Source organism: Pseudophryne corroboree, chromosome 3 (assembly GCF_028390025.1).
Source record: "Pseudophryne corroboree isolate aPseCor3 chromosome 3, aPseCor3.hap2, whole genome shotgun sequence".
Classification (NCBI taxonomy): domain Eukaryota; kingdom Metazoa; phylum Chordata; class Amphibia; order Anura; family Myobatrachidae; genus Pseudophryne; species Pseudophryne corroboree.
In genome coordinates, this window is record NC_086446.1 from 698867640 (window position 1) to 699155997 (window position 288358).

The 288358-nt window shown below is 47.6% G+C and overlaps 1 protein-coding gene across 3 annotated transcripts; it reads left to right on the forward strand.

The window, feature by feature from the left end:
- The first annotated feature begins 1542 nt into the window (after positions 1-1542).
- Positions 1543-145385, forward strand: KIF11 (kinesin family member 11). Of its 3 annotated transcripts, none has more exons than XM_063962050.1 (23): positions 1543-1675; positions 55689-55782; positions 91380-91512; positions 93265-93362; positions 93569-93647; positions 99602-99787; positions 100706-100830; positions 101076-101166; positions 101395-101637; positions 102569-102664; positions 103953-104041; positions 104120-104207; positions 104356-104544; positions 105920-106127; positions 106332-106504; positions 108292-108417; positions 119530-119688; positions 120722-120849; positions 121270-121549; positions 121925-122147; positions 128227-128378; positions 143744-143851; positions 145007-145385. In XM_063962050.1, exons 2-23 carry the CDS (start codon positions 55706-55708, stop codon positions 145127-145129), a joined length of 3174 nt encoding a protein of 1057 aa, XP_063818120.1. In that variant the 5' UTR covers positions 1543-1675; positions 55689-55705; the 3' UTR covers positions 145130-145385. The 3 variants fall into 3 exon arrangements, with proteins under 3 accessions (XP_063818120.1, XP_063818119.1, XP_063818118.1); XM_063962049.1 differs by lacking the exon at positions 1543-1675 and adding an exon at positions 1754-1781; XM_063962048.1 differs by lacking the exon at positions 1543-1675 and adding an exon at positions 2179-2275.
- The last annotated feature ends 142973 nt before the right edge of the window (positions 145386-288358 follow it).

Genomic DNA, 288358 nt, shown 5'->3' on the forward strand with positions numbered 1-288358 from the left:
ATTAATATTGCAGACATAAACATGTCACTATAAGGTTGCTATATAAGTTATTGCTTTTCTTAAATATAAAAAAATCTGACATATTAAACATACTGTATGTGATCATTTGAACAAGACTATGGCCCTCATTCCGAGTTGTTCGCTCGGTATTTTTCATCGCATCGCAGTGAAAATCCGCTTAGTACGCATGCGCAATGTTCGCACTGCGACTGCGCCAAGTAACTTTACTATGATGAAAGTATTTTTACTCACGGCTTTTTCTTCGCTCCGGCGATCGTAATGTGATTGACAGGAAATGGGTGTTACTGGGCGGAAACACGGCGTTTCAGGGGCGTGTGGCTGAAAACGCTACCGTTTCCGGAAAAAACGCAGGAGTGGCCGGGGAAACGGTGGGAGTGCCTGGGCGAACGCTGGGTGTGTTTGTGACGTCAACCAGGAACGACAAGCACTGAAATGATCGCACAGGCAGAGTAAGTCTGGAGCTACTCTGAAACTGCTAAGTAGTTAGTAATCGCATTATTGCGAATACATCGGTCGCAATTTTAAGAAGCTAAGATTCACTCCCAGTAGGCGGCGGCTTAGCGTGTGTAACTCTGCTAAATTCGCCTTGCGACCGATCAACTCGGAATGAGGGCCTATAACTCCCACAATGAGATGAGGCTGAAGCTAACTTCAGCCTCGTCACAATGAGCTAGTATTAGAAATCCCTACTCTACTGTATGTGTAATGGTTGATTCTATTTCGGAGTGGGAGAAGGGACCTTCTGACGTATCTAGAGGAGGAGACACGTCACCAGGGGGAGGAGCTACGGGCGAGCAGGGTACCCGAAAAGTACCCTCGCGGGCTAGCTTCGCTCGCCACGCTTCGGGCTCGGTGGCTCGCTCCGCTCGCCACCTGATTACTAAAGGTAATAGTTGGTGGCGTGGATAGTCGAGGAACTATTCCGCTGGCTTAGCTCCTCCCCCTTGTGTTGTGACTCCTCCCCCAGATGGAAAAGGTCCCTTAGCCCACTTGATTCTAGCATCTACCGGAGGGAGGGAGGAGAATCCGAGAGATGCTGGTGAGCGGTGACAGTAGTGATGGGAAATCTAGTTCACTTTGGTGATTAGTTCATTATGATCTATATCACTGAAAAGATTAGTTCATTTAGTTCATAATTTCACTCACTGACTCTGAGTCTGAAAGGCGTGAGTGGATTTAGAACTAGACTATTACTGATATAGATCATAATGAACTAATCACCAAAGTGAACTAGATTTCCATCACTAGTCACCGCTCACCAGCATCTCTCGGATTCTTCTCCTCCCTCCCTCCGTCCCTTCCTGTTAGGTTAGCCGCCCGCAGCAGCACTTCATTCCCTGCACGGTTCAAACTCGATCACGTGCTGCGCAGACTAGCCAATCCGGAATGACTCGACCTAGCCACCAATCGACGCGTTCCTGTCAGCAGTGAGACCAATCCGCCGATCAGAGGCTGGGCGGCGCAGCCAATCAGAGCAGCGGTGTGTATCTGCGTAGCCATTGGCTGCTCCTATCGGAAGCGCAATTTTCAAATGTCTCCTGTTTGTAGGAAGTGACCGTGAGTGTGTGCGGGTACAGGCGGCTGCGCGGCGTAACGTTCTCGGGTGCAAGCGAGCGGCTTCAGCTCAGTCACCGGCAGGCAGCAGCAGCAGCAGGTAGGACCACTTCTATATACCGGGTGCTCTGTGCTACGGGCGTGCTGCTGCTTTATCCCCAGTCACCCATCACTGCAGGGTTATTGTGCCTAAATGCAGCGGCAGGGTAACAAACAAACACACACACACACACACACACACGTCCCTAAGACAGATATGATTGTGTGTTCTGGATCCCTGTAGTTCTCTCTTCGATTTGTGTGGATAGTTATTTCATGTGGCTCTCCAGCTGTTGGGGTACTACAAGTCCCAGCATTCTCCAGTTGGCATGCTTTGCTGGCACATGTAGTTATACAGCAGATGGGGAGCTGCAGGTTATGTTATTATATGATCCCTTTAGTGCATACAATTCCTTCTATTTTCAGTGTTTTGTCTACACCTGCTGCTAGATGGGGCACTTGTAGCCCGCTGTGCCTGAGATGCCAGGCATGAGTAGTGATAATGGCTCCTTATGCTGTGACAGCTGTATAGTAGTAGCTCTCTGATATTATGCAATTATTTATTTCCTGATAACATAAATGTGCAGCGTTTGTGTATTCTCCCTGCGTAGGTTTCCTCCGGGGGGCTTTGCTTACCTTCCACAAGCCAAAAAATATTCTGGTAGGTTATTTGGCTTCCAACAGAAAAACTAACGATAGTCTGTGTATGTATATGTGTACATGTGGTAGGGAATATAGATTATAAGCTCCACTGGGGCAGGGACTGATGTGAAAGTCCAAATATGGTCTGTAAAGTGCTGCGGAATATGTGTGTGCTATAAAAATAAATATCCATTAGTTTAGCCCTGGGGCTGTCAGGCTGTGTCAGCTGGCAGACAGGGGTTCACCACTCTTCCCCAAATCTCCCCCCCCCCCCCCCCCCCCACCCCACCCCTCCCCGAACAGGGATGCCCACTACAAGCTCCACAGTGGCAGATGTTGCTGCAGGGAGCTGGTCGGACCATTCTGGTTTTTACCACATCCCAACATAGAGAAGTAACTTGTTTTTGTGTAATGGCTTCTTTATAAAACCTGCTGAAATCTGTTCTATTTAGTTTTCTTGGTTATGTATTGGTTAGAAGCAAATTCAATCTATAACAATATACAAATGTACTTTTACTTGACCTAGCTGGAGGTTATTCTTTGGCGTAACTGCTTAGATATTTCTATTTAGTTTTGGAAGTTAGGTTGAATGGTTGCTGAACACTTGGAACAATATTGGTTTATACATGCAAAATGTATCGCTTTTACACACAATTGTATTGGCTTTATAGATTTTGCTCAGTAGGTCATATTTCTCTCAAAGATACTGAAGTTTATTGCTGTTCTTTTTTTATAAAGTGCCAGCACATTACACAGATCTGTACGTTGGGATGATACAGATTACATACAATGACATGGGACATAAGGTAAATTTGGCTCTGCGCAAATGAGCTGACAATAATTCTGTAGGCTAAATAGTAAATCTTTTAGTATAAAACGGGGAAATAGGTTATGTGTATCCACGTAAGAACTTACTAAGTTTACTTAGTAAGAGTTTACTGGTTTAAGGAATTAACTTACCCAGCCTGAAACTATACAGAGTTGACAGGTTCCGTATGACTTATAGGCCCTACACATTGGGCGATAATAGTCAAAGATATATGAACGATCTCGTTCATTAATGAACGAGATACCGTTCATATCTTTGAGTTTGGAGGCACAAGCGATGAACGATGCGCGGCCCTGCGCTCGGTCATCACTGGTGCCCCATCGCGTGTGCATGCAGGCCAATATGGACGATCTCGTCCATATTTGCCTGCACTTCTAAGGAGCCGGGTGATGGGGGGAGGGAAGAGACTTCACTCCCCCCGCCGCCGGGTTGGCCGTATTCGGCGTCGAGCAGCTCGGCGGCGGATCGCTAAATGTGTAGGGCCCTTTAGGCATATTTTGGTATTGGGGATTTCTCTATCGTCCTAGTGGATGCTGGGGTTCCTGAAAGGACCATGGGGAATAGCGGCTCCGCAGGAGACAGGGCACAAAAAGTAAAGCTTTAGGATCAGGTGGTGTGCACTGGCTCCTCCCCCTATGACCCTCCTCCAAGCCTCAGTTAGATTTTTGTGCCCGACCGAGAAGGGTGCAATCTAGGTGGCTCTCCTAAAGAGCTGCTTAGAAAAGTTTAGCTTAGGTTTTTTATTTTACAGTGAGTCCTGCTGGCAACAGGATCACTGCAACGAGGGACTTAGGGGAGAAGAAGTGAACTCACCTGCGTGCAGGATGGATTGGCTTCTTGGCTACTGGACATTAGCTCCAGAGGGACGATCACAGGTACAGCCTGGATGGTCACCGGAGCCTCGCCGCCGGCCCCCTTGCAGATGCTGAAACGAGAAGAGGTCCAGAATCGGCGGCAGAAGACTCCTCAGTCTTCTTAAGGTAGCGCACAGCACTGCAGCTGTGCGCCATTTTCCTCTCAGCACACTTCACACGGCAGTCACTGAGGGTGCAGGGCGCTGGGAGGGGGGCGCCCTGGGAGGCAAATGAAAACCTTTTTTGGCTAAAAATACCTCACATATAGCCTCCGGGGGCTATATGGAGATATTTAACCCCTGCCAGAATCCGTTAAGAGCGGGAGACGAGGCCGCCGAAAAAGGGGCGGGGCCTATCTCCTCAGCACACAGCGCCATTTTCCCTCACAGAAAGGCTGGAGGGAAGGCTCCCAGGCTCTCCCCTGCACTGCACTACAGAAACAGGGTTAAAACAGAGAGGGGGGGCACTAATTTGGCGTTAGAAATATATAAAAAGATGCTATAAGGGAAAACACTTATATAAGGTTGTCCCTATATAATTATAGCGTTTTTGGTGTGTGCTGGCAAACTCTCCCTCTGTCTCTCCAAAGGGCTAGTAGGTCCTGTCCTCTATCAGAGCATTCCCTGTGTATGTGCTGTGTGTCGGTACGTGTGTGTCGACATGTATGAAGACGATGTTGGTGAGGAGGCGGAGCAATTGCCTGTAATGGTGATGTCACTCTCTAGGGAGTCGACACCGGAATGGATGGCTTATTTAGGGAATTACGTGATAATGTCAACACGCGGCAAGGTCGGTTGACGACATGAGACGGCCGACAAACAATTAGTACCGGTCCAGACGTCTCGAAAACACCGTCAGGGGTTTTAAAACGCCCGTTTACTTTAGTCGGTCGACACAGACACAGACAGGGACACTGAATCCAGTGTCGACGGTGAATAAACAAACGTATTCCTTATTAGGGCCACACGTTAAGGGCAATGAAGGAGGTGTTACATATTTCTGATACTACAAGTACCACAAAAGAGGGTATTATGTGGGATGTGAAAAAACTACCGTAGCTTTTCCTGAATCAGATAAATTAAATGAAGTGTGTGATGAGGCGTGGGTTCCCCCCGATAGAAAATATGGGCGGTATACCCTTTCCCGCCAGAAGTTAGGGCGCGTTGGGAAACACCCCTTAGGGTGGATAAGGCGCTCACACGCTTATCAGAACAAGTGGCGGTACCGTCTATAGATAGGGCCGTCCTCAAGGAGCCAGCTGACAGGAGGCTGGAAAAATATCATAAAAAGTATATACACACATACTGGTGTTATACTGCGACCAGCGATCGCCTCAGCCTGGATGTGCAGAGCTGGGGTGGCTTGGTCGGATTCCCTGACTAAAAATATTGATACCCTTGACAGGGACAGTATTTTATTGACTATAGAGCATTTAAAGGATGTATTTCTATATATGCGAGATGCACAGAGGGATATTTGCACTCTGGCATCAAGAGTAAGTGCGATGTCCATATCTGCCAGAAGATGTTATGGACACGACAGTGGTCAGGTGATGCAGATTCCAAACGGCACAAAGGTGTATTGCCGTATAAAGGAAGAGGAGTTATTTGGGGTCGGTCCATCGGACCTGGTGGCCACGGCAACTGCTGGAAAATCCACCGTTTTTACCCTAAGTCACATCTCTGCAGAAAAAGACACCGTCTTTTCAGCTTCAGTCCTTTCGTCCCTATAAGAGTCATATCTGCCCAGGGATAGAGGAAAGGGAAGAAGACTGCAGCAGGCAGCCCATTCCCAGGAACAGAAGCGTTCCACCGCTTCTCACAAGCTCTCAGCATGACGCTGAGACCGTACAGGACCCCTGGATCCTACAAGTAGTATCCCAGGGGTACAGTTTGGAATGTCGAGACGTTTCCCCTGCGCAGGCTCCTGAAGTCTGCTTTACCAAGGTCTCCCTCCGACTAGGAGGCAGTATGGGAAAAAATTCACGAGCTGTATTCCCAGCAGGTGATAATTAAATTACCCCTCCTACAACAAGAAAAGGGGGTATTATTCCACACTATATTGTGGTACTGAAGCCAGAAGGCTAGGTGAGACCTATTCTAAATCTAAAAAAATTTGAACACTTACAAAGGTTCAAATCAAGATGGAGTCACTCAGAGCAGTGATAACGAACAGGGAAGAAGGGGACTATCTGGTGTCCCGAGACATCAGGGATGCTTACCTCCATGTCCCAAATTTGCCCTTATCACTAAGGGTACCTCAGGTTCGTGGTACAGAACTGTCACTATCAGTTTCAGACGCTGCCGTTTGGATTGTCTACGGCACCCCGGGTCTTTACCAAGGTAATGGCCGAAATGATGGTTCTTCTTCGAAGAAAAGGCGTCTTAATTATCCCTTACTTGGACGATCTCCTGATAAGGGCAAAGTCCAGGGAACAGTTGGAGGTCGGAGTAGCACTATCTCGGATACTGTTACAACAGCAGGGGTGGATTCTAAATATTCCAAAATCGCAGCTGATCCCGACAACAAGTCTCCTGTGCTTAGGGATGATTCTGGACACAGTCCAGAAAAAGGTGTTTCTCCCGGAAGAGAAAGCCAGGGAGTTATCCGAGCTAGTCAGGAACCTCCTAAAATCAGTGCATCATTGCACAAGGGCCATGGTAAAAAAAATGGTGACTTCCTTCGAAGCAATTCCAGTCGGCAGATTTCATGCAAGAACTTTTCAGTGGGATCTGCTGGACAAATGGTCCGGATCGCATCTTCAGATGCATCAGCGGATAACCCTATATCCAAGGACAAGGGTGTCTCTCCTGTGGTGGTTACAGAGTGCTCATCTTCTAGAGGGCCGCAGATTCGGCATTCAGTTTTGGATGTTGGTGACCACGGAGGCCAGCCCGAGAGGCTGGGGAGCAGTCACACAAGGAAAAAATTTCCAGGGAGTGTGATCAAGTCTGGAGATTTTTCTCCACATAAATATAGCTAAGGGTAAATTTATAATGCTCTAAGCTTAGCAAGACCTCTGCTTCAAGGTCAGCCGGTATTGATCCAGTGGGATAAAACATCACGGCAGTCGCCCACGTAAATAGACAGGGCGGCACAAGAAGCAGGAGGGCAGTGGCAAAAACTGCAAGGACTTTTCGCTGGGCGGAAAATCATGTGATAGCACTGTCAGCAGTGTTTCATTCCGGGAATGGAAACTGGGAAGCAGACTTCCTCAGTAGGCACGACCTCCACCCGGCAGAGTGGGAACTTCATGGGGAAGTTTTCCACATGATTGTAAACCGTTGGGAATTACCAAAGGTGGACATGATGGCGTCCCGTCTGAACAAAAAACGGGACAGGTATTGCGCCAGGTTAAGAGACCCTCAGGCAATAGCTGTGGACGTTCTGGTAACACCGTGGGTGTACCAGTCGGTGTATGTGTTCCATCCTCTGCTTTTCATACCTAAGGTACTGAGAATTATAAGACGTAGAGGAGTAAGAACTATACTCATGGCTCCGGATTGGCCAAGAAGGACTTGGTACCCGGAACTTCAAGAGATGCTCACAGAGGACTTATGGCCTCTGCCGCTAAGAAGGGACTTGCTTCAGCAAGTACCATGTCTGTTCCAAGACTTACCGCAGCTGCGTTTGACGGCATGGCGGTGGAACGCCGGATCCTAAGGGAAAAGGCATTCAGGAAGAGGTCATTCCTACCCTGGTCAAAGCCAGAAAGGAGGTGACCGCACAACATTATCACCACATGTGGCGAAAATATGTTGCGTGGTGTGAGGCCAGGAAGGCCCCACGAAGAAATTTCAACTCGGTCGATTCCTGCATTTCTTGCAAACAGGAGTGTCTATGGGCCTCAAATTGGGGTCCATTAAGGTTCAAATTTCGGCCCTGTCGATTTTTCTTCCAGAAAGAATTGGCTTCAGTTCCTGAAGTCCAGAAGTTTGTCAAGGGAGTATTGCATATACAACCCCCTTTTGTGCCTCCAGTGGCACTGTGGGATCTCAACGTAGTTCTGGGATTCCTCAAAACACATTGGTTTAAAACCAGTCAAATCTGTGGATTTGAAGCATCTCACATGAAAAGTGAACATGCTCTTGGACCTGGCCTGGACCAGGCGAGTGTCAAATTGGTGGTTTTTTTCTCAAAAAAGCCCATATCTGTTTGTCCATTCGGACAGGGCAGAGCTGCGGACTCGTCCCCAGTTCTCTCCCTAAGGTGGTGTCAGTGTTTCACCTGAACCAGCTTATTGGGGTGTCTTGCGCCTACTAGGGACTTGGAGGACTCCAAGTTGCTAGATGTGGTCAGGGCCCTGAAAATATAGGTTCCAGGACGGCTGGAGTCAGGAAAACTGACTTGCTGTTATCCTGTATGCACCCAACAAACTGGGTGCTCTTGCTTTTAAGCAGACTTTTGCTAGTTGGATGTGTAATACAATTCAGCTTGCACATTCTGTGGCAGGCCTGCCACAGCCAAAATATGTAAATGCCCATTCCACAAGGAAGGTGGGCTCATCTTGGGCGGCTGCCCGAGGGGTCTCGGCTTTACAACTTTGCCGAGCGGCTATTTAGTCAGGGGCAAACACGTTTGTAAAATCCTACAAATTTGATACCCTGGCTAAGGAGGACCTGGAGTTCTCTCATTCGGTGCTGCAGAGTCATCCGCACTCTCCCGCCCGTTTGGGAGCTTTGGTATAATCCCCATGGTCCTTTCAGGAACCCCAGCATCCACTAGGACGATAGAGAAAATAAGAATTTACTTACCGATAATTCTATTTCTCGGAGTCCGTAGTGGATGCTGGGCGCCCATCCCAAGTGTGGATTATCTGCATTACTTGTACATAGTTACAAAAATCGGGTTATTATTGTTGTGAGCCATCTTTTCAGAGGCTCCGCTGTTATCATACTGTTAACTGGGTACAGATCACAGGTTGTACAGTGTGATTGGTGTGGCTGGTATGAGTCTTACCCGGGATTCATAAATCCTTCCTTATTGTGTACGCTCGTCCGGGCACAGTACCTAACTGAGGCTTGGAGGAGGGTCATAGGGGGAGGAGCCAGTGCACACCACCTGATCCTAAAGCTTTACTTTTTGTGCCCTGTCTCCTGCGGAGCCGCTATTCCCCATGGTCCTTTCAGGAACCCTAGCATCCACTACGGACTCCGAGAAATAGAATTATCGGTAAGTAAATTCTTATTTTCTCTAACGTCCTAAGTGGATGCTGGGGACTCCGTCAGGGCCATGGGGAATAGCGGCTCCGCAGGAGACAGGGCACAAAAATAAAGCTTTAGGATTAGGTGGTGTGTACTGGCTCCTCCCCCTATGACCCTCCTCCAAGCCTCAGTTAGGTTTTTGTGCCCGTCCGAGCAGGGTGCAATCTAGGTGGCTCTCTTAAAGAGCTGCTTAGAAAAAGTTTTTTAGGTTTTTTATTTTCAGTGAGTCCTGCTGGCAACAGGCTCACTGCATCGAGGGACTTAGGGGAGAGAATTTCAACTCACCTGCGTGCAGGATGGATTGGATTCTTAGGCTACTGGACACCATTAGCTCCAGAGGGAGTCGGAACACAGGTCTCACCCTGGGGTTCGTCCCGGAGCCGCGCCGCCGACCCCCCTAACAGATGCTGAAGATTGAAGGTCCGGAAACAGGCGGCAGAAGGCTCTTCAGTCTTCATGAAGGTAGCGCACAGCACTGCAGCTGTGCGCCATTGTTGTCACACACTTCACACCAAGCGGTCACGGAGGGTGCAGGGCGCTGCTGGGGGTGCCCTGGGCAGCAATATTTTAATACCTTATGGCAAAAGAATACATCACATATAGCCATTAAGGCTATATGTATGTATTTAACCCATGCCAGTTATCTAAAACTACGGGAGGAAAGCCCGCCGAAATAGGGGGCGGGGCTTATTCTCCTCAGCACACAGCGCCATTTTCCTGCTCAGCTCCGCTGTGAGGAAGGCTCCCAGGACTCTCCCCTGCACTGCACTGCAGAAACAGGGTAAAACAGAGAGGGGGGGCATTTTTTGGCGATATATTGGATATATTTAAGCTGCTATAAGGAACAACACTTATATAAGGTTGTTCCCATATATATTATAGCGCTTGGGTGTGTGCTGGCAAACTCTCCCTCTGTCTCCCCAAAGGGCTAGTGGGGTCCTGTCTTCGATAAGAGCATTCCCTGTGTGTCTGCTGTGTGTCGGTACGTGTGTGTCGACATGTATGAGGACGATGTTGGTGTGGAGGCAGAGCAATTGCCGATAATGGTGAAGTCACCCCCCAGGGAGTCGACACCGGAATGGATGGCTTTGTTTATGGAATTACGTGATAATGTCAGCACATTACAAAAATCAGTTGACGACATGGGACGGCCGGCAAACCAGTTAGTACCTGCCCAGGCGTCTCAGACACCGTCAGGGGCTGTAAAGCGCCCTTTACCTCAGTCGGTCGACACAGACACAGACACTTAGTGTCGACGGTGATGAAACAAACGTATTTTCAAGTAGGGCCACACGTTATATGATCACGGCAATGAAGGAGGCTTTGCATATCTCTGATACTGCAAGTACCACAAAAAGGGGTATTATGTGGGGGGTGAAAAAACTACCTGTAGTTTTTCCTGAATCAGAGGAATTAAATGATGTATGTGATGAAGCGTGGGTTAACCCAGATAGAAAAATGCTAATTTCAAAAAAGTTATTAGCATTATACCCTTTCCCGCCAGAGGTTAGGGCGCGCTGGGAAACACCCCCTAGGGTGGATAAGGCGCTCACACGCTTATCAAAACAAGTGGCGTTACCGTCTCCTGATACGGCCGTCCTCAAGGATCCAGCGGATAGGAGACTGGAAACTAACCTAAAAAGTATATACACACATACTGGTGTTATACTGCGACCAGCCATCGCCTCAGCCTGGATGTGCAGTGCTGGGGTCGTCTGGTTGGATTCCCTGACTGAAAATATTGATACCCTGGATAGGGACAGTATTTTATTGACTATAGAGCAATTAAAGGATGCTTTCCTTTATATGCGAGATGCGCAGAGAGATATTTGCACTCTGGCATCGAGAGTAAATGCGATGTCCATATCTGCCAGAAGGAGTTTATGGACGCGACAGTGGTCAGGTGATGCGGATTCCAAACGACATATGGAAGTATTGCCGTATAAAGGGGAGGAATTATTTGGCGTCGGTCTATCGGATCTGGTGGCCACGGCAACTGCCGGAAAATCCACTTTTTTACCTCGGACCCCCTCCCAACAGAAAAAGACACCGTCTTTTCAGCCGCAGTCCTTTCGGTCCTATAAGAACAAGCGGACAAAAGGACAGTCATATCTGCCTCGGGGCAGAGGAAGGGGTAAGAGAGGGCAGCAAGCAGCCCCTGCCCAGGAACAGAAGCCCTCCCAGGGTTCTGCAAAGCCCTCAGCATGACGCTGGGGCCTTACAAGCGGACTCAGGAGCGGTGGGGGGTCGACTCAAGAATTTCAGCGCACAGTGGGCTTGCTCACAGGTGGACCCCTGGATTCTGCAGGTAGTATCTCAGGGTTACAGGTTGGAATTCGAGAAGTCTCCCACTCGCTGGTTCCTAAAGTCTGCTTTGCCAACGTCTCCCTCAGACAGGGCGACGGTATTGGAAGCCATTCACAAGCTGTTTTCTCAGCAGGTGATAGTCAAGGTACCCCTCCTACAACAGGGAAAGGGGTATTACTCCACGCTATTTGTGATATCGAAGCCGGACGGCTCGGTAAGACCTATTCTAAATCTGAAATCTTTGAACCTGTACATACAAAAATTCAAGTTCAAGATGGAGTCACTCAGAGCAGTGATAGCGAATCTGGAAGAAGGGGACTTTATGGTGTCCCTGGACATAAAGGATGCTTACCTGCATGTCCCAATTTGCCCTTCACATCAAGGGTACCTCAGGTTTGTGGTGCAAAACTGTCATTATCAGTTTCAGACGCTGCCGTTTGGATTGTCCACGGCACCTCGGGTCTTTACCAAGGTAATGGCCGAAATGATGATCCTTCTACGAAGAAGAGGCGTATTAATTATCCCTTACTTGGACGATCTCCTGATAAGGGCAAGGTCCAGAGAACAGCTGGAAGACGGAGTAGCACTAACCCAACTAGTGCTGCAACAACACGGGTGGATTCTGAATTTTCCAAAATCTCAGTTGACCCCGACGACACGTCTGCTGTTCCTGGGAATGATTCTGGACACGGTTCAGAAAAAGGTGTTTCTTCCGGAGGAGAAAGCCAGGGAGTTATCCGAACTTGTCAGGAACCTCCTAAAACCAGGGACAGTGTCTGTGCATCAATGCACAAGAGTCCTGGGAAAGATGGTGGCTTCTTACGAAGCGATTCCATTCGGCAGATTCCACGCACAAACTTTTCAGTGGGATCTGCTGGACAAATGGTCCGGATCGCATCTGCAGATGCATCGGCGGATAACCTTATCGCCACGGACAAGGGTGTCTCTTCTGTGGTGATTGCAGAGTGCTCATCTGTTAGAGGGCCGCAGATTCGGCATACAGGACTGGGTCCTGGTGACCACGGATGCCAGTCTGAGAGGCTGGGGAGCGGTCACACAAGGAAGAAACTTCCAGGGAGTATGGTCAAGCCTGGAGATGTCTCTTCACATAAATATACTGGAGCTAAGAGCGATTTACAATGCTCTAAGTCTGGCAAAACCCCTGCTTCAGGGTCAGCCGGTGTTGATCCAGTCGGACAACATCACGGCAGTCGCCCACGTAAACAGACAGGGCGGCACAAGAAGCAGGACAGCAATGGCAGAAGCTGCAAGGATTCTTCGCTGGGCGGAAGATCATGTGATAGCACTGTCAGCAGTATTCATTCCGGGAGTGGACAACTGGGAAGCAGACTTCCTCAGCAGACACGATCTACACCCGGGAGAGTGGGGACTTCATCCAGAAGTCTTCCACATGATTGTGAACCGTTGGGAAAAACCAATGGTGGATATGATGGCGTCCCGCCTCAACAAAAAACTGGACAGGTATTGCGCCAGGTCAAGAGATCCTCAGGCAATAGCTGTGGACGCTCTGGTAACACCGTGGGTGTTCCAGTCAGTGTATGTGTTCCCTCCTCTGCCTCTCATACCAAAAGTACTGAGAATTATACGGCAAAAGGGAGTAAGAACGATACTAGTGGCTCCGGATTGGCCAAGAAGAACTTGGTACCCGGAACTTCAAGAGATGCTCACGGAGGATCCGTGGCCTCTACCTCTAAGACGGGACCTGCTTCAGCAGGGACCGTGTCTATTCCAAGACTTACAGCGGCTGCGTTTGACGGCATGGCGGTTGAACGCCGAATTCTAAAGGAAAAAGGCATTCCGGAAGAGGTCATTCCTACACTGGTAAAAGCCAGGAAGGAGGTGACTGCACAACATTATCACCGCATTTGGAGAAAATATGTTGCGTGGTGTGAGGCCAGGAAGGCCCCCACGGAGGAATTTCAACTGGGTCGATTCCTACATTTCCTGCAAACAGGATTGTCTATGGGCCTCAAATTGGGGTCCATTAAGGTTCAAATTTCGGCCCTGTCGATTTTCTTCCAGAAAGAATTGGCTTCAGTTCCTGAAGTCCAGACTTTTGTAAAAGGAGTACTACATATACAGCCCCCGGTTGTGCCCCCAGTGGCACCGTGGGATCTTAATGTAGTCTTGGATTTTCTCAAATCCAATTGGTTTGAGCCGCTCAAATCGGTGGAGCTGAAGTATCTTACATGGAAAGTAACCATGCTACTGGCCCTGGCTTCAGCCAGGAGAGTATCAGAATTGGCGGCTTTATCATGTAAGAGCCCATATCTGATTTTCCATACGGACAGGGCAGAACTGCGGACGCGTCCTCATTTTCTGCCTAAGGTGGTGTCAGCGTTTCACCTGAACCAGCCTATTGTGGTGCCTGCGGCTACTAACGAGTTGGAGGATTCCAAGTTGTTGGACGTGGTCCGGGCATTGAAAATATATATTTCAAGAACGGCGGGAGTCAAAGTCTGACTCACTGCTTATATTGTATGCACCCAACAAGATGGGTGCTCCTGCTTCTAAGCAGACGATTGCTCGTTGGATTTGTAGCACAATTCAACTTGCACATTCTGTGGCAGGCTTGCCACAACCTTGTCAAGGCCCATTCCACAAGGAAAGTGGGCTCATCCTGGGCGGCTGCCCGGGGAGTCTCGGCATTACAACTCTGCCGAGCTGCTACTTGGTCAGGGGCAAACACGTTTGCAAAATTCTACAAATTTGATACCCTGGCTGAGGAGGACCTTGAGTTCTCTCATTCGGTGCTGCAGAGTCATCCGCACTCTCCCGCCCGTTTGGGAGCTTTGGTATAATCCCCATGGTCCTGACGGAGTCCCCAGCATCCACTTAGGACGTTAGAGAAAATAAGAATTTACTTACCGATAATTCTATTTCTCGTAGTCCGTAGTGGATGCTGGGCGCCCATCCCAAGTGCGGATTGTCTGCAATACTTGTACATAGTTATTGTTACAAAAAAATCGGGTTGTTATTTGTTGTGAGCCGTCTGTTCAGAGGCTCCTACGTTTGTCATACTGTTAACTGGGTTCAGATCACAAGTTATACGGTGTGATTGGTGTGGCTGGTATGAGTCTTACCCGGGGTTCAATATCCTTCCTTATTGTGTACGCTCGTCCGGGCACAGTATCCTAACTGAGGCTTGGAGGAGGGTCATAGGGGGAGGAGCCAGTACACACCACCTAATCCTAAAGCTTTATTTTTGTGCCCTGTCTCCTGCGGAGCCGCTATTCCCCATGGTCCTGACGGAGTCCCCAGCATCCACTACGGACTACGAGAAATAGAATTATCGGTAAGTAAATTCTTATTTTCTCTGACGTCCTAGTGGATGCTGAGAACTCCGAAAGGACCATGGGGAATAGCGGCTCCGCAGGAGACTGGGCACAAAAGTAAAAGCTTTAAGACTAGCTGGTGTGCACTGGCTCCTACCCCTATGACCCTCCTCCAAGCCTCAGTTAGATTTTTGTGCCCGAACGAGAAGGGTGCAATCTAGGTGGCTCTCCTGAGCTGCTTAGAGTAAAAGTTTAAATTAGGTTTTTTATTTTCAGTGAGTCCTGCTGGCAACAGGCTCACTGCATCGAGGGACTAAGGGGAGAAGAAGCGAACTCACCTGCGTGCAGAGTGGATTGGGCTTCTTAGGCTACTGGACATTAGCTCCAGAGGGACGATCACAGGCCCAGCCATGGATGGGTCCCAGAGCCGCGCCGCCGTCCCCCTTACAGAGCCAGAAGAGCAGAAGAGGTCCGGAAAATCGGCGGCAGAAGACGTCCTGTCTTCAATAAGGTAGCGCACAGCACTGCAGCTGTGCGCCATTGCTCTCAGCACACTTCACACTCCGGTCACTGAGGGTGCAGGGCGCTGGGGGGGGGGGGGGGGCGCCCTGAGACGCAATAAAAATACCTTTATATGGCAAAAAAATACATCACATATAGCTCCTGGGCTATATGGATGCATTTAACCCCTGCCAGGATACATAGAAAAACGGGAGATAGGCTCCGCCCCCTTATCGGCGGCCTTATCTCCTCAGCACACTGGCGCCATTTTTCCTCACAGCTCCGTTGGAGGGAAGCTCCCTGGCTCTCCCCTGCAGTCACTACACTACAGAAAGGGTTAAAAAAGAGAGGGGGGCACTAATTAGGCGCAGTATAAACAATACAGCAGCTATAAGGGGAAAAACACTTATATAAGGTTATCCCTGTATATATATAGCGCTCTGGTGTGTGCTGGCAAACTCTCCCTCTGTCTCCCCAAAGGGCTAGTGGGGTCCTGTCCTCTATCAGAGCATTCCCTGTGTGTGTGCTGTATGTCGGTACGTTTGTGTCGACATGTATGAGGAGAAAAATTATGTGGAGACGGAGCAGATTGCCTGTAATAGTGATGTCACCCCCTAGGGGGTCGACACCTGAGTGGATGAACTGTTGGAAGAAATTACGTGACAGTGTCAGCTCTGTATAAAAGACAGTGGTTGACATGAGACAGCCGGCTACTCAGCTTGTGCCTGTCCAGACGTCTCATAGGCTGTCAGGGGCTCTAAAGCGCCCGTTACCTCAGATGGCAGATATAGATTCCGACACGGATACTGACTCCAGTGTCGACGGTGAAGAGACAAATGTGACTTCCAGTAGGGCCACACGTTACATGATTGAGGCAATGAAAAATGTTTTACACATTTCTGATAATACAAGTACCACCAAAAAGGGGTATTATGTTCGGTGAGGAAAAACTACCTGTAGTTTTCCTGAATCTGAGAAATTAAATGAGGTGTGTGATGATGCGTGGGTTTCCCCCGATAACAACTGATAATTTCTAAAATGTTATTGGCATTATATCCTTTCCCGCCAGAGGTTAGGGTGCGTTGGGAAACACCCCCTAGGGTGGATAAAGCGCTCACACGCTTGTAAGGGCTCTACCCTCTCCTGAGATGGCCGCCCTTAAGGATCCTGCTGATAGAAAGCAGGAGGGTATCCTAAAATGTATTTACACACATACTGGTGTTATACTGCGACCAGCAATCGCCTCAGCCTGGATGTGCAGTGCTGGGTTGGCGTGGTCGGATTCCCTGACTGAAAATATTGATACCCTAGATAGGGACAGTATATTATTGCCTATAGAGCATTTAAAAGATGCATTTCTATATATGCGTGATGCACAGCGGAATATTTGCCGACTGCCATCAAGTCTAAGTGAGTTGTCCATTTCTACCAGTAGAGGGTTATGGACACGACAGTGGTCAGGTGATGCGGATTTCAAACGGCATTTGGAAGTATTGCCTTATTAAGGAGAGGAGTTATTTGGGGTCGGTCTTTCAGACCTGGTGGCCACGGCAACAGTTGGGAAATCCACGTTTGTACCCCAGGTCGCCTCTCAACATGAGAAGACGCCGTATTATCAGGCGCAGTCTTTTCGTGGACAAGCGGGCAAAAGGTTCCTCATTTCTGCCCCGTGACAGAGGGAGAGGAAAAAGGCTGCAGAAATCAGCCAGTTCCCAGGAACAGAAACCCTTTCCCGCCTCTGCCAAGCCCTCAGTATGACGCTGGGGCTTTACAAGCAGAATCAGGCACGGTGGGGGGCCCGTCTCAATGAATTTCAGCGCGCAGTGGGCTCACTCGTAAGTAGACCCCTGGATCCTTCAGGTGATATCTCTGGGGTACAAATTGGAATTCGAGACGTCTCCCCCTCGCCGTTTCCTAAAGTCGGCTTTACCGATGTCTCCTTCTGACAGGGAGACCGTTTTGGAAGCCATTCACAAGCTGTATTCCCAGCAGGTGATAATCAAGGTACCCCTCCTGCAACAGGGAACGGGGTATTATTCCACACTGTTGTGGTACCGAAGCCGGACGGCTCGTTGAGACAGATTCTAAATCTAAAATCTTTGAACACTTACATACAGAGGTTCAAATTCAAGATTGAGTCACTCAGAGCAGTGATTGCGAACCTGGAAGAAGGGGACTACATGATGTCTCGGGACATCAAGGATGCTTACCTTCATGTCCAAATTTACCCTTCTCGCCAAGGGTACCTCAGGTTTATGGTACAGAACTGTCACTATCAGTTCAGACGCTGCCGTATGGATGGTCCACGGCACCCCGGGTCTTTACCAAGGTAATGGCCGAAATGATGATATTCCTTCGAAGGAAGGGAATTTTAGTTATACCTTACTTGGACGATTCCCTGATAAGGGTAAGATCCAGGGAACAGTTGGAGGTCGGTGTAGCACTATCTCAGGTAGTGTTGCGGCAGCACGATTGGATTCTCAATATTCCAAAATCGCAGCTGGTTCCGACGACTCGTCTTCTGTTCCTAGGGATGATCCTGAACACAGTCCAGAAAAAAGTGTTTCTCCCAGAGGAGAAAGCCAGGGAGTTATCCGAGCTAGTCAGGAACCTCCTAAAACCGAGCCAAGTCTCAGTGCATCAATGCACAAGGGTTCTGGGTAAAATGGTGGCTTCCTACGAAGCAATCCCATTCGGCAGATTCCACACAAGAACTTTCCAGTGGGACCTGCTGGACAAATGGTCCGGGTCACATCTTCAGATGCATCAGCGGATAACCCTGTCACCAAGAACAAGGGTGTCCCTCCTGTGGTGGTTGCAGAGTGCTCATCTTCTAGAGGGCCGCAGATTCGGCATTCAGGACTGGGTCCTGGTGACCACGGATGCCAGCCTGCGAGGCTGGGGAGCAGTCGCACAGGGAAGGAATTTCCAGGGCTTATGGTCAAGCCTGGAGACATCACTTCACATAAATATCCTGAAGCTAAGGGCCATTTACAATGCTCTAAGCTTAGCAAGACCTCTGCTTCAAGGTCAGCCGGTGTTGATCCAGTCGGACAACATCACGGCAGTCACCCACGTAAACAGACAGGGTGGCACAAGAAGCAGGAGGGCAATGGCAGAAGCTGCAAGGATTCTTCGCTGGGCGGAAAATCATGTGATAGCACTGTCGGCAATTCCGGGAGTGGACAACTGGGAAGCAGACTTCCTCAGCAGACACGACCTCCACCCGGGAGAGTGGGGACTTCACCCAGAAATCTTCCACATGATTATAAACCGTTGGGAAAAACTCGACAGGTATTGCGCCAGGTCAAGGGACCCTCAGGCAATTGCTGTTGACGCTCTGGTAACACCGTGGGTGTACCAGTCAGTGTATGTGTTCCCTCATCTGCCTCTCATACCCAAGGTACTGAGATTGATAAGATGGAGAGGAGTAAGCACTATATTCGTGGCTCCGGATTGGCCAAGAAGGACTTGGTAACCGGAACTTCAAAAGATGCTCACGGAGGATCCGTGGCCTCTACCTCTAAGAAGGGACCTGCTTCAGCAAGGACCCTGTCTGTTCCAAGACTTACCGCGACTGCATTTGACGGCATGGCGGTTGAACGCCGGATCCTGAAGGAAAAAAGGCATTCCGGATGAGGTCATCCCTATCCTGATCAAAGCCAGGAAGGATGTAACCGCAAAACATTATCACCGCATTTGGCAAAAATATGTTGCGTGGTGCGAGGCCAGTAAGGCCCGACGGAGGAAATTCAACTGGGTCGATTCCTACATTTCCTGCAAACAGGAGTGTCTATGGGCCTGAAATTGGGGTCCATTAAGGTTCAAATTTCGGCCCTGTCAATTTTCTTCCAAAAAGAACTAGCTTCAGTCCCTGAAGTTCAGACGTTGTAAAAGGGGTACTGCATATACAGCCTCCTTTTGTGCCTCCAGTGGCACCTTGGGATCTCAATGTAGTTTTGGGGTTCCAAAAAGTCACATTGGTTTGAACCACTTAAATCTGTGGCGTTAAAATATCTCACATGGAAAGTGGTCATGCTGTTGGCCCTGGCCTGGGCCAGGCGCGTGTCAGAATTGGCGGCTTTATCCTGTAAAAGCCCTTATCTGATTTTCCATTCGGACAGGGCGGAATTGAGGACTCGTCCTCAGTTTCTCCCTAAGGTGGTTTTCAGCGTTTCACCTGAACCAACCTATTGTGGTGCCTGCGGCTACTAGGGACTTGGAGGACTCCAAGTTGCTAGACGTTGTCAGGGCCCTGAAAATATGTTTCCAGGACGGCTGGAGTCAGAAAATCTGACTCGCTGTTTATCCTGTATGCACCCAACAAGCTGGGTGCTCCTGCTTCTAAGCAGACTATTGCTCGTTGGAATTGTAGTACAATTCAGCTTGCACATTCTGTGGCAGGCCTGCCACAGCCAAAAATCTGTAAATGCCCACTCCACAAGGAAGATGGGCTCATCTTGGGCGGCTGCCCGAGGGGTCTCGGCTTTACAACTTTGCCGAGCAGCTACTTGGTCAGGAGCAAATACGTTTGTAAAATTCTACAAAATTGATACCCTGGCTGAGGTGGACCTGGAGTTCTCTCATTTGGTGCTGCAGAGCCATCCGCACTCTCCCGCCCGTTTGGGAGCTTTGGTATAATCCCCATGGTCCTTTCGGAGTTCCCAGCATCCACTAGGACGTCGGAGAAAATAAGAATTTACTTACCTATAATTCTATTTCTCATAGTCCGTAGTGGATGCTGGGCGCCCATCCCAAGTGCGGATTGTCTGCAATACTTGTGCATAGTTACAAAAATCGGGTTATTATTGTTGTGAGCCATCTTTTCAGAGGCTCCTCTGTTATCATGCTGTTAACTGGGTTCAGATCACAGGTTGTACGGTGTGGCTGGTAATGAGTCTTACCCGGGATTCAAAATCCTTCCTTATTGTGTACGCTCGTCCGGGCACAGTATCCTAACTGAGGCTTGGAGGAGGGTCATAGGGGGAGGAGCCAGTGCACACCAGCTAGTCTTAAAGCTTTTACTTTTGTGCCCAGTCTCCTGCGGAGCCGCTATTCCCCATGGTCCTTTCGGAGTTCCCAGCATCCACTACGGACTATGAGAAATAGAATTATCGGTAAGTAAATTCTTATTATTTTAACAAAAGCTAATGCACTCCCCATAAGTCCCAATGGGGATTGTGGTCCGGAATAGTTTAGCATGTTCTGAAAATGCTTAGCTTATTTTGTGCTTGACCCCAGTGGCTAATGGCCCTCATACTGCAATTCAGGGGCCACTATTCCCCGACCTGTCGGCAGTGCCAACTGGATCCGCTGATAAGTGGCCAGCAATGATTGTCGATCTGTCTGGGAATCGAGGGAAATTAAACCTGTTAATGCCTGATTCCCATGTTCCCAACAGAAAACGGTCAGGATCAAGGAACGGAGATTTTTTTTTTAACATGTTTAATATTTCCAGTTCCCCGACTCTGCCTGTGATGTATGGGGGCCATAACGCCATCTGAGGGTGGTGTTTGGTTGTTTGTTCTATGGGGAGTGCATTGCTGGAGATGTATTGTCTCAGACTTTGCTGAGACAGCCTCTTAACAGAGCCACTTACCCGCCAGGAATATATTACAGGTTGAGTATCCCATATCCAGATATTCCGAAATACAGATTTTTTTGAGTGAGAGAGTGAAACCTTTGTTTTCTGATGGCTCAATGTACACAAACTTTGTTTAATACACAAAGGTATAAAAAAATATATTAAATGACCTTCAGGCTGTGTGTATAAGGTGTATATGAAACATAAATGCGTTCTGTGCTTAGACTTGGGTTCCATCGCCATGATATCTCATTATGGTATGCAATTATTCCAAAATACAGAAAAATCTGATATCCAAAATACTTCTGGTCCCAAGCATTTTGGATAAGGGATACTCAACCTGTATTTCTCTTACGTCCTAGAGCAGTGATTTTCAACCTTATTTTACTCGCGGCACACGGAACAATATTTTAAAATTGTTAAGGCACACCATCAGTTCCCCACAGAAAAAAAAACAAAAAACACACATTGGCCCTCACAGTAAAAAAAATAAAAAAATCCACACAATTTTTTTTTTCTGTTTAGAGCAATCACATTGCTCCCCACATAAATCATATTGCTACCCAAATTAATTATTCACATTCTTCCCCCCCCCCCCCCCAAATAAATCCTTATTCTCCCTACATAAATCCTATTGCTCCCCACAGAAGAAATAAAACAAAAGATATTAGCCCCTACCTGTCAGCTGTCCTCCTCCCTGTCTCTCCCTGGTGGAGGCCAGGTCATTGTGCCAGTGCCACCACACATGCAGAACAAAGGTTACTATTCGAACCTTTTCGTGGTACCGAAACCGGAAGGTCCGGTCAGGCCCATTCTGAACCTAAAATCATTGAACCCCTTTCTGAAGGAGATCAAGTTTAAGATGGAGTCTCTCAGGGCGGTGATATCTGGTCTGGAAGAGGGGTAATTCCTGGTATCACTGGATATCAAGGATGCGTACCTCCACATTCTGATCTGGATGCCGCATCAAGCTTATCTCTGTTTCCCATTGCTGGACTGTCCTTTCCAGTTCCAGGCCCTGCCATTCGGCCTCTCCACGGCACCAAGGGTGTTTACCAAGGTGATGACAGAAATGATGGTTCTCCGCAAACGGTGTAAACATCATTCCATATCTGGATGATCTGCTGAAAAAAGCATCGTCCAAGGAGAAGCTGCTGCAATCCACTGTTCTTACAACAAGCCTCCTCAGGAGTCATGGTTGGATTCTGAACCTTCCAAAGTCACATTTGGAACCAACCCAGAGGTTGTCCTTTCTAGGAATGATCCCGGATACGGAAGTGCAGAGGGTGTTTATTCTGCAGGAAAAGACGTTGGTGATACAAGCTATGGTCCGGGATGACCTGAAGCTAGCCCGGGTGTCGGTTCATCAATGCATTCGCCTGTTGGGAAAGATGGTGGCCTCTTACGAGGCTCTCCAGTACGGAAGGTTCCACGCTCGGACCTTCCAACTGGATCTCCTGGACAAGTGGTCGGAATCTCATCTCCATATGCACCAGAAAATTTGTCTGTCGCCAAAGGCCAGGGTTTCACTCCTCAGGTGGCTCCAATTGCCTCACCTTCTGGAGGGCCGCAGGTTTGGGATTCAGGACTGGGTCCTTCTAACCACAGATACGAGCCTTCGGGGTTGGGGAGCAGTCACTCAAGGAGTAAGCTTCCAGGGAAGGTGGTCAAGCCTGAAAGCCGGCCTGCCCATCAACATCCTGGAACTGAGAGCCGTCTACAACGGTCTTCTCCAGGCGGCCCCTCTTCTAAGAAATCGGGCCATTCAAGTGCAGTCGGGCAACGTAACAGTGGCTTGTATAAACAGGCAAGGCGGAACGAAGAGCAGAGTGGCAATGTCAGGTCACAAGAATACTCCTCTGGACAGAAAGGTATGCATTGGTGCGGTCAGCCGTCTTCATTCCGGGAGTAGACAGCTGGGAAGCAGACTTCCTCAGCAGACACGATCCACATCCAGGGGAATGGGGTCTCCATCCGGAGGTGTTCATGGAAATAACAAACTTTGGGGATTTCCCCAAATAGACATGATGGCCTCTCGTCTCAACAAGAAGCTTCGGCGTTATTGTTCCAGGTCGAGGGACCCACAGGCAGTGGACGCCCTGGTGTCTCCGTGGGTGTTCTAGTCAGTGTACGTGTTTCCACCACTCCCACTCATTCCAAGAATCCTAAAGCTCTTAAGGCGAACAAGGGTTCAAGCGATCCTCATTGCCCGAGACTGGCCAAGAAGGGCTTGGTACGCGGATCTTCTGACTTTACTGCAAGAAGAACCGAGGGCTCTTCCTCTCTGGGAGGACATGCTGCAGCAGGGGCCGTTCGCCTATCAAGACTTACCGCAGCTACGCTTGACGGCATGGATGTTGAGTACCTGACACTAGCTCGTAAGGGCATTCTGACTAAGGTCATTCCTACCCTGATACAGGCTAGGAATGGAGTAACCTCTAAACATTACCATTGTATTTGGAAGAAATATGTCTGTGTGAGTCAAGAAGTTTCCTATGGTGGAGTTTCAACTCGGACGTTTTCTCCTCTTCCTGCAAGCAGGAGTGGATATGGGCCTGAGGTTAGGATCTGTGAAGGTCCAGATTTCGGCCCTATCTATCTTCTTTCAGAAACAATTGGCTGCCGTCCCTGAGGTTCAGACTTTTTTGAAGGAAGTTCTGCACATCCAACCTCCCTTTGTACCGCCTACGGCGCCCTGGGACCTTAACGTGGTGTTGCATTTCCTCCAGTCGGATTGGTTGTAGCCTCTACAAGAGGTTGAGGTCAAGTTTCTTATATGGAAGGCGGTCACGTTGTTGGCCTTAGCTTCTGATAGACGCGTGTCAGAATTGGGGGCTTGATCCTGTAAAAGTCCTTACTTGATCTTCCATGAAGATAGAGCTGAGCTCAAGAAACGTGTCAGTTTCTTCCGAAGGTTGTGTCGGCATTTCATATCAACCAACCTATTGTGGTGCCAGTGGCTACTGGTTCCTCAATTACATCAAAGTTCTTGGATGTTGTAAGGGCTCTGAAGATATATGTGAAGAGAACTTCTCATCACAAAGTCAGGACTCTGTCATATATGATCCCCAAAAAATTGTGTCGCTGGATTAGGTTCACTATCCAGCACGCTTATTCTATGGCAGGACTGCAGTATCCAAAATCTGTTAAGGGCCCACTCTACTTGTAAGGTGGGGTCTTCCTGGGCGGCTGCCCGGGGTGTCTCGGCAGTACAACTTTGTTGAGCTGCAACTTGGTCTGGGTCGAACACGTTTGCAAAGTTTTACAAGTTTGATACTTTGGCCTCTGATGATCTGAAGTTCAGTCAGTCAGTTCTGCAGGAACCTCCGCGCTATTCCTCCCATTCTGCGAGCTTTGGTACATCCCCATGGTACTAATGTGGACCCCAGCATCCTCTAGGACGTAAGAGAAAATAGGATTTTGGTACCTACCGGTAAATCCTTTTCTCGTAGTCTGTAGAGGATGCTGGGCACCCGCCCAGCACTTCGTTTTCCTGCAAATATTTGGTTCAGTACAACTTTGTTTAGTTGAGTACTGCATTGTTACTTGGTAAGTAATGTTTCAGCAGCTGCTGAGTGTTCAAGCTTCGTTGGCTTGACGTGTCTTGTATGTGTGATCTGGTACGAATCTCACCACTATCTGTGTATAATCAATCCTTCCCTCGAAGATGTCTGTCTCCTCGGGCACAGTTTCTAGACTGAGTCGGGTAGGAGGGGCATAGAGGAGGAGCCAACCCACTCTCTCAAACTCTTAAAGTTCCAATGGTTCCTGGTGGACCCGTCTATAGCCATGGTACTAATGTGGACCCCAGCATCCTCTACGGACTACGAGAAAAGGATTTACCGGTAGATACCTAAATCCTATTTAAATAGCTCCATCACTTTATCTGTTGTCGTAGTAAATAGCGGTGATAACAGATAATTTTTAGTGTCCAGAAGATGCTATGGGTCATAAATAAACTCTTTAGTTGGTAAGTAGGGTTGTATCAGCAACCAGTGAGCTACATAAGTCACAAAACCAGAGTTGGAGGCTGCACAACTCTTGCACCTTCTGTGTCGCTTTACGGTACTATATTGGTAAGCTAGAGAAGCGTTATCTGTCTTAGTGCTGTGTATGTCGGCTATTCAGATAGCGCATAAGCAATGGGATCTGTCGCAGCTTTCAACCCCTCTGTTCAGATATATTAATTTCCTTCCTTTCTCTTTTGAAAGTTTGTTTACAAACAATACATTAATCATGCGGAAATGTATCAATACTGTGCTGAGAAATAAGGTATTCTGTTATGATCTCTAAACTTTTTGAGTGCCATATTGGTTTTAAATTGGCAACTCTTAAATTCTGTTATTGCTATGTAAATAACAATCTGTCACATGAATTGACACTAATATTGTTATATTGCTACTTATATATGTTATAGTATTCATATTAAGCTGTACGTTGCTGTGGAAAAGTTGTGGCACCTTATAAATAAAAGCTAATATCATACTCTGGCAAACTGCACATCTACATGCGTGGCCCCAATATGTTCTTGCAGCACAATAATTATTTGGTTGTTATCGAGGATGCTCACTGTTGTAATTACTGCTATTGGCACCTTTATTCCTCACCCGGCACTGACATCCCATCATATTCTGGGAGAGGTCCTGACAATGGTGTTGAGCATCTAAATCTCTTTCCATTTGGACAGTGATGTACTTACTTGGCCACTTGTAGCCATATCAGGTACAACTTCAAAGTATGGTGGGCACCCCCTGTGATCTGCTGCTACCTCAGGCACAAGACTTCAACAGACCAGAGGGTGCGCACCAGCACTAATCTTCTTGTTGAGGAATGTTTACTTAAAGACCATCTTATCCTTTTTACTAATATATCTCTGCAAAGCTCATACCCATAATGACACTGAAAAGGGGGGAAAAACAGAGTAAGGGAGTATTTTCTCTGACGTCCTAGTGGATGCTGGGAACTCCGTAAGGACCATGGGGAATAGCGGCTCCGCAGGAGACTGGGCACAAAAGTAAAGCTTTAGGACTACCTGGTGTGCACTGGCTCCTCCCCCTATGACCCTCCTCCAAGCCTCAGTTAGATTTTTGTGCCCGAACGAGAAGGGTGCACACTAGGTGGCTCTCCTGAGCTGCTTAGTGAAAAGTTTAGTTTTAGGTTTTTATTTTCAGTGAGACCTGCTGGCAACAGGCTCACTGCATCGAGGGACTAAGGGGAGAAGAAGCGAACTCACCTGTGTGCAGAGTGGATTGGGCTTCTTAGGCTACTGGACACCATTAGCTCCAGAGGGATCGAACACAGGCCCAGCCATGGAGTCCGGTCCCAGAGCCGCGCCGCCGGCCCCCTTACAGAGCCAGAAGCAAGAAGAGGTCCGGAAAATCGGCGGCAGAAGACATCCTGTCTTCACCAAGGTAGCGCACAGCACTGCAGCTGTGCGCCATTGCTCCTCAGCACATTTCACACTTCGGTCACTGAGGGTGCAGGGCGCTAGGGGGGGGCGCCCTGAGCAGCAATAAAAACACCTTGGCTGGCGAAAATACATCACATATAGCCCCCAGGGCTATATGGATGAATTTTAACCCCTGCCAGATTACACTGAAAAACGGGAGAAAAGGCCGCCGAGAAAGGGGTGGAGCCTATCTCCTCAGCACACTGGCGCCATTTTCCCTCACAGCTCCGTTGGAGGGAAGCTCCCTGGCTCTCCCCTGCAGTCACTACACTACAGAAAGGGTTAAAAAAGAGGGGGGCACTAATTAGGCGCAGTATAAACAATACAGCAGCTATAAGGGGAAAAACACTTATATAAGGTTATCCCTGTATATATATATAGCGCTCTGGTGTGTGCTGGCAAACTCTCCCTCTGTCTCCCCAAAGGGCTAGTGGGGTCCTGTCCTCTATCAGAGCATTCCCTGTGTGTGTGCTGTGTGTCGGTACGTTTGTGTCGACATGTATGAGGAGGAAAATGATGTGGAGGCGGAGCAAATTGCCTGTAATAGGGATGTCACCCCCTAGGGGGTCGACACCTGAGTGGATGAACTGCTGGAAGGAATTAACAGTGTCAGCTCTTTACAAAAAACGGTGATTGACATGAGACAGCCGGCTACTCAGCTTGTGCCTGTCCAGACGTCTCATAGGCCGTCAGGGGCTCTAAAGCGCCCGTTACCTCAGATGGCAAATACAGACGCCGACACGGATACTGACTCCAGTGTCGACGGTGAAGAGACAAATATGACTTCCAGTAGGGCCACACGTTACATGATTGAGGCAATGGAAAATGTTTTACACATTTCTCTATCGTCCTAGTGGATGCTGGGGTTCCTGAAAGGACCATGGGGAATAGCGGCTCCGCAGGAGACAGGGCACAAAAAGTAAAGCTTTTTCCGATCAGGTGGTGTGCACTGGCTCCTCCCCCTATGACCCTCCTCCAGACTACAGTTAGATTTTTGTGCCCGGCCGAGAAGGGTGCAATCTAGGTGGCTCTCCTAAAGAGCTGCTTAGAAAAAGTTTAGCTAGGTTTTTTATTTTACAGTGATTCCTGCTGGCAACAGGATCACTGCAGCGAGGGACTGAGGGGAGAAGGAGTCAACTCACCTGCGTGCAGGATGGATTGGCTTCTTGGCTACTGGACATCAAGCTCCAGAGGGACGATCACGGGTACAGCCTGGATGGTCACCGGAGCCACGCCGCCGGCCCCCTTGCAGATGCTGAAGACAGAAGAGGTCCAGAATCGGCGGCTGAAGACTCCTGCAGTCTTCAAAAGGTAGCGCACAGCACTGCAGCTGTGCGCCATTTTCCTCTCAGCACACTTCACACGGCAGTCACTGAGGGTGCAGGGCGCTGGGAGGGGGGCGCCCTGGGAGGCAAAATGATTACCTATAAAGGCTAAAAATACCTCACATATAGCCCTAGAGGCTATATGGAGATATTTAACCCCTGCCTAATTTCTCTAAATAGCGGGAGACGAGCCCGCCAGAAAAGGGGCGGGGCCTATCTCCTCAGCACACGGCGCCATTTCCTCTCACAGTTCCGCTGGTCAGGACGGCTCCCAAGTCTCTCCCCTGCACTGCACTACAGAAACAGGGTAAAACAGAGAGGGGGGGGCACATTTATGGCGATAATTTGATATAACAAAGCAGCTATAAGGGAGCACTTATTATAAGGCTATCCCTGATATATATATAGCGCTTTTGGTGTGTGCTGGCAAACTCTCCCTCTGTCTCCCCAAAGGGCTAGTGGGTCCTGTCTTCGTTTGGAGCATTCCCTGTGTGTCTGCTGTGTGTCGGTACGTGTGTGTCGACATGTATGAGGACGATATTGGTGTGGAGGCGGAGCAATTGCCAAATATGAGGATGTCACCCCCTAGGGAGTCGACACCGGAATGGATGCCTTTATTTATGGAACTACGGGATAGTGTCAACACGCTAAAGCAGTCGTTTGACGACATGAGGCGGCCGGACAATCAATTAGTGCCTGTCCAGGCGACTCAAACACCGTCAGGGGCTGTGAAACGCCCTTTGCCTCAGTCGGTCGACACAGACCCAGACACAGGCGATGACTCCAGTGGTGACGGTGACGAATCAACCGTATTTTCCAGTAGGGCCACACGTTATATGATTTTGGCAATGAAGGAGGCGTTACATTTAGCTGATACTACAGGTACCACTAAACAGGGTATTATGTGGGGTATGAAAAAACTACCTATAGTTTTTCCTGAATCAGAAGAATTAAATGACGTGTGTAATGAAGCGTGGGTTGCCCCTGATAAAAAACTGATAATTTCAAAGAAATTATTGGCATTATACCCTTTCCCGCCAGAGGTTAGGGAGCGCTGGGAAACACCTCCTAGGGTGGACAAGGCGCTAACACGCTTATCTAAACAAGTGGCGTTACCCTCTCCTGAGACGGCCGCACTTAAAGATCCATCAGATAGGAGGATGGAAAATATCCAAAAAAGTATATACACACATGCAGGTGTTATACTACGACCAGCTGTAGCGACTGCCTGGATGGGCAGTGCTGGGGTAGTTTGGTCAGAGTCCCTGATTGAAAATATTGATACCCTGGACAGGGACAATATTTTACTGTCGTTAGAACAAATAAAGGATGCATTTCTTTATATGCGTGATGCACAGAGGGATATCTGCACACTGGCATCACGGGTAAGTGCTATGTCCATTTCGGCCAGAAGAGCTTTATGGACGCGACAGTGGTCAGGTGATGCGGATTCAAAACGGCATATGGAAGTTTTGCCGTATAAAGGGGAGGAGTTATTTGGAGTCGGTCTATCAGATTTGGTGGCCACGGCTACAGCCGGGAAATCCACTTTTCTACCTCAAGTCACTCCCCCACAGAAAAAGGCACCGACTTTTCAACCGCAGCCCTTTCGTTCCTTTAAAAATAAGAGAGCAAAGGGCTATTCATATCTGCCACGAGGCAAAGGTCGAGGGAAGAGACAGCAACACGCAGCTCCTTCCCAGGAACAGAAGCCCTCCCCGGCTTCTACAAAAGCCTCAGCATGACGCTGGGGCTCCTCAAGCGGACTCGGGGATGGTGGGCGGTCGTCTCAAAAATTACAGCGCGCAGTGGGCTCACTCGCAGGTAGATCCCTGGATCCTGCAGATAATATCTCAAGGGTACAGGTTGGAATTAGAGACGGATCCACCTCGCCGTTTTCCTGAAGTCTGCTTTACCAACGTCCCCCTCCGAAAGGGAGACGGTTTTGGAAGCCATTCACAAGCTGTACTCTCAGCAGGTGATAGTCAAGGTACCTCTTCTACAACAAGGGAAGGGGTATTATTCCACTCTTTTTGTGGTACCGAAGCCGGATGGCTCGGTAAGGCCTATTCTAAATCTGAAGTCCTTGAACCTGTACATAAAGAAGTTCAAGTTCAAAATGGAGTCACTCAGAGCAGTGATAGCGAACCTGGAAGAGGGGGACTTTATGGTATCCTTGGACATCAAGGATGCGTATCTCCACGTTCCAATTTACCCCTCACACCAGGGGTACCTCAGGTTCGTTGTACAAAACTGTCACTATCAGTTTCAGACGCTGCCGTTCGGATTGTCCACGGCACCTCGGATCTTTACAAAGGTAATGGCCGAGATGATGATTCTTCTTCGAAGAAAAGGCGTATTAATTATCCCATACTTGGACGATCTCCTAATAAGGGCGAGGTCCAGAGAACAGCTAGAGATGGGATTAGCACTGTCTCAAGAAGTGCTAAAACAGCACGGGTGGATTCTGAATATTCCAAAATCCCAGTTAATGCCGACAACTCGTCTGCTGTTCCTAGGGATGATTCTGGACACGGTTCAGAAAAAGGTTTTTCTCCCGGAGGAAAAAGCCAAGGAGTTATCCGAGCTTGTCAGGAACCTCCTAAAACCAGGAAAGGTGTCTGTACATCAATGCACAAGAGTCCTGGGAAAAATGGTAGCTTCTTACGAAGCAATTCCATTCGGCAGATTCCACGCAAGAATTTTCCAAAGGGATCTGTTGGACAAATGGTCAGGGTCGCATCTTCAGATGCACCTACGGATAACCCTGTCTCCAAGGACAAGGGTGTCTCTTCTGTGGTGGTTGCAGAGTCCTCATCTATTGGAGGGCCGCAGATTCGGCATACAGGATTGGATCCTGGTGACCACGGACGCCAGCCTGAGAGGCTGGGGAGCAGTCACACAAGGAAGAAACTTCCAGGGAGTATGGACGAGCCTGGAAACGTCTCTTCACATAAACATTCTGGAACTAAGAGCAATATACAATGCTCTAAGCCAGGCAGAACCTCTGCTTCAGGGAAAACCGGTGTTGATCCAGTCGGACAACATCACGGCAGTCGCCCATGTGAACAGACAGGGCGGCACAAGAAGCAGGAGTGCAATGGCAGAAGCTGCAAGGATTCTTCGCTGGGCAGAGAATCATGTGATAGCGCTATCAGCAGTGTTCATCCCGGGAGTGGACAACTGGGAAGCAGACTTCCTCAGCAGACACGATCTTCACCCGGGAGAGTGGGGACTTCATCCAGAAGTCTTCCACATGCTGGTAACCCGTTGGGAAAGACCAATGGTGGACATGATGGCGTCTCGCCTCAACAAAAAACTGGACAGGTATTGCGCCAGGTCAAGAGATCCGCAGGCAATAGCTGTGGACGCGCTGGTAACGCCTTGGGTGTACCAGTCGGTGTATGTGTTTCCTCCTCTGCCTCTCATACCAAAAGTATTGAGAATTATACGGCAAAGAGGCGTAAGAACGATACTAGTGGTTCCGGATTGGCCAAGAAGGACTTGGTACCCGGAACTTCAAGAGATGATCACGGAAGATCCGTGGCCTCTACCTCTAAGGAGGGACTTGCTTCAGCAGGGTCCCTGTCTGTTTCAAGACTTACCGCGGCTGCGTTTGACGGCATGGCGGTTGAACGCCGGATCCTAATGGAAAAAGGCATGCCGGAAGAAGTCATTCCTACTTTGATTAAAGCAAGGAAAGAAGTAACCGTGCAACATTATCACCGAATTTGGCGAAAATATGTTGCGTGGTGCGAAGATCGGAGTGCTCCGACGGAGGAATTTCAACTGGGTCGATTCCTACATTTCCTGCAATCAGGATTGTCTATGGGTCTCAAATTGGGATCTATTAAGGTTCAAATTTAGGCCCTGTCGATTTTCTTTCAAAAAGAATTGGCTTCAGTCCCTGAAGTCCAGACCTTTGTGAAGGGAGTGCTGCATATACAGCCTCCTGTGGTGCCTCCAGTGGCACCGTGGGATCTCAATGTAGTTTTGGATTTTCTAAAATCTCATTGGTTTGAACCACTAAATAAGGTGGATTTGAAATATCTCACTTGGAAAGTGACCATGCTTCTAGCCCTGGCTTCTGCCAGGAGAGTGTCAGAATTGGCAGCTTTATCTTACAAAAGCCCATATCTGATTTTCCATTCGGACAGGGCAGAACTGCGGACTCGTCCGCATTTTCTCCCTAAGGTGGTGTCAGCATTTCATCTGAACCAGCCTATTGTAGTGCCTGCGGCTACAAGTGACTTGGAGGACTCCAAGTTACTGGACGTTGTCAGAGCATTAAAAATATATATTGCAAGAACAGCTGGAGTCAGAAAATCTGACTCGTTGTTTATATTGTATGCACCCAACAAGATGGGTGCTCCTGCGTCTAAGCAGACGATTGCTCGTTGGATCTGTAGCACAATCCAACTGGCACATTCTGTGGCAGGCCTGCCACAGCCTAAATCTGTAAAGGCCCACTCCACAAGGAAGGTGGGCTCATCTTGGGCGGCTGCCCGAGGGGTCTCGGCATTACAACTTTGCCGAGCAGCTACGTGGTCAGGGGAGAACACGTTTGTAAAATTTTACAAATTTGATACTCTGGCTAAGGAGGACCTGGAGTTCTCTCATTCGGTGCTGCAGAGTCATCCGCACTCTCCCGCCCGTTTGGGAGCTTTGGTATAATCCCCATGGTCCTTTCAGGAACCCCAGCATCCACTAGGACGATAGAGAAAATAAGATTTTACTTACCGATAAATCTATTTCTCGGAGTCCGTAGTGGATGCTGGGCGCCCATCCCAAGTGCGGATTATCTGCATAAATTGTACATAGTTATTGTTAACTTATTCGGGTTATTGTTGTAGGAAGCCATCTTTCAGAGGCTCCGCTGTTATCATACTGTTAACTGGGTTTAGATCACAAGTTGTACGGTGTGATTGGTGTGGCTGGTATGAGTCTTACCCGGGATTCAAAATCCTCCCTTATTGTGTACGCTCGCCCGGGCACAGTACCTAACTGGAGTCTGGAGGAGGGTCATAGGGGGAGGAGCCAGTGCACACCACCTGATCGGAAAAAGCTTTACTTTTTGTGCCCTGTCTCCTGCGGAGCCGCTATTCCCCATGGTCCTTTCAGGAACCCCAGCATCCACTACGGACTCCGAGAAATAGATTTATCGGTAAGTAAAATCTTATTTTCTGATAATACGTGTACCACCAATAGGGGTATTATGTTCAGTGAGGAAAAACTACCTGTAGTTTTCCTAAATCTGAGAAATTAAATGAGGTGTGTGATGAAGCGTGGGTTTCCCCCGATAAAAAAACTGATAATTTCTAAAAAGTTATTGGCATATATCCTTTCCCGCCAGAGGTTAGGGTGCGTTGGGAAACACCCCCTAGGGGGGATAAAGCGCTCACACGCTTGTCAAAACAAGGGCTCTACCCTCTCCTGAGATGGCCGCCCTTAAGGATCCTGCTGATAGAAAGCAGGAGGGTATCCTAAAATGTATTTACACACATACTGGTGTTATACTGCGACCAGCAATCGCCTCAGCCTGGATGTGCAGTGCTGGGTTGGCGTGGTCGGATTCCCTGACTGAAAATATTGATACCCTAGATAGGGACAGTATATTATTGCCTGTAGAGCATTTAAAAGATGCATTTCTATATATGGGTGATGCACAGCGGGATATTTGCCGACTGGCATCAAGAGTAAGTGCGCTGTCCATTTCTACCAGAAGAGGGTTATGGACACGACAGTGGTCAGGTGATGTGGATTCCAAATGGCATATGGAAGTATTGCCTTATAAAGGGGAGGAGTTATTTGGGGTCGGTCTTTCAGACCTGGTGGCCACGGCAACAGCTGGGAAATCCACGTTTTTTACCCCAGGTCGCCTCTCAACATAAGAAGACGCCGTATTATCAGGCGCAGTCCTTTCGTTCCCATAAGGGCACGTGGGCAAAAGGTTCCTCATTTCTGCCCCGTGACAGAGGGAGAGGGAAACGGCTGCAGAAATCAGCCAGTTCCCAGGAACAGAAGCCCTCTCCCGCCTCTGCCAAGCCCTCAGCATGACGCTGGGGTTTTACAAGCAGACAGGGAGGCAGTGTTGGAAGCCATTCACAAGCTGTATTCCCAGCAGGTGATAATTAAGGTACCCCTCCTGCAACAGGGAAAGGGGTATTACTCCACACTGTTGTGGTACCGAAGCCGGACGGCTTGGTGAGACCGATATTAAATCTAAAATCTTTGAACACTTACATACAGAGGTTCAAATTCAAGAGAAGGGGACTACATGGTGTCTCTGGACATCAAGGATGCTTACCTTCATGTCCAAATTTACCCTTCTCACCAAGGGTACCTCAGGTTTGTGGTACAGAACTGTCACTATCAGTTTCAGACGCTGCCGTTTGGATGGTCCACGGCACCCCGGGTCTTTACCAATGTAATGGCCGAAATGATGATACTCCTTCGAAGGAAGGGAGTTTTAGTTATCCCTTACTTGGACGATCTCCTGATAAGGGTAAGATCCTGGGAACAGTTGGAGGTCGGTGTAGCACTATCTCAGGTAGTGTTGCGACAGCACGATTGGATTCTCAATATTCCAAAATCGCAGCTGGTTCCGACGACTCGTCTTCTGTTCCTAGGGATGATTCTGGACACAGTTCAGAAAAAGGTGTTTCTCCCGGAGGAGAGAGCCAGGGAGTTATCCGAGCTAGTCAGGAACCTCCTAAAACCGAGCCAAGTCTCAGTGCATCAATGCACTAGGGTTCTGGGAAAAATGGTAGCTTCCTACGAAGCAAAGCCATTCGGCAGATTCCACGCAAGAATTTTCCAGTGGGACCTGCTGGACAAATGGTCCGGGTCGCATCTTAAGATGCATCAGCGGATAACCCGGTCACCAAGGACAAGGGTGTCCCTCCTGTGGTGGTTGCAGAGTGCTCATTTCTCTAACGTCCTAAGTGGATGCTGGGGACTCCGTCAGGACCATGGGGAATAGCGGCTCCGCAGGAGACAGGGCACAAAAAGTAAAAGCTTTTGGACCTAGGTGGTGTGCACTGGCTCCTCCCCCTATGACCCTCCTCCAAGCCTCATTTAGATCTTTGTGCCCGGCCGAGAAGGGTGCAATCTAGGTGGCTCTCCTGAGCTGCTTAGAAGTAAAAGTATACTTAGGTTTTTTTATTTTCAGTGAGTCCTGCTGGCAACAGGCTCACTGCAGCGTGGGACTAAGGGGAGAAGAAGCGAACTCACCTGCGTGCAGAGTGGATTGGGCTTCTTGGCTACTGGACATTAGCTCCAGAGGGACGATCACAGGCCCAGCCATGGATGGGTCCCGGAGCCGTGCCGCCGGCCCCCTTACAGATGCTGAAGCAAGAAGAGGTCCATAAATCGGCGGCAGAAGACTTTCCTGTCTTCATAAGGTAGCGCACAGCACTGCAGCTGTGCGCCATTGCTCTCAGCACACTTCACACTTCGGTCACTGAGGGTGCAGGGCGCTGGGGGGGGGGCGCCCTGGGAAGCAATGAATTTACCTTATTTGGCAAAAAATACATCACATATAGCTCCTGGGCTATATGGATGTATTTAACCCCTGCCAGTTTTCCAGAAAAAAGCGGGAGAAGAGCCTGCCGTGAAGGGGGCGGGGCCTATCTCCTCGGCACACAGCGCCATTTTTCCCACACAGCTCCGCTGGTAGGAAGGCTCCCAGAATCTCCCCTGCATCCTGCACTACAGAAACAGGGTAAAAAAGAGGGGGGCACTTATTTGGCAAAATAACAGATATAAGCAGCTATAAGGGATAGACACTTATTGTGAGATTGTCCCTATACATATATAGCGCTCTGGTGTGTGCTGGCAAACTCTCCCTCTGTCTCCCCAAGGGGCTAAGTGGGGTCCTGTCCTCTATCAGAGCATTCCCTGTGTGTGTGCTGGGTGTCGGTACGTGTGTGTCGACATGTATGAGGAGGAAAATGATGTGGAGGCGGAGCAATTGCCTATAATGGTGATGTCACCCCCTAGGGAGTCGACACCTGAATGGATGGCCGTAATTAAGGAATTACGTAACAGTGTCGGCACGTTACAGAAAACTGTTGACGACATGAGACAGCCGGCAGCTCAGTTAGTGCCTGTCCAGGCGTCTCAAACACCGTCAGGGGCTATAAAACGCCCGTTACCTCAGTGGGTCGACACGGACCCAGACACAGACACTGACTCCAGTGTCGACGGTGAAGAAACAAACGTATTTTCCAGTAGGGCCACACGTTACATGATCACGGCAATGAAGGAGGTTTTGCACATCTCTGATACTGCAAGTACCACGAAAAGGGGTATTATGTGGGGTGTGAAAAAACTACCCGTAGTTTTTCCTGAATCAGATGAATTGAATGAAGTGTGTGATGAAGCGTGGGTTACCCCCGACAAAAAACTGCTAATTTCTAAAAAATTATTGGCACTATATCCCTTCCCACCAGAGGTTAGGGCTCGTTGGGAAACACCCCCTAGGGTAGATAAGGCGCTCACACGCTTATCAAAACAAGTGGCGTTACCGTGTCCAGAAACGGCCGCCCTTAAGGAGCCAGCAGATAGGAGGCTGGAAAATATCCTTAAAAGTATATACACACATACTGGTGTTATACTGCGACCAGCAATCGCCTCAGCCTGGATGTGCAGTGCTGGGGTGGCGTGGTCGGACTCCCTGACTGAGAATATTGATACCCTGGATAGGGACAGTATTTTATTGACATTGAGCAATTAAAAGATGCATTTTTATATATGCGAGATGCACAGAGAGATATTTGCACTCTGGCATCAAGAGTAAGTGCGCTGTCCATTTCTGCCAGAAGAGGGTTATGGACGCGACAGTGGTCGGGTGATGCGGATTCAAAACGGCACATGGAGGTATTGCCGTATAAAGGGGAGGAGTTATTTGGGGTCGGTCTATCAGACCTGGTAACCACGGCAACGGCTGGGAAATCCACATTTTTACCTCAAGTCACCTCTCAACAGAAAAAGACACCGTCTTTTCAGCATCAGTCCTTTCGTTCCCATAAAGGCAAGCGGACAAAAGGACAGTCATATCTGCCCCGGGGTAGAGGAAGGGGAAAGACTGCAGCAGACAGCTTCTTCCCAAGAACAGAAGCCCTCTTCCGCTTCTGCCAAGTCCTCAGCATGACGCTGGGTCCTTACAAGCAGACTCGGGTACGGTGGGAGGTCGTCTCAGAAATTTCAGCGCGCAGTGGGCTCACTCGCAAGTGAACCCCTGGATCCTGCAAGTAGTATCTCAGGGGTACAAATTGGAATTCGAGACGTCTTCCCCTCGCCAGTTCCTGAAGTCTGCTTTACCAATAGCTCCCTCCGACAGGGAGGCGGTATTGGGAGCCATTCACAAGCTGTACTCCCAACAGGTGATAATAAAAGTACCCCTCCTACAACAAGGGAAGGGATATTACTCCACACTGTTTGTGGTACCGAAACCAGACGGTTCGGTGAGACCGATTTTAAATCTAAAATCTTTGAACACTTATATCAAAAGGTTCAAATTCAAGATGGAATCACTCAGAGCAGTGATAGCGAACCTGGAAGAAGGGGACTATATGGTGTCTCTGGACATCAAGGATGCCTATCTCCATGTCCCGATTTGCCCTTCTCACCAAGGGTATCTCAGGTTCGTAATACAGAACTGTCATTATCAGTTTCAGACGCTGCCGTTTGGATTGTCCACGGCACCCCGGGTCTTTACCAAGGTAATGGCCGAAATGATGATTCTTCTTCGAAGAAAAGGCGTATTAATTATCCCTTACTTGGACGATCTCCTAATAAGGGCAAGGTCCAGAGAACAGTTAGAAGTCGGAGTAGCACTATCTCAAGAAGTACTACAACAGCACGGGTGGATTTTAAATATTCCAAAATCGCAGCTGATTCCGACGACACGTCTGCTGTTCCTAGGGATGATTCTGGACACAGTCCAGAAAAAGGTGTTTCTCCCGGAGGAGAAAGCCAGGGAGTTATCCGAGCTAGTCAGGAACCTCCTAAAACCAGGAAAGGTGTCAGTGCATCAATGCACAAGGGTCCTGGGAAAAAATAAGAATTTACTTACCGATAATTCTATTTCTCGGAGTCCGTAGTGGATGCTGGGGTTCCTGAAAGGACCATGGGGAATAGCGGCTCCGCAGGAGACAGGGCACAAAAGTAAAGCTTTCCGATCAGGTGGTGTGCACTGGCTCCTCCCCCTATGACCCTCCTCCAAGCCAGTTAGGTACTGTGCCCGGACGAGCGTACACAATAAGGGAGGAATTTTGAATCCCGGGTAAGACTCATACCAGCCACACCAATCACACCGTACAACTTGTGATCTAAACCCAGTTAACAGTATGATAACAGCGGAGCCTCTGAAAAGATGGCTCACAACAATAATAACCCGATTTTTGTAACTATGTACAAGTATTGCAGATAATCCGCACTTGGGATGGGCGCCCAGCATCCACTACGGACTCCGAGAAATAGAATTATCGGTAAGTAAATTCTTATTTTCTCTATCGTCCTAGTGGATGCTGGGGTTCCTGAAAGGACCATGGGGATTATACCAAAGCTCCCAAACGGGCGGGAGAGTGCGGATGACTCTGCAGCACCGAATGAGAGAACTCCAGGTCCTCCTTAGCCAGGGTATCAAATTTGTAGAATTTAGCAAACGTGTTTGCCCCTGACCAAGTAGCTGCTCGGCAAAGTTGTAAAGCCGAGACCCCTCGGGCAGCCGCCCAAGATGAGCCCACCTTCCTTGTGGAATGGGCATTTACATATTTTGGCTGTGGCAGGCCTGCCACAGAATGTGCAAGCTGAATTGTATTACACATCCAACTAGCAATAGTCTGCTTAGAAGCAAGAGCACCCAATTTGTTGGGTGCATACAGGATAACAGCAAGTCAGTTTTCCTGACTCCAGCCGTCCTGGAACATATTTTCAGGGCCCTGACAACATCTAGCAACTTTGAGTCCTCCAAGTCCCTAGTAGGTGCAAGGCACCACAATAAGCTGGTTCAGGTGAAACACTGACACCACCTTAGGGAGAGAACTGGGGACGAGTCCGCAGCTCTGCCCTGTCCGAATGGACAAACAGATATGGGCTTTTTTGAGAAAAAAACACCAATTTGACACTCGCCTGGTCCAGGCCAGGGCCAAGAGCATGGTCACTTTTCATGTGAGATGCTTCAAATCCACAGATTTGACTGGTTTTAAACCAATGTGATTTGAGGAATCCCAGAACTACGTTGAGATCCCACAGTGCCACTGGAGGCACAAAAGGGGGTTGTATATGCAATACTCCCTTGACAAACTTCTGGACTTCAGGAACTGAAGCCAATTCTTTCTGGAAGAAAATCGACAGGGCCGAAATTTGAACCTTAATGGACCCCAATTTGAGGCCCATAGACACTCCTGTTTGCAGGAAATGCAGGAAACGACCGAGTTGAAATTTCTTTGTGGGGCCTTCCTGGCCTCACACCACGCAACATATTTTCGCCACATGTGGTGATAATGTTGTGCGGTCACCTCTTTTCTGGCTTTGACCAGGGTAGGAATGACCTCTTCCGGAATGCCTTTTTCCCTTAGGATCCGGCGTTCCACCGCCATGCCGACAAACGCAGCTGCGGTAAGTCTTGGAACAGACATGGTACTTGCTGAAGCAAGTCCCTTCTTAGCGGCAGAGGCCATAAGACCTCTGTAAGCATCTCTTGAAGTTCCGGGTACCAAGTCCTTCTTGGCCAATCCGGAGCCATGAGTATAGTTCTTACTCCTCTACGTCTTATAATTCTCAGCACCTTAGGTATGAGAAGCAGAGGAGGGAACACGTACACCCACGGTGTTACCAGAACGTCCACAGCTATTGCCTGAGGGTCTCTTGACCTGGCGCAATACCTGTCCCGTTTTTTTTGTTCAGACGGGACGCCTTCATGTCCACCTTTGGTATTTCCCAACGGTTTACAATCATGTGGAAAAAACTTCCCGATGAAGTTTCCACTCTCCCGGGTGGAGGTCGTGCCTGCTGAGGAAGTCTGCTTCCCAGTTTCCATTCCCGGGATGAAACACTGCTGACAGTGCTATCACATGATTTTCCGCCCAGCGAAAAGTCCTTGCAGTTTTTGCCATTGCCCTCCTGCTTCTTGTGTCGCCCTGTCTGTTTACGTGGGCGACTGCCGTGATGTTTTTCCCACTGGATCAATACCGGCTGACCTTGAAGCAGAGGTCTTGCTAAGCTTAGAGCATTATAAATTTACCCTTAGCTCCAGTATATTTATGTGGAGAAAAGTCTCCGGACTTGATCACACTCCCTGGAAATTTTTTCCTTGTGTGACTGCTCCCCAGCCTCTCGGGCTGGGCTCCGTGGTCACCAGCATCCAATCCTGAATGCCGAATCTGCGGCCCTCTAGAAGATGAGCACTCTATAACCACCACAGGAGAGACACCCTTGTCCTTGGATATAGGGTTATCCGCTGATGCATCTGAAGATGCGATCCGGACCATTTGTCCAGCAGATCCCACTGAAAAGTTCTTGCGTGAAATCTGCCGAATGGAATTGCTTCGTAGGAAGCCACCATTTTTACCAGGACCCTTGTGCAATGATGCACTGTTTTTAGGAGGTTCCTGACTAGCTCGGATAACTCCCTGGCTTTCTCTTCCGGGAGAAACACCTTTTTCTGGACTGTGTCCAGAATCATCCCTAGGCACAGCAGACGTGTCGTCGGGATCAGCTGCGATTTTGGAATATTTAGAATCCACCCGTGCTGTTGTAGCAGTATCCGAGATAGTGCTACTCCGACCTCCAACTGTTCCCTGGACTATGCCCTTATCAGGAGATCGTCCAAGTAAGGGATAATTAATACGCCTTTTCTTCGAAGAAGAATCATCATTTCGGCCATTACCTTGGTAAAGACCCGGGGTGCCGTGGACAATCCAAACGGCAGCGTCTGAAACTGATAGTGAGAGTTCTGCACCACGAACCTGAGGTACCCTTAGTGAGAAGGGCAAATTTGGGACATAGAGGTAAGCATCCCTGATGTCCCGGGACACTATATAGTCCCCTTCTTCCTGGTTCGTTATCACTGCTCTGAGTGACTCCATCTTGATTTGAACCTTTGTAAGTGTTCAAAAATTTTTTTAGAATAAGTCTCACCTAGCCTTCTGGCTTCAGTACCACAATATAGTGTGGAATAATACCCCTTTTCTTGTAGTAGGAGGGGTAATTTAATTATCACCTGCTGGGAATACAGCTTGTGAATTTTTTTCCATACTGCCTCCTTGTCGGAGGGAGACCTTGGTAAAGCAGACTTCAGGAGCCTGCGAAGGGGAAACGTCTCGACATTCCAATCTGTACCCCTGGGATACTACTTGTAGGATCCAGGGGTCCTGTACGGTCTCAGCGCCATGCTGAGAACTTGTCAGAAGCGGTGGAACGCTTCTGTTCCTGGGAATGGGCTGCCTGCTGCAGTCTTCTTCCCTTTCCTCTATCCCTGGGCAGATATGATCTTATAGGGACGAAAGGACTGAGGCTGAAAAGACGGTGTCTTTTTCTGCAGAGATGTGACTTAGGGTAAAAACGGCGGATTTTCCAGCAGTTGCCGTGGCCACCAGGTCCGATGGACCGACCCCAAATAACTCCTCTTCCTTTATACGGCAATACACCTTTGTGCCGTTTGGAATCTGCATCACCTGACCACTGTCGTGTCCATAACATCTTCTGGCAGATATGGACATCGCATTTACTCTTGATGCCAGAGTGCAAATATCCCTCTGTGCATCTCGCATATATAGAAATGCATCCTTTAAATGCTCTATAGTCAATAAAATACTGTCCCTGTCAAGGGTATCAACATTTTTAGTCAGGGAATCCGACCAAGCCACCCCAGCTCTGCACATCCAGGCTGAGGCGATTGCTGGTCGCAGTATAACACCAGTATGTGTGTATATACTTTTTATGATATTTTCCAGCCTCCTGTCAGCTGGTCCTTGAGGACGGCCCTATCTATAGACGGTACCGCCACTTGTTTTGATAAGCGTGTGAGCGCCTTATCCACCCTAAGGGGTGTTTCCCAACGCGCCCTAACTTCTGGCGGGAAAGGGTATACCGCCCATAATTTTCTATCGGGGGGAACCCACGCATCATCACACACTTTATTTAATTTATCTGATTCAGGAAAAACTACGGTAGTTTTTTCACATCCCACATAATACCCTCTTTTGTGGTACTTGTAGTATCAGAAATATGTAACACCTCCTTCATTGCCTTTAACGTGTGGCCCTAATAAGGAATACGTTTGTTTATTCACCGTCGACACTGGATTCAGTGTCCCTGTCTGTGTCTGTGTCGACCGACTAAAGTAAACGGGCGTTTTAAAACCCCTGACGGTGTTTTTGAGACGTCTGGACCGGTACTAATTGTTTGTCGGCCGTCTCATGTCGTCAACCGACCTTGCAGCGTGTTGACATTATCACGTAATTCCCTAAATAAGCCATCCATTCCGGTGTCGACTCCCTAGAGAGTGACATCACCATTACAGGCAATTGCTCCGCCTCCTCACCAACATCGTCCTCATACATGTCGACACACACGTACCGACACACAGCACACACACAGGGAATGCTGTGATAGAGGACAGGACCCACTAGCCCTTTGGAGAGACAGAGGGAGAGTTTACCAGCACACACCAAAAACGCTATAATTATATAGGGACAACCTTATATAAGTGTTTTCCCTTATAGCATCTTTTTTATATATTTCTAACGCCAAATTAGTGCCCCCCCTCTCTGTTTTAACCCTGTTTCTGTAGTGCAGTGCAGGGGAGAGCCTGGGAGCCTTCCCTCCAGCCTTTCTGTGAGGGAAAATGGCGCTGTGTGCTGAGGAGATAGGCCCCGCCCCTTTTTCGGCGGCCTCGTCTCCCGCTCTTAACGGATTCTGGCAGGGGTTAAATATCTCCATATAGCCTCCGGAGGCTATATGTGAGGTATTTTTAGCCAAAATAGGTATTCATTTGCCTCCCAGGGCGCCCCCCTCCCAGCGCCCTGCACCCTCAGTGACTGCCGTGTGAAGTGTGCTGAGAGGAAATGGCGCACAGCTGCAGTGCTGTGCGCTACCTTTAGAAGACTGAGGAGTCTTCTGCCGCCGATTCTGGACCTCTTCTTACTTCAGCATCTGCAAGGGGGCCGGCGGCAAGGCTCCGGTGACCATCCAGGCTGTACCTGTGATCGTCCCTCTGGAGCTGATGTCCAGTAGCCAAGAAGCCAATCCATCCTGCACGCAGGTGAGTTCACTTCTTCTCCCCTAAGTCCCTCGTTGCAGTGATCCTGTTGCCAGCAGGACTCACTGTAAAATAAAAAACCTAAGCTAAACTTTTCTAAGCAGCTCTTTAGGAGAGCCACCTAGATTGCACCCTTCTCGGCCGGGCACAAAAATCTAACTGGCTTGGAGGAGGGTCATAGGGGGAGGAGCCAGTGCACACCACCTGATCGGAAAGCTTTTACTTTTGTGCCCTGTCTCCTGCGGAGCCGCTATTCCCCATGGTCCTTTCAGGAACCCCAGCATCCACTAGGACGATAGAGAAATGGTGGCTTCTTACGAAGCGATTCCATTCGGCAGATTCCACGCAAGAATTTTTCAGTGGGATCTGCTGGACAAATGGTCCGGATCGCATCTTCAGATGCATCAGAAAATAACCCTGTCTCCAAGGACAAGGGTATCTCTTCTGTGATGGCTGCAAAGTGCTCATCTCCTAGAGGGCCGCAGATTCGGCATTCAGGACTGGATCCTGGTGACCACGGATGCCAGCCTGAGAGGCTGGGGAGCAGTCACACAAGGAAGAAACTTCCAGGGAGTGTGGTCAAGCCTGGAGACTTCACTTCACATAAATATACTGGAACTAAGGGCAATTTACAATGCTCTAAGCCTAGCAAAGCCTCTGCTTCAGGGTCAGCCGGTGTTGATCCAGTCGGACAACATCACAGCAGTCGCCCACATAAACAGGCAGGGCGGCACAAGAAGCAGGAGGGCAATGACAGAAGCTGCAAGGATTCTGCAATAGGCGGAAAATCATGTGATAGCACTGTCAGCAGTGTTCATTCCGGGAGTGGACAACTGGGAAGCAGACTTCCTCAGCAGACACGACCTACACCCGGGAGAGTGGGGACTTCATCCGGAAGTCTTCCTCATGATTGTGAACCGTTGGGAAAAACCAAAGGTGGACATGATGGCGTCACGCCTCAACAAGAAACTAGACAGGTATTGCGCCAGGTCAAGAGACCCGCAGGCAATAGCTGTGGACGCTCTGGTAACACCTTGGGTGTTCCAGTCGGTGTATGTGTTCCCTCCTCTGCCTCTCTTACCCAAGGTACTGAGAATTATAAGACGGAGAGGAGTAAGAACTATACTAGTGGCTCCGGATTGGCCAAGAAGGACTTGGTACCTGGAACTTCAAGAGATGCTCACAGAGGACCCGTGGCCTCTGCCGCTAAGAAGGGACCTGCTTCAGCAGGGACCCTGTCTGTTCCAATACTTACCGCGGCTGCGTTTGACGGCATGGCGGTTGAACGCCGGATTCTGAAGGAAAAAGGCATTCCAGATGAAGTTATTCCTACCCTGATTAAAGCTAGGAAGGATGTAACCGCACAGCATTATCACCGTATTTGGCGAAAATATGTTGCGTGGTGCGAGACCAAGAAGGCCCCGACAGAGGAATTTCAACTAGGTCGTTTCCTACATTTCCTGCAAACAGGAGTGTCTATGGGCCTAAAGTTAGGGTCCATTAAGGTTCAAATTTCGGCCTTGTCGATTTTCTTTCAGAGATAATTGGCTTCATTTCCTGAAGTTCAGACTTTTGTAAAAGGGGTACTGCATATACAGCCTCCCTTTGTGCCCCCAGTGGCACCTTGGGATCTCAATGTAGTTTTGGGATTCCTAAAATCACATTGGTTTGAGCCACTTGCCACAGTGGAATTAAAATATCTCATATGGAAAGTGGTAATGTTGTTGGCCCTGGCTTCTGCCAGGCGAGTATCTGAATTGGCGGCTTTATCCTATAAAAGCCCTTACCTGATATTTCATTCGGATAGGGCGGAATTGAGGACTCGTCCTCAATTTCTTCCTAAGGTGGTTTCAGCGTTTCACCTAAACCAACCTATTGTGGTGCCTGCGTAGTGTTCATTCTAGCACCCTGCACCTTTCAAATCCTGTGCAGTTCCTCTTTCCTGCCTGAGGGGTCGCTCTCTGCTCTGGTGCTTCTCAGCACATTCTGGTCTGTATCACAGCACTGAGTAACAGATCAGAGTGTGCTGAGAAGCACCACAGCAGAGAGCGACACCCCAGGCAGGAAAGAGGAACTGCACGGATTTTGAAAGGAGCAGGGTGCTAGAATGAACACTACCTGCGGCTACTAGGGACTTGGAGGACTCCAAGTTGCTGGACGTAGTCAGGGCCCTGAAAATATGTTTCCAGGACGGCTGGAGTCAGGAAATCTGACTCGCTGTTTATCCTGTATGCACCCAACAAGCTGGGTGCTCCTGCTTCTAAGCAGACTATTGCGCGTTGGATTTGTAGTACAATTCAGCTTGCACATTCTGTGGCAGGCCTGCCACAGCCAAAATCTGTAAAAGCCCATTCCACAAGGAAAGTGGCCTCATCTTGGGCGGCTGCCCGAGGGGTCTCGGCTTTACAACTTTGCCGAGCAGCTACTTGGTCAGGGGCAAACACGTTTGCTAAATTCTACAAATTTGATACCCTGGCTGAGGAGGACCTGGAGTTCTCTCATTCGGTGCTGCAGAGTCATCCGCACTCTCCTGCCCGTTTGGGAGCTTTGGTATAATCCCCATGGTCCTGACGGAGTCCCCAGCATCCACTTAGGACGTTAGAGAAAATAAGATTTTACTCACCGATAAATCTATTTCTCGTAGTCCGTAGTGGATGCTGGGCGCCCATCCTAAGTGCTGATTGTCAACAATAACTATGTACAAGTATTGCAAACAAAATCGGGTTTTTGTTGTAGTGAGCCATCTTTTCAGAGGCTCCTCTGTTATCATACTGTTAACTGGGTTCAGATCACAAGTTGTACGGTGTGATTGGTGTGGCTGGTATGAGTCTTACCCGGGATTCAAAATCCTTCCTTATTGTGTACGCTCGTCCGGGCACAGTATCCTAACTGAGGCCTGGAGGAGGGTCATAGGGGGAGGAGCCAGTGCACACCACCTAGGTCCAAAAGCTTTTACTTTTTGTGCCCTGTCTCCTGCGGAGCCGCTATTCCCCATGGTCCTGACGGAGTCCCCAGCATCCACTACGGACTACGAGAAATAGATTTATCGGTGAGTAAAATCTTATTTCTCTATCGTCCTAAGTGGATGCTGGGGTTCCTGAAAGGACCATGGGGAATAGCGGCTCCGCAGGAGACAGGGCACAAAAGTAAAGCTTTTACAGGTCAGGTGGTGTGTACTGGCTCCTCCCCCTATGACCCTCCTCCAGACTCCAGTTAGATTTTTGTGCCCGGCCGAGAAGGGTGCAATTCTAGGTGGCTCTCATAAAGAGCTGCTTAGAGAGTTTAGCTTAGGTTTTTTATTTTACAGTGATTCCTGCTGGCAACAGGATCACTGCAACGAGGGACAGAGGGGAGAAGAAGTGAACTCACCTGCGTGCAGGATGGATTGGCTTCTTGGCTACTGGACATGAAGCTCCAGAGGGACGATCACAGGTACAGCCTGGATGGTCACCGGAGCCACGCCGCCGGCCCCCTCACAGATGCTGAAGCAAGAAGAGGTCCAGAATCGGCGGCTGAAGACTCCTGCAGTCTTCTTAAGGTAGCGCACAGCACTGCAGCTGTGCGCCATTTTCCTCTCAGCACACTTCACACGGCAGTCACTGAGGGTGCAGGGCGCTGGGGGGGGGCGCCCTGGGAGGCAAATGAAAACCTTTAAAAAGGCTAAAAATACCTCACATATAGCCCCAGAGGCTATATGGAGATATTTACCCCTGCCTAAATGTACTAAATAGCGGGAGACGAGCCCGCCGAAAAAGGGGCGGGGCCTATCTCCTCAGCACACGGCGCCATTTTCTGTCACAGCTCCGCTGGTCAGGAAGGCTCCCAGGTCTCTCCCCTGCACTGCACTACAGAAACAGGGTATAACAGAGAGGGGGGGCAGAATAAATGGCAATATATTAATATAAAAGCAGCTATAAGGGAGCACTTAATCATAAGGCTATCCCTGTCATATATAGCGCTTTTTGGTGTGTGCTGGCAGACTCCCTCTGTCTCCCCAAAGGGCTAGTGGGTCCTGTCTTCGTATAGAGCATTCCCTGTGTGTCTGCTGTGTGTCGGTACGTGTGTGTCGACATGTATGAGGACGTTATTGGTGTGGAGGCGGAGCAATTGCCAAATATGAGGATGTCACCTCCTAGGGGGTCGACACCAGAATGGATGCCTTTATTTGTGGAATTACGGGATAGCGTCAACTCGCTTAAGCAGTCGGTTGCCGACATGAGGCGGCCGGACACTCAATTAGTGTCTGTCCAGGCGCCTCAAACACCGTCAGGGGCTGTAAAACGTCCCTTGCCTCAGTCGGTCGACACAGACCCAGACACAGGCACTGATTCCGGTGGTGAAGGTGACGAATCAACCGTATTTTCCAGTAGGGCCACACGTTATATGATTTTGGCAATAAAGGAGATGTTACATTTAAGCTGATACTACAGGTACCACTAAACAGGGTATTATGTGGGGTGTGAAAAAACTACCAGTAGTTTTTACCGAATCAGAAGAATTAAATGACGTGTGTGATGAAGCGTGGGGTGCCCCGATAAAAAACTGCTAATTTCAAAGAAGTTATTGGCTTTATACCCTTTCCCGCCAGAGGTTAGGGAGCGCTGGGAAACACCTCCTAGGGTGGACAAAGCGCTAACACGCTTATCAAAACAAGTGGCGTTACCCTCTCCTGAGACGGACGCACTTAAAGATCCATCAGATAGGAGGATGGAAAATATCCAAAAAGGTATATACACACATGCAGGTGTTATACTACGACCAGCTATTGCGACTGCCTGGATGTGCAGTGCTGGGGTAGTTTGGTCAGAGTCCCTGATCGAAAATATTGATACCCTGGACAGGGACAATATTTTACTGTCGTTAGAACAAATAAAGGATGCATTTCTTTATATGCGTGATGCACAGAGAGATATCTGCACACTGGCATCACGGGTAAGTGCTATGTCCATTTCGGCCAGAAGAGCTTTATGGACACGACAGTGGACAGGCGATGCGTAGAGGAGTTATTTGAGGTCGGTCTATCGGATTTGGTGGCCACGGCTACGGCCGGGAAATCCACCTTTCTACCTCAAGTCACTCCCCAACAGAAAAAGGCACCGACCTTTCAACCGCAGCCCTTTCGTTCCTTTAAAAATAAGAGAGCAAAGGGCTATTCATATCTGCCACGAGGCAGAGGACGAGGGAAGAGACAGCAACAGGCAGCTCCTTCCCAGGAACAGAAGCCCTCCCCGGCTTCTACAAAAGCCTCAGCATGACGCTGGGGCTTCGCAAGCGGACTCGGGGGCGGTAGGCGGTCGTCTCAAAAATTACAGCGCGCAGTGGGCTCACTCGCAGGTAAATCCCTGGATCCTGCAGATAATATCTCAGGGGTACAGGTTGAAATTAGAGACAGAGCCACCTCGCCGTTTCCTGAAGTCTGCTTTACCAACGTCCCCCTCAGAAAGGGAGACGGTTTTGGAAGCCATTCACAAGCTGTATTCTCAGCAGGTGATAGTCAAGGTACCTCTTCTACAACAAGGGAAGGGGTATTATTCCACTCTATTTGTGGTACCGAAGCCGGATGGCTCGGTAAGGCCTATTCTAAATCTGAAGTCCTTGAACCTATACATAAAGAAGTTCAAGTTCAAGATGGAGTCACTCAGAGCAGTGATAGCGAACCTGGAAGAAGGGGACTTTATGGTATCCTTGGACATCAAGGATGCGTATCTCCACGTTCCAATTACCCCTCACACCAGGGGTACCTCAGGTTCGTTGTACAAAACTGTCACTATCAGTTTCAGACGCTGCCGTTTGGTTTGTCCACGGCACCTCGGGTCTTTACAAAGGTAATGGCCGAGATAATATTTCTTCTTCGAAGAAAAGGCGTATTAATTATCCCATACTTGGACGATCTCCTAATAAGGGCAAGGTCCAGAGAACAGCTAGAGATGGGTTTAGCACTATCTCAAGAGGTGCTAAAGCAGCACGGATGGATTCTGAATATTCCAAAATCCCAATTAATGCCGACAACTCGTCTGCTGTTCCTGGGGATGATTCTGGACACAGTTCAGAAAAAGGTTTTTCTTCCCGAAGAAAAAGCCAAGGAGTTATCTGACCTGGTCAGGAACCTCCTAAAACCAGGAAAGGTGTCTGTACATCAATGCACAAGAGTCCTGGGAAAAAATGGTAGCTTCTTACGAAGCAATCCCTTTCGGCAGATTCCATGCAAAGGGATCTGTTGGACAAATGGTCAGGGTCGCATCTTCAGATGCACCTGCGGATAACCCTGTCGCCGAGGACAAGGGTATCCCTTCTGTGGTGGTTGCAGGAGGCTCATCTATTGGAGGGCCGCAGATTCGGCATGCAGGATTGGATCCTGGTGACCACGGATGCCAGCCTGAGAGGCTGGGGAGCAGTCACACAGGGAAGAAATTTCCAGGGAGTGTGGTCGAGCCTGAAAAAGTCTCTTCACATAAGCATTCTGGAACTAAGAGCAATCTACAATGCTCTAAGCCAGGCGGAACCTCTGCTTCAAGGAAGACCGGTGTTGATCCAGTCGGACAACATCACGGCAGTCGCCCATGTAAACAGACAGGGCGGCACAAGAAGCAGGAGGGCAATGGCAGAAGCTGCCAGGATCCTTCGCTGGGCGGAGAATCACGTGATAGCACTGTCAGCAGTATTCATCCCGGGCGTGGACAACTGGGAAGCAGACTTCCTCAGCAGACACGACCTTCACCCGGGAGAGTGGGGACTTCATCCAGAAGTTTTCCACATGCTATTAAACCGTTGGGTAAAACCAATGGTGGACATGATGGCGTCTCGCCTCAACAAAACACTGGACAGGTATTGCGCCAGGTCAAGAGATCCGCAGGCAATAGCTGTGGACGCGCTGGTAACACCTTGGGTGTACCAGTCGGTATATGTGTTTCCTCCTCTGCCTCTCATACCAAAGGTATTGAGGATTATACGGCAAAGAGGAGTAAGACTAGTGGCTCCGGATTGGCCAAGAAGGACTTGGTACCCGGAACTTCAAGAGATGGTCACGGACGATCCGTGGCCTCTACTTCTGAGAAGGGACCTGCTTCAGCAGGGTCCTTGTCTTTTTCAAGACTTACCGCGGCTGCGTTTGACGGCATGGCGTTGAATGCCAGATCCTAAAAGGAAAAGGCATTCCAGAAGAAGTCATTCCTACCTTGATAAAGGCAAGGAAGGAAGTCACCGCGAAGCATTATCGCCGTATTTGGCGAAAATATGTTGCGTGGTGCGAGCAGCGGAGTGCTCCGATGGAGGAATTTCAACTGGGTCGTTTTCCTACATTTCCTGCAATCAGGATTGTCTATGGGTCTCAAATTGGGATCTATTAAGGTTCAAATTTCGGCCCTATCAATATTCTTCCACAAAGAATTGGCCTCAGTCCCTGAGGTCCAGATTTTTATCAAAGGAGTACTGCATATACAGCCTCCTGTGGTGCCTAAGGTGGCACCGTGGGATCTAAATGTAGTTTTAGATTTCCTCAAATCCAATTGGTTTGAACCACTAAAGAATGTGGATTTGAAATATCTCACATGGAAAGTGACTGTTACTGGCCCTGGCTTCGGCCGGGAGAGTATCTGAACTGGCGGCTTTGTCTTATAAAAGCCCTTATATAATTTTCCATTCGACATAGGGCAGAGCTGCGGACGCGTCCGCATTTTCTCCCTAAGGTGGTATCAGCGTTTCACCTGAACCAGCCTATTGTAGTGCCTGCGGCTACAGACGACTTGAAGGACTCCAAGTTGTTGGACGTTGTCAGAGCCTTAAAAATATACATTTAAAGGACGGCTGGAGTCAGAAAATCTGACTCGCTGTTTATACTGTATGCACCCAACAAGTTGGGTGCACCTGCTTCTAAGCAGTCGATTGCTCGTTGGTTTTGTAACAAAATTCAACTTGTACATTCTGTGGCAGGCCTGCCACAGCCTAAATCTGTTAAGGCCCATTCCGCAAGAAAGGTGGGCTCATCTTGGGCGGCTGCCCGAGGGGTCTCGGCATTACAACTCTGCCGAGCAGCTACGTGGTCAGGGGAGAACACGTTTGTAAATTTTTACAAATTTGATACCCTGGCAAAGGAGGACCTGGAGTTCTCTCATTCGGTGCTGCAGAGTCATCCGCACTCTCCCGCCCGTTTGGGAGCTTTGGTATAATCCCCATGGTCCTTTCAGGAACCCCAGCATCCACTTAGGACGATAGAGAAAATAAGAATTTACTTACCGATAATTCTATTTCTCGGAGTCCGTAGTGGATGCTGGGCGCCCATCCCAAGTGCGGATTATCTGCAATACTTGTACATAGTTATTGTTAACTAATTCGGGTTATTGTTTAGGAAGCCATCTTTCAGAGGCTCCTCTGTTATCATACTGTTAACTGGGTTTAGATCACAAGTTGTACGGTGTGATTGGTGTGGCTGGTATGAGTCTTACCCGGGATTCAAAATCCTCCCTTATTGTGTACGCTCGTCCGGGCACAGTACCTAACTGGAGTCTGGAGGAGGGTCATAGGGGGAGGAGCCAGTACACACCACCTGACCTGTAAAAGCTTTACTTTTGTGCCCTGTCTCCTGCGGAGCCGCTATTCCCCATGGTCCTTTCAGGAACCCCAGCATCCACTACGGACTCCGAGAAATAGAATTATCGGTAAGTAAATTCTTATTTTTTCTAGAGGGCCGCAGAGTCGGCATTCAGGACTGGGTCCTGGTGACCACGGATGCCAGCCTGCGAGGCTGGGGAGCAGTCACACAGGGAAAAAATTTCCAGGGCTTATGGTCAAGCCTGGAGACATCATTTCACATAAATATCCTGGAGCTAAGGGCCATTTACAATGCTCTCAGCTTAGCAAGACCTCTGCTTCAAGGTCTGCCGGTGTTGATCCAGTCGGACAACATCACGGCAGTCACCCATGTAAACAGACAGGGTGGCACAAGAAGCAGTCAATGGCAGAAGCTGCAAGGATTCTTCGCTGGGCGGAAAATCATGGGATAGCACTGTCAGCAGTATTCATTCCGGGAGTGGACAACTGGGAAGCAGACTTCCTCAGCAGGCACGGCCTCCACCCGGGAGAGTGGGGACTTCACCCAGAAGTCTTCCACATGATTGTAAACCATTGGGAAAAACCAAAGGTGGACATGATGGCGTCCCGCCTAAACAAAAAATTGGACAGGTATTGCGCCAGGTCAAGGGACCCTCAGGCAATAGCTGTGGACGCTCTGGTAACACCGTGGGTGTACCAGTCAGTGTATGTGTTCCCTCTTCCCCTCATACCAAAAGTACTGAGAATTATAAGACGGAGGGGAGTAAGAACTATACTCGTGGCTCCGGATTGGCCAAGAAGGACTTGGTACCCGGAACTTCAAGAGATACTCACGGAGGACCCGTGGCCTCTACCTCTAAGAAGGGACCTGCTCCAGCAAGGACCCTGTCTATTCCGAGACTTACCGCGGCTGCGTTTAACGGCAGGGCGGTTGAACGCCGGATCCTGAAGGAAAAATGCATTCCGGATGAAGTCTTCCCTACCCTGATCAAGCCAGGAAGGATGTAACCGCAAAGCATTGTCACCGCATTTGGCGAAAATATGTTGCTGGGTGCGAGGCCAGTAAGGCCCCGATGGAGGAATTTTCAACTAGGTCGATTCCTGCATTTCCTGTAAACAGGAGTGTCTATGTGCCTAAAATTGGGGTCCATTAAGGTTCAAATTTCGGCCCTGTCAATTTTCTTCCAGAAAGAACTAACTTCAGTTCCTGAAGTTCAGACGTTTTGTAAAAGGGGTACTGCATATACAGCCTCCTTTTGTGCCTCCAGTGGCACCTTGGGATCTCAATGTAGTTTTGGGGTTCCTAAAGTCACATTGGTTTGAACCACTTGAGTCTGTGGAGTTAAAATATCTCACATGGAAAGTGGTCATGTTGTTGGCCCTGGCCTCGGCCAGGCGCGTGTCAGAATTGGGGGCTTTATCCTGTAAAGGCCCTTATCTGATCTTCCAGACAGGGCGGAATTGAGGACTCATCCTCAATTTCTCCCTAAGGTGTTTTCAGCGTTTCACGTGAACCAGCCTATTGTGGTACCTGCGGCTACTAGGGACTTGGAGGACTCCAAGTTGCTGGACGTAGTCAGGGCCCTGAAAATATGTTTCCAGGACGGCTGGAGTCAGAAAATCTGACTCGCTGTTTATCCTGTATGCACCCAACAAGCTGGGTGCTCCTGCTTCTAAGCAGACTATTGCTCGTTGGATTTGTAGCACAATTCAGCTTGCACATTCTGTGGCAGGCCTGCCACAGCCAAAATCTGTAAAAGCCCATTCCACACGGAAAGGGGCTCATCTTGGGCGGCTGCCCGAGGGGTCTCGGCTTTACAACTTTGCCGAGCAGCTACTTGGTCAGGGGCAAACACGTTTGCTAAATTCTACAAATTTGATACCCAGGCTGAGGAGGACCTGGAGTTCTCTCATTCGGTGCTGCAGAGTCATCCGCGCACTCCCGCCCGTTTGGGAGCTTTGGTATAATCCCCATGGTCCTTACGGAGTTCCCAGCATCCACTAGGACGTCAGAGAAAATAAGAATTTACTTACCGATAATTCTATTTCTCATAGTCCGTAGTGGATGCTGGGCGCCCATCCCAAGTGCGGATTGTCTGCAATACTTGTACATAGTTATTGTTACAAAAATCGGGTTATTGTGGTTGTGAGCCATCTTTCCAGAGGCTCCTCTGTTATCATGCTGTTAACTGGATTCAGATCACAGGTTGTACGGTGTGATCGGTGTGGCTGGTATGAGTCTTACCCGGGATTCATAAATCCTTCCTTATTGTGTACGCTCGTCCGGGCACAGTATCCTAACTGAGGCTTGGAGGAGGGTCATAGGGGGAGGAGCCAGTGCACACCAGGTAGTCCTAAAGCTTTACTTTTGTGCCCAGTCTCCTGCGGAGCCGCTATTCCCCATGGTCCTTACGGAGTTCCCAGCATCCACTACGGACTATGAGAAATAGAATTATCGGTAAGTAAATTCTTATTTTTAGTACTCCAAGAGCTGAAACTGTATACTCTAGTAAACGCTAGATATATATAAAAAAATTACTTTTTGCTATCTGTTCAAAATTATACAAATAAACACCAACTATAGTAAAATGAGGGTAGGGGGATAAAGACATAGGGCAGTATTCAATGCTTGTCTGAAACTGCCGTCTTGTCGGAAAGACTGCATTTTCCGACTTTTTTTTAGGTCTGAAGGTGTTTCCGATCTACTCAATCGTCCCTCCGTTTTTCGGACAAGTCAGAAAACACGTGGATCGGCGGATTAGCCGCAGATCCACGTGTTTAGTTGGATTCGCAGCTAAAATCCGATGGGTTTTAGCCCCGTTTCTGACAATGTCAATCCAACTTTTAAAAAAGTCAGATTGGCATTGCTCATCTAATACTGAGATGTCTGATCCTTTCCGTCGGAAAGGATCTGACATCTATTGAATACACCCCATTAGCTGAAATTTATTGTAATTTGCTGAATTAAGCTAGCCATTATTACTAATTCTGAAAAATAGGCATTCAGATCAATAATATTGAAATAGTGTGTGTGTGTTTTATTTCTAACTGAACACATCTTATTTATATACAAAAAAGTGAAATGTAACAGTATAAGTGCAAACAAATATCTGATATATTGTGTAGAGAGTAGTAGTATGATGGGATATTTATATTCCCTAGTTTAGGTAGAAAGACTTCTTACAGTAAATAGAGTAATTACCAGAGTGAATAATATAATTTTGAGTTTGGATTTTTTTTTTTTCCTTACTAAGGGATCTGTTTGTCAGATCCCTGCTGTTAATTTGTAATCCAGCCCATTCCATTCTTATGCAGTCTTTTCTTTGGCTGTCTGGGAGGAAATAACAGGTGTGACACTCCAGAAACTGCTGGTTAGACATTCTGAGCACAAGTCCCCAGTATTGGGAGCCTGCAGTTTTCAGCAGGCACTGTAGTAACATTGGCCCTCATTCCGAGTTGTTCGCTCGTTAATTTTCTTCGCATCGCAGCGATTTTCTGCTAATTGCGCATGCGCAATGTTCGCACTGCGCCTGCACCAAGTAAATTTGCTAAGAAGTTTGGTATTTTACTCACGGCATTACGAGGTTTTTTCTTCGTTCTGGTGATCGGAGTGTGATAGGAAGTGGGTGTTTCTGGGCGGAAAGTGGCCGTTTTATGGGAGAGTGTGAAAAAACGCTACCGTTTCTGGGAAAAACGCGGGAGTGGCTGGAGAAACGGGGGAGTGCCTGGGCGAACGCTGGGTGTGTTTGTGATGTCAAACCAGGAACGAAACTGACTGAACTGTTCGCAGTGGCAGAGTAAGTGTCGAGCTACTCAGAAACTGCTAAGAAATTTCTATTCGCAATTTTGAGAATCTTTCGTTCGCAATTTTGATAAGCTAAGATTCACTCCCAGTAGGCGGCGGCTTAGCGTGTGCAATGCTGCTAAAAGCAGCTTGCGAGCGAACAACTCGGAATGAGGGCCATTGTTGGCCACAAGCAGAGAGTGATGTGCCTACAATAATGCTGTACTGTGCCTGTGTGACAATCGTCTTGGATTGGAGCATTTTAAAAATATTCAAATGTTGTAAGCGACATAATTCAGCTGTCGCCTGAGTTGCTTTAACTGTTTCGTCCTGAGGGTTTTTCCATTCTATCATGCTGATACATGTTGATTAAGTGCATATAGTGTTCTCTGTAAACAGACTGGATTGGAACAGATTTATAATTGTGGAACATGACCTGCATATACATAGCTGTGTGGGTTTACACTATTTTATGCCTCTTTAGGTTACATCTGCATAGTAATGTCTTTCCAACCTTCAGTCATGTTGAGCAAGAAAGAAGAAAAGGGGAAGAATATCCAGGTGGTTGTACGATGCAGGTATGTGAAGTGCTTACTGGTAGAAATTCTGGAGTTTATCGATTTACATTAATTTAATAAGTGCCAGTGTGATTTCAAAACTGCATCTGCAGATCATTAAAATTCGTCCTGGTTACCTAGATAAACGACTTTAAATGTGTTCAGTAACTTGTTGCATCATGTAAATGATGGAGTTAATTTAGCAATGATTTTAAGGTAAAACTTGTGTATGATATATGGTTCTCCAGCCAATCCGCTTCCAACAATCATTTTTCAAACATATGATAGTAGCTGATTGGATGGAGAACCATTTATCATATGAAGCTAGTTTTAAATTGCTAAAACTCGTTGATAAATGGGCCCCTAAGTGCCCTGCATGGTATGTAGATGCAATGTTCACACTAGGCAGTTTCAGCCTGCCCGAATTGTTTTTTGTTTTGTTTTTTGGATTTTTTTTTTTTTTTAAGGGGAAAACCCGCCCTGCCCTTTCTGTGGTACCCTGCTGAAACAGCCGCCCGCTTCCTGCCCTCACTGTGTAAAGATGCCGCTCGCATGCGTGTGGCATCCATTCACGCGGAGAGATCACTTGGGGGAAGCCCAGCAGCTCCGTAGGTGCTGGGCATGCCGCCGGCCGCCCACGTCCCCTTTCTCTGCTGCGGGGTACACTGGGCTCCACAAGGAAAGACATAGGGGTGTAGAGTAGGATCTTGATCCGAGGCACCAACAGGCTCAAAAGCTTTGAATGTTCCCTAGATGCATAGCACTGCCTCCTCTATAACCCCGCCTCCCTGCACTGGAGCTCAGTTTTGTAGTTGGTGCTGCAGATAGCAGGCACATAACAGAGGGGCTGCTCTGGGCAGCCCTATGAAGAGCTTTTTTGAGAAGAAAAGTGAAGACTTCAAGGGCTGCAGCACTGTCTCTGGAAAGACTTTTGTTAGGTTTTTTATTTTCAGGGAGACCTGCTGGCTATAGGCTCCCTGCATCGTGGGACTGAGGGGAGAGAAGTCAGACCTACTTCTTAGTTCAAGGGCTCTGCTTCTTAGGCTACTGGACACCATTAGCTCCAGAGGGTTCGATCACTTGGTGCGCCTAGCTGCTTGTTCCCGGAGCCGCGCCATCACCCCCCTCACAGAAGCCAGAAGAAAGAAGTCGGGTGAGTATTAGAAGAACAGAAGACTTCAGTAACTGAGGTACAGCGCTGCGCTCCATGCTCCCACACACACACCAACGGCACTCACAGGGTGCAGGGCGCTGGGGGGGAGCGCCCTGGGCAGCAGTTACGGAGTGTCTTTTCCACTGGTAAGAGGCATATTCGGTGCCCGGGCACCGTATACGATACCCCTGCCAGTATAAATATTTTCAAATTTGAGCGGGACTACAGCGCGCCGGGAAGGGCGGGGCTTAGCTGCACAGCTCTCCAGCGCCATTTTATCTCTCCATAGCCGCTGCAGAGACGCTGGCCCGGACCTCCAAGCTCCTTCCAAGTAATAAGGGAGCAAAACGGGGGGGGGGGCACAGACAATTTGGTGCTTTGTGTTATATTTACAGCACCAGCAACATATTATTTATTTTGTAGTATATGGGCGCTGGGGTGTGAGCTGGCATACTCCCTCTGTGTTCTCTACAGGCTTCCCTGTGGGTCTGTCCCCTTTGCTTTGGCCGGTGTGGGTGTGTCGGTACTGTGTGTCGACATGGCTGAGGAGGAAGTTACAGGGGGCGCAGAAAGATTTGGGAATGACTGTCGGCAAAGCCGACTGCTGATTGGGTGAATGTGTTGAGTACACTGAATACAAATGTGGCATTATTGTCTAAGAGGTTGGATAAATCTGATTCTCAGACACAGACATGGAGGAAATCTATAGAGGACGCTTTGTCTCAGGTACAGACCACCTCAGGGTTACAAAAACGTTTATTTACCCAGATGGCAGATACAGATACCGACACAGACTCTGATTCCAGTGTCGATTTCAATGAGGCTACTTTACATCCAACGGTAGTTAAGAGTATTCAGTACATGATTGTGGCTATTAAAGATGTTTTGCATATTTCTGAAGAGGCCCCTGTTCCAGAGACACGGGTTTGTTTATTTAAAGGGAAAAAACCTGAGGTGAAGTTCCCCCCTCTCATGAACTGAACACTCTTTGTGAAAAGCCTTGGGAGTCGCCTGACAAAAGGTGGCAGATTCCCAAGAGAATTTTTATGGCATATCCTTTCCCCTCTGACGACAGGGAAAAATGGGAGTAGTCTCCCAATGTGGACAAGGCTCTATCCCGATTGTCCAAGAAGGTGGCGCTTCCGTCTCCTGACACGGCTGCCCTCAAAGATCCGGCGGATCGCAAGCAGGAGACGACATCGAAGGCCATTTTCGTTACTACTGGTGCATTACTCAGACCTGCTGTGGCGTCGGCGTGGGTGAGTACTGCTACTGCTAAGTGGGCTGATAATTTAGCTTCTGATATGGATACCCTTGATAAGGATAACGTTCTTTTGACGCTTGGTTATATCAAGGACGCTGCAGATTACCTAAAGGATGCGGCGAGGGATATTGGCCTCTTGGGATCAAGAGCCAATGCCATGGCGGTCTCGGCCAGGAGGGCGGTGTGGATTCATCAATGGAATGCTGATGCCGACTCCAAGAAAGCTATGGAAAGGAAAGGGCTCGTCCTTCCTCGCTTCAAAGGGTAGAGGAAGGGGAAAGAGGTCTCCTGCCGTGTCTGGCACCCAGGACCAAAAGTCCTCCCCCCGCCTCTACCAAGTCCACCGCATGACGCTGGGGCTCCCCTGCGGGAGTCCGTGCCGGTGGGGGGCCGTCTCCGATTCTTCAGTCAGGTCTGGTTTCAATCGTCCCTGGATCCTTGGGTCTTAGACATAGTGTCCCAAGGACACAAACTGGAGTTTCAGGAGATGGCCCCGCACCGCTTTTTCAAATCGGCCTTGCCAGTTTCGCTTCCAGAAAGGGTAGTAGTAAATGCTGCGATACAAAAGCTCTGTCAACAGAGGGTCATTGTGCCCGTTCCCCCGTCCCAACGGGGGGAAGGGTTCTATTCGAGCCTCTTTGTCGTGCCGAAGCCGGACGGCTCGGTCAGACTGATTCTGAATCTAAAATCCCTCAATCCATACTTGAAAAAGTTCAAGTTCAAGATGTAATCTCTTTGAGCTGTGATCTCCAGCCTAGAAGGGGGGGATTTTATGGCGTCAGTCGACACAAAGGATGCCTACTTACACGTCGCGATATATCCTCATCAGGTCTTCCTAAGATTTGCGGTGCCGGATTGTCATTACCAATTTCAGACGTTGCCGTTTGGGCTTTCCACGGCCCCGAGGGTTTTCACAAAGGTAATGGCGGAAATGATGGTACTCCTTCGCAAGCAAGGGGTCACAATTATCCCGTACTTGGACGATCTCCTGATAAAGGCGAGATCAAAGAAACGGTTGCTAAGAAATGGGGAACTCTCCCTGTCGGTTCTGCGACATCACGGTTGGATTCTAAATTTGCTAAAGTCTCAGTTGATCCCGACAACTCTGCTGCCCTTCCTGGGCATGACCCTAGACACGGAGCTACAGAGTGTTTCTTCCGGCGGACAAAGCTCTGGAGTGTCGATTCATCAATGCAATATGTCAAATGAAAAAATGGCGCTCCTTTCTGTTCGTATTGTTCCTCAAAAAGAAATAAATAAATATACCATAGTGTAGTATGTTAATGACATTTCCACTTTTTGTGTCAAAAAAAGGGGAATTTTATTTGAAGTCGGGGGTGAGTGATAGCGAATCCGTTATACCCGTGTGGATCACCTTATGGTAATACAATTACCTTTTATATACACCTCAAACAAATGAGGTATATACGTATAGGTATTATACCCGGCAGAGTCGGGAACACTTCAATTTCTTAAAAACAGATTACTCAAGGATAAATAGGTATGTTGATCCCCTTTAGGTAGTCTAATTACCTTTATATACCCCTCAAAATAATGAGGTGTATACGTGTCACTTATTGGCCCAGTATAAAACCTACACGTATATACCTCATTGGTTTGAGGTGTATATAAAGGTAATTGTATTACCATAAGGTGATCCACACGGGTATAACGGATTTGCTATCACTCACCCCCGACTTCAAATAACCTGTATGATCTGCTTCTGCTGGGCCAATAAGTGACACGTATACACCTCATTATTTTGAGGGGTATATAAAGGTAATTAGACTACCTAAAGGGGATCAACATACCTATTTATCCTTGAGTAATCTGTTTTTAAGAAATTGAAGTGTTCCCGACTCTGCCGGGTATAATACCTATACGCATATACCTCATTTGTTTGAGGTGTATATAAAGGTAATTGTATTACCATAAGGTGATCCACACGGGTATAACGGATTCGCTATCACTCACCCCCGACTTCAAATAAAATTCCCCTTTTTTTGACACAAAAAGTGGAAATGTCATTAACATACTACACTATGATATATTTATTTCTTTCTTTTTGAGGAACAATACGAACAGAAAGGAGCGCCATTTTTTCATTTGACATATTGTGTCTTTGGAAAGTTTGTATTTGAAAGAACGGTGGTATTCTTTATTTGTCATTTGAAGGCTGTCACCTTCTGTTTGTAAAGAGCGCTAAGAATTGTCAACCTATTTTCTCTTAGATTCATCAATGCACTCAAGTGCTAGGGAAGATGGTTGCGGCTTACGAAGCCATTCCGTTTGGCAGGTTTCATGCCCGGGTGTTTCAGTGGGATCTGCTGAACAAATGGTCCGGGTCTCACCTGCACCGGAAAATAAGTCTATCTTCCAGGGCCAGGATTTCTCTCCTGTGGTGGCTGCAAGGTTCTCACCTTCTAGAGGGACGCCGATTCGGAATCCAGGACTGGGTCCTGCTGACCACAGATGCAAGTCTCCGAGGCTGTGGCGCAGTCACACAAGGAAGAAGTTTCCAGGGAAAATGGTCAAGCCAGGAATCTTGTCTCCACATAAATGGTCTCGAGTTAAGAGCCATTTACAACGGCCTCCTGCAAGCGAAGAACCTTCTTCAGGGTCTCCCTGTCCTGATCCAGTCGGACAACACAATAGCGGTGGCGTACGTAAACCGCCAAGGCGGAACAAGGAGCAGGGCGGCAATGGCGGAGGCCACAAGAATTCTCCGCTGGGCGGAACAGCATGTGAGCGCTTTGTCAGCAGTCTTCCTCCCGGGGGGGGGACAACTGGGAAGCAGACTTCCTCAGCAGACACGATCTCCATCCAGGAGAGTGGGCTCTTCATCAAGAGGTATTTGCAGAAGTGACAAGGTGTTGGGGAATTCCTCAAATAGACCTGATGGCGTCTCGCTTCAACAAGAAGCTTCCGAAGTATTGTTCCAGGTCGAGGGAACCCCAAGCCAGTGCAGTGGATGCCCTGGTAACTCCGTGGGTGTTTCAGTCTGTGTATGTGTTCCCTCCGCGTCCTCTCATTCCAAAGGTGTTGAGGATCATAAGACGAACAAGGGTTCAGGCAATACTCGTCGTTCCAGATTGGCCACGGAGGGCCTGGTATCCGGATCTTCAGGAATTATTAGTAGAAGATCCTTGGCCGCTTCCTCTAAGGGAGGACCTGTTACTGCAGGGTCCCTGCGTGTTTCCGGACTTACGTGGCTGCGTTTGGCCGCGTGGAGGTTGAACGCTAAATCCTAGCTTGGAAAGGTATTCCCGGGGAGGTCATCCCCACTCTCCTTAAGGCTAGAAAGGAGGTCACGGCAAAACATTATCACCGTATTGGAGAAAGTATGTGTCGTGGTGTGAAACCAAAGCAGCTCCTGCGGAGGAGTTTCACTTGGGTCGGTACTTCCACTTTTTGCAGGCAGGCGTGGATGCAGGCCTGAAATTGGGTTCCATCAAAGTGCAGATTTCAGCTTTATCTATTTTCTTTCAAAAGGAATTGACCGTCCTTCCTGAGGTTCAGACTTTCATGAAGGGAGTGCTGCATATCCATCCTCCATTTGTGGCACCGTGGGATCTTGAAGTGGTGTTAGTTACTTATGTCTCACTGGTTTGAACCTTTGCGTAAGGTTGAGTTAAAGTTTCTCACTTGGAAAGTGGTCATGCTTTTGGCTTTGGCGTCTGCCTGGCGAGTGTCTGAATTGGCAGCTTTGTCTCACGAGCCCATATTTGATTTTTTTTTATGTGGATAGAGCGGAATTAAGGACTTGTCAACAATTTCTGCCGAAGGTGGTTTCTTCGTTTCACATAAATCAACCCATTGTGGTACCTGTGGCTACGGATGCTGTGGCAGTCCCAAAATCTCTTGATGTCGTAAGAGCTTTGAAAATTTATGTCGCCAGAACGGCTCTTGTTAGGAAAACGGAGGCACTGTTTGTCCTGTATGCTTCCAACAAGATTGGAAATCCTGCTTCCAAGCAGACTGTTGCACGCTGGATTTGTAATACGATTCAGCACGCTCATTCTTCGGCTGGGCTGCCGTTGCCGAAGTCAGTAAAGGCCCATTCTACCAGGAAGGTGGGCTCTTGGGCGGCTACCCGAGGGGTCTCGGCACTTCAACTTTGCCTAGCAGCTACGTGGTCGGGTTCAAACACTTTTGCTAAGTTCTATAAGTTTGATACCCTGGCTGAGGAGGACCTCATGTTTGCTCAATCGGTGCTGCAGAGTCGTCTGCACTCTCCCGCCTGGTCTGGAGCTTTGGTATAGACTCCATGGTCCTTTTGGAATCCCCAGCATCCTCTAGGACGTAAGAGAAAATAGGATTTTAATACCTACCTGTAAATCCTTTTCTCCTAGTCCGTAGAGGATGCTGGGCGCCCATCCCAGTGCGGACTGTTCCTTGCAGTTGTATTGATACGGTTTTCGGTTACACGAGTTTTGTGTATCCGTTATATTCAGCTTGTTGCTGTTAGTTCATACTGTTATCTGGTATTCCTGCTGATCCAGTTGTACGGTGTGTTTGTGGTGTGAGCTGGTATGTCTCTCGCCCTTAGTTTAACAAAAATCCTTTCCTCGAAATGTTCCTATAACTAAGGTCTGGAGGAAGGGCATAGAGGGAGGAGCCAGTTCACATCCAGTCAGTCTTTTTAGTGTGCCCATGTCTCCTGTGGATCCCGTTTATACCCCATGGTCCTTTTGGAGTCCCCAGCATCCTCAATGGACTAGGAGAAAAGGATTTACCGGTAGGTATTAAAATTCTATTTCTCTAACGTCCTAGAGGATGCTGGGGACTCCGTAAGGACCATGGGGAATAGATGGGCTCCGCAGGAGATAGGGCACTTTAAGAAAGACTTTAGGATTCTGGGTGTGCACTGGCTCCTCCCTCTATGCCCCTCCTCCAGACCTCAGTTTTCGACTGTGCCCAGAGGAGAATGGGTGCACTGCAGGGAGCTCTCCTGAGTTTCCTGCTTAGAAAGCATTTTTGTTAGGATTTTTTTCTCTTTTTCAGGGAGCACTGCTGGCAACAGGCTCCCTGCATCGAGGGACTGAGGAGAGGAGCAGACCTACTTAAATGTTAGGCTCTACTTAATCGGCTATTGGACACCATTAGCTCCAGAGGGAATGATCACAGGTTCGTCCTGGGCGTTCACCCCAGAGCCGCGTCGCCGTTCTCCTCACAGTGCCAGAAGAAACGAAGACGGAAGACGTCTCAGGCGGCAGAATCCTTCGGTGCTTCACAGAGGTAACGCACAGCACTGCAGCTGTGCGTCATTGCTCCGCTACACCTCACACACTCCGGTCACTGTAAGGGTGCGGGGGGGGGGGCGCCCTTGGCAGCAATAAAACACCTCCTATGGCAAAAGTGTATATACATGTACAGGTGGGCACTGAACATGTATATAAAAGAGCCCCCGCCATTTTTTTAAAGTTTGAGCGGGATAGAAGCCCTCCGCTGAGGGGGCGGGGCTTCTCCCTCAGCACTCACCAGCGCCATTTTGTCTACACAGCACCGCTGAGAGGAAGCTCCCCGGACTCTCCCCTGCTTGACACACGGTGATAGGGGGTTTTAAAGTAGAGGGGGGCACATTATTGGCATTTATACACTACAGCAGCGCTACTGTGTAAACATTGTGTTTCTCTAACGTCCTAGTGGATGCTGGGGACTCCGAAAGGACCATGGGGAATAGCGGCTCCGCAGGAGACTGGGCACAAAGTAAAAGCTTTAGGACTAGCTGGTGTGCACTGGCTCCTCCCCCTATGACCCTCCTCCAAGCCTCAGTTAAGATTTTGTGCCCGAACGAGAAGGGTGCAATCTAGGTGGCTCTCCTGAGCTGCTTAGAGTAAAAGTTTAAATAGGTTTTTTATTTTCAGTGAGACCTGCTGGCAACAGGCTCACTGCATCGAGGGACTAAGGGGAGAAGAAGCGAACTCACCTGCGTGCAGAGTGGATTGGGCTTCTTAGGCTACTGGACATTAGCTCCAGAGGGACGATCACAGGCCCAGCCATGGATGGGTCCCGGAGCCGCGCCGCCGGCCCCCTTACAGATGCTGAAGCAAGAAGAGGTCCATAAATCGGCGGCAGAAGACTTTCCTGTCTTCATAAGGTAGCGCACAGCACTGCAGCTGTGCGCCATTGCTCTCAGCACACTTCACACTTCGGTCACTGAGGGTGCAGGACGCTGGGGGGGGGGGGGCGCCCTGGGAAGCAATGAATTTACCTTATTTGGCAAAAAATACATCACATATAGCTCCTGGGCTATATGGATGTATTTAACCCCTGCCAATTTTCCAGAAAAAAGCGGGAGAAGAGCCCGCCGTGAAGGGGGCGGGGCCTATCTCCTCAGCACACAGCGCCATTTTTCCCACACAGCTCCGCTGGTAGGAAGGCTCCCAGAATCTCCCCTGCATCCTGCAATTACAGAAACAGGGTAAAAAAGAGAGGGGGGCACTTATTTGGCAAAATAACAGATATAAGCAGCTATAAGGGATAGACACTTATTGTAAGGTTGTCCCTATACATATATAGCGCTCTGGTGTGTGCTGGCAAACTCTCCCTCTGTCTCCCCAAAGGGCTAAGTGGGTCCTGTCCTCTATCAGAGCATTCCCTGTGTGTGTGCTGGGTGTCGGTACATGTGTGTCGACATGTATGAGGAGGAAAATGATGTGGAGGCGGAGCAATTGCCTATAATGGTGATGTCACCCCCTAGGGAGTCGACACCTGAATGGATGGCCGTAATTAAGGAATTACGTGACAGTGTCGGCACGTTACAGAAAACTGACGACATGAGACAGCCGGCAGCTCAGTTAGTGCCTGTCCAGGCGTCTCAAACACCGTCAGGGGCTATTAAACGCCCGTTACCTCAGTGGGTCGACACGGACCCAGACACAGACACTGACTCCAGTGTCGACGGTGAAGAAACAAACGTATTTTCTCTATCGTCCTAAGTGGATGCTGGGGTTCCTGAAAGGACCATGTGGAATAGCGGCTCCGCAGGAGACAGGGCACAAAAGTAAAGCTTTTACAGGTCAGGTGGTGTGTACTGGCTCCTCCCCCTATGACCCTCCTCCAGACTCAAGTTAGATTTTTGTGCCCGGCCGAGAAGGGTGCAATTCTAGGTGGCTCTCATAAAGAGCTGCTTAGAGAGTTTAGCTTAGGTTTTTTATTTTACAGTGATTCCTGCTGGCAACAGGATCACTGCAACGAGGGACAGAGGGGAGAAGAAGTGAACTCACCTGCGTGCAGGATGGATTGGCTTCTTGGCTACTGGACATGAAGCTCCAGAGGGACGATCACAGGTACAGCCTGGATGGTCACCGGAGCCACGCCGCCGGCCCCCTCACAGATGCTGAAGCAAGAAGAGGTCCAGAATCGGCGGCTGAAGACTCCTGCAGTCTTCTTAAGGTAGCGCACAGCACTGCAGCTGTGCGCCATTTTCCTCTCAGCACACTTCACACGGCAGTCACTGAGGGTGCAGGGCGCTGGGGGGGGGCGCCCTGGGAGGCAAATGAAAACCTTTAAAAAGGCTAAAAATACCTCACATATAGCCCCAGAGGCTATATGGAGATATTTACCCCTGCCTAAATGTACTAAATAGCGGGAGACGAGCCCGCCGAAAAAGGGGCGGGGCCTATCTCCTCCGCACACGGCGCCATTTTCTGTCACAGCTCCGCTGGTCAGGAAGGCTCCCAGGTCTCTCCCCTGCACTGCACTACAGAAACAGGGTATAACAGAGAGGGGGGGCAGAATAAATGGCAATATATTAATATAAAAGCAGCTATAAGGGAGCACTTAATCATAAGGCTATCCCTGTCATATATAGCGCTTTTTGGTGTGTGCTGGCAGACTCTCCCTCTGTCTCCCCAAAGGGCTAGTGGGTCCTGTCTTCGTATAGAGCATTCCCTGTGTGTCTGCTGTGTGTCGGTACGTGTGTCGACATGTATGAGGACGTTATTGGTGTGGAGGCGGAGCAATTGCCAAATATGAGGATGTCACCTCCTAGGGGGTCGACACCAGAATGGATGCCTTTATTTGTGGAATTACGGGATAGCGTCAACTCGCTTAAGCAGTCGTTTGCCGACATGAGGCGGCCGGACACTCAATTAGTGTCTGTCCAGGCGCCTCAAACACCGTCAGGGGCTGTAAAACGTCCCTTGCCTCAGTCGGTCGACACAGACCCAGACCCAGGCACTGATTCCGGTGGTGAAGGTGACGAATCAACCGTATTTTCCAGTAGGGCCACACGTTATATGATTTTGGCAATAAATGAGATGTTACATTTAGCTGATACTACAGGTACCACTAAACAGGGTATTATGTGGGGTGTGAAAAAACTACCAGTAGTTTTTACCGAATCAGAAGAATTAAATGACGTGTGTGATGAAGCGTGGGGTGCCCCGATAAAAAACTGCTAATTTCAAAGAAGTTATTGGCTTTATACCCTTTCCCGCCAGAGGTTAGGGAGCGCTGGGAAACACCTCCTAGGGTGGACAAAGCGCTAACACGCTTATCAAAACAAGTGGCGTTACCCTCTCCTGAGACGGACGCACTTAAAGATCCATCAGATAGGAGGATGGAAAATATCCAAAAAGGTATATACACACATGCAGGTGTTATACTACGACCAGCTATTGCGACTGCCTGGATGTGCAGTGCTGGGGTAGTTTGGTCAGAGTCCCTGATCGAAAATATTGATACCCTGGACAGGGACAATATTTTACTGTCGTTAGAACAAATAAAGGATGCATTTCTTTATATGCGTGATGCACAGAGAGATATCTGCACACTGGCATCACGGGTAAGTGCTATGTCCATTTCGGCCAGAAGAGCTTTATGGACACGACAGTGGACAGGCGATGCGTAGAGGAGTTATTTGAGGTCGGTCTATCGGATTTGGTGGCCACGGCTACGGCCGGGAAATCCACCTTTCTACCTCAAGTCACTCCCCAACAGAAAAAGGCACCGACCTTTCAACCGCAGCCCTTTCGTTCCTTTAAAAATAAGAGAGCAAAGGGCTATTCATATCTGCCACGAGGCAGAGGACGAGGGAAGAGACAGCAACAGGCAGCTCCTTCCCAGGAACAGAAGCCCTCCCCGGCTTCTACAAAAGCCTCAGCATGACGCTGGGGCTTCGCAAGCGGACTCGGGGGCGGTAGGCGGTCGTCTCAAAAATTACAGCGCGCAGTGGGCTCACTCGCAGGTAAATCCCTGGATCCTGCAGATAATATCTCAGGGGTACAGGTTGAAATTAGAGACAGAGCCACCTCGCCGTTTCCTGAAGTCTGCTTTACCAACGTCCCCCTCAGAAAGGGAGACGGTTTTGGAAGCCATTCACAAGCTGTATTCTCAGCAGGTGATAGTCAAGGTACCTCTTCTACAACAAGGGAAGGGGTATTATTCCACTCTATTGTGGTACCGAAGCCGGATGGCTCGGTAAGGCCTATTCTAAATCTGAAGTCCTTGAACCTATACATAAAGAAGTTCAAGTTCAAGATGGAGTCACTCAGAGCAGTGATAGCGAACCTGGAAGAAGGGGACTTTATGGTATCCTTGGACATCAAGGATGCGTATCTCCACGTTCCAATTACCCCTCACACCAGGGGTACCTCAGGTTCGTTGTACAAAACTGTCACTATCAGTTTCAGACGCTGCCGTTTGGTTTGTCCACGGCACCTCGGGTCTTTACAAAGGTAATGGCCGAGATAATATTTCTTCTTCGAAGAAAAGGCGTATTAATTATCCCATACTTGGACGATCTCCTAATAAGGGCAAGGTCCAGAGAACAGCTAGAGATGGGTTTAGCACTATCTCAAGAGGTGCTAAAGCAGCACGGATGGATTCTGAATATTCCAAAATCCCAATTAATGCCGACAACTCGTCTGCTGTTCCTGGGGATGATTCTGGACACAGTTCAGAAAAAGGTTTTTCTTCCCGAAGAAAAAGCCAAGGAGTTATCTGACCTGGTCAGGAACCTCCTAAAACCAGGAAAGGTGTCTGTACATCAATGCACAAGAGTCCTGGGAAAAAATGGTAGTTTCTTACGAAGCAATCCCTTTCGGCAGATTCCATGCAAAGGGATCTGTTGGACAAATGGTCAGGGTCGCATCTTCAGATGCACCTGCGGATAACCCTGTCGCCGAGGACAAGGGTATCCCTTCTGTGGTGGTTGCAGGAGGCTCATCTATTGGAGGGCCGCAGATTCGGCATACAGGATTGGATCCTGGTGACCACGGATGCCAGCCTGAGAGGCTGGGGAGCAGTCACACAGGGAAGAAATTTCCAGGGAGTGTGGTCGAGCCTGAAAAAGTCTCTTCACATAAGCATTCTGGAACTAAGAGCAATCTACAATGCTCTAAGCCAGGCGGAACCTCTGCTTCAAGGAAGACCGGTGTTGATCCAGTCAGACAACATCACGGCAGTCGCCCATGTAAACAGACAGGGCGGCACAAGAAGCAGGAGGGCAATGGCAGAAGCTGCCAGGATCCTTCGCTGGGCGGAGAATCACGTGATAGCACTGTCAGCAGTATTCATCCCGGGCGTGGACAACTGGGAAGCAGACTTCCTCAGCAGACACGACCTTCACCCGGGAGAGTGGGGACTTCATCCAGAAGTTTTCCACATGCTATTAAACCGTTGGGTAAAACCAATGGTGGACATGATGGCGTCTCGCCTCAACAAAACACTGGACAGGTATTGCGCCAGGTCAAGAGATCCGCAGGCAATAGCTGTGGACGCGCTGGTAACACCTTGGGTGTACCAGTCGGTATATGTGTTTCCTCCTCTGCCTCTCATACCAAAGGTATTGAGGATTATACGGCAAAGAGGAGTAAGACTAGTGGCTCCGGATTGGCCAAGAAGGACTTGGTACCCGGAACTTCAAGAGATGGTCACGGACGATCCGTGGCCTCTACTTCTGAGAAGGGACCTGCTTCAGCAGGGTCCTTGTCTTTTTCAAGAGTTACCGCGGCTGCGTTTGACGGCATGGCGTTGAATGCCAGATCCTAAAAGGAAAAGGCATTCCAGAAGAAGTCATTCCTACCTTGATAAAGGCAAGGAAGGAAGTCACCGCGAAGCATTATCGCCGTATTTGGCGAAAATATGTTGCGTGGTGCGAGCAGCGGAGTGCTCCGATGGAGGAATTTCAACTGGGTCGTTTTCCTACATTTCCTGCAATCAGGATTGTCTATGGGTCTCAAATTGGGATCTATTAAGGTTCAAATTTCGGCCCTATCAATATTCTTCCACAAAGAATTGGCCTCAGTCCCTGAGGTCCAGATTTTTATCAAAGGAGTACTGCATATACAGCCTCCTGTGGTGCCTAAGGTGGCACCGTGGGATCTAAATGTAGTTTTAGATTTCCTCAAATCCAATTGGTTTGAACCACTAAAGAATGTGGATTTGAAATATCTCACATGGAAAGTGACTATGTTACTGGCCCTGGCTTCGGCCGGGAGAGTATCTGAACTGGCGGCTTTGTCTTATAAAAGCCCTTATTTAATTTTCCATTCGACATAGGGCAGAGCTGCGGACGCGTCCGCATTTTCTCCCTAAGGTGGTATCAGCGTTTCACCTGAACCAGCCTATTGTAGTGCCTGCGGCTACAGACGACTTGAAGGACTCCAAGTTGTTGGACGTTGTCAGAGCCTTAAAAATATACATTTAAAGGACGGCTGGAGTCAGAAAATCTGACTCGCTGTTTATACTGTATGCACCCAACAAGTTGGGTGCACCTGCTTCTAAGCAGTCGATTGCTCGTTGGTTTTGTAACAAAATTCAACTTGTACATTCTGTGGCAGGCCTGCCACAGCCTAAATCTGTTAAGGCCCATTCCGCAAGGAAGGTGGGCTCATCTTGGGCGGCTGCCCGAGGGGTCTCGGCATTACAACTCTGCCGAGCAGCTACGTGGTCAGGGGAGAACACGTTTGTAAATTTTTACAAATTTGATACCCTGGCAAAGGAGGACCTGGAGTTCTCTCATTCGGTGCTGCAGAGTCATCCGCACTCTCCCGCCCGTTTGGGAGCTTTGGTATAATCCCCATGGTCCTTTCAGGAACCCCAGCATCCACTTAGGACGATAGAGAAAATAAGAATTTACTTACCGATAATTCTATTTCTCGGAGTCCGTAGTGGATGCTGGGCGCCCATCCCAAGTGCGGATTATCTGCAATACTTGTACATAGTTATTGTTAACTAATTCGGGTTATTGTTTAGGAAGCCATCTTTCAGAGGCTCCTCTGTTATCATACTGTTAACTGGGTTTAGATCACAAGTTGTACGGTGTGATTGGTGTGGCTGGTATGAGTCTTACCCGGGATTCAAAATCCTCCCTTATTGTGTACGCTCGTCCGGGCACAGTACCTAACTGGAGTCTGGAGGAGGGTCATAGGGGGAGGAGCCAGTACACACCACCTGACCTGTAAAAGCTTTACTTTTGTGCCCTGTCTCCTGCGGAGCCGCTATTCCCCATGGTCCTTTCAGGAACCCCAGCATCCACTACGGACTCCGAGAAATAGAATTATCGGTAAGTAAATTCTTATTTTCCAGTAGGGCCACACGTTACATGATCACGGCAATGAAGGAGGTTTTGCACATCTCTGATACTGCAAGTACCACAAAAAGGGGTATTATGTGGGGTGTGAAAAAACTACCCGTAGTTTTTCCTGAATCAGATGAATTGAATGAAGTGTGTGATGAAACGTGGGTTACCCCCGACAGAAAACTGCTAATTTCTAAAAAATTATTGGCACTATATCCCTTCCCACCAGAGGTTAGGGCTCGTTGGGAAACACCCCCTAGGGTGGATAAGGCGCTCACACGCTTATCAAAACAAGTGGCGTTACCGTCTCCAGAAACGGCCGCCCTTAAGGAGCCAGCAGATAGGAGGCTGGAAAATATCCTTAAAAGTATATACACACATACTGGTGTTATACTGCGACCAGCAATCGCCTCAGCCTGGATGTGCAGTGCTGGGGTGGCTTGGTCGGATTCCCTGACTGAAAATATTGATAGGGACAATATATTATTGACTATAGAGCATTTAAAGGATGCATTCCTATATATGCGAGATGCACAGAGAGACATTTGCACTCTGGCATCAAGAGTAAGTGCGATGTCCATTTCTGCCAGAAGAGGATTATGGACGCGACAGTGGTCAGGGGATGCGGATTCCAAACGGCATATGGAAGTATTGCCGTATAAAGGGGAGGAGTTATTTGGGGGCGGTCTATCGGACCTGGTGGCCACGGCAACGGCTGGGAAATCCACCTTTTTACCCCAAGTCACCTCGCAGCAGAAAAAGATACCGCCTTTTCAGGCTCAGTCCTTTCGTCCCCATAAGGGCAAGCGGGCAAAAGGCCACTCATATCTGCCCTGGGGCAGAGGAAGGGGAAAAAGACTGCAACAGACAGCTTCTTCCCACGACCAGAAGCCCTCCCCCGCTTCTGCCAAGTCCTCAGCATGACGCTGGGGCCTTACAAGCGGACTCAGGCACGGTGGGGGCCCGTCTCAAGAATTTCAGCGCGCAGTGGGCTCACTCGCAAGTGGACTCCTGGATCCTGCAGGTAGTATCTCAGGGGTACAAATTGGAATTCGAGACGTCTCCCCCTCGCCGGTTCCTGAAGTCTGCTTTACCAACGTCTACCCCCGACAGGGAGGCGGTATTGGAAGCCATTCACAAGCTGTATTCCCAGCAAGTGATAATCAAGGTACCCCTCCTACAACAGGGAAAGGGGTATTACTCCACGCTGTTTGTGGTACCGAAGCCGGACGGCTCGGTGAGACCCATTTTAAATCTGAAAGCCTTGAAATTACATAAAAAGGTTCAAGTTCAAGATGGAGTCACTCAGAGCAGTGATAGCGAACCTGGAAGAAGGGGACTACATGGTGTCTCTGGACATCAAGGATGCTTACCTCCATGTCCCAATTTGCCCTTCTCACCAAGGGTACCTCAGGTTTGTGGTACAGAACTGTCACTATCAGTTTCAGACGCTGCCGTTTGGATTGTCCACGGCACCCCGGGTCTTTACCAAGGTAATGGCCGAAATGATGATTCTTCTTCGAAGAAAAGGCATCTTAATTATCCCTTACTTGGATGATCTCCTGATAAGGGCACGGTCCAGAGAACAGTTAGAGGTCGGAGTAGCACTATCTCAAATAGTACTACGACAGCACGGATGGATTCTAAATATTCCAAAATCGCAGCTGATTCCGACGACACGTCTGCTGTTCCTACGGATGATTCTGGACACAGTACAGAAAAAGGTGTTTCTCCCGGAAGAGAAAGCCAGGGAGTTATCCGACCTAGTCAGGAAACTCCTAAGACCAGGCCAGGTGTCAGTGCATCAGTGCACAAGGGTCCTGGGAAAGATGGTGGCTTCTTACGAAGCGATTCCATTCGGCAGATTCCACGCAAGAACTTTTCAGTGGGATCTGCTAGACAAATGGTCCGGATCGCATCTTCAAATGCATCAGCGGATAACCCTGTCTCCAAGGACAAGGGTGTCTCTCCTGTGGTGGTTAGAGTGCTCATCTCCTAGAGGGCCGCAGATTCGGCATTCAGGATTGGGTCCTGGTGACCACGGATGCCAGCCTGAGAGGCTGGGGAGCAGTCACACAGGGAAAAAAAATTTGTGGTCAAGCATGGAAACGTCACTTCACATAAATATCCTGGAACTAAGGGCCATTTACAATGCCCTAAGTCAGGCAAGGCCTCTGCTTCAGGGTCAGCCAGTATTGATCCAGTCGGACAACATCACGGCAGTCGCCCACGTAAACAGACAGGGCGGCACAAGAAGCAGGAGGGCAATGACGGAAGTGGCAAGGATTCTTCGCTGGGCGGAAAATCATGTGATAGCACTGTCAGCAGTGTTCATTCCGGGAGTGGACAACTGGGAAGCAGACTTCCTCAGCAGACACGATCTTCACCCGGGGGAGTGGGGACTTCACCCAGAAGTCTTCCACATGATTGTAAACCGTTGGGAAAAACCAAAGGTGGACATGATGGCGTCTCGCCTCAACAAAAAACTGGACAGATATTGCTCCAGGTCAAGGGACCCTCAGGCAATAGCTGTGGACGCTCTGGTAACACCGTGGGTGTACCGGTCAGTGTATGTGTTCCCTCCTCTTCCTCTCATACCAAAAGTACTGAGAATCATAAGAAGGAGAGGAGTAAAGACTATACTCGTGGCTCCGGATTGGCCAAGAAGGACTTGGTACCCGGAAATTCAAGAGATGCTCACGGAAGACCCGTGGCCTCTACCTCTAAGACAGGACCTGCTCCAGCAGGGACCATGTCTGTTCCAAGACTTACCGCGGCTGCGTTTGACGGCATGGCGGTTGAACGCCGGATCCTGAAGGAAAAAGGCATTCCGGATGAAGTCATCCCTACCCTGATCAAAGCCAGGAAGGATGTAACCGTACAACATTATCACCGTATTTGGCGTAAATATGTTGCGTGGTGCGAGGCCAGGAAGGCCCCTACGGAGGAATTTCAACTGGGTCGATTCCTGCAAACAGGACCGTCTATGGGCCTCAAATTAGGGTCCATTAAGGTTCAAATTTCGGCCCTGTCGATATTCTTCCAAAAAGAACTAGCTTCTGTTCCTGAAGTTCAGACGTTTGTCAAGGGAGTACTGCATATACAGCCTCCTTTTTTGCCTCCAGTGGCACCTTGGGATCTCAATGTAGTGTTGGGATTCCTAAAATCACATTGGTTTGAACCACTCACCACTGTGGACTTGAAATATCTCACATGGAAAGTGGTAATGCTGTTAGCCCTGGCTTCAGCCAGGCGTGTATCAAAATTGGCGGCTTTATCCTATAAAAGCCCTTACCTAATTTCTCTAACGTCCTAAGTGGATGCTGGGGACTCCGTCAGGACCATGGGGTTTAGCGGCTCCGCAGGAGACAGGGCACAATAATAAAAGCTTTAGGATCAGGTGGTGTGCACTGGCTCCTCCCCCTATGACCCTCCTCCAAGCCTCAGTTAGATTCTTGTGCCCGGCCGAGAAGGGTGCAATCTAGGTGGCTCTCCTGAGCTGCTTAGAATAAAAGTTTAAGTTAGGTTTTTTATTTTCAGTGAGTCCTGCTGGCAACAGGCTCACTGCTACGAGGGACTTAGGGGAGAGAAGTAAACTCACCTGCGTGCAGGATGGATTTGCTTCTTAGGCTACTGGACACCATTAGCTCCAGAGGGAGTCGGAACACAGGTCTCACCCTGGGGTTCGTCCCGGAGCCGTGCCGCCGACCCCCCTTGCAGATGCCGAAGTTGAAGAGGTCCAGAGGTCCAGAAACAGGCGGCAGAAGACTTTGTCGTCTTAAGGTAGCGCACAGCACTGCAGCTGTGCGCCATTGTTGTCAGCATACTTCATACCAGCGGTCACTGAGGGTGCAGGGCGCTGGGGGGGCGCCCTGGGCAGCAATGTATTATACCTTTTTTATGGCTAAAATACATCACATATAGCCCTTGAGGCTATATGGATGTATTTAACCCCTGCCAGATCTCACAAACTCCGGGAGAAGAGCCCGCCGTTTTAGGGGGCGGGGCCTATTCTCCTCAGCACACGGCGCCATTTTCCTGCTCGGCTCTGCTGTGAGGAAGGCTCCCAGGCTCTCCCCTGCACTGCACTACAGAAACAGGGTTAAAACAGAGAGGGGGGGCACTTATTTGGCGATATGATTACATTTGTGAAAATGCTATAAGGGAAAACACTTGTATAAGGGGTTGTCCCTGTATAATTATAGCGTTTTTGGTGTGTGCTGGCAAACTCTCCCTCTGTCTCCCCAAAGGGCTAGTGGGGTCCTGTCCTCTATCAGAGCATTCCCTGTATGTGTGCTGTGTGTCGGTACGTGTGTGTCGACATGTAGGAGGACGATGTTGGTGAGGAGGCGGAGCAAATTGCCTGTATTGGTGATGTCACTCTCTAGGGAGTCGACACCGGAATGGATGGCTTATTTAGGAATTACGTGATAATGTCAACACGATGCAAGGTCGGTTGACGACATGAGACGGCCGGCAAACAAATTAGTACCTGTCCAGGCGTCTCAGACACCGTCAGGGGCTTGTAAAAACGCCCATTTACCTCAGTTGGTCGACACAGACACGGACACTGACTTCAGTGTCGACGGTGAAGAAACAAACGTATTTTCCTTTAGGGCCACACGTTACATGTTAAGGGCAATGAAGGAGGTGTTACATATTTCTGATACTACAAGTACCACAAATAAGGGTATTATGTAGGGTGGGAATAATCTACTTGTAGTTTTTCCTGAATCAGATAAATTAAAGTGTGTGATGATACGTGGGTTTCCTCCGATAGAAAATTATTGGAGGTATACCCTTTCCCGCCAGAAGTGAGGGCGAGTTGGGAAACACACCTTAGGGTGGATAAGGCGCTCACACGCTTATAAAAACAAGTGGCGTTACCGTCTCCAGATACGGCCGCCCTCAAGGAGCCAGCTGATAGGAAGCTGAAAAATATCCTAAAAAGTATATACACACATACTGGTGTTATACTACGACCAGCAATCGCCTCAGCCTGGATGTGCAGCGCTGGGGGGGCTTGGTCGGATTTCCTGACTGAAAATATTGATACCCTTGACAGGAACAATATTTTATTGACTATAGAGCATTTTAAGGATGCATTTCTATATATGCGAGATGCGCAGAGGGATATTTGCATTCTGGCATCAAGAGTAGATGTGATGTCCATATCTGCCAGACGATGTTTATAGACACGACAGTGGTCAGGTGATGCAGATTCCAGACGGCACATGGAAGTATTGCCGTATAAAGGGGCGGTCCATCGGACCTGGTGGCCATGGCAACAGCTGGAAAATCCACTTTTGTTACCCCAAGTCACATCTCAGCAGAAAAGGACACAGTCTTTTCAGTCTCAGTCCTTTCGTACCCATAAAGGCAGGCGGGCAAAAGGCCAGTCATATCTGCCCAGGGTTAGAGGAAAGGGAAGAAGACTGCAGCAGGCAGCCCATTCCTAGGAACAGAAGTCCTCCACAGCTTCTGCCAAGTCCGCAGCATGACGCTGGGGCCATACAAGCGGACTCAGGTGCGGTGGGGGGTCATCTCAAGAGTTTCAGCACGCAGTGGGCTCACTCGCAAGTGGACTCCTGGATCCTACACGTAGTATCCCAGGTGTACATTGGAAATTCGAGACGTCTTCCCCTCACAAGTTCCTGAAGTCTGCTTTACCAACGTCTCCCTCCGACAGGGAGGCAGTATTGGGAAAAAATTCACAGGCTGTATTCCCAGCAGGTGATAATCAAAGTACCCCTCCTACAACAAGGGAAGGGGTATTATTCCACACTATATTGTGGTACTGAAGCCAAACGGCTCGGTGAGATCTAAAAGATTTGAACAATTACATACAAGGGTTCAAATCAAGATGGAGTCACTCAGAGCAGTGATAGCGAACCAGGACGATATGGTGTCACTGGATATCGGGGACGCTTACCTACATGTCCAAATTTTGCCCTTCTCACCAAGGGTATCTCAGGTTCGTGGTACAGAACTGTCACTATCAGTTCAGACGCTGCCGTTTGGATTGTCCACGGCACCCCGGGTCTTTACCATGGTAATGGCCGAAATGATGATTCTTCCTAAAAGAAATATGGACGCTTTCCTGATAAGGGCAAGGTCCAGAGAACAGTTGGCGGTCGGAGTAGCACTATCTCAAGTAGTTCTACGACAGCACGAGTGGTTTCTAAATATTCCAAAATCGCAGCTTTTCCGACGACACGTCTAATGTTCCTAGGAATGATTCTGGACACAGTCCAGAAAAGGATGTTTTCTCCCGGAGAAGAAGGCCAGGGAGTTATCCGAGCTAGTCAGGAACCTCCTAAAACCAGGAAAAGTATCAGTGCATCATTGCACAAGGGTCCTGTGAAAAATGGTGGTTTCTTACAAAGCGATCCCATTCGGTAGATTTCACGCAAGAACCTTTCAGTGGAATCTGCTGGGAAAATGGTCCGGATCGCATCTTCAGATGCATCAGCGGATAACCCTGTCTCCAAGGACAAGGGTGTTTTCTTCTGCGGTGGCTGCAGAGTGCTCATCTATGAAAGGGCCGCAGATTCGACATTCAGGACTGGGTCCTGGTGACCACGGATGCCAGCCTGAGTGGCTGGGGAGCAGTCACACAAGGAAAAAATTTCCAGGGAGTGTGATCAAGTCTGGAGACTTCTCTCCACATAAATATACTGGAGCTAAGGGCAATTTACAAGGCTCTAAGCTTAGCAAGACCTCTGCTTCAAGGTCAGCCGGTATTGATCCAGTGGGACAACATCACGGCAGTCGCCCACGTAAACAGACAGGGCGGCACATGAAGCAGGAGGGAAATGGCAGAAACTGCAAGGATTCTTCGCTGGGCGAAAAATCATGTGATAACACTCTCAGCAGTGTTAAATCCGGGAGTGGAAAACTGGGAAGCAGACTTCCTCAGCAGGCATAACCTCCACCCGGGAGAGTGGGGACTTCAGCGGGAAGTCTTCCACATGATTGTAAACCGTTGGGAAAAACCAAAGGTGGACATGATGGCGTCCCGCCTGAACAAAAAACTAGACAGATATTGCGCCAGGTCAAGGGACCCTCAGGCAATAGCGGTGGACGCTCTGGTAACACTGTGGGTGTACCAGTCAGGGTATGTGTTCCCTCCTATGCATCTCATACCAAAAGTACTGAGAATCATAAGAAGGAGATGAGTAAGAACGATACTCGTGGTTCCGGATGGGTCAAGAAGGACTTGGTACCCGGAACTTCAAGAGATGCTCACGGAAGAACCGGGCCTCTACCTTTAAGAGAGGACCTGCTCCAGCAGGGGCCTTGTCTGTTCCAAGACTTACCGCGGCTGCGTTTGACGGCATGGCAGTTGAACGCCGGATCCTGAAAGGGCATTCCAGATGAAGTCATCCCTACCCTGGTCGAAGCCAGGAAGGATGTAATCGCAAAACATTTTCACCGCATTGGGCGAAAATAGGTTGCGTGGTGTGAGGCCAAGAAGGTCCCTACAGAGGAATTCCAACTGGGTCGTTTCCTACATTTCCTGAAAACAGGACTGTCTATGGGCCTAAAATTAGGGTCCATTAAGGTTCAAATTTCGACCCTGTCAAATTTCTTCCAGAAAGAACTGGCTTCAGTGCCTGAAGTTCAGACGTTTGTAAAAGGGGTACTGCATATACAGCCTCCTTTTGTGCCCCCAGTGGCACCTTGGGATCTCAATGTTTTGAGTTTCCTAAAGTCACATTGGTTGGATCCACTCACCACTGTGGAATTAAAATATTTCACATGGAAGGTGAAGATTCTATTAGCCCTGGCTTCAGCCAGGCGTGTGTCAGAATGGGCGGCTTTATCATATAAAAGCCCTTACTTAATTTTATTCTGACAGGGCAGAATTGAGGACTCGTCCTCAATTTCTCCTTAAGGTGTTTTCTGTTTTTCACATGAACCAACCTATTGTGGTACCTGCGGCTACTAGGGACTTGGAGGACTCCAAGTTACTTGACGTTGTCAGGGCCCTGAAAATATATGTTTCCAGGACGACTGGAGTCAGAAAATCTGACTCGCTGTTTAGCCTGTATGCACCCAACAAGATGGGTGTTCCTGCTTCTAAGCAGACGATTGCTCGCTGGATTTGTAGTACAATTCAGCTTGCACATTCTGTGGCAGGCTTGCCACAGCCAAAATCAGTAAAAGCCCATTCCACAAGGAAGTGGGCTCATCTTGGGCGGCTGCCCGAGGGGTCTCGGCTTTACAACTTTGCCGAGCTGCTACTTGGTCAGGGGCACACCCTGACTGAGGAGGACCTGGAGTTCTCTCATTCGGTGCTGCAGAGTCATCCGCGCTCTCCCGCCCGTTTGGGAGCTTTGGTATAATCCCCATGGTCCTGACGGAGTCCCCAGCATCCACTTAGGACGTTAGAGAAAATAAGAATTTACTTACCGATAATTCTATTTCTCGTAGTCCGTAGTGGATGCTGGGCGCCCATCCCAAGTGCGGATTGTCTGCAATACTTGTACATAGTTATTGTTACAAAAATCGGGTTATTCTTGTTGTGAGCCATCTTTTCAGAGGCTCCTTCGTTGTTATCATACTGTTAACTGGGTTCAGATCACAGGTTGTACGGTGTGATTGGTGTGGCTGGTATGAGTCTTACCCGGGATTCAATATCCTTCCTTATTATGCACGCTCGTCCGGGCACAGTATCCTAACTGAGGCTTGGAGGAGGGTCATAGGGGGAGGAGCCAGTGCACACCACCTGATCCTAAAGCTTTTATTATTGTGCCCTGTCTCCTGCGGAGCCGCTAAACCCCATGGTCCTGACGGAGTCCCCAGCATCCACTACGGACTACGAGAAATAGAATTATCGGTAAGTAAATTCTTATTTTTTCATACGGACAGGGCAGAATTGAGGACTCGTCAATTTCTCCCTAAGGTGGTTTCAGCATTTCACTTAAACCAACCTATTGTGGTGCCTGCGGCTACTAGGGACTTGGAGGATTCCAAGTTGCTGGACGTAGTCAGGGCCCTGAAAATATGTTTCCAGGACGGCTGGAGTCAGAAAATCTGACTCGCTGTTTATCCTGTATGCACCCAACAAGCTGGGTGCTCCTGCTTCTAAGCAGACGATTGCTCGTTGGATTTGTAGTACAATTCAGCTTGCACATTCTGTGGCAGGCCTGCCACAGCCAAAATCTATAAAAGCCCATTCCACACGGAAAGTGGGCTCATCTTGGGCGGCTGCCCGAGGGGTCTCGGCTTTACAACTTTGCCGAGCTGCTACTTGGTCAGGGGCAAACACGTTTGCTAAATTCTACAAATTTGATACCCTGGCTGAGGAGGACCTGGAGTTCTCTCATTCGGTGCTGCAGAGTCATCCGCACTCTCCCGCCCGTTTGGGAGCTTTGGTATAATCCCCATGGTCCTTTCGGAGTCCCCAGCATCCACTAGGACGTTAGAGAAAATAAGAATTTACTTACCGATAATTCTATTTCTCATAGTCCGTAGTGGATGCTGGGCGCTCATCCCAAGTGTGGATTGTCTGCATTACTTGTACATAGTTATTGTTACAAAAATCGGGTTATTGTTGTGAGCCATCTTTTCAGAGGCTCCTTCTGTTATCATGCTGTTAACTGGGTTCAGATCACAAGTTGTACGGTGTGATTGGTGTGGCTGGTATGAGTCTTACCCGGGATTCAAAATCCTTCCTTATTGTGTACGCTCGTCCGGGCACAGTATCCTAACTGAGGCTTGGAGGAGGGTCATAGGGGGAGGAGCCAGTGCACACCAGCTAGTCCTAAAGCTTTTACTTTGTGCCCAGTCTCCTGCGGAGCCGCTATTCCCCATGGTCCTTTCGGAGTCCCCAGCATCCACTACGGACTATGAGAAATAGAATTATCGGTAAGTATATTCTTATTTTTTCTCCAGGGACATATAGCGCTGGGGTGTGTGCTGGCATACTGGCATACTCTGTCTCTCCAAAGGGCCTCAGGGGGAACCTGTCTTCAGAAAAGAGATTCCCTGTGTGTGTGTGAAGTGTCGACATGTTTGACGAGGAAGGCTCACCTAAGGAGGAGGGGGAGTGCATGATGGTGGAATGTCTTGAATGCAAATGTAAATTTACTGCATAAACTATTAGACAAGGCTGAAGCTAGGGATCAGTCAGGTAGTCAGACCATGCCTGTCCCTGTGGCACCAGGACCTTCGGGGTCTCAAAAACGCACCATATCCCAGATCACTGACACAGATACCGACACAGAGACTGACTCTAGTGTCGACTATGAGGATGCAAAATTACAGCCCAGGGTGGCGAAAGGTATTCGTTACATGATTATGGACATTAAAGAGGTTTTACATATCACTGAGGAACCCCCTGTCCCTGACACGAGGGTACACATGTATAAAGGGAAAAAGCCTGAGGTCACTTTTCCGTCCTCATTTGAACTAAGCGACTTGTGCGAAAAGTCTTGGGAATCTCCAGATAGGAGACTACAAGTTCCCAAAAGGATTCTTATGGCGTATCCCTTTCCACAAAAGGACAGGATACGATGGGAATCTTCGCCAAAGGTAGACAAGGCACTGACACGCTTATCCAAGAAGGTGGCACTGCCTTCTCAGGATACAGCTTCCATCAAGGATCCTGCTGATCGTAAGCAGGAGGCTACCATGAAGCACATTTACACACATTCCGGTACTATCGTTAGACCAGCTATGGCATCGGCCTGGGTGTGTAGTGCTATCGCAGCATGGACAGATTCCTTATCTACGGAACTTGAAACCCTAGATAAGGATTCCATTCTAATGACCCTAGAGCATATCAAAGATGCTGCTTTATATATGATAAATGCTCAGAGACATTTGTTTACTAAGCTCCAGAATACATGCTATGTCTATTTCTGCTAGGCGACTCCTGTGGACCCGACAGTGGACGGGGGATGCTGACTCAAAGCGGCGTATGGAGTCGTTACCTTACAAGGGGGAGGAGATGTTTGGAGAAGGCCTCTCGGACCTTGTTTCTACTGCTGGTAAATAGAATTTCTTACCTTATGTCCCCCCGCAGCATACTAAAAAGGCAACTCATTATCAAATGCAGTCCTTTCGTTCCAATAAAAGCAAGAAGGTACGGGGATCGTCCTTCCTTGCCAGAGGAAAAGGCAAGGGAAAAAAGCTGCATGCAGCTAGTTCCCAGGAGCAGAAGTCCTCCCCTACATCTGCAAAGTCCACCGCATGACGCTGGGGCTTCCCGGGGGGGGGTCAGCTCAAGTGGGGGCGCGTCTTCGATTTTTCAGCCAGGTCTGGGTTCACTCACAGGTGGATCCCTGGGCTATAGAGATTGTTTCTCAGGGATACAGGCTGGAATTCGAAGACGTGCCTCCTCGCCGGTTTTTCAAATCGGCTCTGCCAGCTTCCCCGTCGGTTTTTCAAATCGGCTCTGCCAGCTTCCCCGTCAGAGAGGGAGTTAGTGTTGACTGCAATTCAAAAATTGTATCTTCAACAGGTGATAGTCAAAGTTCCTCTTCTCCAGCAAGGAAAGGGGTATTACTCAACCCTGTTTGTGGTCCCGAAACCGGACGGTTCGGTCAGGCCCATTTTGAATCTAAAATCCCTGAACTTGTACTTGAAAAAGTTCAAGATGGAATTGCTCAGAGCGGTCTTTGCCAGCCTGGGGGGGGGGGGGGGGAGGATTGGATGGTGTCCCTGGACATAAAGGATGCATACCTTCATGTTCCGATTTTCCCTCCTCAGGCGTTCCTGAGATTTGCAGTACAGGACTGTCATTACCAATTTCAGACGTTGCCGTTTGGGCTTTCCACAGCCCCGAGAATTTTCACCAAGGTAATGGCGGAAATGATGGTGCTCCTGCGCAAGCAGGGGGTCACAATTATCCCATACTTGGACGATCACCTCATAAAGGCGAGATCTCGGGAGAAGTTGCTGGACAGCGTGTCGGTGAGGATGTTGCAGGGGCACGGCTGGATTCTCAATTTACCGAAGTCCCAGCTAGTCCCTACAACGCGCCTGACCTTTCTTGGTCTGATTCTAGACACAGACCAGAAAAAGGTTTTTCTTCCGATGGAAAAGACTCGGGAGCTCATAGCCCTGGTCAGGAACCGATTAAAGCTCAAAACGGTTTCAGTACATCATTGCACACGTGTCCTGGGGAAGATCACCCTGTCTCCCAGAGCCAGGGTATCTCTCCTGTGGTGGCTGCACAGTGCTCACCTAGAAGGCCGCAGATTCGGAATTCAGGACTGGATCCTGGTGACCACGGACGCAAGCCTCCGTGGTTGGGGAGCGGTCACGCCTGGAAGAAATTTCCATGGTCTCTGGTCAAATCTAGAGACTGGTCTCCAAATCAAAATCCTGGAGTTGAGGGCCATATACAACGCCCTACTCCAAGTGGAGGCATTGCTTCGGGACAAACCGGTTCTGATTCAGTCAGACAATGTCACAGCAGTAGCTCATGTAAACCGCCAAGGCGGTACAAGGGGCAGAGTGGCCATGGCAGAAGCGACCAGGATTCTTCGCTGGGCGGAAGGCCATCTAAGCGCCTTATCAGCAGTATTCATCCCGGGGGTGGACAACTGGGAAGCGGACTTCCTCAGCAGGCACGACCTGCATCCGGGAGAGTGGGGACTTCATCCAGAAGTCTTCGCACGGGTCGTGGGGACTGCCTCAGATAGACATGATGGCGTCCCGTCTCAACAAAAAGCTAAAGCGGTATTGCGCCAGGTCCAGGGACCCTCAGGCGGTAGACGCTCTAGTGACACCTTGGGTGTTCAGATCGGTTTATGTGTTCCCTTCTCTACCTCTCATACCCAAGGTGTTGAGAATAATAAGGCGTCAGAACGATCCTCATTGTTCCGGATTGGCCACGAAGGACTTGGTATCCGGATCTGCAAGAGTTGCTCACAAAAGATCAGTGGCCTCTTCCCCCTAAGGCAGGATCTGCTGCAGCAGGGGCCCTGTCTGTTCCAAGACTTACCGCGGCTGCGTTTGACGGCATGGCGGTTGAACGCCGGATCCTAGCGGAAAAAGGTAATCCGGAGGAGGTCATTCCTACCCTGATCAAGGCTAGGAAGGACGTGACATCGAAACATTATCACCGTATATGGCAAAAATATGTGTCTTGGTGTGAGGCCAGAGCTGCTCCTACGGAGGAGTTCCATTTGTGCCGTCTGCTTCACTTCCTGCAAACGGGAGTGAATGTGGGCCTAAAATTAGGGTCCATAAAGGTCCAAATTTCGGCCTTATCCATTTTCTTCCAAAAAGAATTGGCTTCTCTTCCTGAAGTACAGACATTTGTGAAGGTGGTACTGCATATTCAGCCTCCCTTTGTACCTCCGGTGGCGCCTTGGGATCTTAACGTGGTATTAAGTTTCCTCAAGTACCCTTGGTTTGAACCACTCAAGACGGTGGAATTGAAATATCTCACTTGGAAAGTGTTTTATTGGCCTTGGCTTCTGCAAGGCGTGTTTCGGAATTGGTGGCTTTGTCATATAAAAGCCCCTACCTGGTTTTTCATGTGGATAGGGAAGAATTGAGGACTTGTCCTCAATTTCTGCCAAAGGTGGTCTCCTCTTTTCATATGAACCAACCTATTGTCGTGCCTGTGGCTACGCGGGACTTGGGGGATTTCGAGTCCCTGGATGTGGTCAGGGCTTTGAAGATTTATGTGTCCAGAACAGCTAGGATCAGGAAGACTGAAGCTCTGTTTGTTCTGTATGCGGCCAACAAGGTTGGCGCTCCTGCTTCAAAGCAGACTATTGCTCGCTGGATCTGTAACACGATTCAGCAGGCCCATTCTACGGCAGGATTACCATTGCCTAAATCGGTTAAGGCCCATTCCACTAGGAAGGTGGGCTCTTCTTGGGCGGCTGCCCGAGGGGTCTCGGCATTACAGTTGTGCAGAGCAGCTACTTGGTCGGGTTCAAACACCTTTGCAAATTTCTATAAGTTTGATACCCTGGCTGAGGAGGACCTCCTGTTTGCTCAATCGGTGCTGCAGAGTCATCCGCACTCTCCCGCCCGTTTGGGAGCTTTGGTATAATCCCCATGGTCCTTACGGAGTCCCCAGCATCCTCTAGGACGTTAGAGAAAATAAGATTTTACTTACCGGTAAATCTATTTCTCGTAGTCCGTAAAGGATGCTGGGCGCCCGTCCCAAGTGCAGACTTCTTCTGCAAGACTTGTATATAGTTATTGCTTACATAAGGGTTATGTTATAGTTTCATCGGTTTGAACCGAGTCTATGTTGTTGTTCATGCTGTTAACTGGATAGTTTATCACCGGTTATGCGGTGTGATTGGTGTGGCTGGTATGAATCTTGCCCTTAGGTTAACTAAAATCCTTTCCTCGTACTGTCAGTCTCCTCTGGGCACAGTTTCCCTAACTGAGGTCTGGAGAAGGGGCATAGAGGGAGGAGCCAGTGCACACCCAGAATCCTAAAGTCTTTCTTAAAGTGCCCTATCTCCTGCGGAGCCCGTCTATTCCCCATGGTCCTTACGGAGTCCCCAGCATCCTCTACGGACTACGAGAAATAGATTTACCGGTAAGTAAAATCTTATTATTTTCTCTGTGATTTTAGTCACCAAATCCCTCCTGTATCTCTGTTTGTGCTGACTACACTGCGCAGGGGTTTGGGTAAGAGGTGTTGTGCTGCTGTCAATTGTACTGTTACCTGATGCTGCAAGTTATATCATGTCTGTTTCTGAAGGTAACTGTTCTGGGGCTGAACACCCTGCCGCTGTTGCTGAAGCCTCAGATCCCTATGAGGAGACTATAGCAGCTGTGGGCTCTGGTTCTGGGGGCTCTTTGCCCCCCAGTGGGACTGTGGCAACGGGGGTACATAATGACCCACTGTGCGCTACTTTCTCCACGCTTCTACATACGCTAGTTACTAAACTAACACCCCCTATGGGACCTCCTATGCCGGTGCAACCGTATGTGGTCCCCGCAGCTAACCCGCCGTGGGCGGATTATTTATCTGCTCAATTGAAGAAGTTGAACCAGTCCTTGACTACTAAAAGTCTGACCCCCGCTCTCCTAAGACCAAGGGGTCCTCTAAGCGAGCTCTTATCTCCTCACAATCCACTGCTGTCACTGACACCTAGTCTGATGAAGATGGCGCTTACACTGACCCCACAGATTCTGACACGGATACTGCTGATGGGGAGGGTAGTTCACATGTGGATGTTCCTGATCATTTGGAGGCTATTAAGTTAATTTTACAGATTACGGATGATCCCGAGCCATCCGTCCCTCCTAAGAAACCAGATAGGTTCAAGCGTCAGAAGGTGGTTAAACAAGTTTTACCTCACTCTGACCACCTAGTGGATAAAGGTCAGGATCCCTGGGGAAACCCGGGTAAGAAGTTTGTGCCTCAAAAGAAGATGCTGGCTCGCTATTCCCTCGCGCCAGAGCTGTCTAAAAATTGGGAAACGCCTCCTCGCATGTGGCTAGGATGGTGGTTTCCTCAGCTCTACCTATCGCTACCGTCACGTCTCTAAAAGAGCCTACGGATAAATGTGTGGAGGGTTGTCTGAAAGCGATTTACACCCTCACGGGTGCTGCACAAAGGCCCACTATTGCAGCAACATGGGCTGCAGAGGCTATTGAAGCATGGGCCCTAGAGTTGGAAGCTGGAATCTCTTCTGACCATGCTAGACAATGCTTGTCATGTATTGTCACAGCTTCTCACTATATTAAAGAGGCGGCTTCTGATGCCGGTATTCTAGCAGCCAAGGTATCTACTACATCAGTCCTGGCTCGCCGGATATTGTGGCTGAGATCCTGGTCTGTGGATCTGGACTCTAGAAAAACCCTGGAGCTACTCCCTTTCGAGGGAGATATTCTGTTTGGGGAGGACTTAAGTAAAATAGTGGCTGACTTGGCTACTGCCAAAACTGCCTGTCTGCCAAGTATCGCTCCTTCTGTGTAGAAGGCTAAAGGTACATCCTTTCGTCCTTCAGGTAAAGCAAAAGGTCAGGCGTACAACAAGCAGGCCCGCACTTCCAAACCTGGTAAGCCGAAGCCCAAAAGAGCCTGGGCTGACCGTCAGCCAGCTTCTAAGACGGATAAGCCTGCCGCATAACGGGGCGGGCCTCCCCCTGGGGGATCCCAGGGTGGAGGGCCAGCTTCTAGGGAATACCAAGGAATGGTTGAAGACCACTTCAGATGCCTGGGTACGGGAAGTCATCACTCGAGGTTACGCCATAGCCTTCAAAAACCGTCCCCCTCATCTATTTTGCCTGACAGACATATCGTTGGACTAGACAAAGGCAAACACTCTACATTCGGTGGTACAGACCCTCCTGCATACAGGAGTCGTAGTACAGGTGCCTCTTGCTCAGAGGGGCCGGGGGTACTATTCTCCGCTGTTTCTGGTCCCGAAACCGAATGGGTCCTCCCGGCCCATTCTCAACCTCAAGGCATTGAACAGGTTTGTGAAAGTTTCCAAGTTCCGAATCGAAACCCTTCGCTCTATAGTTCTGGCCTTGGAATCTGGGGACTACATGGTCTCCCTGGACATACAGGATGCTTACCTGCATATTCCTATAGCAGTGTCACATCAGCAATACCTGAGGTTCACGATTGGCAACCTCCATTACCAGTTTCGGGCGTTACCTTTTGGTTTAACTACGGCTCCGCGAGTCCTCACCAAAGTTATGACGGTGGTAATCCGCCGTCAAGGGGTCAGGATACTGCCGTATCTGGACGACTTGTTAATCCTGGCAAATTCCCCAGAACTTCTCCTTCGTCATCTGGATATGACTGTCCGGTTTCTAAAAGCCCACGGGTGGCTCATCAACTGGAAGAAATCCTCCCTGGTCCCTGCTCAGAGCATGGTGCACCTGAGAGTGCTTTTGGACACTCTCAACCAGCGGTTGTTCTTGTGTCAGGAGAAAGTCCTGAAGCTTCAGGACAGGATTCGTTGCTTCCTTTCTCGTCCGCAAGTGTCGATACATTCGGCGATGCAGGTGCTGGGCCTCATGGTGTCGGTATTCGACATGGTGGAGTATGCTCAATTCCATTCTCGCTCCCTCAAGAGGCTGATTCTAGCCAAGTGGGACGGCCTTACTCACCAGATCAGGTCTCACATGATCTCATTAACTCCAGAGGTCCGTCTGTCGCTGCATTGGTGGCTCCAGGACCAACGATTGTGCAGGGGCCGTCCCTTCTGGATATCCGACTGGGTCCTGTTGACCACAAATGCCAGTCCTAAGAGGTTGGGGAGCGGTGCTGGAGCAACACTCCCTTCAGGGTCGGTGGACCAAGGTGGAATCTCTCGCTCCTCTCGATCAACATTCTGGAATTGCGGGCGGTCTTCAATGCGTTGAACCTGGCCTAGCATTTAATTCAGAACCGTCCTGTTCAAGTACAGTCGGACAACGCCACCACAGTGGCTTACATAAATAATCAAGGCGGCACTCGAAGCCGTTTAGTAATTAAGGAAGTCTCACCTATTCTACATTGGGCGGAATGCCATCTACCGGCAATATTCATTTCGGGGGTCCTGAATTGGGAAGCGGACTTTCTCAGTCGTCAGGATGTACACGCCAGAGAGTGGGGTCTCCATCCAGAAGTGTTTCAACTCCTAGTGGAAAAGTGGGGCCTTCCAGACGTAGATCTGATGGCAACTCGACACAATCACAAGGTTCCGGTCTTCGGAGCATGGGATCCTCAAGCAGCATTCGTGGATGCGCTAGAGGTGCCGTGGAGGTTTCGGCTGCCGTACGCGTTCCCTCCGGTGTCACTCCTGCCCAGGGTAATTCGGAAGTTCAAGCTAGAAAGAGGAATTCTGCTTCTCATAGCTCCGGCGTGGCCCAGACGGCACTGGTTCTCAGACCTGCAGGACCTATCGTCAGAGCGTCCAATTCTACTTCCACAACGCCCAGACCTCCTCGTTCAGGCCCCTGTGTCTACCAGGACCTAGCCCGGCTGTCTTAGACGGCGTGGCTCTTAAAGCTTCCGTCTTAACGGCTAAAGGGTTTTCTGAGGCGGTCATTCAAACTATGTTGCGGGCCCGGAAACCAGCTTCTGCTCGGATTTACTATAGGGTCTGGCATTCTTACTTTGTTTGGTGTGCATCTAACAATTATGACGCTTCCAAGTTTAGTATAGCCAAGTTGTTGGCCTTTTCTTCAGCAGGGCCTGGACTTAGGCCCTTCGTCTGGCCTCCCTAAAGGTTCACATATCTGCCTTGTCGGTGTGGTTTCAGAGAGTGCGACCTTACCTGATGTGCATACCTTTACTCAGGGTGTGTTGCGTATCCAACCTCCGTATGTCCCGCCTGTGGCTCCTTGGGACTTGTCGGTGGTTTTGGAGGCGCTACAAAAGTCTCCGTTTGCACCTCTTGGTTCAGCTGATATTAAGTGGCTTTCCCTTAAGGTGGTGGTTCTGCTGGCTATTGCTTCAGCTAGAAGAGTGTCTGATTTGGGTGCCTTGTCTTGTAGTTCCACATATCTGATATTTCACCGTGACCGGGCGGTCCTTAGGACTCGTCCCGGATATCTACCTAAGGTGGTTTCTTCGTTCCACCTTAACCAGGAGATTGTGGTTCCGGCCCTTGTATCTCCTGACTTGTCTCCCAAAGAGCGGTCTTTGGATGTGGTACAGGCTCTCCGTATCTATGTGAAGAGAACTGTTTCTGTTATGAAATCTGATTCTCTCCATTCTGTTTGGGTTTCACAAACGGGGCTGGCCTGCTCACAAACAGACTTTGGCCAGATGGATTTGAATGGTGATTGCACATGCTTATGTGAAGACTGATCTCTCTGCTCCTGATTACATTAAGGCCCATTCTACTGTCTGTTGGACCTTCTTGGGCGGCCCGCCGTGGTGCGACCTTTGAACAATTGTGCAAGGCTGCTACGTGGTCCTCTGTGAACACGTTCATAAGGCTCTATGCCTTCGATACTGCCGCTTCCCAAGATGCTTCCTTTGGGCGCGGGGTTCTTGTGCCCGCTACAGTGCGTCCCCTCCCATAAGGAACTGCTTTATGACATCCCCTATGTCTTTCCTTGTGGAGCCCAGTGTACCCCGCAGCAGAAAACGAGTTTTATGGTAAGAACTTACCTTCTGTTAAAACTCTTTCTGCGAGGTAATTCTGACTAGTGATCTGTGTCCCAATAGGGCTGACTGTAATCCCCCCCTTGGATTAGCCCCCTCTATACTTGCGGTTTGTAAATAATTTCTCCCCCTGGAAGGCTCCTTGCTCTGCACAGCGTCCCCCTGCTTCAGCTAGGAAAGATGGCGTCAGGCAAAGTGGCGCGCGGGCGGGAAGCCGTCCCTGCGCTCCCGCTGTCACCACGTGTCAGACCGGAAGTTCGGGCCGCCGCGCGGCGATAAGCACAGCGGCTGTCGCGGCGGCTTCTATGTCCGGGATCTCCGTCCGTCCCCACAACCCCTCACACTCTCAGTGCGGGTGTAGGGGACAGGTCTCCGGTACAGCTCCAGCTGGCTGGCGGGCGTGCGCCGGGGGGGGGGGGGGGGTTGTAGGTAAAAATAATAAATAAAATAAATAAGAAAAGAAGTTAGGGACAGCCCAATACTGTCAGTGACAGATTGTGGCTGTCCAGTACCTTGATCTGCCGCTTTTTAGTGAATAAAAAGGCCCCAGTGACCAAGGTATGGTGGCCCTTTTCGACAGCATCCTTGCTCCATTTATACCTGTCACCTGTAAACGGGGACTAGGTATCTTGTAAATAGTAAATAAAAGAAAAGAAAAAATCTAGGAGAAATAAAAACTGTCTGTACTCCACAGGCACAAAACTAAAACTGAGTGATGGCTGAGCAGGAAGGAGATGGGAGGGGTTAGAGGGGGGAGGAGTCAGCTTTAGATAGATTCTGTGCCAAACTCCACTACCACACACCTCTAACCCACAAGTAACGGCGCAGCATCCCCCAGATGGACTCGGAGAAAGAGATTTTACGGTAAGTAAACAAAAATCCCCATTTATGGTAAGAACTTACCTTCTGTTAAAACTCTTTCTGCGAGGTACACTGGGCTCCACAAGGCGCCCACCCTGACGCACTTAGCTTCTTTGGGTTGGTATGGCATTAGCCGCTGACACTTCTCCTGTCGTGAGTGTGGTGTATGTGGCTACTAACCGTTCTCTCTTCCTGCTACTGCATTGGGCTGGTTAACTAAACTGAGCTCCTGTGCAGGGAGGCGGGGTTATAGAGGAGGCGGCGCGATGCATCTTGGGAACAGTCAAAGCTTTTGAGCCTGTTTGTGCCTCTGATCAAGATCCTACTCTACACTCCTGTCTTTCCTTGTGGAGCCCAGTGTACCTCACAGAAAGAGTTTTAACAAAGGTAAGTTCTTACCATAAAACTCGTTTTTTACGTCTGTGGGCTGAACCGCCCACTTTTATTAATAGCAATGACCCCGCCCACTATTTTGCATGGCCGTGCCCCCTTTTTGGAGCGCGCGCACGCTTGTGCCCCTCTAGGTCCGGCGCCCTGCCCGGATTCTAGAGTGAACACTATTTATGCTATGTAAATGTCTGCGGGTTTTTTTGTATTTTTTTATATATCAATTTTGTATAGTTTAGAGCAGCAGTAAAGCCTCCTAATCTCAGATCGATCGCACTTTCAACATGGTTTATATTTTTCCTTTGAGTGGTTCTAAGGTTATTTAAATAGATGCATTTATCAATAAGCAGCTGATAATGAACTTTTATGTCTGCTCTCAGACCTTTCAATCAGTTGGAGCGCAAGGCGAACTCCCATTCAGTGTTGGAATTTGACGCCCAACGGAAAGAAGTTTCGGTCCGAACCGGGGGAATAAATGACAAACTGGGGAAGAAAAACTATGCGTTTGACATGGTAAGTGATTGACAGTCTTGTTTCAGACCACCAAATGCCTCTGCACGTTTGTTCACATATCTGCATTAAAAGTAAACAATCTACATTAGTGAAAGAGCCAAGTGTAAATTAATTGATCCAGATACAGTATAGTACATAGGTTCTCAAACTCTGTCCTCAGGACCCCAAACAGGTAACGTTTTCCAGGTAACCCAGCAGGTGCACAGGTGTACTCATTACTCACTGACACATTTTAAAAGATCCAGCTAATTATTTCACTTGTGATTCTGTGAGGAGACCTGCAAAACATGCACCGTGTGGGGTCCTGAGGATCGAATTTGAGAATCTGTGGTATAGTATAAGGGGGTTAAATTAGGGACACAGCAGAAACCTCAGTGCCATAGGAGTTTGCTAGATGGCTTCCATTACCTAGTACTAGTGCACAAGGTTCTCAAACTCGGTCCTCAGGACCCCACACAGTGCATGTTTTGCAGGTCTCCTCATAGAATCACAAGTGACATAATTAGCTCCACCTGTGGACCTTTTAAAATGTCAGTGAGTAATTAATACACCTGTGCACTTGCTGGGTTACCTGCAAAACATGCACTGTGTGGGCTCCTGAGGACCGAGTCTGAGAACCACTGTACTAATGAATACAGCTACAAGTATCTGATCTTCACTGGTTATATGAGAACTTAGATGCTGCTTAGATTTGTGCAGTGATATGTTGCAGCTGCTGTCATGTTTTAGACCCAGTCTCTGCACATTTACGGCATAAGATAGTCCATACAGAAAAGGGGCAAGTTCAAAACTTTGTCTTTCTCCAAAATATATTCTATGGTATGTGGCATAACGAAGAACCACTCCTGAGGCTCCCATACCAGGAACACAGTGTGCAAGGGGTGTGACTACTGTTACTAGTTTGCTTTTAGCCCCTTTTTGAATTCTCCTTTTGTAAATTGCAATTTTTGTTCTGCCCTGCATTCCCGAGCTGCACCACTGGACACCTGCCACCAGGTGTCCCCGCAGTCCGAAAATAATACTGGTTGTGTTACGCTAGTCACAACTTATTCTTCCATCACTTATACCCCTTTCACATCGCACAAATAACCCGGTACCGACACGGCATATTGCCGTGTCGAACCGGGTCAGTGTGCGATGTGAAAGCACACTGGGCGATTTAGCGGGTCGCCTGACCCGGTAAATCAACCCGGTAAAAAAGAAGGGTTTTACCCGGGTTGATTACCGGGTCAGGTGCGGTGTGAATGGGAGCCGTGTCGATGCGACACGGTTCCCATTCACAAGATAGGGAGAGGCGGCGCTGGAGATGAGCTCATCTCCCGATGCCACCTCCACCCCCGCCCCTGCTGCTGCTGCGGCCTCCGTTGTCATGGCAACCGACCCGGTATATTGCCGGGTCGGGAAGCCTGCAACGGAGCGCAAATGCCGGATCCCACCCGGTAAGTACACGTTTGTCTTACCGGGTAGGACCCGGCATTTGCGGTGTGAATGCAGCATTATTCATTTCTCATGCTGTTAATAAACTTTACATAATCTGTACATTATTTATATATTATGTATTACTTATATTGAATGTTTCCAGATCTGGAGGAAAAAATATTTAACGGTCTTGCTACAAGGATCTAGTACAAATGTTTTATTACACAAATAACAATGCAACAGGTGTAGCCTAGAGGGTGGATTCCAGGTAGTACCCCCAGTGCCCTCCCTGGTCACCGTTGTCAGATTCTGATGCCTTCTCCTTTGCTACAGGTATTTGGACCATCTGCCAAACAAATTGAAGTATATAGGAGTGTTGTGTGCCCGATCTTGGATGAAGTTATTATGGGATATAACTGTACTGTTTTTGCGTGAGTATCTGATTTTTAATTTACCACTCTAGAAATAGGCACATATTTCTAGGAGATGGTCATACTGCTCTGAGTGATTGGAGCTTTTGGGGGAGGACTCTGAAACAGAGGATCAGGGTTTGGATGGAATTCACGGTTTACACTGCCTTGTGCAGTCTGTTTATATTGCATTATATATACTGTGATACATAGTTACTGTTCTATAGGTATGGACAGACTGGCACAGGAAAGACATTCACTATGGAGGGGGAGAGGTCCGCTGATGAAGAGTTTACTTGGGAACAGGTATGATTACACAGATGGTTTTATATAAAGCACCATTCACGCAGATAGGTGGCTGTTGTGGGAGACTCATGGAATTCTAAAATATAGAAACAGTAATTAGCCGGCTTCTTTCCATGATGCAGGAGATTTTAATATCTTTTCTCTGACGTCCTAGTAGATGCTGGGTACTCCGTAAGGACCATGGGGAATAGACGGGCTCCGCAGGAGACTGGGCACTCTTAAAAGAAAGATTAGGTACTATATCTGGTGTGCACTGGCTCCTCCCTCTATGCCCCTCCTCCAGTTAGAATCTGTGCCCGGCCTGAGCTGGATGCACCTAGTGGGCTCTCCTGAGTTCACTAGAAAAGAAAGTATTTATTAGGTTTTTTATTTTCAGTGAGATCTGCTGGCAACAGACTCACTGCTACGAGGGACTGAGGGGAGAGAAGCAAACCTACCTGCTTGCAGCTAGCTTGTGCTTCTAAGGCTACTGGACACCATTAGCTCCAGAGGGATCGAACACAGGGCCCGACCTCGATCGTCCGTTCCCGGGGCCGCGCCGCCGTCCCCCTTGCAGAGCCAGAAGACGGAAGATAAAGATGAAAAACGGCGGCTGAAGACTCCTGTCTTCATTAAGGTAGCGCACAGCACTGCAGCTGTGCGCCATTGCTCCCATAGCACACCACACACTCCGGTCACTGTTGGGTGCAGGGCGCTGGGGGGGGGGGCAGCAATTAGTTTACCTTTTGGCACAAATAGCACATAATACAGTGTATAACACTGTATATGTGCAAAAAACCCCGCCATTAACATTCTAAAAAGCGGGAGAAGCCCGCCGCTGAAGGGGCGGGGCTATCTTCCTCAGCACAGCCAGCGCCATTTTCTCTTCACAGCTCTGCTGGAAGGACGCTCCCCAGGCTCTCCCCTGCAGTATCCAGTACAACAAGGGTAAAAAAGAAAGGGGGGGCACATAAATTTAGGTGCAAATTGGTCTTAATAAGCAGCTATTGGGAAAAATCACTCAGTATAGTGATAATCCCTGTGTTATATAGCGCTGTGGTTTTTGCTGGCATACTCTCTCTCTGTCTCCCCAAAGGACTTTGTGGGGTCCTGTCCTCAGTCAGAGCATTCCCTGTGTGTGTGCGGTGTGTCGGTACGGCTGTGTCGACATGTTTGATGTGGAGGGCTACGTGGAGGCGGAGCAGGAGCCGATAAGTGTGATGTCGCCCCCTACGGGGCCGACACCAGAGTGGATGGATATGTGGAAGGTATTAACCGACAGTGTCAACTCTTTACATAAAATGTTTGACGTGACAGCCGGCATCTCAGCCCGCGCCTGCCCAGGAGTCTCAGAGGCCATCAGGGGCTCAAAAACGCCCGCTAGCTCAGATGGCAGACACAGATGTCAACACGGAGTCTGACTCCAGTGTAGACGAGGATGAGACAAATGTACAGTCCACAAGGGCCATCCGACGCATGATTACGGCAATGAAAAATGTGTTGCACATTTCTGACATTAACCCGGTTACCACTAAAAAGGGTATTATGTTTGGGGAGAAAAAGCAGCCAGTGACTTTTCCCCCATCTGATGAATTAAATGAATTGTGTGAAGAAGCGTGGTGTTCCCCTGATAAGAAACTAGTGATTTCTAAGAGGTTACTGATGGCGTACCCTTTCCCGCCAACGGATAGGTTACGCTGGGAGACATCCCCTAAGGTGGACAAGGCGCTCACACGATTATCTAAAAGGGTGGCACTGCCGTCTCAGGATACGGCCGCCCTAAAGGAGCCTGCAGATAGAAAGCAGGAGGCTACCCTGAAGTCTGTATATACACACTCAGGTACTATACTGAGACCTGCTATTGCTTCAGCATGGATGTGTAGTGCTGCAGCAGCATGGTCTGATACCCTGTCAGACAACATTGATACCCTCGACAGGGATGCTATTTTGCTAACAATAGAGCATATAAAGGACGTTGTCTTGTATATGAGGGATGCACAGAGGGACATTTGCTGGCTGGCATCTAGAATTAATGCAATGTCCATTTCTGCCAGGAGAGTATTATGGACTCGGCAGTGGACAGGTGATGCTGATTCTAAAAGGCACATGGAGGTTTTGCCTTATAAGGGTGAGGAATTGTTTGGGGACGGTCTCTCGGACCTCGTATCCACAGCAACAGCTGGGAAGTCGACTTTTTTACCTCAGGTTTCCTCACAGCCTAAAAGCACAGTCCTTTCGGCCTCAGAAAGGCGAGCGGGTCAGAGGCGCATCCTTTCTGCCCAGAGGCAGGGGTAGAGGGAAAAAGTTGCACCAGACAGCCAGTTCCCAGGAACAAAAATCCTCCCCTGCTTCCACTAAGTCCACCGCATGACGCTGGGGCTCCACAGGTGGAGCCAGGTGCGGTGGGGGCGCGTCTCCGGAACTTCAGCGACCAGTGGGTTCGCTCACAGGTGGATCTCTGGGTTCTACAAGTGGTATCTCATGGATACATGCTGGAGTTCGAGGCGACTCCCCCTCGCCGTTACCTCAAATCAGCCTTGCCAGCGGCTCCCAGGGAAAGGGAGGTAGTGCTGGCGGCTATTCACAAGCTGTACCTTCAGCAGGTGATAATCAAGGTTCCCCTCCTTCAACAGGGACGGGGTTACTATTACACAATAATTGTGGTACCGAAACCAGACGGTTCGGTGAGACCCATTCTAAATTTGAAATCCTTGAACACTTATGTAAGGAAATTCAAGTTCAAAATGGAATCGCTCAGGGCGGTTATTGCAAGCCTGGAAGAGGGGGATTTTATGGTGTCGCTGGACAACAAGGACGCTTATCTGCATGTCCCCATTTACCCACCTCACCAGGAGTACCTCAGGTTTGTGGTACAGGACTGTCATTACCAATTCCAGACGTTGCCGTTTGGTCTGTCCACGGCACCGAGGGTATTTACCAAGGTAATGGCCAAAATGATCTCCTTCGGAAGAAGGGAGTTATAATTATCCCGTACTTGGACGATCTCCTTATAAAGGCGAGGTCTAGTGAGCAGTTGTTAGTCAACGTAGCACTATCTCGGGAAGTGCTGCAACAGCACGGCTGGATTCTGAATATCCCAAAGTCGCAGCTGATTCCTGCGACGCGTCTGCTGTTCTTGGGCATGATTCTGGACACAGAACAGAAGAAGGTAGTGTTTCTCCCGGTGGAGAAGGCCCAGGAATTGTCATCTCTGGTCAGGGACCTCCTGAAACCAAAACAGGTGTCGGTGCATCACTGCACGCGAGTCCTGGGAAAGATGGTAGCTTCTTACGAAGCAATTCCCTTCGGCAGGTTCCATGCAAGGATCTTTCAGTGGGATCTGTTAGACAAGTGGTCCGGATCGCATCTTCAGATGCATTGGCTGATCACCTTGTCCCCGAGGGCCAGGGTGTCTCTGCTGTGGTGGCTGCAGAAGGCTCATCTTCTCGAGGGCCGCAGATTCGGCATACAGGACTGGGTCCTGGTGACCACGGATGCAAGCCTCCGAGGTTGGGGGGCAGTCACTCAGGGAAGGAACTTCCAAGGACTGTGGTCAAGTCAGGAGACTTCCCTTCACATAAATATTCTGGAACTAAGGGCCATTTACAACGCCCTGAGTCAAGCAGAACCCCTGCTTCAAAACCAACCGGTGCTGATTCAGTCAGACAACATCACGGCGGTCGCTCATGTAAACCGACAAGGCGGCACAAGAAGCAGGATGGCGATGGCAGAAGCCACAAGGATTCTCTGATGGGCGGAGAATTACGTGCTAGCACTGTCAGCAGTGTTCATTCCGGGAGTGGACAACTGCGAAGCAGACTTCCTCAGCAGGCACGACCTCCACCCGGGAGAGTGGGGACTTCATCCAGAAGTCTTCACGCTGATTGTAAATCGTTGGGAACGGCCACAGGTAGACATGATGGCGTCCCGTCTCAACAAAAAGCTAAAAAATATATTGCGCCAGGTCAAGGGACCCTCAGGCGATAGCTGTGGACGCACTAGTGACACCGTGGGTGTACCAGTCGGTGTATGTGTTCCCTCCTCTTCCTCTCATACCCAAGGTACTGAGGATTGTAAGAAAGATAGGAGTAAGAACTATACTCATCGTTCCGGATTGGCCAAGAAGAACTTGGTACCCGGAACTACAAGAAATGATCTCGGAGGACCCATGGCCTCTGCCTCTCAGACAGGACCTGTTACAACAGGGGCCCTGTCTGTTCCAAGACTTACCGCGGCTGTGTTTGACGGCATGGCGGTTGAACGCCAGATCCTAACGGAAAAGGGCATTCCAGATGAAGTGATTCCTACGCTGATAAAGGCTAGGAAAGACTTTCAAAAAGAACTGGCTTCACTGCCTGAAGCTCAGACGTTTGTTAAGGGAGTGCTGCATATTCAGCCCCCTTTTTTGCCTCCATTGGCACCTTGGGATCTTAACGTTGTGTTGGATTTCCTGAAATCCCACTGGTTTGAGCCACTTAAGACCGTGGAGCTAAAATATCTCACGTGGAAAGTGGTCATGCTATTGGCCTTAGCTTCGGCTAGGCGTGTCAGAATTGGCGGCTTTGTCATGTAAAAGCCCTTATCTGATCTTCCATATGGACAGGGCAGAATTGAGGACTCGTCCCCAATTTCTCCCTAAGGTGGTATCAGCTTTTCATTTGAACCAACCTATTGTGGTGCCTGCGGCTACTCGGGACTTGGAGGACTCCAAGTTACTAGATGTAGTCAGGGCTTTGAAAATCTATGTAGCCAGGACGGCTGGAGTCAGGAAGACTGACTCGCTGTTTATCCTGCATGCGCCCAACAAGCTGGGTGCTCCTGCTTCAAAGCAAACTATTGCGCGCTGGATCTGTAACACGATTCAGCAAGCTCATTCTGCGGCTGGATTGCCGCATCCTAAATCGGTAAAAGCCCATTCCACGAGGAAGGTGGGCTCTTCTTGGGCGGCTGCCCGAGGGGTCTCGGCTTTACAACTTTGCCGAGCTGCTACTTGGTTGGGTTCAAACACATTTGCTAAATTCTACAAGTTTGATACCCTGGCTGAGGAGGACCTTGCCTTTGCTCATTCGGTGCTGCAGAGTCATCCGCACTCTCCCGCCCGTTTGGGAGCTTTGGTATAATCCCCATGGTCCTTACGGAGTACCCAGCATCCACTAGGACGTCAGAGAAAATAAGAATTTACTCACCGGTAATTCTATTTCTCGTAGTCCGTAGTGGATGCTGGGAGCCCGTCCCAAAGTGCGGACTCTCTGCAATACATGTATATAGTTATTGCTTAACTAAAGGGTTATTGTTTTGAGCCATCTGTTGACTGAGGCTCAGTTATTGTTCATACTGTTAACTGGGTATAGTTATCACAAGTTGTACAGTGTGATTGGTGTGGCTGGTATGAGTCTTACCCTGGATTCCAAATCCTTTCCTAGTAATGTCAGCTCTTCCGGGCACAGTTTCCCTAACTGAGGTCTGGAGCAGGGGCATAGAGGGAGGAGCCAGTGCACACCAGATATAGTACCTAATCTTTCTTTTAAGAGTGCCCAGTCTCCTGCGGAGCCAGTCTATTCCCCATGGTCCTTACGGAGTACCCAGCATCCACTACGGACTACGAGAAATAGAATTACCGGTGAGTAAATTCTTATTATTTTCCCCTTCTAGTCTCATCTTCTATTACGTTTGCCTACCTGTGTTGTTTTTAGACACTGGCAAAAGTATAATGCAGCCTAATATGCCTTTTTAGATAATATAAAAAAAAAAAAAAAAAAAAAAATAGAAATACCATCTAATTAGTGTTTGTTTGTTTGTTTTTTATAATTTTGAGTCCTAAAGTTTGTTGATATTGTGCTAGTAGCAATGATTGTGCCCCCAGCTTAGTTCCGCCTCAGGTAATCGTTGTTCTAGGAAGAGCAGATTGGTGATGCTGTGGCTTGTTTCACGCTGAATTGGGAAAATAATACAAATACGATGACTATTCCTCACAGGACCCTCTAGCAGGGGTCATTCCTCGGACACTTCATCAGATATTTGAAAAGCTCTCTGAGAATGGCACGGAGTTCTCAGTAAAAGTCTCATTGCTGGAAATCTACAATGAGGAGTTGTTTGATCTTCTAAGTCCATCTCCGGATGTCGGTGAGAGACTGCAAATGTTTGATGATCCCCGAAACAAGGTAATTCTGCCTTTTCGTGCTTGTGTGCTATATGTAATATATTATCATCTTTTGTTTTTACGTGATCAACATGGTGAGGTAGCTTCTAGGGGCTGGTTCTTATTTGAATGGTAGCCGTGATTGCTTACACTGAACTAAATGTGTATAATCCACTATGTGCTTTCCCAGGACTGCCCTTATCTGTACCATTGGAGATGTACTATATTTAGAAAGTGGCAGTTTGAGCCAAGTGCAAATCCCAACATGTTTGTAACTTATTTGTGACTTTTGAGGCCAAACCTGACCCTCCCCCTGGGTTCATTATCACTGTATGTGGCCTAGACAGGCTTGTTGCCGATTAATGAGTTGCTGGATTCAGATATCTGCAATGTAACTTCCTACACGAACGGTAGGTGCAGATATTTGGAGGTAGTAAGTCACGTTGGGCCTGATTCACTCCCGCACGCAATGGTGATATTCATGGCACAACAATCCCTAAACTCATTTATTACACTGTGTGCAGGTGTGATAGGCACGCACAGTATCAGACATGTCTTGGGAAAGTGCTGGGTGGTGAATGGGTGGTCCTAATAAGAATCACATAAATGGTCCGTTATGGGGAGTGTTGTGGGCACATTTGCTTCAGTGTTCACATTTGAGGCCATACTCAGACAGAAAATCTGCACATGCCGTAGGGCTGGTGCAAGTTTAGATGGCATCTAAAGACGCACCAGGCGATATTGCATCTACAGATACTCAGAGTGGGCGTCTCAGTCCTTGCACTGATATACACCAGGGAAGGGCCTTGTAGCAGCATGTGCAATAGTTGCAGATAGGTGACCACCAACAGATGCGTCTGTCCACCTATGAATTAGACCCATTGTCTTAGCCTATACATTGACCCCCTTTTTCACTCACTAAAATATAATTCTCTTACAGAGGGGAGTCATAATCAAGGGTCTGGAAGAAGTGACCGTACATAACAAAGATGAAGTTTATCATATCTTGGAAAGAGGGGCTGCCAAGAGGACCACAGCGTCCACCCTAATGAATGCTTACTCCAGGTTTCTACATTTTACATATTTGAATTAAGGTGAAGATTGTGTGTTCAGTGAAACGTGGCAATAACGCTGAAATATGACACCTCCGTAATGCGTGGAAACCCCACACACACGCACACTGCTTTCCTTTACTTTGAGTTGTCATGCTCGACTTGAGGTAAAGGTGTCTGTCATTTGAAATGTGTTTCGACACTTTTTTTCAAACGGAAATAAAAATGTTTTTAGTAAAATTATTTTCCTCTTTGCAGCCGATCCCATTCCGTGTTTTCGGTCACAATCCATATGAAAGAAACCACAGTTGATGGTGAAGAGCTGGTTAAAATTGGGAAGCTGAATTTGGTAAGGTTCTGTTGCTTCGTTCTTTGCAGAGGTCTAACAGTGGCTTTGGCTTATTGTACTGAAAAAATATAACCTACGGATGTGGAAAGTTTATGTACAATATTTGTTGTAAAGCAGGGGACACATCCATTAACAGGATTTTTACCGTCCAGTTGGTGGTTATAATGTGTAGAATAAATAATTTAGGTGGCTCTTCTCTTGACATGTGCTCCTCTGTCCGTCTCTCAGGTGGATCTGGCAGGCAGCGAGAACATTGGCCGCTCTGGAGCTGTAGACAAGAGAGCCCGTGAAGCTGGAAATATCAATCAGTCTCTGCTGACTTTGGGCCGGGTAATCACTGCCCTGGTCGAGAGGGCCCCACACATCCCATACAGAGAGTCTAAGCTCACAAGGATCCTGCAGGACTCGCTTGGAGGAAGAACAAAAACATCCATCATCGCCACAGTTTCTCCAGCCTCCATTAATCTGGAGGTAATTTTAAGATCAGGGTTTCCCCCAGCCACCCCACTCCTCTGGTTGGGAGTGTCATAATTTTATGATGAGGTTCTACAGAGTTCATTAAGATGATAATAAAGAATGCCATGTTTTAGTCAGTTTACATACAGGGATGTTGCCAAATCACAGAACTGAGGGCAATATTTATAGCATTTATTGTATATAATGAAGGGGGGTCAGACTCTGGCATGTGGGCATATCTCAGCCTGTGACTCTTCGTACATAGTTGTAAAGGCCCCAGCATCTTTGCACCAGTGGACGTCTCTCTACAAATCCCTGTGCCAGTAACATTAGCATTATTTGCAATCTGTCACAACAGGATTTGCATGTACCGCTCAGTTGAGCCATGATACTGGATTCGGACTCATCAGGTAGAAGCCATTGACACAAATATCCATTTTGAAGAATGTTTGTTTATTTCTATATTTTACTAAATTAAATGGTATTCTCTTTCCAGATTCTATTTTTCCGCTTCAACTATGTTTACACATCCATGTAAAGTTCTTTATTTTGTCCTTGGCTATGACACAGGGCTGCTCCAGATAAAAGAACAGCAGAGCTGTGTTGTACCCAAGGGAAAGAGGACACCTGTCCAAATAAGTCACTTTGTATATGAAAATTTGGATGTAAATCTATGCTTCATATGATTATATAATTGAGCATATGCTTCATATGATTATATAATTGAGCATATAGCCTATATCTGAGGCGCAGATTCTACTTCTGTGAAAATTGCCTTTTTTAGGGACACTGAAGGTTAAAGAATTTAATAAATTTCCAATAAAACCTCAGTTGAAAGATCTATCTCCCTATTTTTGTTTTTATTAATGTAGTTAAACACAGCAATTTTTTATTTTTTTTTTACTGCCAAGTAGTTTTCTACATACAGACTATGCTTTCTTGACAGGAAACGGTGAGCACTTTGGAATATGCAAACCGGGCAAAGAACATTATGAATAAACCTGAAGTTAATCAGAAACTGACCAAGCGGGCACTGATCAAGGTAAATAACAGTCCTGGTAGGGGCCTTCCTCCAACACTTCCTGTGAGACCTCTGTGTGACACCTCTAGCTGTGTTCCACTGTTCCAGTATACTGATGGTCTTAGTGGTACATTATTGCTGTTATGGACTCTTGTTCACTAGAGGAATGGCTGATGTCACTTCTCCCATTAAGGATATATAGCACTTAGATACCATTCAAACACAATATAAATGGTTAAGTCAGTAGGCAAAATCTTTCCTTTGCTTTTTTTCTGTGTTAATATTCATGACCTCACCCCCAACTCTTGTACCTGCGCCAGCTGATGTGGTGTGACCGTGACATACAAATATTCACAGGTTGAATTGAAACTGCGGACTATATTGCACAGTCTGAGCTTTAGTGATCATGGCACTTTATGTGCATTCGGGGATAAGCGGGAATATCACATTTACACCCCTTAGTAAATTAGTTTGTACTCCATATAGCGAGCTGTAGTTTTGCATGCCACATGTTATCTTTTTGTAAAATTGAAATATTGCAATACTATTGCGTCTTAACATTTAAGCCACAGGTGGATGATCAAATTGTTACATTGTGCATATGTGGTTGTAAAGGCAACAGAAAGTCACTCCAAAGCCACTTTTGTGCAAATCCTGCCTGTCCTACCCACCGCTTCCTCTTGTAGAGGAGGGTGGCCATAGTTGAGGGTGATGACCCATCCTTATAGGCATGTTGCTCAGTCTTTAGCTGAATCCATGTGCTATAAATGTTGTCCAACCTAAATGGTACCACGCAGGGGCAGCTTTAGTGCTTTGCTGGGGTGGTGAGTGTAAGGGTATTGGGGTCTATTCATGAAACAGTGGAAAGTGTGGAGAAGCTGCCTATGGCAACCAATCAGCATTGATGTAACATTTATAATTTGCATACTATAACATTATGCAGAGCAGCTGATTGGTTGCCATGGGCAACTTCTCCTCTGACTCACTTTTCCACTCTATTCACTGCTTCATGAATAGACCTCTTTGAAACTTGACCATTCTGTCATTTAGAGAAATGCGAGATCCTGACTATCAACAGTTTAGCTTCAACTCTCGGCGTGTTGTTTATACGATAATGGTAAACGCTGATTGAGGTCAACTATGTATCAAGATTATATTAGATCTGTTATGACACATTGCTTATCTTTGCACCAACTGAACTGCCAGTTTTGGACTCTAGAGTTCTGGCATTACTATTTGGTCCAGTATTGTGGTCACTAATAGATATTGTGGACCGGTATTGTATATGAAATCACTTATTTCCATTCAGGAATACACTGAAGATATTGAGCGCCTGAAGAGGGACCTCGCTGCGGCCAGAGAAAAGAATGGAGTTTACCTCTCCTCTGAAAATTATGAGTATGTACCATCTTGCATATAGCAGTATAAAGCATTTACATTTCCTTCCATATACTGAGTGTTATTCTGTACAAACAGACAGATGCAGGGGAAAATTCTGTGCCAAGAAGAGCTGGTGTCGGAGCTTACAGAAAAAATTGCAGCTGTGGAGGAGGAGCTGAAAAGGGTGAGTCAGAAGTGGCGGTAAAACGCGTTGACCAGATATTGTTTTTTGTCATTGGAATATAAATATGCTATATGTTCAGAAATCTTTTCAGGCCTGAATGGTATTTACCTGTCCTCTATACGTTTTCTTGTTCTATTTCTCTTGTCAGACCGCTGAGCTGTTTATGGAGAGTAAGAAGGATCTGGAGGAATGTAGCACAGTGCTGCAGTATAAGGAGAAGGAGCTGGAGGAGACCCATCATTCTCTGCAGAAATCTAAAGTAAAGCTGGCTGAGGAAGCATTTGTGGTGTCTGCTTTAGAGACTACAGAGAAGAAACTTCATAACACCGCAAGCAAGGTGACTTCTTATGTCTTATAGTGCTTGATAATTATGACTCCTAAAATTATCAAATCAGGCGCTCTGATATAAGGCACAAAATAAAGCTGTTGGTCACCCAATTTATATAATAGAATTGATATACTGATATCTATATACTTATAGCTGCTCCCACATGAGTATTCTGCGATACTCAAATAGATACAAAGTAATTGTGAAACATGCAATATCACAAGAGAGCGCTAGATACCGATCATTACTATATAAACATTTTATTCAATCACATAAAATAAAAGCATAACAAAAATGCAATGCATATTTTCATAAAAAGAATTATTCTCACTGCTGATATTATTTACACGCTGCCATATACTGATTAACTAATCGAGACACCTGTGAACAAGCACCTGAGAACCTGCAATCACAATGCTTCTATGATTGGTTACCCTGGAGCTTAAATAGAGCTCTCCTCTGCACTGTTTTACCTTCTGATGAAACCGTGGTTTGATTTTCACGGAGAAACATGTTAAGGACATCTCACGCAGCACCACAGTCCGGACTCCAGCACACGGCAAACTGCCTGAATGCTGCAGCTACGAACGGCGCCCTCCTTCCCCGGTGAACTGAATAGAACACCGCCGCTCCCACCAACCACAACGGATTCCGCATGCTGACAGCCAGCCTCACATAAGACTCTAAGGAATAAGTGGTGAGCACAAAATTGTTTGGCGGTCGGGGGAGGTAGTAGCATAGCGCCCATCGTTTATACAGCTGAACATTCACCATCTAGTGAACACCATTCACATTCCCTAAAACAAATTGGGACTTTATAATTTGCTTTGGAGCGAACTAGCCACACTGGTCTTTTGGATGTGGACATCTGTGCAATATACAATTGGGATACAGTATATGGCAGCGTGTAAATAATATCAGCAGTGAGAATTCTTTTATGAAAATATGCATTGCATTTATTATGCTTTTATTTTGTGATTGAATAAAATGTTTATATAGTAATGTTCGGTATCTAGCGCTCTCTTGTGATATTGTATGTTTCACAATTACTTTGACTTCCTATGTCCTCTGTTTATGCACAACGCATTACATCCTATACATCAGACTTGGCTTCACTGTGTCTGTCTTGGTTATGCAAGTCCTAGCTTTCCCCTCTAACCTCAACTGTCAGATACTGCTGGGGCTTTTAGTTCAACAGCTGTTGTTGGATGTTACTTAGTTAAAGGACATTGCTAATGATACATAAAAGCAGGCTTTTATAAGTTTGGGTTGTGGATAAGATAATTCCTGTAACACTCTTTTAATGGATAAATCCATAGTATATAAGAGGAATAGTTTTAGAGCCCCCTTTCCCTAATCACTATCCTATGTGTTGCCTTTGTAGTTACTTTGTACGGTTCAGGAGACCAAAGAAGATGTTTCTGGTCTCCACGCTAAACTGGATCGCAAGAAGGCAGTGGAACAACACAACGCCGAGGTCCATGGGAAGTTTGCGGAACAGATGGATAAAATGTTTAGTACTATTCAGCTTTCTGCGGAGGAGTACAGTGCTAAGCAGCAGGGGATGCTGGACTTCTACACCAGCTCTATAGGTAAGGGCTGCTTACGTTCTTGGTGCGTGAATGGACTGTCCAGCCTTTTGGAGATGACCACTTAAAATAGCAGTGGAGCATGAACTTTTCATTCAAAGTTTTCTTTTGTTTATGTTTACAATAGTCATTGTACATATAAACCGGTTATTACATATTTAGTAATTTTTCTGGTTGACTTACTATTTATTGTATTCTTTTTAACAGAGGACCATCTGACTGTCAGCACTTCCGGATTACAGGCCACAGCTGCAGCAGTGACCACGTCTTTTAGTAGTATTCAAGAAACTGTATCAAAACAGGTGGCCCAGAGCACTGATGAAATATTAAAGCAGGAAGGTCTGTCCTGCCAGGCGAAGGCTGACCTGCAGAAACTTATGGTGAGTTGGTGTTCCAGCTTTCTAAAACAGCAGACGCAAAGTGGATTTGATTAGTGTTAATCCATGCTGTCTGTGTAACGGGTGTAGTATGGTATGCCAGCGGCCGTGATCCCGGCGGCCACCATATCTGCGCTGGGATCCCGACCGCTGGCATACAGACAGCTGGGCGAGCGCAAATGGGCCCCCTGCGAGCTGACTGCGCTCGCCACCCTGCTGGGCAAGGTGGCGCGCTACGCTATTTATACTCCCTCTAGGGGGGGTCGTGGACCCCCAAGAGGGAGAATAGTTGTCGGTATGCCGGCGCCGGGATACTGAATACCACCCCTGTGTAACACCTGCTCTCACATAGGCTATAGGGTTGTACACTGTCAATGCAGCCACGTTTTGCCATGAACTTCTTTTCGTGAGAATTAAGCATACCTGTTCACTAGGAACCAGTGATGTCACTGAAGCACACGTACTGATATACAGACACAATGCATGGCCCTAGATGTCACCAGTTCCTGGAGAATGGATAGGCTTTCTCAAAGAGCCACATGATTACATCAACACTAGTCAACAGTTGCACCTTAAAGCAGAATTTCCCAAACTCCACCTCAGTGCCCCCTAACAGTCCAGGTTTTAAGGATATTCATGCTTGTGCACATATGATATCATCAAATTGGCCAAGGTATTAATAGTCACCTGTGCTTTAGCAAGAGTCTCTTTTAAAACCTGAATTATTAGGGTGCCTTGAGTTCCAAGTTTGGGAAACTCTGCCTTTAAAGGGTTAACTTGACATACTGCTTTGAGATACCATTTGGATTGTAAATGAAGAGAGGCTACTCCTTTCACAATGTGATCTGAATTAATATGGCAATATAACACAATAGAAGATTGTTTCTGTGTAACTGATAATATAGGGTAATCTCAGTACCCTTCAGATACATGCAGTATATACGTTAATCAGCATTTGGCTTAACATTCTCTAGATTCATTGTTTTTTGACAAGGAGGATACAGAAGGACAGCGGGAAGATTGTAAAAATGTATCTGAATATCTTTTGTAGCTGCTGCAATTTGAGGGCTTTATTTCTCTAACATCCATAAGGGATACTGGGGTCACATTAGTATGATGGGGTTTACATGGGGTCCAAAGGAGCCATGGCACTTTAAAACTTCAATAGTGTGTGCTGGCTCCTCCTCTCTATACTCCTCCTTCCCATCACCGCAGAGTTTTTCTTCAATTGTATTTAAACTTTGATATATTTTTTTTTGGTCCCTCTTAGCTGTTTGCTCTGAAAAGGTGTTTAGCTTAATATAACATGGACTACCCACTGACCAGCTTCAGCCGGGAGGCAGTCAATTTACTGGCTGTCTGGATCACGGCTCTCAGGATACCGATGCAGGAATCTAACACCCGGTGAAATACACACCATCACACGAGGGGGGACTATAACCCTGTAGTGACTTAAGGTTGCCAATGGGCCCGAAGAGCGTCTGTCTCCTGACTGCCATATCATATCATATATACTAATCCTCTTCGGCCAGCACTTCCCATTCTACTGTCTATTTTACTTATCGAGCTGTCTGCATCCTAAAGCCAGCAATAAGCCAATCTGAAAGGCAGAACTAATGTTGGAAAGCAATGTGATGTAAGGAGATCACTGATAGTGTAAGAAATGCACTTAACATTATACATCATTGGTTCAACTGTTAACTCAAATTCAGCTCCGTGTCATATTATAATTCTGCGTTACTGGCTTACTCCTCTGATATTTGTATAATATTCCCTAATCTTTGTTACAGACTGACCTCCGCTCCACACTGCAGAATGCTCTGATAACTGATTTACTGCCCATTGCGGTTTCTGTTTTGGAGTTAAATTCTCAATTGAGCCGATGCTTGCAAAACTTCTCAACTGTTGCTGACAAGGTAAGTTCAGATCTTCTAGTAATATCTGGGAAATAATAGCAATGTTTGTTGCTGGTCTATATACTACCCATTTCTCTGGCTGGGTCCACAGGATTATCCACAGGATAACATTGGGATATGGTTGAGCGACAGCAGAAATTGCACCAACACGGTCACAAGCTTTCTGGCCTCTCAGGATGCACCGGGGCCTCACCATATAGTCCTGCCCACTGACTCAGTCAGATCAGTTTTTTGCTTGGTGCGGCAGGAAGCCGCATGGTCACAGGGCTGCTGTTAAAGCAGCCTGAAGCTTTTATTTTATTTTTATAGACTTACTTGTTTTGAGCGACTTTTCCTAACGGCGTCCTACACGCATACTGGAAAAAGACGCTCCAACAACGCTTACCTTCACGGTAATAGTGCCGTCTCGACGGGCGTCTGTCGGATGGTCTAGCAGGTCCAGCAGACGTAACCAGGCTGTAGCCGGAGCATGGGGGGGGATGGTAAGTCTATGGATTTCCTCTTACTAAGGGGGTCCGGACACTGCTACACTGATTTGGTGGAGACTACAAACAGTGTGTTGATGCGCCGAACATCTCGAGTGTGACAGCGCTACGCTCCAGGGATCATAGGCGCCAGGACTAGGTAGAGGCTGCGATTCTTAGAGTTTAAGTCAACAGGGCGATTCTGACGCTCTCCAGGCCGCCCCTCCTCCTAGTTCATGACCAGTTTCCGCATGTCTCCCGTCCATGAACTGAATGACCTCACTTCCGGCTCAGATGCTACCATGAGGGTACTCTGTTGCAGCTTAGACGCTGTGGTTGTGTACACTAGAGATCCCGCCTAGACTGAGTCGCAGGCCTTAGCGTCTGCATACACGTGGAAGTCGCTGAGCGTCCGTGTCCATCAGTGAGCGACTGTGTCTGTTATCAGGAGCAGTAGTGTACATCAGTAGCGTCTAAATCCACTCAGCGTCCTACGAGTGCATTTGCTTGGATATGGAAGTGTGGTGAGTCTGCCTGTATCCTGCTCTACAGAGGAAGGGTATACAGTACTAAAAATTCTCTCTACTTGTTAGTATGAATTGTTAATTTTTAGTACATATTGCATAAGGGATCTGTATATTACTGTGTTTTCTGCATGTTATGTTGAAAAAGAACCAGTTAAAAACAGAAGTACAATTTTCCTACTTATTTATACGTTGTAATGGGGGTTGTATTCTCATATGATAGTGTCTAATGCTTTAACATGTGACCGACTGCTAGTATGTGTGCTGACTTCTCTGTGTAATGTCAGTCCTGTTCTGACCCTTAATTCAGGTGCACTGTGGTCAGATTGATCTCACTTCTATATACTCAAAGGTGATTTTCAGTCACAAATTGTGTAGTCATTAACAGATTACCATGTCTGTGAGCGGCAAAAGTGACGAGGAGAATTTATCAAGCACTCCTACATCCCTAACATGCTTATCTTGTAAGACAGGGTTAATTGGTATGGACCAATTAGTCACTAATGAGGGCTTGTGTGCAAACTGTTTTGCTTTTCAGCAAAGTAAAAAAAACAGGAGTTGGTTCAACCACCAACAGAGCCACCATGGAATGTGTTCGCAAAGACTCTATCTTCAATAGCGGACAGGTCAGCTCCGGTAGCACCACCTCAAGGGTTAGGTTACACTATTAACCCATACATGCAGCTCCCTTCCTACGGCTTGGTTCCAGTAGCCTCTACAAGCAACCAAGGGACAGGTAAGACGAAGACGGATACGTCTATGTGGCAGACTACACAAGATGATACAACAGATGATACAGTATATTCAAATACTCCGTATGATTATCAGTCGCAGAGTTTTAGTTCAGAGGATGTAGCTGAACTTATTAATGCTGTGACGGATGTTCTCTCTTTGGAAGAGCCAGCCAAGACAGTGTTAAAATCTAAAGCACCTGTGTTTAAACAAACAAAATCAGTGAAAACTGAATTCCCAGCGTCAGTTGAGCTGACGGAAATGATGGATGAGTCTTGGGCGACGCCCAGTAAGAAATATAAGATTCCGAAAAAATGGAATTCTTATTATCCATTTCCAGCTGCGGATTGTTCGAAAAGAGAAGTTCCTCCAAAAGTAGATGCACATGTTCTGCGACTTGTGCATAAATCTGCTTTACCATTGTCATCTACCTCACTAAATGATGTCACAGACAGAAGGGTAGATAGCTTTTTGAAAAATTTATTTTCTCTAGTAAGAGCAGTGGTAAGACCTGCTATGGCTTTGGCCTGGGTAGCAAAGGCAATGGGCGAATGGATAGAGGAACTAGAGTGACATCTTTTCTCCTAGGGAGCAAGAGTATCATTTAAGCCGTTTAAGACAATCTGCCTAATATTTGGAAGAAGCAGCAATTGATATGGGTACAGTTGCTTCTAAAGCTTCAGCCTTGACAGTAGCCGCTTGCAAGAGCAGTTTGGCTACGTACCTGGAAGGCAGATGCGGAATCCAAGAAAGAATTTGAAGCATTGCCTTTCATTGGTAATATATTGTTTGGGAAACCATTATCTGATATCCTAGAATCAGAGGCTGAGTCAAAGAAGGTAAGATTTCCGGCTACTTATAACCCTAAGTCCAAGGGTTCAAAGTTTCACTCATTTCGTTGGCAAGGCAAAGCGAAAGCTAAAAAGGAGTCTAAGCAACCCTAGTTCAAAACCAGGGGTAGGAAGCAGTGGGCTAGCAAAAAGCCAGCTTCCAAGCCTGAACAGAAACCATCAGCCTGAAGAGACGGGCCTCCACCTGGAGGATTCCAGGGTTGGGGGCAGACTCCTTCATTTTGCACACATATGGCAACAGTCAACAACAGATGCTTGGGTGCAGAAGGTGATATCTCAGGCGTATGGGTTCCCATTCAGGAGGCAGCCTCCTCAAAGATTTTTTTGCACCAGCCCGTCTCGTATAGAGTCGAAGGCCAATGCTCTGCAAGAAGCAATCCAAAAATTACTGCAGTCAGGTGTGATTGTCCCAGTACCTCCATCACAAAGGGGACAGGGGTTTTACTCCAATCTATTTCTGATCCAGAAGCCAAATGGGTCATATCGACCAATTCTCAATCTAAAAATGTTAAACAAATACATTTGGATCCCAAAGTTCCACATGGAGACGTTACGCTCCATAATGTTGGCTATGGAACCGGGAGATTACATGGTATCTCTGGATGTACGGGATGCTTACCTACATGTGCCTATAGCACTGTCTCATCGGTGTTACCTCAGGTTTCCATCCTCCAGGAACATTTTCAGTTCCAAGCCTTGCCCTTCGGGCTAGCAACAGGACCCAGGGTGTTTTATTAAGATCATGGTGGTTATGGCAGCTTGTCTGCGCAAACGGGGGATAAGAATATTCCCATACCTCGACGACCTGTTAATCTTAGCACATTCGCAAGATTTGCTTCTGAGCCGTCTTCAACAGACAATAGTTTGTTTACAGAGACACGGTTGGCTCATAAATTGGGAAAAGTAGTCTCTGAAGCAGTCACAGCGGATGGTTCATTTGGGGGCCATATTGGATTCAGACCTACAGAAAGTTCTCTTACCAGAGAAAAAGATAGTCAAAGTGCAGGTCATGGCTCAGGAAGCGTTGCACGCCCAGACAATGTCAGTCCATACAGCAATGCGACTGTTGGGTCTAATGGTATCAACCTTCGACATGGTGGAATATGCGCAATTCCACTCCACACCTTTTGCAGCACCTTATTCTGACCAAATGGAACGGAAATCATCAGACGATAAAAAAGCAGATGATAAAGTTTCCAGCAAACGTAAAAAGGTCTCTAGCGTGGTGGCTACAGACAGACCATTTAAACAAGGGGAGACCATTTTGGATTAAAGAATGGCAAGTCCTGACAACAGATGCCAGCCTGCAAGTGCAGTACTCGGAAGTCTTTGGTTCCAGGGAAAATGGACCGCAAGGGAAAGTCGCCTGCCGATAAATCTGTTGGAAATAAGGGCCATTTACTTGGCTCTAGTTCAGGCAAAGGACAGTCTGCAAGGAAGGCAAGTCCAGATTTTCTCAGACAATGCGACAGCAGTAGTGTACCTCAATCATTAAGGAGGAACTCACAGCAGGAGACTGATGGAGGAAGTAACTCCCATTCTAAGATGGGCAGAACTCCATCTCCCAGCATTGTCAGCAGTGTTTGTCCCAGGTGTTCTGAACTGGGAAGCGGATTTTATCAGTCGACATACCATTCAGGAAACCGAATGGGCATTACACCCAGAAGTGTTTCAGACACTAGTGAACAGATGGGGTCTACCAGAGAGAGATCTCATGGTGTCTCGTCTAAACAACAAAGTTCCATGGTACGGATCGAGAACAAGGGACCCAGGAGCGGTACTTGTAGACGCACTGTCAGTAGTATGGAAATTTCATCTGGCGTATCTGTTCCCTCCAATATCTGTTACTCAGAGTAGTGAGAAAAATAAAGCAAGCAAAGGGAGTAATAATTCTAATAGCTCCAGCTTGGCCAAGAAGGCATTGGTACACAGATCTACTGAGGATGTCCGTGGAAGCACCTATACTGCTCCCTCAACTTTCAGATCTGCTAATGCAGGGTCCTTGTTGCCACAGTCATCTGGATCACCTGTCTTTGACGGCGTGGCTGTTGAAACCTCTATCTTACAAGCGAGAGGATTTTCAAAACAAGTAATCCAAACTATGCTTAGAGCAAGAAAGCCTTCTTCAGCTCGTGTGTATCATAGAATATGGCAAGCCTATATTCATTGGTGTACTGGAAAAAATTTGAATCCAAGATCTTTTAAAGTATCCAGGATTTTGGATTTCCTTCAAGCAGGATTGGATCAAGGTTTGAAAGTGGCTTTCTTGACAGTTGAAGTATCAGCATTAACTGTATGGTTTCAGCGGAAGATTGCTGATTTACAGGATGTACGTACTTTCTTTCAGGGAGTTGTACATATTCAACCTCCATTTGTTCCTCCTGCAGCTCCCTGGGATTTGAATTTAGTTCTTAAATTTCTCCAGGGTCCTCCGTTTGAACCGCTTAAGAGAGCAGAACTTAAATGGCTAACGGCTAAAGTGCTTTTCCTACTGGCAATGGCGTCAGCCAGAAGAGTGTCAGATTTAGGAGTATTATCGTATAAGTCTCCTAAGTTTTTTTTTCCAGACAGAGCAGTTCTCAGAACGAGATCTAATTATCTTCCAAAGGTGGTTTCAAAGTTTCACCTGAATGAAGAGATTGTAGTCCCAGCTTTTCAGGTACCGGGACTATCTGCGGGAGAAGCGTCGCTGTACGTAGTCCCAGCTTTAAGAATCTACATAGATCGTACTAGTGCCATCAGAAAAACAGATTCTCTCTTCATCCTCTACGGATTCCATAGAAGAGGATGGCCTGCTAGTAAACAGACGCTGGCGAGATGGCTCCGAATGATAAAAGTTTATTCTCATGCAGATCTCCCTACTCCGGCTAATGTCTCTGTACACTCTACTCGTAAGGTAGGTCCTTCATGGGCAGCACAACAGGGTGCTTCAGCAGAACAGATATGTAAGGCAGCAACATGGTCTTCCATAAACCCATACATAAGACATTATGCCTTGGATACTTTTGCCTCTCATGACGCAGACTTCGGACGAAGGGTGGTCCTGTGTAATCAGGAGCGTCCCCACCACTAAAATTTGGCTCTGGGAATCCCAATGTTATCCTGTGGACCCAGCCAGAGAAATAGACGTTATGGTAAGAACTTACCGTTGATAACGTGATTTCTCTTATGTCCACAGGTATCCCACCCTGACGCACCTGATTTGAGGATCTAGACAATCACTAAACCTCTTCCTTCTTGTATGGAAGGGTGTGCATGTGTGTTCTTATCGCCTAACAGGTCTCTACCTGATGCTCCTGCCTAAATCACTGTGGAGAGAACTGATCTGACTGAGTCAGTGGGCTGGACTATATGGTGAGGCCCCGATGCATCCTGGGAGGCCAGAAAGCTCGTGACCGTGTTGGTGCCATTTCTGCTGTCGCTCAACCATATCCCAATGTTATCCTGTGGATACCTGTGGACATAAGAGAAATCACGTTATCAACGGTAAGTTCTTACCATAACGTCTATTTCTCGAACGTCTTAGTGGATGCTGGGGACTCCGTAAGGACCATGGGGAATAGACGGGCTCCGCAGGAGACTGGGCACTCTAAAGAAAGATTTAGTACTACCTGGTGTGCACTGGCTCCTCCCTCTATGCCCCTCCTCAAGACCTCAGTTAGAATCTGTGCCCGGCCAGAGCTGGGTGCTTTTAGTGAGCTCTCCTGAGCTTGCTAATAAAGTATTTTAGTTAGGTTTTTTTATTTTCAGAGAGCTTCTGCTGGCAACAGACTCTCTGCTACGAGGGACTGAGGGGAGAGAAGCAAACCTACTAACTGCGGCTAGGTTGCGCTTCTTAGGCTACTGGACACCATTAGCTCCAGAGGGTTCGAACACAGGATCTTAACCTTGGTCGTCCGTTCCCGGAGCCGCGCCGCCGTCCCCCTCGCAGAGCCAGAAGTCAGAAGCCGCAAGAAGACATCGAAATCGGCGGCAGAAGACTCCTGTCTAAACATGAGGTAGTGCACAGCACTGCAGCTGTGCGCCATTGCGCCCACACTACCCACACACTCCGGTCACTGTAGGGTGCAGGGCGCAGGGGGGGGCGCCCTGGGCAGCAATTAGGATACCTCTTGGCAAAAAGACACATATATACAGCTGGGCACTGTGTATATGTACGAGCCCCCGCCATTTTATGTACACAGACCCGGGACAGAAGCCCGCCGCTGAGGGGGCGGGGCCTTCTTCCTCAGCACTAACCGGCGCCATTTTTTCTCCACAGCTCCGCTGAGAGGAAGCTCCCCAGGCTCTCCCCTGCAGTATCAAGGTAGAAAAAGGGTAAAAAGAGGGGGGGCACATAAATTTAGGCGCAAATTATCATAAACAGCAGCTACTGGGTAAACACTAAGTTACTGTGTAATCCCTGGGTTATATTGCGCTGGGGGGTGTGCGGTGTGTCGGTACGTTTGTGTCGACATGTTTGATGAGGACGGTTACGTGGAGGCAGAACAAGTGCAAGTGAATGTGGTGTCGCCGGCGCCGACACCTGATTGGATGGATATGTGGAAGGTGTTAAATGATAACGTAAGCTCCTTGCATAAAAGGTTGGATATTCAGTCAGGGTCTCAACCCATGTCTGATTCTACAGCTCAAGGGCCGTCAGGGTTTCAAAAGCGCACACTATCCCAGTTGTTTGACACAGATGTCGACACGGATTCTGACTCCAGTATCGATGACGATGATGCAAAGTTGCAGCCTAAAATGACTAAAGCCATCCGATACATGATTATAGCAATGAAGGATGTATTGCACATATCGGAGGAAAACCCTGTCCCTGACGAGGGTTTATATGTTTGGGGAGAAAAAGCAAGAAGTGACTTTTCCCCCTTCACATGAATTAAATGAGTTATGTGAAAAAGCGTGGGATTCCCCTGATAGGAAAGTACTGGTTTCCAAAAGATTACTTATGGCGTATCCTTTCCCGCCAATGGAAAGGTTACGCTGGGAATCCTCCCCTAGGGTAGACAAAGCGTTGACACGCTTATCTAAGAAGGTGGCCCTGCCGTCACAGGATACGGCCGCCCTAAAGGATCCTGCGGATAGGAAGCAGGAAGGTATCCTGAAGTCTGTTTATACACATTCTGGTACTCTTCTGAGGCCAGCAATTGCTTCGGCCTGGATGTGTAGTGCTGTAGCAGCATGGACAGATACTCTGTCTGAGGAGATAGATACCCTGGACAGGGAGACTATGTTACTGACCGTAGGGCATATCAAAGACGCTGTCCTATATATGCGGGATGCCCAGAGGGACATTTGCCTGCTGGGCTCTAGAATAAACGCAATGTCGATTTCTGCCAGAAGGGTCCTATGGACTCTGCAATGGACAGGTGATGCCGACTCTAATAAAAAAAAAAAAAAAAAAACACATGGAGGTGTTACCTTATAAGGGTGAGGAATTGTTTGGGGACGGTCTCTCGGACCTAGTTTCCACAGCTACGGCTGGGAAGTCAAATTTCTTGCCATATATTCCCTCACAGCCAAAGAAGGCACCGTATTACCAAATGCAGTCCTTTTCGTTCACAAAAAAGCAAGAAAGTCAGAGGTGCATCCTTTCTTGCCAGAGGCAGGGGTAGAGGAAAAAAGCTGCACCATGCAGCTAGTTCCCAGGAACAAAAGTCCTCCCCGGCTTCCACTAAATCCACTGCATGACGCTGGGGCTCCACAGCCTGAGCCAGGAGCGGTGGGGGCGCGTCTCCGAAATTTCAGCCACCAGTGGGTTCGCTCACGGGTGGATCCTTGGGCTATACAAATTGTGTCTCAGGGATACAAGCTGGAATTCGAGGTGACGCCCCCTCACCGTTACCTAAAATCGGCCTTGCCAGCTTTCCCCATGGAAAGGGAGGTAGTGTTGGCAGCAATTCACAAGCTATATCTCCAGCAGGTGGTGGTGAAGGTTCCCCTCCTTCAACAGGGAATAGGTTACTATTCCACTATGTTTGTGGTACCGAAACCGGATGGTTCGGTCAGACCCATTTTGAATTTAAAATCCCTGAACATTTATCTGAAGAAATTCAAGTTCAAGATGGAATCGCTCAGAGCGGTCATTGCAAGCCTGAGGAAGGGGATTTTATGGTGTCTCTGGACATCAAGGATGCGTACTTGCATGTCCCCATTTATCCACCTCATCAGGAGTACCTCAGGTTTGTGGTACAGGACTGTCATTACCAATTCCAGACGTTGCCGTTTGGCCTGTCCACGGCACTGAGAATATTTACCAAGGTGATGGCGGAAATGATGGTGCTCCTTCGAAAGCAAGGGGATACAATTATCCCATACTTGGACGATCTCCTCATAAAGGCGAGGTCCAGGGAGTGGTTGCTGATCAGCGTAGCACACTCTCAGGAAGTGTTGCGACAGCACGGCTGGATTCTGAATATTCCAAAGTCGCAGCTGATTCCTACGACGCGTCTGCCCTTCCTGGGCATGATTCTGGACACAAGCCAGAAAAAGGTGTTTCTCCCGGAGGAAAAGTCTCGAAGCTCGTGACTCTGGTCAGAACCCACCTAAAACCAAAACAAGCATTGGTGCATCACTGCACGCGAGTCCTGGGAAAGATGGTGGCGTCATACGAAGCCATTCCCTTCGGCAGGTTCCATGCGAGGATCTTTCAGTGGGATCTGTTGGACAAGTGGTCCGGATCGCATCTTCAGATGTATTGGCTGATCACCCTGTCCCCCAGGGCCAGGGTGTCTCTTCTGTGGTGGCTACAAAGTGCTCACCTACTCGAGGGCCGCAGGTTCGGCATACAGGACTGGGTCCTGGTGACCACGGATCTAAGCCTCCGAGGATGGGGGGCAGTCACTCAGGGAAGAAACTTCCAGGGGCTGTGGTCAAGTCAGGAGACTTGTATACGGCCCTTAGTTCCAGGATATTGATGTGCAGACAACGCCCTGAGTCAAGCGGAGCCTCTGCTTCGAAACCAACCAGTGCTGATTCAGTCAGGAACTCCCAGTGAGGGGAGTGCAAGTCTGTGGTCTTCATTCTTCTGTAAGACTGACTCTCTTGATCTTATCTGAGTATCACAAAAGCGGCTGGCCTATTTCCAAACTGTCTGTATGATGGACAAAGGCTACAATTCACCAGGTCTGCTTTGCTAAGGCTCTCCCTGATCAGATCACTGCTCATGTCGCCAGGGCATGGAGCTGTTCCTGTGCCAGATTGTGATTTGGGCCTCTGTCCATACCATAACAAAATGTAAGCTTTTAAGTCAAAAGATGCTACTTGTGTGTGTTTAGTGTTACGTGAAACTACTACGGAGATTGACCCTTCCCTGTGGGCAGCTTTGGAACACCCCCTAGGTGGATGCTAGAGAAAAAAGGATTTTTGTTCTTACTGTAAAGTCGTGGTGGTTTTTTTGTTTTGTCTTTTGTAAGTCATTTGGGCGACACCATAATCACTCTCCTTTTTGTTTTGGTTATTGTTAGAGTTTAGATATGGGCTTTGCTAAAGAAACAGGATTTCTGGCGGGGAAAATTGCATAACTCCATGATTTTTGTTTCATGCCTGACTCCAGCAATAGCGACCCTCTTTTCCTAAGGTATAGCGCTAATCCAAATGGATGGTGAGAGACTTTTAACCATAAGGACAGAAATCCAGTTCAGGACGTTAGTGGTTTTACACAACTAATCTTGGTCTTAATTGAGTTTTTAAAAATTTTTTGCTTGGTGGGTATAGGCTAACATTTAAACTGCCAAGCTGGAAGTTGTCACTGAAGAAACACCCAGCAAGACAGTGGTGGAATATTCGAGCGAAGTAAGGGAGTATTGCCATAACCAGGGCATGACAAATGTTTCTAAAGTGTAGGAGTCAGTCCACTGTTGTCGTCTGCCCCCCCCCCAAAAAAAAATATATATATATAAACAAATAAAATAAACCTGAACACCCCCAGGCAAACCATCCCCATGGCCACACAACTAAGGGCCCAGGCATACCAGCCCTTCGCAGCAATCCACCGAGCAAATAGTCCCCCCTCCCTGTGGCCACATCACAACCCCCTCCAAAGCTTCAATCCCTGGCCACGCAAAGACTTTCTATGCAGCCGTAATTGAAGACTGCAGACTGGAATGGACAGGCTGGGACAGACAATCAGCACAGTACATGAAATGGCTGCTGCAGTACAGACACACCCATGAATCTCCGCTGGGGCTGATGAGGATCTGCTTCTTCACCTGCATAATCTGGTAGCCAGGCAGAAAAATCTAGGGGCCATGGCTACCCGGCACCTGGGATTTGTCTAGTCCTGCATAACGGACAGCTCACTGCCTTGTCAGTTGGTATATAGTTCTTGAGGGCTGAACTAGGCAGAAATACATGTTTAATTTGCTTAATCCAACCATTTTAATTTTGCTGAAAATCCACCGGGCAAGAGGATGAAAGTGAAGCATCACAAAACTGGGACATTCTTATAACTTGCTATGAAATTTGGAGCATACATAATGCTTACAATATGTTCTGAGTTTGCAGTGTCTTGGTTTTGTACATTATCACGCTTTTTGCCTATAGGTGAATTCCCATAAAGAAGAAATGAATGTGTTTTTCACCGATCACTCTATGATGCTGCACAAATTGCGTCTGGACTCCACGTCTGCCCTGTCCAGTCTTCAGTCAGAATGTCAGCTTCTGGAAGAGGAAATACAGGCTGCTGAGACTCTACATTCAGAGGTACCCACATATATCCACAATGCTGACCGAGGACATCGTGCACGCAATTATGTTTAGTACTGCTGGGATGGAATTATCGTATTAAAGTAATGTTCATTTAGGGACCATACAATGAATGGAGTGAACATGTGATTACTAAAATCAATCCGAGCAAATAGATTTTGTTTTATCCGTCCATAGCCTATGCACAGTAGTGCAGTCCTTTTTTCTGGCTGACCCAATATAGTGTTTGTGTTGTCACTAGAATCCTGTACCGTTGGTGTCTCATGCTTCTAATTTCAGTTGGATTACTTCTTTGGTTCAGTCTGGTTTTTAGTTCCTGTTAAATAACATTTGTACTCGGCTGCCAGCTAAGTTTTTTTTTGTTTTTTTGTTTTCTGGTAGTGTATAACTGTCACAAATGTTCATGCCTTAAAGTTACACTAATAAGACCTAATGAACGCTACAAGTTTTTATTCTGTCTATAAAACACAATGACTTATGGGATTGCTGCCGTAATTCTAAACTGCAGGCGTGAGCTGTATGTCTGTAACAGCAGCAGAGTCCTCTGTAGGTTAGTGCCAACAAGGTGAGTCCACAATTGGCAGAACTGATCAGAATTTAGTTTGTTTTATAATTGTGAAAACTATGGGTGAGGCTCTGCTTATAACTACTGTATATGCTATCATTGTGATTGATTTCTCCCTGAATTTGCCCTTTGCATGCTCGTTACCCTTACATTTAGTTAAATGTATTCGTTTGAGGCTAATAGACCGTTTCAAGGACAAAATCAAATACAATCATCAGAGCTATGGACTGTGTAGGGGGCTGTTAAATACTTGCATGTGGTCTGAACAAGTAGCAACTCTGCTTAATATTGTGAGCCTAGAAAGCAAATTCTAAATCATCTGTAAAGGAAAGTTTTATCCCTCAGGACTTCAACTTAAACAACATACAGGAATTTCAAAGTTTGAGGTTGTTCCTTCATGTAGACATGTTTTTTGCTAAAGTTTTTAATTTGAATCCTGACTTTGTAATATCTTGTTTTAATTAGGGAGTGAACATGTTACAAAACCAGCTGAATCTACTCTCCATGAAAACACATCAGAGCTTTAAGGGACTTCAAGCTAAAAGAGAGACCCTAAAGAAATCATCTGGCTCCTTGCAGCAGGATCTCGATAAGTAAGAACCATTTATGTTCTCTTTTGGTCTGTAAGAGGTGTGCCCAATCAGCAGTAAGCGGCTGCATGGCAGGCACTGTGGGAGGGAACCCTGAAGCGTGTGGACCTTCTGAGAGTGGTAACTTCTGGACAGTGGGCTTTCTGAAAGGGAAAGCCCAGCCTGGTGTGGTCGCATCTGATGGGATCATTACACGCAAATAATTGAGCTCCTTTGTCACCAATGATAAATAGACCTCCATATCTTGGAGCTATCATACTCTAAAATGAGACCTGGACATAACACTTTGTAATTAAGAGTTTTTGAAAAAATATTGTTACATTTTTGGATTCCCCACTAAAATATGTGAAATGCAGCCTGAGGAGAGAAACTGCTCTGTGGCCCTCACTCGGAGCCCTATTTCACAATTGATTCTTATTGCAGTGTTACCTCAGAAGCCATTGAGCGTGCTTCCACCCATCACCAGGTATTTGGGGACTGGTGTGGAGACGTAGCGAGTGAGATTAGACAACTGGCAGAGTCAAACATCAGCACCGTAGAAGAATCCACAAGGCAGTGTGAGAAGCTGAGCAGTAGTATCACAACTGTTTCTCAGGAAACCGAGAACTGGTGGGAAATCACTAGCAACAAAATGGCTTCCATCTCTGAACAGCAGGAGAGCTACTTACAAATGACCAAAACGCGGATTCAGCGCCACCAAAAAGTAAGTATATAGTTTTACATCTGGACTGCCAGTTTCCTTACTCAAGACTAAGCGGGGGATTTATCAAATCATGGAAATAAAGTGGAGTGAAATAAAGTTCAAACCAATCGGCTCCTGTCCTTTTCCAACCACAGCCTGTAAAGTGACAGGAGCTGATTGGATGGTAGTTTCAGTCCACTTAATCTCTTGAAGCTTTAATAAATCTAGCCCTAAGTTCATGTGATGGCTTCAACCGTCTAAAGCTTCTCAATTGCCCACTTACAACTTATACATATTTGGCCTAACTTGGTCTGTAAAGTACCATGAGCTTTTTTGAATAGGTTATATTTTTTTAATAGTTCTGTTGTAATAACCGTTGTACTGTATTCTCACCAGGACATAGAAGACAGCTGTAGCTCCTCGGTTGTGCGGGTTACAGAGATGGTGACCCAGCAGAGTGCAGGAGAATACAAAGCGTTATCCAATTTGATGGTACAGGTCAAAGATGATAAAGAAAAGATTGGAGAGCAGAAGCTGGAGCTCCAAGAGCAGGCACAGACTGGCCTGAATAAAGTTTACTTTTACATTACAGAAGAGTTGAAAAACGACATCCCTACAGGTGAGACACTATGGAACAAATTCAGATGTTTCTGGCCGGCAGCCACTAGAGCGTCAAACGGAGCTGTTCTAATGTAGCTCCGTTTAGACGCTGTCCGCGTCTACATTTCTCGAACGTCCTAAGTGGATGCTGGGGACTCCGTAAGGACCATGGGGAATAGCGGCTCCGCAGGAGACTGGGCACATCTAAAGAAAGCTTTAGGACTAACTGGTGTGCACTGGCTCCTCCCCCTATGACCCTCCTCCAAGCCTCAGTTAGATTTCTGTGCCCGACGAGAAGGGTGCACACTAGGGGCTCTCCTGAGTTTCTTAGTGAAAGTTTTAGTTTAGGTTTGTTATTTTCAGTGAGACCTGCTGGCAACAGGCTCACTGCATCGAGGGACTAAGGGGAGAAGAAGCGAACTCACCTGCGTGCAGAGTGGATTGGGCTTCTTGGCTACTGGACATTAGCTCCAGAGGGACGATCACAGGCCCAGCCTGGATGGGTCCCGGAGCCGCGCCGCCGGCCCCCTTACAGAGCCAGAAGAGCGAAGAGGTCCGGAAAAATCGGCGGCAGAAGACGTTCCTGTCTTCAATAAGGTAGCGCACAGCACTGCAGCTGTGCGCCATTGCTCTCAGCACACTAAATACTCCGGTCACTGAGGGTGCAGGGCGCTGGGGGGGGCGCCCTGAGACGCAATAAAACATGATAAAAATACCTTACATGGCAAAAAATACATCACATATAGCTCCTGGGCTATATGGATGCATTTAACCCCTGCCAGAATATACAGAAAAACGGGAGATAGGCTCCGCCCCCTTTCCGGCGGCCTTATCTCCTCAGCACACTGGCGCCATTTTCCCTCACAGCTCAGTTGGAGGGAAGCTCCCTGGCTCTTCCCTGCAGTCAAGAAAGGGTTAAAAAAAGAGAGGGGGGCACTAATTAGGCGCAGTATTAAAACATACAGCAGCTATAAGGGGAAAAACACTTATATAAGGTTATCCCTGTATGTATGTATGTGTATATATATATATATATATATATATATATATATATATATATATATATATATATATATATATATATATATATATATATAGCGCTCTGATGTGTGCTGGCATACTCTCCCTCTGTCTCCCCAAAGGGCTAGTGGGGTCCTGTCCTCTATCAGAGCATTCCCTGTGTGTGTGCTGGTACGTTTGTGTCGACATGTATGAGGAGAAAAATGATGTGGAGACGGAGCAGAGTGTCTGTAACAGTGATGTCACCACCTAGGGGGTCGACACCTGAGTGGATGTACTGTTGAAAATTACGTGACAGTGTCAGCTCTGTATAAAAAAACAGTGGTTGACATGAGACAGCCGGCTACTCAGCTTGTGCCTGTCCAGACGTCTCATAGGCCGTCAGGGGCTCTAAAGCGCCCGTTACCTCAGATGGCAGATACAGACGCCGACACGGATACTGACTCCTGTGTCGACGGTGAAGAGACAACCGTGATTTCCAGTAGGGCCACACGTTACATGATTGAGACAATGGAAAATGTTTTATACATTTCTGATAATACGAGTACCACCAAAAAGGGGTATTATGTTCGGTGAGGGAAAAACTACCTGTGGTTTTCCTGAATCTGAGAAATAAAATGAGGTGTGTGATGATGCGTGGGTTTCCCCCCGATAACAATTGATAATTTCTTAAGTATTGGCTGTATACCCTTTCCCGCCAGAGGTTAGGGTGCGTTGGGAAACACCCCCTAGGGGGGATAAGGCGCTCACACGCTTGTAAGAACAAGGGCTCTACCCTCTCATGAGATGGCCGCCCTTAAGGATCCTGCTGATAGAAAGCAGGAGGGTATCCAAAAATGTATTCACACACATACTGGTGTTATACTGCGACCAGCAATCGCCTCAGCCTGGAGGTGCAGTGCTGGGTTGGCATGGTCGGATTCCCTGACTGGAAATATAGATATCCTAGATAAGGATAGTATATTATTGCCTATAGAGCATTTAAAAGATGCATATCTATATATGCATGATGCACAGCGGAATATTTGCCGACTGGCATCAAGTATAAGTGCGTTGTCCAATTCTACCAGTAAAATGGTCAGGTGATGCGGATTCCAAACGGCATTTGGAAGTATTGCCTTTGAAAGGGGACATTTGGGGTCGGTCTTTTAGACCTGGTGGCCACGGCAACAACTGGGAAATCCACGTTTGTACCCCAGGTCGCCTCTCAAGATAAGACGCCGTATTATCAGGCGCAGTCCTTTGTTGGCAAGCGGACAAAAGGTTCCTCTTTTCTGCTCGTGACAGAGGGAGAGGAAAAAGGCTAAAGAGATTAGCCAGTTCCCAGGAACAGAAACCCTTTCCCGCCTCTGCCAAGCCCTCAGTATGACGCTAGGGCCTTACAAGCTCAGGCACGGTGGGGGCCCGTTCTCAATGAATTTCAGTGCGCAGTGGGCTCACTCGCAAGTAGACCCCTGGATCCTTCAGGTAATATCTCAAGGGTACATATTGGAATTCGAGACGTCTCCCCCTAGCCGTTTTCCAAAAGTCGGCTTTACCGACGTCTCCCTCTGACAGGGAGGCAGTTTTGGAAGCCATTCACAAGCTGTATTCCCAGCAGGTGATAATCAAGGTACCCCTCCTGCAACAGGGAACGGGGTATTATTCCACACTATTGTGGTACCGAAGCCAGACGGCTCGGTGAGACAGATTCTAAATCTAAAATCTTTGAACACTTACATACAGAGGTTCAAATTCAAGATTGAGTCACTCAGAGCAGTGATTGCGAACCTGGAAGAAGGGGACTACATGATGTCTCGGGACATCAAGGATGCTTACCTTCATGTCAAAATTTACCCTTCTCACCAAGGGTACCTCAGGTTATGGTACAGAACTGTCACTATCAGTTCAGACGCTGCCGTAGGGATGGTCCACGGCACCCCGGGTCTTTACCAAGGTAATGGCCGAAATGATATCCCTTTGAAGGAAGGAAATTTTAGTTATCCCTTACTTGTACGATTCCCTGATAAGGGTAAGATCCAGGGAACAGTTGGAAGTCGGTGTAGCACTATCTCAGGTAGTGTTGCGGCAGCACGATTGGATTCTCAATATTCCAAAATCGCAGCTGGTTCCGACGACTTGTCTTCTGTTTCCTAGGGATGTTCCTGGACACAGTCCAGAAAAAAGGTGTTTCTCCCGGAAGAGAAAGCCAGGGAGTTATCCGAGCTAGTCAGGAACCTCCTAAAACCAAACCAAGTCTCAGTGCATCAATGCACAAGGGTTCTGGGTAAAAATGGTGGCTTCCTACGAAGCAATCCCATTCGGCAGATTCCACGCAAGAACTTTCCAGTGGAACCTACTGGACAAATGGTCCGGGTCGCATTTTCAGATGCATCAGCGGATAACCCTGTCACCAAGGACAAGGGTATCCATCCTGTGGTGGTTGCAGAGTGCTCATCTTCTAGAGGGCCGCAGATTCGGCATTCAGGACTGGGTCCTGGTGACCACAGATGCCAGCCTGCGAGGCTGGAGAGCAGTCACACAGGGAAGGAATATCCAGGGCTTAGGGTCAAGCCTGGATACATCACTTCACATTAATATCCTAAGCTAAGGGCCATTTACAATGCTCTAAGCTTAGCAAGACCTCTGCTTCAAGGTCAGCCGGTGTTGATCCAGTCGGACAACATCATGGCAGTCACCCACGTAAACAGACAGGGTGGCACAAGAAGCAGGAGGGCAATGGCAGAAGCTGCAGGGATTCTTCGCTGGGCGGAAAATCATGTGATAGCACTGTCAACAGTATTCATTCCGGGAGTGGACAACTGGGAAGCAGACTTCCTCAGCACGACCTCCACCCGGGAGAGTGGGGACTTCACCCAGAAGTCGTCCACATGATTAAAAAACTCGACAGGTATTGTGCCAGGTCAAGAGACCCTCAGGCAATAGCTGTAGACGCTCTGGTAACACCGTGGGTGTACCAGTCAGTGTGTGTTCCCTCCTCTGCCTCTCATACCCATGGTACTGAGATTGATAAGATGGAGAGGAGAAAGCACTATATTCGTGGCTCCGGATTGGCCAAGAAGGACTTGGTAACCGGAACTTCAAGAGATGCTCACGGAGGATCCGTGGCCTCTACCTCTAAGAAGGGACCTGCTCCAGCAAGGACCCTGTCTGTTCCAAGACTTACCGCGGCTGCGTTTGACGGCATGCCGGTTGAACACCGGATCCTGAAGGAAAAAAGGCATTCCGGATGAAGTCATCCATATCCTGATCTAAAGCCAGGAAGGATGTAACCGCAAAAACATGATCACCGCAATTGGCGAAAATATGTTGCGTAGTGCGAGGCCAGTAAGGCCCAACGGAGGAAATTCAACTGGGTCGATTCCTACAGTTCCTGCAAACAGGAGTGTCTATGGGCCTGAAATTGGGGTCCATTAAGGTTCAGATTTCGGCCCTGTCAATTTTCTTCCAAAAAAGAACTAGCTTCAGTCCCTGAAGTTTAGACGTTTATAAAAGGGGTACTGCATATACAGCCTCCTTTTGTGCCTCCAGTGGCAATTTGGGATCTCAATGTAGTTTGGGTTCCAAAAGTCACATTGGTTTGAACCACTTAAATCTGTGGAGTTAAAATATCTCACATGGAAAGTGGTCATGCTGTTGGCCCTGGCCTGGGCCAGGCGCGTGTCAGAATTGGCGGCTTTATCCTGTAAAAGCCCTTATCTGATTTTCCATTCGGACAGGGCGGAATTGAGGACTCGTCCTCAGTTTCTCCCTAAGGTGGTTCCAGCGTTTTCACCTGAACCAACCTATTGGTGATGCCTGCGGCTACTAGGGACTTGGAAGAATCCAAGTTGCTGGGTGTTGTCAGGGCCCTGAAAATATGTTTCCAGGACGGCTGGAGTCAGGAAATCTGACTCGCTGTTTATCCTGTATGCACCCAACAAGCTGGGTGCTCCTGCTTCTAAGCAGACTATTGCTCGTTGGATTTGTAGTACAATTCAGCTTGCACATTCTGTGGCAGGCCTGCCACAGCTAAAATCTGTAAAAGCCCGTTCCACAAGGAAAGTGGGCTCATCTTGGGCATCTGCCCGAGGGGTCTCGGCTTTACAACTTTGCCGAGCAGCTACTTGGTCAGGGGCAAACACGTTTGCTAAATTCTACAAATTTGATACCCTGGCTGAGGAGGACCTGGAGTTCTCTCATTCGGTGCTGCAGAGTCATCCGCACACTCCCGCCTGTTTGGGAGCTTTGGTATAATCCCCATGGTCCTTACAGAGTCCCCAGCATCCACTTAGGACGTTAGAGAAAATAAGAATTTACTTACCGATAATTCTATTTCTCATAGTCCGTAGTGGATGCTGGGCGCCCATCCCAAGTGCGGATTGTCTGCAATACTTGTACATAGTTATTGTTACAAAAATCAGGTTATTATTGTTGAGCCATCTTTTCAGAGGCTCCTCTGTTATCATACTGTTAACTGGGTTCAGATCACAGGTTATACGGTGTGATTGGTGTGGCTGGTATGAGTCTTACCCGGGATTCAAAATCCTTCCTTATTGTGTAAGCTCGTCCGGGCACAGTATCCTAACTGAGGCTTGGAGGAGGGTCATAGGGGGAGGAGCCAGTGCACACCAGTTAGTCCTAAAGCTTTCTTTAGATGTGTCCAGTCTCCTGCGGAGCCGCTATTCCCCATGGTCCTTACGGAGTCCCCAGCATCCACTACGGACTATGAGAAATAGAATTATCGGTAAGTAAATTCTTATTTTCAGTTCGCACATGCCGGTGGTGGCGAGCTGTAATGTGTGTTAAGTGATCCGTTTGTGCTCCCGATCGCTCCCATTAGTTTAGTCTGGTTTTGTACGCTTTACGCGGCTAAAGCCAACACTAATGGATGTGATAGGAGACATGAATTGTATATCGCCCCCTGTGATCTCCCGTCACTTTAGATGGGATATTTGGAGCGATGGCCTTTGAATTCCCACTTATGTGATTTTGTACAATTAGTATCTTTAAAGCTCAAACTTGTCCTACACCACAAATGCATATGTAGTGATATGAACTAAAATGTCAGTGACCTAAACCGATTTCTTTGGTTCCAGGCACCACACCTCAGAGGAAAGACTATATTTGCCCCTCTTCACTCATAAAGACAAAACCAAGGGATGTTCTTCTAGAACAGTATAGGAGACGGCAGGAAGAGTTTCAGATTGCTGCATCCAGCGTCTCTATAGTGGAGGAGCCGGTGGATCAGGTAAGTGGCTGCAGAACTACTGGAGGGGTCGGTAGGGGTTTTGTGCATTTCATGCTCTTATATTTTACCTTATTTCCTGAAGGATTTTCTCATGGGCACTCTGACCACTCTCTTTGCTGACTCTTAAGGGACTGAGGGGGTGATGTAGGGATATATTCAATTGAAGTCGAAAGCTGCCGTCTCTCAAAGGCGTTAGTTTTCGAATTTTTTAGGTCTGAAGCAGTTCCGACCTATTCAGTCTAACACCAAATTATTCGACAAGTTGAGGAATTCGACTTGTCGAAAAGCACGTGGATCGGCGGAATAGCTGCAGGTTTGCATGCTTGTGTCGAAAACTGGGCCAAAACCAACAGGTTTTGGCCCCTTTTCGACCATCTCAATTTGACTTTAAAAAAAAAAAAGTCGAATTGAGATGCTGGAGCAGAGACGAAGGAGAGCTGCAGGCAGACGGGGGAGAGCAGCGCCGGAGGATGTGTCACAGCCGCCGTTCACAGCAGCGTCCACCCGGCTCCAGTAAGTGAGACCTTGCTTGCAGGAGCCGGGTGGACGCTGCCGTGAGTGGCGGCTGTGATGCGGGAGCAGAGATGGGGGGAGAGCCGCGGGCAGACGGGGGAGAGTAGCGTTACAGCAGCAGGCAGCGTAGCCGGAGGATGTCACAGCCCCGCCGCTCACTGCAGCGTCCACCCGGCTCCAGCAAGCGAGACCTCGCTTGCTGGAGCCGGGTGGACGCTGCCTGTGACACATCCTCCGGCTACGCTGCTGTAGCGCTGCTCTCCCCCGTTTCAGCGCCCGCATCTCAATTCGACTTTTTTAAAGTCTAATTGAGATTGCATTGAATAGCCCAGGTCGGATCCATTCCGACAAATGAATGTCGGAATGGATCCGACTTCAATTGAATATACCCCTATAGTTGTTCGAAAACCAAAAAGCACACCAATGGGTAAAACCATGTTGCACTGCAGTTGGGGCAGATGTAACGTGTAGAGAGCTAAACTGGGCATACACTATACAATTATCTGGCAGGTTATCTGGCTGGTTGAAATGAAAATCTGGTAATGGATGACATCAAATGACAATCGACTATTTGCTCCCAAACACTGGAAAACAGACAAACGGTCATTCAGATTGGTAAAATCCGTTGTTTTTAACCAATTTGTCTGAATGACTGTCTGTTTCCAGTATTTGGGAACAAATGGACAATTGTCATTTGCTCTCATCCATAACCAGATTTTCATTTCAACCAGCCAGATCTGACAGATAATCTGCCAGATAATTGTATAGTGTGTGTCCAGTTTTCGATTTGGGTGGGGTGTGTTCAAACTGAAATCTAAATTGCAGTGTAAAAATAAAGCAGCCAGTATTTATCATGAAACATTATAACACACCCAAATCTAACTCTCTGCACATGTTATATCTGCCACACCTACAGTAAAATCATATATATATATATATATATATACACACACACACACACACACACACACACACACACACACACACACACACACACACACACACACACACCCACACCCACCCTGTGATGAAGTCCAAGTGACGAAACGTGTTGGAAGACCTGTATTTACCTCATACCAAAGATAAGGAAAAATCTTCTTACTTGATTCATTGTAGTTTTATATTAATTTTAAGTGTTTTAGATCTGTTGTGATTGTGGTGTTGTCCATATATATATATATATATATATATATATATATATATATATATATATATATATATATATATATATATATATAAAATCTCTCTCTATCCTAAAGCCCGGAACTCCCTCAGCAAATTCCGTGCCCTCAGAATAGATACTGGATAGACGATACAAAAACTGCGGCACTCAGGGTCTTGAGTTCAAAAGTTTGTATTGACACTCGGTTACATTGCGCACCCGCGCCCCACCAACGTTTCGGGGAATTCAACCCCTTTGTCAAGGTGTAGGTGAAAGAAAAAAGGAAAGAGATTACTCACCCATTTGTAGACAGAAGACCGCCAAACACCGTGCAGAACAGCTCGCGGGGACGGAGGCGCGGGAGCTGTTCTGCACGGTGTTTGGCTGGCTTCTGTCTACAAATGGGTGAGTAATCTCTTTCCTTTTCTCTAACGTCCTAAGTGGATGCTGGGAACTCCGTAAGGACCATGGGGAATAGCCTCGGTCGTCCGGTCCCGGAGCCGCGCCGCCGTCCCCCTAGCAGAGCCAGAAGCAAGAAGACGTTCCTGGAAATCGGCGGCAGAAGACTTCGGTCTTCATTAAGGTAGCGCACAGCACTGCAGCTGTGCGCCATTGCTCCCCAGGCACACTACATACTCCGGTCACTGATTGGTGCAGGGCGCTGGGGGGGGGGGCGCCCTGGGCTGCAATATAAGTACCTTACTTGGCAAATTAACACATAATATAGCCTTTAAGACTATATATGTGTAAAATCCCCTGCCATAACTGTATAAAAAAAGCGGGAGAAGCCCGTCGGAAAAGGGGCGGGGCTATCTCCCTCAGCACACTGGCGCCATTTTCCCTCACAGCTCCGCTGGAAGGATCGCTCCCCAGGCTCTCCCCTGCAGTTCCAGACTACATAGGGTAAAAGAGAGGGGGGGCACTAAATTTAGGCGCAATCTGTGGTATATAAGCAGCTATAAGGGGTAAAATCACTGTAGTGTGTATCCCTGTTTTATATAGCGCTCTGGTGTGTGCTGGCAGACTCTCTCTCTGTCTCCCCATAGGGCTTTGTGGGGTCCTGTCCTCAGTCAGAGCATTCCCTGTGTGTGTGCGGTGTGTCGGTACGGCAGTGTCGACATGTTTGATGAGGAGGCTTATGTGGAGGCGGAGCAGGTGCCGATAAATGTGATGTCATCCCCTGCGGGGTCGACACCTGAGTGGATGGATATGTGGAAGGAATTACGCGACAGTGTCAACTTCTGACACAAAAGGTTTGACGACATATCAGATGTGGGACAGCCGGATTCTCAGCCCGTGCCTGCCCAGACGTCTTAAAAGCCATCAGGGGCTCTAAAACGCCCGCTACCTCAGATGGCAGACACAGATGTCGACACAGATACTGACTCCAGTGTCGACGATGATGAGACTAGTGTACATTCCAATAGAGCCACACGTTACATGATTACGGCAATGAAAAATGTGTTGCACATTTCTGATATTACCCCAGGTACCACATTAAAGGTTATTATGTTTGGGGAGAAAAAACTACCAGTGGTTTTTCCCCCTTCTGATGAATTAAATGAAGTGTGTGAAGAAGCGAGGGCTTCCCCCGATAAGAAACTAGTAATTTCTAAAAAGTTACTAATGGCGTACCCTTTCCCGCCAGAGGATAGGTCACGTTGGGAGACATCCCCTAGGGTAGATAAAGCGCTCACACGCCTGTCAAAGAAGGTGGCACTACAGTCTCCGGACACGGCCGCCCTAAAGGAGCCTGCTGATAGGAAGCAGGAGGCTATCCTGAAGTCTGTTTATACACACTCAGGTATTATACTGAGACCAGCTATTGCTTCAGCATGGATGTGCAGTGCTGCAGCTGCGTGGTCAGATTCCCTGTCAGAAAATATTGATACCTTAGACAAGGACACTATATTGCTAACCATAGAGCATATTAAAGACGTAGTCTTATACATGAGAGATGCACAGAGGGATATTTGCCGGCTGGCATCTAAAATAAGTGCAATGTCCATCTCTGCCAGGAGGGGTTTATGGACTCTGCAGTGGACAGGGGATGCAGATTCTAAAAGGCACATGGAAGTTTTGCCTTACAAGGGTGAGGAGTTGTTTGGGGATGGTCTCTCGGACCTCGTTTCCACAGCGACAGCTGGGAAGTCAGCATTTTTACCCCATGTTCCCTCACAGCCAAAGAAAGCACCGTATTATCAGGTACAGTCCTTTCGGCCCCAGAAAGGCAAGCAGGTTAAAGGCGCGTCCTTTCTGCCCAGAGGTAGAGGAAAAAAGCTGCAGCATACGGCCAGTTCCCAGGAACAAAAGCCCTCCCCCGCTTCCTCTAAGTCCACCGCATGACGCTGGGGCTCCACAGGCGTAGCCAGGTACGGTGGGGGCCCGTCTCAAGAACTTCAGCGACCAGTGGGCTCGCTCACGGGTGGATCCCTGGATTCTACAAGTAGTATCTCAGGGGTACAAGCTGGAATTCGAGACGTCTTCCCCTCGCCGTTTCCTCAAATCTGCCTTGCCAACAGCTCCCCCGGACAGGGAGGCAGTGCTGGAGGCAATTCACAAGCTGTATTCGCAGCAGGTGATAGTCAAGGTATCCCTCCTTCAACAAGGAAGGGGTTACTATTCCACAATGTTGGTGGTACCGAAACCGGACGGTTCGGTGAGACCCATTTTAAATTTGAAATCCTTGAACACCTATATAAAAAGGTTCAAGTTCAAGATGGAATTGCTCAGGGCTGTTATTTCAAGCCTGGAGGAAGGGGATTGCATGGTATCACTGGACATCAAGGATGCTTACCTACATGTCCCCATTTACCTTCCTCACCAGGAGTACCTCAGATTTGTGGTACATGACTGTCATTACCAATTCCAGACGTTGCCGTTTGGTCTGTCCACGGCACCGAGGGTATTTACCAAGGTAATGGCCGAAATGATGATACTCCTTCGAAAAAAGGGAGTTTTAATTATCCCATACTTGGACGATCTCCTTATAAAGGCGTGGTCCAGGGAGCAGTTGTTGGTCGGGGTAGCACTATCTCGGGAGGTGCTACAACAGCACGGTTGGATTCTGAATATTCCAAAGTCACAGCTGGTTCCTACGACACGTCTACTTTTTCTGGGGATGGTTCTGGACACAGACCAGAAAAGGGTGTTTCTCCCGGAGGAGAAAGCCAAGGAGTTGTCGTCTCTAGTCAGAGATCTCCTGAAACCAAAACAGGTCTCGGTGCATCACTGCACGCGAGTCCTGGGAAAAATGGTAGCTTCCTACGAAGCAATTCCATTCGGCAGGTTCCATGCAAGGATCTTTCAGTGGGATCTGTTGGACAAGTGGTCCGGATCGCATCTTCAGATGCATCGGCTGATAACCCTGTCTCAAAGGGCCAGGGTGTCGCTGCTGTGGTGGCTGCAGAGTGCTCATCTTCTAGAGGGCAGCAGATTCGGCATACAGGACTGGATCCTAGTGACCACGGATGTCGGCCTTCGAGGTTGGGGGGCAGTCGCACAGGGAAGAAACTTCCAGGGACAATGGTCGAGTCAGGAGACTTCCCTACACATAAATATTCTGGAACTAAGGGCCATTTACAATGCCCTAAGTCAGGCAAGACCCCTGCTTCAAAACCGGCCGGTGCTGATCCAGTCAGACAACATCACGGCGGTCGCCCATGTAAACCGACAGGGCGTCACGAGAAGCAGGACGGCGATGGCAGAAGCCACAAGGATTCTCCGATGGGCGGAAAATCACGTGTTAGCACTGTCAGTAGTGTTCATTCCGGGAGTGGACAACTGGGAAGCAGACTTCCTCAGCAGGCACGACCTCCACCCGGGAGAGTGGGGACTTCATCCAGAAGTCTTTCAGCTGATTGTAAATCGCTGGGAACGGCCACAGGTGGACATGATGGCGTCCTGCCTCAACAAAAAGCTAGAAAGATATTGCGCCAGGTCGAGAGACCGTCAGGCAATAGCTGTGGACGCTCTAGTGACACCGTGGGTGTACCAGTCGGTTTATGTGTTCCCTCCTCTTCCTCTCATACCCAAGGTACTGAGGATAATAAGACGAAGAGGAGTAAGAACTATACTCATTGTTCCGGATTGGCCAAGAAGAGCTTGGTACCCAGAACTTCAAGAAATGATCTCAGAGGACCCATGGCCTCTGCCGCTCAGACAGGACCTGCTGCAGCAGGGGCCGTGTCTGTTCCAAGACTTACTGCGGCTGCGTTTGACGGCATGGCGGTTGAACGCCGGATCCTGAAGGAAAAGAGCATTCCGGAGGAAGTCATCCCTACGCTGATTAAAGCTAGGATAGAAGTGACCGCAAACCATTATCACCGCATATGGCGAAAATATGTTGCGTGGTGTGAGGCCAGGAAGGCCCCAACGGAGGAATTTCAGCTGGGCAGTTTTCTGCACTTCCTACAGTCAGGGGTGACTATGGGCCTAAAATTGGGTTCCATTAAGGTCCAGATTTCGGCTCTATCGATTTTCTTCCAAAAAGACCTGGCTTCACTACCTGAAGTTCAGACATTTGTTAAGGGAGTGCTGCATATTCAGCCCCCTTTTGTGCCCCCAGTGGCACCTTGGGATCTCAACGTGGTGTTGAATTTCCTAAAGTCACATTGGTTTGAACCACTTAAACCGTGAATTTAAAATATCTCACGTGGAAAGTGGTCATGCTGTTGGCCTTGGCTTCGGCCAGGCGTGTGTCAGAATGGGCGGCTTTATCATGTAAAAGCCCTTATCTGATTTTCCATATGGATAGGGCGGAATTGGGGACTCGTCCCCAATTTCTCCCAAAGGTGTTTTCAGCTTTTCATTTGAACCAGCCTATTGTGGTGCCTGCGGCCACTCGTGACTTGGAGGATTCCAAGTTGCTGGACGTAGTCCGGGCCCTAAAAATCTATGTTTCCAGGACAGCTGGAGTCAGAAAGACTGACTCGCTATTTATCCTGCATGCACACAACAAGTTGGGTGCGCCTGCTTCAAAGCAGACTATTGCTCGCTGGATCTGTAGCATGATTCAACTTGCACATTCTGCGGCTGGACTGCCGCATCCTAAATCTGTAAAAGCCCATTCCAAGAGGAAGGTGGGCTCTTCTTGGGCGGCTGCCCGAGGGGTCTCGGCTTTACAACTTTGCCGAGCAGCTACTTGGTCGGGGTCAAACACATTTTGCTAAATTCTACAAGTTTGATACCCTGGCTGAGGAGGACCTAGAGTTCGCTCATTCGGTGCTGCAGAGTCATCCGCACTCTCCCGCCCGTTTGGGAGCTTTGGTATAATCCCCATGGTCCTTACGGAGTTCCCAGCATCCACTTAGGACGTTAGAGAAAATAAGATTTTACTCACCGGTAAATCTATTTCTCGTAGTCCGTAGTGGATGCTGGGCGCCCGTCCTAAGTGCGGATTGTCTGCAATACTTGTATATAGTTATTGGTTAACTAAAGGGTTATTGAGCCATCTGTTGAGAGGCTCAGTTATGTTTCATACTGTTAACTGGGTATAGTATCACGAGTTATACGTTGTGATTGGTGTGGCTGGTATGAGTCTTACCCGGGATTCCAAATCCTTTCCTTATTGTGTCAGCTCTTCCGGGCACAGTATCCTAACTGAGGTCTGGAGGAGGGTCATAGAGGGAGGAGCCAGTGCACACCAGGTAGTCCTAAAGCTTTCTTTAGTTGTGCCCAGTCTCCTGCGGAGCCGCTATTCCCCATGGTCCTTACGGGGTTCCCAGCATCCACTACGGACTACGAGAAATAGATTTACCGGTGAGTAAAATCTTATTTTCTCTAACGTCCTAGTGGATGCTGGGGACTCCGTAAGGACCATGGGGAATAGACGGGCTCCGCAGGAGGCAGGGCACTTTAAGAAAGAAAGAATTTGAATTCTGGTGTGTTCTGGCTACTCCCTCAGTTTGAATCTGTGCCCGGACGAGCTGGGTGCTACTTAGTGAGCTCTCCTGAGCTTGCTATAAAAGTATTTTGTTAGGTTTTTTATTTTCAGGGAGATCTGCTGGCACAGACTCCCTGCATCGTGGGACTGAGGGGAGAGAAGCAGCCCTACTCTCTGAAGATAGGTCCTGCTTCTTAGGCTACTGGACACCATTAGCTCCAAAGGGATCGTACACAGGATCTCACCCTTTGTCGTCCGATCCCGGAGCCGCGCCGCCGTCCACCTCGCAGAGCCGGAAGACAGAAGCCGGGTGAAAGAAGCAAGAAGACTTCGAAATCGGCGGCAGAAGACTCCAGTCTTCAAACTGAGGTAGCGCACAGCACTGCAGCTGTGCGCCATTGCTCCCACACTACACCCACATACTCCGGTCACTGTAGGGTGCAGGGGGGGGGGAGGGGGTCCTAGAGCCAAAGCTATGTCGATTTCTGCTTGACGTGTCCTGTAGAATATGCAATGGACAGATGATGCCGACTTAAGAGAAATCGACATAGCTTTGGCTCTAGGACCCAGTAGACTCATGTCTCTTTGGGGATGATATATATATATATATATATATATATCTCCGTATGGTCCGGCTCTCCTGATTGCAGTACTCGTCCGGGTGCCCTCACGTACATGTATCCACACGAATCCCCAAGTGCGGCACTCCTGGACTTATCAAATAAATCACGGCTCAGACAGGCAGGTACAGTAACGTTTCAGTGCCACTTTATTTGGGCACTTTCATCAGACAAATCATGTCTGATGAAAGTGCCCAAATAAAGTGGCACTGAAACGTTACTGTACCTGCCTGTCTGAGCCGTGATTTATTTGATAAGTCCAGGAGTGCCGCACTTGGGGATTCGTATCTATCTATCTATCTATATATTCTATCTATATATTCTATCTATCTTAAGACATCATCTTAATATATATATATATATATATATATATATATATATATATATATATATATATATATATATATATATATATATATATATATATAATCTCTGCTGATAAGGTACCTGTCCACGCTGCCACAGCGCTATAAACCCATGCCGACACAATCGCCGGTCTGAGTAGTGTACCAGAATGTGCACGCTATCTGCAGGATCCCTGAGAATAGCTGTCACGTCAGGGCTACCTTTTGGGCAAACGTGACACCCTAGGGAAAGATTCCCATCGTATCCTGGCCCTAGTGGGGAAAGGATACTCCCTGAAAATTCTTTGTGGGAAACTGCAGTCTCTTGTCTGGAGATTCCCGCTCTTTTTCCTCATGAGAGGAGGGAAATTTACCTCCGCTTTCTTCCCCTTTAAACATGTGTACCCTTGTGTCAGGCACAGATGAGTCATCCGTGATATGCAAATCATCTTTTATTACAATAATCCTATATTGAATACTTTTCTGCCATTTTGGCTGTAACTTTGCATTATCGTAGTCGACACTGGAGTCAGACTCCGTGTCGATATCAGTGTCTATTATTTTGGATAGTGAGCATTGAGAGACTCTGAAGGTCTCTGCGACATAGGGACAGACATGGGTAGATTCCATGTCTGTTCTCATCTTTTGTGCAATAAATTCACCTTATCACTTAATTACACATATCCAAACAGGTGTCGACGGAGACACCCTCTCACACACATTTGCTCCATCTCCTCCTTAGGGGAGCCTTTTACCTCAGACATGTCGACACACACGTACCGACACCACACACTCTGGGAATGCTCATCTGAAGACAATTCCCCCATAAGGCCCTTTGGAGAGACAGAGTATGCCAGCACACACCCCAGCGCTATTAACCCAGGAATAACACAGTAACTTAATGTTAACCCTGTAGCTGCTGTTTATATTGATTTTTGCGCCTAATTATGTGCCCCCCCCCCTCCTCTCTTTTTACCCTCTTCTACCGTGTCACTGCAGGGGAGAGCCTGGGGAGCTTCCTCTCAGCGGTGCTGTGGAGAAAAAACATGGCGCTGGTGAGTGCTGAGGAAGAAGCCCCGCCCCCTCGAGGGCAGGCTTCTGTCCCGCTTTTATGTACAATTTTTGGCGGGGGCTCATGCATATATACAGTGCCCAACTGTATATATGCCCACTTTTGACAAGAGGTCCTAATTGCTGTCCAATTATAGATGGATAGATAGATTGATAGACACGAATCCCCAAGTGCGGCACTCCTGGACTTATCAAATAAATCACGGCTCAGACAGGCAGGTACAGTAACGTTTCAGTGCCACTTTATTTGGGCACTTTCATCAGACATGATTTGTCTGATGAAAGTGCCCAAATAAAGTGGCACTGAAACGTTACTGTACCTGCCTGTCTGAGCCGTGATTTATTTGATAAGTCCAGGAGTGCCGCACTTGGGGATTCGTGTGGATACATGTACGTGAGGGCACCCGGACGAGTACTGCAATCAGGAGAGCCGGACCATACGGAGATATATATATATATATATATCATCCCCAAAGAGACATGAGTCTACTGGGTCCTAGAGCCAAAGCTATGTCGATTTCTGCTTGACGTGTCCTGTAGAATATGCAATGGACAGATGATGCCGACTTAAGAGGCATATGGAAGGCTGAGGATTGTGTGGAGAAGGGTTCTCGGACCTGGTCTCCACAGCTATAGCTGGTAATTCTGATATTTTTCTAAACATTATTAGTGTAAACCACTAGTGGGTTTCTCACTAAAAGAAAGGCTTAGTGTGTGGCGCACTCTTTTGAAATATTAATGCAGTGTTAAAACATAACTTTTATTTAATCTTTTAAAATAAATCTCTGTAGCCAGGCAGGACAAGTCATCTGATAGCCTGAGAGTACGAGGTAATAGAGTATTATGGTTGTACCTTTCTATATACACGATAAGTTTGTCTGTTTGATGAATCGAGACCAGCATCTAACATCTGATTGTGTCTATTTATATTTGATAAATTAATGATCACTTGTGAGACTGTATTTATCATCAGGAGTATCAATTATTTTGTTTATAACCTGACCCCCTTTTTCCTCACAGTTCTCATTAATATCTTTACAAGAGACAGTTCATTTATTATCTGTTCTCTTGTATCTGTTGTTGTGTCAGCCATATAATTGTTGCAAGTTGGTGGACATAACTTTGTATCAATTTACATCTGCACTATTTATTCAGTCTTGAACAGTAGACTGGTATAAAAGATGGCGTTATGTTACAACACCTTCACATTTTCCTTTTAGGTACAAACTTTGCCTTGCAGCAGTCTGGGTCCTAGAAATAATAAAGGACTACTAATTTAATGAGCCGCATGGGTTAATAATTCTCTGAAATAATAGCCTATTAGCATTGATAATTTCTGAATAAATATTCACACAGCTTGGTTATAAAATCTGTATTTTTAATTTATTAATATATGTATCTCAATATTTCGTTTACTTTAGTCTCATTGTAGAATTATTATTATTACAGTATTTTGAAATTTGGGGTTAATATAATACTCTATTACCTCGTACTCTCAGGCTATCAGATGACTTGTCCTGCCTGGCTACAGAGATTTATTTTAAAAGATTAAATAAGTTATGTTTTAACACTGCATTAATATTTCAAAAGAGTGCGCCACACGCTAAGCCTTTCTTTTAGTGAGAAACCCACTAGTGGTTTACACTAATAATGTTTAGAAAAATACTGCATACTCAGCTTAGTGGCGCACCTCCAACCCAGTTTCAATTTGACTAGGGCTTCTCTTTCTCTTAGCCCTCATTTCATTTCATCTATCGGTTGGTTAACTACAATTACTTATGTGAATTTTTGTAAAAATACCTGTGCATTATCCTTCAGACGTTTTGTCTTTCCCTCAAAATTCTGATATTTTGCCTTATATTCCTGCACAGCCTAGGAAAGCACGACATTATTAAATGCAGCCTTTCAAACAAAGAAACAAGAAAGTCAGAGGTGCGTCCTTTCTTGCCAGAGGCGGGGGCAGAGGAAAGAAGCTGCACAACACAGCTAGTTCCCAGGAACAGAAGTCCTCCCCGGCCTCTACAAAATCCACCGCATGTCGCTGGGGCTCCACAGGCGGAGCTAGGCCCGGTGGGGGCACGCCTTCGTAAGTTCAGCCACAAGTGGGTTCACTCCCTGTTAGATCCCTGGGCAATAGATATTGTGTCTCAGGGATATAAGCTGGACTTTGAGGAGATGCCCCCTCACCGACGGCCCTGCTGGCTTCCCCCCACGAGAGGGAAACCGTGTTAACTGCAATTCACAAATTGTATCTTCACCAGGTGGTGGTCAAGGTTCCCCTCCTTCAACAAGGAGGGGGTTATTATTTGACCATGTTGTAGTCCCGAAACCAGACGGTTCGGTCAGACCCATATTGAATTTAAAATCCCTGAACATATACCTGAAAAGGTTCAAGTTCAAGATGGAATCGCTAAGAGCGGTCATTGCAAGCCTGAAAGGGGGAGATTTTATGGTGACTCTGGACATAAAGGATGCATACCTTCATGTCCCCATTTATCCACCTCATCAGGCGTACCTCAGAATTGCGGTACGGGATTGTCATTACCAATTTCAGACGTTGCCGTTTGGTCTCTCCACGGCCCCGAGAATATTCACCAAGGTAATGGCGGAAATGATGGTGCTCCTGCGGAAGCAAGGTGTTACTATTATCACGTACTTGTACGATCTCTTCATAAAAGCGAGATCAAGAGATTTGCTGAACAGCGTATCACTTTCTCTGGAAGTGTAACGGAAACACGGCTGGATTCTATATATTCCAAAGTCGCAGTTTGTTCCTACAGCTCATCTACCTCTCCTAGGCATGATCCTAGACACAGACCAGAAAAGGGTTTATCTCCCGATAGAGAGAGCTCAGGAGCTCGTGACACTGGTCAGGAATCTATTAAAACCAAAACAGGTGTCAGTGCATCACTGCACTCGAGTCCTGGGAAGGATGGTGGCATCATACGAGGCCATTCCCTTTGGCAGGTTCCATGTGAGGACCTTCCAATGGGACTTACTGGACAAGTGGTCCGGATCACATCTTCAGATGCATCGGTTAATCACCCTATCCCCCAGGGCCAGGGTATCTCTCCTGTGGTGGCTGCAGAGTGCTCACCTTCTCGACGGTCGCAGATTCGGCATTCAGGACTGGGTCCTGGTGACCACGGATGCAAGTCTCCGAGGGTGGGGGGCAGTCACACAGGGAAGAAATTTCCAAGGGCTGTGGTCAAGTCAGGAGACTTGCCTTCACATCAACATCCTGGAACTAAGGGCCATATACAACGCCCTACGTCAAGCGGAGTCCCTGCTTCGCGACCAACCGGTTCTGATTCAGTCAGACAACATCACCGCAGTGGCTCATGTAAACCGCCAAGGCGGCACAAGGAGCAGGGTGGCGATGGTAGAAGCCACCAGAATTCTTCGCTGGGCGGAGAATCATGTAAGAGCACTGTCAGCGGTGTTCATTCCGGGAGTGGACAACTGGGAAGCAGACTTCCTCAGCAGACATGACCTCCACCCGGGAGAGTGGGGACTTCATCAAGAAGTCTTCACGCAGATTGCAAGTCAGTGGGAACTGCCACAGGTGGACATGATGGCATCCCGCCTCAACAAAAAGCTACAGAGGTATTGCGCCAGGTCAAGAGACCCTCAGGCGATAGCTGTAGATGCACTAGTGACACCGTGGGTGTTCCAGTCGGTTTATGTATTTCCTCCTCTTCCTCTCATACCCAAGGTGCTGAGAATCATAAGAAAAAGAGGAGTGAGAACAATACTCATTGTTCCGGATTGGCCAAGAAGGACTTGGTATCCAGATCTGCAAGAAATGCTCACAGAGGACCCATGGCCTCTGCCTCTAAGACAGGACTTGTTGCAACAGGGGCCCTGTCTGTTCCAAGACTTACCGCGGCTGCGTTTGACGGCATGGCGGTTGAACGCCGGATCCTAGCAGAAAAAGGCATTCCGGATGAGGTTATTCCTACGCTGCTAAAGGCTAGGAAGGACGTGACTGCTAAACATTATCACCGTATATGGCGAAAATATGTTGCTTGGTGTGAGGCCAGGAATGCCCTTACGGAGGAATTCCAGCTGGGCCGTTTCCTTCACTTCCTACAGTCGGGAGTGACTTTGGGCCTAAAATTGGGCTCCAATAAGGTCCAGATTTCGGCCCTATCCATTTTCTTTCAAAAAGAACTGGCTTCTCTGCCTGAAGTTCAGACGTTTGTAAAGGGAGTGCTGCATATTCAGCCCCCTTTTGTGCCTCCAGTGGCACCTTGGGATTTTAACGTGGTGTTGAGTTTCTTGAAATCACACTGGTTTGAACCACTCAAGACGGTGGAATTGAAATATCTCACCTGGAAGGTTGTCATGCTACTAGCTTTGGCTTCGGCTAGGCGTGTGTCAGAATTGGCAGCTTTGTCACATCAAAGCCCTTATCTGGTTTTCCATGCGGATAGAGCAGAATTGCGGACCCGCCCACAATTTCTGCCAAAAGTGGTTTCATCCTTTCATATAAACCAACCTATTGTGGTGCCTGTGGCTACTAATGACTTGGAGGATTCCGAGTTACTGGATGTGGTCAGGGCTTTGAAGGTTTATGTAGCCAGAACGGCTAGGGTCAGGAAAACAGAATCTTTGTTTATCCTGTATGCTTCCAACAAGCTTGGGGCGCCTGCTTCAAGGCAGACTATTGCTCGCTGGATTTGTAACACAATTCAGCAGGCTCATTCTGCGGCTGGATGGCCGCTGCCTAAATCAGTTAAGGCCCATTCCACAAGGAAGGTGGGCTCTTCTTGGGCGGCTGCCCGAGGGGTCTTGGCATTACAGCTTTGCCGAGCGACTACTTGGTCAGGTTCAAACACCTTTGCAAAGTTCTAAAAGTTTGATACCCTGGCTGAGGAGGACCTTGTGTTTGCTCATTCGGTGCTGCAGAGTCATCCGCACTCTCCCGCCCGTTTGGGAGCTTTGGTATAATCCCCATGGTCCTTACGGAGTCCCCAGCATCCACTAGGACGTTAGAGAAAATAAGATTTTACTCACCGGTAATTCTATTTCTCGTAGTCCGTAGTGGATGCTGGGCGCCCGTCCCAAGTGCGGACTTCTACTGCAATGCTTGTATATAGTTATTGCTTAAATAAGGGTTATGTTATAGTTGCATCAGGGTTTATCTGATGCTCTGTTATTGTTCATACTGTTAACTGGGTATGTTATCACAAGTTATCCGGTGTGATTGGTGTGGCTGGTATGAGTCTTACCCTGGATTCCCAAAATCCTTTCCTTGTACTGTCAGCTCTACCGGGCACAGTTTCTCTAACTGAGGTCTGGAGGAGGGACATAGAGGGAGGAGCCAGAGCACACCAGAATCCAAATTCTTTCTTAGAGTGCCCTGTCTCCTGTGGAGCCCGTCTATTCCCCATGGTCCTTACGGAGTCCCCAGCATCCACTACGGACTACGAGAAATAGATTTACAGTTAGTAAAATCTTTATTTTTTTTGTTAACTCTATAAAGATATTGGATCCCACCACCATTTAGAAATATTTGCCCAATTTAGGCCTGCTACATATCAGATGGATGTGTTACTGGCAGTACCAGCGGACAACGGGACCCTGCATCAGTAAGTGATGGGGCGTACACATTGAAGAATACGATTTGTCCATAAATTATACATCTGTCGGAGAACGTTCTAGTTTGTACCTGGCTCTAGATTTCCCTTTGTACTGTATAGTTGCGTATTTATAAAGAAATGTCTGTCCTACTGTACAAGATTTCATTGCAAATTCTTTCTAATTAGGATTCGCTGGAGGATGAACCGTGTGCTAATGAAAGTAACATTAATGACAAATCCATCATAGATATCAATGTTGTGTGCCAAGAGAATGGTGGCGTTCCCTTCTTCCAGGTAATGACCACAGTGGTGATGTGCTGTATTATGTAGGTAACCTTTTGTTAAATTCATTTCTTTTAGCATTTAGTTTTACACAGGGACTGCTAAAATAACCTCTAAGTTTTAAATTGGATAATTGCAGTATTGTCTTCTGCATCCCAAACTGTTCAGCGGTCACTAACTGTACATTGGGGATCCTCTTTACCTTAAAGGTACCGCACATTACTACATCTATGTAATGGGTGTATTATGGTCTGCCGGCTGTCGGGGTCCCGGCGATCAGCATACCGGCGCCGGCATACCGACAGCTGGGCGAGCGCAAATGAGCCCCTTGCGGGCTCGCAACGCTGCGGGCACGGTGGCACGCTATTTATTCTCCCTCCAGGGGTGGTCGTGGACCCCTAAGAGGAAGAAAAGATGTCTGGATTCCAGCGCCGGTATGGTGGTCGCCGGGAGCCCGGCCGCCGGCAACCTGAAGACCACCCCTATGTAATAAATGAAAGCAATACATTACAAGATAGAAAGAGGCCTCTGTAATAGCTGATTAGCAGACTTTGTAAATATATTACATGCTATGACAGGGATAGGCAACGTCTGGCATTCAAGCTGCTGTGAAACTACACATCCCAGCATGTGTTAACAGCAAAACTGTGACATGGCACGCGTAAATATGTAGTACCGCAGCAGCTGTTGCAACGATCTTTGCCTGCCCCTGAGCTCTAACAAGCGCATGTCATAGGTGCAGCATCGGAGGGCTGTAATTGTCCCCAGTTCCGCCTGTTACTCATCACTGTACGTAGAGACTGATGCATAGGTAAAGTGCTAGTGTATTATTTGGTGTACAAGCCTTACTGCGTTATCCACCAACCTTCATTCCACTACACCAGAAAGATGCCAGCTGCTGCTTTATACTAAATCATAGGTTCTCACTCTATCTTCTGTATGTTTGAAAATTGACAAGGCGTCAGTTAGGCCTGTGGGTGCTATTTGGCTCTCTAAAATATAAATACATTTATTAATTCCAAAAAAAAACAAAAACTCCTTTCTGTGCTGAGCTCAGACCAGCGTCTCCCGGAAAAAATTGTTCGGGTGTATGTCTGTCATTAGTGGTGCAACTTTGTGTACGTATTTGTAAACTGTCTAATTTAATTTTTTATCTGTGTGTAATAGCAAAAGAAGGGACACAGAAAAGAAAAAGAAAACAAAGCAAATTCAGCAATTTTGGACCGATCGAAAGTCCTGGATGATGGAGAACTGCCCAAATCCAAACTGCCTCTGCGAATTCAGAACTGAGATGTGCCTCCTGCCGTGTAAATAGTGTACCCGTCTCACTGAGAACTTTTTTTTATATTTTTAAATCCAATGTATGTCTGTTCAGCGCTGCACGTGTTGGTTATTTTAGTCTCCTGGACTCTGTTTCTTTGTGTCTCTATGTCCATGTTTATGTTAATATATATACGTCAAAACATTAAACCTCAACAATTAATTTACTTTTGGCAGCTGAAGCAAGAGTTCTGCAATCAATTAAATTTTCTATTTGCTGAATAAATAGGTTTTCCTACGATTTTATTTAATGAGAAGAAAAAATTTATACATTTGCAAATTGATATCCATGTGTATATAACTTGACCTGAAGTGACTTATGGGGTGCAAATGAGAATTGCACAGAACATTAAAGTAAAGCTTGTGAGGTTTTGGATCTTGCAAGAACAGCACTGCGAGCCAAGTTTCTAGTGTATTGACCTTGTTGAGGTTTATATACCTCTGATTATCCATTGTGGTGGTTTGATATAAGCCTGTGCTCTCTGGTTACTTCCTGTATATTTATGTGTGTGTGTGTGTATGTATGTATATGTATGTGTATATGTGTATGTATGTATGTATGTATGTGTATGTATGTATGTATGTGTGTATGTATGTGTGTATGTATGTGTGTGTATGTATGTGTGTGTGTATAATCAAATGTGTTTCAGGCGGCACTCACGGCTTGAAGAAAGAACCACAGGTGTCAACGTTTATAATAAAACTTTTTCGTCAGGACAGTTTTATTATAAACTTTGAAACGTTGACACGTTCAGGTTGATTCCTGTGGTTCTTTCTTAAAAGCCGTGAGTGCCGCCTGAAACGCATTTGATTATATTTGAGGATCATTTCTTCATTGGAGGGCACCGGCTGTTTACCTGTCTTTCTCTGACGTCCTAGTGGATGCTGGGAACTCCGTAAGGACCATGGGGAATAGCGGGCTCCGAAGGAGGCTGGGCACTCTAGAAAGATTTATGACTACCTGGTGTGCACTGGCTCCTCCCACTATGACCCTCCTCCAAGCCTCAGTTAGATTTTGTGCCCGGCCGAGGTTGGATGCACACTAGGGGCTCTCCTGAGCCTTTAGAAAGAAAGTATAGAAATTAGGTTTTTTATTTTCAGTGAGACCTGCTGGCAACAGGCTCACTGCAGCGAGGGACTAAGGGGAGAAGAAGCGAACCTGCCTGCTTGCAGCCAGCTTGGGCTTCTTAGGCTACTGGACACCATTAGCTCCAGAGGGATCGACCGCAGGCCCAGCCTTGGTGTTCGGTCCCGGAGCCGCGCCGCCGTCCCCCTTACAGAGCCAGAAGCAAGAAGAGGTCCGGAAAATCGGCGGCAGAAGACATCAGTCTTCACCAAGGTAGCGCACAGCACTGCAGCTGTGCGCCATTGCTCCTCACACACACTTCACACTCCGGTCACTGAATGTGCAGGGCGCTGGGGGGGGGGGGGGGGGACGCCCTGAGAAGCAATAATAACACCTTGGCTGGCAAAAATACCACAATATATAGCCGCAGAGGCTATATATGTGGAAAATACCCCTGCCAGAATATAGGAAAAAGCGGGAGAATAGTCCGCGGAATAGGGGCGGAGCTATCTCCAGAACACTGGCGCCATTTTTCCCTCACAGCTCCGCTGGAAGGAAGCTCCCTGGCTCTCCCCTGCAGTCTACACTACAGAAAAGGGTAAAAAAGAGAGGGGGGGCACTAAATTTAGGCGCAGTATACATTTATATAGAAAAAGCAGCTATAGGGGACATAACTCAGTTAGTCCCTGCATTATATAGCGCTCTGGTGTGTGCTGGCATACTCTCACTCTGTCCCCCCAAAGGGCTTTTGTGGGTCCTGTCCTCTGTTGGAGCATTCCCTGTGTGTGCGCGGTGTGTCGGTACGGCTGTGTCGACATGTTTGATGAGGATAATGATGTGGAGGCGGAGCAGATGCCTTTAGAAGGGATGTCACCCCCTGCGGGGCAGACACCTGAGTGGATGAGCTTATGGAAAGAAATGAGTGCACGTATAGACTCCTTACATAAGAAATTTGACGACATGCCAAATGTGGGACAGCCGACTTCTCAGCTCGTGCCTGTCCAGGCGTCGCACAGGTCATCAGGGGCTCTAAAACGCCCGCTACCTCAGACCCAGATGTCGACACTGATACTGACACCAGTGTCGACGACGAGTCTAACCTGATGCCCACTAAGGCCATTCACTGCATGATTGAGGCAATGAAAGAGGTGTTACACATTTCTGATATAAATACAGGTACCACTAAAAAGGGTATTATGTTTGGGGAGAAAAAACTACCCGTAGTTTTCCCCCCATCCGATGAATTAAATGAAGTGTGTGAAGAAGCGTGGGCTTTCCCTGATAAAAAATTGGTAATTCCTAAGAAGGTACTAATGGCGTTCCCTTTCCCGCCAGAGGATAGATCACGTTGGGAAACACCTCCTAGGGTGGATAAAGCGCTCACACGTTTGTCTAAAAAGGTGGCACTACCGTCTCCGGATACGGCCGCCCTCAAGGAACCTGCTGATAGAAAGCAGGAGGCGATCCTGAAGTCTGTATACACACACTCAGGCATTATACTTAGGCCAGCTATTGCGTCAGCATGATGTGCAGTGCTGCCACCGCGTGGTCAGATAAACTGACAGAAAATATTGACACACTAGACAGAGACACGATCCTGCTAACCATAGACCATATCAAAGACTCAGTCTTATATATGAGAGATGTACAGAGGGAAATCTGCCGGCTGGCATCTAAAGTAAGTGCATTGTCCATTTCTGCTAGGAGAGGCTTATGGACTCGCCAGTGGACAGGAGATGCAGATTCTAAAAGGCACATGGAAGTTTTGCCTTATAAGGGTGAGGAATTATTTGGGGATGGTCTCTCGGACCTAGTTTCCACAGCAACGTCTGGGAAGTCAGCATTTTTACCCCATGTCCCCTCACAGCCTAAGAAGGCGCCGTTTTATCAGGTTCAGTCCTTTCGGACCCAGAAAAACAAGCGTGGAAAAGGCGGGTCTTTTCTGTCCAGAGGCAGAGGTAGGGGAAAAAGGCTGCAACAAACGGCAGGTTCCCAGGAGCAAAAGTCCTCCCCCGCTTCTTCTTCCAAGTCCGCCGCATGACGGTGGGGCTCCACAGGCGGAGCCAGGTACGGTGGGGGGCCGCCTCAAGAATTTCAGCGATCAGTGGGCTCGCTCACAGGTGGATCCCTGGATCCTTCAAATAGTATCTCAGGGGTACAAACTGGAATTCGAGGCGTCTCCACCCCACCGGTTCCTAAAATCTGCCTTGCCGATTGCTCCCTCAGACAGGGAGGCGGTGCTAGCGGCAATTCACAAGCTGTATTCCCAGCAGGTGATAATCAAGGTACCCCTACTTCAACAAGGCCGGGGTTACTATTCCACACTATTTGTGGTGCCGAAACCGGACGGTTCGGTGAGACCCATTTTAAATTTGAAATCCTTGAACACATACATAAAAAAATTCAAGTTCAAGATGGAATCGCTCAGGGCGGTTATTGCAAGCCTCGACGAGGGGGATTACATGGTATCCCTGGACATCAAGGATGCTTACTTGCATGTCCCCATTTCTCTGACGTCCTAAGTGGATGCTGGGGACTCCGTCAGGACCATGGGGATTAGCGGCTCCGCAGGAGACAGGGCACAAAAGTAAAAGCTTTAGGATCAGGTGGTGTGCACTGGCTCCTCCCCCCATGACCCTCCTCCAAGCCTCAGTTAGATTTTTGTGCCCGGCCGAGAAGGGTGCAATCTAGGTGGCTCTCCTAAAGAGCTGCTTAGAGTAAAAGTTTTGTTAGGTTTTTTATTTTCAGTGAGTCCTGCTGGCAACAGGCTCACTGCATCGAGGGACTTAGGGGAGAGAAGTGAACTCACCTGCGTGCAGGATGGATTGGCTTCTTAGGCTACTGGACACCATTAGCTCCAGAGGGAGTCGGAACACAGGTCTCACCCTGGGGTTCGTCCCGGAGCCGCGCCGCCGACCCCCTTGCAGATGCCGAAAAGTGAAGAGGTCCAGAAACCGGCGGCAGAAGACTTTTCAGTCTTCATAAGGTAGCGCACAGCACTGCAGCTGTGCGCCATTGTTGTCAGCACACTTCATAGCAGCGGTCACTGAGGGTGCAGGGCGCTGGGGGGGGCGCCCTGGGCAGCAATGATAGTACCTTATTCTGGCTAAAAATACATCACATATAGCCCCTGGGGGCTATATGGATGTATTTAACCCCTGCCAGGTCTCAGAAAAACGGGAGAAGAAGCCCGCCGAAAAGGGGCCGGGCCTATTCTCCTCAGCACACAGCGCCATTTTCCCTCACAGAAATGCTGGTGGGAAGGCTCCCAGGCTCTCCCCTGCACTGCACTACAGAAACAGGGTTAAAACAGAGAGGGGGGGCACTTATTTGGCGATATGACTATATATATATATATATATATATATATATATTAAAATGCTATAAGGGAAAAACACTTATATAAAGGTTGTCCCTGTATAATTATAGCGTTTTTGGTGTGTGCTGGCAAACTCTCCCTCTGTCTCCCCAAAGGGCTAGTGGGGTCCTGTCCTCTATCAGAGCATTCCCTGTGTGTGTGCTGTGTGTCGGTACGTGTGTGTCGACATGTATGAGGACGATGTTGGTGAGGAGGCGGAGCAATTGCCTGTAATGGTGATGTCACTCTCTAGGGAGTCGACACCGGAATGGATGGCTTATTCAAGGAATTACGTGATAATGTCAACAGAGATGGCCGGCAAAAAAATAGTACCTGTCCAGGCGTCTCAAACACCGTCAGGGGCTTTAAAACGCCCATTTACCTCAGTCGGTCGACACAGACACGGACACTGATTTCAGTGTCGACGGTGAAGAAACAAACGTATTTTCCTTTAGGGCCACACGTTACTTGTTAAGGGCAATGAAGGAGGTGTTACATATTTCTGATACTACAAGTACCACAAAAAAGGGTATTATGTGGGGTGTGAAAAAACTACCTGTAGTTTTTCCTGAATCAGATAAATTAAATGAAGTGTGTGATGATGCGTGGGTTTCCCCCGATAGAAAATTATTGGCGGTATACCCTTTCCCGCCAGAAGTTAGGGCGCGTTGGGAAACACCCCTTAGGGTGGATAAGGCGCTCACACGCTTATCAAAACAAGTGGCGGTACCGTCTCCGGATAGGGCCGTCCTCAAGGAGCCAACTGATAGGAGGCTGGAAAATATCCTAAGAAGTATATACACACATACTGGTGTTATACTGCGACCAGCGATCGCCTCAGCCTGGATGTGCAGAGCTGGGGTGGCTTGGTCGGATTCCCTGACTAAAAATATTGATACCCTTGACAGGGACAGTATTTTATTGACTATAGAGCATTTAAAGGATGCATTTCTATATATACGAGATGCACAGAGGGATATTTGCACTCTGGCATCAAGAGTAAGTGCGATGTCCATATCTGCCAGAAGATGTTTATGGACACGACAGTGGTCAGGTGATGCAGATTCCAAACGGCACAAAGAAGTATTGCCGTATAAAGGGGAGGAGTTATTTGGGGTCGGTCCATCGGACCTGGTGGCCACGGCAACTGCTGGAAAATCCACCGTTTTTACCCTAAGTCACATCTCTGCAGAAAAAGACACCGTCTTTTCAGCCTCAGTCCTTTCGTCCCCATAAGAGTCATATCTGCCCAGGGATAGAGGAAAGGGAAGAAGACTGCAGCAGGCAGCCCATTCCCAGGAACAGAAGCCTCCACCGCTTCTGCCAAGTTTCTCAGCATGACGCTGGGGCCGTACAGGACCCCTGGATCCTACAAGTAGGATCCCAGGGGTACAGATTGGAAAGTCGAGACGTTTCCCCCTCGCAGGTTCCTGAAGTCTGCTTTACCAACGTCTCCCTCCGACAGGGAGGCAGTATTGGAAACAATTCACAAGCTGTATTCCCAGCAGGTGATAATCAAAGTACCCCTCCTACAACAAGGAAAGGGGTATTATTCCACACTATGTTGTGGTACTGAAGCCAGAAGGCTCGGTGAGACCTATTCTAAATCTGAAATATTTGAACACTTACAAAGGTTCAAATCAAGATGGAGTCACTCAGAGCAGTGATAGCGAACCAGGAAGAAGGGGACTATAGGGTGTCCCGGGACATCAGGGATACTTACCTCCATGTCCCAATTTGCCCTTCTCACCAAGGGTACCTCAGGTTCGTGGTACAGAACTGTCACTATCAGTTTCAGACGCTGCCGTTTGGATTGTCCACGGCACCCCGGGTCTTTACCAAGGTAATGGCCGAAATGATGATTCTTCAAAGAAAATGGACGACCTCCTGATAAGAGCAAGGTCCAGAGAACAGTTGGAGGTCGGAGTAGCACTATCTCAAGTAGTTCTACGACAGCACGGGTGGATTCTAAATATTCCAAAACCGCAGTTGTTTCCGACGGCACATCGGCTGTTCCTAGGGATGATTCTGGACACAGTCCAGAAAAGGGTGTTTCTCCCGGAGAAGAAAGCCAGGGAGTTATCCGAGCTAGTCAGGAACCTCCTAAAACCAGGAAAAGTGTCAGTGCATCATTGCACAAGGGTCCTGGGAAAAATGGTGGCTTCTTACGAAGCGATTCCATTCGGCAGTTTTCACGCAAGAACTTTTCAGTGGGATCTGCTGGAAAAATTGTCCGGATCGCATCTTCAGATGCATCAGCGGATAACCCTGTCTCCAAGGACAAGGGTGTTTCTTCTGCGGTTGCTGCAAAGTACTCATCTACTAATGGGCCGCAGATTCGGCATTCAGGAAGGGTCCTGGTGACCAGGGATGCCAGCCTGAGAGGCTGGGGAGCAGTCACACAGGGAAAAAATTTCCAGGGAGTGTGATCAAGTCTGGAGACTTCTCTCCACATAAATATACTGGAGCTAAGGGCAAGTTACAATGCTCTAAGCTTAGCAAGACATCTGCTTCAAGGTCAGCCGGTATTGATCCAGTGGGACAACATCACGGCAGTCGCCCACGTAAACAGACAGGGCGGCACAAGAAGCAGAAGGGCAATAGCAGAAACTGCAAGGATTCTTCGCTGGGCGGAAAATCAGGTGATAGCACTGTCAGCAGTGTTCATTCCGACGCCCGGGAGAGTGGGGATTTCATCGGGAAGTCTTCCACATGATTGTGAACCATTGGGAAAGACCAAAGGTGGACATGATGGCGTCCCGCCTGAACAAAAAACTGGACAGGTATTGCGCCAGGTCAAGAGACCCTCAGGCAATAGCTGTGGACGCTCTGGTAACACCGTGGGTGTACCAGTCAGTGTATGTGTTCCCTCCTCTGCTTCTCATACCTAAGGTACTGAGAATTATAAGACGTAGAGGAGTAAGAACTATACTCGTGGCTCCGGATTGGCCAAGAAGGACTTGGTACCTGGAACTTCAAGAGATGCTCACAGAGGACTCATGGCCTCTGCCGCTAAGAAGGGACTTGCTTCAGCAAGTACCATGTCTGTTCCAAGACTTACCGCGGCTGCGTTTGACGGCATGGCGGTTGAACGCCGGATCCTAAGGGAAAAAGGCATTCCGGAAGAGGTCATTCCTACCCTGGTCAAAGCCAGGAAGGAGGTGACCGCACAACATTATCACCACATGTGGTGAAAATATGTTGCGTGGTGTGAGGCCAGGAAGGCCCCACGAAGAAATTTCAACTCGGTCGATTCCTGCATTTCCTGCAAACAGGAGTGTCTATGGGCCTCAAATTGGGGTCCATTAAGGTTCAAATTTCGGCCCTGTCGATTTTCTTCCAGAAAGAATTGGCTTCAGTTCCTGAAGTCCAGAAGTTTGTCAAGGGAGTACTGCATATACAACCCCCTTTTGTGCCTCCAGTGGCACTGTGGGATCTCAACGTAGTTCTGGGATTCCTCAAATCACATTGGTTTAAACCGCTCAAATCTGTGGATTTGAAATATCTCACATGGAAAGTGACCATGCTGTTGGCCCTGGCCACGGCCAGGCGAGTGTCAGAATTGGCGGCTTTGTCTCACAAAAGCCCATATCTGATTGTCCATTCGGACAGGGCAGAGCTGCGGACTCGTCCCCAGTTTCTCCCTAAGGTGGTGTCAGTGTTTCACCTGAACCAGCTTATTGTGGTACCTGCGGCTACTAGGGACTTGGAGAACTCCAAGTTGCTAGATGTTGTCAGGGCCCTGAAAATATAGGTTTCCAGGACGGCTGGAGTCAGGAAAACTGACTTGCTGTTATCCTGTATGCACCCAATAAACTGGGTGCTCTTGATTCTAAGCAGACGATTGCTAGTTGGATGTGTAGTACAATTCAGCTTGCACATGCTGTGGCAGGCCTGCCACAGCCAAAATATGTAAATGCCCATTCCACAAGGAAGGTGGGCTCATCTTGGGCGGCTGCCCGAGGGGTCTCGGCTTTACAACTTTGCCGAGCAGCTACTTGGTCAGGGGCACACCCTGACTGAGGAGGACCGGGAGTTCTCTCATTCGGTGCTGCAGAGTCATCCGCACTCTCCTGCCCGTTTGGGAGCTTTGGTATAATCCCCATGGTCCTGACGGAGTCCCCAGCATCCACTTAGGACGTTAGAGAAAATAAGAATTTACTTACCGATAATTCTATTTCTCGTAGTCCGTAGTGGATGCTGGGCGCCCATCCCAAGTGCGGATTGTCTGCAATACTTGTACATAGTTATTGTTACAAAAATCGGGTTATTATTGTTGTGAGCCATCTTTTCAGAGGCTCCGCTGTTATCATGCTGTTAACTGGGTTCAGATCACAGGTTGTACAGTGTGATTGGTGTGGCTGGTGTGAGTCTTACCCGGGATTCAAAATCCTTCCTTATTGTGTACGCTCGTCCGGGCACAGTATCCTAACTGAGGCTTGGAGGAGGGTCATGGGGGGAGGAGCCAGTGCACACCACCTGATCCTAAAGCTTTTACTTTTGTGCCCTGTCTCCTGCGGAGCCGCTAATCCCCATGGTCCTGACGGAGTCCCCAGCATCCACTACGGACTACGAGAAATAGAATTATCGGTAAGTAAATTCTTATTTTACCATCCTCACCAGGAGTACCTCAGATTTGTGGTACAGGATTGCCATTACCAATTCCAGACGCTGCCGTTTGGACTGTCCACGGCACCGAGGGTATTTACCAAGGTTATGGCGGAAATGATGATACTCCTTCGAAAAAAGGGAGTTTTAATTATCCCGTACTTGGACGATCTCCTAATAAAGGCGAGATCCAAGGAACAGTTGTTGGTGGGAGTAGCACTATCTCAGGAAGTGCTGCACCAGCACGGCTGGATTCTGAATATCCCAAAGTCACAGCTGGTTCCGACGACACGGCTACTGTTCCTGGATATGATTCTGGATACAGTCCAGAAAAAAGTGTTTCTCCCGGAGGAGAAAGCCAGGGAGTTGTCATCTCTAGTCAGAGACCTCCTGAAACCGGTATCGGTGCATCACTGCACGCGGGTCCTGGGAAAGATGGTAGCTTCTTACGAAGCAATTCCCTTCGGTAGGTTCCATGCCAGAATCTTTCAGTGGGACCTATTGGACAAATGGTCCGGATCGCATCTTCAGATGCATCGCTTAATAACCCTGTCTCCAAGAACCAGGGTGTCTCTACTGTGGTGGCTGCAGAGTGCCCATCTTCTAGAGGGCCGCAGGTTCGGCATACAGGACTGGGTCCTGGTGACCACGTATGCCAGCCTTCGAGGCTGGGGGGCAGTCACACGGGGAAGAAACTTCCAAGGACTATGGTCGAGTCAGGAGACTTCCCTTCACATAAATATTCTGGAACTAAGGGCCATTTACAATGCCCTAAGTCAAGCAAAATCCCTGCTCCTACACCAGCCGGTGCTGATCCAGTCAGACAACATCACGGCAGTCGCCCATGTAAATCGACAGGGAGGCACAAGAAGCAGGATGGCAATGGCAGAAGCCACAAGAATTCTCCGATGGGCGGAGAATCATGTACTAGCACTGTCAGCAGTGTTCATTCCGGGAGTGGACAACTGGGAAGCAGACTTCCTCAGCAGACACGACCTCCACCCGGGAGAGTGGGGACTTCATCCAGAAGTCTTCCAGATGCTGGTAAACTGTTGGGAAAAACCACAGGTGGACATGATGGCGTCCCGCCTCAACACAAAGTTAAAAAGATATTGCGCCAGGTCAAGGGACCCTCAGGCGATAGCTGTGGACGCTCTAGTGACACCGTGGGTGTACCAGTCGGTTTGTGTTCCCTCCTCTGCCTCTCATACCAAAGGTATTGAGAATAATAAGAAAGCGAGGAGTAAACACAATTCTCGTGGTTCCGGATTGGCCAAGACGAGCGTGGTACCCGGAACTTCAAGAGATGATCTCAGAGGACCCGTGGCCTCTGCCGCTCAGACAGGACCTGCTACAGCAGGGGCCCTGTCTGTTCCAAGACTTACCGCGGCTGCGTTTGACGGCATGGCGGTTGAACGCCGGATCCTGAAGGAAAAGGGTATTCCGGAAGAAGTCATTCCTACGCTTATTAAAGCCAGGAAAGATGTTACGGCAAATCATTATCACCGCATATGGCGGAAATATGTTGCATGGTGCGAGGCCAAAAAGGCCCCAACAGAGGATTTTCAACTAGGTCGATTTCTGCATTTCCTGCAAGCAGGAGTGAATATGGGCCTAAAACTAGGCTCCATTAAAGTACAGATCTCGGCTCTGTCGATTTTCTTTCAAAAAGAACTAGCTTCAGTACTTGAAGTTCAGACAATTGTGAAAGGAGTGCTGCATATTCAGCCCCCGTTTGTGCCTCCTGTGGCACCTTGGGATCTCAACGTGGTGTTGAGTTTCTTAAAATCACATTGGTTTGAGCCACTAAAAACCGTGGATCTAAAATATTTCACGTGGAAAGTGGTCATGTTATTGGCCTTGGCTTCAGCCAGGCGAGTGTCAGAATTGGCGGCTTTATCATGTAAAAGCCCTTATCTGATTTTCCATATGGATAGGGCAGAATTGAGGACTCGTCCCCAGTTTCTCCCTAAGGTGGTGTCAGCGTTTCACCTGAACCAGCCTATTGTGGTGCCTGCGGCTACTAGGGATTTGGAGGACTCCAAGTTGCTAGACGTTGTCAGGGCCCTGAAAATATATGTTTCCAGGACGGCTGGAGTCAGAAAATCTGACTCGCTGTTTATCCTGTATGCACCCAACAAGCTGGGTGCTCCTGCTTCTAAGCAGACTATTGCTCGCTGGATTTGTAGTACAATTCAGCTTGCACATTCTGTGGCAGGCCTGCAACAGCCAAAATCTGTAAATGCCCATTCCACAAGGAAGGTGGGCTCATCTTGGGCGGCTGCCCGAGGGGTCTCGGCTTTACAACTTTGCCGAGCAGCTACTTGGTCAGGGGCAAACACGTTTGCAAAATTCTACAAATTTGATACCCTGGCTGAGGAGGACCTGGAGTTCTATCATTCGGTGCTGCAGAGTCATCCGCGCTCTCCCACCCGTTTGGGAGCTTTGGTATAATCCCCATGGTCCTTACGGAGTTCCCAGCATCCACTAGGACGTCAGAGAAAATAAGAATTTACTCACCGGTAATTCTATTTCTCGTAGTCCGTAGTGGATGCTGGGCGCCCATCCCAAGTGCGGATTGTCTGCAATACTTGTACATAGTTATTGCTAACTGAAGGGTTATTGTTGAGCCATCTGTTGAGAGGCTCAGTTGTTTTCATACTGTCAAACTGGATATAGTATCACGAGTTGGACGGTGTGGCTGGTATGAGTCTTACCCGGGATTCAAAATCCTTCCTTATTATGTCAGCTCGTCCGGGCACAGTGTCCTAACTGAGGCTTGGAGGAGGGTCATAGTGGGAGGAGCCAGTGCACACCAGGTAGTCAAAAATCTTTCTAGAGTGCCCAGCCTCCTTCGGAGCCCGCTATTCCCCATGGTCCTTACGGAGTTCCCAGCATCCACTACGGACTACGAGAAATAGAATTACCGGTGAGTAAATTCTTATTATTACTTGTTCCCAGTAAGGAGTGCAGCTGACCAGTTTGATATAGATATAGATAGATGGACATTTTTTTGTGTATCTATATATCTATCACTGTGCCCGTGGTCATAACTTTTTACCAGTCGTTTTGTCTTTGAGGTCAGGCTGGCATTTTGGGGATGCCAGGATGAAACATTCTTTGTATTGAAAGTATGAATGGACCGCCCTTCCCTGAGTCCATAGTATCCACAGGGATAACCTTGGATTATGCTTGGTGGAGACCAGGCACCGAACAGTTAAGCTTTTAAGAGCTCCCAAGATTCACTGGTCCTTCTGCCTCATACTCTGCCCACAGCTAAGGCTCCTCTGTTTAATTTTTAAAAGCCCAAAGCAGGAGCTGGAGATAGAGAAAAGGAAGGGTGGTACACACAGAATACACTCTTGCCTTTAGGAGATGGGAACTAGTGACTAAGAGGAGTAACTCATTGAAGCAAGGTGCATCAGGGTGGGCACCCTGTGGCTACTATAGACCTTGAAGAGAAAGTTAACAAAGGTAAGTTTTACCATAATGCTTATTTTCTTCAGGGTCCATAGGTATCCACAGGGATAACCTTTGAGGTGTCCCTAAAGAGTTGCATTAAGAAGGTGATGCTCTTAAGCTAAAAGGATAACGTTGCTTCATAAGTAGAAAGGATAATGTTGCGTCTAAATGCGACCATTTGAGTGCCAGATCCATCAAAAGGGGTAGAACCTTAGAAACGTGTGGACAGAGGACCATGTGGCCACCGTGCACAGTTGTTCAGCATATTGCGCCAAAGCAGACTGCTTAAGTTCCCACGTATTGAGTGAGCAGAAACTATCTGGGACAGGTAGACCAGCTTGCATATATGCTTGTGAGATAGTCATGTGAAGCTATTTTGCCAGGGTCTGTCTGTTAGCTGGTCAGCCTCGCTTGTGGAAACTATAGAGGACAAATAAGGAATCTGTCTTCCTGTAGAAAATAATACGTTCCATGTTATTACGAAGAGCACTGACCACATCCAAGCAAGCTTCTACAGAGAGGGCTGGTAAGGTGAAGGTTAGCACAACCATTTCTTCGTTGAGATATTAGTGGAATACTACCTTGCGGGAGGTATCCCTGCTTGGTTGTAGGACTTCTGTTATGATGGAAGACCAAGAATGGAGAGCGGCAGGGAAGCGCTCCTCAATCTGACACACTTCTAGCAGAAGCAAATGCCAAGATAAATAGGGTCTTTGCAGTTTACCATTTATGGTCCACAGAGTCTAGTGGTTCAAAATGTGACTTGCAAGGCACCAAGAACCAATGATAAATCCCACGGAGCCACTGGAGGAGCGAAGGGTGGCTGAATTTGGAGTACCCCCTGGAGTAAGGTAGACAAGTCTGGCAACTGAGCAATTCGTTCCTGGAACCAGACCGACAGTGCCGAAACTTGTACTTTAAGAGCGGCTAGGTGGCGGCTAAGCTCTAATCCCGCTGGAAGAAAGGCCAGGATCCTGGATACTCAAAACACTAGAATATCATATCTTCACTGAGCACACCACTGGAAGTAGGAATGTCATATGCTGTAATACGGGCGGAGGTGGGTTTTCGCACCTAGAGCATTGTCCGAATCACAGAACGGGAGAATCCTTTGGATCTTAAGATGGATAACTTGAGTCATGCCAACAAAGACAGGCGAGTTAGGTCCGGTTGCGGGCAAGAACCTTTAGACAAGGAGGTCTTGGACGTAGAGTCAACTGTAATAGCACATCTATGGATAAACTGCCTAGATGTGAGAACCACTGGTGCCTGGGCCAGACTGGATCTTGTTGACACCTTCCTGTTTGAATTTGCATAGCACCCTGGAGAGAAGAGACCGTGGAGGGAAGAGGTATGTTAGATTGAATTGCCATTTGTTATCAAAGCATCTACGAAGGCTGCGTCTGAATCCCTTGTCCTGGACCTATACATGGGTACCTTGTAGTTGTGTCTGGAGGCCATGAGGAGATGGCATTCTGCCCAGGTGAGTCTGTGTCATATTGGCCATTGCCACGAGATTGCGAGTGCTTCTCTGATTGAAATAAACTACTGTAGTGGCATATCTGACAGGATTTGTACAGTCCGTGAGGAATGCTTTGAGCCAGGGTGGGAGCTCTATATTCAGCGCAGCGTTCCAGGACATTGATTTTAATGCCCCTTTCAGCAGGAAACCAACGTCCCTTAAAGAAGTGACTCCTGCTTACAGGTCCACATCCGTGGAGACAGAAGTTCATGGTGATCGGCACCCAGTTCGTAATCCAGAATGGACGCCCTTTGTCCAGATTGGTGACCTGCAACTACCATGAGGGATTTACGAAATTCCAATGTGAGAATCATCTTTCGGGAGCGGTATACACAGAGATTGGACCAACGGTCCTGGAGACTGCAGAGCTGATAATGGCTGCCTGGTGTCTCGCAGAGGGAGGAGGAGCAGCTCATGGTGGAAAGACCTCAGCGGTATGGCCCCCTGGGCTGGTGGAGGGGCCGTCTGGGAAGCATTTACTTCCTTGCTGTCTTAAGCTACCGATACCCTGGTTTGATATGATTTGTCCCCAGCAATAGTATTAGTCCACTGTGGTGGTCTAGTGTAGTCTTTCTGTAGCCCAGATACACACCATGACCTCCGGTCTGTCTTCCAGGACCAGAGGTATGGACTGCCAGCGCGCTGGATCCTGCCATACTTGCCCCCAAGTGTGTGGCCACAGTCCTGGGTTGGCCCGGTGCCCCTGCTATTGAAGCTGTCCGGCGCCTGCCGATATTACCTCCCTGGAGTATCCGTGCTGGAGGGTGGTGTTTTGGGGGCAGCAGCACTGGCGTGCCAGGGACTGCTTAGGGCTTTCTGCTAAGTACCTAATAATAAGGTATTTATATTAAAATAAATGCTTAAAATCATCCCTATTGTTTACATAGGTGCAGTTTCTGCAGGCACCAAACAAAAACTGAGGAGCCTGAGCTGTTGGCGGAGTAGGAGGCAGAAGGAGCAATGCCTTTTGGGAACTCTGAAAAGCTTAACTCTTCAGTGCCTGACCTGGTCTCTATCAAGCTTACTCCAAGGTTATCCCTGTGGATACCTATGGACCATGGAGAAGAAATATTCAATATTTCCGATAAGTTTTATATTGTACATGTTATACGATAAGGGATTAAAGTCTGTCAGATTACTTTCATTTCATCCATTTCAAAGAAAGGATAGGAGCAAATGTCAAAACTGGGTATTGTGAAGCATGGTGTATAAGCAGAGACACTGCAACCTTTTTAGTCTGGTTTTGCTCTAGTCTCGTATTCCGGCGGTGGTGTGTGCATGACTTCCAGCGCAAATCTGTAATGCTTTCTGGGTGTATGATAAAAAAAAAAACGACCCAGGGGTTTTTGGGGAGGGTCTGACGTCAGTGCATCTCAGTTGCAGATTAGTGGCAGCCTCAGACCTACTCGCGTTTCCTCAGACGGGAAAGATTCTTTGATTTTCTGAGCATTGCGTATGCATCTGCGAGTGGTTAGCGATCTGCTATGCAGGACGTCTTTTCTTCCTGTCGGGGAGGAGCCTTTCTACTCGCAGGCAACTGCAATTTCTCTGATTTGTGATCGATGCTGAATTAGGCCCCAAGTTCTATCCTCCTTTCACAGACTTAAGTGACATGAGGCCAAATAGGACTTTATATTGATCATTTGGGTTTGTTGTGCTTTTATAAATATTGGATAGAGATTCATACTACAAGTTGAGTCTCCCATATCAAAAATGCTTGGGACCAGGAAAGTTTGTGTGTATATTGTGCCAGAAACAGACAGTTGAGAAGATCCGCAACAAGAAAAGAACCCTTTATTACTATATATATATAGTTGAAGAATAGAAAAATATTTAAAAGGGTCTATGATCCAGATACCTATATTTGCTGTGGAAATCCGTCACAGGCAGAGGTTGGTGTTGCTCCCCAGAGTCAGAAAGTCAAAATAGAAATAGAAAGAAAAGAAGACTCTATTTTGGGGGCACTCTTAGAAATCCAAGACAGGGTTATTATTGTCCTAGTCGTCATAAAACATAACCTTTATTTATCCATTAAATTATGACAATATAACAAACATAACATAAAGAGCTACACACTGATCTAAATATTATTACTACAACACAACTATTCCTATGTGTTGATCAACCAAACAATATTGTTAATTATTGATAAATCAATACCCCCTGTAGGTATGCCACTACCATATAATTTGCTGTGAATATCACAAATTGTGGCTGCACCCAGGATTAATATGATAAGAGTTTGTCCCGCACTGTACCTAAAATAGGTTATATTCAGGGAATTAGCGTCTCAGCATACACAGGCAATACAACTCTGCTGTCAGTGTTACATAGCGAGTTCTACACATTCATTGTCTTACTCTTGTTAGTAATTATACCGAAAAGTGGTGACAATTAAAGGAAAAACCTGGACCCAATTTGCCAGAAATTGTTAAACATTACAAGTAAACACTGTGTGACTTTATGATATTCCTTTTCAGTAAATAAAATATAAATATGTGAATAAGGATTAGGGGGGAAGATCAGCAACTCATATCCAGTTACTTCTGCTGTCTATCCGTCATGAGTTAGGACAGGATTGTCGACACAGCGGCCGCTAGATGAGAGAGCAGCGGTCTGAGTTTTAGCTGATTGGAAGAAAGATAGAAGCCGTACTGCTTTCCCCGTTAGGATGTTCACAGTGTCCTGATATCAAAGACATTGCAGAACATTATGCCATGATTCAGGAATGAGTGTTGACCGAAAAAATATTAATAGATCACAGTAATTACTGATTAGTATACCTTTAATTGGGTCTATTGATTTGCATAAATTGCATAAATAATTATTTTACCTGGTAGTATAGACAATTCTTAGAACATCACACCATAACATTGCAGCATAAGATAAGGTCCTTAGTACACAGGTCTTGCACAACTTATCGACCTATGATAAAAGAGCTGCTAAATCACAGTAAAGTGTTAAATCTATCTTAATCGAAACCAGTTAGTGTGAATCACACCATAATAAAGCTAGGTTCCTGCTTGTAATCTTGTTACAGTGTTTCTATGGTGATTGACATAATTGTATCGAGTCTAAGTACCAAGGTTTTAAACAGTTACAAAGAGTTGTTGTGAGAACTCGTATTAACAAGAGAGAATAGGCATTAGTTACAGCAGACCTGACCACTCCGTAACAGCCGTTTACCCGTCATGAATTAGGGTCTCAGGACCAATACAGCGGACGGTGAGCGAGTGTACAGGGGCAGATCAGGTATCGTCTGTAGGAAAAGAAGTGAAAGTGGCCGTACTGCTGTCCACGTTAGAGCGGTTGCAGTACCCTGGTGTCAGAAGACATTGCAGGGACGCTGCACCGCAATCGTGGATGAGAGCTGGCCGAGATGTTTACCGTGTATGCATATAGGACGAGCGGTCCCGGGTTGAGCTGAGGGTATCGATTGAGCCAGTGGTTAGACAGGTCTTTGCGGCGGGATTGCCGTGATTGATTGCGGCGGGATTGCCGTGATTGATGACGCGTTTCACCCGTAGGGCTTGTTCACATCACTGCACCGTCTGACATCTGTTGTGGAGCGTGATGACAATCACTATATTGACTAGTTCCTCCTATCACATACAAAATAGATTGATTGGCGTTGATTTTATCCAATACAAATTGCGGGGGGAGGAGATACATATGTATGTTTAATCCTAAATTGCGGGGGGAGGAGATACATATGTATGTTTAATCCTCACGGCTTGTTCACCAAAAGCTTAACAGTTTACACCTGTAGCAAAGAATCATCAAGATTAACCCCGTAGAAAACATACATAGAAAAATTTTTTTTAAACCTCATTGTTATTAGGATTCAAAATAAAGCAAACCAAAAGGTAACGAAAAACGTGAAACATACCAGATATCTATTATTATAACAACAAGGTTGTTGTTATTATCATATGTACAGCAATTAATCAACACTATTTAAAATATCCCTTTACCAGTAGTTATATTGAAGGAAAAAGCGGGGGGGGGGGGGGAGGAAGGGCGGGCCATTTATATGTCAATTTCTAAAGTTTAAACAGTTCCTCAAAAAACTGTATCCCATCTAGAATCAGTGATAGTTGCAAAAATATAGTCATTGTTATAATGTAATTCAGACTAATAAGGTATGATTTAAAAGGTGATATTCTTATTATTATTTTTAATTTAACAAAATAGGCGCCTAGTGAAGAAATATATGTCTCATAACTGAGTACAGAATAAATGAGTAAAAATTAATTAATTGGTCTGACAATAGGTTATACTATATTAAATTTAAAGTAAGGGTAACATACACCCATGTATATACATGGATACATATGAATAATCCTGTCCGCATGTGTGCGCGCGCACAAACTGCATAACCGCACATCGACATACTGTATATCCGCACATCAACACATGTACATAGAAATTTGTATAGATAAATACTAGTAGAACCTGAGTGGATAAATAAAAACCACATTAGAGAATATATAGATTTCATTCACCAAGATCAAAAAACACTAATAAATTGGTGGAAAGGTGTATTCCGTTCCGGACGAGAAAAAGGCATCAGTATAACAATTAATGTTTACACATAGGGGCATGCAGATTCATAAGCCCATATCCCATATGAATATATGCACCTGATCTATGTATAAGCATAAATGGAGGTCTAAAATTGATCAATTGGCTTAAAGGCAAGGTTAAGAATGAAGAGAAAGGATATGGATAGAGGGATAGTCAGAGAGAGCAGCAAAAGAAGGCAAAAAAGGGGGGGGGGCATTTTGAATAATATCAAAACAGAGCGGGTCAGAGACTCATTAGCGAGCCATGTTATTCAGGATTACTTTAAATAAACGCACTATAGTTTATATATTCATTCAGGCCTTCAGGTGTCAAAGCACCCAGTTTGAAGGTCCAAAAACGTTCTCGCTTTAACAATTCATTGGTCAGATCACCACCCCTGATGCCAAGTTGTATCCTCTCCAAACCAAAGGCCTTAAAATTCCTGAGATCTCCTTTGTGTGTACAATGAAAATGTCTGGCCACCGTGGTGAGTTGCCTACCCCTACTTATATCTAGAGCGGCATTCCTGATGGTACCAACATGCTCCAGGATACGCTGTTTCACCATCCTGGTGGTCATACCCACATATCGCATACACAAGAAATGCAGTAAACCATTCCCGTTGTTCGGCAATTGATGTAAGCCCTAATTATATTATTATTGCCGTATTTGTCCACCACTTCTTTTGTTCTAGACATATATTGACAGGCCTTGCAGGCACCACAAGGGAAAGATCCAGCTATCGTCGGAGGTTTAGGAGCTGTACGTACAAAGTGGCTCTTTACTAGATGATCCCGTAGATTAGGGGCACGTCGCCAACTCATTGATACATTGTCACCAACATATTTTGACAAATCTTTGTCCGATAGTAATATATGCCAGTGTTTTTGAATACATTTTTTGATCTGATCCCAACCCTGGCTGAAATTCATAACAAATCTCAATTTGTCATCCTTGTGAGTTGAGATATCCTTACGATTAAAGATGAGTACTTCTCTGTTAGTCTCATTTATCGATTTCTTAGCCCTTTTTATAGACCTATGGCTATACCCTCTTTCTCTAAGTCTGTTGGTTAATTCCTCACTTTGTTGTTTAAATATCATGTTTTCAGAGCAATTTCTCTATCGTCCTAGTGGATGCTGGGGTTCCTGAAAGGACCATGGGGGGATTAGCGGCTCCGCAGGAGACAGGGCACAAAAAGTAAAGCTTTAGGATCAGGTGGTGTGCACTGGCTCCTCCCCCTATGACCCTCCTCCAAGCCTCAGTTAGATTTTTGTGCCCGGCCGAGAAGGGTGCAATCTAGGTGGCTCTCCTAAAGAGCTGCTTAGAAAAGTTTAGCTTAGGTTTTTTATTTTACAGTGAGTCCTGCTGGCAACAGGATCACTGCAACGAGGGACTTAGGGGAGAAGAAGTGAACTCACCTGCGTGCAGGATGGATTGGCTTCTTGGCTACTGGACATTAGCTCCAGAGGGACGATCACAGGTACAGCCTGGATGGTCACCGGAGCCTCGCCGCCGGCCCCCTTGCAGATGCTGAAACGAGAAGAGGTCCAGAATCGGCGGCAGAAGACTCCTCAGTCTTCTTAAGGTAGCGCACAGCACTGCAGCTGTGCGCCATTTTCCTCTCAGCACACTTCACACGGCAGTCACTGAGGGTGCAGGGCGCTGGGAGGGGGGCGCCCTGGGAGGCAAATGAAAACCTTTTTTGGCTAAAAATACCTCACATATAGCCTCCGGGGGCTATATGGAGATATTTAACCCCTGCCAGAATCCGTTAAGAGCGGGAGACGAGGCCGCCGAAAAAGGGGCGGGGCCTATCTCCTCAGCACACAGCGCCATTTTCCCTCACAGAAAGGCTGGAGGGAAGGCTCCCAGGCTCTCCCCTGCACTGCACTACAGAAACAGGGTTAAAACAGAGAGGGGGGGCACTAATTTGGCGTTAGAAATATATAAAAAAGATGCTATAAGGGAAAACACTTATATAAGGTTGTCCCTATATAATTATAGCGTTTTTGGTGTGTGCTGGCAAACTCTCCCTCTGTCTCTCCAAAGGGCTAGTGGGTCCTGTCCTCTATCAGAGCATTCCCTGTGTGTGTGCTGTGTGTCGGTACGTGTGTGTCGACATGTATGAGGACGATGTTGGTGAGGAGGCGGAGCAATTGCCTGTAATGGTGATGTCACTCTCTAGGGAGTCGACACCGGAATGGATGGCTTATTTAGGGAATTACGTGATAATGTCAACACGCGCCAAGGTCGGTTGACGACATGAGACGGCCGACAAACAATTAGTACCGGTCCAGACGTCTCAAAAACACCGTCAGGGGTTTTAAAACGCCCGTTTACTTTAGTCGGTCGACACAGACAGGGACACTGAATCCAGTGTCGACGGTGAATAAACAAACGTATTCCTTATTAGGGCCACACGTTAAGGGCAATGAAGGAGGTGTTACATATTTCTGATACTACAAGTACCACAAAAGAGGGTATTATGTGGGATGTGAAAAAACTACCGTAGTTTTTCCTGAATCAGATAAATTAAATGAAGTGTGTGATGATGCGTGGGTTCCCCCCGATAGAAAATATGGGCGGTATACCCTTTCCCGCCAGAAGTTAGGGCGCGTTGGGAAACACCCCTTAGGGTGGATAAGGCGCTCACACGCTTATCAGAACAAGTGGCGGTACCGTCTATAGATAGGGCCGTCCTCAAGGAGCCAGCTGACAGGAGGCTGGAAAAATATCATAAAAAGTATATACACACATACTGGTGTTATACTGCGACCAGCGATCGCCTCAGCCTGGATGTGCAGAGCTGGGGTGGCTTGGTCGGATTCCCTGACTAAACATATTGATACCCTTGACAGGGACAGTATTTTATTGACTATAGAGCATTTAAAGGATGTATTTCTATATATGCGAGATGCACAGAGGGATATTTGCACTCTGGCATCAAGAGTAAGTGCGATGTCCATATCTGCCAGAAGATGTTTATGGACACGACAGTGGTCAGGTGATGCAGATTCCAAACGGCACAAAGGTGTATTGCCGTATAAAGGAAGAGGAGTTATTTGGGGTCGGTCCATCGGACCTGGTGGCCACGGCAACTGCTGGAAAATCCACCGTTTTTACCCTAAGTCACATCTCTGCAGAAAAAGACACCGTCTTTTCAGCTTCAGTCCTTTCGTCCCTATAAGAGTCATATCTGCCCAGGGATAGAGGAAAGGGAAGAAGACTGCAGCAGGCAGCCCATTCCCAGGAACAGAAGCGTTCCACCGCTTCTGACAAGCTCTCAGCATGACGCTGAGACCGTACAGGACCCCTGGATCCTACAAGTAGTATCCCAGGGGTACAGTTTGGAATGTCGAGACGTTTCCCCTGCGCAGGCTCCTGAAGTCTGCTTTACCAAGGTCTCCCTCCGACAAGGAGGCAGTATGGGAAAAAATTCACGAGCTGTATTCCCAGCAGGTGATAATTAAATTACCCCTCCTACAACAAGAAAAGGGGTATTATTCCACACTATATTGTGGTACTGAAGCCAGAAGGCTAGGTGAGACCTATTCTAAATCTAAAAAAATTTGAACACTTACAAAGGTTCAAATCAAGATGGAGTCACTCAGAGCAGTGATAACGAACCGGGAAGAAGGGGACTATCTGGTGTCCCGAGACATCAGGGATGCTTACCTCCATGTCCCAAATTTGCCCTTATCACTAAGGGTACCTCAGGTTCGTGGTACAGAACTGTCACTATCAGTTTCAGACGCTGCCGTTTGGATTGTCTACGGCACCCCGGGTCTTTACCAAGGTAATGGCCGAAATGATGGTTCTTCTTCGAAGAAAAGGCGTCTTAATTATCCCTTACTTGGACGATCTCCTGATAAGGGCAAAGTCCAGGGAACAGTTGGAGGTCGGAGTAGCACTATCTCGGATACTGTTACAACAGCAGGGGTGGATTCTAAATATTCCAAAATCGCAGCTGATCCCGACAACAAGTCTCCTGTGCTTAGGGATGATTCTGGACACAGTCCAGAAAAAGGTGTTTCTCCCGGAAGAGAAAGCCAGGGAGTTATCCGAGCTAGTCAGGAACCTCCTAAAATCAGTACATCATTGCACAAGGGCCATGGTAAAAAAAATGGTGACTTCCTTCGAAGCAATTCCAGTCGGCAGATTTCATGCAAGAACTTTTCAGTGGGATCTGCTGGACAAATGGTCCGGATCGCATCTTCAGATGCATCAGCGGATAACCCTATATCCAAGGACAAGGGTGTCTCTCCTGTGGTGGTTACAGAGTGCTCATCTTCTAGAGGGCCGCAGATTCGGCATTCAGTTTTGGATGTTGGTGACCACGGAGGCCAGCCCGAGAGGCTGGGGAGCAGTCACACAAGGAAAAAATTTCCAGGGAGTGTGATCAAGTCTGGAGATTTTTCTCCACATAAATATAGCTAAGGGTAAATTTATAATGCTCTAAGCTTAGCAAGACCTCTGCTTCAAGGTCAGCCGGTATTGATCCAGTGGGATAAAACATCACGGCAGTCGCCCACGTAAATAGACAGGGCGGCACAAGAAGCATGAGGGCAGTGGCAAAAACTGCAAGGACTTTTCGCTGGGCGGAAAATCATGTGATAGCACTGTCAGCAGTGTTTCATTCCGGGAATGGAAACTGGGAAGCAGACTTCCTCAGTAGGCACGACCTCCACCCGGCAGAGTGGGAACTTCATGGGGAAGTTTTCCACATGATTGTAAACCGTTGGGAATTACCAAAGGTGGACATGATGGCGTCCCGTCTGAACAAAAAACGGGACAGGTATTGCGCCAGGTTAAGAGACCCTCAGGCAATAGCTGTGGACGTTCTGGTAACACCGTGGGTGTACCAGTCGGTGTATGTGTTCCATCCTCTGCTTTTCATACCTAAGGTACTGAGAATTATAAGACGTAGAGGAGTAAGAACTATACTCATGGCTCCGGATTGGCCAAGAAGGACTTGGTACCCGGAACTTCAAGAGATGCTCACAGAGGACTTATGGCCTCTGCCGCTAAGAAGGGACTTGTTTCAGCAAGTACCATGTCTGTTCCAAGACTTACCGCAGCTGCGTTTGACGGCATGGCGGTGGAACGCCGGATCCTAAGGGAAAAGGCATTCAGGAAGAGGTCATTCCTACCCTGGTCAAAGCCAGAAAGGAGGTGACCGCACAACATTATCACCACATGTGGCGAAAATATGTTGCGTGGTGTGAGGCCAGGAAGGCCCCACGAAGAAATTTCAACTCGGTCGATTCTTGCATTTCTTGCAAACAGGAGTGTCTATGGGCCTCAAATTGGGGTCCATTAAGGTTCAAATTTCGGCCCTGTCGATTTTTCTTCCAGAAAGAATTGGCTTCAGTTCCTGAAGTCCAGAAGTTTGTCAAGGGAGTATTGCATATACAACCCCCTTTTGTGCCTCCAGTGGCACTGTGGGATCTCAACGTAGTTCTGGGATTCCTCAAAACACATTGGTTTAAAACCAGTCAAATCTGTGGATTTGAAGCATCTCACATGAAAAGTGAACATGCTCTTGGACCTGGCCTGGACCAGGCGAGTGTCAAATTGGTGGTTTTTTTCTCAAAAAAGCCCATATCTGTTTGTCCATTCGGACAGGGCAGAGCTGCGGACTCGTCCCCAGTTCTCTCCCTAAGGTGGTGTCAGTGTTTCACCTGAACCAGCTTATTGTGGTGTCTTGCGCCTACTAGGGACTTGGAGGACTCCAAGTTGCTAGATGTGGTCAGGGCCCTGAAAATATAGGTTCCAGGACGGCTGGAGTCAGGAAAACTGACTTGCTGTTATCCTGTATGCACCCAACAAACTGGGTGCTCTTGCTTTTAAGCAGACTTTTGCTAGTTGGATGTGTAATACAATTCAGCTTGCACATTCTGTGGCAGGCCTGCCACAGCCAAAATATGTAAATGCCCATTCCACAAGGAAGGTGGGCTCATCTTGGGCGGCTGCCCGAGGGGTCTCGGCTTTACAACTTTGCCGAGCGGCTATTTAGTCAGGGGCAAACACGTTTGTAAAATCCTACAAATTTGATACCCTGGCTAAGGAGGACCTGGAGTTCTCTCATTCGGTGCTGCAGAGTCATCCGCACTCTCCCGCCCGTTTGGGAGCTTTGGTATAATCCCCATGGTCCTTTCAGGAACCCCAGCATCCACTAGGACGATAGAGAAAATAAGAATTTACTTACCGATAATTCTATTTCTCGGAGTCCGTAGTGGATGCTGGGCGCCCATCCCAAGTGCGGATTATCTGCATTACTTGTACATAGTTACAAAAATCGGGTTATTATTGTTGTGAGCCATCCTTTCAGAGGCTCCGCTGTTATCATAGTGTTAACTGGGTTCAGATCACAGGTTGTACAGTGTGATTGGTGTGGCTGGTATGAGTCTTACCCGGGATTCATAAATCCTTCCTTATTGTGTACGCTCGTCCGGGCACAGTACCTAACTGAGGCTTGGAGGAGGGTCATAGGGGGAGGAGCCAGTGCACACCACCTGATCCTAAAGCTTTACTTTTTGTGCCCTGTCTCCTGCGGAGCCGCTAATCCCCCCATGGTCCTTTCAGGAACCCCAGCATCCACTACGGACTCCGAGAAATAGAATTATCGGTAAGTAAATTCTTATTTTCTCCTCAATCTTAAAAACTCTCCCTTAGGTATATTTTCCACAGTGGGTGGAAAATGATGACTGGTTTGATGTAACAATGTGTTAGTAGCTGTAGTTTTCCTAAATAATTTAGTTTCCAACCTGTTTTGTAAGCCCTTGTATATTTTGACATCCAAAAATGAAATTTCTGAGCTGCTGATTTCTGAAGTTAATCTCAAATTGAGGCAATTAGTGTTTAATACCTTGATGAATTCCAGCAAAAGATCCAAACCTCCATTCCATATCATGAAGATATCATCAATATAGCGATACCACATTGATATGTGTTGGGTATAGGTTTCATTACCATCACAAAAAACGTGTTCACGCTCCCACCATCCCAAAAAAAGATTTGCGTAGGTTGGAGCGCATGCCGCCCCCATGGCGGTCCCCCTTACTTGTAGGAAAAATTTACCATCAAAAGTAAAGAAATTGTTGTTTAATACGAAGTCCAATAGGTCAACTAGGAATTCCTGGAATGCATCGTAGTCACCCATGCTAAGGAAATACTTAATGGCGGATATACCAGCCGCATGGTCAATACTAGTGTACAATGATTCCACGTCGAGACCAACTAATAGTTGATCATTATCCAAAGTGGTCTCATTGATCTTTCTAAGGATATCCCTAGTGTCCTGTATATAGGAGGGTAATCCAAGAACAAAATCTCTCAAATGCAGGTCAATGAACCGACTTGGTTTTTCAGATATGCTGTTTACTCCCGATACAATCGGCCTACCTGGGGGGTTATGTGGATTTTTGTGGATCTTAGGAAGTAGATATAATGTTGATATTGTTGGATTTTCCGTCCATAGGTATTCAAATTCATGTTTAGTTATGACCCTGTTGTTAAAGGCCTCCTCTATGATGGTTTTAAATTTGGATTTGATGTACTGTAGGTGATTTAGTAGCATCTGCTTATAACAGTCCTTGTTGTTAAGCTGTTTGTATGCCTCCTCCATATATTGCTCTTTAGGCCAGATCACTACATTACCACCCTTATCCGAGGGTTTGATCACCACGTCATTCCAACTTTTAATACTCCTTAAGGACTCCCTCTCATCCCTACTGAGATTGTTGTTAGATTTTTGCAGAGAACGATTATGATATAGGTGATCAAATTCTTGTGACACAAGATTGGTGAAAACCTTTACCTCCGGGCAGATTGTCTCTGGTAGAAAAAATGTGGACTTTTTCTTACATGATGGTTTGTTTCTTGTCCTATCCACCTGTTCTGTGCCTTCGGATTCATCATAGAGCTCTTCAAGAGCAACTAGTGCCTCTTGCTCTTGTTGCATGATCTCTTCTTCAATCGGTATAGGATCCTCAGTCTTCTTTGCTGCAAAGAATTTTTTAAGTAATAATTTACGTTCAAAGAGCTTGAGATCCTTTTCTAATTGGAATCGATCAAATTTAATGCTAGGTGAGAATGATAAACCCCTACTAAGTACATCTTTTTCAACTTCAGTTAGCAGCCGATCGGATAGATTAACAACCTTCAAAGCATCTTTCACTTCTCCTTCCGGGCACGAATTGGGTATCTGTTTGGAGATGGTGAACCCCATCTTTCTCTTCCTCTTCTTCTTTGACCTCCGTGTCTTCCTTTTGGGTCCTGGGGTCCTCCCTTCGCCCCACGGGTATTGCCTTAAAAAAGCCTCAGAATTAACGACACCCTTTCTATTGAAAAATTGTGTATCATATGACTCGTCTCCTGAGGATTCTGCTTCAGATGATGTGTAACTATAATTTGCACGGGTATCCCTATTGTAGACTCTCTTCTGTGTATTGGACCACTTGAAAATTTGACCATTAGCAAAGTCCTTCTTGTCTCTAAGAAACTTGTTCTTTTTGCGCTCTATTATTGATTTTTCGTAGTTATCAAGGTCCTTTTTGTTTTGTTCAAATACCTTCTGGAATTGACCATCCAATTCCCATTGTTCCAAGGTTTTTCCCAATGCCTCAATTTCCCTCTCACACTCATCCAGCATCAAATTATCATGCTTCAATAGGATATTTGTGAGTTCATGCGAGCATTTTAGTAGGCATGTTTCCCATTCCGTCTTTAATGCTTCTGTTGCCAGAGGAAAAGCAGGGAAGACTTTGGGTCTTAGACCTCTGGGATATATGCGTTGTTTCTGGTAGTTTTCTAATGTGGTCAAATCCCAACTTGTTCTTAACTGCTTTTGAAGTACATACTTCAATTTGTTGAAATCTTCCTCCCACTTAGGGTTTATTTCCGTATGATGCATATCACTGGGGAATATGCTGTTAACGTCTTCGTTAATTTTGCGCCTTACTATTAATTCATTTTTCTCTGACGTCCTAAGTGGATGCTGGGGACTCCGTCAGGACCATGGGGATTAGCGGCTCCGCAGGAGACAGGGCACAAAAGTAAAAGCTTTAGGATCAGGTGGTGTGCACTGGCTCCTCCCCCTATGACCCTCCTCCAAGCCTCAGTTAGATTTTTGTGCCCGGCCGAGAATGGTGCAATCTAGGTGGCTCTCCTAAAGAGCTGCTTAGAGTAAAAGTTTTGTTAGGTTTTTTATTTTCAGTGAGTCCTGCTGGCAACAGGCTCACTGCATCAAGGGACTTAGGGGAGAGAAGTGAACTCACCTGCGTGCAGGATGGATTGGCTTCTTAGGCTACTGGACACCATTAGCTCCAGAGGGAGTCGGAACACAGGTCTCACCCTGGGGTTCGTCCCGGAGCCGCGCCGCCGACCCCCTTGCAGATGCCGAAAAGTGAAGAGGTCCAGAAACCGGCGGCAGAAGACTTTTCAGTCTTCATAAGGTAGCGCACTGCAGCTGTGCGCCATTGTTGTCAGCACACTTCATAGCAGCGGTCACTGAGGGTGCAGGGCGCTGGGGGGGGGGCGCCCTGGGCAGCAATGATAGTACCTTATTCTGGCTAAAAATACATCACATATAGCCCCTGGGGGCTATATGGATGTATTTAACCCCTGCCAGGTCTCAGAAAAACGGGAGAAGAAGCCCGCCGAAAAGGGGGCGGGGCCTATTCTCCTCAGCACACAGCGCCATTTTCCCTCACAGAAATGCTGGTGGGAAGGCTCCCAGGCTCTCCCCTGCACTGCACTACAGAAACAGGGTTAAAACAGAGAGGGGGGGCACTTATTTGGCGATATGACTATATATATTAAAATGCTATAAGGGAAAAACACTTATATAAAGGTTGTCCCTGTATAATTATAGCGTTTTTGGTGTGTGCTGGCAAACTCTCCCTCTGTCTCCCCAAAGGGCTAGTGGGGTCCTGTCCTCTATCAGAGCATTCCCTGTGTGTGTGCTGTGTGTCGGTACGTGTGTGTCGACATGTATGAGGACGATGTTGGTGAGGAGGCGGAGCAATTGCCTGTAATGGTGATGTCACTCTCTAGGGAGTCGACACCGAAATGGATGGCTTATTTAGGGAATTACGTGATAATGTCAACACGCTGCAAGGTCGGTTGACGACATGAGACGGCCGGCAAACCAATAGTACCTGTCCAGGCGTCTCAAACACCGTCAGGGGCTTTAAAACGCCCATTTACCTCAGTCGGTCGACACAGACACGGACACTGACTCCAGTGTCGACGGTGTAGAAACAAACGTATTTTCCATTTGGGCCACACGTTACATGTTAAGGGCAATGAAGGAGGTGTTACATATTTCTGATACTACAAGTACCACAAAAGAGGGTATTATGTGGGGTGTGAAAAAACTACCTGTAGTTTTTCCTGAATCAGATAAATTAAATGAAGTGTGTGATGATGCGTGGGTTTTCCCCGATAGAAAATTATTGGCGTTATACCCTTTCCCGCCAGAAGTTAGGGCGCGTTGGGAAACACCCCTTAGGGTGGATAAGGCGCTCACACGCTTATCAAAACAAGTGGCGTTACCGTCTCCAGATACGGCCGCCCTCAAGGAGCCAGCTGATAGGAGGCTGGAAAATATCCTAAAAAGTATATACACACATACTGGTGTTATACTGCGACCAGCGATCGCCTCAGCCTGGATGTGCAGCGCTGGGGTGGCTTGGTCGGATTCCCTGACTGAAAATATTGATACCCTTGACAGGGACAGTATTTTATTGACTATAGACACTCTGGCATCAAGAGTAAGTGCGATGTCCATATCTGCCAGAAGATGTTTATGGACACGACAGTGGTCAGGTGATGCAGATTCCAAACGGCACATGGAAGTATTGCCGTATAAAGGGGAGGAGTTATTTGGGGTCGGTCCATCGGACCTGGTGGCCACGGCAACAGCTGGAAAATCCACCTTTTTTACCCCAAGTCACATCTCAGCAGAAAAAGACACCGTCTTTTCAGCCTCAGTCCTTTCGTCCCCATAAGGGCAAGCAGGCAAAAGGCCAGTCATATCTGCCCAGGGATAGAGGAAAGGGAAGAAGACTGCAGCAGGCAGCGCATTCCCAGGAACAGAAGCCCTCCACCGCTTTTGCCAAGTCCTCAGCATGACGCTGGGGCCGTACAAGCGGACTCAGCTGCGGTGGGGGGTCGTCTCAAGAGTTTCAGCGCGCAGTGGGCTCACTCGCAAGTGGACCCCTGGATCCTACAAGTAGTATCCCAGGGGTACAGATTGGAGATTCGAGACGTCTCTCCCTCGCAGGTTCCTGAAGTCTGCTTTACCAACGTCTCCCTCCGACAGGGAGGCAGTATTGGAAACAATTCACAAGCTGTATTCCCAGCAGGTGATAATCAAAGTACCCCTCCTACAACAAGGAAAGGGGTATTATTCCACACTATATTGTGGTACTGAAGCCAGACGGCTCGGTGAGACCTATTCTAAATCTGAAATATTTGAACACTTACATACAAAGGTTCAAATCAAGATGGAGTCACTCAGAGCAGTGATAGCGAACCAGGAAGAAGGGGACTATATGGTGTCCCTGGACATCAAGGATGCTTACCTCCATGTCCCAATTTGCCCTTCTCACCAAGGGTACCTCAGGTTCGTGGTACAAAACTGTCACTATCAGTTTCAGACGCTGCCGTTTGGATTGTCCACGGCACCCCGGGTCTTTACCAAGGTAATGGCCGAAATGATGATTCTTCTTCAAAGAAAAGGCGTCTTAATTATCCCTTACTTGGACGATCTCCTGATAAGGGCAAGGTCCAGAGAACAGTTGGAGGTCGGAGTAGCACTATCTCAAGTAGTTCTACGACAGCACGGGTGGATTCTAAATATTCCAAAATCGCAGCTGTCTCCGACGACACGTCTGCTGTTCCTAGGGATGATTCTGGACACAGTCCAGAAAAAGGTGTTTCTCCCGGAGGAGAAAGCCAGGGAGTTATCCGAGCTAGTCAGGAACCTCCTAAAACCAGGAAAAGTGTCAGTGCATCATTGCACAAGGGTCCTGGGAAAAATGGTGGCTTCTTACGAAGCGATTCCATTCGGCAGATTTCACGCAAGAACTTTTCAGTGGGATCTGCTGGAAAAATTGTCCGGATTGCATCTTCAGATGCATCAGCGGATAACCCTGTCTCCAAGGACAAGGGTGTCTCTTCTGTGGTGGCTGCAGAGTGCTCATCTACTAAAGGGCCACAGATTCGGCATTCAGGACTGGGTCCTGGTGACCACGGATGCCAGCCTGAAAGGCTGGGGAGCAGTCACACAAGGACAAAATTTCCAGGGAGTGTGATCAAGTCTGGAGACTTCTCTCCACATAAATATACTGGAGCTAAGAGCAATTTACAAGGCTCTAAGCTTAGCAAGACCTCTGCTTCAAGGTCAGCCGGTATTGATCCAGTGGGACAACATCACGGCAGTCGCCCGCGTAAACAGACTGGGCGGCACAAGAAGCAGGGGGCGGAAAATCATGTGTTAGCACTGTCAGCAGTGTTCATTCCGGGAGTGGACAACTGGGAAGCAGACTTCCTCAGCACGACCTCCACCCGGGAGAGTGGGGACTTCATCGGGAAGTCTTCCACATGATTGTGAACCGTTGGGAAAGACCAAAGGTGGACATGATGGCGTCCCGCCTGAACAAAAAACTGGACAGGTATTGCGCCAGGTCAAGAGACCCTCAGGCAATAGCTGTGGACGTTCTGGTAACACCGTGGGTGTACCAGTCGGTGTATGTGTTCCCTCCTCTGCTTCTCATACCTAAGGTACTGAGAATTATAAGACGTAGAGGAGTAAGAACTATACTCGTGGCTCCGGATTGGCCAAGAAGGACTTGGTACCCGGAACTTCAAGAGATGCTCACAGAGGACTCATGGCCTCTGCCGCTAAGAAGGGACTTGCTTCAGCAAGTACCATGTCTGTTCCAAGACTTACCGCGGCTGCCTTTGACGGCATGGCGGTTGAACGCCGGATCCTAAGGGAAAAAGGCATTCCGGAAGAGGTCATTCCTACCCTGGTCAAAGCCAGGAAGGAGGTGACCGCACAACATTATCACCACATGTGGCGAAAATATGTTGCGTGGTGTGAGGCCAGGAAGGCCCCACGAAGAAATTTCAACTCGGTCGATTCCTGCATTTCCTGCAAACAGGAGTGTCTATGGGCCTCAAATTGGGGTCCATTAAGGTTCAAATTTCGGCCCTGTCGATTTTCTTCCAGAAAGAATTGGCTTCAGTTCCTGAAGTCCAGAAGTTTGTCAAGGGAGTACTGCATATACAACCCCCTTTTGTGCCTCCAGTGGCACTATGGGATCTCAACGTAGTTCTGGGATTCCTCAAATCACATTGGTTTAAACCGCTCAAATCTGTGGATTTGAAATATTTCACATGGAAAGTGACCATGATGTTGGCCCTGGCCTCGGCCAGGCGAGTGTCAGAATTGGCGGCTTTGTCTCACAAAAGCCCATATCTGATTGTCCATTCGGACAGGGCAGAGCTGCGGACTCGTCCCCAGTTTCTCCCTAAGGTGGTGTCAGCGTTTCACCTGAACCAGCTTATTGTGGTACCTGCGGCTACTAGGGACTTGGAGGACTCCAAGTTGCTAGATGTTGTCAGGGCCCTGAAAATATAGGTTTCCAGGACGGCTGGAGTCAGGAAAACTGACTTGCTGTTATCCTGTATGCACCCAACAAACTGGGTGCTCTTGCTTCTAAGCAGACGATTGCTAGTTGGATGTGTAGTACAATTCAGCTTGCACATTCTGTGGCAGGCCTGCCACAGCCAAAATATGTAAATGCCCATTCCACAAGGAAGGTGGGCTCATCTTGGGCGGCTGCCCGAGGAGTCTCGGCTTTACAACTTTGCCGAGCTGCTACTTGGTCAGGGGCACACCCTGGCTGAGGAGGACCTGGAGTTCTCTCACTCGGTGCTGCAGAGTCATCCGCACTCTCCCGCCCGTTTGGGAGCTTTGGTATAATCCCCATGGTCCTGACGGAGTCCCCAGCATCCACTTAGGACGTCAGAGAAAATAAGAATTTACTTACCGATAATTCTATTTCTCGTAGTCCGTAGTGGATGCTGGGCGCCCATCCCAAGTGCGGATTGTCTGCAATACTTGTACATAGTTATTGTTACAAAAATCGGGTTATTATTGTTGTGAGCCATCTTTTCAGAGGCTCCGCTGTTATCATGCTGTTAACTGGGTTCAGATCACAGGTTGTACAGTGTGATTGGTGTGGCTGGTATGAGTCTTACCCGGGATTCAAAATCCTTCCTTATTGTGTACGCTCGTCCGGGCACAGTATCCTAACTGAGGCTTGGAGGAGGGTCATAGGGGGAGGAGCCAGTGCACACCACCTGATCCTAAAGCTTTTACTTTTGTGCCCTGTCTCCTGCGGAGCCGCTAATCCCCATGGTCCTGACGGAGTCCCCAGCATCCACTACGGACTACGAGAAATAGAATTATCGGTAAGTAAATTCTTATTTTTAGGCTAAAACTAGTCATTTCAGATGTAATAACGTACAGTTTTGTAATATGTATGTATTTGGTTACAAAGGAAGACACCCTAGACAAAATTTATTATTTACCCTGTCAGAATATAAGAATTAGTATTCTGTGCTGGATCTTCAGAGAGCTAATGTACACTAGCAAATGAAATACAAGAAACAGACAGTTGAGAAGATCCGCAACAAGAAAAGAACCCTTTATTACTATAAATATATAGTTGAAGAATAGAAAAATATTTAAAAGGGTCTATGAACCAGATACCTATATTTGCTGTGGAAATCCGTCACAGGCAGAGGTTGGTGTTGCTCCCCAGAGTCAGAAAGTCAAAATAGAAATAGAAAGAAAAGAAGACTCTATTTTGGGGGCACTCTTAGAAATCCAAGACAGGGTTATTATTGTCCTAGTCGTCATAAAACATAACCTTTATTTATCCATTAAAATATGACAATATAACAAACATAACATAAAGAGCTACACACTGATCTAAATATTATTACTACAACACAACTATTCCTATGTGTTGATCAACCAAACAATATTGTTAATTATTGATAAATCAATACCCCCTGTAGGTATGCCACTACCATATAATTTGCTGTGAATATCACAAATTGTGGCTGCACCCAGGATTAATATGATAAGAGTTTGTCCCGCACTGTACCTAAAATAGGTTATATTCAGGGAATTAGCGTCTCAGCATACACAGGCAATACAACTCTGCTGTCAGTGTTACATAGCGAGTTCTACACATTCATTGTCTTACTCTTGTTAGTAATTATACCGAAAAGTGGTGACAATTAAAGGAAAAACCTGGACCCAATTTGCCAGAAATTGTTAAACATTACAAGTAAACACTGTGTGACTTTATGATATTCCTTTTCAGTAAATAAAATATAAATATGTGAATAAGGATTAGGGGGGAAGATCAGCAACTCATATCCAGTTACTTCTGCTGTCTATCCGTCATGAGTTAGGACAGGATTGTCGACACAGCGGCCGGTAGATGAGAGAGCAGCGGTCTGAGTTTTAGCTGATTGGAAGAAAGATAGAAGCCGTACTGCTTTCCCCGTTAGGATGTTCACAGTGTCCTGATATCAAAGACATTGCAGAACATTATGCCATGATTCAGGAATGAGTGTTGACCGAAAAAATATTAATAGATCACAGTAATTACTGATTAGTATACCTTTAATTGGGTCTATTGATTTGCATAAATTGCATAAATAATTATTTTACCTGGTAGTATAGACAATTCTTAGAACATCACACCATAACATTGCAGCATAAGATAAGGTCCTTAGTACACAGGTCTTGCACAACTTATCGACCTATGATAAAAGAGCTGCTAAATCACAGTAAAGTGTTAAATCTATCTTAATCGAAACCAGTTAGTGTGAATCACACCATAATAAAGCTAGGTTCCTGCTTGTAATCTTGTTACAGTGTTTCTATGGTGATTGACATAATTGTATCGAGTCTAAGTACCAAGGTTTTAAACAGTTACAAAGAGTTGTTGTGAGAACTCGTATTAACAAGAGAGAATAGGCATTAGTTACAGCAGACCTGACCACTCCGTAACAGCCGTTTACCCGTCATGAATTAGGGTCTCAGGACCAATACAGCGGACGGTGAGCGAGTGTACAGGGGCAGATCAGGTATCGTCTGTAGGAAAAGAAGTGAAAGTGGCCGTACTGCTGTCCACGTTAGAGCGGTTGCAGTACCCTGGTGTCAGAAGACATTGCAGGGACGCTGCACCGCAATCGTGGATGAGAGCTGGCCGAGATGTTTACCGTGTATGCATATAGGACGAGCGGTCCCGGGTTGAGCTGAGGGTATCGATTGAGCCAGTGGTTAGACAGGTCTTTGCGGCGGGATTGCCGTGATTGATTGCGGCGGGATTGCCGTGATTGATGACGCGTTTCACCCGTAGGGCTTGTTCACATCACTGCACCGTCTGACATCTGTTGTGGAGCGTGATGACAATCACTATATTGACTAGTTCCTCCTATCACATACAAAATAGATTGATTGGCGTTGATTTTATCCAATACAAATTGCGGGGGGAGGAGATACATATGTATGTTTAATCCTAAATTGCGGGGGGGAGGAGATACATATGTATGTTTAATCCTAAATTGCGGGGGGAGGAGATACATATGTATGTTTAATCCTAAATTGCGGGGGGGAGGAGATACATATGTATGTTTAATCCTAAATTGCGGGGGGAGGAGATACATATGTATGTTTAATCCTCACGGCTTGTTCACCAAAAGCTTAACAGTTTACACCTGTAGCAAAGAATCATCAAGATTAACCCCGTAGAAAACATACATAGAAAAATTTTTTTTAAACCTCATTGTTATTAGGATTCAAAATAAAGCAAACCAAAAGGTAACGAAAAACGTGAAACATACCAGATATCTATTATTATAACAACAAGGTTGTTGTTATTATCATATGTACAGCAATTAATCAACACTATTTAAAATATCCCTTTACCAGTAGTTATATTGAAGGAAAAAGCGGGGGGGGGGGGGGGGGGGGGAGGAAGGGCCATTTATATGTCAATTTCTAAAGTTTAAACAGTTCCTCAAAAAACTGTATCCCATCTAGAATCAGTGATAGTTGCAAAAATATAGTCATTGTTATAATGTAATTCAGACTAATAAGGTATGATTTAAAAGGTGATATTCTTATTATTATTTTTAATTTAACAAAATAGGCGCCTAGTGAAGAAATATATGTCTCATAACTGAGTACAGAATAAATGAGTAAAAATTAATTAATTGGTCTGACAATAGGTTATACTATATTAAATTTAAATTTAAAGTAAGGGTAACATACACCCATGTATATACATGGATACATATGAATAATCCTGTCCGCATGTGTGCGCGCGCACAAACTGCATAACCGCACATCGACATACTGTATATCCGCACATCAACACATGTACATAGAAATTTGTATAGATAAATACTAGTAGAACCTGAGTGGATAAATAAAAACCACATTAGAGAATATATAGATTTCATTCACCAAGATCAAAAAACACTAATAAATTGGTGGAAAGGTGTATTCCGTTCCGGACGAGAAAAAGGCATCAGTATAACAATTAATGTTTACACATAGGGGCATGCAGATTCATAAGCCCATATCCCATATGAATATATGCACCTGATCTATGTATAAGCATAAATGGAGGTCTAAAATTGATCAATTGGCTTAAAGGCAAGGTTAAGAATGAAGAGAAAGGATATGGATAGAGGGATAGTCAGAGAGAGCAGCAAAAGAAGGCAAAAAAGGGGGGGGGCATTTTGAATAATATCAAAACAGAGCGGGTCAGAGACTAATTAGCGAGCCATGTTATTCAGGATTACTTTAAATAAACGCACTATAGTTTATATATTCATTCAGGCCTTCAGGTGTCAAAGCACCCAGTTTGAAGGTCCAAAAACTTTCTCGCTTTAACAATTCATTGGTCAGATCACCACCCCTGATGCCAAGTTGTATCCTCTCCAAGCCAAAGGCCTTAAAATTCCTGAGATCTCCTTTGTGTGTACAATGAAAATGTCTGGCCACCGTGGTGAGTTGCCTACCCCTACTTATATCTAGAGCGGCATTCCTGATGGTACCAACATGCTCCAGGATACGCTGTTTCACCATCCTGGTGGTCATACCCACATATCGCATACCACATTCACAAGAAATGCAGTAAACCACTCCCGTTGTTCGGCAATTGATGTAAGCCCTAATTATATTATTATTGCCGTATTTGTCCACCACTTCTTTTGTTCTAGACATATATTGACAGGCCTTGCAGGCACCACAAGGGAAAGATCCAGCTATCGTCGGAGGTTTAGGAGCTGTACGTACAAAGTGGCTCTTTACTAGATGATCCCGTAGATTAGGGGCACGTCGCCAACTCATTGATACATTGTCACCAACATATTTTGACAAATCTTTGTCCGATAGTAATATATGCCAGTGTTTTTGAATACATTTTTTGATCTGATCCCAACCCTGGCTGAAATTCATAACAAATCTCAATTTGTCATCCTTGTGAGTTGAGATATCCTTACGATTAAAGATGAGTACTTCTCTGTTAGTCTCATTTATCGATTTCTTAGCCCTTTTTATAGACCTATGGCTATACCCTCTTTCTCTAAGTCTGTTGGTTAATTCCTCACTTTGTTGTTTAAATATCATGTTTTCAGAGCAATTTCTCCTCAATCTTAAAAACTCTCCCTTAGGTATATTTTCCACAGTGGGTGGAAAATGATGACTGGTTTGATGTAACAATGTGTTAGTAGCTGTAGTTTTCCTAAATAATTTAGTTTCCAACCTGTTTTGTAAGCCCTTGTATATTTTGACATCCAAAAATGAAATTTCTGAGCTGCTGATTTCTGAAGTTAATCTCAAATTGAGGCAATTAGTGTTTAATACCTTGATGAATTCCAGCAAAAGATCCAAACCTCCATTCCATATCATGAAGATATCATCAATATAGCGATACCACATTGATATGTGTTGGGTATAGGTTTCATTACCATCACAAAAAACGTGTTCACGCTCCCACCATCCCAAAAAAAGATTTGCGTAGGTTGGAGCGCATGCCGCCCCCATGGCGGTCCCCCTTACTTGTAGGAAAAATTTACCATCAAAAGTAAAGAAATTGTTGTTTAATACGAAGTCCAATAGGTCAACTAGGAATTCCTGGAATGCATCGTAGTCACCCATGCTAAGGAAATACTTAATGGCGGATATACCAGCCGCATGGTCAATACTAGTGTACAATGATTCCACGTCGAGACCAACTAATAGTTGATCATTATCCAAAGTGGTCTCATTGATCTTTCTAAGGATATCCCTAGTGTCCTGTATATAGGAGGGTAATCCAAGAACAAAATCTCTCAAATGCAGGTCAATGAACCGACTTGGTTTTTCAGATATGCTGTTTACTCCCGATACAATCGGCCTACCTGGGGGGTTATGTGGATTTTTGTGGATCTTAGGAAGTAGATATAATGTTGATATTGTTGGATTTTCCGTCCATAGGTATTCAAATTCATGTTTAGTTATGACCCTGTTGTTAAAGGCCTCCTCTATGATGGTTTTAAATTTGGATTTGATGTACTGTAGGGGATTTAGTAGCATCTGCTTATAACAGTCCTTGTTGTTAAGCTGTTTGTATGCCTCCTCCATATATTGCTCTTTAGGCCAGATCACTACATTACCACCCTTATCCGAGGGTTTGATCACCACGTCATTCCAACTTTTAATACTCCTTAAGGACTCCCTCTCATCCCTACTGAGATTGTTGTTAGATTTTTGCAGAGAACGATTATGATATAGGTGATCAAATTCTTGTGACACAAGATTGGTGAAAACCTTTACCTCCGGGCAGATTGTCTCTGGTGGAAAAAATGTGGACTTTTTCTTACATGATGGTTTGTTTCTTGTCCTATCCACCTGTTCTGTGCCTTCGGATTCATCATAGAGCTCTTCAAGAGCAACTAGTGCCTCTTGCTCTTGTTGCATGATCTCTTCTTCAATCGGTATAGGATCCTCAGTCTTCTTTGCTGCAAAGAATTTTTTAAGTAATAATTTACGTTCAAAGAGCTTGAGATCCTTTTCTAATTGGAATCGATCAAATTTAATGCTAGGTGAGAATGATAAACCCCTACTAAGTACATCTTTTTCAACTTCAGTTAGCAGCCGATCGGATAGATTAACAACCTTCAAAGCATCTTTCACTTCTCCTTCCGGGCACGAATTGGGTATCTGTTTGGAGATGGTGAACCCCATCTTTCTCTTCCTCTTCTTCTTTGACCTCCGCGTCTTCCTTTTGGGTCCTGGGGTCCTCCCTTCGCCCCACGGGTATTGCCTAAAAAAGCCTCAGAATTAACGACACCCTTTCTATTGAAAAATTGTGTATCATATGACTCGTCTCCTGAGGATTCTGCTTCAGATGATGTGTAACTATAATTTGCACGGGTATCCCTATTGTAGACTCTCTTCTGTGTATTGGACCACTTGAAAATTTGACCATTAGCAAAGTCCTTCTTGTCTCTAAGAAACTTGTTCTTTTTGCGCTCTATTATTGATTTTTCGTAGTTATCAAGGTCCTTTTTGTTTTGTTCAAATACCTTCTGGAATTGACCATCCAATTCCCATTGTTCCAAGGTTTTTCCCAATGCCTCAATTTCCCTCTCACACTCATCCAGCATCAAATTATCATGCTTCAATAGGATATTTGTGAGTTCATGCGAGCATTTTAGTAGGCATGTTTCCCATTCCGTCTTTAATGCTTCTGTTGCCAGAGGAAAAGCAGGGAAGACTTTGGGTCTTAGACCTCTGGGATATATGCGTTGTTTCTGGTAGTTTTCTAATGTGGTCAAATCCCAACTTGTTCTTAACTGCTTTTGAAGTACATACTTCAATTTGTTGAAATCTTCCTCCCACTTAGGGTTTATTTCCGTATGATGTATATCACTGGGGAATATGCTGTTAACGTCTTCGTTAATTTTGTGCCTTACTATTAATTCATTTTTTAGGCTAAAACTAGTCATTTCAGATGTAATAACGTACAGTTTTGTAATATGTATGTATTTGGTTACAAAGGAAGACACCCTAGACAAAATTTATTATTTACCCTGTCAGAATATAAGAATTAGTATTCTGTGCTGGATCTTCAGAGAGCTAATGTGTCATCAGAAAGCTAAGGTGTCACTATCTCAGTCATGCTCAAATACCGTATTGTGAATATGGAAGACAGAGGGGTATATGCAATGCGGTCGAATTGCCGCAAATGTCGAAAAACGGGGCATTTTCGACACAAAAAAAAATCAACAATGCAATACAGTACTTTTCGACAAAAAAACAGCCGTTTCAGATTCGACTTTTTGAAATTCGACAGTTGTCAAATTCGACGTCTGCAATGGTAAAAATGCGGCTTTTCGACAAAAGTATATTCAATTGAAGAATGTCGATTCGACAACTGCTTTTCGACAGTAATTTCGTCAAGTTCATTCCGCCTCACTTTGCTGGCGGAATCTAATAAAAAATTTTAAAAACATGTTTTTTTGTTTGTTTTTTATTGCTAATAGCATATCTATTTATATTAGGGATTATATTTTTTAAAATAATTTTTTTTTTTATAACTGACTAAAATAATATGGAGAGATCAGAGCATGGTTTTCGGTGGGAATGGGTTAAAATCAAGAAAAAAAAAATTGCGGGGTCCCCCCTCCTAAGCATAACCAGCCTCGGGCTCTTTGAGCCGGTCCTGGTTGTAATAATACGGGGGGGGGGGGGGAAGGAGAGAATGACAGGGAATCCCCCGTATTTTCACAACCAGCACCGGGCTCTGCGTCCGGTCCTGGTGCCAAAAAATACGGGGGACAAAAAGCGTAGGGGTCCCCCGTATTTTTAACACCAGCACCGGGCTCCACTAGTCAGAGAGATGAGGCCACAGCCGGGGGACACTCTTATACCGGTCCCTGCGGCCGTGGCATTAAATCCCCAACTTAGTCACCCCTGGCCGGGGTACCCTGGAGGAGTGGGGACCCCTTAAATCAAGGGGTCCCCCCCCCCTCCAGCCACCCAAGGGCCAGGGGTGAAGCCCGAGGCTGCCCCCCCCCCCCCCCCCTTCCCCCCATGGGCTGCGGATGGGAGGCTGATAGCCAAGTGACACACAAAGAATATTGTTTTTTGTAGCAGAACTACAAGTCCCAGCAAGCCTCCCCCGCAAGCTGGTACTTGGAGAACCACAAGTACCAGCATGCGGGGGGGAAACGGGCCTGCTGGTACCTGTAGTTCTACTGCAAAAAAAATACCCAAATAAAAACAGTACACGCACACCGTTAAAGTAAAACTTTATTGCATACATGCACACCAACATACATACATACATACATACATACATACTTACCTATGTTCACACGAGGTTTGGTCCACTTCTCCAAGTAGAATCCACGGTGTACCTGAAAATAAAATTATACTCACCAAAATCCAGTGTAGATCTGTCCTCTTCTGTTTTGTAATCCACGTACTTGGCAAAAAAAACAAATCGCATTTACCCGGACCACGCACTGAAAGGGGTCCCATGTTTACACATGGGACCCCTTTCCCCGAAGGCCGGGACCCCACGTGACTGCTGTCACAGAGGGTCCCTTAAGCCAATTAGGGAGCGCCACGTCGTGGCATTCTCCTGATTGGTTGTGCGCGTCTGAGCTGTCAGACGGCACATCGCACAGCCGCTCCATTATCTTCAATGGTGGGAACTTTGCGGTGAGGTTACTCGTGGTCAGGGTTTTTTTAAACACTTTTGTGCCGTCCAAAAAGTAAAATCCAGGACGCACACTATCCGTCAATTGGTCCGTTTTTCGACAGTGGGACTGTCGAATCCGTTTTTTTATTGAATGTCGAATTCGGGTCCCGGCGGGAGGGTATGTGACTGTCGAATTGTGTTGAATTTAAAAGCTGTCGAATTCCAGCCGGAATTCGACCACAATTGCATATACCCCTTAACCTACCAAAAAGATTCAGAAAGCGCTGACAGAATTTATTTAAAAATGTTTTTATTTAGCTATTTTTCCTCGTTATAATAAAATATATACTTATAAAATAGCTCCCTGTGAACCAATTACACTGACAGTTTACTAAAACAGCAATAGACAATGTTCAATTGTTTCCTCACTCCCTACCTCCTTTACCTTCACAAATCACAAAGAAGACCAAAACAGTTTTTCATAGAAAACCAGCATGATGTTAATGAACTTTAATATAGCAAAATAATTCCTAGCCAAAGTGACTTGCGGCATGCATGTATTTAGTACACTAATCTCCTAATTGCACACAGTCCTTTAATGCAAATAGTCCGTGCTTGGAAGATCTTTATCTCAATTGCTATAGATCCTTTCTTACCAAGTTAATACTTAGTTTGCTGGATTACTTTGCAGTTTGCCAAGCATGAAAAGGCTGATGGTTAGTTTGCCAAGCATAGGAAGGTTAATATGCAGATCAACCTGCAACAGTTCCTGTATAAGCTTCTATAATTAACGGATGTTGTTTGGCATGCAGATAAAGAGGGTTTTTGTGCAGAGTTTAAAATAAGCAATTGCTGTTAAGCATGCCCATGCTAATTTAAAACAAACAATTTACCACATCCTCACTTTGGGCAATAAACTTCCATTCTCTCCCGGCTCTGGTGCTTTTAAACCTGTGGTGTAGCAAATCTCCAGATGTGAGGTGGTGCAGCGGATTCTGCCAGTATGGTCCTACCGAGAGGTCAGATTGAGATGCGTTTCCCCGCCTTACAGCAGCTCTGTAATTCAGCGGCTTCCTCAGTCAATGTCCGTACGGCTCTGCCCGGCTGTTTTTATTTTGAAAGAGCGGACTTGCGCACATGCGCCCTCGGTTTGCGGTCCGTGCCTCTTTCAGAATGTGATATGCGGCTGCGTGGTGATAGTCACCTAATTCTCCCAGCCGCATAGTATCAAGTTCCAGAGATACATTGTTAGCAGTTCGTATTGCAATCATTTAATGAATCATCCACTATGTATCACTTACTTATTTTATTTAATTTATTCCAAGCACTTTCTATCTTAATACTTGGAGCTCTCACACAGCTTATATAAACTCCAAGGCATGCCGCAATCCATAGCTTCCGTATATTTTATTTTACAATATATAATTACACAGATTCCTTTATAAAAACTGAACATAAGCAGCATTATTCCCTCTATTATACACACATACTTTGTCAATTGAAGGATGACTTACTATATATAGCCAATCTCCATAAGCTACATATAAATCCCATTCTAATATCAATATTACTGTCGTGGGTTATATAATTAATTAAATATACCTTGAATTCCTTTATTCCAAGAGTCTATGTATTCCCTTACTTATATATCCATTTTAGATCGCTCTTTTTAATATTCAAAGTTATTCTATACAGACTGTGTGAGTGTTAAAGTCCTTCATGTGACCCTTGTCTACTGTTTTATGTACCTTTTGAATATATACATGTACATACATGAAGAACCCTTTTTCTCATTCCTATCAATTTCCCTAAATCGTTAAATAATATATCTCTATATCCCTACTAAAACATTTTTTCCTCCACCCATAATCAGTACAGTCCCATGTATAAGACCCAGACGGACATCCAGTGTCCTCTACATCTGACCCTAGTATATCAGCTAACAGACAGTTCCACATACATCAAACCTTTTTAATTGATATGGTTAAGTTCCACCATATCATTCAGGCCGTTTGGATGTAGTGTATTTAATTGATATATCCAAAAGGCCTCTTTGCGGCATAAGGTGTTAAATCTATCTCCACCATGTGGAGTGATTTTAATTGGCTCAATGCCCATTAATTTAATATCCTTAATTGCGTGTTTTTTACACTGTGCAGTGTGGCTCAACAGTGGATGGGAACTCGACCCCCTATGTATATTTCTCAGATGTTCCATTAACCTAGTATGTAACATACGGGTAGTTCGTCCCACATACTGTTTCCCACAGCCACACTGCACAGTGTATATTACAAAAGTGGATTTACAGTTTATAAAACTTTTTATTCTAAACCAGGGGTGGGGAACCTTTTTTCTACCAAGGGCCATTTAGACATTTATAAAATCCTTCGGGGGCCATACAAAAATTATCAACTTAAAATTAGCCTGCCCCTAGTAGTTATGCCCCAGTAGATATGCCCCCAGTAGTGCACTGCCAGATACACATATGCCGCCACAGTGCCAGATACACATATGCCGCCAGTAGTACACCGCCAGATACACATATGCTGCCACAGTGTCAGATACACCTATGCCGCCACAGTGCCAGATACACATATGCCGCCAGTAGTGCACCGCCAGATACACATATGCTGCCACAGTGTCAGATACACCTATGCCGCCACAGTGCCAGATACACATATGCCGCCAGTAGTGCACCGCCAGATACACCTATGCCGCCACAGTGCCAGATACACATATGCCGCCAGTAGTGCACCGCCAGATACACATATGCCGCCACAGTGCCAGATACACCTATGCCGCCACAGTGCCAGATACACCTATGCCGCCAGTAGTGCACCGCCAGATACAGATATGCCCCCACAGTGCCAGATACAGATATGCCCCCGCGCTGCTCACCGCTGCTGCTGGCCTTCTCCTGCCCCTTTGTGCTGCTGTGTGTGACAGGGGAGGAGAGCGCAGCGTGCGCCTCTCCTGCCCCTTTGAGCTCAGTCCGGCCGCGGCGGCGTGTGTCATCTTTAGGGAGGAGAGCGCAGCTATGTCCACTGTCCAGCGGCGTGTAGGATCTCAAACCAGCCGCCAGTTCGTAAGCCAATAAGAACTCACAGACCGGCAGCGCGGCTCCTGATTGGCTGCCGGTCCGCGAGCTCTGATTGGCTCACGAACCGGTGGCTGGTTTGAGATCCTACACGCTGCCGCTGGACAGTGGACATACTGTAGCTGCGCTCTCCTCCCTGCAGATGACCCACGGCCGGACTGAGCTCAAAGGGGCAGGAGAGGCGCACGCTGCGCTCTCCTCCCCTGTCACACACAGCAGCTGGTGGCCGGGCCGGATCAGTTGGCTTTGCGGGCCTTATACGGCCCGCGGGCCGGAGGTTCCCCACCCCTCTTCTAAACTTTTCTCCACTATAGTAAGAAGTGACTTCAGTCTCTTTTCTATTTGTACAGATGTAGCCACCTTTATCTTGACTGTTTCTCCGCTGAGACGGGCGTTTAGTCACGCTAAGGCGATAGCTGAGTTTAATCACAGGTAGGCGCGTTGAGGCGATCTAGATACTCATCATGCATTACACATCTCCACCACTGTGTGGCTAATGCTCCACTAATCCAGTACTTTCGATCGTACAGTATAGCGGCGGATTGATCTACAGCTCTGGCAATACTGTAGGCGTAACGGGAGGCGGTGGAAAAAGTATGGAGTACTGTATGTGTATGGAGACGCAACTACAGTAATTGTGTAAAAGGAAGAATGTACAGGACAATGTATAAACACCGTGCTTTTAAAATACATGAGCGTCTGGGAATGGAGGGCTACAGTAGCTAGCAGGAGGCGGTGGAAAATACCGTGCTTTACAAATGCGAGCGTCCGAGTCCTCTAAGGCATAAACCAACACCAATGGGGTGGGGGCCGGGCGCTGTTTGCAGTACTTTCACACATGAAATTGGGAGTCTCTCATGAGGCGTCGTGGGCTAGGGGTGAAGGCTCCCACCTCCCACGCTGGGGGTCCAGGGTTCGAGACGTGATGTGCCTTCTTTTTTTTTTTTTTATTGTAATAATACACTGTATTATTTTATCTACATTGTAAGACAGTCAATGGAAAGGTGCACACAAGTTACATATAAATCAGAGTACATCTGCAGGAGCGATTCTTTACGCTAAATGCAACTAAACAGCGGGAATGAGTAGAAATGAGTGTATTCTGACGCTACTAAGTGAGCAAAACAGTACTATACAGTAGATATTCGGCGTTTGTGTATTGCACATGACCTGAATTCCCTCCCTGTCTACTGCATGATCTGTGCAGGCTCCCAGGGGGGAAGGGCAATAGGCTAGCAGGAGGCTACTGGGGAGACTCAATTGAAATGGCTACCGCCTGTGTCTCCTCGCCCAATGGAGGCCCTCGGCTATGGAGCAAGTAACAGCACAGATTTGGTAGGTCACGGGGCAATGCTGAAGGAGCGTCAGAATCCCCTAGCTAAAATACACAGGGGTGATAGGGATAAGTGAGGTCTTTGCGCATAACGATACACCGCAAAGTTCCCTATGGTTTTGATTATGCCTTTTCTTTGAACACGGTATTTTCCACTGCCTCACCCTACCCCCATCCCACTTTCCCCTTCCCCCCCTGGGAGCCTGCAAAGTACATGCAGTAGACAGGGAGGGAGTTCCGATCAGGTTACAAGACATGTGCAACAGTATACTACTGTATGTAGGAAAATCCACCGCCCACTCTGATTTATGTGAAACCTGTGTGCACCCTTCCATTGAATGTATAACAAAGAAAAATAATAATAATAAAGTGAATGTTACAGGAACACATTAAAAAAAGGTTGGCACTTCCTTCCCATTGGTGTTGGTTTATGCCTTAGGGGACTCGGACGTTAATACTTGTATTTCAAAAGCACAGTGTTTTCCACCGCCTCTCCCTACCCCCATCGCCCTTCCCCCCTGGGAGCCTGCACAGGTCATGCAGTGGACAGGGAGGGAGTTCAGGTCAGGTACAATACACAAATGCTGACGATCTACAGTACTGTGTTGCTCAGTTAGTTGCGTTGGAATACACTAATTTATACTCCTTACCGCTGTGTAGTTGTATATAGCGGAATGAATCGCTGCTGCAGATTTACTTTGATTTATGTGAAACCTGTGTGCACCCTTTCATTGAATGTACAACAAAGAAAAAAAATAATAAAGTGAATGTCACGGGAACATAGAAAAAAAAAGGTTGGCACTTTGTGACTCTCAGCATGGGAGGTGGGAGCCTTCATCACTAGGTTGGTATGGAAGGGGAGACAATTAGCTACCGGAGGGTACCAACCCCAAGTTTCTGTGACCCCCACAAGGCTCATGGCAAGCGTCGGAACCTATGGTGGGTCTGAATTAACGGTCCCATTATAGTCTATGGGAAAATGGGTCCACTTTGCGTACTGATATCTCTGGTTCTGGGTGTCCCAGAGACTCAGGACTGGTACCATACAAAAGAGGAGACTCTTGGCTTTCGGGGCAGACCAACCACTAGTTTATGTGACACTGGAAAAGGAAACGGGAAGCAACCGTGTTTCGGGTCCCCTCCAGTTGTCCGCCTAGCTTGCACAGGATACATGGTTTCTGGATAGATAGGAAATACTGTACAGAAATGCTAAGCATGGTAATTTGACATCCAGGAACATAGGGAGGAGTTTTTATCTCACTCCATTATACTTAGAAAAATTACACTTGCCACTGTACGTTACAAGCTGTTTGTGCTAATTAGTACACTAGTAGAACATACTGTACAGAGATACTAAGGACAGTGATTTGGCATCCACGAACTTAGGGAGGAGCTTTTATCTCTCTCCATTGTAATCTTTCTAAGTATAATGGAGAGAGATAAAAGCTCCTCCCTAAATTCCTGGGTGCCAAATAACCGTCTTTAGTATCTCTGTATAGTATTTTCTATTAGGGTACTAATTAGCACGGACAGCTTGTAAAGTACAGCGGCAAGTTTAATCTTTCTATGTAAAATGGAGAGAGATAAAAGCTCCTCTGGAAGTTCCCAGATGCCAAATCACCATTCTTAGTATCTCTGTACAGTATGTTCTACTAGTATACTAATTAGCACGAACAGCTTTTAACTGGATGCCAAATCACCATACTTCGTATCTCTGTACAGTATGTTCTATTAGGGTACTAATTAGCACGAACAGCTTGTAACGTACAGCGGCAAGTTTAATCTTTCTATGTATAATGGAGAGAGATAAAAGCTCCTCAATAAGTTCCTGGATACAAAATCACCATACTTAGTATCTCTGTACAGTATGTTCTATTAGGGTACCAATTAGCTGTTTGTGCTAATTAGTACCCTAATAGAAAATACTATGCAGAGATACTAAGGATGGTGATTTGGCAACCTGGAACTTAGGGAGGAGCTTTTATCTCTCTATATTAGACATAGTAAGATTAAAATTGCCACTGTACGTTACAAGCTGTTCGTGCTAATTAGTACACTAGTAGAACATACTGTACAGAGATACTAAGTACAGTGATTTGGCATCCACGAATTTAGGGAGGAGCTTTAATCTCTCCATTGTAATCTATCTAAGTATAATGGAGAGAGATAAAAGCTCCTCCCTAAATTCCTGGATGCCAAATTACTGTCCTTAGTATCTCTGTACTCTATGTTCTACTAGTGTACTAATTAGCACGAACAGCTTGTAACGTAGAGTGGCAAGTTTAATCTTTCTATGTATAATGGAGAGAGATAAAAGCTCCTCAATAAGTTCCTGGATACAAAATCACCATACTTAGTATCTCTGTACAGTATGTTCTATTAGGGTGCTAATTAGTACCCTAATAGAAAATACTATGCAGAGATACTAAGGATGGTGATTTGGCAACCAGGAACTTAGGGAGGAGCTTTTATCTCTCTATATTATACATGGTAAGATTAAAATTGCCACTGTACGTTACAAGCTGTTTGTGCTAATTAGTACCCTAATAGAAAATACTATGCAAAGATACTAAGGATGGTGATTTGGCAACCAGGAACTTAGCGAGGAGCTTTTATCTCTCTATATTATACATAGAAAGATTAAAATTGCCACTGTACGTTACAAGCTGTTCGTGCTAATTAGTACACTAGTAGAACATACTGTACAGAGATACTAAGTACAGTGATTTGGCATCCACGAATTTAGGGAGGAGCTTTAATCTCTCCATTGTAATCTATCTAAGTATAATGGAGAGAGATAAAAGCTCCTCCCTAAATTCCTGGATGCCAAATTACTGTCCTTAGTATCTCTGTACTCTATGTTCTACTAGTGTACTAATTAGCACGAACAGCTTGTAACGTAGAGTGGCAAGTTTAATCTTTCTATGTATAATGGAGAGAGATAAAAGCTCCTCAATAAGTTCCTGGATACAAAATCACCATACTTAGTATCTCTGTACAGTATGTTCTATTAGGGTACCAATTAGCTGTTTGTGCTAATTAGTACCCTAATAGAAAATACTATGCAGAGATACTAAGGATGGTGATTTGGCAACCAGGAACTTAGGGAGGAGCTTTTATCTCTCTATATTATACATAGTAAGATTAAAATTGCCACTGTACGTTACAAGCTGTTTGTGCTAATTAGTACCCTAATAGAAAATACTATGCAAAGATACTAAGGATGGTGATTTGGCAACCAGGAACTTAGGGAGGAGCTTTTATCTCTATATTATACATAGAAAGATTAAAATTGCCACTGTACGTTACAAGCTGTTCGTGCTAATTAGTACACTAGTAGAACATACTGTACAGAGATACTAAGGACAGTGATTTGGCATCCACGAACTTAGGGAGGAGCTTTAATCTCTCCATTGTAATCTATCTAAGTATAATGGAGAGAGATAAAAGCTTCTCCCTAAATTCCTGGATGCCAAATTACTGTCCTTAGTATCTCTGTACTCTATGTTCTACTAGTGTACTAATTAGCACAAACAGCTTGTAACGTAGAGTGGCAAGTTTAATCTTTCTATGTATAATGGAGAGAGATAAAAGCTCCCCAGTAAGTTCCTAGATGCCAAATCACCATCCTTAGTATCTCTGCACAGTATGTTCTACTAGTGTATTAATTAGCACGAACAGCTTGTAACGTACAGTTGCAAGTTTAATCTTTCTATGTATAATGGAGAGAGATAAAAGCTCCTCAGTAAGTTCCTGGATGCCAAATTACTGTCCTTAGTATCTCTGTACAGTATGTTTTACTAGTGTACTAATTAGCACAAACAGCTTGTAACATACAGCGGCAAGTTTAATCTTTCTATGTATAATGGAGAGAGATAAAAGCTCCTCAGTAAGTTCCTGGATGCCAAATCACCGTACTTAGTATCTCTGTACAATATGTTCTATTAGGGTACTAATTAGCTGTTTGTGCTAATTAGTACCCTAATAGAAAATACTATGCAGAGATACTAAGTTTGGTGATTTGGCAACCAGGAACTTAGGGAGAAGCTTTTATCTCTCAATATTATACATAGAAAGATAAAAATTGCCACTGTGTGTTACATGCTGTTCGTGCTAATTAGTACACTAGTAGAACATACTGTACATAGATACTAAGTACAGTGATTTGGCATCCAGGAACTTAGGGAGGAGCTTTTATCTCTCTCCATTGTAATCTTTCTAAGAATAATGGAGAGAGATAAAAGCTCCTCCCTAAGTTCGTGGATGCCAAATCACTGTCCGTAGTATCTCTGTACAGCATGTTCTTCTAGTGTACTAATTAGCACGAGCAGCTTGTAACATACAGTGGCAGGTTTGATCTTTCTCCTCCGTAAATTCCTGGTTGCCAAATCACCGTCTTTAGTATCTCTGTATAGTATTTTCTATTAGGGTACTAGTTAGCATGAACAGCTAATTAGTACCCTAATAGAACATACTGTACAGAGATACTAAGTACGGTGATTTGGCATCCAGGAACTTACTGAGGAGCTTTTATCTCTCTCCATTATACATAGAAATATTAAACCTGCCATGTACGTTACAAGCTGTTCATGCTAATTAGTACACTAATAGGACATACTGTACAGAGATACTAAGTTCGGTGATTTGGCATTCCGTTAATAGCCATTTGTGCTAATTAGTACACTAGTAGAACATACTGTACAGAGATACTAAGGACGGTGATTTGGCATCTAGGAACTTTCAGAGGAGCTTTTATCTCTCTCCATTATACATAGAAATATTAAACTTGCCACTGTACGTTACAAGCTGTTCATGCTAATTAGTACACTAGTAGAACATAGAATACAGAGATACTAAAGACTGTAATTTGGCACCCAGGAACATAGGGAGGAGCTTTTATCTCTCTCCATTATACTTAGAAAGATTACAATGGAGAGAGATTAAAGCTCCTCCCTAAGTTCGTGGATGCCAAATCACTGTCCTTAGTATCTCTGTACAGTATGTTCTGCTAGTGTACTAATTAGCACGAACAGCTTGTAACGTACAGTGGCAAGTGTAATTTTTCTAAGTATAATGGAGAGAGATAAAAACTCCTCCCTATGTTCCTGGATGTCAAATTACCATGCTTAGCATTTCTGTACAGTATTTCCTATCTAGCCAGAAACCCTGCATCCTGTGCAAGCTAGGCGGACAACTGGAGGGGACCCGAAACACGGTTGCTTCCCGTTTCCTTTTCCAGTGTCACATAAACTAGTGGTTGGTCTGCCCCGAAAGCCAAGAGTCTCCTCTTTTGTATGGTACCAGTCCTGAGTCTCTGGGACACCCAGAACCAGAGATATCAGTATGCAAAGTGGACCCATTTTCCCATAAACTATAATGGGCCCGTTAATTCAGACCCACCATGGGTTCCGACGCTTGCCATGAGCCTTGTGGGGGTCACAGAAACTTGGGGTTAATACCCTCCGGTAGCTAATTGTCTCCCCTTCCATACCAACCTAGCGATGAAGGCTCCCACCTCCCATGCTGAGAGTCCCAAAGTGCCAACCTTTTTTTTCTATGTTCCCGTGACATTCACTTTATTATTTTTTTTTCTTTGTTATACATGTAATGAAAGGGTGCACACAGGTTTCACATAAATCAGAGTACTGTAGGTGGAGGATTTTCCTACATACAGTAGTATACTGTTGCACATGTCTTGTAACCTGATCGGAACTCCCTCCCTGTCTACTGCATGTACTTTGCAGGCTCCCAGGGGGGAAGGGGAAAGTGGGATGGGGGTAGGGCGAGGCAGTGGAAAATACCGTGTTCAAAGAAAAGGCATAATCAAAACCATGGGGTACTTTGCGGTGTATCGTTATGTGCATTGACCTCGCTTATCCCTATCACCCCTGTGTATTTTAGCTAGGGGATTCTGACGATCCTTCAGCATTGCTTCAAATCTGTGCTGTTACTTGCTCCATAGCCGAGTGCCTCCATGGAGCTAGGAGTCACAGGCGGTAGCCATTTCAATTGAGTCTGCCCTGCTATAGAATTGTATGTGTACCGTACGGTGCATAGAACCTTTACAGTAGAAACTCTCCTGCAGCTTTGCCCTGCTTTATGTAAAACTTGTGTTTTGTCAGTTTGCTATGCGATCGAGCCCGGTGCAACGTAATGTGCATAGACCTCGCTTATCTCTATCGCCCCTGTGTATTTTGGCTAGGGGATTGTGACGCTCCTTCAGCATTGCCCCGTAGCCATCGCTGCCTGCCACGAGGTGGGGGTTCAGGGGTAATGGTCATTTTGCCAGTGTGCTATGCGATTGAGTCCGGTGTACCGTAATGTGCAGACCTAGCTTATCCCTATCGCCCCTGTGTATTTTAGCTAGGGGATTGTGACGCTCCTTCAGCATTGCCCCATAGCCTGTAAAATCTGGACTGTTACTTGCTCCGTAGCCTATGGCCTCTGTGGGGCAAGGAGTCATAGGTGGTAGCCATTTCTATTGAGTCTGCCCAGCTACAGAATTGTATGTGTACTGTACGGTGCATAGAATCTTAACAGTAGAACCGCTCATGCAGCTTTGCCCTGGTTTATGTGAATAAAATAAATAATAAAGTGTCTGGAAAAAACTAACATGCATTTGTACTTTAGGAATCGAACTCAGGACTCTGAGTATAGGAAGCGGAACACTTCACCACTTCGCCACAGACAGATGAATAAATCCATTGGTTTTGATTATGCTGTAATGACTACGGGATTAGGACGCTAACATACTGTACAAAATTCCTAATCTCAAGAGGCAATAGTGAACTTCTAACACGTCCATTTGCGACAGTGTACACTACTGGTTTTCTGTTGTTTTGTCTGCGGGACTTGGACGCTCACATTTTCATAAAGTACTGTAGATGGATCATATTCTGTATGCTGTACTATCTGTGTCTGTTCGTATATACTGTATTAAATAATGCAGCGTAATGAGTATTTACTGTATGCAGCGTAATGAGACGCCTTAGTAAAGTAGTCCTTATTATATATTTCAGTATTGTATTTTACGGGAGACCACACGCATGCTCAGTGGTGATTGTAAAAAGCGACATCTGGTGGCTGATCGCAGGTATTACACGTAAAGGTAACGCCAAACGCTCTGTCTGCCTCCATGCGATTAGGTACGCCTCTCTGTGACTAGGCGCGCCTCCCTACGCTGCGTATGCTCGATCGGGACAAACGCCTCAGCCAGTCAAGATAAAGGTGGCTACATCTGTATATATACATGTTTTGCAAAGGGGACTGCCACATCTGTGGAAACCTGTTGGTCTAATAGGTATCCATGTATTGTCTGGTTGAGATGATGAAATACCACGTATAAAATGACTACTTGTTAATTTCTCTGACGTCCTAGTGGATGCTGGGACTCCGTCAGGACCATGGGGATTAGCGGCTCCGCAGGAGACAGGGCACAAAAATAAAAGCTTTAGGACTAGGTGGTGTGCACTGGCTCCTCCCCCTATGACCCTCCTCCAAGCCTCAGTTAGGTTTTTGTGCCCGTCCGAGCAGGGTGCAATCTAGGTGGCTCTCCTAAAGAGCTGCTTAGAAAAAGTTATTAGGTTTTTTATTTTCAGTGAGTCCTGCTGGCAACAGGCTCACTGCAACGAGGGACTTAGGGGAGAAGAAGTGAACTCACCTGCGTGCAGGATGGATTGGCTTCTTAGGCTACTGGACACCATTAGCTCCAGAGGGATCGAACACAGGCCCAGCCATGGAGTCCGGTCCCGGAGCCGCGCCGCCGACCCCCTTGCAGATGCCGAAAAGTGAAGAGGTCCAGAAACCGGCGGCAGAAGACTTTTCAGTCTTCATGAGGTAGCGCACAGCACTGCAGCTGTGCGCCATTGTTGTCAGCACACTTCACACCAGCGGTCACTGAGGGTGCAGGGCGCTGGGGGGGGGCGCCCTGGGCAGCAATGATAATACCTTGTTCTGGCTAAAAATACATCACATATAGCCCCTGGGGCTATATGGATGTATTTAACCCCTGCCAGGTCTCACAAACACCGGGAGAAGAGCCCGCCGAAATAGGGGGCGGGGCCTATCTCCTCAGCACACAGCGCCATTTTCCTGCACAGCTCCGCTGCGAGGAAGGCTCCCAGGACTCTCCCCTGTACTGCACTACAGAAACAGGGTAAAAAAACAGAGAGGGGGGGCACTTTTTTGGCGATATTGATATATTAAGCTGCTATAAAGGAAACAACACTTCTGTAGGGTTGTTCCTATATATTTATAGCGCTTGGGTGTGTGCTGGCAAACTCTCCCTCTGTCTTCCCAAAGGGCTAGTGGGGTCCTGTCTTCGATAAGAGCATTCCCTGTGTGTCGGTACGTGTGTGTCGACATGTATGAGGACGATGTTGGTGTGGAGGCGGAGCAATTGCCGGTAATGGTGATGTCACCCCCTAGGGAGTCGACACCGGAATGGATGGCTTTGTTTATGGAATTACGTGATAATGTCAGCACGTTACAAAAATCAGTTGACGACATGAGACGGCCGGCAAACCAGTTAGTACCTGTCCAGGCGTCTCAGACACCATCAGGGGCTGTAAAACGCCCTTTACCTCAGTCGGTCGACACAGACCCAGACACGGACACCGAATCTAGTGTCGACGGTGAAGAAACAAACGTATTTTCCAGTAGGGCCACACGTTATATGATCACGGCAATGAAGGAGGCTTTGCATATCTCTGATACTGCAAGTACCACAAAAAGGGGTATTATGTGGGGTCTGAAAAAACTACCTGTAGTTTTTCCTGAATCAGAGGAATTGAATGAAGTGTGTGATGAAGCGTGGGTTAACCCCGATAGAAAACTGCTAATTTCAAAGAAGTTATTGGCATTATATCCTTTCCCGCCAGAGGTTAGGGCGCGCTGGGAAACACCCCCTAGGGTGGATAAGGCACTCACACGCTTATCAAAACAAGTGGCGTTACCGTCTCCTGAAACGGCCGCCCTCAAGGATCCAGCTGATAGGAGGATGGAAACTACCCTGAAAAGTATATACACTCATACTGGTGTTATACTGCGACCAGCCATCGCCTCTGCATGGATGTGCAGTGCTGGGGTGGTTTGGTCGGATTCCCTGACTGAAAATATTGATACCCTGGATAGGGACAGTATTTTATTGACTATAGAGCAATTAAAGGATGCTTTTCTTTATATGCGAGATGCTCAGAGGGATATTTGCACTCTGGCATCGAGAGTAAGTGCGATGTCCATATCTGCCAGAAGAAGTTTATGGACGCGACAGTGGTCAGGTGATGCGGATTCCAAACGGCATATGGAAGTATTGCCGTATAAAGGGGAGGAATTATTTGGGGTCGGTCTATCGGATTTGGTGGCCACGGCAACAGCCGGGAAATCCACCTTTTTACCTCAGGTCCCCTCCCAACAGAAAAAGACACCGTCTTTTCAGCCGCAGTCCTTTCGTTCCTATAAGAACAAGCGGGCAAAAGGACAGTCATATCTGCCCCGAGGCAAAGGAAAGGGTAAGAGAGTGCACCAAGCAGCTCCCTCCCAGGAGCAGAAGCCCTCCCCGGCTTCTGCAAAGCCCTCAGCATGACGTTGGGGCTTTACAAGCGGACTCAGGGGCGGTGGGGGGTCGACTCAAGAATTTCAGCGCACAGTGGGCTCACTCACAGGTGGACCCCTGGATCCTGCAGGTAGTATCTCAGGGTTACAGGTTGGAATTCGAGAAGTCTCCCCCTCGCCGGTTCCTAAAGTCTGCTCTGCCAACGTCTCCCTCAGACAGGGCGACGGTATTGGAAGCCATTCACAAGCTGTATTCTCAGCAGGTGATAGTCAAGGTACCCCTCCTACAACAGGGAAAGGGGTATTATTCCACACTATTTGTGGTACCGAAGCCGGACGGCTCGGTAAGACCTATTCTAAATCTGAAATCTTTGAACCTGTACATACAAAAATTCAAGTTCAAGATGGAGTCACTCAGAGCAGTGATAGCGAATCTGGAAGAAGGGGACTTTATGGTGTCCCTGGACATCAAGGATGCTTACCTGCATGTCCCAATTTGCCCTTCACATCAAGGGTACCTCAGGTTCGTGGTGCAAAACTGTCATCAGTTTCAGACGCTGCCGTTTGGATTGTCCACGGCACCTCGGGTCTTTACCAAGGTAATGGCCGAAATGATGTTTCTTCTGCGAAGAAAAGGCGTATTAATTATCCCTTACTTGGACGATCTCCTGATAAGGGCAAGGTCCAGAGAACAGCTGGGGGACGTAGTAGCACTAACCCAAGTAGTGCTGCAACAGCACGGGTGGATTCTGAATTTTCCAAAATCTCAATTGACCCCGACGACACGTCTGCTGTTCCTGGGAATGATTCTGGACACGGTTCAGAAAAAGGTGTTTCTTCCGGAGGAGAAAGCCAGGGAGTTATCCGAACTTGTCAGGAACCTCCTAAAACCAGGAAAAGTGTCTGTGCATCAATGCACAAGAGTCCTGGGAAAAATGGTGGCTTCTTACGAAGCGATTCCATTCGGCAGATTCCACGCACGAACTTTTCAGTGGGATCTGCTGGACAAATGGTCCGGATCGCATCTGCAGATGCATCAGCGGATAGCTTTGTCTCCACGGACAAGGGTGTCTCTTCTGTGGTGGTTGCAGAGTGCTCATCTGTTAGAGGGCCGCAGATTCGGCATACAGGACTGGGTCCTGGTGACCACGGATGCCAGTCTGAGAGGCTGGGGAGCGGTCACACAGGGAAGAAACTTCCAGGGAGTGTGGTCAAGCCTGGAGATGTCTCTTCACATAAATATACTGGAGCTAAGAGCGATTTACAATGCTCTAAGCCTGGCAAAACCCCTGCTTCAGGGTCAGCCGGTGTTGATCCAGTCGGACAACATCACGGCAGTCGCCCACGTAAACAGACAGGGCGGCACAAGAAGCAGGAGGGCAATGGCAGAAGCTGCAAGGATTCTTCGCTGGGCGGAAGATCATGTGATAGCACTGTCAGCAGTGTTCATTCCGGGAGTGGACAACTGGGAAGCGGACTTCCTCAGCAGACACGATCTACACCCGGGAGAGTGGGGACTTCATCCAGAAGTCTTCCACATGATTGTGAACCGTTGGGAAAAACCAAAGGTGGATATGATGGCGTCCCGCCTCAACAAAAAACTGGACAGGTATTGCGCCAGGTCAAGAGACCCTCAGGCAATAGCTGTGGACGCTCTGGTAACACCGTGGGTGTTCCAGTCAGTGTATGTGTTTCCTCCTCTGCCTCTCATACCAAAAGTACTGAGAATTATACGGCAAAGGGGAGTAAGAACGATACTCGTGGCTCCGGATTGGCCAAGAAGAACTTGGTACCCGGAACTTCAGGAGATGCTCACGGAAGATCCGTGGCCTCTACCTCTAAGACGGGACCTGCTTCAGCAGGGACCGTGTCTATTCCAAGACTTACCGCGGCTGCGTTTGACGGCATGGCGGTTGAACGCCGAATTCTAAGGGAAAAAGGCATTCTGGAAGAGGTCATCCCTACCCTGGTAAAAGCCAGGAAGGAGGTGACTGCACAACATTATCACCGCATTTGGAGAAAATATGTTGCGTGGTGTGAGGCCAGGAAGGCCCCGACGGAGGAATTTCAACTGGGTCGATTCCTACATTTCCTGCAAACAGGATTGTCTATGGGCCTCAAATTAGGGTCCATTAAGGTTCAAATTTCGGCCCTGTCGATTTTCTTCCAGAAAGAATTGGCTTCAGTTCCTGAAGTCCAGACTTTTGTAAAAGGAGTACTACATATACAGCCCCCGGTTGTGCCCCCAGTGGCTCCGTGGGATCTTAATGTAGTTTTGGATTTTCTCAAATCCCATTGGTTTGAGCCACTCAAATCGGTGGATTTGAAATATCTTACATGGAAAGTAACCATGCTACTGGCCCTGGCTTCAGCCAGGAGAGTGTCAGAATTGGCGGCTTTATCGTATAAAAGCCCATATCTGATTTTCCATTCGGACAGGGCAGAACTGCGGACGCGTCCTCAGTTTCTGCCTAAGGTGGTTTCAGCGTTTCACCTGAACCAGCCTATTGTGGTGCCTGCGGCTACTAGCGATTTGGAGGATTCCAAGTTGCTGGACGTTGTCAGGGCATTGAAAATATATATTTCAAGGACGGCTGGAGTCAGAAAATCTGACTCGCTGTTTATACTGTATGCACCCAACAAGCTGGGTGCTCCTGCTTCTAAGCAGACGATTGCTCGTTGGATTTGTAGCACAATTCAACTTGCACATTCTGTGGCAGGCCTGCCACAGCCTAAATCTATCAAGGCCCATTCCACAAGGAAGGTGGGCTCATCTTGGGCGGCTGCCCGGGGGTCTCGGCATTACAACTCTGCCGAGCAGCTACGTGGTCGGGGGAGAACACGTTTGTAAAATTCTACAAATTTGATACCCTGGCTAAAGAGGACCTGGAGTTCTCTCATTCGGTGCTGCAGAGTCATCCGCACTCTCCCGCCTGTTTGGGAGCTTTGGTATAATCCCCATGGTCCTGACGGAGTCCCAGCATCCACTAGGACGTCAGAGAAAATAAGATTTTACTTACCGATAAATCTATTTCTCGTAGTCCGTAGTGGATGCTGGGCGCCCATCCCAAGTGCGGATTGTCTGCAATACTTGTACATAGTTATTGTTACAAAAAAATCGGGTTGTTATTGTTGTGAGCCGTCTGTTCAGAGGCTCCTACATTTGTCATACTGTTAACTGGGTTCAGATCACAAGTTGTACGGTGTGATTGGTGTGGCTGGTATGAGTCTTACCCGGGATTCAAAATCCTTCCTTATTGTGTACGCTCGTCCGGGCACAGTATCCTAACTGAGGCTTGGAGGAGGGTCATAGGGGGAGGAGCCAGTGCACACCACCTAGTCCTAAAGCTTTTATTTTTGTGCCCTGTCTCCTGCGGAGCCGCTAATCCCCATGGTCCTGACGGAGTCCCAGCATCCACTACGGACTACGAGAAATAGATTTATCGGTAAGTAAAATCTTATTTTTTGTCTCAGATTTTCTGCTCTTCTAAAACTCGCTTTACCCTCCAGGTTAACTGTATTCTTCAATATTGCATCTAATTTAAGCAATTCTGAATTATTTTTAATAATTGTTTTAATATCATGAGCATAGTTATTATATTTTGTTGTAAAAAGTGATGATCTATCTTTTACTTCATCTTTTTGTTTCACCAACTCCGATCCCCCATCATCTGTGTTTATTTTCCTTTTCCACTTTTCTTAGTGTTTTCAATAGGTCACTTCTCTCTAGCTTTTCCACTTCTGTTAATGCTCTCTGTACAATGCCTATAGGATAGCCTTGTTCTATAAATGAATTGAACAAGGAGTTTGCCTGTCTATCAAATGCCTCTTTTGTTGAACAGTTATGTTTTATACGGATAAACTGTCCCTTCGGGATATTTTCTTTCCATATTTTCGCATGGGAACTTCTAAAGTTCAGATATCTGTTCTGATCCACTGGTTTGATATAGCTTTCAGTTAATGTTTCCTCTCCCTCCACTCGTATTGCCACATCCAGAAAGCTTATACAAGTTCTACTGTGATTTGAAGTAAATTTTAATCCATAATCATTATTATTAATATTTTGAATAAATAAATCAATAGAAGGTGCATCCCCATCCCAAATAAAAAAACAAATCTATAAATCTGCCATAGAGGACGATATTCGCCCTGAACTCCCCGCCCACACAAACTCCTCCTCAAAACGCCCCGTGTATAAGTTGGCGAAGCTCGGGGCAAATCTCGTCCCCATCTCAGTCCCCCGTGTTTGTAAAAAAACTTTAGTGTCAAAAAGAAAATAATTGTGTTTTAAAATAAATTTTATTGACTCTAGTACAAAGTCACGTAGGGAGTCTGACATGTCTAGATCTGCATCTAGATAATGTTTAACTGCATCCATTCCCCTTTCATGAGGAATATTTGAATATAGTGCTTCCACATCACAGGTTAATAGAGAATAACTCTTTAAATTTTATTAAATTTAAAAAATGTTTTGTATCCTTGATGTGGGACTTCAGTTTCCCTACGTGACTCTGCAGATAGTAGTCAACAAAAAAGAATAAATTATTAGTGAGTGACCTAACACCAGAAATTATGGGACGACCCGGGGGTGAAGAAAGTGACTTGTGGATTTTGGGTAAATAATAAAAGGTGGGTGTGACAGGGTGTGGATTCAATACAAATTTTAATGTCTCCTTGGAAATTGCACCACTGTAGAGGGCATTGTCCAGCAGATCTCTGAATTCCTTCTGATATTGGGCGATGGGATTGTGACTCAGGCTGCTATAGAACCTATCATCATTCAGCTGTCTGTAGGCCTCTTTTACATAATCTTCCACATTAAGTATCACAATCCCACCGCCCTTGTCGGCTGGTTTTATTATTATGTCTTTATCAGAAGAAAGGGTTTTGATATCTTTCTTTTCACTTTGTTTTAAATTATCTCTAAATCCTCCCTTATCAGCTTTCTCACACAATTTTTTAAAAATGTTCCAATGTACTATTATACAGGTTGAGTATATCCAAATATTCCGAAATACGGACTTTTCTGAGTGAGAGCGAGATGGTGAAACCTTTGTTTTTTGATGGCTCAATGTACACAAACTTTGTTTAATACACAAAGTTATTAATAATATTGTATTAAATGACCTTCAGGCTGTGTGTATAAGGTGTATATGAAACATAAATGAATTGTGTGAATGTAGACACTTTGTTTAATACACAGTCATAAAAAATATTGTCTAAAATTACCTTCAGGCTGTGTGTATAAGGTGTATATGGTATATAAATGTATTCTGTGCCTAGATTTAGGTCCCATCACCATGATATCTCATTGTGGTATGCAATTATTCCAAAATACGGAAAGATCCGATATCTAAAATACCTCTGGTCCCAAGCATTTTGGATAAGGGATACTCAACCTGTAAAAACTTTCAATATAGGGACCCTTATATTGGAGGGGATAAAATTCAGATTTCGCTTTAAATTTATTAACTCTCCCTGCATCCCATAATTTTTCCTCAATGGGTATATACTCTTCATTTATATCTTGGAGACTCTCCAAGATTTCAAGAGCTTCTTGATCATCATTGTCTAAAAGTATTGGTACACCCATTGTCTTTGATTTTTTTCACTGATTTTAATGCAAAATACCTTTTGCGACTAAGTGTTCGTACATATTTATTCAGGTCTACAAAGAGAGTGAACAAATTCGGTTTGGTCGCCGGAGCAAAATTCATACCTTTCTCGAGTATTCTCAAATCTTCCTCATTAAGCTGTTTTGTGGACAGATTGAAAACCCCCTTACCGCCTTCACCATGTGGATTTATCTTACACAGGGGCAACCCTCTCTTGATCCCCTGTATCTCTGTCTCTTGTTCTTTTGATTGGTCCCCTTGTATTTTCCCACATGGTGTTTCTGCCCTTAACCTGTATGTTATTAACCTTTATTTCTCATACGTCATAGAGGATGCTGGGGACGCTTCAAGAACCATGGGGGGTTATAGACGGGATCCGCAGGAGACATGGGCACTTTTGAAAGGGGTGTGAACTGGCTCCTCCCTCTATGCCCCTCCTCCAGACTCCAGTTTAGAATATGTGCCCAGGCAGACTGGATGCACAACTGAGGAGCTCTACTGAGTTCCTCGGAAAAAGACTTTGTTAGGTTTTTTATTTTCTGGGAGGCTGATGGCAACGGTCTCCCTGCATCGTGAGACTTAGGGGAGAGAAGTCAGAGTTTAAAGGCTCTGCTTCTTGGCTACAGGACACCATTAGCTCCTGAGGGTTTGGAACACTAGGTACGCCTAGGGGTTCACTTCCAGAGCCCGCCGTCACCCCCCTTGCATAGTCAGAAGACAAGTGAGTAGAATAAGATAGAAGACTTCAGTGACGGCTTCTGAGGTACTGCACAGCGATTGCACTGCGCGCCATGCTCCCATACACAGCGGCACTGCAGGGGGAGGGGGGCCCTGGGCAGCATTAGAAACCTCTTTTCAGGCTGGTAGAGTGAAATTGAAGTGCCTTGGCACTAAATTCGTTCCCCCGCCAGCTTTGTTTTAAAAAAGAGCGGGCTGAAGCATGCCATGTAGGGGGCGGGGCTTAGCCCTCACAGCTCTCATCAGCGCCATTTACTCTCCAGAACTACAGCGACGCTGGTCCTTCCTCCCCACTGCTATATACAAGTAACAGGGAGCAAAATGGGGGGGGGGGGGGGGGGGTGTTGCACAGCAAATTTGGTACTAAATTAAGTGATTAGAAAGCGCTGCAGGGTCTGAGGCATTATATATTAAGGTTTCAGAACCGGGACAGGCGCTGGGTTGTGACCTGACAAACTCCCTCTGTTTCTCTGACAGGCTTTACTGTGAGTCTGTCCCTCTTTTGGCCCAGTGTGTCTGTTGGTGTCGGTACAGGTGTCGGCATGTCTGAGGTGGAGTGCTCTTCCCAAGAGGAGAATGTGTTGGGGGCAGAAACGGCTGTGGGAGTGACCCTGTTGGCACCGCCGACTCCTGACTGAGTAAATGTGTTGAATGCTAATGTGGCTCTTATTATTAAGAGATTAGATAAATCTGAGTCTCAGAACCAGGTATGGACAAAATCTGAGACCTTGTGTGGACCTTTGCTGACCAGCACCACCATTTCACCACCATCTACAGTCAGGACCCTGCACTTCATTTGTCTCCGTGAACCAGGACTCCACATTGGCACTGCCATCGCCTACCATTTCTATAGGAGAACCCACTCATTGGAACACGGAGCATCCATTGAACTGTGTACCAGGATTTCAACTATTGCTGCCGTTGCTACACGAATTTGCATCTATGGGAGCCTCTTTAAACGGAACACAGACTTGGTAACCACATCCAATTGGATGAATTATTATACACTTGGTCCATATTCATGACTGTATTTGTGCTGGTTATATATATATATGCCATTTGGTGCCATTGCATATTAGCTGGTGCTAGTATTAATTAGGTCTCAAAGTCCACCAAAGATCCAATAGTGAGATATAGATTTTATATATATATTCATTTCAGATTGATACTTTTTTATTTGTACAAGCTTTTTTAAATTATTATTAAATACACATTTGCTTAGATCTCATTGTGTCAATTAGCGCTGTATATATTTTTCCTCTCTCATGGACAAAATCTGTGGAAGATGTGTTATCACAGGTCCAGACCCCCTCTGGGTCACAAACGTTCGTTTGCACAGTTAGCAGACACAGATTCCAACCCAGACACTGACTCCAGTGTCGACTATAGTGATACCAGATTAGACCCAAAATTGGCAGAGCATTCAGTACATGATTGTGGCAATAAAAGACGTGTTTCATATCACGAGGACCCTGCTGTTCCTGATACTAGGGTCTATGTTTAAGGGAAAGAAACCTGAGGTAACGTTTACTCCCTCTCATGAACTGAATGCCCTTTTTGAAAACGTGGGAAAATCCTGACAAAGTTTGATTCCCAAAAGGATTCAAATGGCGTATCCGTTCTCCTCAGGGGATAGAGAGACGTGGGAGTTACCTCCCATTGTAGACAAGGCGCTGTCACGGTTGTCTAAAAAGGTGGCTTTACCGTCTCCTGACACGGCAGCCCTTAAAGATCCTGCGGATCGTAGACAGGAAAATACGCTAAAATCCATTTAAGTCACCACAGGTACACTATTCAGACCAGCTATTGCATCTGCGTGGGTGAGTAGTGCTATTGAAAAGTGGGCAGATAACTTGTTGTCTGATATAGATACCTTGGATAGGGATACCATCCTTTTAACGCTAGGTTATATCAGGGATGCTGCAGCCTACTTAAAGGAAGCGGCGAGAGATATTGGGATCAAGGGCAAATGCTATGGCAGTCTCAGCTAGGAGAGCATTGTGGATTCATCAATGGAATGCTGATGCTGACTCTAAGAAAGCTATGGAGTCTCTACCGTATAAAGGTGGTGTGTTTGGTGAAGGTCTCGCTGAGTGGTATCTACGGCTACCGCGGGTAAGTCGTCATTTTTGCCTTATGTTCCTCCACAACAAAAGAAAGCTCACTACTTGCAGATGCAGTCCTTTCGGCCAAATAAATACAATAATGGCTGAGGTTATTCCTTCCTTGCTAATAGAGGAAAAGGTAAAAGATCTCCGGCCGTGGCAGGTTCTCAGGAGCAGAAGTCCTCCCCGGTTCTGCCAAATCCACCGCATGACGTTGGGGCTCCTCTGCGGGAGGGGCACGTCTCATGATTTTCAGTCATTTCTGGGCTCGTTCGGCCCTAGACCCGTGGATTCTAGAAATAGTGTCCCAGGGGTACAAATTGGAGTTTCATGACGTACCCACTCGACGTTTTTTCAAATCAGCCATACCAGCTTCTCTTCCGAACAGGGAGGTAGTATGCAATGCAATACAAAAGTTGTGTCGGAATCAAGTCATTGTCAGGGTTCCCCCGGCACAACGGGGAGAAGGCTTTTATTCAAGCCTGTTTGTGGTCCCGAAGCCGGACGGCTCGGTCAGACCAATTCTGAACCTAAAATCCCTCAATCTTTACCTAAGAAAATTCAAGATGGAATCTCTCCGAGCAGTGATCTCCAGTCTCGAGGAAGGGGATTTCATGGTGTCGGTCGACATAAAGGATGCCTACTTACACATCCCCATATATTCTCCGCATCAGGCTTACCTGCGGTTTGCTACTCAGGATTGTCATTACCAATTTCAGACACTGCCGTTTGGTCTATCCACGGCTCCGAGGATTTTCACCAAGGTAATGGCGGAAATGATGGTTCTCCTTCGCAGGCAAGGAGTCACAATTATCCCTTACCTGGACGATCTCCTGATAAAGGCGAGATCCAAAGACAAGCTGGAGCAGGACATTGCGCTCTCCCTGACAGTTCTGCAACAACATGGTTGGCTCCTAAACCTGCCGAAGTCACAGTTGAATCCGACGAAGCGGCTGTTGTTTTTGGGAATGATTCTGGACACGGAATTACAGAGTTTTTCTTCCAGAAGAGATGACTCTGGAAATTCAGAGTTTGGTCAAACAAATTCTGAAACCAGCAAGTGTATCAATTCATCAATGCACTCGGTTGCTGGGGAAGATGGTGGCGGCCTACGAGGCCATTCAGTTAGGCAGATTCCATGCCAGGGTGTTTCAGTGGGACCCGTTGGACAAGTGGTCCGGATCCCATCTGCACATACACTGGAAAATAATCTTATCCTCCAAGACCAGAATCTCACTCCTGTGGTGGCTGCACAGCACTCGCCTCCAGGAGGGACACAGGTTCGCGTTCCAGGACTGGATCCTAGTAACCACGGATGCGAGTCTCCGAGGCTGGGGAGCAGTCACACAGGGGGAAACCTTCCACGGAAAATGATCAAGCCAGGAAGTTTGTATACACATAAACGTTCTGGAGTTTAGGGCCATTTACAATGGCCTTCAGGCGGAACGTCGTCTTCGCAACCGGCCCATCCTAATACAATCGGACAATATAAGAGCAGTAGCGCACATAAACCGCCAGGGAGGAACAAAGAGCAGGGCGGCAATGGCAGAGGCCGCAAAAGTTCTCAGCTGGGCGGAAAGACATACAAGCGCTCTGTCAGCGATCTTCACTCCAGGAGTGGACAACTGGGAAGCAGACTTCCTCAGCAGACACGATCTCCATCCAGGAGAGTGGGGTCTTCATGAAGAGGTTTTCACAGAAGTGACAAGTCTTTGGGGAATTCCTCAAATAGACTTGATGGCGTCTCGCCTGAACAAGAAACTTCAGAGATATTGTTCCAGGTCGAGGGACCCTCAAGCAATAGCGGAGGACGCGCTGGTAACACCATGGGTGTTTTAGTCGGTGTACGTGTTTCCTCCGCTGCCACTCATTCTACATAAGAGATCCCTGGCCTCTTCCTCTACGAGAGGATCTGTTACAGCAGGGGCCGTGCGTGTACCACGACTTACCGCGGCTACGTTTGACGGCTTGGCGGTTGAATGCCGGATCCTAGCCCAAAAGGGTATTCCCAGTGAAGTTATTACCACACTTCTTCAGGCTAGAAAAGGCATAACGTCTAAACATTATCACCGTATTTGGAGAAAATGTGTGTCTTGGTGTGATCCAAGAAGGCTCCTACGTTTTCTCCATTTCCTGCAAGCGGGTGTAAAGTTAGGCTCGATTAAAGTACAAATATCAGCCTTATCGGTTTTCTTTCAGAAACAATTGGCTTCCTTTCCAGAAGTTCAGACTTTCGTGAAAGGAGTTTTGCACATCCAACCTCCATTTATGCCCCCAGTGGCACCATGGGATCTTAACGGGGTGTTGCGTTTTCTTCAATCACATTGGTTTGAACCTTTACAGAAGGTTGAGTTGAAATTTCTCACTTGAAAAGTGGTCATGCTATTGGCCTTAGCATCCGCAAGGCGGGTGTCTGAGTTAGCGGCTTTGTCTCACAAGAGTCCTTATTTAATCTTCCATGAGGATAGAGTGGAGTTGAGGTCTCGTCAACAATTTCTGTCGAAGGTGGTTTCATCGTTCCACATGAACCAGCCTATTGTGGTACCAGTGGCTACTGACGCCTTCGAGGAGTCAAAATCTCTCGATGTTGTCAGGGCCTTGAAGATATGTCGCTAGAACGGCTCCACTTAGGAAAACGGAAGCTCTGTTTATCCTGTATGCTGCCAACAAGATTGGAAGGCCTGCTTCAAAGCAGACTATTGTGCGCTGGATCTGCAATACGATTCAGCATGCTCATTCTACGGCTGGATTGCCATTACCGAAAACAGTGAAATCACTCTACCAGGAATGTGGGCTCATCCTGGGCGGCTGCCCGTGGAGTCTCGGCATTACAACTCTGCCGAGCAGCTACTTGGTCGGGTTCAAACACTTTTTTGCGAAATATTACAAGTTTGATAACTTGGCTCATGAGGACCTCATGTTTGGTCAATCGGTGCTGCAGAGTCATCTGCACTCTCCCGCCCGTTCTAGAGCTTTGGTATAAACCCCATGGTTCTTGAAGTGACCCCAGCATTCTCTAGGACGTATGAGAAAATAGGATTTTAATACCGCTAAATCCTTTTCTCTTAGTTCATTCAGGATGCTGGACACCCGTCCCAGTGCGGACTGTATCTGCAGTTATTGTTAGGCGCCGGGGTCCGCTCGTCGGTGCGGCCCGGCGCCTAGCAACCAGGGACGCCGTGCGCGTACAGCCGCCGGCTCCCTGGCAACGCTAGACGCCGGGCGCACGGAGCCGCTCTGACCCTAGCAACGGGGACGCCACGTTCGGGCCGCGTTCCCCGTTGCTGGGTCTGTTCTAATTGTATCATGATGTGCTGATTGTATCATGGTGTGCTGGCCGTGCAGCATGCAAGCTGCACGGCATTAATTGTGATGACCCAGTCTGGCTCCTGATTGGGGAGCTCACACTTATAAGCACCCTTTGGACTTCTCACAGACGCCGGTGATAGCTTCCTGTTTGCCTTTGTCAGTTGCAGAGAGTTTCCAGTCCTGCTCAATCCGGTTGTTCCTGTCCTCAGTGGTCCTGTACTCGGATATTTGTCATCTATTCCTGGAGTCTGACCGAGCACCTTTAACATCCTGTGGTGTTCGTGAGTCGCGGCGCAGCCGTGTGTTGCGGCTTGTCCGCTTACTGTTTATTATTTAGTTTATTTGTGTTCTGGAGCTTTTGCGGAGGATTCCGCTCCCACAGATCCACTCTGGTATCCAGCGGTGCTGGATAGGAGTAACGGATCGGTGGATCCTTGGTTGTCCTTTTCCCTGGCGGCTAGTCCGCACATACCTTTGGTTTAAGTTAGTTAGCTTGTAACCCCTGGCCTGGTTGCTTAGTCAGAGGGCCCCTTGTTATCACCCTGTCTCGGATTTCCCTTTGTCTCCCATTAAGACCTGAGGGGGCATCGGGGTTGGGCAGACATAATCCGCCCTTCGAACGCGGCTGCCATGGGCTCAAGCAACCATAGTCTCGCAGGGGATTTCTGATAACACGGGCGAGACAACGGAGTTAGGGCGCCAGGGGTTACTAGGCTCTCCTGCTCCCACAACCAGCAAATCTTCCCAGTACTCAGACCTCTGCCATTAGATCTCCTCTGGTCTGGAGTACGGGAATCATAACATTATCACCGGCCAGACAAAAAAAAAAAAAAAAATTAAAATTAACAGGAGTTGATTTTTTTTTACTTATTCAGTTGGGAGATTTTTGTCGGCCTCATGAATCCCACCGGTGTTGGGCCAAATCCTGGCCAGCTTCTAGTTAGTCAGATTCAAGAACTTACTCAGATGGTTCAGGATCTGTCCCTCCGGGTGAGGTCACAGGAAGATCTGTTACGGACTTCCCCGAGGGTCATTCCTGAACCAAAGATGCATCTGCCTGACCGTTTTTCTGGGGATAGAAAACAGTTTTTTAATTTTAAAGAGTCTTGTAAACTTTATTTTCGTTTAAGACCAGTCTCCTCAGGTACGGAGGCTCAGCGGGTTGGAATTATTATTTCTCTGCTTCAGGGGGATCCTCAGACCTGGGCTTTTGGTTTAAAGACAGACGATCCAGCCTTATTGTCTGTAGATGCCTTTTTAAAATCGTTAGGGCTACTGTATGACGACCCTGATAGAGAGGCGTCCGCTGAGAGTCAGTTGCGTGCTCTCAGACAGGGTAGGAATCCCGCAGAGATTTATTGTACGGAGTTTCGCCGTTGGTCGAACGACTGTGGATGGAATGACCCAGCCCTGCGCAGTCAGTTTCGCCTCGGCTTATCTGAATCTATTAAAGACAGTCTCCTTCAGTATCCCGCTCCTGAGACTCTCGATAAACTCATGGAGCTCTCTATTAAGATAGATCGTCGGCTCAGAGAGCGGAGGGCTGAAAAAGGAGCGTCTGTCGGGTCTACTCCTTGTGTTTTTTCCATCCCTGTGGACATGGAGGAGCCTATGCAGATAGGTCTCTCCAAATTGTCTCCTGAAGAAAGAACCAGGAGGCAAAATTCTGGTCTTTGTTTATACTGTGGAGGTAAGGGACATTTTGCCCGTAGTTGTCCGAACAAGTCGGGAAACTTCCCGACCAAGTGAGTTGTGAGGGGGTTCACTTTGGTCTGCAGCTTATCTCCTCAAATAATTCACTGTTAGTTCCTGCTAAAGTTTCCTTTGGCAGCCTCTGTTCCTCGGTCTCTGCTTTTGTGGACAGTGGAGCTGCAGGGAACTTTATGGATTTAACATGGGCCAAGGCCTTAGGTATTCCTCAGTTAACCTTGGGTAGGTGTGTCACCATGCATGGTTTAGATGGGAGTCCCTTGTCCAATGGGGTTATTTCTCTCTGTACACCTCCTGTTTTACTTTCGGTAGGAGCTCTGCATTCTGAAAAGATTGAGTTTTTCCTTACCCATTGTCCAGCAGTTCCTGTGGTTCTGGGTCACCCTTGGCTGGCCTTTCATAATCCCATCATTGATTGGCAGTCGGGGGAGATCTTACAATGGGGTACCATCTGTAATAAAGAATGTATTACGCTTCCTATCCGAGTAGCTGCCGCCGTTCCCGCACCCATTCCTGTGGAATACCAGGATTTTGTTGATGTATTTTCCAAGGGCAATGCGGATATTCTGCCTCCCCATAGGCCTTATGATTGTGCCATTGAGCTAATTCCTGGTGCCACGTTGCCTAAAGGAAGGTTATATGCATTGTCTGGTCCTGAAACTGTGGCCATGAATGAGTATGTGAAAGAAAGCCTTGGGAAAGGATTTATCAGGCCATCCAAATCCCCTTTAAGTGCAGGTTTCTTCTTCGTAGAGAAGAAGGATGGTTCTCTCAGACCCTGCATTGATTTTAGAGCTTTGAATAAAATCTCAGTAAAGAATACTTACCCTCTGCCGCTGATCTCTGTCCTCTTTGATCAGCTACGTTCGGCTGTGATTTTTTCTAAGATTGACCTGAGAGGAGCATATAACCTCATCAGAATCAAGTCAGGGGATGAGTGGAAAACGGCATTCAGTACTCAGTCAGGCCACTATGAGTATCTGGTCATGCCATTTGGCCTGTCTAACGCTCCGGCAGTCTTCCAGGATCTCATTAACGATGTGCTCCGTGAATTTCTTGGAAGGTTCGTTGTAGTCTACTTAGACGATATTTTGATATATTCTGATTCTGTAGAACAACATGTTACCCAGGTGCGTCAAGTTCTAAAAAAATTACGTGAAAATCACCTGTATGCCAAGCTGGAGAAGTGTGAATTTCATGTTACGGAGGTATCCTTTTTAGGGTACATTATTTCCCCTCGGGGATTCTGTATGGAACCAAAGAAGCTCCAAGCCATCCTTAGTTGGGCGCAACCCACCAACTTAAAAGCAATTCAGCGCTTTTTAGGGTTTGCGAACTACTATAGAAGATTTATTCACTCTTTCTCTGACCTAGTTGCTCCCATTGTGGCACTAACTAAGAAGGGAGCAGATCCTACCAATTGGTCACGTGAAGCTGAGTTATCTTTTCAGGCCTTGAAACAAGCCTTTGTCTCAGCCCCTGTCCTCAGACATCCCAACCCAGAATTGCCTTTCATTGTTGAGGTTGATGCCTCGGAGGTTGGAGTGGGGGCTATCCTATCTCAGAAGGATCCGGATTCCCTTGAATTACATCCTTGTGCCTTTATGTCCAGGAAATTCTCATCTGCAGAATCCAACTACGATGTTGGTAACCGGGAATTGCTGGCTATTAAATGGGCTTTCGAGGAGTGGAGACATTGGCTTGAAGGAGCGACTCATACTATTTCAGTTTTGACTGATCACAAAAATCTTCAATACATTGAATCAGCTAAGCGACTGAATGCCCGGCAGGCTCGTTGGGCTTTATTTTTTACTCGTTTCAAATTCATTATCACCTTCAGGCCAGGTTCCAAGAATACTAAGGCAGATGCCCTGTCACGCAGTTTTCTTCCAGTTCAAGACAACAGTCCTGTTACTCCCATACTGCCGTCTTCAACCATTCGGGCAGGCCTCACACAGGATGTATTTACCCAGTTAAAGCTGCTTCAACATCCAGCTCCTGGAAATACTCCTGCTGGTCGTCTTTTTGTCCCTGAGTTTTTGAGAGCAACTGTTTTGACGGAGTTTCATGATAGCAAAGTTGCCGGGCATCCGGGAATCGCTAAGACTTTGGAATTAGTCTCCCGCTCAGTATGGTGGCCTGGTCTTTCCAAAGACATTAAAGAGTTTGTTTTTTTGTGTCAGGTCTGTGCACAGCATAAAGTTCCCCGTTCTTTACCCATCGGTCAACTTATGCCCTTGAATGTTCCTCTTAGGCCATGGTCGCATATCTCCATGGATTTTGTGGTGGACCTCCCTCTGTCAGCCGGATGCCGATTCATATGGGTGGTAGTGGACCGTTTTAGCAAAATGGCCCATTTCATTGCTCTTCCCAGATTGCCATCTGCCCAGGGATTGGCAGTCTTGTTCCTCCGCCATGTTTTCAGACTCCATGGCTTACCCACTGATATTGTTTCTGATCGGGGTCCACAATTCATTGCACAATTTTGGAAGTCTTTTTGTGCTTCATTAAAGATGAAGTTATCTTTAACGTCCGGCTATCATCCCCAATCCAATGGGCAGACTGAGCGAGTTAATCAATCTCTAAAACAATATTTGCGTTTGTACTCGGCCAAACTCCAAAATGACTGGTCGGAGTTTCTTCCATTGGCGGAGTTTGCTTATAATAATGCCTGTCATTCTTCCACCAATGTGTCTCCATTTTTTGCAGTTTTTGGTTTTCACCCCAGAGCTAATTCATTTTTTCAACATTCCTCTGTCTCCTCACTGGCCCTGACTTCTCATCTTAAACTTATTTGGAGAAAAGTGCACCTGGCTCTCAGAAAAGCGGCATTCCGGGAAAAAAGATTTTCTGACAGGCTCCGGCGGCCGTGCACTTTTAAAGTAGGAGATAAGGTGTGGTTGTCGACTCGCAACATTAAACTTCGACAAACCTCAGCCAGATTGGGTCCTAAATTTATTGGACCATTTCTCATTATCAAAAAAGTCAATCCAGTTGCTTTCCGGTTACGTTTACCAAAAACTTTACGGATCGGAAATACCTTCCATTGCTCATTGCTGAAACCATATGTTTCGTCCAGTAGATTTCCTCGTAAAATTTCTCAGGGGAGATCACCTATAAATGTACAGGGTCAGCAGGAGTTCTTGGTGGAGAAGGTTCTCGATTCCAAGTTGTCCCGGGGTCGGCTTTATTTTTTGGTACATTGGAGAGGTAATGGGCCAGAGGAAAGGTCTTGGGTCCTGGATGAGGATCTTCATGCCCCGAGGCTCAAAAGGGCATTTTTTCGAGAATTTCCTCAGAAACCTGGCTTTAGGGGTTCCTTGACCCCTTCTCAAGGGGGGGGTACTGTTAGGCGCCGGGGTCCGCTCGTCGGTGCGGCCCGGCGCCTAGCAACCAGGGACGCCGTGCGCGTACAGCCGCCGGCTCCCTGGCAACGCTAGACGCCGGGCGCACGGAGCCGCTCTGACCCTAGCAACGGGGACGCCACGTTCGGGCCGCGTTCCCCGTTGCTGGGTCTGTTCTAATTGTATCATGATGTGCTGATTGTATCATGGTGTGCTGGCCGTGCAGCATGCAAGCTGCACGGCATTAATTGTGATGATCCAGTCTGGCTCCTGATTGGGGAGCTCACACTTATAAGCACCCTTTGGACTTCTCACAGACGCCGGTGATAGCTTCCTGTTTGCCTTTGTCAGTTGCAGAGAGTTTCCAGTCCTGCTCAATCCGGTTGTTCCTGTCCTCAGTGGTCCTGTACTCGGATATTTGTCATCTATTCCTGGAGTCTGACCGAGCACCTTTAACATCCTGTGGTGTTCGTGAGTCGCGGCGCAGCCGTGTGTTGCGGCTTGTCCGCTTACTGTTTATTATTTAGTTTATTTGTGTTCTGGAGCTTTTGCGGAGGATTCCGCTCCCACAGATCCACTCTGGTATCCAGCGGTGCTGGATAGGAGTAACGGATCGGTGGATCCTTGGTTGTCCTTTTCCCTGGCGGCTAGTCCGCACATACCTTTGGTTTAAGTTAGTTAGCTTGTAACCCCTGGCCTGGTTGCTTAGTCAGAGGGCCCCTTGTTATCACCCTGTCTCGGATTTCCCTTTGTCTCCCATTAAGACCTGAGGGGGCATCGGGGTTGGGCAGACATAATCCGCCCTTCGAACGCGGCTGCCATGGGCTCAAGCAACCATAGTCTCGCAGGGGATTTCTGATAACACGGGCGAGACAACGGAGTTAGGGCGCCAGGGGTTACTAGGCTCTCGTGCTCCCACAACCAGCAAATCTTCCCAGTACTCAGACCTCTGCCATTAGATCTCCTCTGGTCTGGAGTACGGGAATCATAACAGTTATTAGTTATGTTTACACACGGGTTGTGTTACGTTATGGTCAGCCTGTTGCTGATGTTGTTCATGCCATTGACTGGTTTTCTGTTAAATGCCATGTTGTACGGCCTGTTTGAGGTGTGAGCTGGTATATGTCCCACCTTCGTTAACAACACATCCTTTCCTCGAAATGTCAGTCTCCCTGGGCACAGTTCCTATAACTGGAGTCTGGAGGAGGGGCATAGAGGGAGGAGCCAGTTCACACCCCTTTCAAAGTCTTAAAGTGCCCATGTCTCCTGCGGATCCTGTCTATACCTCCCATGGTTCTTGAAGCTACTCCAGCATCCTCTACGGACTAAGAGGAAAGGATTGACCGGTAGGTATTAAAATCCTATTTTGTATGGCACCACAAGGTATCTGCAGTGTCCAATTAGAGAGTACATAAACAAATAAGCAAAGCAAGAAAATGGTGACTTACAGTATATGACAACATAGAACAAGTACAGGGTATATAAACATTGCTGCATCAGCAGACAATACTGAAATAAGTATCAGGGTAACAGATAACTGAGGTTTTCATTGCGATCTAAGGGAGTATGGACTAGGAGATAATTTAAATAAGAAGGAAAATCACATGAGGGAAGATGACCCTGCTTGTGAGAGCTTACATGCTAAAGGGGAGGGGCGTACACACAAAGGTGACACACACATGAGGTAGACCATAAGTATGTGACAGATGCTTAGGATGAAAGTTTGGTGAATAACTGGGTCTTGAGAGCTTGTTTTAAGTTTTGTAGAGAGAGGGAGCAGAATGTGTAAAATCTTGGAGGTAGAAGTGGGAGGAGATAATAGGCAGGAGAGGCAGTGTGCCTTAGCAGAACAAAGAGGACTTCCAGGAGTGTAAAGGGAGATAAGGTCAGATGTAAATGGGGGAGGAGTGAGTGAGGGCTTTGTAAGCGAGTATGAGAAGCTTGAATTGGATTTTAAAGGGGAAGGGAAGCCAAGTGAAGGGTTTGTGAGAGGGGAGGGGGATCTAGTACGTTTGGTGAGGAAGATGAGCTGGGCAGCAGTGTTAAGGCTAGATTGGCGTGGCGAGAGGCATTTGTCAGGAAACCAGATAGAAGATTACAGTAGTCCAGTCTGGAGATGACCAGTGAATGGATAAGGGTCTTAGTGGCATCCTGGGTGAGAGAGAAACTTATCCTGGAAATATTTTTGAGATGAAAAAGGCAGGTTTATAAGAGGTACTAAATGCGTAGTTAAAGAAGAGGGAGGAGTCAGTGATTACTCCAAGACATTGCGTTTGGGGGCTAGAGGAGACAGTAGTGCCATTGGTAGTTAATGAAATTGTAGGAGGTGAGGTTGTGTGGGAGGGTAGCAAGATGCTTTCCTCAGTCTTAGACAAGTTAAGTTTAAGGAAGTGCCACAGAAAGGAGGTCATTGCAGACTTGAGGGCAGTTTCAGTGGAGAGGACGGTAGACAGACGAATGGGTCAAGCAGTAAGAGGGAGGTAGTTGTAGACCATACACTCAAGGAGTTTGAAGACAAAATGGAGGAGAGAGATGGGTTGATAGTTTGAGAGAGTGTTAGGTTCAAGGATAATTTTTTTTCTCTAACGTCCTAGTGGATGCTGGGGACTCCGTAAGGACCATGGGGAATAGACGGGCTCTGCAGGAGACTGGGCACTCTAAGAAAGAATTAGTACTACTGGTGTGCACTGGCTCCTCCCTCTATGCCCCTCCTCCAGACCTCAGTTAGAATCTGTGCCCAGAAGGAGCTGGGTGCATTTTAGTGAGCTCTCCTGAGCTTGCTATTAAAGTATTTTAGTTAGGTTTTTTAACCTTGGTCGTCTGTTCCCGGAGCCGCGCCGCCGTCCCCCTCGCAGAGCCAGAAGACAGAAGCCGGTGGATGAAGCAAGAAGACGTCAAAATCGGCGGCAGAAGACTCCTGTCTTCGCATGAGGTAGCGCACAGCACTGCAGCTGTGCGCCATTGCGCCCACACTACCCACACACTCCGGTCACTGTAGGGTGCAAGGCGCAGGGAGGGGCGCCCTGGGCAGCAATTGAGTACCTCCTGGCAAAAGCAGCATATATACAGCTGGGCACTGTATATATGCATGAGCCCCCGCCATTTTTTACACCAAATCGCGGGACAGAAGCCCGCCGCTGAGGGGGCGGGGCTTCTTCCTCAGCACTCACCAGCGCCATTTTCTCTCCACAGCTCCGCTGAGAGGAAGCTCCCCAGGCTCTCCCCTGCAGACTCACGGTAGAAAGAGGGTAAAAAGAGAGGGGGGGCACATAAATTTAGCACAATAATCATATATACAGCAGCTACTGGGTAAACACTAAGTTACGGTGTGATTCCTGGGTCATATAGCGCTGGGGTGTGTGCTGGCATACTCTCTCTCTGTCTCTCCAAAAGGCCTTGTGGGGGTCCTGTCCTCATATAGAGCATTCCCTGTGTGTGTGGTGTGTCGATACGTTTGTGTCGACATGTTTGACGAGGAGGGCTATGTGGAGGCAGAGCAGGTGCAGATGAATGAGGTGTCCCCGCCGACGGCACCGACACCTGATTGGATGGATATGTGGAAGGTGTTAAATGATAATGTAAACTCCTTGCATAAAAGGTTGGATAAAGCTGAAGCCTTGGGACAGTCGGGGTCTCAGCCCATGCCTGATCCTACAGCGCAGAGGCCGTCAGGGTCTCAGAAGGGCCCACTATCCCATATTGTTGACACAGATATCGACACGGATTCTGACTCCAGTGTCGATGGCGATGATGCAAAATTGCAGTCTAAAATGGCTAAAGCCATCCGCTACATGATTGTTGCTATGAAGGATGTATTGCACATATCAGAGGTAAACCCTGTCCCTGACAAGAGGGTTTATATGTTTGGGGAGAAAAAGCAAGAGGTGACTTTTCCCCCTTCACATGAGTTAAATGAGTTATGTGAAAAAGCTTGGGATTCTCCTGATAGGAAAGTACTGATTTCCAAAAGGTTACTTATGGCGTACCCCTTCCCGCCAACGGACAGGATGCGCTGGGAATCCTCCCCTAGGGTAGACAAAGCTCTGACACGCTTATCTAAAAAGGTGGCCCTGCCGTCACAGGATACGGCCTTCCTAAAGGATCCTGCGGATAGGAAGCAGGAAGGTATCCTGAATTCTGTTTATACACATTCAGGTACCATACTGCGGCCGGCAATTGCGTCGGCCTGGATGTGTAGTGCTGTAGCAGCATGGACAGATACACTGTCTGAGGAACTGGATACCTTGGACAAGAATACTATTTTGCTGACCCTGGGGCATATAAAAGACGCTGTCCTATATATGAGGGATGCCCAGAGGGACATTTGCCTACTGGTCTCTAGAATAAATGCAATGTCGATTTCTGCCAGAAGGGTCCTGTGGACTCGGCAATGGACAGGCGATGCCGACTCTAAAAAGCACATGGAGGTTTTACCCTACAAGGGTGAGGAATTGTTTGGGGACAGTCTCTCTGACCTAGTTTCCACAGCTACAGCTGGGAAGTAAAATTTTTTGCCATATATTCCCTCACAGCCTAAGAAAGCACCGTATTACCAAATGCAGTCCTTTCGATCACAAAAAGGCAAGAAAGTCAGAGGTGCGTCCTTTCTTGCCAGGGGCAGGGGTAGAGGAAAGAAGCTGCACCCTACAGCTAGTTCCCAGGAACAGAAGTCCTCCCCGGCTTCCACTAAATCCACCGCATGACGCTGGGGCTCCACAGGTGGAGCGGTGGGGGCGCGTCTCCGAAAATTCAGCCACCAGTGGGTTTGCTCACAGGTGGATCCCTGGGCTATACAGATTGTGTCTCAGGGATACAAGCTGGAATTCGAAGTGATGCCCCCTCACCGTTACCTAAAATCAGCCCTGCCTGCTTCCCCCATAGAAAGGGAAGTAGTGTTAGCGGCAATTCACAAATTATATCTTCAGCAGGTGGTGGTACAGGTTCCCCTCCCTCACCAGGGAAGGGGTTACTATTCCACAATGTTTGTGGTTCCGAAACCGGACGGTTCGGTCAGACCCATATTGAATTTAAAATCCCTGAACATTTACCTGAAAAGGTTCAAGTTCAAGATGGAATCGCTCAGAGCGGTCATTGCAAGCCTGGAAGAGGGGGATTTTATGGTGTCTCTGGACATAAAGGATGCTTACCTGCATGTCCCCATTTATCCACCTCATCAGGAGTACCTCAGATTTGTGGTACAGGACTGTCATTACCAATTCCAGACGTTGCCGTTTGGTCTCTCCACGGCACCGAGAATATTTACCAAGGTAATGGCGGATATGATGGTGCTCCTCCGAAAGCAGGGTGTCACAGTTATCCCATACTTGGACGATCTCCTCATAAAGGCGAGGTCCAGAGAGCAGTTGCTGATCAGCGTAGCACACTCTCAGGAAGTGTTGCAACAGCACGGCTGGATTTTGAATATTCCAAAGTCGCAGCTGATCCCTACGACTCGTCTGCCCTTCCTGGGCATGATTCTGGACACGGACCAGAAAAAGGTGTTTCTCCCGGCGGAGAATGCTCGTGACTCTGGTCAGAGAACTCTTAAAACCAAAACACGTGTCGGTGCATCACTGCACGCGAGTCCTGGGAAAGATGGTGGCGTCATACGAAGCCATTCACTTCGGCAGGTTCCATGCGAGGACCTTTCAGTGGGATCTGTTGGACAAGTGGCCCAGATCGCATCTTAAGATGCATCGGCTGATCACCCTATCTCCCAGGGCCAGGGTGTCTCTTCTGTGGTGGCTGCAGAGTACTCACCTTCTCGAGGGCCCCAGGTTCGGCATACAGGACTGGGTCCTGGTGACCACGGATGCAAGCCTCCGAGGATGGGGGGCAGTCACTCAGGGAAGAAACTTCCAAGGGCTGTGGTCAAGTCAGGAGGCTTGTCTGCACATCAATATCCTGGAACTAAGGGCCATATACAACGCCCTGAGTCAAGCGGAGCCGCTGCTTCGCAACCAACCGGTGCTGATTCAGTCAGACAACATCACCGCAGTGGCTCATGTAAACCGCCAGGGCGGCACAAGAAGCAGGGTAGCGATGGCGGAAGCCACCAGGATTCTTCGTTGGGCGGAGAATCACGGTCAAGCACTGTCAGCAGTGTTCATTCCGGGAGTGGACAACTGGGAAGCAGACTTCCTCAGCAGGCACAACCTCCACCCGGGAGAGTGGGGACTTCATTAAGAAGTCTTCACACAGATTACAAATCGATGGGAACTGCCACAGGTGGACATGATGGCATCGAACCTCAACAAAAAGCTACAAAGGTATTGCGCCAGGTCAAGAGACCCTCAGGCGATAGCTGTGGACGCACTAGTAACACCGTGGGTGTTCCAGTCGGTCTATGTGTTTCCTCCTCTTCCTCTCATACCCAAGGTGCTGAGAATCTTAAGGAAAAAAAAGGAGTGAGAACAATACTCATTGTTCCGGATTGGCCAAGAAGGACTTGGTACCCGGAACTGCAAGAAATGCTCACAGAGGACCCATGACGTCTGCATCTCAGACAGGATCTGTTGCAACAGGGGCCCTCTCTGTTCCAAGACTTACCGCAGCTGCGTTTGACGGCATGGTGGTTGAACGCCGGATCCTAGCGGAGATGACAGCAAAACATTATCACCGTATATGGCGAAAATATGTTGCTTGGTGTGAGGCCAGGAAGGCCCCTACAGAGGAATTCCAGCTGTGCCGTTTCCTTCACTTCCTACAGTCAGGAGTGACTATGGGCTTAAAATTAGGGTCCATAAAGGTCCAGATTTCGGCCCTATCCATTTTCTTTCAAAAGGAACTGGCTTCGCTTCCTGAAGTTCAGACGTTTGTAAAGGGAGTGCTGCATATTCAGCCCCCTTTTGTGCCACCAGTGGCACCTTGGGATCTTAACGTGGTGTTGAGTTTCCTGAAATCTCACTGGTTTGAGTCACTTAAGACCGTGGAGCTAAAGTATCTCACGTGGAAAGTGGTCATGCTATTGGCCTTAGCTTCGGCTAGGCGTGTGTCAGAATTGGCGGCTTTGTCATGTAAAAGCCCCTATCTGGTTTTCCATATGGACAGGGCAGAATTACGGACTCATCCGCAATTTCTGCCGAAGGTGGTGTCATCTTTTCATTTGAACCAACCTATTGTGGTGCTTGCGGCTACTCATGACTTGGAGGACTCCAAGTTGCTTGATGTAGTCAGGGCTTTGAAGATTTATGTAGCCAGGACGGCTGGAGTCAGGAAAACTGACTCGCTGTTTATCCTGTATGCATCCAACAAGCTGGGTGCTCCTGCTTCAAAGCAGACTATTGCTCGCTGGATCTGTAACACGATTCAGCAGGCTCATTCTGCGGCTGGTTTGCCGCATCCAAAATCAGTGAAAGCCCATTCCACAAGGAAAGTGGGCTCTTCTTGGGCGGCTGCCCGAGGGGTCTCGACATTACAACTTTGCCGAGCAGCTACTTGGTCGGGTTCAAACACCTTTGCAAAGTTCTATAAGTTTGATACCCTGGCTGAGGAGGACCTTGTGTTTGCCCATTCGGTGCTGCAGAGTCATCCGCACTCTCCCTCCCGTTTGGGAGCTTTGGTATAATCCCCATGGTCCTTACGGAGTCCCCAGCATCCACTAGGACGTTAGAGAAAATAAGATTTTACTCACCGGTAAATCTATTTCTCGTAGTCCGTAGTGGATGCTGGGCGCCCGTCCCAAGTGCGGACTTCTTCTGCAATACTTGTATATAGTTATTGCTTAACTAAGGGTTATGTTAGGTTTGCATCAGGTTGTTTGATGCTCTGTTGTTGTTCATACTGTTAACTGGGTAAGTTTATCACGAGTTATACGGTGTGATTGGTGTGGCTGGTATGAGTCTTACCCTGGATTCCAAAATCCTTTCCTTGTAATGTCGGCTCTTCCGGGCACAGTTTCCTTAACTGAGGTCTGGAGCAGGGGCATAGAGGGAGGAGCCAGTGCACACCAGTAGTACTAATTCTTTCTTAGAGTGCCCTGTCTCCTGCGGAGCCCGTCTATTCCCCATGGTCCTTACGGAGTCCCCAGCATCCACTACGGACTACGAGAAATATATTTACCGGTGAGTAAAATCTTATTTTTTTTAAGAATAGGGAGACCGTGCCTGACGAAAAGCGAGAGATTGAGGAGGTGGGCAAGGTAGGAACAGGCAGAAGGAGAGAGGTTATGGCGGGGGATGGATAAGCACCATGACATCTTCACCAGATACATGGGAGAGAGATGTCAGGGTTGATAAGAGGGATGGGGAACAGTGGGAAGGGAAAGGAGGTGGTTGGTTGCTAACTGTCTGGTGGGATATGATGCCCTGATGTATGGAGTCAATTTTGGATTCGAAGTATGTGGCAAAGTCAAGAGCAGAGAGTGAGGAGGGGAGTTGGGGTGGGCAGAGGAAGGAATTGTCAAAGATGCGCTAGGGGTTCGAAGACTTGGAGATGAGGTTCTTGAAGTACGACTGTTTGGCAAAGGAAAGCGCCGCTTGAAATGGAGGAAGTCTGCCAGTCCTCCAGTGTCGTATGTGAGCATTTTTTGCAGATCTTTGGTGTGCAAAGGTGAATAGTGGTTATTGAAGTGAGTCAAGAGCAGACCAAAGGGATTCATTGTATAGGGAAGTGGCTTGTTCAAGCATGGGAGAGAGAGAAGTGACTCGAACAGGGAGGATAGGGAAGTGGTGTTGATAGCCTCAATGTTACGCTTAGTGGGGGTCATTCCGACCTGATCGCACATGAGCTATTTTCTGTTGCTGGGTACACTGGGCTCCACAAGGATTAACATCGGGGTGTAGAGTAGGATCTTGATCCGAGGCACCAACAGGCTCAAAGCTTTGACCTTTTTCCCAAGATGTATAGCGCCGCCTCCTATATCACCCCGCCTCGATGCACAGGAGCTCTGTTTGTAAGTTGGTGCCTTGCAGTTTGCAGGCATTTAACAAGGGCTGCTCTAGGCAGCCTTTTCAGAGCTTCATTTACAGACTGAAAGACAGAAGAAATGTATGAAGATTTACAGGGCTGCTGCAGGCAAAGACTCATGGACTTTCCTGCGTGCAGCTCCATCACCCCCAGCGGCGCTTTATACTCCCGCGCTGCGGTTGCCGGGTCACTGCAGCGGAGGCGCCGGCTTCTTCCCTCTTTACGTGAGTCACACACACGCCGCAGTCTCCCGGATCGCGGGGCCGCTGACAAGGGGTAGGTAAGGGGCTTCTGTGCTGCACTTTGCACCGCAATCCAGCGCGGCTGTAGGAAGCGGGCCGCGCGTGCTGGCGTGGACATGGATTACTGGTCTGATGTTCCACTAGCCACCAGGGATATACTTTATGGGCACAGGTCAGGGGGGACGTTGTACCATTCCCCCCCAGTTTTCTTTACTGCCCGCACACCGGTGGGATGCAAGCAGGGGGAGCAGGCCGGACCTGAGGCCCCTCCCCCCAGCCCTAGGGCGCCATTTATGCAGTGTTCCCGCCCTGGACCTGCTTCCTTCTCCCTCTCTCCCGGTCAGGAGCCATTACAGATAGAGCCTTGCTGGTTCCTGGGATTGCTGGGGCAATTCCTCCTCTGTGGAACCGCCTGACTGCCAGTGCTGTGCTTCCTACAGGACACTTGAGTATTCTACCTGTCACTGTGACTGTGTTAGTTAAGAAAGAGTGCATACATTCAGGGTTGTGTGGTACAAACACCCTGTGATATACATCCAGTGAAATCACCTAAGATAATGGAGGGAATGTCAGAAGAGAGGAAGCTAGGATGAAAGTTGTTGAGGAATTTGGAGGGAATGCCAGGGGGATGATAAACAAATGTCAATAGTTTGGAAGAGGTTAATTTATTTTAGTTTTTATTTTATTAACAGTTTCTTATATAGCGCTTGACAATGCTATCTATTGCATAATGGTCCACCAGATTGCTAGGTTCTTAATAGGTTGTATGATATGATCACCCAGCAATGTTGGCCAAGGGTCAGGAGGGTGTGAGAGTAAAGAAAAGAGTAAAGAAAGACAAAATATGTGATGTTGTGTACTGTACAGAGAGGCTGTAATTAGATAGGGAATCACTGAAGGTTATGTGGGTGGGTCTGGAATTTGATAGGCTTGTCTGAAAAGTTGAGTTTTCAGGGAACGTATAAAGGTTTGGAGACTATAGGTAACTCTTATTATGTGTGGAAGGGCATTCCACAGCGTGGGTGAAGCCCGGATCAAGTCCTGTAATTTTGAGTGTGAACAAGTAATGCGTGTGATGAGAGATGCAGATCTTGCACAGAGCGGAGAGGTTGGGTAGGGAGATATTTTGAGATGAGTGAAGAGATGTATGTTCGTGCAGTTTGGTTAATAGCCTTGTATGTAAGTAAAAGTATTTTCTCCTTCGTCCTAGAGCAGGGCTGGCCAAACCAGTCCTCTAGATCTACCAACAGTTCATGTTTTCCAGGCCTCCTGGACATCTGTAGAATTGTCAGTTAGGAAGGAATGCAGCACACCTTAATTAGTAATGACTACACCTGTGGACTAGTTAGGTGGTCTGGAAAATGTGAACTGTTGGTAGATCTCGAGGACTGGTTTGGCCAGCCCTGTCCTAGAGGATGCTGGGGACTCCAAAAGGACCATGGGGTATAGACAGGAACCGCAGGAGACATGGGCACTTTAAGACTTTAATGGGCGTGAACTAGCTCCTCCCTCTATGCCCCTCCTCCAGACCTCAGTTAGATTCTGTGCCCAGAGGAGACTGGGTGCACTCTAGGGAAGCTCTACTGAGTTTCTATAAAAAAAGACTTTGTTAGGTTTATTATTTTCAGGGAGCACTGCTGGCAACAGGCTCCCTGCTTCATGGCACTGAGGGGAGAGAAGCAGACCTACTTCTGTGAGTTCAAAGGCTCTGCTTCTTATGCTACTGGACACCATTAGCTCCAGAGGATCTGATCACTTGGTTCGCCTAGCTGCTCGTTCCCAGAGCCGCGCCGCCGTCCCCCTCACAGAGCCTGAAGAGAGAAGCCGGGTGAGTATTAGAAGCATGAAGACTTCAAAGGCGGCAGAAGACTTCAGATCTTCCTGAGGTACTGCGCAGCGCGATTGATCCCACACACAAGCGGCTCTATATGGGTGCAGGGCGCAGGGGGGGGCGCCCTGGGCAGCAATAATAAACCTCAAGGTAAACCCCCGCCAGTATAAAGAATTTGAGTGGGACCGAAGCCCGCCATTGAGGGGGCGGAGCTTGATCCTGCAGCACTAACCAGCGCCATTTTCTCCACAGCACGCTGCAGAGAAGCTGCTCCCCGGACTCTCCCCTGCTGAACACAAGTACAGAGGGCAAAAAGAAGGGGGAGGGGCACATTTATTTGGCGCAGTGAGTGTATTATTGATATATAAAAGCGCTGTACAGACTGGGATTTTGTCTCAGTGTCCAGTGGCGCCGAGTGTGTGCTGGCATACTCTCTCTCTGTCTCTCCAAAGGGCCTTATTGGGGGACTGTCTCCATATATATATATATATATATATATCTATCCCAGTGTGTGTGGGGGTGTCGGTATGTGTGAGTCGGCATGTCTGAAGCGGAAGGCTCTTCTAAGGAGGAGGTAGAGCAGATGATTGTGGTGTCTCCGTTGGCACTGTCGACACCTGATTGGATGGTTATGTGGAATGTTTTAAATGCAAATGTGTCCTTATTACATAAAAGATTGGACAAAGCAGAGTCCAGAGAAAAAGCAGGGAGTCAATCCATGGCTTTGACTGTGTCACAAGGCCCCTCAGGGTCTCATAAACGTCCTCTGTCCCAGGTAGCAGACACTGATATCGACACGGATTCTGACTCCAGTGTCGACTACGATGATGCGAAGTTACACCCAAGGGTGGCCAAAAGTATTCATTATATGATTATTGCAATAAAAGATATTTTGCATATCACAGAGGACCCCTCGGTGCCTGACACGAGGGCATGCATGTTTAAGGAGAAGAAACCTGAGGTAACCTTTCCCCCATCTCATGAGTTGAACGCTTTATTTGAAAAAGCTTGGGAAACTCCAGACAAAAAACTGCAGATTCCCAAGATAATTCTTATGGCGTATCCTTTCCCCACACAGGACAGGTCACGGTGGGAATCCTCGCCCAGGGTGGACAAGGCTTTGACGCGCTTGTCCAAAAAGGTGGCGCTACCGTCTCCAGACACGGCAGCCCTCAAGGATCCTGCTGATCGCAGACAGGAGACTACCTTAAAATCAATTTATACACATACGGGGCCTTGCTCAGACCGGCAGTAGCGTCGGCATGGGTATGTAGCGCAATAGCAGCATGGACAGATAACTTGTCATCTGACATTGACACCCTTGATAAGGATGGCATTTTATTGACCTTGGGTCATATAAAAGACGCAGCGTTATATATGAGAGACATTGGGCTGTTGGGTTCAAGAGCCAATGCCATGGCAATTTCTGCTAGGCGAGCCCTGTGGACACGCCAATGGACGGGTGATGCCGATTCAGAGAGACATATGGAAACTTTGCCTTACAAGGGTGAGGTTTTATTTGGGGAGGGCCTCACGGACCTGATTTCCACAGCTACCCCGGGTAAATCTTCTTTCTCTAACGTCCTAGTGGATGCTGGGAACTCCGTAAGGACCATGGGGAATAGCGGGCTCCGAAGGAGGCTGGGCACTCTAGAAAGATCTTAGACTACCTGGTGTGCACTGGCTCCTCCCACTATGACCCTCCTCCAAGCCTCAGTTAGATTTCGTGCCCGGCCGAGGTTGGATGCACACTAGGGGCTCTCCTGAGCTCTTAGAAAGTTATAGTCTTAGAATTTGTTATTTTCAGTGAGACCTGCTGGCAACAGGCTCACTGCAGCGAGGGACTAAGGGGAGAAGAAGCGAACTCGCCTGCTTGCAGCCGGATTGGGCTTCTTAGGCTACTGGACACCATTAGCTCCAGAGGGATCGACCGCAGGCCCAGCCTTGATGTTCGGTCCCGGAGCCGCGTCGCCGTCCCCCTTACAGAGCCAGAAGCAAGAAGATGGTCCGGAAAATCGGCGGCATGAAGACTCTGTCTTCACCAAGGTAGCGCACAGCACTGCAGCTGTGCGCCATTGCTCCTCTCACACACTTCACACTCCGGTCACTGAGGGTGCAGGGCGCTGGGGGGGGCGCCCTGAGGCAGCAATAAAAACACCTTGGCTGGCTAAAATACCTCAATATATGGCCCCAGGGGCTATATATGAGGTAAATACCCCTGCCAGAATTCCATAAAAAACGGGAGAATAGGCCGCGAAAAAGGGGCGGAGCCTATCTCCTCAGCACACTGGCGCCATTTTTCCCTCACAGCTCGGCTGGAGGGAAGCTCCCTGGCTCTTCCCTGCAATTCTACAGTACAGTAAGAGGGAAAAGAGAGGGGGGGCATTAAAATTGGCACTGTAAACAGTATATTATATAAAAGCTATTAGGGACATAACTCAGTTAGTCCCTGTATATATATAGCGCTCTGGTGTGTGCTGGCATACTCTTACTCTGTCCCCCCAAAGGGCTTTTGTGGGTCCTGTCCTCATTTAGAGCATTCCCTGTGTGTCTGCGGTGTGTCGGTACGGCTGTGTCGACATGTTGAATGAGGAGGCTTATATGGTGACAGAACAGAGGCCGATATATGTGATGTCGCCCCCTGTGGGGCCGACACCAGAGTGGATGGATAGGTGAAAGGTATTAACCGACAGTGTCAACTCCTTACATAAAAGGGTGGATGACGTAACAGCTGTGGGACAGCCGGCTTCGCAGCCCGCGCCTGCCCAGGCGTCTCAAAGGCCATCAGGGGCTCAAAAACGCTCGCTCTCTCAGATGGCAGACACAGATGTCGACACGGAGTCTGACTCCAGTGTCGACAAGGTGGAGACATATACACAATCCACTAGGAACATCCGTGACGTGATCCCGGCAATAAAAAATGTGTTATACATTTCTGACTTTAACCCAAGCACCTCTAAAAATGGGTTTTAGGTTTGGGGAGAAAAAACAGGCAGTGTTTTGTTCCCCCATCAGATGAATAAATGAAGTGTGTGAAAGCGTGGGTTCCCCCGTTAAGAAACTGGTAATTTATAAAAAGTTACTGATGGCGTACCCTTTCCCGCCAGGTGGATAAGTTACGCTGGGAGATATCCCCTAGGGTGGATAAGGCGCTCACACGTTTGTCAAAAAAGGTGGCACTGCCGTCTTAGGATACGGCCACTTTAATAGGTACCTGTTGATAAAAAACAGGAGGCTATCCTGAAGTCTGTATTTACACACTCAGGTACTAGACTGAGACCTGCAGATAGTGCTGCTGCAGCGTGGTCGGTGACCCTGTCAAACAGGGAGACTAGTTGGCAAACATAAAAACATATTAAAGACGTCGTCTTATATATGGGGGATGCACAGAGGGATATTTTGCCGGCTGGCATCCAAAATAAATGTAATGACCATTCTGTCAGGAGGGTATTAGAGACCTGTCACTGGACAGGTGATGCTGACTTAAAAAGCGCATAGAGAGCCTTATAAGGGTGAGGAATTATTTGGGGATGGTCTCTGAGACCTCGTATCCACAGCAACTGCTGGGAAGAAATAATTTTACCTCAGGTTTCCTCACAGACAAAGGTACAGTCCTTTCGGCTTCAGAAAAGCAAGCAGGTCAAATGGCGCTTCCTTTCTGTACAGAGACAAGGGTAGAGGGAAAAAAGCTGCACCAGTCAGCCTGTTCCCAGAATCAAGATTCTTCCCCCGCCTCCTGTGAGGCCACACCATGACGCGGGTGCTCCACAGGTGTAGCCAGGTACGGTGGGGGGCCGTCTCAAAAAATTTCAGCAATTAGTGGGCTCGCTCACAGGTGGATCCCTGTTTCTTTCAAGTAGTATTTCAGGGGTACAAGCTGGAATTCGAGATGTCTCCCCCCAGCCGTTTCCTAAAATATGCCTTGCTGACAACTCCCTCAGGCAGGGAGGCTGTACTAGAGGCAATTAATAAGCGGTATTCCCAGCAGGTAATACTCAAGGTGCCCCTACTTCAACAAGGACGGGGTTACTATTCCACACGGGTTGGGGTACCGAAACCGCATGGTTCGGTGTGACCCATTTTATATTTAAAATCCTTGAACACAAAAATTCAAGTTCAAGATGGAATCGCTCAGGGCGGTTATTCCAAGCCTGGACGAGGGGGATTACATGGTATCCTGGGACATCAAGGATGCTTACCTGCATGTCCCCATTTACCATCCTCGCCAGGAGTACCTCAGATTTGTGGTACAGGATTACCATTACCAAGTCCAGACACTGCCGTTTGGACTGTACATGGCACCGAGGGTGTTTTATCAAGGTAATGGCCGAAATGTTGATACTCCTTCAAAAAAAGGGAGTTGTAATTATCCCGTACTTGGACAATCTCGTTATAAGGGCGAGGTCCAAGGAGCAGTTGGTAGTCGGGGTAGCACTATTTTGGAAAGTGCTACAACAGCATGGTTGGATTCTAAACAGTCCAAAGTCACAGCTGGTTCCTATGACGCGTCTACTGTTCCTGGGGATGGTTCTGGACATAAACCAGAAATAGTGTTTCTCCCGGAGGAGAAAGCCAAGGAGTTGTCATCTCTAGTCAGAGACCTCCTGAAGCCAAAATAGGTAGCGGTGCATCATTGCACGCGAGTCCTGGGAAAAATGGTAGCTTCCTACGAAGCAATCCCATTAGGCAGGTTCCATACAAGAACTTTTCAGAGGGACCTGTTGGACAAGTGGTCCGGATCGCATCTTCCGATGCATAGGCTGATAACCCTGTCTCCAAGGACCAGGGTATCTCTACTGTGGTGGCTGCAGAGTGCCCATCTTCAAGAGGGCCGCAGGTTCGGCATACAGGACTAGGTCCTAGTGACCATGGATTCCAGCCTTTGAGGCTGGGAGGCAGTCACACAGGGAAGAAATTTCCAGGGACTTTGGTCAAGTCAGGTTATTTCCCTACACATAAATATTCTGGACCTGAGGGCCATTTACAATGCCCTGAGGCAGGCAAGGCCTCTGCTTCAAAACCAGCCGGTACTGATCCAATCAGACAACATCACGGCAGTCGCCCATGTAAACCAACAGGGCGGCACAAGAAGCAGGATGGCGATGGCAGAAGCCACAAGGATTCTCCGATAGGCGGAAAATCATGTGTTAGCACTGTCAGCAGTGTTCATTCCCGGAGTGGACAACTGGGAAGCAGATCTTCTCAACAGACACGACCTCCACCCGGGAGAATGGGGACTTCCTCCAGAAGTCTTCCAATAGGATTGTACACCATTGGGAAAGGCCACAGGTGGACATGATGGCGTCCCGCCTCAACAAAAAGCTATAAAAGATATTGCACCGGGTCAAGGGACCCTCAGGCGATAGCTATGGACGCTCTGGTAACACCGTGGGTGTACCAGTCGGTTTATGTGTTCTCCCCTCTGCCTCTCATACCAAAGGTACTGAGAATAATAAGAAGGCGAGGAGTAAGAACGATACTCGTGGATGGCCAAGAAGAGCTTGGTACCCAGAACTTCAAGAATTTATATCAGAGGACCCATGGCCTCTGCCACTCAGACAGGACCTGCGGCAGCAGGGGCCCTGTCTGTTCCAAGACTTACCGCGGCTGCGTTTGTCGGCATGGCGGTTGAACGCCGGATCCTGAAGGAAAAGGGCATTCCGGAGGAAGTCAGTCCTACGCTTACTAAAGCCAGGAAAGAGGTTACAGCAACTCATTATCACCGCATATGGCGAAAATATGTTACATGGTGTGAGGCCGAAAGGGCCCCAACAGAGGAATTTCAACTAGGTCGATTTCTGCATTTCCTGCAAGCAGGAGTGACTATGGGCCTTAAATTGGGTTCCATTAAGGTACAGATCTCGGCTCTGTCGATTTTCTTTCAAAAAGAACTAGCTTCAGTACCTGAAGTTCAGACATTTATAAAAGGAGTGCTGCAGAGTCAGCCCCCGTTTGTGCCTCCTGTGGCACCTTGGGATCTCAACGTGGTGTTGAGTTTCTTAAAATCACATTGGTTTGAACCACTAAAAACCGTGGATCTGAAATATCTCACGTGGAAGGTGGTTATGTTATTGGCCTTGGCTTCTGCCAGGCGAGTATCAAAGTTGGCGGCTTTGTCTTGTAAAAGCCCTTATTTGATTTTCCATATGGATAGGGCAGAATTGAGGACTCGTCCCCAGTTTCTCCCAAAGGTGGTGTCAGCGTTTCACCTGAACCAGCCTATTGTGGTGCCTAGGCTACTAGGGACTTGGAGGACTCCAAGTTGCTAGACGTTGTCAGGGCACTGAAAATATATGTTTCCAGAACGGCTAGAGTCAGAAAATCTGACTCGCTGTTTATCCTATATGCACCTAACAAGCTGGGTGCTCCTGCTTCTAAGCAGACTATTGCTCGTTGGATTTGTAGTACAATTCAGCTTGCACATACTGTGGCAGGCCTGCCACAGCCAAAATCTGTCAATGCCCATTCCACAAGGAAGGTGGGCTCATCTTGGGCGGCTGCCCGAGAGGTCTCGGCTTTACAACTTTGCCGAGCAGCTACTTGGTCAGGGGCAAACACGTTTGCAAAATTCTACAAAATTGATACCCTGGCTGAGGAGGACCTGGAGTTCTCTCATTCAGTGCTGCAGAGTCATCCGCACTCTCCCGCCCGTTTGGGAGCTTTGGTATAATCCCCATGGTCCTTACGGAGTTCCCAGCATCCACTAGGACGTTAGAGAAAATAAGAATTTACTCACCGGTAATTCTATTTCTCGTAGTCCGTAGTGGATGCTGGGCGCCCATCCCAAGTGCGGTTTATCTGCAATACTTGTACATAGTTATTGTTAACTAAATCGGGTTATTGTTGAGCCATCTGTTGAGAGGCTCTATTGTTTCATACTGTTAACTGTGTTTCATATCACGAGTTGTACGGTGTGATTGGTGTGGCTGGTATGAGTCTTACCCGGGATTCAAAATCCTTCCTTATTGTGTACGCTCGTCCGGGCACAGTACCTAACTGAGGCTTGGAGGAGGGTCATAGTGGGAGGAGCCAGTGCACACCAGGTAGTCTAAGATCTTTCTAGAGTGCCCAGCCTCCTTCGGAGCCCGCTATTCCCCATGGTCCTTACGGAGTTCCCAGCATCCACTACGGACTACGAGAAATAGAATTACCGGTGAGTAAATTCTTATTTTTTTGCCTTATGTTCCCCCACAGCAAAAGAAAACACCTCAATATCAGAGGCAGTCCTTTCGGTCGCATAAGTCCAGAGAGGGCCGGGGCTCTTCCTTCCTCGCCATAGGTAAGGGTAGAGGGAAAAGAATGCCTGCTATGGCTAGTTCCCAGGAACAGAAGTCCTCCCCAGCTTCTACAAAATCCCCTGCATGATGCTGGGGCTCCACTGCGGGAGTCCGCGCCGGTGGGGGCACGTCTTCGACTCTTCAGCCAGATCTGGGTTCTGTCAGATTTGGATCCTTGGGCGATAGAAATTGTATCCCAAGGCTACAAACTGGAATTCGAAGAAGTGCCTCCTCGCCGATTTTTCAAGTCTGCTTTGCCAGCTTCTCCCCCAGATAGGGAAATAGTTTTAGCTGCGATACAAAAGCTGTGTCAACAGCAAATGATTATCAAGGTTCCCCTAGTGCAACAGGGGAAGGTGTACTATTCAACTCTATTTGTGGTCCCGAAACTGGATGGCTCGGTCAGACCCATTCTGAATCTAAAATCCCATACTTGGACGATCTCCGGATAAAAGCGAGATCGAGAGATCAGTTGCTGAAAAGCGTGTCACTCTCCCTTGTAGTATCTATGCAAATAGTTTGTGCATTAGCTAGATGAGATAGTGTGCCTTTAAGAATCTGGCTGCACAGATGAACATGTGATCAGGAAGTAGAAGGAGGTAGGAAGTAGAAGGAGAGTAAGGAGGAGAGCAGCATGTGGAGTTGATGTCTATCTATAACCATGCAAGTACTACTTACCAATAAGAAATAAAATACATAATCTTCATACTGTATGATTCATTGAAGTAAAGAGATGTACATCAGGACATAGCATCCCTGAGAGTGCTGCAGCAACACGGCTGGATCCTAAATCTGCCAAAATCGCAGTTGATTCCAACGACTCGGCTATCATTTTTAGGCATGATTCTGGACACGGAAAAGAAGAGGGTTTTTCTCCTAAAGGAAAAATCCCAGGAACTCCAGAGCATGGTCAGAGACCTGTTAAAGCCAAAAAGAGTGTCAGTTCATCAATGCACTCGAGTACTGGGAAAGATGGTGGCAGCCTACGAGGCCATCCCCTTCAGCAGGTTCCATGCGAGGACATTTCAGTGGGACCTTCTGGACAAGTGGTCAGGATCCCATCTACAAATACATCCGAAAATAAGCCTGTCCCCCAGGGCCAGGGTGTGTCTCCTGTGGTGGCTGCAGAGTACTCACCTTCTAGAGGGTCGCAGGTACGGCATTCAAGACTGGGTACTGGTAACCACGGACGTGAGCCTCCGAGGATGGGGAGCAGTCACACAAGTAAGACATTTTCAGGGACTGTGGTCGAGCCAGGAGGCTTGTCTACACATCAACGTGCTGGAATTAAGGGCCATATACAACGGCCTATGACAAGCGGAGACTCTTCTTCGCGACCTACCTGTTCTGATTCAATCAGACAACGTCACAGCTGTGGCTCATGTAAACCGCCAAAGCGGGACAAGGAGCAGAGTGGCAATGGCGGAAGCCACCAGGATTCTTCGCTGGGCGGAAAATCACGTAAGCGCGCATTCAGCAGTCTTCATTCCGTGAGTGGACAACTGGGAAGCAGACTTCCTCAGCAGACATGACCTCCATCCGGGAGAGTGGGGTCTTCATCAAGAAGTTTTTGCAGAGATAACAAGTCGGGGGCTTCCTCAAATAGACATGATGGTGTCACGCCTCAACAAGAAACTTCGGAGGTATTGTTCCAGGTCAAGGGACCCTCAGGCGGTAGCAGTAGACGCCCTGGTGACACCATGGCTGTTTCCGTCGGTCTATGTCTTCCCTCCTCTTCCACTCATCTCAAAAATACTGAGAATCATAAGACAAAAAAGAGTCCAGACAATACTCATTGTTCCGGATTGGCCTCGGAGGGCCTGGTATTCAGATCTTCAGGAAATTCTCACAGAAGATCCGTGGCCTCTTCCTTCCAGGGAGGACCTGTTGCAGCAGGGGCCCTGCGTGTTCTAAGACTTACCGCGGTTACGTTTGACGGCATGGCGTTTGAACGCCAAATCCTAGCTAGGAAAGGTATTCCGGGGGAGGTCATCCCTACTCTGATAAAAGCTAGGAAGGAGGTGACGGCGAGACCGTATCTGGAGGAGATATGTATCTTGTTGTGAAGCCAAGAATGCTCCTACGGAAGATTTTCACCTGGGTCGTTTTCTCCACTTTCTGCAGACAGGAGTGGACATGGGCCTAAAGTTAGGCTCTATTAAGGTACAGATTTCAGCCCTGTCAATATTCTTTCAGAAGGAATTGGCTTCTCTCCCAGAAGTCCAGACTTTTGTAAAGGGAGTGCTGCACATCCAGCCTCCTTTTGTGCCCACCGTGGCACCATGGGACCTTAACGTGTTGTTACAGTTCCTTAAGTCTCACACTGGTTTGAACCTCTTCAAACAGTTGAGTTGAAATTTCTCACTTGGAAAGTGGTCATGTTGTTAGCCTTGGCTCAATTTCTGCCAAAGGTGGTTTCATATGAACCAAACCTATTGTGGTGCCTGTGGCTACAGGGGACTAGGTCTTTTGATGTAGTCAGGGCCTTAAAGGTTTATGTAGCCAGGACGGCTCGGGTTAGGAAAACAGAAGCACTGTTTGTCCTGTATGCAGCCAACAAAGTTGGCGCCCCTGCTTCTAAGCAGACTATTGCCCGCTGGATCTGTAACACGATTCAGCAGGCTCATTCTACGGCGGGGTTGCCGTTGCCGGTACCAAATTTGGTAAAGGCCCATTCCACTAGGAAGGTGGGCTCTTCTTGGGCGGCGACCCGAGGTGTCTCGGCATTGCAACTTTGCCAAGCGGCTACTTGGTCGGGTTCAAACACTTTTGCTAAATTCTACAAGTTTGATACCTTGGCTGAGGAGGACCTCATGTTTGCTCAATCGGTGCTGCAGAGTCATCCGCAGTCTCCCGCCCGGTCTGGAGCTTTGGTATAATCCCCATGGTCCTTACGGAGTCCCCAGCATCCTCTAGGATGTAAGAGAAAATAAGATTTTAAACCTACCGGTAAATCTTTTTCTCCTAGACCGTAGGTTGCTGGGTGCCCGTCCCAGTGCGGACTAAATTCTGCAAGACTTGTATATAGTTATTGCTTACATAAGGGTTATGTTACAGTTTTGATCAGTCTCTGGCTGATGCTGTTTTGTTTCATACTGTTAACTGGTTCGTATGTTCCAAGTTGTACGGTGTGGATGGTGTGGGCTGGTATGTATCTTGCCCTTAGATTAACAAAAATCCTTTCCTCGTACTGTCTGTCTCCTCTGGGCACAGTTCTTTAACTGAGGTCTGGAGGGGGGGCATAGAGGGAGGAGCCAGTGCACACCCATCTAAAGTCTTTAGAGTGCCCATGTCTCTTGCGGAGCCCGTCTATACCCAATGGTCCTTACGGAGTCCCCAGCATCCTCTACGGACTAGGAGAAAAAGATTTACCGGTAGGTTTAAAATCTTATTTTCTCCACAGCTTGCTGCAGAGACGCTGCTCCCGGCCCTTCACTGCTGTACACAAGTAACAGGGTGCACAAAAGAAGGGGGGGCACAACATTTTGGTGTTGATTATTGATAAAAGCGCTTACAGGTCTGGGGCATTGTTTAATTCCTTCAGACCGGTGAGGCGCTGGGTGTGAGCTGGCAAACTCCCTTTCTGTCCCTCTGAAGGACCTTACTATGGGTCTGTCCCCTATAGCCCAGTGTGTGTGGGGGTGTTGGTATGCGTGTGTCGGCATGTCTTAGGTTGATGGCTTTTCCCAGGAGGAGGCTGGTGTGGAGGCTGAACAGAATGTGGGAGTGACTCCGTCGGCACCGCCGACTGCTGATTGGGTAGATATGTGGAGTGTTTTAAATGTAAGTGTGGCTTTATTGCATAAGAGATTAGACAAATCTGAGTCTCAGAACCTGGCATGGAGACAATCCATCGGTGATGATTTGTCACAGTCTCAGGCCCCCTCGGGGTCGCAGAAACGTTCATTTACCCAGATAGCAGACACTGATACCGACACGGATTCCGACTCCAGTGTCGATTATGATGATGCTGAGTTACATCCTAAGGTGGCCAAAAGTATTCAGTACATGATTGTGGCAATTAAAGAGGTGTTACATATCACAGAAGACCCCTCTGTCCCTGACACAAGGGTCTGTATGTTTAAGGGAAAGAAACCTGAGGTAATGTTTCCTCCCTCTCATGAACTGAACGCTCTTTTTGAAAAAGCTTGGGAGTCTCCTGACAAGAGACTGCAGATTCCCAGGAGGATTGCTATGGCGTATCCTTTCCCATCGCAGGATAGGTTACGGTGGGAATCCTGACCCACGGTGGACAAAGCTCTGGCGCGTTTGTCCAAGACGGTGGCGCTACCATCTCCTGACACGGCGGCCCTTAAGGATCCTGCAGATCGTAAGCAGGAAACTACCTTAAAATCTATTTATGTAACTACGGGTACGCTGCTCAGGCCGGCCGTGGCGTCGGCATCGGTGAGTAGCGTTATTGAACGGTGGGCAGATAACTTGTCATCTGACATAGACACCCTGGATAGGGATAACGTGCTTTTGACGCTGGGTCATATCAGGGACGCTGCAGTCTATCTACGGGAAGCAGCGAGAGATATTTGCCTCTTGGGATCAAGGGCCAATGCCATGGCAGTTTCGGCTAGGAGGGCGTTGTAGACTTATCAGTAGAATGGTGATGCTGACTCTAAAAAGGCTATGGAGGCTCTGCCCTTCAAAGGTGAAGTGGTGTTTGGTGAAGTCCTCGCGGACCTGGTTTCTACAGCTACCGCGGGTAAGTCTTCCTTTTTGCCTTTTGTCCCTCCTCAGCAAAAGAAAACGCCTCAATACCAGATGCAGTCCTTTCGGTCTCATAAATTCAGGAAAGGACGTGGATCTTCCTTCCTCGCGGCCAGAGGTAAGGGAAGAGGAAAGAGATCGCCGGCTGTGGCGAGCTCCCAGGAGCAGAAGTCCTTCCCGGCTTCTGCCAAATCCACCGCATGACGCTGGGGCTCCTTTGCGGGAGCCCGCACTGGTGGGGGCAAGTCTTCAGCTCTTCACTCAGGTCTGGGTTCGCTCGGGCCTGGATCCTTGGGTGCTGGAAATTGTGACCCAAGGGTACAAACTGGAGTTCCAAGACGTGCCTCCACACCGATTTTTCTAATCGGCCTTGCCAGTTTCTCACCCAGAAAGAGAGGTAGTGTGTGCGGCAATACAAAAGCTGTGTCAACAGCAAGTCATTGTCACGGTTCCTCCATTACAACAGGGGACAGGGTTCCATTCAACCCTGTTTGTGGTCCCGAAGCCGGATGGCTCGGTCAGACCGATTCTGAACTTAAAATCCCTCAACCTGTATTTAAAAAGATTCAAATTCAAGATGGAATCTGTCCGAGCTGTGATCTCCAGCCTGGAGGGGGGGGGGGGGGGGATTTTATGGTGTCAGTCGACATAAAGGATGCATACCTACATGTCCCCATATATCCTCCTCATCAAACGTTCCTGAGGTTCGCGGTTCAGGATTGTCACTACCAATTTCAGACGTTGCCGTTTGGTCTTTCCACGGCCCTGAGGATTTTCACCAAAGTAATGGCGGAAATGATGGTACTCCTGCGCAAGCAAGGGGTCACAATTATCCCATACTTGGACGATCTGATAAAGGCGAGGTCAAGGGAGCAGATACTAAAAAGCGTTGCTCTCTCCCTGAAGGTGCTGCAACAACATGGTTTGCTCCTAACGTTATCAAAGTCGCAGTTGATTCCGACAACATGGCTGTCGTTTTTGGGCATGATTCTGGACACAGAACGGCAGAGGATCTTTCTCCCGTTGGAAAAGGCTCAGGAACTCCAGAACATGGTCAAGGAACTTCAGAAACCGCCAAGAGTGTCGATCCATCACTGCACTCGAGTGCTGGGGAAAATTGTGGCGGACTACGCGGCCATTCCGTTTGTCAGATTCCATGCAAGAACTTTTCAGTGGGACCTGCTGGACAAGTGGTCCGGGTCCCATCTGCACATGCACCGGAAGATAAGCCTGTTCCCCAGGGCCAGGGTTTCTCTCCTGTGGTGGCTCCAGAGTTCTCACCTTCTAGAGGGTCGCAGGTTCGGGATCCAGGATTGGGTTCTGGTGACCACGGACGCGAGTCTCCGAGGTTGGGGAGCGGTCACAGAGGGACAGAACTTCCAGGGAAAATGGTCAAGCCAGGAAGCCTGTCTGCACATAAACGTGCTGGAGTTAAGGGCCATCTACAACGGCCTTCGGCAAGCGGAACATCATCTTCGCGACCTGCCCGTCCTGATTCAGTCGGACAACATTACAGCCGTGGCGCACGTAAACCGCCAGGGTGGAACAAGGAGCAGAGCGGCAATGGCTGAGGCCGCCAAGATTCTTCGCTGGGCGGAAAAACATGCAAGCGCTCTGTCAGTGGTCTTCATTCCAGGAGTGGACAACTGGGAAGCAGACTTCCTCAGCAGACATGATCTTCATCCAGGAGAGTGGGGTCTTCATCAAGAGGTCTTTGCAGAAGTGACAAGTCGTTGGGGACTTCGTCAAATAGACATGATGGCGTCTTGCCTCAACAAGAAGCTTCAGACCTATTGTTCCAGGTCAAGGGACCCTCAAGCAATAGCGGTGGACGCACTGGTGACACCATGTGTGTTTCAGTCGGTCTATGTGTTCCCTCCACTTCCACTCATCCCAAAGGTAATAAGGATCATAAGAAGAACAAGTGTTCAGGCGATACTCGCTGTTCCAGATTGGCCACGGAGGGCCTGGTATCCGGATCTTCAGGAATTGCTCACAGGAGATCCCTGGCCTCTTCCTCTAAGAGAGGACCTGTTACAGCAGGGGCCGTGCGTGTTCCAGGACTTACCGCGGTTGCGTTTGACGGCATGGCGGTTGAACGCCAAATCCTAGCCAGAAAGGGTATTCCCGGGGAAGTCATCCCCACTCTACTTAAAGCTAGAAAGGAGGTAACGGCGAAGCATTATCACCGTATTTGGAGAAAATATGTGTCTTGGTGTGAATCCAAGAAGGCTCCTACGGAAGAATTTCAGCTGGGTCGTTTTCTCCACTTTTTACAAGCAGGTGTGGATGCGGGGCCTGAAGTTAGGCTCCATAAAAGTGCAGGTTTCGGCCTTATCAATTTTCTTTCAAAGGGAATTGGCCTCGCTTCCAGAAGTTCAGACTTTTGTGAAGGGTGTGCTGCACATCCAACCTCCCTTTGTGCCCCCAGTGGCACCATGGGACCTTAACGTGGTGTTACGTTTCCTTACGTCACATTGGTTTGAACCTTTACAAAAGGTTGAATTGAAATTTCTCACTTGGAAAGTGGTCATGCTGTTGGCCTTAGCGTCCGCAAGGCGGGTGTTCGAGTTGGCGGCTTTGTCTCACAAAAGCCCCTATCTGATTTTCCATGAGGATAAAGCGGAATTGAGAACGCTTCAACAATTTCTGCCTAAGGTGGTTTCGTCATTTCACATGAACCAACCTATTGTGGTGCCTGTGGCTACTGAAGCCTTGGCGGATTCCAAGTCTCTGGATGTGGTCAGAGCTTTGAAAATTTATGTAGCCAGAACGGCTCGTGTTAGGAAAACAGAGGCGCTGTTTGTCCTGCATGCGGCCAACAAGGTTGGCGCTCCTGCTTCTAAGCAGACAATTGCACGCTGGATCTGTAATACGATTCAGCAGGCTCATTCTACGGCTGGATTGCCAGTACCGAAATCTGTGAAAGCCCATTCCACTAGGAAGGTGGGCTCATCTTGGGCGGCTGCCCGAGGCGTCTCGGCATTCAGCTTTGCCGAGCGGCTACTTGGTCGGGTTTAAACACTTTTGCTAAATTCTACAAGTTTGATACCCTGGCTGATGAGGACCTCTTGTTTGCTCAATCGGTGCTGCAGAGTCATCCGCACTCTCCTGCCCGGTCTGGAGCTTTGGTATAATCCCCATGGTCATTTTGGAGTCCCCAGCATCCTCTAGGACAGGGGTGGGGAACCTTTTTTCTACCAAGGGCCATTTGGATATTTATAAAGTCCTTCGGGGGCCATACAAAAATTATCAACTTAAAAATTAGCCTGCCCCCAGTCAGTAGTTATGGCCCCAGTCAGTTGTTATGCCCCATTAGATATGCCCACTGTCAGTTGTTTTGGCCCATTAGATATGCCCCGTCAGTTGTTATGCCCCATTAAATATGCCCCCTGTAGTTATGCCCCATTAGATATGCCCCGTGTAGTTATGCCCCATTAAATATGCCCCCTAGTAGTGCCGCTTACACACACACATTAAAAGAAAGAAAAAAACCCACAATGCTCACCAGCCCTGCTCCTGCTTCCGGACCGCTGCTCTCCCTCTCCTCGAAACTATGGGAGAGATGTCATGACGTCTCTCCCATAGCGCCGCACAGCCACACATGTACACTGCCTGAGCCAGAAGCTGGAGCTCAGGAGTAAGCTCCAGCCTCCGGCTGCTGCTGAGGAACCGGGCGGCCGCTGGTGGTAAAATCTCAGCGGGCGCTCGGCATCTCCTCTCGTTTAGGTGAGCCTGGGCGGGCCGGATCAAGTGGCTTTGAGGGCCTTATACGGCCCTCGGGCCTGAGGTTCCCCACCCCTGCTCTAGGACGAAGGAGAAAATAGGATTTTAATACCTACCGGTAAATCCTTTTCTCTTAGTCCGTAGAGGATGCTGGGCGCCTGTCTCAGTGCGGACTCTGTCTGCAGTACTTGTAAATTGTTATTGCTTATGTTACACGAAGGTTGTGCTTTGTTAAAGGGCAGCCTGTTGCTGATCTCTTTGGTTCACACTGTTAACTGGTTTTGGTCAAATCCCATCTTGTACGGTGTGTTGTGTTGTGAGCTGGTATGTATCTCACCCTTAGTTTAACAAAATCCTTTTCCTCGAAATGTCCGTCTCCTCTGGGCACAGTTCCTATAACTGAGGTCTGGAGGAGGGGCATAGAGGGAGGAGCCAGTTCACGCCCATTAAAGTCTTAAAGTGCCCATGTCTCCTGCGGATTCCGACTATACCCCATGGTCCTTTTGGAGCCCCCAGCATCCTCTACGGACTAAGAGAAAATAATTTTCTCTAACGTCCTAAGTGGATGCTGGGGACTCCGAAAGGACCATGGGGAATAGCGGCTCCGCAGGAGACTGGGCACAAAAGTAAAAGCTTTAGGACTACCTGGTGTGCACTGGCTCCACCCCCTATGACCCTCCTCCAAGCCTCAGTTAGATTTTTGTGCCCGAACGAGAAGGGTGCACACTAGGTGGCTCTCCTGAGCTGCTTAGTGAAAAGTTTAAGTATAGGTTTTTTATTTTCAGTGAATCCTGCTGGCAACAGGTTCACTGCACCGAGGGACTAAGGGGAGAAGAAGCGAACTCACCTGCGTGCAGAGTGGATTGGGCTTCTTAGGCTACTGGACATTAGCTCCAGAGGGACGATCACAGGCCCAGCCATGGATGGGTCCCAGAGCCGCGCCGCCGGCCCCCTTACAGAGCCAGAAGACTGAAGAGGTCCGGAAAATCGGCGGCAGAAGACGTCCTGTCTTCAATAAGGTAGCGCACAGCACCGCAGCTGTGCGCCATTGCTCTCAGCACACTTCACACTTCACATATTTAATACGGTAGAATACCGGTAACCAATGGAGGGACTGACGGAGCGGATCTGCAGACGAACATCTAGCGAGGAATATTAGCCTCGCAGCTGCATTCAAAATGGATTGTAGTGGTGAGAGCCTATGTTTGGGAAGACCAGTCAGACTATTACAATAATCAATGCGGGAGATAATGAAAGCATGGGTTAGAGTTTTCTCATACGTCCTAGAGGATGCTGGGGACACCAAAAGAACCATGGGGTATAGACGGGATCCGCAGGAGACATGAGCACTTTTAGACTTTGAAAAAGGGATGTGCACTGGCTCCTCCCTCTATGCCCCTCCTCCAGACTCCAGTTTTAGAATTGTGCCCAGTGAGACTGGACGCACTACAGGGAGCTCTACTGAGTTTCTCTGAAAATACTTTTTTGTTAGGTTTTTTTATGTTCAGGGAGGCTGCTGGCAGCAACCTCCCTGCTTCGTGGGACTGAGGGGAGAGAAGTGTGACCCACTTCTAGTGAGTTCAAGGGCTCTGCTTCTGGCTACAGGACACCATTAGCTCCTGAGGGTTTGATCGCTGGGTACGACCAGATGCTCGCTCCCACAGCCGGCCGTCACCCCCCTCACAGAGCCAGAAGACAGGTGAGTAGAAGAAGAAAGAAGACTTCAGTGACGGCATTTCCCTGTGGTACCGCGCAGCGGATGGACGCTGCGCGCCAAGCTCCCGCTACACACACAGAACTTCTGGGTGCAGGGCGCTGGGGGGGGGCGGTGCCCTGGGCAGCTTATAATACCTCAGTAAAGGTCTGGCAAGAGGGGACATTAATGTGAAACGATGTCCTAACCCCTGCCAGTATGATAAGAGCGGGACGGAAGCGCGCCATTAAGGGGTGGAGCTTCGTCCCCACAGCTCACTCAGCGCCATTTCCTCTCCGTTGGCTACAGAGACGCTGGTCCTTCCTCATACTGCTGAACAAGTATCAGGGGGCAAAACGGGGGGGTGGCAGGATATTTGGTGCAATATTATATAATATAAAAAGCGCTACAGGTCTGGGGCATTTTGGTTAACGCTTCTGAACCATTGATTGGCGCTGGGGTGTGAGCTGGCAAATTCCCTCTGTGTCCCTCTGATAGGCTTCTCTGTGGGTCTGTCCCCAGTGTGTCTGTTGTGGGTGTGTATTGCACGTTTGTCGGCATGTCTGTGGCTGAGTGCTCTTCACAGGAGGAGACTGTATTAGAGATGCAAAAGGCGGTGGGGGGACCATGTCGGCACCGCCAACTACTGATTGGGTAAATGTATTGAATGCTAATGTAGCTCGTATGAGTAAAATATTGAACAAGTCTGAGTCTCAGTCCCAAGCATGGAAGAAATCTGTGGAAGATATGTTATTACAAGTTCAGGTCCCCTCGGGGTCACAAAAACGTACGTTTACCCAGTTGGCAGACACGGATACCGACACGGATTCCAGTGTCGACTATAGTGATTCCAGATTAGATCCTAAATTGGCAAAGAGCATTCAGTACATGATTGTGGCTATTAAAGAGGTATTGCATATCACTGAGGACCCTGCGGTTCCGGATAAAAGGGTCTGCATGTGTAAGGAAAAGAAACCTGAAATAATGTTTCCTCTCATGAACTGAATACTTTATTTGATAAAGTCTGGGAAACTCCTGACAGAAATTTTCAGATTCCCAAAAGGATTCCAGTAGTTTATCCATTTCCCACTCGGGATAGGGATGAAGTGGGAGTCACCCCCCATTGTGGACAAGGCCCTATCACGGTTGTCTAAAAAGGTGGCTCTTCCGTCACCTGACACGGCAGCCCTTAAAGACCCTGCAGTTTGTAGACAGGAAGCTACATTAAACTCCATTTATACGACCACAGGTACACTACTCAGGCAGGTCATTGCCTCTGCGTGGGTGAGTTGTGCTATTGAAAAGTGGGCAGATAACTTGTCATCTGACATAGATACCCTAGATAGGGATAACATCCTCTTGACGCTGGGTTATATCAAGGACACAGCAGTTTACCTAAAGGAAGCTGCGAGGGATATTTGCTTTCTGGGATCAAATGCCAATGCAGTCTCAGCTAGTCGAGCATTGTGGATTCATCAGTGGAATGCTGATACTGACTCTAAGAAAAATATGGAATCCCTACCGTACAAAGGTGGTGTCTTGTCTGGTGACGGCCTCGCTGATTTGGTATCTACGGCTACCGCGGGTAAGTCATCATTTCTCTGACGTCCTATTGGATGCTGGGAACTCCGTAAGGACCATGGGGAATAGACAGCTCCGCAGGAGACTGGGCACAATTAAAGAAAGATTCAGGACTATCTGGTGTGCACTGGCTCCTCCCCCTATGACCCTCCTCCAGACCTCAGTTAGATTTCTGTGCCCGGCTGAGCTGGATGCACACTAGGAGGCTCTCCTGAGCTCCTAGAAAGAAAGTATATTTTAGGTTTTTTATTTTACAGTGAGACCTGCTGGCAACAGGCTCACTGCAACGAGGGACTAAGGGGAGAAGAAGCGAACCTACCTAACTGGTGGTAGCTTGGGCTTCTTAGGCTACTGGACACCATTAGCTCCAGAGGGATCGCACACAGGACCCGACCTCGTCGTCCGGAGCCGCGCCGCCGTCCCCCTTACAGAGCCAGAAGCAAGAAGTGTCCGGAAAATCGGCGGCAAAAGACTTCTGTCTTCTCCAAGGTAGCGCACAGCACTGCAGCTGTGCGCCATTGCTCCTCATGCACACCACACACTCCGGTCACTGATGGGTGCAGGGCGCTGGGGGGGGCGCCCTGAGCAGCAATATTAACACCTTGGCTGGCAAAACTGACACCATATATAGCCCTAGAGGTTATATAGGTGTAAATTACCCCTGCCAGATTTACACAAACAGCGGGAGAAAGCCTGCCGAAAAAGGGGCGGGCCATCTTCCTCAGCACACTGGCGCCATTTTCCCTCACAGCTCCGCTGGAGGGATCGCTCCCTGGCTCTCCCCTGCAGTCCTGCACTACAGAAAGAGAGGGGGGGGCAATAAATTTAGGCGCAGTATATATAATACAAGCAGCTATAGGGGAAAACACTCTGTATAGTGATATCCCTGTGTTATATAGCGCTCTGGTGTGTGCTGGCATACTCTCCCTCTGTCTCCCCAAAGGGCTTTGTGGGGTCCTGTCCTCTGTCAGAGCATTCCCTGTGTGTGTGCTGTGTGTCGGTACTGCTGTGTCGACATGTATGATGAGGATAATGATGTGGAGGCAGAGCAAATGCCTGTGAATGTGATGTCACCCCCCTGCGGGGTCGACACCTGTGTGGATGGACTTATGGAAGGAATTACGTGACAGTGTCAGCTCCTTACATAAAAGGTTTGACGACATAGGACAGCCGGCTACTCAGCTTGTGCCTGTCCAAGCGTCTCAAATGTCATCAGGGGCTTTAAAACGCCCGCTACCTCAGATGGCAGACACATATGTTGACACGGATACCGACTCCAGTGTCGACGACGATGAGACTAGTGTACCTTCCAATAGGGCCACCCGTTACATGATTGAGGCAATGAAAAATGTATTACACATTTCTGATAGTACCCCAGGTACCACAAAAAAGGGTATTATGTTTGGTGAGAAAAAACTACCAGTAGTTTCTCTGACGTCCTAGTGGATGCTGGGAACTCCGTAAGGACCATGGGGAATAGACGGGCTCCGCAGGAGACTGGGCACTCTAAAAGAAAGATTAGGTACTATCTGGTGTGCACTGGCTCCTCCCACTATGACCCTCCTCCAGACCTCAGTTAGATTTCTGTGCCCGGCCGAGCTGGATACACACTAGGGGCTCTCCTGAGCTCCTAGAAAGAAAGTTTATTTTAGGTTTTTATTTTACAGTGAGACCTGCTGGCAACAGGCTCACTGCATCGAGGGACTAAGGGGAGAAGAAGCGAACCTACCTGCTTGCAGCTAGCTTGGGCTTCTTAGGCTACTGGATACCATTAGCTCCAGAGGGATCGACCGCATGGAACTGGCCTTGGTGTTCGTTCCCGGAGCCGCGCCGCCGTCCCCCTTACAGAGCCAGAAGCAAGAAGAGGTCCGGAAAATCGGCGGCAGAAGACTTCGGTCTTCACCAAGGTAGCGCACAGCACTGCAGCTGTGCGCCATTGCTCCTCATGCACACTTCACACTCCGGTCACTGAGGGTGCAGGGCGCTGGGGGGGGCACCCTGAGGGCAATATATGACACCTTGGCTGGCAAATCTACATCATATATAGTCCTAGAGGCTATATAGATGTAAAATTACCCCTGCCAGTATTCCAGAAAAAGCGGGAGAAAGTCAGTTGAAAAAGGGGCGGGGCTTCTCCCTCAGCACACTGGCGCCATTTTCTCTTCACAGTGCAGCTGGAAGACAGCTCCCCAGGCTCTCCCCTGTAGTTTTCAGGCTCAAAGGGTTAAAAAGAGAGGGGGGGGGGCACAAAATTTAGGCGCAATATTGTATATACAAGCAGCTATTGGGAAAAATTCACTCAATATAGTGTTAATCCCAAAATTATATAGCGCTCTGGTGTGTGCTGGCATACTCTCTCTCTCTGTCTCCCCAAAGGGCTGTGTGGGGTCCTGTCCTCAGTCAGAGCATTCCCTGTGTGTGTGTGCGGTGTGTCGGTACGGCTGTGTCGACACGTTTGATGAGGAGGCTTATGTGATGGCAGAGCAGATGCCGATAAATGTGATGTCGCCCCCTGTGAGGCCGACACCAGAGTGGATGGATAGGTGGAATGTATAAACCGACAGTGTCAACTCCTTACATAAAAGGCTGGATAACGTAACAGCTGTGGGACAGCCGGCTTCTCAGCCCGCGCCTGCCCAGGCGTCTCAAAGGCCATCAGGGGCTCAAAAACGCCCGCTCCCTCAGATGGCAGACACAGATGTCGACACGGAGTCTGACTCCAGTGTCGACGAGGTTGAGACATATACACAATCCACTAGGAACATCCGTTACATGATCCCGGCAATAAAAAATGTGTTACACATTTCTGACATTAACCCAAGTACCACTAAAAAAAGGGTTTTATGTTTGGGGAGAAAAAGCAGGCAGTGTTTTGTTCCCCCATCAAATGAGTGAATGAAGTGTGAAAAAGCGTGGGTTCCCCCGATAAAAAACTGGTAATTTCTAAAAAGTTACTGATGGCGTACCCTTTCCCGCCAGAGGATAAGTTACGCTGGGAGATATCCCCTAGGGTGGATAAGGCGCTCACACGTTTGTCAAAAAAGGTGGCACTGCCGTCTTAGGATACGGCCACTTTGAAGGTACCTGCTGATAAAAAGCAGGAGGCTATCCTGAAGTCTGTATTTACACACTCAGGTACTAGACTGAGACCTGCAGATAGTGCTGCTGCAGCGTGGTCTGTAACCCTGTCAAACAGGGATACTATTTTGCGAACATAAGACGTCGTCTTATATATGAGGGATGCACAGAGGGATATTTTGCCGGCTGGCATCCTGAATTAATGCAATGTCCATTCTGTCAGGAGGGTATTAGAGACCCGACACTGGACAGGTGATGCTGACTTTAAAAGGCACATAGAGCCTTATAAGGGTGAGGAATTGTTTGGGGATGGTCTCTGGGACCTCGTATCCACAGCAACAGCTGGGAAGAAAATTTTTTACCTCAGGTTTCCTCACAGCCTAAGAAAGCACTGTATTATCAGGTACAGTCCTTTCGGCTTCAGAAAAGCAAGCGGGTCAAAGGCGCTTCCTTTCTGCACAGAGACGAGGGAAGAGGGAAAAAGCTGCACCAGTCAGCCAGTTCCCAGAATCAAAATTCTTCCCCCGCTTCCTCTGAGTCCACCGCATGACGCGGGGGCTCCACAGGCGTAGCCAGGTACGGTGGGGGGCCGCCTCAAAAATTTCAGCGATCAGTGGGCTCGCTCACAGGTGGATCCCTGGATCCTTCAAGTAGTATCTCAGGGGTACAAGCTGGAATTCGAGGCGTCTCCCGCCCCGCCGTTTCCTCAAATCTGCCTTGCCGACAACTCCCTCAGGCAGGGAGGCTGTGCTAGAGGCAATTCACAAGCTGTATTCCCAGCAGGTGATAGTCAAGGTGCCCCTACTTCAACAAGGACGGGGTTACTATTCCACACTGTTTGTGGTACCGAAACCGGACGGTTCGGTGAGACCCATTTGAAATTTGAAATCCTTGCACACATAAAAAAATTAAAGTTCAAGATGGAATCGCTCCGGGCGGTTATTGCAAGCCTGGAGGAGGGGGATTACATGGTATCCCTGGACATCAAGGATGCTTACCTACATGTCCCCATTTACCATCCTCACCAGGAGTACCTCAGATTTGTGGTACAGGATTGCCATTACAAATTCCAAACACTGCCGTTTGGACTGTCCACGGCACCGAGGGTCTTTACCAAGGTAATGGCAGAAATGATGATACTTCTTCGAAAAAAGGGAGTTTTAATTATCCCGTACTTGGACGATCTCCTTATAAAGGCGAGGTCCAAGGAGCAGTTGTTGGCCGGAGTAGCACTATCTCGGGAGGTGCTACAACAGCACGGATGGATTCTATACATTCCAAAGTCACAGCTGGTTCCTACCACACGCCTACTGTTCCTGGGGATGGTTCTGGACACAGAACAGAAAAAAGTGTTTCTCCCGCAGGAGAAAGCCAAGGAGCTGTCATCTCTAGTCAGAGACCTCCTGAAACCAAAACAGGTATCGGTGCATCACTGCACACGAGTCCTGGGAAAAATGGTAGCTTCTTACGAAGCAAAATTCCATTCGGCAGGTTCCATGCAAGAACCTTTCAGTGGGACCTCTTGGACAAGTGGTCGGGATCGCATCTTCAGATGCATCAGCTGATAAACCTGTCTCCAAGGACCAGGGTATCTCTACTGTGGTGGCTGCAGAGTGCTCATCTTCAAGAGGGCCGCAGATTCGGCATACAGGACTGGGTCCTGGTAACCACGGATGCCAGCCTTCGAGGCTGGGGGGCAGTCACACAGGGAAGAAATTTCCAAGGACTTTGGTCAAGTCAGGAGTCGTCCCTACACATAAATATTCTGGAACTGAGGGCCATTTACAATGCCCTAAGTCTGGCAAGGCCTCTGCTTCAAAACCAGCCGGTACTGATCCAATCAGACAACATCACGGCAGTCGCCCATGTAAACCGACAGGGCGGCACAAGAAGCAGGATGGCGATGGCAGAAGCCACAAGGATTCTCCGATAGGCGGAAAATCACGTCTTAGCACTGTCAGCAGTGTTCATTCCGGGAGTGGACAACTGGGAAGCAGACTTCCTCAGCAGACACGACCTACACCCGGGAGAGTGGGGACTTCATCCAGAAGTCTTCCAACTGTTGGTAAACCGTTGGGAAAGGCCACAGGTGGACATGATGGCGTCCCGCCTAAACAAAAAACTAGATATTGCGCCAGGTCAAGGGACCCTCAGGCAATAGCTGTGGACGCTCTAGTGACACCGTGGGTGTACCAGTCGGTTTATGTATTCCCTCCTCTGCCTCTCATACCAAAGGTACTGAGAATAATAAGAAAACGAAGAGTAAGAACGATACTCGTGGTTCCGGATGGGCCAAGAAGAGCTTGGTACCCAGAACTTCAAGAAATGATATCAGAGGACCCATGGCCTCTACCGCTCAGACAGGATCTGCTACAGCAGGGGCCCTGTCTGTTCCAAGACTTACCGTGGCTGCGTTTGACGGCATGGCGGTTGAATTACGGATCCTAAAGGAAAAGGGCATTCCGGAAGAAGTCATTCCTACGCTGATAAAAGCCAGAAAAGAAGTAACCGCAAACCATTATCACCGTATTTGGCGAAAATATGTTGCGTGGTGTGAGGCCAGGAAGACAGAGGAATTTCAGCTGGGTCGTTTTCTGCACTTCCTACAGTCAGGGGTGACTATGGGCCTAAAATTGGGTTCCATTAAGGTCCAGATTTCGGCTCTGTCGATTTTCTTCCAGAAAGAACTGGCTTCACTGCCTGGAGTTCAGACATTTGTAAAGGGAGTGCTACATATTCAGCCCCCTTTTGTGCCTCCTGTGGCACCTTGGGATCTCAACGTGGTGTTGAGTTTCTTAAAATCACATTGGTTTGAGCCACTTAAAACTGTGGATTTGAAATATCTCACGTGGAAAGTGGTCATGTTATTGGCCTTGGCTTCGGCCAGGCGTGTGTCAGAATTGGCGGCTTTGTCATGTAAAAGCCCTTATCTGATTTTCCATATGGATAGGGCAGAATTGAGGACTCGTCCCCAGTTTCTCCCTAAGGTGGTATCAGCTTTTCACTTGAACCAACCTATTGTAGTGCCTGCGGCTACTAGGGACTTGGAAGATTCCAAGTTACTGGACGTAGTCAGGGCCTTAAAAATTTATATTTCCAGGACGGCTGGAGTCAGGAAAACTGACTCGCTTTTTATCCTGTAGGCACCCAACAAAATAGGTGCTCCTGCTTCTAAGCAGACTATTGCTCGCTGAATTTGTAGCACAATTCAGCTGGAGCATTCTGCGGCTGGATTGCCGCATCCTAAATCAGTAAAAGCCCATTCCACGAGGAAAGTGGGCTCATCTTGGGCGGCTGCCCGAGGGGTCTCGGCTTTACAATTTTGCCGAGCTGCAACTTGGTCAGGGTCAAACACGTTTGCTAAATTCTACAAATTTGATACCCTGGCTGAGGAGGACCTTGAGTTCTCTCATTCGGTGCTGCAGAGTCATCCGCACTCTCCCGCCCGTTTGGGAGCTTTGGTATAATCCCCATGGTCCTTACGGAGTTCCCAGCATCCACTAGGACGTCAGAGAAAATAAGATTTTACTCACCGGTAAATCTATTTCTCGTAGTCCGTAGTGGATGCTGGGCGCCCATCCCAAGTGCGGATTGTCTGCAATACTTGTATGTAGTTATTGCCTAACTAAGGGTTATTGTTGAGCCATCTGTTGAGAGGCTCAGTTATATTTCATACTGTTAACTGGGTGTAGTATCACGAGTTATACGGTGTGGCTGGTATGAGTCTTACCCGGGATTCAAAATCCTTCCTTATTGTGTCAGCTCTTCCGGGCACAGTATCCTAACTGAGGTCTGGAGGAGGGTCATAGTGGGAGGAGCCAGTGCACACCAGATAGTACCTAATCTTTCTTTTAGAGTGCCCAGTCTCCTGCGGAGCCCGTCTATTCCCCATGGTCCTTACGGAGTTCCCAGCATCCACTACGGACTACGAGAAATAGATTTACCGGTGAGTAAAATCTTATTTTTTCCTGCATCTGAGGAATTAAATGAGGTGTGTGTGGAAGCGTGGACTTCCCCCGATAAGAAATTGATAATTTCTAAACGGTTATTGGCAGCGTACCCTTTCCCGCCAGAGGATAGGTCACGTTGGGAAACACCCCCTAGGGTAGATAAAGCGCTTACACGTTTATCAAAAAAGGTGGCACTACCGTCTCCGGATACGGCCGCCCTAAAGGAACCTGCTGAGAGAAAGCAGGAGGCTACCCTAAAAGCTATATATACACACAAAGGGCATTATATTGCGACCAGCGATTGCATCGGCATGGATGTGCAGTGCTGCTGCTGCGTGGTCAGATTCCCTGTCGGATAATATTGATACTCTGGATAGGGACAATATTTTGCTGACAATAGAGCATATAAAAGACGCTGTCTTATACATGCGTGATGCACAGAGGGATATTTGCCGGCTGGCATAAAAAATAAGCGCAATGTCCATTGCCGCCAGAAAAAAGGCACATGGAAGTTTTGCCTTATAAGGGGAAAGCACCGTATTATCAAGTACAGTCCTTTCGGCCCCATAAAAACAAGAGGGCTAGAGGCGCATCCTTTCTGCCGAGAGGCAAAGGTAGAGGGAAAAAACTGCAGCATACAGCCAGTTCCCAAGAGCAGAAGTCCTCCCCCGCGTCCGGTAAGTCCACAGCATGACGCTGGGGCTTCACAGGCGGACCCGGGTACGGTGGGGGCCCGTCTCAGAAATTTCAGCGATCAGTGGGCTCTCTCACAGGTGGATCCCTGGATCCTTCAAGTAGTATCTCAGGGGTACAGGCTGGAATTCGAGGCGTCTCCCCTCCGCCGTTTCCTAAAATCTGCCTTACCAGCAACTCCCTCTGCCAGGGAGGCAGTGTTGGTGGCTATCCAAAAACTGTATTCACAGCAAGTGATTGGCAAGGTACCCCTTTTTCAACAAGGAAAGGGTTACTATTCCACAATGTTGGTGGTACCGAAACCGGACGGTTCGGTGAGACCCATCTTAAATTTATAATCCTTGAACACATATATCAAAAGATTCAAGTTCAAGATGGAATCGCTCAGGGCGGTTATTGCGAGCCTGGACAAGGGGGATTACATGGTCTCCCTGGACATCAAGGATGCCTACCTGCATGTCCCCATTTACCCTCCTCACCAGGTGTACCTCAGGTTTGTGGTACAGGACTGTCACTATCAGTTCCAGACGCTGCCGTTTGGGTTATCCACGGCACCGAGGGTCTTTACCAGGGTAATGGCCGAAATGATGATACTCCTTCGGAAGAAGGGGGTTTTAATTATCCCGTACTTGGACGATCTCCTGATAAAGGCGAGGTCCAAGGAACAGTTGTTAGTGGGGGTAGCACTTTCTCGGGAAGTGCTGCAGCAGCACGGCTGGATTCTCAATATCCCAAAGTCACAGCTGGTCCCGACGACACGTCTTCTGTTCCTGGGAATGATTCTAGACACAGACCAGAAAAAAGTGTTTCTTCCAGTGGAAAAAGCCGAGGAGTTGTCATCTCTAGTCAGAAACCTCCTAAAACCAGGACAGGTGTCCGTACATCAATGCACGCGGGTCCTTGGAAAAATGGTAGCTTCGTACGAAGCAATTCCATTCGGAAGGTTCCACGCAGGGATTTTCCAGTGAGACCTGTTGGACCAATGGTCCGGGTCGTATCTCCAGATGCAGCAGCGGATAACCCTGTCGGCAAGGACCAGGGTGTCACTACTGTGGTGGCTGCAGAGGGCTCATCTACTAGAGGGCCGCAGATTCGGAATACAGGACTGGGTCCTGGTGACCACGGATGCCAGCCTTCGGGGCTGGGGAGCAGTCACACAGGGAAGAAATTTCCAAGGGCTGTGGTCAAATCAGGAGATTTCACTACACATAAATATCCTGGAGCTAAGAGCCATTTACAATGCCCTATGCCAAGCAAGTCCCCTGCTTCAAAACAAACCGGTTCTGATCCAATCAGACACCATCACGGCGGTCGCCCATGTAAACAGACAGGGCGGCACAAGAAGCAGGAGGGCAATGGCAGAAGCCACAAGGATTCTCCGATGGGCGGAAAATCACGTGCTAGCACTGTCAGCAGTGTTCATTCCGGGTGTGGACAACTGGGAAGCAGACTTCCTCAGCAGACACGACCTTCACCCGGGAGAGTGGGGGCTTCATCCAGAAGTCTTCCGATTGATTGTAAACTGTTGGGAAAGACCACAGGTGGATATGATGGCGTTCCGCCTCAACAAAAAGCTAAAGAGATATTGCGCCAGGTCAAGGGACCCTCAGGCGATAGCTGTGGACGCTCTAGTGACACCGTGGGTGTACCAGTTGGTTTATGTGTTCCCTCCTCTGCCTCTCATACCAAAGGTACTGAGAATAATAAGAAGGCGAGGAGTAAGAACGATACTCGTGGTTCCGGATTGGCCAAGAAGAGCTTGGTACCCAGAACTTCAAGAAATGATATCAGAGGACCCATGGCCTCTACCGCTCAGACAGGATCTGCTACAGCAGGGGCCCTGTCTGTTCCAAGACTTACCGCGGCTGCGTTTGACGGCATGGCGGTTGAATTCCGGATCCTAAAGGAAAAGGGCATTCCGGAGGAAGTCATTCCTACGCTGATAAAAGCCAGGAAAGAAGTAACCACAAACCATTATCACCGTGTTTGGCGAAAATATGTTGCGTGGTGTGAGGCCAGGAAGGCCCCTACTGAGGAATTTCAGCTGGGTCGTTTTCTGCACTTCCTACAGTCGGGAGTGACTATGGGCCTAAAATTGGGTTCCATTAAGGTCCAGATTTCGGCTCTGTCGATTTTCTTCCAGAAAGAACTGGCTTCACTGCCTGAAGTTCAGACATTTGTAAAGGGAGTGCTACATGAACAGCCCCCTTTTGTGCCTCCTGTGGCACCTTGGGATCTCAACGTGGTGTTGTTTCCTGAGATCACATTGGTTTGAGCCACTTAAAACTGTGGATCTGAAATATCTCACGTGGAAAGTGGTCATGTTATTGGCCTTGGCTTCGGCCAGGCGTGTGTTAGAATTGGCGGCTTTGTCATGTAAAAGCCCTTATCTGATTTTCCATATGGATAGGGCAGAATTGAGGACTCGTCCCCAGTTTCTCCCTAAGGTGGTATCAGCTTTTCACTTGAACCAACCTATTGTAGTGCCTGCGGCTACTAGGGACTTGGAAGATTCCAAGTTACTGGACGTAGTCAGGGCCTTGAAAATTTGTTTCCAGGACAGTTGGAGTCAGGAAAACTGACTCGCTTCTTATCCTGTATGCACCCAATAAACTAGGTGCTCCTGCTTCTAAGCAGACTATTGCTCGCTGGATTTGTAGCACAATTCAGCTGGCGCATTCTGCGGCTGGATTGCCGCATCCTAAATCAGTAAAAGCCCATTCCACAAGGAAAGTGGGCTCATCTTGGGCGGCTGCCCGAGGGGTCTCGGCTTTACAACTTTGCCGAGCTGCAACTTGGTCAGGGGCAAACACGTTTGCTAAATTCTACAAATTTGATACCCTGGCTGAGGAGGACCTTGAGTTCTCTCATTCGGTGCTGCAGAGTCATCCGCACTCTCCCGCCCGTTTGGGAGCTTTGGTATAATCCCCATGGTCCTTACGGAGTTCCCAGCATCCACTAGGACGTCAGAGAAAATAAGATTTTACTCACCGGTAAATCTATTTCTCGTAGTCCGTAGTGGATGCTGGGCGCCCATCCCAAGTGCGGATTGTCTGCAATACTTGTAAATAGTTTTCTCTAACGTCCTAGTGGATGCTGGGAACTCCGTAAGGACCATGGGGAATAGCGGGCTCCGAAGGAGGCTGGGCACTCTAGAAAGATTTATGACTACCTGGTGTGCACTGGCTCCTCCCACTATGACCCTCCTCCAAGCCTCAGTTAGATTTTGTGCCCGGCCGAGGTTGGATGCACACTAGGGGCTCTCCTGAGCCCTTAGAAAGAAAGTATAGTTTTTTAGGTTTTTATTTTCAGTGAGGCCTGCTGGCAACAGGCTCACTGCAGCGAGGGACTAAGGGGAGAAGAAGCGAACTCGCCTGCTTGCAGCCGGATTGGGCTTCTTAGGCTACTGGACACCATTACCTCCAGAGGGATCGACCGCAGGCCCAGTCCTTGGTGTTCGGTCCCGGAGCCGCGCCGCCGTCCCCCTTACAGAGCCAGAAGCAAGAAGAGGTCCGGAAAAACGGCGGCAGAAGACATCAGTCTTCACCAAGGTAGCGCACAGCACTGCAGCTGTGCGCCATTGCTCCTCATGCACACTTCACACTCCGGTCACTGAGGGTGCAGGGCGCTGGGGGGGGCGCCCTGAGCTGCAATAAAAACACCTTGGCTGGCAAAAATACCACAATATATAGCCCTAGAGGCTATATATGTGGAAAATACCCCTGCCAGAATCCAGAAAAAAGCGGGAGAATAGGCCGCGGAAAAGGGGCGGAGCTATCTCCCTTAGACACTTTGGCGCCATTTCTCCTTCACAGATCCGCTGGAAGGAAGCTCCCTGGCTCTCCCCTGCAGTTTACACTACAGAACAGGGTAAAAACAGAGAGGGGGGGCACTAAATTTGGGCGCAATATATATATATATATATATATATATATATATAATATTAAAAGCAGCTATAGGGGACATAACTCAGTTAGTCCCTGCATTATATAGCGCTCTGGTGTGTGCTGGCATACTCTCACTCTGTCCCCCCAAAGGGCTTTTGTGGGTCCTGTCCTCATTCGGAGCATTCCTTGTGTGTGTGCGGTGTGTCGGTACGGCTGTGTCGACATGTTTGATGAGGATAATGATGTGGAGGCGGAGCAGATGCCTTTAGAAGGGATGTCACCCCCTGCGGGACAGACACCTGAGTGGATGGGCTTATGGAAAGTAATGAGTGCACGTATAGACTATAGACTCCTTATATAAAAAAATCGACGACATGCCAAATGTGGGACAGCCGACTTCTCAGCTCGTGCCTGCCCAGGCGTCGCATGGGTCGTCAGGGGCTCTAAAACGCCCGCTACCTCAAGCAGACCCAGATGTCGACACTGATACTGACACCAGTGTCGACGACGATGAGTCAAATCTGATGCCCACTAAGGCCATTCACTGCATGATTGAGGCAATGAAAGAGGTGTTAAACATTTCTGATATAACTACAGGTACCACTAAAAAGGGTATTATGTTTGGAGAGAAAAAACTACCCGTAGTTTCTCTAACGTCCTAGTGGATGCTGGGGACTCCGAAAGGACCATGGGGAATAGCGGCTCCGCAGGAGACTGGGCACAAAAGTAAAAAGCTTTAGGACTACCTGGTGTGCACTGGCTCCTCCCCCTATGACCCTCCTCCAAGCCTCAGTTAGATTTTTGTGCCCGAACGAGACGGGTGCAGGCTAAGGGGCTCTCATGAGCTGCTTAGTGGAAAAGTTTAAAGTAGGTTTTTTATTTTCAGTGAGACCTGCTGGCAACAGGCTCACTGCATCGAGGGACTAAGGGGAGAGAAGCGAACTCACCTGCGTGCAGAGTGGATTGGGCTTCTTAGGCTACTGGACATTCGCTCCAGAGGGACGATCACAGGCCCAGCCATGGATGGGTCCCGGAGCCGCGCCGCCGGCCCCCTTACAGAGCCAGAAGACTGAAGAGGTCCGGAAAATCGGCGGCAGAAGACGTCCTGTCTTCTATAAGGTAGCGCACAGCACCGCAGCTGTGCGCCATTGCTCTCATGCACACTTCACACTCCGGTCACTGAGGGTGCAGGGCGCTGGGGGGGGGGGGGGGCGCCCTGAGACGCAATAAAACACCTTTTTGTTGGCAAAAAATACATCACATATAGCTCCTGGGCTATATGGATGCATTTAACCCCTGCCAAATATCCATAGAAAAGCGTGAGAAAGGCCGCCGTGAAGGGGGCGGAGCCTATCTCCTCAGCACACTGGCGCCATTTTTCCTCACAGCTCCGTTGGAGGAAGGCTCCCTGACTCTCCCCTGCAGTCCTGCACTACAGAAACAGGGTAAAACAAAGAGAGGGGGGCACTAAATTGGCATAGAAATATATACAGCAGCTATATTAGGGAAAAACACTTATATAAGGTTATCCCTATATATATATAGCGCTCTGGTGTGTGCTGGCAAACTCTCCCTCTGTCTCCCCAAAGGGCTAGTGGGGTCCTGTCCTCTATCAGAGCATTCCCTGTGTGTGTGTTGTGTGTCGGTACGTTGTGTCGACATGTATGAGGAGGAAAATGGTGTGGAGGCGGAGCAATTGCCTGTGTTAGTGATGTCACCCCCTAGGGAGTCAACACCTGACTGGATGGTCTTATGGAAAGATTTACGTGATAGTGTCAGCACTTTACAAAAGACTGTTGACGACATGAGACAGCTGGCAAATCAGTTAATACCTGTACAGGCGTCTCAAACACCGTCAGGGGCTATAAAGCGCCCGTTACCTCAGGTCGATACAGACACAGACACGGACACTGACTCCAGTGTCGACGGTGAGGAAACAAACGTATTTTCCAGTAGGGCCACACGTTACATGATCACGGCAATGAAGGAGGTTTTGAACATTTCTGATACTACAAGTACCACAAAAAAGGGTATTATGTGGGGTGTGAAAAAACTACCCGTAGTTTTTCCCGAATCAGATGAATTGAATGAGGTGTGTGTGATGAAGCGTGGGTTTCCCCCGATAAGAAACTGCTAATTTCTAAAAAATTATTGGCATTATACCCTTTCCCGCCAGAGGTTAGGGCGCGTTGGGAAACACCCCCTAGAGTGGATAAGGCGCTCACACGCTTATCAAAACAAGTGGCGTTACCGTCTCCTGATACGGCCGCCCTAAAGGAACCAGCTGATAGAAAGCTGGAAAATATCCTTAAGAGTATATACACACATACTGGTATTATACTACGACCAGCAATCGCCTCAGCCTGGATGTGCAGTGCTGGGGTGGCTTGGTCGGATTCCCTGACTGAAAATATTGATACCCTGGACAGGGACAATATATTATTGACTATAGAGCATTTAAAGGATGCATTCCTATATATGCGAGATGCACAGAGAGACATTTGCACTCTGGCATCAAGAGTAAGTGCGATGTCCATTTCTGCCAGAAGAGGATTATGGACGCGACAGTGGTCAGGGGATGCGGATTCCAAACGGCATATGGAAGTATTGCCGTATAAAGGGGAGGAGTTATTTGGGGGTGGTCTATCGGACCTGGTGGCCACGGCAACGGCTGGAAAATCCACCTTTTTACCCCAAGTCACCTCGCAGCAGAAAAAGATACCGTCTTTTCAGGCTCAGTCCTTTCGTCCCCATAAGGGCAAGCGGGCAAAAGGCCACTCATATCTGCCCCGGGGCAGAGGAAGGGGAAAAAGACTGCAACAGACAGCATCTTCCCACGAACAGAAGCCCTCCCCCGCTTCTGCCAAGTCCTCAGCATGACGCTGGGGCCTTACAAGCGGACTCAGGCACGGTGGGGGCCCGTCTCAAGATTTTCAGCGCGCAGTGGGCTCACTCGCAAGTGGACCCCTGGATCCTGCAGGTAGTATCTCAGGGGTACAAATTGGAATTCGAGACGTCTCCCCCTCGCCGGTTCCTGAAGTCTGCTTTACCAACGTCTACCCCCGACAGGGAGGCGGTATTGGAAGCCATTCACAAGCTGTATTCCCAGCAAGTGATAATCAAGGTACCCCTCCTACAACAGGGAAAGGGGTATTACTCCACGCTGGTTGTGGTACCGAAGCCGGACGGCTCGGTGAGACCCATTTTAAATCTGAAAGCCTTGAACACTTACATAAAAAGGTTCAAGTTCAAGATGGAGTCACTCAGAGCAGTGATAGCGAACCTGGAAGAAGGGGACTACATGGTGTCTCTGGACATCAAGGATGCTTACCTCCATGTCCCAATTTGCCCTTCTCACCAAGGGTACCTCAGGTTTGTGGTACAGAACTGTCACTATCAGTTTCAGACGCTGCCGTTTGGATTGTCCACGGCACCCCGGGTCTTTACCAAGGTAATGGCCGAAATGATGATTCTTCTTCGAAGAAAAGGCGTCTTAATTATCCCTTACTTGGACGATCTCCTGATAAGGGCAAGGTCCAGAGAACAGTTAGAGGTCGGAGTAGCACTATCTCAAATAGTACTACGACAGCACGGATGGATTCTAAATATTCCAAAATCGCAGCTGATTCCGACGACACGTCTGCTGTTCCTAGGGATGATTCTGGACACAGTACAGAAAAAGGTGTTTCTCCCGGAAGAGAAAGCCAAGGAGTTATCCGACCTAGTCAGGAAGCTCCTAAGACCAGGCCAGGTGTCAGTGCATCAGTGCACAAGGGTCCTGGGAAAGATGGTGGCTTCTTACGAAGCGATTCCATTCGGCAGATTCCACGCAAGAACTTTTCAGTTGGATCTGCTAGACAAATGGTCCGGATCGCATCTTCAAATGCATCAGCGGATAACCCTGTCTCCAAGGACAAGGGTGTCTCTCCTGTGGTGGTTACAGAGTGCTCATCTCCTAGAGGGCCGCAGATTCGGCATTCAGGATTGGGTCCTGGTGACCACGGATGCCAGCCTGAGAGGCTGGGGAGCAGTCACACAGGGAAAAAATTTCTAGGGCTTGTGGTCAAGCATGGAAACGTCACTTCACATAAATATCCTGGAACTAAGGGCCATTTACAATGCCCTAAGTCAGGCAAGGCCTCTGCTTCAGGGTCAGCCAGTATTGATCCAGTCGGACAACATCACGGCAGTCGCCCACGTAAACAGACAGGGCGGCACAAGAAGCAGGAAGGCAATGACGGAAGTGGCAAGGATTCTTCGCTGGGCGGAAAATCATGTGATAGCACTGTCAGCAGTGTTCATTCCGGGAGTGGACAACTGGGAAGCAGACTTCCTCAGCAGACACGATCTCTACCCGGGGGAGTGGGGACTTCACCCAGAAGTCTTCCACATGATTGTAAACCGTTGGGAAAAACCAAAGGTGGACATGATGGCGTCTCGCCTCAACAAAAAACTGGACAGATATTGCTCCAGGTCAAGGGACCCTCAGGCAATAGCTGTGGACGCTCTGGTAACACCGTGGGTGTACCGATCAGTGTATGTGTTCCCTCCTCTTCCTCTCATACCAAAAGTACTGAGAATCATAAGAAGGAGAGGAGTAAAGACTATACTCGTGGCTCCGGATTGGCCAAGAAGGACTTGGTACCCGGAAATTCAAGAGATGCTCACGGAAGAACCGTGGCCTCTACCTCTAAGACAGGACCTGCTCCAGCAGGGACCATGTCTGTTCCAAGACTTACCGCGGCTGCGTTTGACGGCATGGCGGTTGAACGCCGGATCCTGAAGGAAAAAGGCATTCCGGATGAAGTCATCCCTACCCTGATCAAAGCCAGGAAGGATGTAACCGTACAACATTATCACCGTATTTGGCGTAAATATGTTGCGTGGTGCGAGGCCAGGAAGGCCCCTACAGAGGAATTTCAACTGGGTCGATTCCTGCATTTCCTGCAAACAGGACTGTCTATGGGCCTCAAATTAGGGTCCATTAAGGTTCAAATTTCGGCCCTGTCGATATTCTTCCAAAAAGAACTAGCTTCTGTTCCTGAAGTTCAGACGTTTGTCAAGGGAGTACTGCATATACAGCCTCCTTTTGTGCCTCCAGTGGCACCTTGGGATCTCAATGTAGTTTTGGGATTCCTAAAATCACATTGGTTTGAACCACTCACCACTGTGGACTTGAAATATCTCACATGGAAAGTGGTGATGCTGTTAGCCCTGGCTTCAGCCAGGCGTGTATCAGAATTGGCGGCTTTATCCTATAAAAGCCCGTACCTAATTTTTCATACGGACAGGGCAGAATTGAGGACTCGTCCTCAATTTCTACCTAAGGTGGTTTCAGCATTTCACTTAAACCAACCTATTGTGGTGCCTGCGGCTAATAGGGACTTGGAGGATTCCAAGTTGCTGGACGTAGTCAGGGCCCTGAAAATATATGTTTCCAGGACGGCTGGAGTCAGAAAATCTGACTCGCTGTTTATCCTGTATGCACCCAACAAGCTGGGTGCTCCTGCTTCTAAGCAGACGATTGCTCGTTGGATTTGTAGTACAATTCAGCTTGCACATTCTGTGGCAGGCCTGCCACAGCCAAAATCTGTAAAAGCCCATTCCACACGGAAAGTGGGCTCATCTTGGGCGGCTGCCCGAGGGGTCTCGGCTTTACAACTTTGCCGAGCAGCTACTTGGTCAGGGGCAAACACGTTTGCTAAATTCTACAAATTTGATACCCTGGCTGAGGAGGACCTGGAGTTCTCTCATTCGGTGCTGCAGAGTCATCCGCACTCTCCCGCCCGTTTGGGAGCTTTGGTATAATCCCCATGGTCCTGACGGAGTCCCCAGCATCCACTAGGACGTTAGAGAAAATAAGAATTTACTTACCGATAATTCTATTTCTCATAGTCCGTAGTGGATGCTGGGCGCCCATCCCAAGTGTGGATTGTCTGCATTACTTGTACATAGTTATTGTTACAAAAATCGGGTTTTTGTTGTTGTGAGCCATCTTTTCAGAGGCTCCTTCTGTTATCGTACTGTTAACTGGGTTCAGATCACAAGTTGTACGGTGTGATTGGTGTGGCTGGTATGAGTCTTACCCGGGATTCAAGATCCTTCCTTATTGTGTACGCTCGTCCGGGCACAGTATCTTAACTGAGGCTTGGAGGAGGGTCATAGGGGGAGGAGCCAGTGCACACCAGGTAGTCCTAAAGATTTTTACTTTTGTGCCCAGTCTCCTGCGGAGCCGCTATTCCCCATGGTCCTTTCGGAGTCCCCAGCATCCACTACGGACTATGAGAAATAGAATTATCGGTAAGTAAATTCTTATTTTTTACCCCATCAGATGAATTAAATGAAGTGTGTGAAGAAGCGTGGGCTTTCCCTGATAAAAAATTGGTAATTCCTAAGAAGGTACTAATGGCGTTCCCTTTCCCGCCAGAGGATAGGTCACGTTGGGAAACACCCCCTAGAGTGGATAAAGCGCTCACACGTTTGTCTAAAAAGGTGGCACTACCGTCTCCGGATACGGCCGCCCTCAAGGAACCTGCTGATAGAAAGCAGGAGGCGATCCTGAAGTCTGTGTATACACACACAGGCATTATACTTAGGCCAGCCATTGCGTCAGCTTGGATGTGCAGTGCTGCCGCTGCGTGGTCAGATAAACTGTCAGAAAATATTGACACATTAGACAGAGACACGATCCTGTTAACCATAGACCATATAAAAGACTCAGTCTTATATATGAGAGATGCACAGAGGGAAATCTGCCGGCTGGCATCTAAAGTAAGTGCATTGTCCATTTCTGCTAGGAGAGGCTTATGGACTCGCCAGTGGACAGGAGATGCGGCTTCAAAAAAGCACATGGAAGTGTTACCATATAAGGGTGAGGAATTATTTGGGGATGGTCTCTCGGACCTAGTTTCCACAGCAACGTCTGGGAAGTCAGCATTTTTACCCCATGTCCCCTCACAGCCTAAGAAGGCGCCGTTTTATCAGGTTCAGTCCTTTCGGACCCAGAAAAACAGGCGTGGAAAAGGCGGGTCTTTTCTGTCCAGAGGCAGAGGTAGGGGAAAAAGGCTGCAACAAACTGCAGGTTCCCAGGAGCAAAAGTCCTCCCCCGCTTCTTCTTCCAAGTCCGCCGCATGACGGTGGGGCTCCACAGGCGGAGCCAGGTACGGTGGGGGGTCGCCTCAAAAATTTCAGCGATCAGTGGGTTCGCTCACAGGTGGATCCCTGGATCCTGCAAATAGTATCTCAGGGGTACAAGCTGGAATTCGAGGCGTCCCCACCCCACCGGTTCCTAAAATCTGCCTTGCCGATTGCTCCCTCAGACAGGGAGGCGGTGCTAGCGGCAATTCACAAGCTGTATTCCCAGCAGGTGATAATCAAGGTACCCCTACTTCAACAAGGCCGGGGTTATTATTCCACACTATTTGTGGTACCGAAACCGGACGGTTCGGTGAGACCCATTCTAAATTTGAAATCCTTGAACACATACATAAAGAAATTCAAGTTCAAGATGGAATCGCTCAGGGCGGTTATTGCAAGCCTGGACGAGGGGGATTACATGGTATCCCTGGACATCAAGGATGCTTACTTGCATGTCCCCATTTACCATCCTCACCAGGAGTACCTCAGATTTGTGGTACAGGATTGCCATTACCAATTTCAGACGCTGCCGTTTGGACTGTCCACGGCACCGAGGGTATTTACCAAGGTTATGGCGGAAATGATGATACTCCTTCGAAGAAAGGGAGTTTTAATTATCCCGTACTTGGACGATCTCCTAATAAAAGCGAGGTCCAAGGAATAGTTGTTGGTGGGAGTAGCACTATCTCAGGAAGTGCTGCACCAGCACTGCTGGATTCTGAATATCCCAAAGTCACAGCTGGTTCCGACGACACGGCTACTGTTCCTGGGTATGATTCTGGATACAGTCCAGAGAAAAGTGTTTCTCCCGGAGGAGAAAGCCAGGGAGTTGTCATCTCTAGTCAGAGACCTCCTGAAACCAAAACAGGTATCAGTGCATCACTGCACGCGGGTCCTGGGAAAGATGGTGGCTTCTTACGAAGCAATTCCCTTCGGCAGGTTCCATGCCAGAATCTTTCAGTGGGACCTGTTGGACCAGTGGTCCGGATCGCATCTTCAGATGCATCGCTTAATAACCCTGTCTCCAAGAACCAGGGTGTCTCTACTGTGGTGGCTGCAGAGTGCCCATCTTCTAGAGGGCCGCAGGTTCGGCATACAGGACTGGGTCCTGGTGACCACGGATGCCAGCCTTCGAGGCTGGGGGGCAGTCACACAGGGAAGAAACTTCCAAGGACTATGGTCGAGTCAGGAGACTTCCCTTCACATAAATATTCTGGAACTAAGGGCCATCTACAATGCCCTAAGTCAAGCAAAATCCCTGCTCCTACACCAGCCGGTGCTGATCCAGTCAGACAACATCATGGCAGTCGCCCATGTAAATTGACAGGGTGGCACAAGAAGCAGGATGGCGATGGCAGAAGCCACAAGAATTCTCCGATGGGCGGAGAATCATGTACTAGCACTGTCAGCAGTGTTCATTCCGGGAGTGGACAACTGGGAAGCAGACTTCCTCAGCAGACACGACCTCCACCCGGGAGAGTGGGGACTTCACCCAGAAGTCTTCCAGATGCTGGTAAACCGTTGGGAAAAACCACAGGTGGACATGATGGCGTCCCGTCTCAACAAAAAGTTAAAAAGATATTGCGCCAGGTCAAGGGACCCTCAGGCGATAGCTGTGGACGCTCTAGTGACACCGTGGGTGTACCAGTCGGTTTATGTGTTCCCTCCTCTGCCTCTCATTCCAAAGGTATTGAGAATAATAAGAAAGCGAGGAGTAAACACGATTCTCGTGGTTCCGGATTGGCCAAGACGAGCGTGGTACCCGGAACTTCAAGAGATGCTCTCAGAGGACCCGTGGCCTCTACCGCTCAGACAGGACCTGATACAACAGGTGCCCTGTCTGTTCCAAGACTTACCGCGGCTGCGTTTGACGGCATGGCGGTTGAACACCGGATCCTAAAGGAAAAGGGTATTTTCCGGAAGAAGTCATTCCTACGCTTATTAAGGCCAGGAAAGATGTTACGGCAACGCATTATCACCGCATATGGCGAAAATATGTTGCATGGTGCGAGGCCAATAAGGCCCCAACAGAGGAATTTCAACTAGGTCGATTTCTGCATTTCCTGCAAGCAGGAGTGGATATGGGCCTAAAACTAGGCTCCATTAAAGTACAGATCTCGGCTCTGTCGATTTTCTTTCAAAAAGAACTAGCTTCAGTACCTGAAGTTCAGACTTTTGTAAAAGGAGTGCTGCATATTCAGCCCCCGTTTGTGCCTCCAGTGGCACCTTGGGATCTCAACGTGATGTTGAGTTTCTTAAAATCACATTGGTTTGAGCCACTTAAAACCGTGGATCTGAAATATCTCACGTGGAAAGTGGTCATGTTATTAGCCTTGGCTTCAGCCAGGCGAGTGTCAGAATTGGCGGCTTTATCATGTAAAAGCCCTTATCTGATTTTCCATATGGATAGGGCAGAGTTGAGGACTCATCCCCAATTTCTCCCTAAGGTGGTGTCAGCGTTTCACCTGAACCAGCCTATTGTGGTGCCGGCGGCTACTAGTGAATTGGAGGACTCCAAGTTGCTAGACGTTGTCAGGGCCCTGAAAATATATGTTTCCAGGACGGCTGGAGTCAGAAAATCTGACTCGCTGTTTATCCTGTATGCACCCAACAAACTGGGTGCTCCTGCTTCTAAGCAGTCTATTGCTCGCTGGATTTGTAGTACAATTCAGCTTGCACATTCTGTGGCAGGCATACCACAGCCAAAATCTGTAAAGGCCCATTCCACAAGGAAGGTGGGCTCATGTTGGGCGGCTGCCCGAGGGGTCTCGGCTTTACAACTTTGCCGAGCAGCTACTTGGTCAGGGGCAAATATGTTTGCCAAATTCTACAAATTTGATACCCTGGCTGAGGAGGACCTGGAGTTCTCTCATTCGGTGCTACAGAGTCATCCGCACTCTCCCGCCCGTTTGGGAGCTTTGGTATAATCCCCATGGTCCTTACGGAGTTCCCAGCATCCACTAGGACGTTAGAGAAAATAAGAATTTACTCACCGGTAATTCTATTTCTCGTAGTCCGTAGTGGATGCTGGGCGCCCATCCCAAGTGCGGATTGTCTGCAATACTTGTATATAGTTATTGTTAACTAAAGGGTTATTGTTGAGCCATCTGTTGAGAGGCTCAGTTGTTTTCATACTGTCAAACTGGATATAGTATCACGAGTTGTACGGTGTGATTGGTGTGGCTGGTAAGAGTCTTACCCGGGATTCTAAATCCTTCCTTATTATGTCTGCTCGTCCGGGCACGGTGTCCTAACTGAGGCTTGGAGGAGGGTCATAGTGGGAGGAGCCAGTGCACACCAGGTAGTCATAAATCTTTCTAGAGTGCCCAGCCTCCTTCGGAGCCCGCTATTCCCCATGGTCCTTACGGAGTTCCCAGCATCCACTACGGACTACGAGAAATAGAATTACCGGTGAGTAAATTCTTATTATTGTTCCACAAATCGGGTTGTTATAGCGAGCCATCTGTTCAGAGGCTCCGTTGTTATCATACTATTAACCGGGGTTCATATCACGAGTTGTACGGTGTGATTGGTGTGGCTGGTATGAGTCTTACCCGGGATTCAAAATCCTTCCTTATTGTGTCAGCTCTTCCGGGCACAGTATCTTAACTGAGGTCTGGGGGAGGGTCATAGGGGGAGGAGCCAGTGCACACCAGATAGTCCTGAATCTTTCTTTAATTGTGCCCAGTCTCTTGCGGATCCGTCTATTCCCCATGGTCCTTACGGAGTTCCCAGCATCCACTACGGACTACGAGAAATAGATTTACCGGTGAGTAAAATCTTATTTTTTGCCTTATGTGTCTTCGCAACAAAAGAAGACACACCACTATCAAATGCAGTCCTTTCGGCCCAATAAATACAAGAAGGGGCGAGGTTCTTTCTTCCTCGCTACTAGAGGAAGGGGAAAGGGTAAAAGATCACCAGCCGTGGCGGGTTCCCAGGAGCAGAAGTCCTCCCCGACTTCTGCCAAATCCAGCGCATGACGCTGGGGCTCCTCTGCGGGAGTCCGCACCGGTGGGGGCACATCTCAAACTCTTCAGTCAGTTCTGGGTTTGTTCGGACCTGGACCCATGGGTTTTACAAATAATATCATATCAAATCGGCCTTGCCAGTTTCTCTTCCGGACAGGGAGGTAATTTGCAACACCAAAACCATACAAATGTTGTGTCAAAATCAAGTTATCGTCAGGGTTCCCCTGTCACAACAGGGAGAAGGCGCTTATTCAAGTCTATTTGAGGTTCCGAAGCCGGATGGCTCGGTCAGGCAAATCCTGAACCTGAAATCCCTCAATTTCTACCTAAAAAGATTCAAATTCAAAATGGAGTCTCTCCGAGCAGTGATCTCCAGTCTGGAGGAAGGGGATTTTATGGTGTAGGTGGACATAAAAGATGCCTACTTACATGTTCCCAAAAAGCTTCAGAGATATTGTTCCAGGTCCAGGGACCCTCAAGCAATAGCAGTGGATGCACTGGTGACACCATGGGTGTTTCCGTCGGTGTATGTGTTCCGTTCACTTCCCCTCATTCCAAAAGTCCTAAAGCTCATAAGAAGAACAAAGGTTCAGGCAATCCTCATTGTCCCAGACTGGCCAATGAGAGCTTGGTATCCAGATCTTCAGGAATTACTCATAGGAGATCCCTGGCCTCTTCCGCTATGCGAGGACCTGTTACAGCAGGGGGCGTGCGTATACCAATACTTACTTCAGCTACGTTTGACGGCATGGCGGTTGAACGTCAGATCCTAGCACGGAAGTGTATTCCCAGTGAAGTCATTCCCACACTTCTTCAGGCCAGGAAGGGAGTAACGTCTAAACATTACCACCGCATTTGGAGGAAGTATGTGTCTTGGTGTGAATCCAAGAAGGCTCCTGCGGAAGAGTTTCAGCTAGGACGTTTTCTCCATTTTCTACAAGCAGGTGTAGATGTGGGCCTTAAGTTGGGCTCAATTAAGGTTCAAATTTCAGCCTTATCGGTTTTCTTTCAAATGCAATTGGCCTCCCTTCCAGAAGTTCAAACTTTCGTGAAGGGTGTGTTGCACATCCAACCTCCATTTGTGCCCACTGTGGCACCATGGGATCTTAACGTGGTGTTGCAGTCCCTTCAATCGCATTGGTTTGAGCCTTTACAGAAGGTGGAATTGAAATTTCTCACTTGGAAAGTGGTCATCCTGTTGGCTTTGGCATCCGTAAGGCGGGTGTCTGAGTTAGCGGCCTTGTCTCACAAGAGTCCGTATTTAATCTTTCATGAAGATAGAGCAGAGTTGAGGACTTGTCAACAATTTCTGTCGAAGGTGGTTTCATCTTTCCACATGAACCAACCTATTGTGGTGCCAGTGGCTACTGCCTCTTTCATTGAGTCAAAATCTTTGGATGTGGTCAGAGCTCTGAAAATCTATGTCGCCAGAATGGCTCGGGTTAGGAAAACAGAAGCTCTGTTTGTCCTGTATGCTCCCAACAAGATTGGGAGCATGTTTGCGGTGTGTGCTGGTATGAATATCACCTTAATTTAACAATAAATCCTTTCCTCGAAATTTGTCCGTCTCCCTGGGCACAGTTCCTATAACTGGAGTCTGGAGGAGGGGCATAGAGGGAGGAGCCAGTGCACACCCCTTTTTCAAAGTCTTAAAGTGCCCATGTCTCCTGCGGATCCCGTCTATACCGCATGGTTCTTTTGGTGTCCCCAGCATCCTCTACGGACTAAGAGAAAAGGATTTACCGGTAGGTATTAAAATCCGATTTTTGCTGTGTCTTGTGTAAGGTATGGTCATATTTTGGTCATAGAGATGAGCGGGTTCGGTTTCTCTGAATCCGAACCCGCCAGAACTTCATGTTTTTTTTCACGGGTCCGAGCGACTCGGATCTTCCCGCCTTGCTCGGTTAACCCGAGCGCGCCCGAACGTCATCATGACGCTGTCGGATTCTCGCGAGGCTCGGATTCTATCGCGAGACTCGGATTCTATATAAGGAGCCGCGCGTCGCCGCCATTTTCACACGTGCATTGAGATTGATAGGGAGAGGACGTGGCTGGCGTCCTCTCCATTTAGATTATAAGAGACTGAGAGAGATTTACTGGAGCTGACTAGGAGGAGTACTGTTACTGTAGAAGTGTAGAGACTGAGTGGAGAGAGTTTACTAGTGAGGACAGTGCAGTTTACTTTATAATCCGTTCTCTGCCTGAAAAAAGCGATACACAGCACACAGTGACTCAGTCACATACCATATCTGTGTGCACTGCTCAGGCTCAGGCCAGTGTGCTGCATCATCTATTATCTATATATAATATTATATATATCTGTCTGACTGCTCAGCTCACACAGCTTATAATTGTGGGGGAGACAGGGGAGCACTACTGCAGTGCCAGTTATAGGTTATAGCAGGAGCCAGGAGTACATAATATATTATATAGTGAGTGACCACCAGACACACAGTGCAGTTTATTTAATATATCCGTTCTCTGCCTGAAAAAAGCGATACACACAGTGACTCAGTCAGTCACATACCATATCTGTGTGCACTGCTCAGGCTCAGGCCAGTGTGCTGCATCATCTATTATCTATATATAATATTATATATATCTGTCTGACTGCTCAGCTCACACAGCTTATAATTGTGGGGGAGACTGGGGAGCACTACTGCAGTGCCAGTTATAGGTTATAGCAGGAGCCAGGAGTACATAATATATTATATAGTGAGTGACCACCAGACACACAGTGCAGTTTATTTAATATATCCGTTCTCTGCCTGAAAAAAGCGATACACACAGTGACTCAGTCAGTCACATACCATATCTGTGTGCACTGCTCAGGCTCAGGCCAGTGTGCTGCATCATCTATTATCTATATATAATATTATATATATATCTGTCTGACTGCTCAGCTCACACAGCTTATAATTGTGGGGGAGACTGGGGAGCACTACTGCAGTGCCAGTTATAGGTTATAGCAGGAGCCAGGAGTACATAATATATTATATAGTGAGTGACCACCAGACACACAGTGCAGTTTATTTAATATATCCGTTCTCTGCCTGAAAAAAGCGATACACACAGTGACTCAGTCAGTCACATACCATATCTGTGTGCACTGCTCAGGCTCAGGCCAGTGTGCTGCATCATCTATTATCTATATATAATATTATATATATCTGTCTGACTGCTCAGCTCACACAGCTTATAATTGTGGGGGAGACTGGGGAGCACTACTGCAGTGCCAGTTATAGGTTATAGCAGGAGCCAGGAGTACATAATATTATATTAAAATTAAACAGTGCACACTTTTGCTGCAGGAGTGCCACTGCCAGTGTGACTAGTGACCAGTGACCTGACCACCAGTATATATAATATTAGTAGTATACTATCTCTTTATCAACCAGTCTATATTAGCAGCAGACACAGTACAGTGCGGTAGTTCACGGCTGTGGCTACCTCTGTGTCGGCACTCGGCAGCCCGTCCATAATTGTATATACCACCTAACCGTGGTTTTTTTTTCTTTCTTTATACATACATACTAGTTACGAGTATACTATCTCTTTATCAACCAGTCTATATTAGCAGCAGACACAGTACAGTGCGGTAGTTCACGGCTGTGGCTACCTCTGTGTCGGCACTCGGCAGCCCGTCCATAATTGTATATACCACCTAACCGTGGTTTTTTTTTCTTTCTTTATACATACATACTAGTTACGAGTATACTATCTCTTTATCAACCAGTCTATATATTAGCAGCAGACACAGTACAGTGCGGTAGTTCACGGCTGTGGCTACCTCTGTGTCGGCACTCGGCAGCCCGTCCATAATTGTATATACCACCTAACCGTGGTTTTTTTTTCTTTCTTTATACATACATACTAGTTACGAGTATACTATCTCTTTATCAACCAGTCTATATATTAGCAGCAGACACAGTACAGTGCGGTAGTTCACGGCTGTGGCTACCTCTGTGTCGGCACTCGGCAGCCCGTCCATAATTGTATACTAGTATCCAATCCATCCATCTCCATTGTTTACCTGAGGTGCCTTTTAGTTGTGCCTATTAAAATATGGAGAACAAAAATGTTGAGGTTCCAAAATTAGGGAAAGATCAAGATCCACTTCCACCTCGTGCTGAAGCTGCTGCCACTAGTCATGGCCGAGACGATGAAATGCCAGCAACGTCGTCTGCCAAGGCCGATGCCCAATGTCATAGTATAGAGCATGTCAAATCCAAAACACCAAATATCAGTAAAAAAAGGACTCCAAAACCTAAAATAAAATTGTCGGAGGAGAAGCGTAAACTTGCCAATATGCCATTTACCACACGGAGTGGCAAGGAACGGCTGAGGCCCTGGCCTATGTTCATGGCTAGTGGTTCAGCTTCACATGAGGATGGAAGCACTCAGCCTCTCGCTAGAAAAATGAAAAGACTCAAGCTGGCAAAAGCAGCACAGCAAAGAACTGTGCATTCTTCGATATCCCAAATCCACAAGGAGAGTCCAATTGTGTCGGTTGCGATGCCTGACCTTCCCAACACTGGACGTGAAGAGCATGCGCCTTCCACCATTTGCACGCCCCCTGCAAGTGCTGGAAGGAGCACCCGCAGTCCAGTTCCTGATAGTCAGATTGAAGATGTCAGTGTTGAAGTACACCAGGATGAGGAGGATATGGGTGTTGCTGGCGCTGGGGAGGAAATTGACCAGGAGGATTCTGATGGTGAGGTGGTTTGTTTAAGTCAGGCACCCGGGGAGACACCTGTTGTCCGTGGGAGGAATATGGCCATTGACATGCCAGGTGAAAATACCAAAAAAATCAGCTCTTCGGTGTGGAGGTATTTCACCAGAAATGCGGACAACAGGTGTCAAGCCGTGTGTTCCCTTTGTCAAGCTGTAATAAGTAGGGGTAAGGACGTTAACCACCTCGGAACATCCTCCCTTATACGTCACCTGCAGCGCATTCATAATAAGTCAGTGACAAGTTCAAAAACTTTGGGTGACAGCGGAAGCAGTCCACTGACCAGTAAATCCCTTCCTCTTGTAACCAAGCTCACGCAAACCACCCCACCAACTCCCTCAGTGTCAATTTCCTCCTTCCCCAGGAATGCCAATAGTCCTGCAGGCCATGTCACTGGCAATTCTGACGAGTCCTCTCCTGCCTGGGATTCCTCCGATGCATCCTTGCGTGTAACGCCTACTGCTGCTGGCGCTGCTGTTGTTGCCGCTGGGAGTCGATGGTCATCCCAGAGGGGAAGTCGTAAGCCCACTTGTACTACTTCCAGTAAGCAATTGACTGTTCAACAGTCCTTTGCGAGGAAGATGAAATATCACAGCAGTCATCCTACTGCAAAGCGGATAACTGAGTCCTTGACAACTATGTTGGTGTTAGACGTGCGTCCGGTATCCGCCGTTAGTTCACAGGGAACTAGACAATTTATTGAGGCAGTGTGCCCCCGTTACCAAATACCATCTAGGTTCCACTTCTCTAGGCAGGCGATACCGAGAATGTACACGGACGTCAGAAAAAGACTCACCAGTGTCCTAAAAAATGCAGTTGTACCCAATGTCCACTTAACCACGGACATGTGGACAAGTGGAGCAGGGCAGGGTCAGGACTATATGACTGTGACAGCCCACTGGGTAGATGTATGGACTCCCGCCGCAAGAACAGCAGCGGCGGCACCAGTAGCAGCATCTCGCAAACGCCAACTCTTTCCTAGGCAGGCTACGCTTTGTATCACCGCTTTCCAGAATACGCACACAGCTGAAAACCTCTTACGGCAACTGAGGAAGATCATCGCGGAATGGCTTACCCCAATTGGACTCTCCTGTGGATTTGTGGCATCGGACAACGCCAGCAATATTGTGTGTGCATTAAATATGGGCAAATTCCAGCACGTCCCATGTTTTGCACATACCTTGAATTTGGTGGTGCAGAATTTTTTAAAAAACGACAGGGGCGTGCAAGAGATGCTGTCGGTGGCCAGAAAAATTGCGGGACACTTTTGGCGTACAGGCACCACGTACAGAAGACTGGAGCACCACCAAAAACTACTGAACCTGCCCTGCCATCATCTGAAGCAAGAAGTGGTAACGAGGTGGAATTCAACCCTCTATATGCTTCAGAGGTTGGAGGAGCAGCAAAAGGCCATTCAAGCCTATACAATTGAGCACGATATAGTAGGTGGAATGCACCTGTCTCAAGTGCAGTGGAGAATGATTTCAACGTTGTGCAAGGTTCTGATGCCCTTTGAACTTGCCACACGTGAAGTCAGTTCAGACACTGCCAGCCTGAGTCAGGTCATTCCCCTCATCAGGCTTTTGCAGAAGAAGCTGGAGGCATTGAAGAAGGAGCTAAAAGGGAGCGATTCCGCTAGGCATGTGGGACTTGTGGATGCAGCCCTTAATTCGCTTAACAAGGATTCACGGGTGGTCAATCTGTTGAAATCAGAGCACTACATTTTGGCCACCGTGCTCGATCCTAGATTTAAAGCCTACCTTGGATCTCTCTTTCCGGCAGACACAGGTCTGCTGGGGTTGAAAGACCTGCTGGTGACAAAATTGTCAAGTCAAGCGGAACGCGACCTGTCAACATCTCCTCCTTCACATTCTCCCGCAACTGGGGGTGCGAGGAAAAGGCTCAGAATTCCGAGCCCACCCGCTGGCGGTGATGCAGGGCAGTCTGGAGCGACTGCTGATGCTGACATCTGGTCCGGACTGAAGGACCTGACAACGATTACGGACATGTCGTCTACTGTCACTGCATATGATTCTCTCAACATTGATAGAATGGTGGAGGATTATATGAGTGACCGCATCCAAGTAGGCACGTCACACAGTCCGTACTTATACTGGCAGGAAAAAGAGGCAATTTGGAGGCCCTTGCACAAACTGGCTTTATTCTACCTAAGTTGCCCTCCCACAAGTGTGTACTCCGAAAGAGTGTTTAGTGCCGCCGCTCACCTTGTCAGCAATCGGCGTACGAGGTTACATCCAGAAAATGTGGAGAAGATGATGTTCATTAAAATGAATTATAATCAATTCCTCCGCGGAGACATTGACCAGCAGCAATTGCCTCCACAAAGTACACAGGGAGCTGAGATGGTGGATTCCAGTGGGGACGAATTGATAATCTGTGAGGAGGGGGATGTACACGGTGATATATCGGAGGGTGAAGATGAGGTGGACATCTTGCCTCTGTAGAGCCAGTTTGTGCAAGGAGAGATTAATTGCTTCTTTTTTGGGGGGGGTCCAAACCAACCCGTCATATCAGTCACAGTCGTGTGGCAGACCCTGTCACTGAAATGATGGGTTGGTTAAAGTGTGCATGTCCTGTTTTGTTTATACAACATAAGGGTGGGTGGGAGGGCCCAAGGACAATTCCATCTTGCACCTCTTTTTTCTTTTCTTTTTCTTTGCATCATGTGCTGATTGGGGAGGGTTTTTTGGAAGGGACATCCTGCGTGACACTGCAGTGCCACTCCTAGATGGGCCCGGTGTTTGTGTCGGCCACTAGGGTCGCTAATCTTACTCACACAGTCAGCTACCTCATTGCGCCTCTTTTTTTCTTTGCGTCATGTGCTGTTTGGGGAGGGTTTTTTGGAAGGGACATCCTGCGTGACACTGCAGTGCCACTCCTAGATGGGCCCGGTGTTTGTGTCGGCCACTAGGGTCGCTAATCTTACTCACACAGCTACCTCATTGCGCCTCTTTTTTTCTTTGCGTCATGTGCTGTTTGGGGAGGGTTTTTTGGAAGGGCCATCCTGCGTGACACTGCAGTGCCACTCCTAGATGGGCCCGGTGTTTGTGTCGGCCACTAGGGTCGCTAATCTTACTCACACAGCTACCTCATTGCGCCTCTTTTTTTCTTTGCGTCATGTGCTGTTTGGGGAGGGTTTTTTGGAAGGGACATCCTGCGTGACACTGCAGTGCCACTCCTAGATGGGCCCGGTGTTTGTGTCGGCCACTAGGGTCGCTTATCTTACTCACACAGCGACCTCGGTGCAAATTTTAGGACTAAAAATAATATTGTGAGGTGTGAGGTATTCAGAATAGACTGAAAATGAGTGTAAATTATGGTTTTTGAGGTTAATAATACTTTGGGATCAAAATGACCCCCAAATTCTATGATTTAAGCTGTTTTTTAGTGTTTTTTGAAAAAAACACCCGAATCCAAAACACACCCGAATCCGACAAAAAAAATTCGGTGAGGTTTTGCCAAAACGCGTTCGAACCCAAAACACGGCCGCGGAACCGAACCCAAAACCAAAACACAAAACCCGAAAAATTTCAGGCGCTCATCTCTACGTATTATCTATATATAATATTATATATATCTGTCTGATTGCTCAGCTCACACAGCTTATAATTGTGGGGGAGACTGGGGAGCACTACTGCAGTGCCAGTTATAGGTTATAGCAGGAGCCAGGAGTACATAATATATTATATAGTGAGTGACCACCAGACACACAGTGCAGTTTATTTAATATATCCGTTCTCTGCCTGAAAAAAGCGATACACACAGTGACTCAGTCAGTCACATACCATATCTGTGTGCACTGCTCAGGCTCAGGCCAGTGTGCTGCATCATCTATATATATTATATATCTGTCTGACTGCTCAGCTCACACAGCTTATAATTGTGGGGGAGACTGGGGAGCACTACTGCAGTGCCAGTTATAGGTTATAGCAGGAGCCAGGAGTACATATTATATTAAAATTAAACAGTGCACACTTTTGCTGCAGGAGTGCCACTGCCAGTGTGACTGACCAGTGACCTGACCACACTGACCACCAGTATAGTTAGTAGTATACTTATATTGTGATTGCCTGAAAAAGTTAAACACTCGTCGTGTGACTTCACTTGTGTGTTTTTTTTTTTTTTATTCTATAAAAATAAAACTCATTCTGCTGACAGACAGTGTCCAGCAGGTCCGTCATTATATAATATATAATATATACCTGTCCGGCTGCAGTAGTGATATATATATATTTTTTATATCATTTATCATCCAGTCGCAGCAGACACAGTACGGTAGTTCACGGCTGTGGCTACCTCTGTGTCTCTGCACTCGGCAGGCAGTCCGTCCATAATTGTAATACCACCTAACCGTGGATTTTTTTCATTCTTCTTTATACATACATAGTTACATAGACATCTTCTCTTTATCAACCAGTCTATATTAGCTGCAGACACAGTACAGTACGGTAGTTCACGGCTGTGGCTACCTCTGTGTCTGCACTCGGCAGGCAGTCCGTCCATAATTGTATACCACCTAACCGTGGTTTTTTTTCATTCTTCTTTATACATACATAGTTACATAGACATCTTCTCTTTATCAACCAGTCTATATTAGCTGCAGACACAGTACAGTACGGTAGTTCATGGCTGTGGCTACCTCTGTGTCTGCACTCGGCAGGCAGTCCGTCCATAATTGTATACCACCTAACCGTGGATTTTTTTCAGTCTTCTTTATACATACATAGTTACATAGACATCTTCTCTTTATCAACCAGTCTATATTAGCTGCAGACACAGTACAGTACGGTAGTTCACGGCTGTGGCTACCTCTGTGTCTGCAGTCGGCAGGCAGTCCATAATTGTATACTAGTATCCATCTCCATTGTTTACCTGAGGTGCCTTTTAGTTGTGCCTATTAAAATATGGAGAACAAAAATGTTGAGGTTCCAAAATTAGGGAAAGATCAAGATCCACTTCCACCTCGTGCTGAAGCTGCTGCCACTAGTCATGGCCGAGACGATGAAATGCCAGCAACGTCGTCTGCCAAGGCCGATGCCCAATGTCATAGTACAGAGCATGTCAAATCCAAAACACCAAATATCAGAAAAAAAAGGACTCCAAAACCTAAAATAAAATTGTCGGAGGAGAAGCGTAAACTTGCCAATATGCCATTTACCACACGGAGTGGCAAGGAACGGCTGAGGCCCTGGCCTATGTTCATGGCTAGTGGTTCAGCTTCACATGAGGATGGAAGCACTCAGCCTCTCGCTAGAAAAATGAAAAGACTCAAGCTGGCAAAAGCAGCACAGCAAAGAACTGTGCATTCTTCGAAATCCCAAATCCACAAGGAGAGTCCAATTGTGTCGGTTGCGATGCCTGACCTTCCCAACACTGGACGTGAAGAGCATGCGCCTTCCACCATTTGCACGCCCCCTGCAAGTGCTGGAAGGAGCACCCGCAGTCCAGTTCCTGATAGTCAGATTGAAGATGTCAGTGTTGAAGTACACCAGGATGAGGAGGATATGGGTGTTGCTGGCGCTGGGGAGGAAATTGACCAGGAGGATTCTGATGGTGAGGTGGTTTGTTTAAGTCAGGCACCCGGGGAGACACCTGTTGTCCGTGGGAGGAATATGGCCGTTGACATGCCAGGTGAAAATACCAAAAAAATCAGCTCTTCGGTGTGGAGGTATTTCACCAGAAATGCGGACAACAGGTGTCAAGCCGTGTGTTCCCTTTGTCAAGCTGTAATAAGTAGGGGTAAGGACGTTAACCACCTCGGAACATCCTCCCTTATACGTCACCTGCAGCGCATTCATAATAAGTCAGTGACAAGTTCAAAAACTTTGGGTGACAGCGGAAGCAGTCCACTGACCAGTAAATCCCTTCCTCTTGTAACCAAGCTCACGCAAACCACCCCACCAACTCCCTCAGTGTCAATTTCCTCCTTCCCCAGGAATGCCAATAGTCCTGCAGGCCATGTTACTGGCAATTCTGACGAGTCCTCTCCTGCCTGGGATTCCTCCGATGCATCCTTGCGTGTAACGCCTACTGCTGCTGGCGCTGCTGTTGTTGCCGCTGGGAGTCGATGGTCATCCCAGAGGGGAAGTCGTAAGCCCACTTGTACTACTTCCAGTAAGCAATTGACTGTTCAACAGTCCTTTGCGAGGAAGATGAAATATCACAGCAGTCATCCTACTGCAAAGCGGATAACTGAGGCCTTGACAACTATGTTGGTGTTAGACGTGCGTCCGGTATCCGCCGTTAGTTCACAGGGAACTAGACAATTTATTGAGGCAGTGTGCCCCCATTACCAAATACCATCTAGGTTCCACTTCTCTAGGCAGGCGATACCGAGAATGTACACGGACGTCAGAAAAAGACTCACCAGTGTCCTAAAAAATGCAGTTGTACCCAATGTCCACTTAACCACGGACATGTGGACAAGTGGAGCAGGGCAGGGTCAGGACTATATGACTGTGACAGCCCACTGGGTAGATGTATGGACTCCCGCCGCAAGAACAGCAGCGGCGGCACCAGTAGCAGCATCTCGCAAACGCCAACTCTTTCCTAGGCAGGCTACGCTTTGTATCACCGCTTTCCAGAATACGCACACAGCTGAAAACCTCTTACGGCAACTGAGGAAGATCATCGCGGAATGGCTTACCCCAATTGGACTCTCCTGTGGATTTGTGGCATCGGACAACGCCAGCAATATTGTGTGTGCATTAAATATGGGCAAATTCCAGCACGTCCCATGTTTTGCACATACCTTGAATTTGGTGGTGCAGAATTTTTTAAAAAACGACAGGGGCGTGCAAGAGATGCTGTCGGTGGCCAGAAGAATTGCGGGACACTTTCGGCGTACAGGCACCACGTACAGAAGACTGGAGCACCACCAAAAACTACTGAACCTGCCCTGCCATCATCTGAAGCAAGAAGTGGTAACGAGGTGGAATTCAACCCTCTATATGCTTCAGAGGTTGGAGGAGCAGCAAAAGGCCATTCAAGCCTATACAATTGAGCACGATATAGGAGGTGGAATGCACCTGTCTCAAGTGCAGTGGAGAATGATTTCAACGTTGTGCAAGGTTCTGATGCCCTTTGAACTTGCCACACGTGAAGTCAGTTCAGACACTGCCAGCCTGAGTCAGGTCATTCCCCTCATCAGGCTTTTGCAGAAGAAGCTGGAGGCATTGAAGAAGGAGCTAAAAGGGAGCGATTCCGCTAGGCATGTGGGACTTGTGGATGCAGCCCTTAATTCGCTTAACAAGGATTCACGGGTGGTCAATCTGTTGAAATCAGAGCACTACATTTTGGCCACCGTGCTCGATCCTAGATTTAAAGCCTACCTTGGATCTCTCTTTCCGGCAGACACAAGTCTGCTGGGGTTGAAAGACCTGCTGGTGACAAAATTGTCAAGTCAAGCGGAACGCGACCTGTCAACATCTCCTCCTTCACATTCTCCCGCAACTGGGGGTGCGAGGAAAAGGCTCAGAATTCCGAGCCCACCCGCTGGCGGTGATGCAGGGCAGTCTGGAGCGACTGCTGATGCTGACATCTGGTCCGGACTGAAGGACCTGACAACGATTACGGACATGTCGTCTACTGTCACTGCATATGATTCTCTCAACATTGATAGAATGGTGGAGGATTATATGAGTGACCGCATCCAAGTAGGCACGTCACACAGTCCGTACTTATACTGGCAGGAAAAAGAGGCAATTTGGAGGCCCTTGCACAAACTGGCTTTATTCTACCTAAGTTGCCCTCCCACAAGTGTGTACTCCGAAAGAGTGTTTAGTGCCGCCGCTCACCTTGTCAGCAATCGGCGTACGAGGTTACATCCAGAAAATGTGGAGAAGATGATGTTCATTAAAATGAATTATAATCAATTCCTCCGCGGAGACATTGACCAGCAGCAATTGCCTCCACAAAGTACACAGGGAGCTGAGATGGTGGATTCCAGTGGGGACGAATTGATAATCTGTGAGGAGGGGGATGTACACGGTGATATATCGGAGGGTGAAGATGAGGTGGACATCTTGCCTCTGTAGAGCCAGTTTGTGCAAGGAGAGATTAATTGCTTCTTTTTTGGGGGGGGTCCAAACCAACCCGTCATATCAGTCAGTCGTGTGGCAGACCCTGTCACTGAAATGATGGGTTGGTTAAAGTGTGCATGTCCTGTTTTGTTTATACAACATAAGGGTGGGTGGGAGGGCCCAAGGACAATTCCATCTTGCACCTCTTTTTTCTTTTCTTTTTCTTTGCATCATGTGCTGATTGGGGAGGGTTTTTTGGAAGGGACATCCTGCGTGACACTGCAGTGCCACTCCTAGATGGGCCGGTGTTTGTGTCGGCCACTAGGGTCGCTAATCTTACTCACACAGTCAGCTACCTCATTGCGCCTCTTTTTTTCTTTGCGTCATGTGCTGTTTGGGGAGGGTTTTTTGGAAGGGACATCCTGCGTGACACTGCAGTGCCACTCCTAGATGGGCCCGGTGTTTGTGTCGGCCACTAGGGTCGCTAATCTTACTCACACAGCTACCTCATTGCGCCTCTTTTTTTCTTTGCGTCATGTGCTGTTTGGGGAGGGTTTTTTGGAAGGGACATCCTGCGTGACACTGCAGTGCCACTCCTAGATGGGCCCGGTGTTTGTGTCGGCCACTAGGGTCGCTAATCTTACTCACACAGTCAGCTACCTCATTGCGCCTCTTTTTTTCTTTGCGTCATGTGCTGTTTGGGGAGGGTTTTTTGGAAGGGACATCCTGCGTGACACTGCAGTGCCACTCCTAGATGGGCCCGGTGTTTGTGTCGGCCACTAGGGTCGCTAATCTTACTCACACAGCTACCTCATTGCGCCTCTTTTTTTCTTTGCGTCATGTGCTGTTTGGGGAGGGTTTTTTGGAAGGGCCATCCTGCGTGACACTGCAGTGCCACTCCTAGATGGGCCCGGTGTTTGTGTCGGCCACTAGGGTCGCTAATCTTACTCACACAGCTACCTCATTGCGCCTCTTTTTTTCTTTGCGTCATGTGCTGTTTGGGGAGGGTTTTTTGGAAGGGCCATCCTGCGTGACACTGCAGTGCCACTCCTAGATGGGCCCGGTGTTTGTGTCGGCCACTAGGGTCGCTAATCTTACTCACACAGCTACCTCATTGCGCCTCTTTTTTTCTTTGCGTCATGTGCTGTTTGGGGAGGGTTTTTTGGAAGGGACATCCTGCGTGACACTGCAGTGCCACTCCTAGATGGGCCCGGTGTTTGTGTCGGCCACTAGGGTCGCTAATCTTACTCACACAGCTACCTCATTGCGCCTCTTTTTTTCTTTGCGTCATGTGCTGTTTGGGGAGGGTTTTTTGGAAGGGCCATCCTGCGTGACACTGCAGTGCCACTCCTAGATGGGCCCGGTGTTTGTGTCGGCCACTAGGGTCGCTAATCTTACTCACACAGCTACCTCATTGCGCCTCTTTTTTTCTTTGCGTCATGTGCTGTTTGGGGAGGGTTTTTTGGAAGGGACATCCTGCGTGACACTGCAGTGCCACTCCTAGATGGGCCCGGTGTTTGTGTCGGCCACTAGGGTCGCTTATCTTACTCACACAGCGACCTCGGTGCAAATTTTAGGACTAAAAATTATATTGTGAGGTGCGAGGTATTCAGAATAGACTGAAAATGAGTGTAAATTATGGTTTTTGAGGTTAATAATACTTTGGGATCAAAATGACCCCCAAATTCTATGATTTAAGCTGTTTTTTAGTGTTTTTTGAAAAAAACACCCGAATCCAAAACACACCCGAATCCGACAAAAAAAATTCGGTGAGGTTTTGCCAAAACGCGTTCGAACCCAAAACACGGCCGCGGAACCGAACCCAAAACCAAAACACAAAACCCGAAAAATTTCAGGCGCTCATCTCTACATGATCCAAAATTATGTTTCTTAGATGTATGTAACATGATCATGCGACAGACTGAATGTGTGGAACAAAGGGCTGTTCAGAGTCAAGAATGACACCTAGGCAGGAAGCTTGTGGGGTAGGGATGATTGCTGAGTTATGAACAGTGATAAAGATATCAGGTTGGTTACTACTATTGGTCGGTGAAAATATAATTCTGTTTTGGAAATAATAAGTTTGAGGTGGCGAGATGTCATCCAAGATGAAATAGCAGAAAAGCATTCAGTGACACGGCCCAATACAGATGGTGACAAATCTGGGGAGGATAGGTACATTTGAGTATCATCTGCATACGGATTCTGACAGAGTCCAAACATTGATTAGTCAAGAATGGGTGGCCAAGAAGTTGATTGACGGCATACTATGGCGAATTGCAGAGGTCTTGAAAAGAAGGGTCAACACTGCATATATTGACTATTTGCATAAACTTAATGTTTTTGTTAATAAAAACCTTTGACACTTATGAAATGCTTGTCATTTTACTTCAGTATACCATAGTAACATCTGACGAAAAGGTCTAAAAACTCTGAAGCAGTACACTGCGAAAACCAATACTTGTGTCATTCTCTAAACCTTTGGCTGTGGCTGTATACAGCACATATATTAAGCTCTTAAAGTGTATGAATGATTCGGTGCATTCTCCTTAACTGACAATAGATGGCAGCATCTTGTTCTTTATTAAGAACGTTTGCTAATCAGTGAATGACCTCTTTGTGTAATGGCCAATTAACACTTTGTTCAGAGTTAGTTTGTCTTTAATACAATGATGATAACATTGTGTAGCTGTGCTGTAATCTAATTAGAAATCCCATGTAACAGGTACATACTGTAATTAATTGAGTAGTAGAAGGAAGGTTACTTAGCTCTAATGTTTAAAATAGCTTAAAGTACAGTATGTATACTTTAATCCCATTCAGTACAGAAAACGTTGCAGCTCAACACAAGCTACATATAGTTAAATTGGTAAATAAATGATCTCTTCAATATTAATATTTCTATATAATTTTCCTGTGCGGTACTATATATTTTAAATATATTATGACTATATGTTTAATGGTGAAAACCTTTTTTTTTTAATATTGTGGGTGCATTAATGAAGACAAGTGAATTGCACACATACCAATGGGACCTATTTTAGTGGTACAGAGTGCACCCTTCTTTTATTCCTGACTTATAATTGTCTGGCTGAAGAGGCTGGGTATGGTACACCCAGGGCCGTTAAGAACCACGCGGCCCTGGTAAAGGGATGGGGGGCATGGCTTACTAAAGTGGGCATTACTATACCCTTTCATATAAAAATATTTTGAAGAAAAAAAAAATTTCAAGGGGTGCGCCGTTTTAACACGGGGGCATGGAAGGGTGCACGGACCGGCACCCGCTTCCTACCTTACTTGATCTGGAAGCAGGTACCGCCTCCTAGCGACTCACCCCCACCTCACTCCCAAGCCTCTCCAGCTGCCCGAGTCCGGTTGATGCTACTGGAAATACTGTCAGTCAGGAATCCTAATGGTCACAATACTGCCAGATCCCGGTGAGTATTCTAAGCCTCACCCTTGCCCTATAGTGCCTGACCATAACCCAAAAACTTACCGTTGGGATTGTGATCGTCTGAATCCTGACTACATCTCAGCTTAAGCATGAAAGCAATCTAATGGCTCGTTAAGACAAGCATTATGGTAGAATTTTTTTTAGATATTGGCAATGAGCGGGTTCGGTTTCCGAGAAACCGCCCCCCCCCCCCCTGAACTTTACCCTTTTTACACGGGTCCGAGCCATACTCGGATTCTCCCGTATGGCTCGGTTAACCCGAGCGCGCCCGAACGTCATCATCCCGCTGTCGGATTCTCGCGAGATTCGGATTTTATATAAGCAGCCGCGCGTCGCCGCCATTTTCACACGTGCATTGAGATTGATAGAGAGAGGACGTGGCTGGCGTCCTCTCCGTTTATAATTGTAGAAGAGACAGTTGATTGCTTGTTTTATTACTAATTGTGGGGAGGATTGGGGAGCAGCTGTTAGGACTCGGAGTAGAGTGCAGAGTTTTGCTGATAGTGACCACCAGGTTTTTTTTAATCCGTTCTCTGCCTGAAAAAAACGCTCCATACCATATCTGTGCTCAGTGTGCTGCATGATATATCTGTGCTGAGTGCTCACACTGCTTAATTGTGGGGACTGGGGAGCAGCTATAGCAGGAGTACAGTGCACAGTTTTGCTGACAGTGACCACCAGTATACGTTTGTCTGCCTGAAAAACACTCCTGTGGTGGCTTTTTTTTATACTAGTTTAGCAGTCTGCTGACAGTGTCCACCAGGTCCATTATACTGTATATAGCAGTACGGTAGGCCACTGCTGTACCTACCTCTGTGTCGTCAGTCACTCGTCATCCATTAATAATAATAAGTATACTATCCATCCATCTACATTGTATACTTGTGGTGGCTTTTTTTCTTTATACTAGTTTAGCAGTTTGCTGACAGTGTCCACCAGGTCCATTTATTATACTGTATATAGCAGTACGGTAGGCCACTGCTGTACCTACCTCTGTGTCGTCACTCGTCGTCCATAAGTATACTATCCATCCATCTACATTGTATACCTGTGGTGCCTTTTAGTTGTGCGCATTAAAATATGGAGAACAAAAATGTGGAGGTTAAAAAAATAGGGAAAGATCAAGATCCACTTCCACCTCGTGCTGAAGCTGCTGCCACTAGTCATGGCCGAGACGATGAAATGCCATCAACGTCGTCTGCCAAGGCCGATGCCCAATGTCATAGTACAGAGCATGTAAAATCTAAAACACAAAAGATCAGTAAAATGACCCAAAAATCAAAATTAAAAGCGTCTGAGGAGAAGCGTAAACTTGCCAATATGCCATTTACGACACGGAGTGGCAAGGAACGGCTGAGGCCCTGGCCTATGTTCATGGCTAGTGGTTCAGCTTCACATGAGGATGGAAGCACTCATCCTCTCGCTAGAAAAAAGAAAAGACTTAAGCTGGCAAAAGCACAGCAAAGAACTGTGCGTTCTTTGAAATCACAAATCCCCAAGGAGAGTCCAATTGTGTCGGTTGCGATGCCTGACCTTCCCAACACTGGACGGGAAGAGCTTGCGCCTTCCACCATTTGCACGCCCCCTGCAAGTGCTGGAAGGAGCACCCGCAGTCCAGTTCCTGATAGTCAAATTGAAGATGTCAGTGTTGAAGTACACCAGGATGAGGATATGGGTGTTGCTGGCGCTGGGGAGGAAATTGACAAGGAGGATTCTGATGGTGAAGTGGTTTGTTTAAGTCAGGCACCCGGGGAGACGCCTGTTGTCCGTGGGAGGAATATGGCCATTGACATGCCTGGTCAAAATACAAAAAAAAATCAGCTCTTCGGTGTGGAATTATTTCAACACAAATGCGGACAACAGGTGTCAAGCCGTGTGTTGCCTTTGTCAAGCTGTAATAAGTAGGGGTAAGGATGTTAACCACCTCGGAAAATCCTCCCTTATATGTCACCTGCAGCGCATTCATCATAAGTCAGTGACGAGTTCAAAAACTTTGGGCGACAGCGGAAGCAGTCCACTGACCAGTAAATCCCTTCCTTTTGTAACCAAGCTCCTGCAAACCACACCACCAACTCCCTCAGTGTCAATTTCC

Bases quoted from the DNA above. Each gene is read 5' to 3' on its own strand.
- KIF11 (XM_063962048.1), top strand. From the start codon at position 2,194: ATGTGCAGCGTTTGTGTATTCTCCCTGCGTAGGTTTCCTCCGGGGGGC. The intron at 104,545-105,919 runs GTGACTTCTTAT...TTGCCTTTGTAG, and splicing joins TTCATAACACCGCAAGCAAG to TTACTTTGTACGGTTCAGGA. The intron at 122,148-128,226 runs GTGAGACACTAT...CTTTGGTTCCAG, and splicing joins GAAAAACGACATCCCTACAG to GCACCACACCTCAGAGGAAA.